This window comes from Idiotropiscis lumnitzeri, chromosome 21, assembly GCF_059441095.1.
Source record: "Idiotropiscis lumnitzeri isolate Australia: NSW breed Sydney's pygmy pipehorse chromosome 21, RoL_Ilum_1.0, whole genome shotgun sequence".
NCBI lineage: Eukaryota > Metazoa > Chordata > Actinopteri > Syngnathiformes > Syngnathidae > Idiotropiscis > Idiotropiscis lumnitzeri.
In genome coordinates, this window is record NC_142411.1 from 4,555,617 (window position 1) to 4,843,974 (window position 288,358).

Genomic DNA, 288,358 nt, shown 5'->3' on the forward strand with positions numbered 1-288,358 from the left:
ATCACACTGTCATCTAGTTAAGGTTGGGCTAACTCACAGCTCATTAACCTGCATATGTCCCTAGCATGCGAACTTGTTCATGAGAAAAATGGGGACTCACCCCCATCATGTGTTGAGAAACTTCTCGATGAGCATCATTTGCGTTGGATAAATTCGAGCAGGTCCTCAAACATTTCCAAGAAACATGACGTACACCAACAAAATAAATGACACAAAACAATAAGTTGAGCCACTGGAGGATATGAAAAGTCAATTTATGATGAGAAATACACACAAAAATAAGGGAACAAAGAAAAAGAACAGAATCGTATACATACATCCATTACCGAAATAATTTTTAATTGAGCAAAAAAAAAAAACAATAAAACAATTGAAAATGAGAGCTGAAAATAAAGTGCTACAGGGTGGCCAAAACTGTGATCATTAATGCATGAAGGATCTTCATCCTCTGGCATTTTTCAGCACTTTCTGAAGAAACAAACATAATAAAGTGAATGTGAATTAACATTAAGGCTTTTTAAAAAAATAAAATAAAAATAAGAAAGGCAAAACATATGTTCGGGCGACCAAAGGCAACATGCACTATCTTCTAAACATTTAATACTTGTAATATGTGTTCAAATACATTGACAATACCAATACAAAGTGAATCAAACAAATTAAAAAAAAAAATTAAAAAAAAACTGCTGAATACTGCTGACCAACTAATCAGCTGGACGATTTAATTGGCGGATATGAGCTCTTTTAAATGTATTTTTTGACAATTTCTTATTCATTTTTTAAACACATTAACACAGTAAAACATAAGACCAAGATAATTACATTTAAATATTGTCCACAAAAAAAGAAAAGAAAAAGAAAATTGACACACATCCTGTAATACAAAGTAATGTTAAGCAGTCAAACTGTCTGCCGGTAAATCATATCCTTAATGTCGTTTTAATTAATCGACGATTAATCCGTTATCGAAATCTTCTTCTGCCAAATAATAATAATAATTTGCCCTTTATTAGTCCCACAATGGGGAAATTCGAGATTCGAACCCAGGCCTCCTGGGGAGACTGGGTCCTGAACGCGGCGCCTTAGACCACTCGGCCATCCTGGCAGCAAATATCAAAATTGGGATCGCCTCAAATAATCCATAGTGGTCATACGTTACAATTCAATTAATTTCAATGCGAAATATTGCACGTTATCATTTCCTTATTACTGAAAATAAAGAGTATTTTATTTTTGGGGCATTTATCAATTTTTTGGGGTACCAATGCGTTTGAATTTGCGCATTTATGTATCGTATAGCATTCTTCATGTACTTTATTTCCTGGTCATTTGTTTTTGTTGTGTCAGGTTATCAAAATTGTTACTGACACTAGTAAACATTCATTTATCCTGTAGTTCAAAAATAATTTTACTTTGTAAGTCAAACCAGGCTGACACGTACTGCACTTTTATTCGAATACAGAGCAAGAGTTCTTTTCGCGTTTGTGGAATTACCTGGGCGACTGCTTTGACGTGACGGGCCCTAATTGTTGTGGATTTCTCTTCAAACGCTTTGGCCATTGCCTCTTGGGCCAAATTGTTAAGGAAAAGCAGCGTGAGGAGCTCCATCTGCGAACACATTCCGCGTGTTAGCAAGGCGAACTGTAGGCCACGTCGAGCCGTCACAAACTGCGGTTTACCATTGCTTCGGACGCCGGCCTCACGTTAAAGTTACTCTTCATCTTGGATTTGACTCTTTGCTTGAGTCTGGACGGTTTACCCGGCATGACAAAAGTGGGTTGAAAGGTTAAAAACGCGAGGGTGGAAAAAGACGAATTTACCGTTTCAAATAGCGCGCTTCCGTGAGCCTTCTTCGCGTGTGGCGTTCTTCTTCTACGGTTCGTTAGACGCTAAGTTTTCTCTTTACCGCCGCAGTGGAGAGCGCAATTCGAGGCGAGGCTCAACCGAGACGTTTGACTCTGGCCACACGAATTCCATCCAAGTGTCTTCTTTTTTCTTTGTTATAATATTTCCTAGGTGGTTTTAATGGTGATCCGCCTTATGACGGCACATGAAACACGTAATTTCACATTGAAGATTAATCATAATGTATTTACTAACCAGATTTTCTGATATCATATATTATTGATAATTTAATTATTTGAACTGAATACATGTACCTTATACTACTTGTTAATTGGCACAATAAAGTTTACTTTATAAAAACAATCACTGAAAATGACTGAATTTCAAATATAAACCGGTAGCATACTGTAAGTGCGCCCTATGCTGGGGACATGTGGTACTGACTAAAACATTTGAACATAATGACCGTGACATTCAGAACCAACGTAAATTTGATCCCCGAACAAGATTTAAGCGTTCTCGTGTTTTTAAAATATATGTGACATGTTTATTTTCTTTAATTTAATCCCGCGTTTGCGCTTACTTTTCATAGTATAGACGACGCTGTGCGTTCTGTGCACTGTTGTGGAGCGTAGAAGAAGAAATAGACATGGCGGCCACCACGGACAACATGAAAATGCTACAATTTTTAAAACTAATCGGCCAACTTAAAGTAAGACATTAATAAATCATAATTCATATCTATTCCAATAGAATTCTTTTAATGCGTTTACATTACACTAGACGTGCTGGGATCGTTTTGTTTAGATCCTATTTAGGGTATTTGATGAGTTTCTGCCCCAGCCTAATCGAAATATGACTTAGGATAAAATAATAGATTAATATCCTACTAATAACGTGTTGTTGAGATATAGTCTCTGTGTACATGAAAACAAACAGTATAATCTGCCCAAACGTCGACTGTTTTGCACACTCATTTGACTTAAAACTGTTAATTAGACTATTTCTTTAACCATTGAGATTACAAATTCTGGCCCGCAATGATATCAGCATTTTTCCACCCTCATATTGGTTAGTCTGACCTATTACAAACAACTGCTCACATTATTAAAACATGTAATAATCACAATCTCTGGTGAGTTCCATTTTTTGTCTTATGATTGTTTCACACATTTTGTCTCTGAACGGCTCCATCTGATGGACGAGGCACATTTGTATGACGTTATATTATACATGACCAATAACTGTTAGAATGTAATCGTGTTTCCTCTAGAGGGTCCCACGGACAGGCTGGGTGTACAGGAAGGTGAAGGACCCAGAAAGTGTGTCGGACCACATGTACCGCATGGCCCTGATGTCTCTGGTCATCACAGACCCGAAAGTGGATAAGGACAAGTGCGTTCGTTTGCGGTTTGTCTCCCGTGAGCGAGCTATCATTATTAATCTAAAATTTTCCCCCTCAGGTGCATCAAGTTGGCTCTGGTTCATGACATGGCCGAGTGCATCGTGGGAGATATCGCGCCGTCGGACAACGTCAGCAAAGCGGAGAAACACCGGCGGGAGGAGGTAAGGAGCAGCAAAGCTCTACTGATGTTGGTTTTTGTTTATTAAAATGATATTTTCCTTTAGGCAGCCATGAGGCAGCTATCGAGTCTCACTCCAGATCACCTCGGCCGGGAGATTTATGCACTGTGGGAGGTGACGCTCGAATGGATTTTACACTCCTTTCTGTTTATCGGCACAGATGCCGAGTTCGGTTTAACATTTGTTCAAATTGGATTAAATATTTTTGGGTTTTGCCGTTTAGGAATACGAGCACCAGGGCAGCGCTGAGGCCAGGCTGGTGAAAGAGTTTGACCGTCTGGAGATGATCCTGCAGGCTCACGAATACGAAGAGTTGGAGGGAACGCCGGGGAGACTACAGGAGTTTTTCGACTCCACTCAGGGTGAGCCATAAATCATTTATCCGCTAAATATATTTAATTGTAGCAATTTTGCATGACTTTTGGCAGAAAACATTTTCTAACAGATATGAATTGGCATACCTTATTTCTGCAGCGTACTCAGTGCCTATTAGAGGGAAGGAAAAATTTGTACGCATTTTTCATTTTCTTCCCCCAAATATTTAAAATTATATTCCAAGGAGAAGTCAATATTTAAAGTTAATTACAACCACCCGTTCCTTATCCTGAGGCGGAAAAAGGAGGAATTGTTCAAGGGGAGCGGCAATCAATTTGGGTCTTTGCAGGTTGTTTCCAGCATCCCGACGTGCTCCAGCTGGTCAGCGCTTTGAATGCTGAAAGGAGGAGTCGCATGACTGCAAAAAACAGCTCTGGGAACTCGCAATCCACTTCACCCGCGTCATGACAACAACACCTCCACAAGCAATATTAAATCCAGAAATGGAATCGAGCAGGCTGAAAACTGGATTGTAGGTTTGTTAACGTTTAAACTACCAATGCATATCATGACCTTTATCAAAAGAGTCGTCAAACTGTTACAGAACCAGAATGAATAAGCAATTTGAAATTGGAGGCATTAAGATGACCAAGAAGATTGTGTACAACTTTCCTTGCCCTTAAGTAAAAATTTAATTAGCCTGAGGGCTTAATTAGATTCTGCGTCTCATGGTGGCAGTCACGGGAAATCCTCCCAAAAACTTTAAATGACATTACAGGAGCACAAAATGCTCAAAATTAACGGCACATGGGTCTTCAGAGAAGATTAAAAAAAAGAAAAAAAAAAACATCCAGCATTCAGAAATGGATTTTGTGTCTGTGAGCCACACTGAAAAATTATTTGATAAAAGGCGAGTAGATGTTTGTGATAAAAATGGATTGTTGGAAGAAAAAAAAAAAACTGTTGTAATGTTCCATATTAAATGTTGTAAAATGACGAGAATAAAGTTGTACATTTTAAAGTCATTTTTTGACATTTCTGTATTTGAGAATTTGTTTTATAAAATATGATTAAACATAAAAACTATTATTGGAATTCTGTGACTTCCATTTTGAAAATATAATTTTCCTTCCTCAGATACACAATTTAATAATTATAAAATTTCTACTTGAATTTAAACTTTTTTTTTCTTAAAATACACACAAGACGTCACTTGAAAATATTCTACATTTTCCTTAAAATTTTCAAAGAGGCAGTTTTTCTCAAATAAGACTTTTTTTTCCCTTGTATCCCAAGTCCACAACTTTATCGTGGTAATATTACGACATTTATCATGAAAATGTAAAACATACAAAACTCTTTACTCAGAAAAGTGCAACTTAATCATACATTTTATTCATTTTGTTTTGCTTTGAGCAAGTCCCGAACACTCATCTGTAGTTCCTGACAAAGCACGTCCAAAATCTGTCTTGCTGTCAAATATCACAGAACTCAAAATCGCAGCTGTGCTCGTCACATCATTTTGGGTTATTTACACATTTACGCAGTTTTCAAAGTTAGTCAAAATATACATGGATATTTCAAAGCGTTTACAATACCAGCGGATAATCGTTTGTTTCTGTTCACAAACTGCCGTGTGGAGGAGTATTGACGGCGATTCTGTTTGACGATCATGCAAACCAACCCCATCACAGTATGTCCTCCATATATCGCATTTCTATCTAACGTAACATGTTCCTATAAAATGACGCAGACATGAAGCAAACTATGAGTCTCCTACTCCGGCCTCTCGGACGTGTCCGTCAAGTTGTTAGTGGGCGTGTCCTGCGAGCTGGCCTTCGCCGTGGAGGAGAGGACGTCCTCGAAGCTTCCTCCTCCTGCCCCGGGACTTCCCACTTTAGTCTTGGAAATGCAAAAAGAAGAAGAAATAACGTCAGTCGCTTGTTTAGTCAACGTCGGGAAAACGCAGCCCAACTTCACTACACCAAATTTTTTGCCATTATTTTTCTTTTTGTATAATCGTGTATTTGTACACACCTTGATGGTCGACACTGTGCTCTCAACTTTCTCCTCAAAAGACCGAAAGCTGGGAGAGTTTCTGCAAAGGAAAAAAAAAAAAAAATGAAATAATTCTTCAAATCCTGATCATGGGTGCTTTATTTTCAAGCAGCCATATGTAATAATTTGATGCTTAAAAAAAAAAAAAAAATTGGCACGTGTGCATGCTACACTGCATCCTTATCGAATTTAGTTTACAATATGAGCGGAGCAGCCAGGAAACCGCTCTAGTTAGCATTAGCACTCGCATCAATGTCAAAACTATCGTCAAGAGTATGTGAACACAATACACACAGTATATTCATTCATTTAGATTAAAAAAAAAAAAATCTGACTTGTTAGTCTCTTTAGTTTCTGACAACACACACACACACACACATTCTGTCTGTTTGCACAATTACCTCATGGCAGGCATGCTCATAGAGTGCGAGATGGAGTAGCTGTCCGCAGAGAGAGGAGTTAATGATTAGTTGAGCTCACATCAGAGTTAGCGGTTAGCACACAGACAAAAATGCACATTGAGGGGAAGAATATATAACGCACAAAAAAAAAGGAGAGTTCTTTGCCTCCCCATTGAAATGAATTGTAACATCTTTTATACTTTATAACGAAAAAAAAATTCTAACATGTTTCTTATCACGAACTAGCATTGTACTGGATAAAACATGTTAACAACTCATTTATTACCATTGACGGCTAAAGACTTTTTTTTTTTTTTACTCGGCTGGTAGTGAACATGAAACAATTTCATGATTGCGACTTGAGGTTCTTACCCTATGGAGCCGGGCCTTGGGAGCATGCGGGAGGAGGTCAAATGTGAACGTTCCATATAACAGTTGTAAACTAGATCATTAAATATGTTTGGAATATGCAACTCTGTCCATTGTTAAATACGCTGAAAAATTATGACATGGGAAATGAGGCTTGCACCACGCAAAGACAAAAATCCGAATTGGCAACTGAGCACAGCAAGAAGAAGCTAACCACATGCTGGAACGGAAAATTGCACACACACGCATTTTGAATGTCGTTATTTTGTCGTGAATCACTAATAACGTCTTGTGTTTCTGGTTAGTTAATTGAGATTAAATCTGAAATGTCCTTAAATTTGCAAAAAGTATCAGGCAAAACCACACCACACACATAGACATGCCTTGTAAACACACATACACACATTCCTGTCCTTGGTGCATGGTGAGGACCGCGTGAGTATGCCTAGAAAGCGAGGACCACCATTTCTGGTTGCTGGTCCTCACAATGTAATAAGTACAAATACACACACACACACACACACACGCGCACACGCACACGTACCTCCTAGGGAATAGCAACTGTAGACCAGCCATGCTGTACGAACAACATTAACACATTCTTTCTTTTATCACATCGATAGATTCAGTTTGACTTAGTGTGTACATGCATGCTAATGCTAATATGCTCACGCATTTCGCCTTTTCAAGCGTTAGTAGCATGCTAGCTTAGCATGCAAATGGTTCATTCAAACTATTCACTGCCATTGACGGCTATGAAAGTCAAATAGAAATTTTCATGATGAGGGCTGGGACATGCGGCGTGTAAATTAGGTGAGAACCAGAAGACAAATTAGAAATCTTCGCCTCACTTATCTTAGCGCATGTGCTTCAGCCAAGTGGTTATTTTGTTGGTTTAGCATGAATGTCTGTTTTAGCCCAATTAATGTGACGTGAGCCGATCAAGTGTCGCAGCGCACCTCATGTCTCCAAACTTCCTGTTGATGGCGCTTCCGAGCGTGCTGAAGGCCGCCGTGGTCTTCTGTCCGGCCGAGCTCAGCGTCTCCGACGTCATCTTGTACCTGGAAAACACGAGAGAACGCGACACAGTAAACCCTGCATATTCGCGCTGCGACGTTCGCAGATTTTGTGGCAGAACCGATCCTCCTGTTTGTGTTTTTTTTGGCGCCTTGCGTGGAATCTCGATGCCAAGGAACAATAACGAGGTTAAGGTGATTCATTTAGAAAAAAGAATAGCGCTTTTCTGGCATCATGTGGCATCTCTAAGCATTATATTGATTATTCACGTAATAATATTATTATTATTATTATTTGGCGGAATAATTATTTTGAATTATTAAACGCTAACTGACGAGCAAGTTCTACTTTTGCCCACTTGGGGGTCACTATACTGTTCTACTGCAGTGTCGGAGACTTTTGCGTCTGTCTTCAAAATGGTGAGTGACGTGGGTGTCAACGAATGACAGTGTCGAGTTGGCTGGCTGTTAAGCTAATTTATTTCTACCCACTGTGCGATTGTATAATCTGTCTGTGTGGAAAATCCCTGCGAAGCTTCAAGTCAGACTTTGCTGAAAATGTTTCACAGGGTTTTTTTTTTTTAATGTGAGACCCTTCGCTTTGTGTTTGCAACCACGAGCATTACTGTTACCCTACACCCGTGTGGTTACTGTGCTACATTATTGATGAGGATGTGCGTGTGTGTGATCTGCAGGTCGTAGTGTAACCAGAGACGAGAAGACAATTCCAAACGCATTTACTGCTTTACAGGCGACTTTTGGCTGCAAATTCAATTTGATTTTCTGGACTTGGGGCCCCTCAATAATTGTCTTGTATTTCCCGGGTCTGCTGTCTGTTATCTTAACTGCTCTCATCCAGTGAACGTAAAATGTGATGGAGCCGCGTTTGAGTGGAGTGTATAGAAAGACGGCACACCACAAAGCAGAGCAACCCCCGAGCGAGGCCGAACGTTTTGTCGGTCGGCTCTTACGCGGTGGAGCTCTGCACGTCGAGCCATCCTCGGTTTAAATTGCTGCGGAGTTCGCTGAGGGGAGTGATGCCCAGTTTGTGCTTCAGATCGCTGTGCCGCTTCTCTTTGGACGACAGCACCTGCCTCAGCGTGCTGATCTCATCCTCCAGCTGCGCAGGGGAAGCAAAGTAAAGCGGATGTTACAATCCAAACAAACGCGCCGACGCCCACCTGGCGACGCCCACAATGCAACTCGGTATTTGTGCGCGTTCACATACTTTGGCTAACTCAAGTTGGATCTCCTCTCTTTCCTCCTCGGTCAAGATGGAGTTGCTGAGGTTGACGTCCGACGTCGTGTGTTCATCTGCTTCCCTCAGCGGCTCCGAGTCAAGAAAACCTGACACACACACACACACACACACACATCATACGTTAATATGCCACCATAGGCGAATGTCCCATAAATCGTCCGTTTATGGGAGGAGTTTTGACTCAGCAAGAGATGATAATGATTTCCACGACTGTATTTCCAACAGTTGTTGACATGGCTACCTTCTAGAACATTCTGGTGTTTTCTTTCCATGATTTGGGATGTTTTCTGAATTTCTACCGCGATAAACTGTTACATAATGTGTGGCCGCAGGCTGCTGCACTGTAATCCAGATTAACAGACGTGGATTATGCATCTAACACACACACACACACACACACAATTTGCCTCCAAGCGGCTGTGCGCCCAATGAATTTTGGACCTGGACTTTGTGATCCAAGAACCATTGAAGCCTCAGTTTAGCTCCAAGTTGAGTCCCACATCAACCTTAAACGAATTGTGAATATTTGCGCTTTTAACGTTTATTTCCTCCTTCTACAATATTGGTACTTGGTTGCACGAGTGATATTTTGGGCGACACGGCAGCCTCACTGGCACAAAAGAAAAAAAACACATCATAATTCTTCGCGCATGAAATTGATGGTGAGTCTATGCAGATTTGTTATGATGGGGGGGGGGGGAATATGATGGCGTGACATCGAAAGATAAAATTAAATTAAATATATAACCTCATTTATGCAACATATTGTACATATACAACACATAATTGTAAGACCCTTACGCACACACACACACACACACACACACACAAAAACAGATCTACAACACACCTTTAAGTGCACAAAGCAACAACTCACGCACACACACACCCATATGCATACACAACTAAAACACAGACACACAAATGTGCGCATATACCCATTGGCCAACAACACACACGCACAAAAAGATATTTAAAAACAATGTACCCGAGAGATGTGCTCCATCTTGATGCAGCAGCGGGTAGCAGATCAACATTAGTGACACTTCGGAATACTCACACACAGACACACAAAAACATCGCGACTGTCCTAGTCAGTCACCATTTAAAAGACCACAAAAGGAAAAAAACCAAAAAACCAAAAGGCCACACACACTAAAATAAGGACAACACAACAATGGAGAGCGAGCCCCGCATTGCGTCTCGTCTCCACTTTTGGTAGCATGACCCCAGAAAAGCGATCTCCAAACTTTCAATTGTGCACAACTCGTCTTTTCACCATTTGTCAATTTTCCCACCTCGCTTGCCCTCATTCGGGTCGTGGGTGAGCTGGAATCGACCCCAGCTGGCGGGAGGCGGGAGGCGGGGTGCAACCTGGACTGGTCGCCAGCCAATCACAGGGCACAAATGGGAAAATAAGCATTGACGTGCACACCTGAGGACGATTTCTTTTGTCAAGCGAAACTAAAGCGGAGGAAGTCGCCGAAAACACACACACAGGCACAGAGAGAACACGCAAACTTCACGGAAGGAAGATTTGAACCTCAAAAGAACTCTCGGGGCTTTCTTACCCTGCTCCACCTTGCACGTGGTGGAGTTAACCCATTCCTCCCCGGGGCCCATCCTGCCCCAGTCCACCACAACTTTGTTGGACAGAGAACAAGAAAAAAATAAAACCACATAATATACCGAGCAATTTTTCCTGATTTAAAAAAAAAAAAAAAGGAGAAATTGTTTGTGGAACTCGTATTCAAAGAATGAACAAAGGAAACATGCGGCACAAAAATCAACAGCCGTGTAATGTGCGAGAATTGTCAAGTTGGCAGTTTTCACCGAGCCCCGTGTCGTAACGACGACTTCCACATTTGTGCGGCAGGAAGGAAGCATTTTGGCTTTGCAGAAGCACAAATGTCAACTGTGTGACAATTCTCAGCAACCACTTCCAGGATATGAAAGTTCTTAAATATTTAAATCACTCCCAAAGGAAATCCTGAGGAATCGACCAAAAGCCAATGGCTCCAAAACTCGGACAAACTTTCAAGTTCGGCCACTCATAAGTCAAGGAACCACTGCATGTTTCCTTTAATTTGAAAAGACCACATGGGAAGACTTTTTTTTGTAGCACTTTGAAATGTGTACAGTGGATTCATTTGTTTCGGGCCTGCCTCCGCACTTTTTTTTTTTTTTTGGCCTCTGAAAACCTCTCTGGTCACAAGATTCCCATCTGGGTCATGTGTTGAAACTAAATCAGAGGCCCGGGGGATGGTCATACGGCAACTGGAGCGCAACACCAAAGTGTGCATATTTTAAACCAATTAAAAAAAAAAAAATGCATTCATCTTAAAGTGAGGAAAGTTTGAAAGCCGCGGCTCACGACCTTGTTGACGGACTGTTTGCCACCGAACAGGGAGTCACTTATAACTGGAATGCAATTAGCTAACTGGATCAACAAACAGCGCCTCGCGTCTGACTCCATCAAACCGAGGGGCGCGACAAGAAGTACAGCAACACAGAAAATGATCACAAAAATAAATTAATTTAATAAATAAATTAATTAATTTAATAAATAAATAAAATTGCTCAAGTTGAGTTATCTATGCCAGCAATTTTTGGTGACAGGTTAAACGAGGAAATGCTCATCCACTCAATGGCAGAGGGTACGTAATAAACCTGTCCTTCCAGTTTTCGTGACATCGCAGCACACCACCAAAGCAAAAATGTCACAAGTGATCTCGTTGCAATTTACTCACAAATGGATAGAAAAATAGATGGGCCTGTTTAGCGAAACAACGCAAAATTGTATCTTCCTTTCAGATATTCCGCTGACATAACCACTCCGGCCACTTTAGAGTGCTTCGTTGTCAGCAACGAGTGCTCGTTCGTTATTGAGAAACTGGTGGAAGAGTGGGGAAGGGGAATTTTGAAAAAAAAAACAGACTCTGCAACCAGCGTGGGATGGCGTGCGTAGCTGATTTAGAGCGCCTTATTGTCCTGACATGACTTGGTGGGATACTGGAGATAACAATCATTGGAGGCTTCAAGCAGATATTTTTGCAAGTAGGTAGAAAAGAAAGATGCTAAACAAAGTAGCATCACTTCTTCTGAGTCATAAAAGTGACATTTGATTGACAGATGAGAGGGTGTGGTTTCACATCATTCAGCGGAACCACCAGCAGTGCTCAACAGTGGAGAGAGTGGCTTGCTTTTTGCACTATTTTGACGCCTCACTTCATAAATCATTCAACTTTTGCAACGTAGTTCACAACCTTGTGCTCTGTGATGTGTCAGATTTATATTGCGCACAGTTGGCTAGTTGCTGTCAAAACCAACCCCGTAAACATGCCGTGAAGTGGTCGCGCGTGATGACGTCAAATTAATGTCACCTGTGTTCGGTTCAACTGAACGCTATTTACAATCTGTGAGGCAAAAGCTATCTAATTTAACATTCGGTTGCTTTTTAGGAAGAAATACAGTCATGGGTGCACCACTTTTATCTTTGGTGTCGTATGCGTTGACAGCGTGGTGCGTTTACGAGCCACTCGAAGTACTGCGACCCCGATTAAATTCATTAAAAAAATAATAATAAAGTGTGTGTAGCTTTTAAAGCATGGTTATGAGCCGACATTGACTGACCTTGCTGTCTGGTCTCCATAGCTAACTTCCACACGCGGTTCCACGCAGACACGTCGCGGTGTCGGCAGGAGATTGGCACCGGCGTCCGGGTCAGATTGTGTCCGCCGTGTCTTCTGCTTTGGCCGCTTGTCACGAGATAGGGCAGCCCAGGGGGCGGGACGTAGCACATGCGTCAGCCAATGAGCGCACGCTCCGCTGGCACTTAGGTCTAGAAACTTCCGGGTACGTTGGCGTCTGTGTTGTTTCATTATTCACTATCTATTAACGCGGTTCATATCCTTTTAAAAAAATTGAAGAAAATAATTCTTTATCTTAATGTCAGTATTTTTCTAGGTGGTAAAAAGTTCGAGAATGTTTGCTCTCGGCCTTAAAAAAAGACTACTCTCGGCCACAATTGTTTGCGACAGTGGTACTCTGCTGCCCTCTGCTGACCATAACTGTCATCAAAATTCTGCACTATTATGAATTTATTCATCTAAATTGCATCATCTGTGCAATTTATTACATCTCATTGGTCACGTTCATTTATATTTGTAATGTATATTTTCTTACATGACCTTCAGTCACAGCAAAAAGAGTTGCAAACGGGTGGGAAAAAAAATCCAGTAAATTTCTGGAAGTTTCAAGTCACTTTTGAAAGATAGTTGAGCAGTAAAATTTAGGTAACATCCTCAAGCGTGAATATAAATATTGTGTTTCGTCAAAAGCAAACATCTATGCACAACAATACAATTAAAAATCATGACATTTCAATAGATTTATTTTGTTACAAATTGAGATTAAGAATAAACTTCAAATTTTGTTTTGTCAGTTGACTCCCATTTTATTATTTATTATTACAATGGCAGCATCTTTGTTGTCACACTCAAAACGTTAATGTTGACATCAAACAACACACACACACACACACACACACACACAAAACCCAAAGAAAACACACTCTCTCTTTTATTCTGAGGAAGTTTATTTTGGAAGAGTGTAACTTTTTTTTTTTTTTTTTGACACCAACTCATCCAAAGGCTTCCCGTGGAATGCCGGGATTTTTTTTTTGTCATAGCCGCCATTTTGGAAACTATACAATTATTATTAAAACAGTTTTTTTTTCTTTCCTTCCTGAGAAACTGATGCGGAATGCATAGTAATGAATAGAAAATAATAATAATAATAATAAATTAAAAGAAAGGAGAACACAAAGCAGGACAACTTTGGGAGCGAACCGAGCAAGGTTACGGTTCAAGGTTTTCGCGTACGTGAAAGAATACTTTGTTCAGCTGCTGGTGGAAGTCGCTATATCTCGATGCTTTTAAAGCGTATTTTATTTATTTATTTTTTTTTTTTTTTTACAGTATACAGGCACTGCCCTACTTCGGAACATTTCGGATATACAAACAATTCTGTGTTAGTTCCAACTTTTTATACACCGCTAAATGGAAGAGTCTGTCGCCTTCAGTGAGTGTCGTACCACGTTGAGCCACAACATGCCAGGCAACACTGAACTCGACAGCAAGAGATGCAGCGAAGTTAACAGCAAGAAGAAGAGGCAGAGAAGGTCCCCTACTCAGTTCCAGGAAACGCCATTCCTTGTGTTCGCTGTGAGTGTAAGTGTGCTAAAGTAAGAGTTGTTTGAAGGTTTAAAATGACCGTAACATCTATGCTAATGTCCGTTAGCCTGTCTATATGATTTTGCATTATAGGTTAGCATTGAGCTAACAAATACATTTACAGTAAACTTCAACTGGGAGTGACAAACCAAGAAAAAAAAAGCTTGAAGCGCTCGACTTTTCACATGGAAAAGAGCAAGCAAGTCTTCTTTTGTTTTTTTTTCCCCCAAAGTGATGTTATATAATAGTCTCCCATTTCTCGACAGCAAGAGAGGCGCTGAGGAATAATTAAAAGAATACGTTTTAATACAGTAGGTTGAAGTGGGTACATTTCTTTTTGTTTAAAGTATAACGGAAGGGGAAAACTTTTTATAATTTTTTTTAACATCGCAGACTTTGTTTTCTTAAAAAAATATAAATATCTGATTTCTCGTCTTGCAATTGCCTGTTTTGATTATAATCTGGTGACACGGCAACTTTTTTTTGTACAGTCATAAATATTCAAATGTAATTATGTCATAATCCTAAATTTAAGAGTTGAAAGCATTATTTCGTAGCAGATGCTTTCAATTTCAGAGGTTTTTTTTGTGTGTTTGTGGAATAAATTGTGGGACAATCCTTTTATTTGCAACAAATAACGCTGGCCAACTTCAAGTCCCAAAAAGTGAACGCAAACTATAAATCTCTGCTAAGCTACTTCGGTCAAACTCGGTCATACTTGCGCACTTTGCTGGAATTCTTTGAATTCATAATGGAGCGCATACGGTTTAACCCTCATTTACACCTTTCAGAATAAGGAGAACAAAACGCGTGAATCGCTTGGAGCCACGTTTCCAACGAGCGCTACAGTTTGGTTTGGTTTCGCTTGATTTGCATACGTCGCGATATTGCCCATTTGATTCATTTCTCGCGATAAAAGTTAGCGATTGTCGGGTGCCACTGGAAGATTATCTTAAGCGATTATTTTGTGGTGTTGGCTAGGTCAAAGGTGATTTTTTTGTATTTTTTTTTTAACCGCGATCTGCTCGGAAAATGGCCGAGGCTATCGTACATGTTAAGCCTGTTCAATATTGACAATCGCTGGCTTGACATTTGAGCATTTTCTTTCTTCTCCACGACGCAAAATTATTCTTAGCGATTATTTTGTGCTGTGATGGAAATCAATCAACTGCTTTGTGTTAAAGTGAACCAGAAGAATCGTACCACAGCTGTTGGGAAAAAAAAAACTGTGCCGCTCAGTGGAAACGCGCTTACACAGCTTCCTGTCTCGGCCACGTTTTGGCACCGCGATACGTACAACTCAGAAAAAGTTCCAAACACCGGGCGGAAATTTTCAGCATAGACTGCACAGTACCTTTAATAGGTGACCCTAATTTGACCTTTTGTAAACTTGGACTGCACATCCGACTGTTGAACATTCCAGTACTTTTTTTTTTTTTTCTTTACAACTCACACCCTCTAAAATGACAAATGGCAAAATGTACAGGATCATTTTGAAAAGGTGTAAACATTTTGTGCATTTTTGATCCATCCGCAAATTAACACCCGGCGTCCTGAACCTTCTGTGAGGAGTGTAAAAGTATTTTGGCGCTCTCCGATTCATCGATGTTTGGCTTCTCAGCATTTTTTTTTTTTTTTTGTTGCATAACATAAACACAGACATCAACTCTTACCAGAAAGTACCTTCCCTATCTTTGGAGGCTACTCTGTGCAACTCCAGTCCACATCCCGGTGCTTCATCTCTCCAGGAGAATACAGCAAGAACCGCTTCTGCGTTGAAGAACAAGCCGGGAAAAACAAACAGAGAAAAAAGAAAAGCCTTGCTTCATGTTGGGCTGAGTTTTAGCGTTATTCCTCGTGATCCTCAGTCAACTTTTTAAATAATCTCGTCCTTTCCCGGGCGAGTCCTCCCCGGTGCTGAGCTTCGTCCCCAAGTCTGGTATCTGTCGTCGCCCGCAGGCCGCCAACTCCAAGGAGGGGGAGGAAGCAACAGTCCAACTGCTTTAAAAACGATAAAAAAAAAGAAAAAAGTTTTTATTGATGGATGAGCCAGTTGTTTGCGTCCTCCAGATCAGTGTCCAGCTCTTCGTCCTCATCCAGGGGTTCGGGGGTCCGGAGTTCTAGCTCGCGGAGGAAGTCGGGCGTGTATGCGGGGGGGTGGGCGTCCGACTTGAGGCCGATTTTCTTCTTGGTCAGGTGGAACTGGTCCCGGATGAAGTTGTAGAATTCGTACTCGTAGCGCATGCGGTGGTAGAGCACCTGCAGAGCCTCCAGGGTGGGCGTGTGTTTGCGTACCGTGCCCGTCATGTTGCCCATCTTCCTGTGGTCTACATGCAAACACACTTTTTTGAGAAGAATGACATATACATACATACACGTCAGAGAGCAACATTTTTTTTCTGGAATCACCGGGAATGGTCAAGCCAAAGTGTTTTTTTTTTTTCTTTTAATGTATTATTTTTTTTAATTTATTGACCTCCAAAATGTGGGCAGTTATTCTGAACGAGAGCAGGTCAGGATGGAAGTCAATTTTTATGAATAAGGCCAGAGGGTATCGAGATAGCGGCCAGAGGGTGGGGGACTGAGTGGCAAAAAAGGGTCAAGTGCCCAGCTCCGTCCGGGACATATTACTCAAGCAGCGGCATACCTGAAACCCGTTCAAAGTTTGGCTCACAAAAAAATAAAAAAATAAATAAAATAGTTGCTACGTCAAGGTAGTACCATATTGAGGAGCACATTGGCCTACCAGGGCTTTTGTAGATGTTGATCACTCCTGTAAAATAATGCGGTAGGAGCCTCTCCAACAGGAGCAGCACATCTTCCAGCTCCTCCAAGATGCCCACCAGCAGATAGTTCTCCAGTACATTCTGTTTGGCCCGCTCAAGAGCCCACGGACCTGGCTCTCTGATACACAGAGGGGGATATAAATAAATAAATAAGACTAGATGTTCCTGACCTGACAAGACACGACTGAGGGTCTTAAGGTTGCCGATACCTGCATTTAGGGTGCTGCCCGCAAAAGTACGGGATGATGTAGAAGACTCTTGGGTTGGAGCACTCCGGGTAATTCTCCAGAATGCACACGTTTATGTCCTGAAAGAAATAAAATAAAAACAAATCCCGTATTGTCAAAGACGTTGCTCTTATGTCAGGCAAACTGAACTGCACTAACTTATTCCGTCCACTAGGGGGAGCTCTGCACCAATGCCTAATTTAAGAGCCGTCACTCCAATTTCACCCTCGCTACACTCTGGCCCTGAGACACAGCGAATTAGGACCGCAAACTGATGAAAAAGATACAAAATAAATAAATAACGAGAGCAGTTAGCAGTTTAAATACTTTTATAGTTACTCGTGATAAAAAAATAAAAAATTACTATGGTAAAATGTAGATGGATTCGGCTCGAAATTACTTTTGGTCTTTGAGGAGCAATTTTGCTCATCAGTGACTTCATTCCAGGAGCAATTTACACATTTAGAGGAGCAGGTTTATTTGCAGGTTAATCCTAGTGACCTGAAGACAAGTTTTAATTAAACACTAAAAATAGGACAATATCACGGGGAGGTTGGCAGCTATCGAATATTTCGGTAGTCAAGCAGCCACCTGAAAATTCTGCTAAATTGTATTTTTACTAAATAATAACACAGCAGCAAACACCAGGTGCCCGTTACGAGCCTGTTGCGCTGAAGAGCCGACGTGATCGGAAACGTGAAAATCAATTGAAAGTGTGATGAATAAGAAGATTTATACGCCGACGAGCAGGCGATGGCTGAATTAAACAAAGTCATCCGTCAACGTCAACGCCAAGGCCGACATAGTCCATCACCCTGATTGCCGGCAGGCAGACGGGCCTCAACCTTGCCGAGGGAGACCAACGCAAGGATAAATGTTCGCCATGATGGCATTTCCACTCCGTGACAACGTGGCGATTGCTTTTTTTTTTTTTACAGTTTTACATTTAACAGTAGCTAACTTGACTTAATACATGAATGCAAAAAATGTGATTAGTGAATATAGTGTGATGTAACTACTACTTTCCTTTTTTTTTTTTATGTTTGTATTTCTATTGCTTTTTTTGCCTCAAGACTCAAATGGCCCATATACAAGCACGTACCTTATGGACTTTTGTAACGGCACACAGTTTTCATGCTCCACCATACTTTTGAGGAATCCAGTTAGGCCTCATTTATATACAGCCATGCGCGTCAGCCGTCCACACACTCACGCGAAAGCATAACACAACGCTCAAGCAAGTCATTAGTATTTGCGGGAGAGTGCCAGCGCGCACACTCGGGCTCATTGTCGCAATTCTCTGTGTGGATTAGTCCCACTGAAAAGTCTTTGAAAAGTGGAGCAAAACAGGCGCTAATCTGTCAAACAGCCTCTCGTTGCACTTCATGGCAATGCGAGCGTGTGAACTAAACAAGCAGGAAGCGACGGTGTAAATATCGTCCATTGGTTTGAATTGTTTCTAAGGATCATTCCTTTTTGTTTTGCCGCCACATTAAGAACATGTCAGCCAAAAGGGCAAAATGTCAGAGTGTGTTTATGTTTCACCCGGGGCAAAAAAAAAAAAAAAGGGTGATTGATGTCAGTGGGAGGGAAGGAGCGAGTGACATTTCAAAATGATATGCTGTACTTATGATTGGATGTTCAGGCAAATAATATCGCATGAAACATTTGGTCATATTATATTCCTTGACAAAACTTGTCTCGTACGATTACAGCTTTTCAGAATGTAAATTGTACGTCGGATATGTTATACCTTGCATCCACTGCTCATTTCCTTCTTCAGTCAGTGTTATTCTCGTTGCGTAAAAATCTATCCATCATCTATCGAGGTACCGACCTCGCTACCTACCTAGCTAGCTAGCAATCTATCTATCTAGCTAGCTAGCTACCTAGCTTTCTACCTAGGAAGCTAGCTAGCTAGGATTCTACCTAGCTAGCTAGTGAACTAGCTAGCTATCTACCTTGCTTTCTACCTAGCTAGCTAGCAAACTACCTAGCTAGTTAGCTAGCTAGCTGGCTACCTAGCTTTCTACCTAACTATCAAAATTATAAAATTAGCATTTTAGTAATAGTACTTTCGATCTTAATTTAAAAAAAAAAATAAATGTAGCCTTTTTTTGTTTTCCCAACAATTATAGAAAAGCTCAAGAAATGTTACTCACAATTTTTTTCCTTGCAATACTATCACTTTTTTCATATTAGAACTTTCTCATAGCAAAAATACTATACTAAAAATGAATACAAAAAATACAAATACTTCAAATCAATTTCTAAGTGTTTCTAAGTTTAAATACGTAAATGTAAATGTATATACATATAGCAGGTGTGTCTGGAAGATCTCGCCGCTATAAATGGGCGTTCACTGTATATCGATGACATAAACACGCAACACAACACTCCGTAGAGTGCACGTCTGCGCCAAAGCAAAACAAACCACATTTGGATGAGTACCAGACTTCTGGATTTGGAATCAAGAGCCAAAGCTAATCAATTCACCTTCAGGTCTTACTGCAAGCTAGTCGCCAAATGTCACGGAAATCCCTTTTTGTGTTCGGCTGGTAACAAGCAAACAAATAAGGCGCCTTGTCTGAGCTGTTTTGTTGACGTGTTTATGTGGCAGGCCGTACCGGTGCGTGTGCACAAAATGCATCCAAATATTGTGCACATGCGACCGCAGGGATGTCTCTGGAACATGCACGGTAGGTTCCCTTTTGGGTGCCGTAGAGCCAGCTGACATCCTCTTTCGTCGACACCTCTCGCATTCTGACGAATGCAATCTGGAATTATTTACAAGCGCCATGAGTTTGGATCGCGGCACTGATTAAGACATGGGTGTGGGAAAATTATAAATTTAGATTAAAGTTCCCTTTCTGTGAGGGTCCGTCAGAGATATAATTCAGGATTACCTCTCATATAATACTGAAACGCTCTCTCACACATACAGCAAAAAAAAAAAAAAAAAAAAACCTCACCAGGACCACAAATTCTCACACTTAATAAAACATATTCCATGATGGAAGCATTTCAGGATCAAGTGTAAGACATTTTCAGTAATGTGTGAGAGGATTTCAGTTATGCATGAGAGCATTTTACTCATCACTTATGTGTGTGAACATTTGACTTGCATGGAAGAGTTTCACTTATGTGTACAAAACAATTCAGTAGTGTCGGATCGGGTTCCGGTAAACTGTGAGAGAGCATTTTCGCATGAGTGTGTGTGTGTGCACTCAAGCATGCGAGTGTGTTTAATTGTGTGAGATCATTTCACTCGTGTGTGAGCATGGGAGCATTTCCGCAATGTGCAAATGAGCGCAGCGGAATCGTCTTTCATTAGTGTCTGGAAAGTGTTTCGGAAATGTGCGTGAGTGTGAGAGAGCGTTTGTGTGTGTTGCAATGGTGAGCGTAATGGAAAAAAAAAAAAAAAAAAAAAGAAACAACAACAGCGCTTGTAATAGCGGTTCAGTCGTGCGTGTGAGTGTTGCAGTTATCAGGAATGTGTGTGCGAGCAGGGAAATTAAAGCAAAAAAAATCAAATTAGACGTGAGTGTTTCAGGAGTGTGTGTGAGAGGTCCCCTCATAAGCTTCCGCTTGCATTAAAGTGAAACGAGTCAAAGTCGAGAGCACTTCCTTTCGTAAAAGAGCGATTGCATAGCGTTGTAATCTATGTGACACTTGTCACCCACAGGTAAGCCGTTCTGCAACAACAGCACCATCACCTTTGCCCCCTTCAAATGTAGCAAGCCGCCCCCCCCCCCCCCCCCCCCCCCCCCCCCATCGGTCCGCATACTTGAATAACTCGACAATGCTCAATTACTGCCAGTCAGACTCAAGCCACGATGACTTTGGGTCAGCCTCTCATGAGAGTTTGAGCCTCGACATTTGACGATTTGCCGTCCCAGGATATTACGTCGCAAAGTCATTTCGGAAAACATGCTCACAAAAGTAGTGCTTTGGCGTCACGGCAATAATGTGAGTTCTTCGAGGACGTTTTCTATTGTCTGGTTCAGCAACATGAGACGAGACAAAACATGTTGAAGCAGCTCTGCGAGGCACATGTCGACTGTGATGTGGGCAAACGCCAAATGGGGTCTCTAAATCGAAATCAAAGTCTACGTAATTATCGGGTTGACGTCAGGCTGCCTCCGCTTTCAATCTTCCAAACCAAAACAAGTCCTGCTGTGATTTGAACGCAGGAAGCGGCCGCTAATGTGACAATCGTCTGATCTACACGCGGCGTGCTGAGACGCTGGTTGTTACGTGACTAAAACATTAAAAAAAAAAATTGAATCTCAATATGTTGAACATTTGCGGCAACAGCATCTAGGGAACATCTGTATGAAAACTTACAAGATATCGCTCGTCATCCGTCATCTGGGGGGTGCGGATGAGGTGGTTCTGCTCGCCCCGCCAGTCGCCGAAGCGGCGGAAGAAGTAGTTGGACAGGAAGCGGTTGATGGGGTCGCGGATGATGTTGATGTAGACGGGCTCCTCGATCTTGAACCTGACAACGGCGCGTTCCAAAGGAAGCGAGTCGCAGCAGGAAGAGCAACAAGCAAAAGTGCGCGTTGGCGTGTTTATTCACCTGGTGAAGTTGAGGAAGTGGACGTGACGCGTGTAGAGGAACGGCTGAGGGATGTTACTGATGTTCTTCACAAGATCCACCTGAGGATAAAGAAAAGAAATCACTGCCAAAAAAATTCAATAATAAAATAAATAAAGATGATCTGACAGATAAGCGCCAATTAGCTTAGCCGTTAGCTAACGCAAGCTAAGCGAAACCACACGCGTCCTTCGATAACGAGGAGGCGCACGAAAGACAAACACACACAAGTGTTTTTCTAAACTCAAAAAAGTGACATCAGAAGTGACGAATCAAATGGAGCGCACATTTGGAATTTGGCAATCAAACCCCCGAGTGCTTCATTGCGTCACCGTTAGCTTCCTCTCGCAATTTGCATCCCCGCTATCTTTATGATTCATTGTTATGTAACAGTCTACATGTTGGCAATACGTGAAAAGATTAATTACGTTTGGGTTCTCGCGATTTTACATTTTCTGTGTTTGACAAAATATTGTGTGAAGCAACTTGAATATCACGAGACACAAACCAGCCGGTTTACACTTTAAAGTGTTATTTTTAGCAAGGGGTCATTTTTTTTGGTTACTTCAGTTGTGGTGTTACTATTCCCGCATTTTAAAATAAAATTTAATAAATGGTCCAGTCCAGCTGACTTGTTAACCGGGAAATAAGATGGACAGACAAACTTTTTCATATTATTTTCTGTCCTGACTCAATCAGTCCTTCACCTGTTCCAGTAAATTCTGAACCAGGAAGTAGCCTGCTCCCGTGAGAAAATCAATCTTGTGACTTTTCTGGGGTCATTTTCTGTCATTTATTTGACTTTGGAGAAAGGAATGTGTTTTTCTGGGTTTTGTCCTCCGAGTTCCAATGAAATCCAGAATAAAAGATGCCCGCTAACATACGAAAGGGCAAACAGCGCAATAACATCCGCCCCCGTATAATTGATGGATGGATCAAACGACGACCTTGGCTGAGGTCCGCGCCGCTGATTGCCATTCGAACGTTCTCCCTCTTCCTCTTCACTGTGGATGAAAGAATCTCCTGAAGGCTTTCAAGGTCTGCATGGAGCGCGCGCTGGCGGCCGCCAAAGCAAACGTGAAATATGACGGTGATGTCATAGGCTGCGCAAACGCCAACTGGAGGTTATGCAATCTGACACATCCTTCACATAGACACTAAATCTTTACCGTTATCTCCTTCACACGTGTACGGTGTAAGTCCGGCACACACTGAGAGAGCCTCCACGCATCACCCAGCGCACCCCACTGGAAAAACTGATCCCGTATTGGAAGTTGCGGCTCCACTGAACCACCAAAACATATCGGGGATTGAAAAAGAAGAAGCCGATTGCCACAAAAATAGCAAATGTCCGAGAACAACGCCGTTTTACGACAATCGATCGTGACAGAGACTCTCCACGCTTTGCTTTCCAGCAACAAGTTAAAAAGTATTTCTAATTATAGTAAAGTATTACTGCAAAACACAATATATTATGCTTGGGAACAAGGCATTAAAAGAAAAAAAAAAAATGCAAAAACGCGGGCATTTTTGATTATACGTTACAGATGCAACATTGCGGGGCAGATTCAAATTTTGAATGGCAGCAAAACCAGTCATGAAAACCTGCTGCAGGTTTCCAGAAAAAAAGAAATTATATTAATTTATATAATTACGTAATTATAATATTATTACATAATAATTATATAATAATTATTATAAATTATCTTGTGTTTGTTAATTTTTTTTAATAATTGGGTAATGAAATTGTTTACAAAGTAAATTAAAATAATGCAAATATCTAAAAGCAAGAAATGTTGATAAATCATTTGGATTGGCTCTCATTAGCTAAAAAGTCATTTAATAAAATGTTGCCGTCAGTGAGTCAAATGGAAGTTTCCATCATATTAATATGACTTTTAAAAGACCAACAATCCAGTAAAAACGTCCTCAGCAACGGCACCACTTGCGCCATAAGCCGTTTTTCCCCAAAACGCAGCCAATTTAGGCTTTTATGCCTGTCGAGTTTGGCGCAAAAACGCTAATATTCCGTCTTTTAAACCTGAATGAGTCTTCTTATGGCGGACCCTTCGGTGAAGGGCGGCGTTTATCGGCCGGCCTGTTTCAATGCGCTGCTCTTATAAACTGGCCGTTATGTCATAGCAGCGGCAATACGTATACTTGTTTATGTACACAAGGCTCTTAATCTTGGGCTTCAGTCAGCTTTGGGCCGCTCACCCTCCCGCTCAGTACATTTCCACTCGCTCGGCTTCAACGTTGAGGAATCGTTTCGGACAGTCATTAAAACTCATTCACGACCAGCCCGGATAAAATGAAAGTACTTTTTTACTTCTATTTCCGTCAATGGCAGGGAACGAGTTAAAAGCGATGCTACTCTTTCATTCCTTATCCTGAGATACACTCAATCGACTCCATAGTGAGTCCAGACCAATTAGCCCAAAGTTAACCCCTGACGTCCCCCCCCCTTAAAAGTAAAGTGCCAAACTCCTTTCCCTGGTTTATGTGTAGGCCCTAAGCACCTTTGGCAGTGACTGTGTGTGTTTTCTGACCGAACCCAAAGCGCCGTCTGGCCAGACTGCCTCTCATTCACCAAGCGGGTCTGCTGCAGGGAAAATGCGGACGGATTCCAAGCATACCTGCAACCCCCCCGCCCCTCCGTTCTTCCTGCGCCCCGTGGCGTCCTTGCCGGACTCATGAAAGGAAAGGGGAGGCGGGTGCGGGGGTCTTACGCCGCAAAAAGCTTGCATTTGGCTTTTGACATCCTGAGTGGAAATACGGTGGAGCCATGACTTTTTTTTTTTTAATTAATACAGTAACTCAATTTAGTCGCATGGGATTTTTTTTTTGTATTGTATCAAAGATAAATGAATCAATAAATTAAACAAACTGGCTTTATAAAATGTAATCCATGTGAACACAAAAATAAAACGGGTTGTTTTCCCTATTTGAACCGCTACGGTACCGATTTCTGGTCCCTTGGTAGGATCTGGATCTCATTCCCTCCGATAAACGGGGGTGCGCTGCACGCTGGTTGCTTGCCAAGGATCGTGATGTTAAGAGTTTTACGGTTCAACATTTTTTTTTTTTTTCTTGCGAGTTTGTTTTTAGGGAAGTCCTGCAAGAGTGCAGGCGCCACCACACACAGATACCGGCTCTCTGTTTCTGGATCTTGGGGCAGGAAGCGGGTTCGGCGCACCCCCCCCCCCTCGATCCAGTGAGCCCACTCGCCTGGATTCTGAACAGGACAGACGGCTCACTATGCTTACCGCAAGTCTTCTGGCGTAAATCATGGGCCGAGCCACGAGGATCGCCGGTTGGGAAAAGGGGGTCCGCGAGGGCAGACCGCAAGCGACGAGACCAGCGTCTCTAATCTTAGCCGGCCTGGATGTGCGCGGCGATGACCGCTCAAGTATGCGCGCAAAAACCCAGACCTCGGTCCCCACCCTGCTGCTGGAATGCCCTCGATATCTGAAGTTTGGCCACCGTGTGCGCTGCCGGGCTTTCGGGGTTTGATGAACGAGTCAACAAGGAGCAGTTTCAATATTGACATTTGCATAGAATGGCGAGCGCATTTGGTTCTGTGAGGATGCGAGGCTCGATACGTCACACCGACATCGCCTCAACTTGTCCGAGTGTTGCCGAGCAGACCGAGTGGATTATTCCTGTCTTGAGTTGCTCAAAGTTCGCGAAGGGACAGCCGTTTGATCAAAAAGGACAATAATATATATTTTTTTTTCTTTCTTCACAAGATTATTCACCTGCTCATGTTTGGTGAGTCGCGTTTTATTGTGGATGTCCGACGAGATCAAGTTGAACCGATGCTTCTCGGCCAGCAATCGCAGAAGGATGACGACTGTGCGGCTGCCACATTTGCCCACGCGGTTGTACACCACCTGACTTGGGAACGGGAGCACCTGGGGAACACACACGCACACACACGCACACACACAATCTATGAGGTTGTAGCAAGCAACGCATCATACTGAGAGCGAGTTCCTCGGAAATGAGACGGCCATGACTCAGTGACTCAAAAATAGAAAAACATAACAGAATGAAAATAATTGAACCCAAGTGTCAGCTAAGCAGAAATACGGGGAAGATTATGCACATTTTTGTCAATGATCCTTTTTAAGAAGAAGCAACGCTGAAGCAAATGGAAGAAAAAAAATCAACACAGATTGACAGGAAGTGAGTCAAGGATTAGGAGGAGATAAACACTCCCATTAAAAAAAAAAAAAAAAAGCCTGAGGGGAATTTTAAAAAAAATACATCGATAAAGATCTAAAAACAAAATTGTGCTGCAGGACTTCAAAAACGTGTTGGCTTTATCTCCTTTTCCTGATGGGAAGAAAATGCAGGGAGTGATGGATTCTTGTAAACATTCCCGGTCTGGAATTGTAATAATGTTGTCCTAAGGGAAGGGGGGGTGAGGGGGGGGTTGGTCGGAGGGGGGCGTGTATTTTACAGTCAGCCCACACAGAACCAATTCTAGTTTTTTTCCCATCAGACACAGAGAACTCCCCTTTGATATTCTTCACTTCTCTGATTAAACGAACATCTGGCAGCTAGCCAGTTGTCAAAGTGTGCAATTTAAAAAAAAAATGTTTCATATATACATTGCGATTAAAAAGAAATATTATTTAATATGAGCTGATTTTGAATTGTGACGTGAAAGCAACAACGGGAGTGAACAATCGAGGGCGAACGGGCATCCGTGACATCACGCCAAGTATTCCCACACTTGTTGTTTGTCGTCTTGACCGGCGTGTGGGTGAAAGTGAAATTGCTTCCATGTGGGAACGAGGTGTAAATGTGCATTCATGTAACTCTGCGTGTGGTATTGGGCCCCCGGCACGAAGGGCGGCACTTACACAGGTTGACACACGTTTTGTCAAGCGTGGTGTTTCGCTCAGAACTTGTTGCGACGCAGGATTCGGGCAGCTTGGTAAAATATTCCCAAGTGGACTCAATGAAAGCAGATTTTAATATGAACTCACTCAGTGACGTGGACGTTTATATTTGCCAAGCAGGTTTAGGCGTGAAAGAGGGTCTCGTTTTTAACTAACTAACTAACTTAACTTAACTTTTAACTCTTATTTATCTAATTTATATATTTATCTGAATTATTGTTGTATTGCACTGGAGAGGGGAGCTCTCTAATCTCGTTGCACACTTGAGTACAATGACAATAAAGGGATTTCTGATTTCTGATTTCTAAACCACTGTACTGACTAACATCTGTAGATTTGAAATCAGCACAGCTTTTGAGTGGAAGATAAAGACGCTTCTGCGAGACATGTTTTCCACAAAAACACTGACAATCAGTGGGAGTTACTGTTCCTACTGCAGCTACCGTTATTTTTACTGAGGACGTCCCTAAAGCAGGTTTATTGCAGTTTATGGCCTGTTTCCATATTTATCATCATCATCTTCCAGACAGTCATGTTAGCGGCGAACGCTACATCCACCTCTCCGGGGCATTTTGTCAACGCCCTGCTCAAATTAAGACTGATGTTTTGTCCGCATGACAGTGTGTGGGTGTGTGTGTGCATGCAGATGTGTCGGGGTTAAGGCTAAATGTGGCCAAAGATTATAACTTTTATATGACAGTTTGGACGTCCATACAAAAATGACTGTGTTTGGAAAAACCACACAACGCTGAGAATAACATCTTTAAGCACAAGCAAGCACGATAAGAATGCGCCACGCCTTTGCTTTTTAAATATGTTTGAAAATATGACTTTATAGGGTACTGACTTTTAAGTAGATGTTATGAAGATATATAGCAAAAAAAAATTATAATAAATTATTAAAAAAAAAAAAGGGGGCTTTGTAGTTTTTGGACTTTGTCGTCAAGCTCTGTTGGTACGCGGTGTTGAAAAATAAAACAAGTGCATAACTTCAATTCTGTAGCAAGTGTAGAAAATCTGCAAGACAAGCTTGAAGGACACCTGAAAATGGTCAAAATGACCCCAAAATGGCTGCTGCAGTCCAAAATGGCAGACTTCTTGCCTTTCTGTGTTTCAAAAGAAAATTGAATAAAAAAAATAAAATAAAATAAAAATAAAACAACTAACGCCGCTCTCATGCGATCCCAACCAAACAAGCAAAATTGAATGAGCTTTTGAATCTTGGAAAATCCTCATAATGGAAATTTTATTGTCCCGAAGAATCATACCGAAACAATTTCAAGTGGGCCGCCACATGGCATAATTTAAAATAAATGGGAAGCAGTTTTTCAGCTGTGACACAGCACAAAGCTGTCGTTAAGACACACTTATTAAGTTACTGCACTTGTGTGTCAGACGTTGGGTGGACTAATCATAGCGCTCCAACAAGTCCAAAGCATTAAATGTTGAAGGGAGGCCGACGTGCTCACGGCCTCCTTGAAGAGGACTAAATGAAATCTTCCGCGAAAGTTGACCGAGGTTGGAAAAGAGACCTGTTACGTAATATCGGCCTTTTTTTCAACAGTCAACTTCCGGGAAGTGTGCGCCGAAATTGTTACGGTGTCGAACTGAAAATAAATAAATAAATAAATAAAAAGAAAGTTATGAATCCACTTCGTCACACTTCGCTGTCATCAGGGCGGAACACTGCAATTATATGCAAATAAAAAAAGCACACGACTGGCTAAGTGGCTAATAACTCGCTCACATGGCTAATAATGCCACTGCGGCTAACATGGCCGGTGAATAATAAAGTGATGAGGGAGATAACGAGCAAGAAGGAGGATGAAACTGTGTGTAAAAACAATTTTTAAAAAAAAATGCGTAAAACAAAGAAGAATTAACACCAGGAAAAAAAAAATAAAAAGGGGGACTCACTCTTGGAACAGGAGGACCGTGGTCATCCTCGTACGTCGATGAACCTGCAAATGAACACAATTACACGTTAGCATAAAAACGATTTTGCATTTGTCGTGAAATTCTGACGACTTCTTTCACTTTAGCTTCATTTTGAGAACTAAGACTGATACAAAGTCTTTTAATCCAGAAACACATTTTTTGGGGGTTTCCAAGCAACAAAACACAAATTCTGGTTCGCAACAAGAGGCATACCAACGTTGCGTCACAAATATGTCGTCACCGCCCAAAGAAAACATGCATTTTAAATCGTTGCCCATTTACGAAGATGTTTTTAGAGCGAAATATGAGCTTTTAATCAGGCGTTGTTCCATCTCCAAGCACCCCCCCCCACCGCCCACCCCAAACGGGAGCGGCAAATACAGTTTACCAGCGCAAAGATGCTCAATGTGGGAACAATTGAGCTCTTTCAAGGCTTTTTCATCGCCGCCTCTGAATGGAGGCGCTGACTTCAGACAGCAGCCTTTTCTTGAGGCCACAAACAACACTCGACTCATTTTTTTTTTTTGGACGTCCAGGTGGTGGTGCGATCCGGAGGGATGGAGCGATCTAGTGAGGGAGACAAATTGGCAAGCGAGCAAGGGAATAAAGCTGCGAGGAGAGAAAATATTACATAAGAGAACAATCTGTGTGTGTTTCTGAAACGAGATGCGCATCAACACACGCTTTTAAACGCAGCCCCGTTTGGTTCTCGATGCCAACGTGCATCTCGCGATCGCAACATGACTGAGGTGCACGGCTATAATTCCGCCTACGATATCGATTTGGACTCAATCACACCCGGATTAATTCGACAGTGACCTTTTGATTTATTAGCAGTTCTTCACGGTTGGCCTCGTGACAGGAACACGCTGTTTGTTTTGTTAACTTGATGATGAACAACAGTCCGCCTTGTTATACTCGAATTGCGGTTTGTAGAATGTTGCAACAAGTGGGGGAGGGCAGTGTGGGAGTCCTCCAAGGAGAGAGCGTCATCCAGTCACACCTACGGAATGTGACCCCAACCTCTCCACATGCGCGTCCCCCCCCCCCGCCATGCGGGCTTGTCATTAGGAACAGGGATTGGAACACACACTTTGGTCGTGAAATAAAAATTCTCATTAAAGTTGACACCCGACCAACGACTCACCCACTGGGAAACCTTAAAGCAACAAATCGGTAATAATTGCATTTGGAAATAACAGGCTGGAAATGACGGGGAAAGGCGTCATTGGGGTTGAGTGGTTTGGACATAATCGCTGGATAAAACATACATAATGAATGATAATTAAAAAATAAAACCGAGTACTGATACCTTGAAATTTTATGCATCACTTCTGGTGGTATCGGTAAATGGTATCGGTATGAGCGTGTATCGTTCTGGAAAAAAAGTTCAACGTCGGCATCATCTTAAATGAAATGAACGTGAATCGTGCATTCCTAGTCACCTGATTCCACTTCACTCTGACCCCGCGGGGGGGAATTAAGAAATCCGGAGTTCCGAGTAATTGTGCAACAAGGCCTGATGGTGTTAACGCCATTTTTTCCCCCCGTATCATCCGTAATAACGCTGGGGGGGGTCAAAGGTAAAGAGGGGAAACAGCGGCAGGTTCAGCAGCCTGCCGGTTAAAATTCCTGGTTATCACCCGGCGACTAATGAAGATGGAGTGAGGCTCTTAGTATCTTAACAAGTCAAACATAAACATATTTGTGTGTGTGCGGGAGTCAGGAAGTGACTGATGGTCGAGCTAAGTGGAATGCGGAAGCGTGTAGGCATGTAGCTAAACGCCTAATTGGATTATTGGGTCACAAGATCTGTGGCTTTTCTTCTGGCCTGCAGCTGCACGGCCCAATTAGCATCTCTATCAATACGGCCACATAAACCACGACAGCTCCTCACAAAAAAAAATAAAATAAAAAATAGTACATCATTTTTTTTTTTTTTCAAACAAGCCGTTAAATTAAATTATCCTACCCGTGTGAGACTCTTAAAGACTTCTGATCTAATTTAGCACATTTATTACAAACAGCGTAAATGAAAAATTAGTTTTAAGAGAATACAGGGACAACTAAATCAAAAACAGTGCTTCGACAAGCGATTGAATTAGCCAGTGGTGGCTTTATGCAAGTGCCTCATCTCTTTTTTTCTGTCGGGGGATCCAGAGTCCACAATTATAAAAAAAAAAAAAAAAAAAGTAGATTTGTTGCGAGTTGCTTTTCATCTTGCTAGTTGGGGTAAAACAAATAAATAAATAAAATGGACTAAATTCGTAACAATGAGTAGTCGCTCTCTTCGTCGTCTTGGCAATTAAAGCTAAAACGTCACTTCAGAGACGTCTGCACTATTACATGGAATCTGAAAAATATTCCGATACTACGACACCGATACCATTGTACAGTAAGTTTCAAAAACATTCCGGCGAAGGTTAAAATGGTTGTAAAATGTGATGATTAAAATGTCAAATGATATGCTGTTCCTCTAAAAGTGGAACAAATAAGTTATTGGTAAAACCAGCAAATGACATAAACGTATTGTTGAGGTTCTGTTTTGGTAGAAGGCTCAGCAAAATTTGCAAAAGCCGTTGATAGTCTATGTGACGCGACAATTTTAGCATAATATTTTCCTCAAAAATGTTTGTTTGATAAAAAAAAAAAAAATCTGGGGAAACACCCAATTGTGCGAGGAGCCAATCCAACCTCTTGCTTCAGTGCCTGGAATGCTAAGCTATGCTACGCTCTGGAACCGTAAACATCTGCGAGGCCACTAAGGAAGACGCAGGAACGGTTGCTGATGAGCATGATGAGGAGAGATGAAGCCAAGGGGACTCGAAAGGTCACCAGACTGCCGCCCTGGAATGTTCCGGTTCTGGAAAAGCTGATTACAGGTTCTTCAGAGAGTGTCAAGATCCGATTTTTTTCCTCATCCTTCACCACAAGCTCCTGTCTAGAGGGTGCGTTCGCTCCCTGTTTAGACAAACCGACATGTGCGGAAGATTTTTTATTTATTTATTTTTTTTAGAGAGAGATTTTTTTTGTGAAATAAATAAATAAATAAATAAATAAATATATATATATATATATATATTTATTTATTTTTTTTTTTTTTTTTCACCTGAAACCTCGAGAAATAACTGTCGACCGCACGGCGAAGACATATGTGCCGTAGAGGCGATGAAATTGCTTTTTTTACACTTAACACTGGCAAACTGAGAAACATGGCCATCTGCTTTTTACTAAACATTTGCGCCACAATTGACACCATATGCAAACACACTAGTTATACAGACATGTATGTTTGCGTGTCGCCACCCCACCCATTGATTAGGGGCGTTGGAAGAGCGAGCCAAAACTCCGCCCATCTACCGAAATGACATAAGTGTCACGGTCCATCCGACTCGTCCCCACTTTGCATCACCACACTGTCATGTCAAGGGAAAATAAAGTTAGATATAAATAACCTAGACCGCGCCGTCGTTTTTGTTTTCGCAGGTGCTTGAGACCACGATGCGGTCGACCAAAACTGACCACCAAGCAGAGTCGTAAATTCAAACATATGGGAAGCCCAAAATAAAAACGGACATTTGTGTTGCCGGTGATGATGTTTCTCGTCAATTGCCACCGAACGTTCGGTCGCGTTTGAGTTCGAGCCGTCGGGGTGGGGGGGGGGGGGGGGGGGGGGTCATTTGCAGTCAGTCGTTTTGATTTCTCCAAATTCAAAGCGGTGGCCAAGTCATGCAAAGAGGATTAAAAAAAAAAAAAAAAAAGAAACAAGTGAGGTGTGAGGGAAGCACAATCGGAGGCAGTCAACGTGCATGCAGAGGACATTGCACCACCAAACAATCCGTGCCATTAAAATCTGACAAATAAAGTCATGAAATGACAATGCACAAGTTGCAGCGCCATTTTTTTGGGAGGGACTGCCCATCAACACAAAAATGTGCTTCACACGCTGGGAACTTGAGGACTGAGCTTCATTAACAATTCGGGCAATAAAAAGAGGAATCAGAATTTCCCCCTCGGTTGGTCACGTGACACAAATCAGGAAGTGCCGTGAAAAAGACGGCGAGAGCGACGGCGGGAAAAATGGTGTTAGCAAAATGGATTTGGGAGCTGACGTCAGCGCAAGATTAATTACTCGCAGCTTCCTCGGTGGCTTGACATTCCTCGCAAGGAAGAAAAAACACACACACATTGATTTAGAGCGCTAAATAAGACATTGTCTCAGTTTATATGTATGTGAAGTCGAGTGTCACTTCAAGCAACACGACAAATTAGTAACGGCCTTAAATCACGTTCAAAAATGGCTCCGATCCTTGCTCAGCATGTAGGCTACACTAACACAAACAAAGACCAATCTAAAAAAATACATATAGCCGACACAAGATAACACCTGAGGGAAAATAAATAAATAAATAAATCATGTAAAAAAAATAAATAAAATAATCCACATGCGACGGACCGTCAAAGAAACATGATTAAAACTACAATGCTAGAAAACAGCTCGAAACGCGCAAGGAACTCGCACATTTTCCACGTGTCCCCTGGTGCTGCTGCTTTGGTTAGCGAATGGACTCGGCAGTTAATGAGACTTCTGCAATCACTGCTTAGTGACCAAAACTACTGGAGTGTGTTTGAGTCAACACGGTTGATTAATTTGTGCCTGCAGCCTCTCTTTTGTCTTCCATCAATGGAAGATAAAAGAGAAGAAATGGGAAGACAAAAGAGGGAAAATATGAGCGTCCAGATGATGAAAATGGCAGAGGATAAAGGAGCCATGCGACACATTGCTATGAAGGAATGCAGTGACGGCATTGAAAGGGTGGGGGGGAAAGGTTGTAGTAGCTCTCCGGAATGGCTTTGCAAAGAGAAGCATGCACACATGTGAGTTCCTTTTGATATGTCGACTAATCCGCGTTGGACTTTGGAAGGTAGGATAAATCAAAGTTACGGGAGAACAGCTTAATAAAGTCATGCGGACGATGTAAGGAAATGTTTTGCGCTAATAAAAAAAAAAAATAAAATATATATATATATATATATATATATATATATATACACATATATACACACACACATGCATGACTTGCAGTTTACTGTAAAACTTAAAATAGTTTTTAAATATCGGGGGGGAAAAAAAGTGTCTGTGAAGCTGGCGTGACACATTCAGCGAGTACGCGCCAGCCATCTCATCTGCATGCCTTCACTATAAATGCACCACTTCAAAATTCTCTGTAATTTCTGGTAATAAAATTGGCAATGGTTAGCAAAAAAAAAAAAAAGAAACATGTCTTGGGGCATGTGTGTGTGTGTGTGTGTGTGTGCGTTAAAGGCCACAGCGCTCGCTAATGATATGGTGCGCGGCGGCGCAGGGCTGGCTTCATCGGTCGTGTAAATTCCCGTTTGATGGAAAGTGCTGTCAGGCGCCATGTTGGCCGATGCCAGGTTGGACCGACCGCATTTGAGGTAGGAAGAAGCCACGCCTTTGTTTTGGCTTTGCTTCTTGAAGAGCACGCTCAGGACTAAAGATGAGCAGGTGAAATTTAAACAACATATTCTGACATAAAATGACGGAAGCGTATTGCATTCACTTGTAAAAAAAAAAAAAAAAAAAAAAAAAGTAGTTAGTAGAGTAATTTTTTAAGTTTTTTAAAATAATTTCCAACCCCCCTGTTTTTCTGAAAAAATGTATTCTAAAAAAAAAAAAAAATATTCTGAAACACAGGGAAAAAAATAATTCCCAAAAACAGAAATAAAATAATGAAAAACAGAAAAAAAATAAAATAAAATTATTCAGAAAAACTGAAAAAAAAAACCCAGGGGGAAAAAAAGAATCAAAAGCCTTCAAAAAATTTCTCAGAAAAACAAATTATTATTTTTTTTTTTTACTGATTCCTTACTCTTCGTGTTGAAATTCTATTGGAGGTACGCCGTTCATTTTTAAATCATCTTAAAAATCGCTCATATTTTTAAAATATCCCAAAATAATTAATGATACCTAATGCAAATAATATACAATATATTTCCATTATTATTATTAGCAAAAAGAATGTTCACAGCATATTGAGCAGCATTTATTGATGTGGAGGATGCACCTGCAAATCAAGCAGGGCGCGGCATCTATTAGAGTGGACGCCATTCTTTGAGGCAGTACAGCGCATGTGTGTTCAAGGTCATAACTGCGCCTCGACCAGAAGCCCACAGGATGTGCACGTGTGTGTACGTGTGTGTGTGTGCGTTTTCAGCCGAAGCACCTCGTAACCCCCATGACTTCATCGGAAAGCCTCCTGAAAAAGGTCCACGTTCACATTTTCCCGCCTCCATTATTTTCCTCATCAAGTGCCAAATAAAGCGCATGTGCCATATGCGGAGCACATGTAAGCGAGGAGGAGGGGGGGGTCACTTATTTGGGGGGGGGGGCATCCGAGTGGCAACAAGTCAAGGTCCCGATCGAAGATGGAAGGGAGACTGCAGACGATAGGCGGCGAGAGCAAAAAAATAAAAATAAAAAAAAATCCCCAAAATATAACAACAGATGTCAGCTTTCACTTCCAAGACCAGCACGGACGTATTTATAGACGAGGCCTTTGAAGCAGGGCTGCGGACGGTCAAAGTGTGCACGGCACTTTAGAACATCCATTTGAATTCCAGGCGAAGGAGGCCGTCAACATTGCAGACTGCGTATAAACAAGGTCGCTCGCTTTGTTTTCAACGGCCGATTTCATGCCGATTAAATCTGACAATTTGGCTCCCAAAAGACATCAATCAGGCGGAAGCGTTTGTATCAACGCTTGACAACAAATCCACTCGTGTGAGAGTAGCAGGCGTGTCGTACAAGTTGATAATGGCAGAATAGTTGAGTAAATCAATTATGGGGCCGAAAGGGAAATCCTAAAAAAAATAAATAAAATTCTAAGTATTTTTAAATATTAAAACATTTTTTGCCAATATGCGGCTCTCTGGAGATCGACTGTACTCACAGTTGTATATTCTTTATCGTCAGCGAAGAACAAGTATTAGTGCTGTACGAAGGAGTCGAGATATCTCAAAGAACCGACTATTCATCGGTCTGTCTTATACTGCCCCCAAGTGGTCAGGTGTATGTTTGTTTTATTTTTTGGGAGAAAGCGTGACATCATGCTAACAAGAGCAATTAAAAAAAACAACAAAAAAAACGCATGGATTCTCGGCTGCAACATCACAGATTTCCTACTCTTGCGTCATATCAAATGAAGCCAAGAAGAGATAAAATGGGAAAGGAAAAAAAACTAAAGAATAAACACCACCACAAAGCCAAACAGCTGCGAAGATTCACACAATGTACAGCTGACACTAACAACCGAGCGAGAAATAACAAAGCGGTCATAAAAAAAAAAAAAATCTTTCTCACTTGCTTTTCCACCCTAAAAAAAGAACAACCCTTCTTTTGAAACCTGACATTTTCACATCAGCTCCCGGTCTTACTCGGTAATCTTTCAGTAATTCAGACAAAACCGTGGCGTTTTGCTAAGCCTAATTTGAGGACGCCCTGCCAAGAGGCAAGAAATACGAGTCCGGGGAGGGTCATGAGGAAGCTGTGCGTTGCATTTCAAGCGCTCGCGCAACTCAACTGGGGCTCTGTTTCGGGTCAAGGCCCAAGGTGCCAAATGCGCCCCCTCGGTTGTGTTAGGGCGCCGTACGCCACGCGTGCACACTGATGCACTGTCCTGTCGCCAGCTCTGCTCTGACACAGGCGACGTTGCGAAGCGACGGCACACAAACGTGGTTGTGGATTCATACTAATGTAGCGCTAACACGTACTAGCACTCTCTTTACATAAGTGCTTTCGCACAATTGGGGGTTTCTTTTTTTTTTTTTTTAATTTGTGCCGCATTTACTTTTAATAATTAAGTATTCGTACATCTACTTTTGCACAGACGATGAGTACTTGTAATATCTCCGATGGTGAGCCGTCGAAAGACCCCAAATGACCTTTTTGCCGCCCACAAGTTTTTGATCCAGCGTCCACGCTCGCGGGGCTTGCGGCTTTCCCGCTTCTGCAAAAGTCAGGAAAGCCGCCGAGTATTTGCGGTGATAATAACCCACGAGGGCCCCGTTCACACTGATCCGACAAACCCTTTATTTACCGAGCCCGCTGGGAGCGTGGTGGTCGGGGCTTCCGTTTGTTCCAGCTATTCAAATGCTTGTAATAATAATAAAAAAAGAAAAAAAAGTGTGTTAATTCATTCTTACTCCCGATAAGGAACTTTTAGTTTCTTCCTGGCATGGAATTTGTCGAATTTCCTCGTGTGCACTTTATAAGTTTATAATTAGTGTGACATCGATGCTAATTTTCATTAGCCTGTCTATTGTGTTTTACATGATATCTTAGCATTAAGCTAGTGCATCTTGGTTAAAACAAAATGTGGGCTGCTTGACCATTTTGGTGATCAAACGTACAATGTTTAATTTGCTTTGGTTTTGTGTCTCAAAAACAAAAAAAAAAAATTCTACTGGGAGTCACAAATTACCCTCCGTCTTTGTGTTTTGTCAAAGCAAAGTTATACGATAGTCTCCAAATTCTCGAGTGAGAACAGCCGATAAGGGGAACTTTGCAAAGTGCGTTTGAATAAGTTCAAGTACGTTCCAACAATAACAAAATCATGTTATTCCGGGTCGTTTTTTGGCTATTGGTGACTATTCAGTCAGAAAACATTTCTCTCTCACACGGCCACGCAAGAGGAGAATCTGAAGCAAAAAAAATGCATTCGTGACCATCAAAGGCGTTGAAGTTCTTATTTAGCGGGGGCAGGGCTAACTCGTGTAAAACATTAACAAGGTTTATTCAGTTAATTTTTTTCAAATTTAGCGGGCCGGATTATAACGTTTCACGGGCCGCATGTGGCCCCCGGGCCATAGTTTGCCCACACCTGCTTGACAGGGTTTTTCCAAGTAAAATATCGAAAGTATTTTCAGTTGGTTTGAATAGGCACGTAAAGGAATTATCCTTATACGGTATGGCAGGGGTCTTCAATCCTGTTCCTCGAGGGCCGGTGTCCTGTCTCTTTTCCAACCTTCCCCGGCGTCAACGCACCTGATCCAAATGATCAGGATTGTTATTCATCTTTTGCAGATCTTGCTGATTATCGGATCATTTGAATCAGGTGTGTCGCAGCGGGGATGGAAAACAGACAGGACACCAGCCCTCGAGGAACAGGATTGAAGACGCTTGCTGTATGGTCTCGTCAGATGGCAGATTTTCATCTGCCACAATAAACGCTTGTTCAAGGAATGTCAATCCATCGCAAAGAAACAATATTGGCCGCGTTGACAGACCTCAGATCTCCGGGTGTTTATTCTTGGTGAATCCCGCGGTTGCGGATGTAGTGGAAGAACAAGCAAGGATTTAGAGAACCACACTCGTGCGCTTTCCTTCTAGGAAACGACTGACGTGAATATTTTGTTCTCGCAGATTATTCAGAGGAATCGAGCAGATCGACGGTGGAAGTCGAGTGGAACGTATGACAGATGGCCCTTCGCCGCAGCCAAGGTCCAAAGACCAGACGAGCGGTGCGAGGGGGCTGCCAGGTTGTTCTGGGGCCAGACCGATGAAAACACTCCCGAACCGTCAACCCGAGCCAGAGCGCTGACGCGTTTCCAAGACGCTGAGCAAAACTGAAAACACGTCCTCCGATGACCCTTGACTCCTTGTTTAGAAAAGGATGCTCTCGCGCTGCCAGCAGGTTTGCTCACTTGTAATTGCGTTCCTCCAAACATCTGGAAAATGTGGTTTTCTCCAAACGGAGGATTAAATAAAAAAATAAAACGCACACTTGGGGAAAAAAAAAATCTCCGTCCCGAAGAGTTCCTAAGTGTGACAAGTGATGGCCGGATGAGGATTTTAGCACTCGGCCTTCCACGGAGAAGGTAACGATGTGTCAGGCACATTTTTTTGTGCGGAACACAAAGGTTGGTTTGAGCGCAAAAGAGAGGAAGCATTTTGAGACCGAGGTGCGAGCTTTGCTTTCCACGGGGAACGTCCACATTCCTTCGGAAGAGTTAAAAAAAAAAAAAAAAAAAAAAAGCTCTTCGCTCATAACAATCTGTCCCAGCACACCAATGACTGTGCACCGGTAGAATGCGACACCAACGGACAAGATGAGTCACGATTGTCGCATTATGCGTTTTTTTTTTAGGATTTAGGTGTCGAGGATTCACTTTGCCGACTAAACGCACGGTTGCGGGTGAGCATGAAGTATACGACCGAGTATCAAAGTAGAAGAAACAGAAAAGTTAGCTTGGCGTGCTAACCGATGAAGCTGGAGTCTCAGCTTTTTTTTTTTTTTCTCAAACAAAAAATAAATTAATTAATTAATTCAAAAAAATTTAAAAAATGACTTTTGGCTCTTCTGTGACTACTGCTGCATATTTAATTCCACCCGACGATAACGAAAGGAGCACTGAGTGAGAGTGCAGACTATCCCAACATGCTAGCTTAAGATGCTAGCGACTAAAATTTCCCTCTCAGCCAGTCTGGAGCTGCTTTTAGTCAGCAAAAAAAAAACGGAATTATTCGGATCTTCTGTGACTGGTGTTGGTGAATTTGAGTCAATTTGAGTCAATTTGAGTGAAGATGCTGTCTGCTACATTAGCTTATCATGCTAGCCGCCTACGTTTGTGAGCAACGGACGGGGATTTTGGATATCCTGCTCCTGGCGTCTTGCATTTGAGTCCGTTTGATTGTGATGTTTGACAAGAACAAGCGGTGTCTAAAGCCGTAGACTGCAATTTTTTTTTTTTAACGTATCGCGCTAGCCGACGACCAGCGTCGTGCATCGGATTGTCGCAGAACTTCAAAAAGTAAGACCAATGAAATCCAGACAAACATAGTTGCTCATCGGTTCACGCGCTGCGCGATACACGTCTGCTTATCCAGTTTCTTGGACGGAATCCTCTTTCGCCTTCTACAAAACCTTACTCGGTTTCTCCGTCACAACATAGGTTGGTCCAGTTCAACTCAGCTGAACTCACAGGCCATGTATGCTATATAAAAACTTCAAAGCGAGCGCCTTGTGGTTTTCCCAACACGGGCGGGGCGCGGCGGTTCCATCTGTATATTTAAGGCGGCTATTTTCAAAACCACTACTTATTTCTTCGCGGTAAACTCAGCCCAAATAGCGAAGGCCCGACAACGAGGTCGAGTGACCGCCATGTAACACGCTCCGAAGGACCACCACCCTTGCTCTGCCAGAACCCAATTAAGGGCGTAATGAATGCCTTTCTGATGTTTGATCAAACAAACGGAAAGAACGGAAACTGCAACATGTTGTCGGTACTGCCAGGCGATAAACGGGAGGAATGTTGAAAAGGCAAAGACGGAGAAGTGACGCGAACATGGAGCTGCAATTATCGCGTTCCTAATTGGAAGCGTAAACGGCCGTGGAGGCGTACACTCAATTTACATGTTGTAAGCAAACGCGCAATTTTCTCACAAGAACACTAGTTATCCCGGGCTCTGATCTTCTAAATTATGGGCTATCTGTTTCATGCAGACATCCAGTCATGGCACCACCCCACGGTGGTCCGACAGCCACCCACCAGTTTCACATCCCGGCCAGCTATGAACAGAAACCCTTGAATGTAACACTGCTTTCTATAAATAAAAAAAAATGTTTAGACAGACGTAAACGGAGCAACTTTAACTATTATTTTTAGTTTTTAGTTTGCTAGGTGGTCCATTCGTTAGCTAGCAGGCTACTTCCTGGTTCATGGGAGATGAGCTAAAACAGGACCGTATCGTATTCTGGGGGTGGTTCTGAAAGTTTTCTTTTTTTTTTTTTTTTTTAGCAGGCTATTTCTTGGTTCACAAAGAAAAATGTCAGCCAAGGTTGTACTATTTATTTATTTATTTTTTAACTTTGAGGCGAAGGCTGTGAACTTGAGCTAATTGTCCTTGCCGCTGGATATCCACCCATCGAGCGGGCGTCTGGTCGTTCAATCAATCAAACAATCATGGAAAAACATTTTCCATCAATCCTCTCCATCTTCAATTAGCACACAATGCCTCGTCGCAGTCCATTAACCGCTAATGCATCTGGGCTTGGTCCCTAATTCCAACCATCAATATGCATTCACTGGCTTTTTTTTTTTCTTTTTTTTTTAACCGAGCAGGGAAAACAAACATAATGGAGATGTAATTGCATCATTGTGGCGACTGGACGAAGGCAGCTTCTCCGGCATGTTGATGCTGGACGCTAGCGATAATCGCAACTTGGAAATGCTGATTTTTCCACTTTGTTTGAGTTCCTTCGACTTTTCTCTTTGTGCTGAGCATTGGTCAAACTTTTTTTTTTTTTTTAGGACTTGACATTCACAAGTATTGGTGAGTGATTAAATCAATCCAAGTGGTGCACTCCTTTTCCGCCTTAGCATCCACCGCATTTAATTATTGATTTATTATTATAATTTTTTTTTAATTAAAAAAATAGCTCTCTATAATATTGTACTTTATAAAACATGCAAATGCCATAATTCAATGAAATTGAAAATGACAACAATTTTTGTCAACATTTGTACTGCTGCCTGAAGTAAATACAATACAGATATCTCCGCTCCTTGCAGAGGATAAAGAATATATGACTGAGTCGTTATATTGAATGCATAATTGTGTTGAAATATCGGTTGCTCAAAGGTTTCTAGACTGAATCTGTTTCACGTTACAGGTCAGCAATTGTGTACTCTTAAGTTTTGTTTTAGTTGTTTTTTTTATCTTAACAGATTTTTTTTTTTTTAATTGTTAGAATCTGCCAATCAATGCTGCTTACTGCAAAGTAACTTGCGCTGAGCTCCCACTAACGTCTATTATTATGCCTGACCATCTGCCCGTTCATATAAAACCACAAAAAAACAAAAAAAAATTGTCCTTTTATTGAGCTTTTAAAAATCCACAAACAAGCTAACTGGAGCCGGTACCGACAAGAGGGCGGTATAAGGGAGGCAAACGCTTGTTTAATCCACCCCGACTGACCGTTGAAGGATTTTTATGAGCCGTCTTGATTGTTTTGGCATTCGGACCGGACGTGACGCCAACTGGGAACCTGTCGCTTCCATGTGGGGGAAAATGGAGCCTGGAGTCGGACCAAGTTATACGAGACTTCAATCCTTTATGACAAACTAAATGTGTCACTCGGACTAATTCAGCTACGCCACTTGTTTTTTTTAATATATCCTTCAAAAAAAAAAAAAAAAAAAGGCTTGTGAGTTTCGCTCCAAAAATCACACGAGGGTAAACGCGTCTACTTAGGCCAACAAATCTTTTTTACACGCGACTACGTGTCGTGACGTACACACGCAACGGGGGAAATATGTTCGCTCCCCTGCGCACTTGTCGCGGTTCGATGAAACCAAAGTTGAGCTATTTGGCATTTCACAATTCACCCATTCCATTCGTGTTTGGAGGATGACCAAAAATCGGAGTCTGTTGATTAGAGACTCAGAAAGGGTGTAGATTAAATTTTAAAGGCGTCGTCCATGCCAAGGATCATCCATACCTGCCTCGGGCTGGTTGACAAAAGATGTTCCAAAATGTTTAGACACATAAAGGAACGCAACTTTTGAGTGACAGCCTGAACAAAAGTGCTTCCAGGCAGACACACTTGAGGCGACACAAACCCGTCTAAGCGCTCGTCGATGCGGCTTTATGAGTCCTTTGAAAGGCTACACGGTCGTGTTCTCTGCGGAACTGGCACTCGCGTTCGCTTCTTTTTTTTTTACGGCTTTTGGTAAGACGGCTGGAAAGTGGAACGTTCCAAAAAAAAAAAAAAGGCTCCTTGAAAACGTATTATGTTAGAAAACGCTGAATGTTTCGCATTTGCTGACCGGTTAGCGATCGCCGAGGGAGCTCACGGAGACATTTTGGAAGGGCACGACTGTGGAGTTGATTCGGTTTTATTGGTTTCATCAGGAACCGTTTGAGCGGCGTAGTAGTCGGATCAATTTTCGTATTTGTACGGATGGAAGTGACTTAACCCGATCGTTGCCATGTCGCCACAATCAAACTGCAGATGACATAATGTGGATAAAATGTTGCGTGTGTTACGCAAACTAAACGACCCACCAGAGAAGCAAATGACCACCTTATCGCCCATGCTCTCACTTTCTAACAAAAGACAGACATTTGTACCACCGACGCCGAGGTCAAAGGTCAAACACTCCATCCGCCTTCACCTCGAAGCTCCGCTACCTTTCTCCCACTGCACGTTGAGTGACATCCTCAAACCCCGGCCTCCCGTCGTCGGACGGAACAAAAAAGCCCCTGTTCCACCTTCCTTGCCCTCCCCCGGCGAAACCAAGCCGCTATTCTCTGACGCGTACACACCCCCGCATTCACATTCGCCGACACTCGCCTTCATCTTGGCGCGCTGCGGCCAAAAGTAACACGAGTCGGCACAAGGTAAATAAATCATCTAATCACTGGATGCTCTTAAAAGACTGCCGGGGGCCTGCCCGTCACACGTAGCTTATGATTAGCGCGCATATTCGATCCGATTTTCATTTACTGCATAGTTGACAGCGCACTGTACTCGTATATCAGCGGAAAAGTAACAGTTGAACTTGCAAGTCAGTGTAGACGTGTTGTCGTTGAAGGTTTTATGCGCCATAGTGAAAAAAAGTGATGGACGTAGACGCAAAACGGTGGAAAAGTGATTCATGCGCACATGTGATCACAGAATAGTAAAATTTGTGCACATGTGACAAAAGCAGTGTATGGTACAAGTTGAAATTTAAATTGTGGGAATTGAAACTCAAGTGACAGTGGAGAAGTTGAGACTGTGGCGCAAAACACTTCTCCACACATTGCGGTATGAAAGTGAAAGTTGAAGATGTAAAAGTCTGATTTGTATAAAAATATTTAAGCATGGTAGAAATGATAAAATTGTAGTAGACGCAACGTCACATGATGAAAAAGTTCAAGTTGGAGACGTAGGGCAGTGTAAAAGTAAAAGTTGTTGACAGACCAGTGTCAAGTGGAAATGTCAAAAAACGTGAAGTGAAAGTTGAGAGTTAAAAATCGTGAGTTGACGTACACCCCCCCCCCCCAAGTTACATTTAACGTGAACGTGACGTTTGTATACATAAATAGTGCTAATCGATATTTGTTAACACACTGACAGTGCTAAAGTGACAGTTACTTTTAAACGTGCCTGCCTCCAATTTAAAGGCTGCATTCGCAGAAAAACGCCAAAGGCGAACTTGTGGACGTGAACCAAAGTTCAAGTGAGTTTTACGCACGAAGCAGACATTTGACCTTTCAGCCTTTACGCACGAAAGGCAGCCAGACAGGCAGCGGAGACCCCTAAAATAAGTGGTGGGGGGTTTCCCTTACCGAGATATTGTCGAATGTCCAGCAGGACTCTGGGGGGTCCACCGTTGAGCTGGTAGAAGAGGGACGACAGGCAGAAGACGAAAAGTGCCGCCATGCAGAATCCATACGCTCGGAGGGGAAAGCGCCAAGGAATGGAGGCGAGCGAGCACAACTTGTGGTGGTTGCGGTGGTCCCTGAAGTGGACGAATTGGGGGCTGTGGTTGTTGTTGTTGTTGCTGTGAGGCGGACAGCCGCTGTAATTCTTCATCATCTGCTCCTCACGAGGCGCCGTGAAAAGTCACCCATTGGAGAACCATCGGAAAGTCCGACTTTGAAGGAGAGGAGAGGAGGAGGAAAAATAATAATAAAAAAAAAAAATCCCCCCCCACCCGTCACCGGCTCCTCTGCTGCGCTCCAGTCCGCTCGAGGTGGCTCCTCGCTCGGCTTGACTGGCTGTACACGCTCCGGCTCGCCTGTCGCGGATCTTTGCGGGTTGTTTCAAGGGGCCATCCTTCTTCTTCTAGGCCGGCTCCCCCTTTTTTTCCCTGAAGGGTGTCAGATTACTGGACGTGGAAAGAGAGAGAGAGAGTGTGAGGGGGGGTGGACGGAACAGTCAAGAAGTTCCAACTTGTGTCATTTGCATTTATGGCTGGGCCACAGCGCCATCTAGTGGTTTATCCGACAACAAACAGGTGACCCCAACATACTCGCGGAATCAGTCTTTTGGTCATTTTTTGGTCAATTTGATTAGCGTTATTGACGAATTTGACAATTCCTTGGGTAAAGGTAGCAATCTGTCAAGGAAAACAATTAAAAAAATGTTTTTAATGGTAAAAAAATTAGGATTAGGACTGTCTTGTATGAAATATGATGATTGAACACATATATTACTTACCCGGGATGTCCAAGATGTTCATAGGTTGCAGATTTTGAAATGTTCCGAACACAATGTCTTATACTTTAGGGAAATTGTGACTTTTACATTTGGGTGAAAAATACTAGTGTAAAAATAACATTTGTAAAAATATATATTCCATATATCACTTCATACACATTAACGCATTACTATTGTCTACTAGGGAAAAAAAATAATTCTCTATTTTTATCAGAAAAAAAATACATTTATACATTTCAAACCATATTAAAAAGGGGATATGGCAAGAAACATTTTTATTATCACCATCATTGTATAGTTGGCAATGACAAATAGTTATGGACATGATTTTCTTTTTTTTTTTTATTTCAATACACAAGCAAAATCTGTATGGACATTCATGAAGTAGATGAAAAGCAAATCAAACAATCATTTGTACACATATGTTACAATACAAACTGTATGCAGCTCCTCACTTGCTAAAGCAATATGCATTATGCAGGAAGGTATTGCTAGTCGTATAGTACAGCTAATTACAGTCCATATTTTATGGAACGAAAAAGAGAAGGTGGGGGGGGGAGGGAAATAACTTATTTAAATATCAATTACATATATAGAATGTGCAAGGCCTGCGTAGCATTACATATATGTAATCAAGACGGCGCAAACAAGGTGGAAGTGATTAGGAAAAAAAATAAGTATACTACTTAATTACACTTGTCGTTAAGTAGGGAGCCACCAAAACCTTTTGCAAAAACAAAGCCAATGTCGCAACTCGATTAAGTCACCCTCTAAAGTGCATTTACAGTGTCAGTATCTTTATTTTTACTAAACACTTTTCTCGTCTCTCACAGAGCACCACATTAGAAAAGGGGCGGGGGGTTATTACATCTTGTTTAAAACTTAAGAATAAAAAAAAAAAGATGATTTCATGTCATGTGCCCTCAGTTTATCCCTGATTTAGATTTTTTGCAGCTTTCCACTTGATGATTTTTTGCTGCTGTTGTTAATATGCAAATGTTTAAATTATACTAGTAACATATTTGAAATTACAGCGGAACCTCCAAAGTTCAAGCCAATCAATTTCCCTTCGGACATTTAATTTTATTTTCCATTGATTTAATAATAAAACATGCTTACTAAACCCGACATTTTTTTTTCCGAGATCCGGAAAAGCTAAATGGCTAATTACATTTACAAACCATATTTTTAAAAGTACAAATTACCAAAATGGTCAAAGCAATAAAATCTATGTTTTAATTACAAATATTAAATATTCTTTTAAAAAAAAATGTGAAACTGCAAAATTTTTACAATTACCCCCCAAAATTTTCCCGTATTCCAAATAGGACAACCTCAGCGACAATCCACTTTAGAGGTTCCACTGTGTATAAAATAGTGCTTCATTCCAAGCATCAGCTGTATCTTTGGATATTGTTACTAAGATCTTTAAATGTGTTTTGAATTATTTAAAAAAAAAAAAAAAAATTTAAATCCCCCCCCCCCCCAAAAAAAAAAATCAGCTTTTTTGCGTAATTGCAACAAAATGGTTGTATTTGCCGGCATAAGAGGGAGGGAGGGAATCCGTGCCTTTCATTTACTGCATCTGCACTATCCACTCATTAGGCTAAGAAGGTGTTTATATATTTAAAAAAAAAAAAAAAAATTCGGTAACATGACCCGGCAGCAACTTTCAGAACACACATGAACAAAATGAAGCTATAATACAGAAATACAGTATCATAAAAGTAAGCCACGTGTCACTTGTTGGTGTTCGGTAAGTGTTAAGTGTGTCATGACGCACTATTTCTTGAAAACGGAATCACTTTGGCGGAGGAAAATGCACAACTCCCAAAACGCGTTCTGAAAATTGGCCTTCAGGATGAAATTTCAGGATGAGCCTAAAATGCACGAGAACGGATATTTGAATTTTGTACTATCCAAGCGTTTGGTGTTCGTGAAATTCCACGTTAGAGTTGAAAGTTTTGTGAGTAGTGTGCCCTTGGGGGGAAGAAAAAAAAAAAAAAGCACTTGTGAAGCGTCCATTTTACAAAATGGTGGTGTGCTATCTTCCGCAAAGGCAGTCGAGCAAATAGGGGGCGTGTCTTCGCCTCACACCTTTTTTTTTTTTTTTTTTTTAAAGGCATCCTTTTAGCATCCAGGATCGACTCCAAGTTGCCGTAAACTGCTGGAAAAACATCTTGGCAAAAGGCAAGTACTTGAGTGCCAATAGTTTGGATTCGACAAGACGTGTTCACGCGTCCCGCCGCTCGGCGACCAGCTGGGCCTCGCCAACCAAGCGGCGGGCGTGCCCGCGGTCACGCACGCCCGCCTCCCATGCGCCGCTCTCCGTCAGCGAGGCCACGCCGCTCAGCGAGTCCACGCCGGCCGCCGCCAGGGTGGAGGCGTACATGGGTAGGCCGATGGACACCAGCCAGTCCGAGACGGTGCTGACGGCGCCCGACGCCGCCGGTCTCCGGCACATTTCGGTCAGACCGCCTGAGGGGATCTGGGGGACACACAAATCTCCGTCAGGCGAGACTTTTTTGGATGAACAGATTTCAAGAGCCTGTAAAGTGAATTCAGAGACTGGAGCGGGTTTCAGGTTTTTTTTTTTTTGGGGGGGGGCGTGGCTAAATCCGTGCCCCACCCCCTACTTTATAAGAACTTGAGCACCTTCATCTGAATCAGCAGCCATCCAATAAAATTGGAGTTAATACGTTCTACCTTCTACTTTAAAACACTCCAAAGGCGTAGCTGCTTAGAGTGCCTCGTGGTCCGCCTCGAGTGCATGCAAGGCCACCCAGATAGAGGTGGAACCGTGATGGTTTATTAAAAAAAAACAACAACAAAAAAAAAAAATTTAAGTGTCTTGACAATCAATGCGGATCGGGACTTCTTGCTTGTGTGGCCGCTTTAGAGCGCCTCGTTGTTCCATCACAACACAAGAAAGATGCGAGATGAAGTAGTATCCATTTTTCCAAATCATAACAGTGGATTTTTACTGACAGCGGGATGCGGTTTCAGCGCTTTGGTCCAGACATTTATTCTTCACTTAACAGGGACTGGAAATATTTGCAAAGCGCTCGGATTGGAGCTGCGCGTCCTTACGGCCATGCGGTGTTGTTTGCGCAGCTCTCGGACTCTCAGCCGGTCCATGGTGGAGGCCACCTCCTTGACGGGCTGCCGCAGGTCTTCCGAGTAGCGCTGCATCAGCGGCTGGGGGATGCCACAGCGGCCGTGCTGGCGGAATGCAAACATGACAGATGATTACTTGCGAAAACATTGCCTCACGGCGAGCTGTGTTTTTTGCGAACGTAATTGCGATGGAAATGAAATGAGTTTGGTTTGGCTTGGCAAATATGGAGCAGAGGCGTGTTGAGAAAATGTTTGTGAGGATTTTTAAGAAATGGCAAGCCAGTGTGCTTTCAGCTCAGGAATCCAAAAAAATACAACAGCTGGTTCATGAAGCAGATTTGAAGCTTCTGGATTGTCGACAGAGATATCCATTGCGATATTTGTAACGTTAGAAATGTTTTGTCCAGGCTACCTTGTCTGAGTAGGGCTCCTCCGTTAGATCGATGCCCTCGGCTTGCAGCCTTTGTTCCAGCAAGGTGAGCAGATCAGGACTCATTTTGGAATGGGACGACTTCCTGGTCACGGCCACCTTGCCCCCCAGGTCTGACAGCCACGGGGGCGCCACCGACACGCTCGCATCTTCCCCGCTCGACGAGGAGTTACGGGGGCTGCTCGGCGTCTTGGCGGGAAGGGGCGGGGCGGGACTAGTCGCGCACCGTGCGACGGGGCTGCTCGGGTGGGAACGTGTGAGCGAGTGCGCGGGGGAAGGGGCGGGAGACGGCGAAGAGGGCACCGACGGCGGCGAGTGGCAGACCCCGTTGGCGAGTCTTTCTCTAGACTTCTTGGCGGGGACCGGAGGCGGTACCGGCGGCTTTTTGGCGTGAGTCCGTATGATCCGCTCAGCACTTGCGTTGGACTCCGGGGGGCTTGGGGCTTGGGTTGTGGGACACGGCGGTCTCAGCGGCAGCTGCGAGGGAACAGGTGGTCTGTCAACTCGAGGTTTCGGACTCACCGGTGGACTTGCAGCACAAGCTGGCGAACTTTCCTTAACGGGCCCATTCGCGTCCAATCCGGGCTGTTCTTGTGAGAGTCGAACCTCGTCATTGTCATCCTTGAGATCTCCCAGGGAGTGGGAGCGTTTGCAGGACCCGGCGGACCGGAAGCTTCCGTCCAGGTCCTCGCAGCTCCGACTGGTCGGGATGAGGGAGCGTCTTTGGGTTTTGCGGCGCCCCGGCAGGTTGAAGCCCTTCAGGGAGGGCTTGCTGAACACATTTTTGGGGAACTTGGAGCGCTGGTTCTTCGCATTCTGCTGCAAGGCCTCACTGGAGATGGTCATGGGCAGAGTGGGATACTCCGGAGATTGTCCCGCAGAAGAGCGACCGGAGCGGGAAGCCTTCTTGCTCTTGCCTGAAATATAGAAGAGTCTCACTTATTTTCAAGAACACGACTTTAGAGCGTAATCCAGCTGAACGCCGAAAATTCCGAATAACTATTTAGCAATGTAAAAATAAGATTAGCTGAGTTCCGCTCTTTCCTTTTCGCAAATATGATGTAATGGCATCGAGCATGAAAGAATGAAAAGCAGAAGAAACTTACCGTCCTGTCGTCAGATTTACAAAAAGCATGACGGGTGAAACGGCCGCGCTAAGTTTGTAATGGGATGGACGGAAAGTCTACAGATGGAATGCGATGGAAATGTGGCCGCAGAGCCCAAAAATGTTGAAAAAAAAAAAAATTTGCAAATAGTCGTGAAAAGAAATGAATGCATCTCTTCAATTTCAGTTAGATGCGGGCGCAAAAAGAAAAACGACTAAAAAAAAAAAATTTTTAATCAAATAATATACATTTGTTAAACGACACATTGGAAAGAAAATATATATATAAAAAAATATAATTTTTTAAATAAGTTGGACCAGGGATTTAAGGTGTCATTTTTTTAGTTATGAAAATAGGAAGCAAGAATAAAAAAAAATTAAATTGCATCAATAGAAATTGGCAACTTTTGTGAAAATTAATTAATTAAATTAAATGACATTAACCTTTGACCTTTTTTAGGGTGCTCCATATTCTCAAGAGGCTGCTTGATGACGTGGAAGAACAACACTCGGCAGGCATAAGATAAGATTGTGTCCTGATTAGAGCATTCGGGGATCAACAGTGCCCTTGGCATTTTAAAATATAGTATTAATGCTTATACAAAAAATAAAATAAAATTAAATAAAAAAAAAAAAACCCTACTTTGTCCTTCGATATAGCACTGTGGATCCCTGAAACCGGAAAAGACCATGCAGAATGTTTTCTCAATCAGCAACAAGTTTATGAACAGTTGAAAGGCGTGAAAAGGAAAACAAGAGACAAACCAAAAAAAAAAAGCAAGCAGTGCCGTCTTTATTGATTTTTTTAAGTGGGGCGGGTATGGACTTTTTTTATTTTGTTTTCTTTTTGTGGAGTCTCTTTTTAATTCCACCACTTCAATCTCTATCGTGGCACACAATGACCGTGGCCAATTTGCAACCACCCCGCCAAACACACACACACACACACAGATGAAGTCAAGGCCAGTATTTACACTGAAAACCAGCAATCAGAAAGGAAAAGCGGTTTTTGACAGAGCAGTGATTTATGGGTTACGGATGTTAAAAATACGTGTGGGTGGTGGAGGGCGGGGGAGAAAAAAGTCACACAAGGAGCTCGGGCACGCTCCAAAATGAAGATCACAAGTACGGGAAAAGCTTAATAAAACACGCACGTTAAAACGAGCGCGTATTTCCGTAACGTGTAGGCACATCATGCAAGACGGCTGTTGCGCAATACAGTCTTCTATGAAACAGCCAATCGGCACGGCAGACACATCTTGGCAATGTCACGGAACTCTGCTGCGACTTAGCAGAAATATTCATAATCATCCGCTTTGTGCACCGTCATCAACACGGAATCCGCAGGCGGGGTTTGAGCTCGGGATCCTTGGATTGGCAGCGAGTTTGTTCTCAAGGGAACGCTTGTTGTGCGCATTGGGGAGGCTCGCTCCCTTTGGCCGTGCGCTCCCTGCACTGCGGGCGAGACCAGGCTTAGCGGTCTGGGGCCAGGATCCTTCCCGGTTACATGCGGACTTCGGTACTGATGGCACAGAAGGCCTACAAGGACGGAAAGAGTGATGAAGAGAGAGAGAGAGAGGGAGAGAAGGAGAGGGGAGGGAAAAGTGGGTCATGAGGCGGCGTCTCCAGAGCGGGGGTTCCCAAACTGTGGCTCGGGGGACAGAATTGGTCCCGGGAGAATGTCTCTTGGGTCGCTCAGTAAACCGATTTATTTTTGTTTATGTAAATAAATTGAGATTTCTCTAATATTCTGGGAACACATTGTTTTTTTATATTTGCGTTGAATGAAAATAAAACACTTGCAAAATTCTGCATTTACTTTTTGGGAAAACGAACAACTCTTTTGCCAATTTTTTAAAATGTTTCAGAGCAAAGTAGTAAGTGAATCTTATTTATTTTTGTGCATCTTCTGCAGTGTTGATTTGAAATTATGTCCTGTGTTTTATTTTTGGTTAGGCTTTTTGAAAAAAAAATCTGATTCAATGGTTAATCAACAATTATTATGAGTTATTATTATTATTATAATAATTATTAATGATTAATCATTAATCATTAATTATTAATCATTAATTATTGATGATTATTAATTGTTACTTATAATTATTAATTATTATTTATTTTTAAAAGGCATTTTTGTACATGATACAGATTTACTATTACTAACGGAATTTTTTTCTCTAGGGAAAGAAATGACTGATGGAAACATGCTAAACATGACAGTAATTGTACAGAAAAAGTTTAAACTTTACAAGAAAAAATATATAATTCACACATATAATAGTTTAAATATTGCACAAAAAGTTCTCATTTCATGATTAAAAGGCAACATATTGCCAAAATTTAAAAAAATATTGAAATCCCAAGTTGTATTACTAACTACGTTTTGGAGAAAAACAAAAGTAAACGTATGAAAGGAGGAATAAACTTCAAAGCTACCCGATACAAAGATAATTTTTCAGGACAGAATTTCTCCAAATGAGTGCGAGGAAACTGGAGCACCCCACAGAAAACCACACGAGCAGCAGGTGAACGTGCAAATTCCACGTGTGAAGGCGGGAAAACCGAATTCGAACCCTCAACCTCACAAAAGTGAAGTGACTGCGCTCACCACTTTTCCAGCATGCGACCCAAAGTCAGAAAATAAAGAAACTAAATAATTCTTGTATTTCGCCAACATTTCTCCATATTTGTTTATGTTGTTGTCGAGCTCAGTTTGGGAAAGCCGGCTAAGGAGGGACAAAGACGGAAGGCGGCAGGATGCATCGAGTGCCTCCAAGAAGCAAGAAAAGCGGCTCGATTATCAGACACCATTCCAGCGGCGTTAGAATGCAGAAGCATGAAGAGATGGAGCGCCGACGTTCCCACCATCGCACGAAAGCCCAGTCAAGCCAACTTTACCGTTCTCCAAGTTCTCGTTGCTCTCGTAGCAACCCGAGTCCCGCGGGGAGTCTCCGATCAGGCCCCGGCCCTCCGACAGAAGCTTCTCTTGGGAGCTCGACAGGCCGCCGCGCTCCGGGTCGCTGCTGCCTGGACACGGAGGAAAAACAAACACACATTTCAGATGGCTTTCACTTTTTCTTGAGGTGGGCCACATTAGAGCGCCTCGTCGTTGCAGCACGTCAGCTACAATACGTGAAACGAGCGCTCCCCCGTCTTCAATAACATAAATTAGGATTTCCTCACTGTCGTATTCCTGCAGCAGCTCCACGGCGGTGAGCAACACCGCTCGGTGTTGGGGGTCTTTGATGTTAAGCTCGTCCAGGTCCTCCTCCTCCAGCAGCTTGAACGTGTCCAGGTCCTCGTAGCCGTTGAACAGAAACGTGGGCATGTGCTCCTGCGTGGATGACAAGCTGACCATTTAGCTTTATTTAAACGGAATTTTTTTTTTCCATTATTATTTTGAAACATTTTTTTTAATTTATTTTTATTTTTTTTTATTTAAAACTTCTGAATGCATTTTACCTTTTACCGGCTCACCTTTAAAAGCTCGCGTCCGTTTGGACGGACGTTGGAAGTTAAATGTGGCCGTGACCGAGTGGGTGTCAATGTTTATGCGAAAGACGTAACCTGTAATTTCCTGCGTTAAATTTACCCGCGCTTGTCTGTAATTTCTTTCAACGTATCCGCAACAATGTTTTCTTTTATGATTTGTTCTCGTGAGCCATTTGAGGACGCGGGGCGACGAAGCCATGTCAAATATTTAGAGACGCACCTTGAGGTTGACGCGTTCCAACAGCTCCTCCACGGATGTCGGCTTGGGTGGTCGGCCCTTCCGCCGCCGCCGCAGCGGCCGCTTGGGTTTCTCCTCTTCCTCGCAAAGCACGTCCACGTAGATGAACTTGAAGGTGCCCACCTTGTTGTTGAGCAGGCCCATCCAGGTGCCCATGGGAGGCTTGCTGATGATGTCGATCACGTCGCCACGCTGCAGGGGAGATGCAAAAAAAAAAAAAAAAAAAAAAAAAAAAAGTTGAAATTGACGCGTTTTTTTTTTTTTTTTTAATTTTTAAATCGATTTCCCCTTTTGCTGAAAGATAGAAAAATGAGGACGACAAGAAAAATAAATTAAAAAAATAATCCCCCCCCCAAAAGAAATGGATAAAAAAATAGAATATGTTTCACCTTCAATTTGAGGGAGTCCGAGTCGTAGGGGCTCGGCGTGAAGTCCGTGTGCACTCGCGCGCGGCCGCAGAACGGACCTCGGTAAGGCGGCTCCTCGTCGTCACCGTCCTCCGATTTGACGCTTTCTCTGTTGCTGGCTGAGGAGTCGGTGGTGCTCACCGTCTGACCACCTGGACACAAACACCAAAATTGAGGCTAAGAATTATTGTGCGTTTACTACGATTAAATTGTGTGTAAATTTAAAATAAAAAACAATAATAAAAAAAAAAATACACAAGCGCTAACTTGAAAGTAAACAACTTACTCATTGAGCTTTGCCCGCTCAGCGAACTCCGGAGACTTTCCACTGAGCCGCCTGCCTTGAGTTTGGGCTTCTCCAGGGAGTCGCTGTCAGGCTGGAGCGACTGCGGAGAACCGGGAGTTCCATCCGGACTCGACTTGAAGGCGAAAGATACGCCGAGACACGGGAGGAGAAAATGCACTTTTGTTACAATGTGGTACAAAAAAATAACACCCAAGCATGTATCGAATATTTACAATTCTCATGTACTTAAAAATTGTAATTGGAATGCATTGACACGTTGATAGAGTGACTCTTTAGATTTTTTTGGGGGGGTATAGAGTCAAGCTCGCATCACTGCATTAAGCGCCCACAATGACGTCACTGCAATACAGCGGGAAAAAGACCAACTGCAGAGGTTTCAATGATACACTAGGGGGCACTGTAGGCCACCAAAAAAAACATTTGGCAATTCTGATCACATCCATTTACAATCAACCACTGCATGACGCGAGCCTTCAAATGTGGGTCACGGTGTTGCGATGCGACCACCGCCGCGGACAGATGCGCTTTGGCCGCCGCGCAGGGCTTGGAAAGCGGCGACCATCGATTGGAGCAAACGGCAACGGTTCGTAAACTTAAAGCCAGAGTCAACGAGACCGTCCTTGAGAGCAAGCCCGAGGGAGACTTGCATCACTCAAACTGGCTCAGCGAGAAGCCCACGCCCGAAGCAAAGCGGATCCCGCAGTGACAATCCCCCAAATGTTTCCGAGCTATGTTTATTCTGTAACCAACACAAATACTCCCACCCAGCCGCACACTTTGCGGGCTAATGATGTGGCTGATGCAGCATGTGAATGTTTGAAAAAGAAAGGGGAGATGTGTTTTGGACATTGGAAAGACAACATGGACACATCGGGATTCAACTTTTAAACAAATCAGGTCAAAGAGTCCCCCAAAAAATAATTCAGAAAAAATTTTTTCAAGAAGGAATAATTGCTTGAGAAGGGAAGGTTCTCTTCATTGTTACTTTTTTTTAATTTTTTGGGCCACAATGGGTTCTAAAATTTGACAGAGGGGCCGGACCAGGAGCAAATGGATGGAGTGTTTTGGTAACCTCACCTCATCGGAGAAAAAAAAAAAAACATTTAATTTGAAATAAAAGTGAACAAAAGCATTACAACAATATATATGTCTTTGAAAATAAAACATTAACAAGCTTTATTCACTGAATTTTTTTTCCAAGTTCGGCGGGCCGCATTAAAACGATTAACGGGCCGCATGTGGCCCCCAGGCCGTAGTTTGCCCACGCCAGCTCCATGTGCGAGTTTGGAGTCATTCAACGCGATTACATTTGGGCATTAAAGGCTAATCGATCACCATTATTAATCGTTAATTATTTTTGATAACCGATTAATCGTATAGAAAGTTAAATTTGTCCAAATTGTCTCAATTTCAGGCTTTTTTTTTTAATTAATTTTTTTTTTCGTAACTATGCGTGTCTAACCTGTTCGGACACGGAGCTGCTGTACTTCTTGGACATGCGCTTCCTCATGGTCTCCTTGACCGACTTGACCTTCTTGCCCAGCGAGATCCGAGAAGTTGTGGGGGACTTGACCACCTCTCTGTAAATGGCCTCCTGCTCTTTATTCTGTCGGATCAGGAATATAGAAAAATGTGTCAAACCCAAACGGAGGAGGGGGGGGTGCTCACATTTTTGTCATCGCGCACTTACATGAGCGTCTGAGCTCGTGTTGAGCACATGGAGGGATCGGTTGGACAGGTCAAAGCCACCGAAGCTACACGTTCTCTGCGGAAGAGGAGGGGGGGGGCAGAACCGAAAGACAATCAGACACACTTTGAATTGCGTCCTAATTTGCGCCAGACGATGGGATTTGAGGCACCGTGATTCATGCATGACAACGAGCATGGTTGCTTTACATGAGGGAGGGACGGGAGGGGGGGGAGGGGCAGCTGTTGATGATGTCATAAGGGACGCGCCAAATGGAGGACGCGATGGAACGCTTTTTTTTTTTTCTTCCTCTGAGCAGTTTTATGGAGCCTAAAAAGCGTAAAGTTGCGTTCCAACATGTGGAGTCGCTTGACGCGGCAACATGAAACGCTCAAAGGCACTTTGAGGGCGCCCTCGGCTGGTGGAGCCCGATTTGGGAGACGTGCACAAGGAAGGGGGGCTTACGTATGCAAACCAACACACAAACACCGAGCTAACGATGTGTTAGCTTTAGCCGACACGTGCCGAGCTGTTTTTGGATGAGGGGAAGTCTTTCTTACTCTCGAAATTAATGGGAGGAAACTATGAAATGAAAGGAGAACAGGGAGATCCACTCACTTTTTTATGGATTCTCCCAATGCTATGAGGACACACACGCGCACATCAAAGTTCATCTTGTTGAAATAAAATGACCCCCAATTTAATGTGAGCACAAATCCCCCAGCATGAAGATCCCTCAAAAGCGAGACGGGCTCGTTGCGCATTTCGCGTCCACAGCTGCGGGCCACATTGCAGCTTTTCCCCAGCGAAGGGTTTTTGCGGAACAAACGCGTTTGAAGCGGCGTCCAAGAATAATGGGATGGCGATGCTCGATGGAATGGACATGCACCCAAGATTGAAAAAAAAAAAGTATTTTGGAGATAATTACAAGGAAAGAAAACATCCAGAAAAAAAAAGAAAGAAATAGAGGCACGGGCCCCCATTTGAAATAAATAAATAAATAACACAAAAAAGCTACAACAGAAAAACGTGGCGTCCAGAAAGTTGCTTGGATGAGAACGACCTCACTGGTACACGACAGGATTCAGCTAGCATCGAAGCTGCAGGATAGCCGCACCTCACTTTGAACTCGTCTACTCAACGTAACCTGCACTGCGCTCGCGCTTTAGACCACGCACCCACTTGTTCACCTTACATTACTCCAAAAAAAAAAAACAACTCTCACATACGCGTGTGTCGCAATTAGACATTTGCACAGAAAACCTGTCAAAAATTAAAAAAAAAAATGTAAAAAAAACACTGACGTGATCGAAAACATTATTAACCTCTCGGTCATACAAAATCTGTCTGTGAAAGATACAGCGGAATCTCTAAAGTCAAACTCTGAGGAAAACGGATAAATTCGGAAATTGCTTGAAAATTGCCAATAAATTTGCTGATCAATTCAACAATTAAAATTCAAATTAAAAATCTAATTTATGATTGGCTCTGGCTTATTTGAAAATTGTAAGTAATTGGTCTTGCACCCCCCCCCTCCACAGGTTAACTGAATAGAATGGCCACAAGATGGCGACAAAGCACTTAAACCCGGCAATGGCCGCTCTAAAGAAGCTCCTCTTTGTATTTCAACTTAGTTCTTTGGCATTAAAAGGCAACAAGGCGGTGTCAGTGCGATATTATTAATAGACGAGGCTTTGGCCTGAGCACAAATAATGGAGGATAGGCTCCACCCCCAAAAATGGCGAACGCACAAAACAGTTTTTAACCTTAGAGGTTCCACTGTATTCCGTAATTATCTACCAGCTTCAAACTCCATCGCTGACCATTTTCCTGCTAGCTTGATCTAAAAGCTATTCTGCAGCTTTGACGTACGCCGAGTCCTGCTCACACGAGGCGGCCGACTTGAACCTCACGGTCTGAACTCACAGACTTCTGCTGGATGCGTAAGAGCACGCGCTTGGTGCAGCGGTCCACGCTGGCCGCCCACTTCCTGTCCGCCTCGCGGTCCTCTTCCAACAGACAGCGCCGCTCAGCCCGGCTGAGGGTGACCGGGCGGACCAGCTGGGCCCAGTTGAGGTGACCGTACAGGCTCCGTTCCACCACGTAGGTGATGTTCAGCTCACTGACCGCGCTGCGACCCCGCAGCCGGCGGGACGGGAACACCCAGCCCCCTCCCGGGCCGAAACCTTTCGATTTGGCTACGTCGCTGCTGCGGGCCGGGGAGGACGGGGTGACGCATAGAGCGGAGGGCGGGGTCTTGGTGTTGCGCGATCGCTGGTACAGAAGGTGTTTGGTGGAGTACGAGTAGTTGGGGTCGGGCTTTCTGAGCGTCCAGCTGCCGTGGTGCCGGTTGGCAGTGTGATATTTGGGGCCGCCTTGAGAGAGGTCATCGTCCAGGGGGATGATGCGGCGGGAGTGCGCTTTGGGGCGGGGTTTGGTGAGCCCGTAAAAGGCGTACAGGGCCTCGTTGTTACTTACCCCGTGGGAGATGGAGCTCAGGGCCTTCCGCATCTCGCCGTCGGTCGTGGAGCGCGACAACTTCCCTTCGTCGTCCAACCCGCAGCCATCCAGCTCAGAGAAGGAGGAGCCGCTGCCTCCGACGCCGGAGCCGGAGCCGGAGCCCGAGCCGACCGGGGTCCTCCCGGGCGGGCGGATGAGGCCGTGGGTGCTGGAAGACTTGTTGAAGGTCTTCACCAGACGGTGTCCGGACCAGGTGTCCAAGCTACTGGAGGACGGGGAGGTGGTCAGGCTGTCGGTGTCGCCATCCACCGAGAGCTGATCCTGGCTCAGGGAGGTCTCCTGGGGCAACGAATGCTTCTTCAGGACCCCCGTGTACAACGCTGCGTTGTCGTCGCAGGTCGGCAGCGATTCGACATTTAGGAAATCTGAAAAAAAAAAATATATATATTTGTTTTCCCCCCCAAGACTCTCTAACGCTTCCCGTTTTAGCGGCTTACAAACCTTCCGATCCATGCTTCTTGCACTCCTCCACCTTAATGAGTTTTTTCCTGACCCGCCGGGTGGAATTAACCAGCTTGTGGAGCCGCTTGAACTTCACCGAATCCTCCGATTGCTCGTCGTCGGACTGCTCGCGAGATTGCTGCAATGAAGCGAGAGAGAGGAAGCGGGTTGATGTTCCGCTGGACGCCAGTAATCTTAAGTAGGCTTGATGAATGTGGCGCTGAAGAATGCAACAACGGCACAAATGGAGGAGGGGATAAAAATCACAGTTAGTGTGGTGAGAAACGGAGGCCAGACACGGCGGAGACGACAAGTAATTCACCACAAAATGGACCGGAGCACAATGAATGGAGCCGACATGAATCAGCGGCACGATCGGCGGGGGCTGCGCCGACTTCGGGGGTTCGTGACGGGGTGCAAGGACACTCCATTGTGGGTGACAACACCCGAGTGTGTTCGCGCTCCATTTATGGACGATGCATTTCAATGCTTAGAGAAGCAGAAATGGAGTGGAAAAGAGATGCTCCCGAAAGGTTTCGAGTGAGGCCAATCGCGGCAGTCAGAGAGACAAAAATAAAGAAATAAAAATTCTAAAATCCTCAGAATTTGAAATGAAACAAAGTCGTCTTGTGGTCATGATTTCCTTTTGTTATTTTTTATGCTGCAATTTTTTATTAATATTAATAATATTATTTTTTATTATTTATTATTTTATGGTGGTAGCTCAACTTTAGAATTTTTCAATTTAGACGATATTTGTGATTTTTTTTTTTCTCTTTTGAAAAGTTGAACACATACTTAAGGACTAATTGTTGCAAAAAAAAATCAAATGTTCTTCCACTAATTCACGTCTTTATTGTTTAAGTGTGAAGCAACAAAAGAAGAATTAATCTTTAAATTGTATTCAATTAATCGGCGATTAATCGATTATCGGAATGTGTTGCCAATTATTGGAATCGGCACCAGACAAGCCCCCCCACTTTTTATCTATTTATTTTTTTTAAATCACGATCAGTCAGCTCCTTCCCATTTTTTTTCCCCTCCTTGCTCGCAACATATCAAAATGACATCAAATAAAACATGATCCGCCACATTTAAGCCCCAAGCGCCGGCCTAATTGCTGCCTGGCAGCGAGGACATCGTTACCGGCACAGCGTGCCAACAGCTCCGTTTGTTTCCAACCGTCGCCATGGCAACAACTCGCCATGGCTGACTACGGCAGTTCACAAAAGAAGAACGCATGCACGCTCATGCGCACGAAAATGACAGGACAGAGCGAGCCTGTCCCGAGTCCGCCTCGTCGTGCTGCTCGAGGCTGACGGGCCATGAAGAAATACTTTAATTGCTTTTTTTTTTTTTTTTTCCCCTCTTCTTCTCCTCCTCCTCCTCCCCGCCCTCGCTCATTTTTGACCACAAGCCTGGCTTCGGTGGCAGCTGCCATTCAGCAAGGGTGATGTAAACAAGTGCGGCTTGGACGGCACTCGCAAGAGCGCGCGCGTGACGTTTTCGTAAATACCGGATGGCACCGCATCACCCAAGCAACATTCCAAGTTTCCGACGCCTCCGAGCGCTGTCTAGTAAAACCTTACTCATCTCCGACAAGTTGGAAAACACGTCCATCAGCACTCCAACACACACCACCGACCGGTTAACCTTTCGCAAACCACACAAAACCAAAAAGTCCGGTGTCTCCGTTTGCAAACCACACAATTCTTGCTGAGGTCCTCGACTTTTACATTTCACTCAGAGCCGTAACGCAGGATCTGCTTTTGCCGTTCGCACAGAAAGAAGCCAAAGATGCAAATAGCCTGAACAGTCCGTGCCTAACAGAGACAGTATGGTGAAGAAAAATAAATAAATGAATCACAGTCGCAGAAAACGTTACACAAAAAGACCTCTTAAGTCAGAATATCGCCAGGACAAACTCGAGACGGTCGTGTGTGGATGAGGACCCGACAAGAAAATGCGTTCAAGTCTGCGCTGAGGCAGAAAATCCACCACATAAAAATGACTAAAGAAAGAAAGCCATGACCTAAAACAGGACTCAAAATGTCTCAACGAGCACAAGGTCAGGAAAAGAACAAACCAAAAAAAAAAACAAATTTCCATTCACCAGCGAACATAATTCCATCCGCCACGCCGTCGATTGATACTCACCAGCTTGCAAACGAGGCGCCGTGTCCCACAAAAACAATCGGCAGCGCGCAGTCAAATCTGAGTGCAGGCGCGCGCGCACGACGGGGCCGACCGGATTCAACTCGGGGATAAGGGGCGGTCGGGATGTGCCGTGCGGCACTCGGGAGCCGAGAAATGCGCGTGTTGTGCCGAGAACAATCCCAGCGTTTGAGCCCCCCCCCCCCCCCCGTGACCCTGCCGTGGCCCCCGCATGGCGAATGGCCCATCCTGGAATGTGCGGCTCGGATTGGCCAAAAAGGAAGACGGACGGGTCCGGGCGCAGACAGCATGAATGCATTTTATTAACGAGCGTGGCGGTACATCGCGGAATGACTTGAGAAACAGGCGTGTTACTGTGCAGACCGTCACAGACGACCTTAACGCCATTCAAGCGGCGGGTGACATCATAGAGTCCAAATAATATTCAGGGGTGACAATTTTGAACACTTCCGCTTTATTGTCTGGTCGTTTTTGAGTTTCTGCATCGTGTCGTCGACTGATTTTTGTGCCTCGATGCGATAATCGTTCGGTTAGTTTTCAGACAGGAAGTGAAATGACCTTAAAGGGGAAGTCAAGCCAAAAATTAAAAAGTTCTAGACAGTCCCACTCGTCTAAATATGGCATTTTGAATAATAGTCGTTTTTGTGCCTCTCAGAGGTCGGCCATTTTCTTACGTCTGTTGAAAATGAAACCAGAGTACCTCGGATATCGACCAATCAGGGCTCAGCTTCAGAAAACAGCTGAGCACTGATTGGTCGTTATCTGAGCCCCGAGCAACTGTGATATCATTAACAGTTGACAAAAGTGACAAAATGGCCGCCCACTCAGATGGCTAAAAACGGGTAGATTTTGCCGCAATATTAATCAGAATGTCACGTTCAGATGAGCGAAGGCATATAGAAAATTTTATTGCATTGGGGGGTGACTTCCCCTTTAAGGGGAATTTCACTTCTTGTACTTTTGAACGACGGCTGCGTTTTATTTTGCAAGACGCTAAAAGAAGCCGCTCACTTTCAGTCGCATGAAGGGGATCGGATGCAATAGCGGAAACATGACTTCTTGCGGAACTTGGATTTTGGAATTAAATCCCATCCTGCTGTGAGAAATGGGTCGGCGCGCCGGGCTAAATTGCACGTTGCGCCCATATGATCGTGTACTGAGTGAGGCTAATGAAAATCAGCTGTGACCTAGATTACAAATGAGAAAAGCCAACAAGACAGACATGCTTTAAAAAAAAAAAAAAAAGACAATTACGAATGAGTAACAGTTAAAAAAAAAAAGCCACATTGTACTGTGGTTTGGGCATGCACTTTTGACAGGAAAAAAAAAAAAATAACCATCATGGCAGAATATTCTCATCAAACCCAAATTCGTCATTAAAAACCAAATTAATCAGTAGAAATAAGCATAGAGAGGAAAGAACCTTTTTTTTTTTGCGCTCGAGTCCCGAGAATCAAAACGCAGCACGCTAATAAACAACACTAACAAACACAAATTGGGGATAATCCCGAGTACTCCCACACCTAATTGGCAGCGGAACCAAAACAACAACAACAAAAAAAAAAAACTCATTGCCACAGAAGCCACAAATTAAAAAAATAGACCAAATTAAAAATATTTGCCACATGATCAACCTGACGTGATTATAAACGCAACCAACATGTTCACACGACCTCAAACCAAAACGTGATGAACCAAAATGACATGGTGGAGAGAAGGTACAAATAGAGGACATATGGACTTATCGTTTGGCCAGTGCAGGAAAAAAGGAGAGTTGAGACTGACAGGTGAAGAAGAACTTAAAAAAAATAAATAAATGGACTAAAAAAAAAAAATCCATCGTTTGTGATCTCCCTGGCTGGAGTGAACGTGAAATTATTATTATTTTTTTTTTTTATGGGATGGTCAAGGGTGAAGGCAGCAAATGGGAAGGTGGGGTGTACTTACGTTGCAGTTTGAGGACTGGTTTGGACTGGCTGCAGATCCGTCAGCCCACTCTGCAGTGTCAGTACTGCCCGCCTGTCTGTTGCGCTCATACTCCTTCAGCTACGTGGAGGAAGAAGAGTTTAGAGAGTCGGAGGAAGAGGGGCGGGGCCGAGCTCTTTGTGCGCTCAGCGGCGTGACGTGGTGCTGGCTAATTATGAAAAAATGGCGGCGAAAGACGTTTTTGCACGGTGCCGTCACCTTCACCACATCACTTTTATTTATTTTTTGGACTTTCCCACTAAGCTGATGCTGATTGGTTGCGCCACACGATCCACAAAGCTTGCTCATCCATTGCTTTTTGTCTTCTTCATGTCCGCCAATGGAGAATTTGAAGAGAGAACATTTCAGGGATGCTGCCGCTTGAGGCGCCCATGAGCAAGGCATTTTTTTGAGGAGGAGAGGGACAGGAGGAAGGGAAAGGCAAAAGGAGGAAGAAGTGGAAGTTGAAAGCCAAATGAGATTCCACCATGTCCAGCTACACGCTACGATTAAGCACCAAAGTCCTGCACCTCGCCAGATGCTACGGCAAAAAAATCGGCACACCCACACTCCGAGAAATCACCCACCAACAAAACATACTAAAAATCCCAACGGATGTGGAGTTTGTGTGTGCGTAAGATTTGTTAAAAAATGCACAGTTTTCATCTGGGTTAGTAACTAGTCTCGGGTCAAGTGTGCTTTTTAAGAGGCGGAGGCGGCGGGACGCGTTTTGGAAGTTCCTACCCGGGCCAGCGCTTCTTCCACGGTGATCATCTTCTCCTTCACCATCATCATCAGCTGGATTCGCTCCTCGTCACTCATGGTGATCTCGCTGGCCACGTAGCCGATGTCCTCACCTGGAGGAGAGGGAGGAGGGTCAAAGATCCAAAAGCAAGGAAACTCAAAACGCAGCAGACGAACCTTTGGAAGCCTGCCGCACGGCCGCTTTGTGTTGAGGCTTGCGGAAATTCTGCCAGAACGACTTGTTCTTCTTTTTGTTGTCCCATTTTCCTAACAAGAGGACATCTTTTATTGATAAGAAGAATCCAATTCAAAATAGTTTGTTTGCAACTTCTTCAACAAGGCAGGCTTTAATCCAATTACCTCCAGATCCGTCTTCAGAGCTGGATTTGTGCAGCGACATCCTAAGCGGAAACAAGTCAACTTTAAAATGATTTTGAATTTGCTTTTGGCAAGGCACACAAGAGTTTGTCATTTAAAAGTCAAGCAAAGCTGACTTCGCACCTGTTGGCATCTTATTCCCACACTATTACGATATATAACCGCTGTGAAAAACGGAACTAAATGGCGGACAAATCGCTGCAACCTCTTGGCAACTGTAGTTTCGTCTCCTCGCCACATGAGGGCAGAAGTGGTTCGGAATTAAAAAAAAAAAAAGCGGAGGCGGCGACGGGGTAAAATATGGAAGAAAAGTGGAAAGGAGGACAGTAAGAGGCGGCGAAAAAAATAAATAATAAAAAAAAAAAAAATCAAGAGAGGGCAGACTCAGCCTGTTTGTGTTTCCACTTCCCTTTGTCGGTCACAAGCGTGACACTGGAGAGGAGTGGGAGGAGACGTTACGAGGTGGAAAGCAATAAGTCCTGACATGTCCATAAACAGTCCAAAGTCATCAAAATTAAAGGCAGAAAAATAACAAGTGAGAAGCACACGAAAGCTTTTTTTTTTTTCCACCATTAGCGGCCGCAAGTTAGACAACCGCTTGAAGAGATGCGAGAGTGGCATCGTATCGCTTCAAATGTTTCTCACGTTAAAAAGCAACACCAGGATGAACTTCCGATGTTACCATTATGCGAGGTGTCGAAGGCACGACATGGTAATGAGATGCTAATCGAACGGAAAAACAAACTTAGAGACCTTTTCTCAAGACAGCAAATCGTCCCTCCCTCCTTCTCACTACCCATGCATTTTCCTTCATGCTCTATAAATTAGCTTGCGCACACACATCTGAGCTGCTCACACAAAAAAAAGATAAAAAATAAAAAAAAAGAGCCTGAATATCTTTTCAGAGTGTCAAACCAGGCATTGTGCGGCCTGGCAATTTAATTGGTTTAACCCTCCATCTACGGACCCCCCCCCTCTCCCCTCTTAATTCAATCCTGTGCATTGAATGGAGGACGCTTATCGTTTAAACCGGAACTTTCCAATTAAGGCACACAGCATAATGTGAATCTCAGTAGTAGTGATGTAGACTTTTCCTCTAAAGTTCGTCTGGTGCATCATTTTGTTCGTGCGTTCTCCATGTTTGATGCTTTTAGTTGCACCGGTCACATTTTGCTTAGCACCAGCAAAAGGGAATTTGTCAGGCCATCTTGAAACGACAAGTGTCATCCAAACGAAAGAAAGCAGACTGGCAGCAAGACGACCAGCACAGCAGCTAAGTTGACAGCAAAGCGGGGGCGGGGCGGGGGGGGGGACGTCATTCCGAATGCTTTGGCATCTGGTTCCCATCATGTCGTGGCTTTTGTCTGTGCAACATATACATCTCCGAGAGAGGCCAGTCTGTGGGATGCGCTTCCTGTGCTGCGCATGCTCGTCACGTGAACGCTGCAAGCTCGCAGAGGGTCATGCAGGGGTGACGGTCTCCCCCATAAATATGAAAGCTAAGATCTTTTTGTGTCATGTTAAGGTATTTCGATGACCGGCACATCGGGATATCTTCCCGATCCTGTGCAGGGTGGCCGAGCGGCCTGAACCGAAGTGGACCACGACGCTGTCAGTCACTCAAATGTCGCACCGCAGACAAAATAATTCAACTAAAAAACAAGGGGGCATTTTTTTTTTTTTAACGATTTCTAAGGGGTGATGTCATACACTTTTGTGTTACAGGAACCGCGCCCAAACCCGGTTCATTAAAGCGCCATAGTTCGAGCTCTTTGGGCTGTAATCACTTGGCCATCGCTCTCGAAAATGTGCCTTCCTCACCCTCCTGCCGCCGTCTGGACACAAAAGCAGGAAGGAAAGGAGAAAGCCTGCTGGAACCAACGGGTCAGCCAGCCGCTTTCCTGTCGGCGCCGTGACGACGTGGCCGAGGGACACAAAGTTTGGGTCATGCAACGTATGCAGAATAGAATACACCATAATGTAAACGGCGTTAGATAATATTAATTATCACGGTGGCAGCTTTCCACCTGAACAGGTGACCTCGACCGCCCGCCGGCGCGCTCCAGCGCCCTTTCCTCGAAGCCCCTCGCTGTGCAGTTCCATCAATCACACGAGTAGCACGCGCGAGTGCGTCGAGAAGCTGAATGTGACGCAATATTTGCTTCGACGCTTTTACAGGCTACACCAACCAAGGGCTCGCTCCTTTTTGCCGGACGGCGGACTTACTTTCGGTCTGTTTCTGGGGTGGAAAGTTCACTGCTGAAGCCCAGCGATTCCTGAGGAGCAAAGACAGGTTAGATCAGGGTGGGCAAACTTTTTGATCGGCGGGCCACATTGGGTTCTAAAATTTAACAGAGAGGCAGATCCAGGATCAGATGGATGGCGTGTTTTGGTAACCTCACCTCATCGGGAAAAAAAATTTTTTTTAAATGAAAGTGAACAAAAGCATTGCAATATTTGAAAAAAACAAACAATATTTAGAAAGTAAAACATAAACAAGGTTTATTCATTTAATTTTTTTTCAAGTTCGGCGGGCCGGATTCAAACGTCTAACGGGCCGCATGTGGCCCCCGGACCGTAGTTTGCCCACACCTGGGTTAGATATTTCAAGTGCACACACTAATGCTTTGTATACATTCCAATCTCCAAACGGCATACAGTGCGAGTTCATCAACAATCCAACTCTGGAATAAATGATCTTGCATTACTTTTCCATGTGCAATGTGAGTGTACCTAATGAAGTGGCTGGTGAACGAACGTGCATGCGTGTGTCGTCTTTATTACCTGAATCTCATTGCGGAGCTGCAAAGAGATGTTTGGATCCTGTTTCTCCTACGAGGAAAAAAAAAAGAAAGAATGCGAGTCATCTTCAAGGAGTTTATTACAAAGATCGCCCGAAAAACGGCATGCATGGTTAGCATGTAGCGACAGACCTGTAAGACATATTTACTGATAATACCCGGATGTGGGCTCGTCTCTTTGCCTCGTCGACACGCCGGGCGCGTGAGTGACAACAAACACGCGAACACGTCCGTGCGCCCGACCCTGTATTTACTCAACAAGTCAATCCTCGCAAAAAAAAGGAGCGTTACCTGTTTTTATTGCCTTTGAAAAAAAATATTGGACGTACCGCCACTTTTCCAAAGCAGGCACCTCCCTCGACACATGCTATTGAAAGAAAAAAAAATCTACTTTCAACGCAGAACTCTCGGCTAAAATATTAATGTTACGAGTCGTAACTCCTCACACTAACAATTTTCTGGGAGTCACCGGTGACAAAAATATCCTGCAAGACAAATTCTTGTTTCTATTTTTGCCTTGACTGAAAGCACTAGAAACAAATGTGATGCAATTCAACTTTAAAAAAAAAAAAAACTAAATAAAAATAAAGCATTCCTGACGGAAATGGTGAATTAAGTCATCGAAAGTTCATTACAATTAAGTTACATGGTGACGTTTAATTTATTATTAATAAATGCTGTTGATTGTGGAAAAAAAAAATGGAGCGCACTACTTGGCAAGCAGCAGTCCAATCAAATACAAAAACATTTTTTATTGGCTTATTTTATTTATAAAAATTAAAAAAACATGTTTTAGGCATTTGTTTTATATCTTTAACTCTTACTAACCTGTTTTAATATTGTTATCGTCCTTATCTTTTGTTCAGGGTCAGATAGACTCAAAATGAAAAGGATGTGCCCTGAAGCACCTTTTTTTTTTTTTTTATATTTAACTTTAAAAAATAGGTCATTTGGCTATCTAAGAGGATTGTTCCCAAATAATTAAACGAGTGACATTTAATTTTCCACACAATAGATCACGTAGAAACAGAAAATGTAGAAACACAATTATGAAAGAAGGATGAGAATAAAATTTGACGTCAGTGTAAGCGCTAAAATGAGCGACGTGCCCGCGCGAAGGAAGCGACATCCGTCATGCGGCGAGGCCGGTCGCCGACCTTTCATCACAAAAGAGGAATTAAATCATCGTCGACGAACAGGAAAAGAGAAATGATTATTTTGTCCCCGATGAATCACGACAGAACACTCATCGGAAACTGAAGCGAATATCACCTTCCTGCCGGGCTTCCTGATCAGCGTCGACTTGAATGGTTTTTATTTTCCTCCATTCTGACTTTTCGACAAAACGTCGATACGGAAATATCTCGTGCCTACAAATCCTTCAAGTCCATTCGAGTGATCACACATCTGATTGCAAGTTTCAGTGTTACCGTTTCTTTTTTTAACAATTTATCCAGACTAGGAAGGATGGAATATTCCCTTAAGTGAGAGGGCAGGTGCTTGGCTGAGTCCATAAAAAAAAAAAAAAAAATGTCAGCAGAAGAACAGGAAGTGACTTTATTCCTCTAAGTCAGGAAGCTGTGGGATAACGATCTACGTTCTAGTAGTAGGACAAAAATCCCAACCAAATATCACAATAAAGACAACTCGCACTGAGTTCGTGTGTGATTGGCAGTACTGCAGTCGAATCAAAACTTGAGAAACTTGCAACAAATCCATCCTTTAAACAACCTTGGCCGCCCCGCTGCGTTTGAAACAATTGCGCTGCGCACGACGACGTGGCGGAACAAAGAAAAGTGAGCCGCCGTAAACAAGGTGAGCGCTCGGTGGCACATCACAGCGTTTCAGATTGCTTTGGTTATCAGACCCTCTTTCATGGTGCGCAAAAATCTATTTTTAAAACGTCCCCCCCCCTTCCCATTAGCTGGCCTGGCACATTAAAAAGCACGCCATCTGACGAAGATTCGTACATTTCACAGTGAAGGACACGTTCAGACGCGAAGCCCCTCCCACCTCAATCTTTGACACAGAGGAAGGCTTTGAAATTGCAAAGATTTGTGAGAGTGACTTTGTAGTAGCGTAGGGTGCCGATGTTGAAAAATTCATGCTCACGGGGGGGGGGGGGGGGGGGTTTAAATTCAGATTTCTGTCAGCCGCTTTGCTGACAGGGAAAAATCAATGTTTTTGCCAGGCTTGTACGTGGGCGTGTGAAGGATACTTCACACAAAAAGCAAACCCCTTGAGAGGCGACGCTATCCTTCCCATGAACTGAGCAGCGTCAGCCCGAGATGTTGCCCCACTTCCCTCGGCGTGAACCGGCGCGCATGCTCGCAAATGTGGAGATCAGCCGGCCGGCGCTGATTGCTTGCGTGTGACTCAATCTAATCAAAGATCAGGTGAGGGGAACTTAGCGAGGGCATGTTTGCCCTGAACTCATTCAATACCATTGACGGCTAAATACGTCAAAGCTAATTTTATTTATTTATTATTTTTTTTACTGGGCTTGTCGTTGAATGAGTATCACGGTCACATTGGAAGCCGGGAAACGCCGAGACATGTTCACCAACCGGAAAGGCATTAAAAGCTGCTGTGATGCAATGATTGTGCATATGATTAAGTCATCGTTAACTCATTCACGGCTGGCTTCTGTAAAATTCGGTACTTTTTGACGTCTATACCCGTCAATGGCAGTGAATGATTTAAGAGCATTGTGAGGAATGGTTTGTCGATTATCATTTCATGCCGCAATTAATGCAACCATCTTGCATTGAACCAAGCACAAAAAAAAAAAAAAACTCAAGACAGACTTCACAGCTGCATTTCCAGAACGTCCAAGAAAGGAAGGAAAGAGCAACTGTCGGTCCAAGCATAACTGCAAAGCCCGCCGTCGGCAGGAGACACCGCAGTGCGGCCGGTGCCAAGCTTGTAAGCGAAAGGTAGGCGGGTATGCGGCGAAAACTCGAAAGACCAGGTGGCTTGGTGGAGGTGTGCCAGCTGGCGTGGTCTGACGAGTCCGGGTGGGCGAGCGCGAGGGCGATAGTTAGCCATGCACCAACTGGAAAAGCCTGGTGCCAGCCCAAAAATAAGACGTTAAGCTGCGCGACCAGTATGGCGTGATTCAAGCACGCGGAAGTGGCCGTACGCGTAAAAACACACCAGGATGGCATGTTAGGAGCCGTGTCGGAAAGCAGAAAAGCACCACCTTGACGCTTTTCTGCTCCAAAAAAAAAAAACGGGGTGTGCGAGTGAGAACGGCCGCACAGGCATGCATTCCAAAGCCTTTTGGATCAACGTTATTTTTGCGATTCAAAAGGCAAATACCGGAGTTCAAACAAATTCCAATGACATCGTCACCTACTGTCGGCTGACAAATAAATCACACGAGAAGAATTACAAATCCAACACCTGCTGACGGGTTATCTCAACATTGAAGGAGTGCCGACATTATTTGAAGGAAATCTTAACGTAACAAAAAGGGCCGCCGGCTACGTTTCCATGCTAATGCCCCCGGGGTGGAAAGAACAAACAAGCACCTGGCGTTTGCATTTCTTTCTTCTCCTCGGTAGTCGTAACCTCAACCATCTTGACCCACTTTGACAAACAACTTGGCCCCGCTGGCGCTCGCCTCGCGGCGAAGCAAAACACTTCACGGTCTCGAGCGCCGAGCTCAAAATCAATCATTGAACATTCCTGAGGTTATTCCTGAGGCTTTGACTGTGTCATCACCAAATGAAGAATTTCCTTCTTTAAAAAAAAAAAAAAAGTTTATTTTATTACTCGCATTAGTTACATCCCTCTAAAACAGGTGTGGGCAAACTACGGCCCGGGGGCCACATGTGGCCCGTGAAAGGCTTTAATCCGGCCCGCCGAACTTGAAAAAAATTAAATAAACCTTGTTCATGTTTTATTTTCTAAATACTGAGGTTTTTCAAAGATATATTTTGTTGTAATGCTTTTGTTCACTTTCATTTAAAATTAAATGTATTTTTTTTTCTCAGATGAGGAGAGGCTACCAAAACACTCCATCCATCTGCTTCAGGTTTGGCCCCTCTGTCAAATTGTAGAACACATTGTGGCCCGCCAATCAAAAAGTTTGCCCACCCCTGCACTAAAATAAAAAAAATAAAATAAAAATAAAAACTGAATAAATGACAAAAACTAAGAATCCAGAATACAAAGAAAAACAGGACAAGACAAATCTTGTCTCGTCATCGCCTCTGTCTTTTCAGAATTTTAACATCGGGCCGTATACACACACCCCCAAAGCCGTAATTCGAAAAGATTTCCACTTCAAAGTTATATAGTCAAGAAGTTACTGGGACAAATTTTTTTGCACTTTGTCATTACGATTTCTTAGCGACTAGTTAATCGACATATAAAATTCAATATACGAGGCTTCTGTACCATCCGCATACCAACGAGATTCCCGTTCTGTAAGACTGCTGGGAAACGTTGCACGGTCGTGCTAATCCGTAGGTCCCCGTTCCCTGAGGGGATGTTGATTTACCCCCTTTGTGCCCAAACTAACGACGATACAGAGAAACAACATGCCTGGGGGGGGTCGGCAGGAAGTGGATAGTGATCTGTGAGAGCCTCCATCATCGGCTCTAAAGAGGAGAAGAGACGTGTTTTACTTGAACAGCCACGGCTGTCGTAATGAGAGGCCTCTAAAAGGCCGAGCGGATGCGTTGTGCGAAACCAAACAAAGCAACACAAACTTCCATCCATTTTCCATACCGCTTATCGTGTTAGGGCTGACTCCACCCTGACAGGAAGTCAAGTCTCAGGGCTGTTGTGTCGACTATGTCAACCACTAACTCCGTACCGATGGCCGACGACAGCAACTTACGATAAACGTACAGTTTCTTTTTTTGCAGTTGCCATGGCGATTGCGATTACAGGCTTCGCAGCCGTCAATTTTCTACCAGGTGGAAACTCACAACTCAATCGCGATTTAATGACACGAATTTGGCAATTTAGGCACTGGACGGCACGCTTCCTCCGTTGGAATCTTCTGAACGACAGAAAAGGTCCACTCGGTGCGATTTGAAAGTTGCATTATATATATATAAATATAGATCTTTAGTTGCGATGAAAGAAATATACCAGAAAAAGGTATCGCTTGATGGATCCACTCCGGGAAAATGACCGCACAATGTATTTGGACGAGAAACGCTCATTTAAAATGCGAGCGGAAGAAGAACAATAACCGGAGAGGAAGTCGGTGTTGTTGAGACCGATCTTCCTGTCCCCTTTTGCAAGACTTTGGCCTTTCGTATAAAGGCCTCGTCCCTCTCGAGAGCCACTTTCGAAAGGCCTCGCCATTAACACAGATTCCCGACATTGATTGTGACCTTCTTTACCGCCATCAATCCACAGACAAGCGTCTGGCATTAAAGCCAATTCTGTCTGCGTTTTTTTAATTACACTCCAAAAACCCCAAAAGTAAGACCTTGAAGCTTAAAAGTGTTAAGTTTTATTTGAAGACAAATGCATACAGCGTGGGTTGACTTTGCGCCTTTTGCGAGAACCTCAATGAGGTGTTGTCTCGCTCGTGCTTTTCCCTCCTCTCGTTGAGATTTTGCTGGCAAACTTTGCAGAGTGGCGCGACAGCTGCAGGCTCTCAAAATTCAACTCTCCTCCTCTTCATCCCCCTCATCCTCGCCCCTTTCTTCCTATCCTCTCGGTTTTTATGTGCACCAAGGATGAGACCATTTTTAACTCATTCAATCCATAAGACATTCACATACCGTTTTAAACACGTAGCCCCCGCCTCCCAAAGACGTATTTATACGTCTTTGGTTTTTCTTTTTGCGTGATAGCTCCGTGTTTTTAAAGCATTAGAACACAATATTCTGTTGGCTTCGCAAAATTAGTCAAAATCCAGAAAAATGCTGGGATTGAGGTGTTTCCTCTTGTGAAAATGCCTTCAATGAGTTAATTTTCGTCAGTCAATTTACGATTAAGTGACCGATATTATATTTAAAATGCCACACAGCGAGAACACCCCAACAGATGCCTCACTTTTTCCACCGCAAATGACTTTGACGTAAAAGGACGCATTTGATAAATCAGCGCTCGTCCACCCGAGCGGATCCGCATTGTGGCCATCAAAGGCAAGCGCCGTTACGCAACGCGGAAAAACAGCGACCACATGAGCGAAGAAGAAAAGTTCCAAGTTCCCCCCCGTGAATGCACGTGCAGCATGTGTGAGCAATAACTGAAGTCCGATGTTGCATCACGCCATCAGCATCTGGAGGTCGGCCCGACACGCATTTTACCACGGACCTCAAACTTTTGGCAGATCATTTTTTTTTTTTACTTAGGTCCTCCAACACGAACGTGACTTCATCCTTTTCCACTTAGCAATCCAAGATGGGGGCTTCCCAGTTTGGACACGATGGAGGTTCATAAAAATCAGAATCCAAACTCAATTAAATTTCATTTTAGCAGCTCAAGAAACAAATTTCCGACGCCATTTTTAAGATGAATTCAACTCCAACGCAAATGTACGGCCATTCTGATCTCCGTTACGTCCCGTGAGACAAACTAAAATCATCCTCGACCCGATTGCGATCGACTTCACAGGACCCGCTGTCCTCGTTTTTGTTTACATGTGGGCTTACTGGCTCGCTCGCACAAACAACCTTTGTGGCCCCACCCGCTGCATTCCTCCAAACGTTTGCTCGCAGCTAGGCAACCACAAGACGTGCCCCACTGGCCTACATCGCCACTGTGTTGCCCAACGGCAAGACTTCCAGATAGAGTCGCGAACCGGCATGCGGCGGGAATGAGCGACGGACGGCGTTCGTTCGGTCACCATGTCAAGCTCTTGGGACACTCGTCTCTTGCGGAGCTCCTCCATGCGGTCGCTGACGTCGCCGAAGCAGGTGTTGTAGTATTCCGAGTATTCCTGAGCAAGGTCATCTATGTTTCCGAGGGAACCATCCTGGAAGGAGAGAGAGGAAGAACATGTTTAGGCGCACACGAGATGACGTCTTGTTCCTGTTGGATAATCGCAAATGCAAATACAAAAGTTGAATACGTTTCAATTAAAAAAAAAAAAAAAAAATTTAATAAATATTTTTTTTTAAAATGTACAAATGTTGACGAATGTTTCAATAAGAAAAATAATAATTAAAAAAAAAAAAAAGGTACAAAAGCCGACAAATACGTTTCAATACAAAAAATTAAAAAATTAATTAAATTTTTTTTTAAAAAGGTGCAAAAGTTGATTAAAAAAAAAAAAAAAAAAAATATATATATATATATATATATATATATATATATATATATATATATATATATATATATATATATATATAAAAAAGGTACAAAAGTTGATGAATATGTTTCCAAAAAATAAATAAATTTTAAAAAAAAAGTCTGCATTGTGAACTTTCATTCATTTTTAATCGGGCATCTTCATCAGGCCGCCGTTCGTTTCTGGTCTTTGTCCCGTTCGAACCGGCATTGCCCTTTTCCCCTCCTCAGACGTTTACTGAACCGCAAAGCAAAACACGCTCTTCCGCCCGCTGCAGTTCGGATCAGCACAGTTCCTGTCTTTGTCTGCCGCACTTGCATTTTGGGTCAAGGGAAGACCGTGTTCCAAAAAGAACGTGTCGGGTATGTTAACGACTAGAGGCGCTGAGAGAAAACGGCAGTCGAAAGAGAACCTTTATCAGGATTTTTTTTTTTTTTGTCAGCTGGCGAGAAGAAAGCTTCTCCAAGTTTGGTCTTAATGAAAATGTAGGCCACCCTTGCGATGATGATAAATATTCAGCGGTGTTGATCTAATCTGTGCCAAGCAGACAACTCGCATTGAGTCACTGCGCGAGGGTCCGAACAGTTCTCAGCTGGGCTCCCTAAACGCGTGCCAGGCCGCAGATGAATGGATCACTGTGAGCGGACGTGAAGGTTGCCAGTGACACATGCAAACACGGACATGGCGTCTTCTTTGGGTGTGCGAGAGCGTATGAGAAATCCAACACAACCCGAACTTTGCCCTATCAAAACGTACACGCCACGGACTTGTGACACGCAAACCAAGCGTCCGGTTTTGGCAGATCCAGTTTCCAAAGGTCAGGAAATCTCAGCTCTACCTCCATTATATGCCAAGTCACTAAAAAAACAAATCTCAGATCTCAAATTAAAGTTCATGTGAAACTGCTGGCGACAAAGTTTGAAAGAGTCAAGCGGCTCGGGATGATGAAATTGCTCCTCCACCCTGAATGGGAAAAAAAAAAAAAAAAAAAGGGAGGGACTGACTCCTAATATTGACTTGGAACAATAAAAACAACACCCAAGAATGAACACGTAGGAATTCTTGCGTGTATTGTCAGTCAGGGGCATGTGTCATACTCTTGTGAAGGAGGGCGGGACGATACAGCAAAAAAAAAAAAAGACACAGATTGATGTCATATGCAAGTTTAGTTCAAGTGGATTGGTCATAATCCGCGAGCCTCACTTTCAAAATTCCACTCATGTCATTACCTGAGCAATATTCTCGGCCAAATTCCGTGGCAGCAATTTTGAGAATAGAAAACACTCAGAACTTTCCTCGCTTAATCAATTGGCCATGGAATTCCTCACATAGCATTCCAGCGGCCGTGAGACTTGCCGACGGACTGCTTGCCTCTTCCAATGGAAGAAGTTGCACTTTTTTTTGTTGTTTTTTTTTCAAAGCCTCATTAACAAATCAGAACAAGTCACGTCTCATTTAGGCTGTCCGCCTAAAAGCAACTTTATCGGTTCGCGCTGCAGTCGAGGTAGATTATTACTTGCCGTTTTAAATCTCAAGCCACTCTTGAACGAAAGCAGTGCAGAGTTGAAAATAACATTTTCCTGAACAAGAAAAAAAAAATTGCCAAGTGTTAAAATGCTAGCTGGTTCTGGTCAATTCTTTTGGACTTACATTCCTGACAGTGTCGGGGTTCAGTGACGCAGAATGGCGCCGTCGGCGGCATTGTGACCAAACTGGCCTCGCGACGGTGCTCTTTTGGCGAACGACAATGACAAAGTGATCACAAAGGAGCCAGGTGTCTACTTGTTTTGTCAGAAGAACGACAGCGGCGTGATCACTTTCACACGCCGCGTAACGTGCCGACTGGCTCAGCCGGTTCAAATTACCGGCAGCTGACTTGTTTTGTGTTGTATTGTCGTAATGTTTTGTTTAGAAGTGAATACGCTGTGTGTCATGGATACAGGCTAGCTTAAACGTCACCTGACGTTGTGCTAGCATGATTTTCTAAGCTAGCGTTCAAAGCTAGCAAAATTAGCATCTCAAGCATTTAATGAAAAATAATGACTGATGTTTAACTAAGTCGCTAAATAAATATTCTTTTTTTTTTTTTTTAAATGATAAACTGGAAATGTTTAACGATTGCGCTGACTGCACAGCGCTTCGCTAACAATCTGAATATCTCCGGACTTCAGTTCGCTAAACGGGAAGCATATCGTACAGACTGGAAAGTCTTGGTCGGACAATTTAGACTCAATTTCCCTTAAAAAAAATACAAAGTATAACGCCGGTGTCGAGGGTACCTCAACAAATGGCATCGTCGAAGAGCGCAAGCTATTTTCAACATTTTAGCCTAGCCTACAATTTGTAGTACGGCACAGATTTGCGAAATGATTGTGACAGAGGAGGTTTCGGCCCGACACAAGAAATAATTTTTAAAAAAAATAGTTGGGGAAATATTCAAAAGAATTCCCTAAAATGCAGTTGGTGACTCGTCAAAGAGAAGCAAGAAGATTGCGCAAGTTGAAGCGAGGGGTCCCAGCCCAGTCCTTTTGCGAGAGCTTCCTGAGGATATCCGCGACTTCAACAGCAAAGCTGGAAAGGAAGCCTGCGGGAACTGAGTGATGAGACCAGTCAAGGGAGGGGACACTTTTCGAGAAGTGAGCTGGCTTGGCTGCGCTCCATGCTTGAGTCGACCAATCGGTGCAGCATATTTCGCATGGTACACAAAAAATGTAATTTTTTTTATATCACCTGGTGAAAATGCCGAATGACGGCGTGTCCGCTACATGACGACGCCTTGACATGGAAGAAATCACTTCGGGGGTCACATGCCAGACACAATCAATATTTAGTCTTGGGTTTACATCGGAAATACATAAAATGTTTAAAAATAAAAATACTGAGGGTTGAATCTTAGCTAGCTTAGTAGCTTCGTTAGCCGCAGGCCTCGGGGAGGCAGCTAAGAATCGAACTGGCTGTAAGAGGAAGAGCTTAGTAATCGTGAAGATGTCTATCGTGCTTGATGGCAATCTCGACAAGTATGAAGGCTCGCGTGTGGTGCGGATGAACCAAAACAAAACACGTTTGCAACTCTGACATAAGTGAGGTTAACGAGCTTTCGCGCTAAACGCCAAAGTTCAAAAGGCCGTTCCCATGAAGCAATTAGCTCTGTTTTTTCTTTTTAATTAACAACAACACGTTTGCAAATGCTTCCGTCTCCAAAAATTTAAACAAGCTTCCACGTCAGTCGACACTATTATCCTGTTTTCAGTTTTTATGCCCATCAGCAAGACGGCCACGATAGGAGCCAATTAGCATTTCACGACTGCAAAAACAGACAAAAGGCTCGTTTCTGCTGCCGAGGAGGAAAAACGTCAAAAACGTCTGCCGTGGGAGTAATAAATCGGAATCAACTGTCCGGGTGGGAGACGTCAGAGGGCAGGAGAGCATCACACACACACACACACACACTACCTACCCTCTTTCGCAATACAAACACTCGCCATTTCCACACCAGGCATTCACATCTTCGTGCCAGACCAAAACAAATTAACACCTCTTGTATTGACACCGAGCGGAAGTGGCTGCGAACACATTTGGCCGGCAAATCAAACGGATTGGCTGAAACAATAGAGGAGCGACTGGCATACAAGGACAACGATATCCTTCATATGTACTCGCACTAGAAATATCAGTGGAAGGCAATAGTGTCGACTAGAAGACTGTCCTTTAATGAGGATGTAGCAAACTAGTATGTGGACCTTGAGCAGAGGATCTAGAAAATCAAAAATAATGCTCCAAAAGATTTATGAAAAGCCGTTTATCCTTGATATAAATATTTAGGAGCAGTATATATGAACATATCTGAACTACGACCTTTGTCCTGACTAGTAGGACAACTTTGGCATACATGTAGTACAAGCCAAACTAGTGACGTAATTCTACTAGTGAAACACAAGTTGTCCTACAAATGAGTACACGTCCAAAAATTGTGAACTGTCAAATGCATGCTTCTTGAACTACACATGATAAAATGATACTAGTGAGGTTCTAGTGCTTCACTCGTGCTCCTAGTTGTTAATCGTAAGCTTCAGGAAAAAGAGCATACTAGTTTATGGATGTCATCGCAAGTGTCTGAAAACAGTTTTCGCTGCTTTTTTTTTTTTTTTAATACATGTCACAGGTTTCCACGTGGGAACCAACAAATCCACTCGTGCAATGGCAACAACACAAGCACAAGGAAGACACTTTCGAACGCTACACGCACGCGCACACGATAATTACATACGAGCATCTGGACTCGAATTGAGAGTTCTCGTTAACTTTAAAAGACAGTTAAAAGTTAGACACACTTGTGATTAAGACCCCCCCCCCCCTTTTTTTTTTTTTTTTTTTTTTTTTAAACCTACCAGCATCCCCATCACGTCACTCCAAAGTTGAGTGAAACTGTCAGACCCGGCGGCGCTGTCGGCCCGGTGGGGCTCCTCCGAGGGGGGTCCGGTCCCCTGGTCGCCTTCCATGGGAGCAGGTTGGGGTGGCGCGATACCGGCCGATAAACGATAAAAAGCTCGGTTGAAAGACCAAAACGCGTATGTTTAAAACAACACCGGTAGAACACTCCGAGGTGACATGTTCCGCTCCAACGAGTTGCGAGTCGACGTCCGAATTGACATGGCGACGAAATGGAGACCTCCGAAAATGATGCAGGTAAAAAAAAAAAAAAAATACTTGACTTCTTTGTTTGTATGTTCTCACCGCGAGGTCATGGTTTGCTTTCAAAACTCCCAAGTTAAAAAAAAAAAAAAAAAAAAAAGTCAAACTTTTGTTTGCGGACGGGAAAGACGTCGACTGGTGTCAAAAAAAAAAAAGCAAAGAGTGGCTAAAAAGTATCAGCGCAGCGCACACATGCATGGAAAGTTTGGAAAACAGCGTGAGAGGGAGCGAGAAAGAGAGAGAGGGGGGCTAATCCTCCAAACATTGCACCTCCCTCTGCGGCTCTTCCCATTAGCCCGCACTCCCTCCCTCCGTCCGTGGGTCCTTCCCGCGCACGCGCAACCCACGCACCGGGACAGTTCATTAGGTACACCCACCTGCACTATCCAATAAGCAATTTTGAAAAATACAATCAATTCAACAAAACAATGTTGACAGATGCCAAAAAAATCACTTATTCAATCTGTTGACAGATTTAAGTGTTGGTACGACCCCCGTAAAAAAAGGACAAGTATATAAAATAGTAAAAAGATGCGGTGGGTGTGTCCACCGATTGCACTGAAACTATGCTCCGCTCAACTGTCAACTGTCAATCAAATGCCGCTTGTATGACCAGGAAATGGATGCGACTTTGTCAAGCGTCTTCATTTTTATCCATACAAATCATTAAATGTTTGATCGTCGAAAAATATATCCACTTAAAGCCTCAGGTGGCTGGAATAAATCACCACCAATTAGCCGCCACAAAGAAGCGCTCTACGTGTCCCTCAAAAAAAAAAAAAAATAATAATAATAATCCGCCTTCTCCTTGTGATGTGTAAACTTAAATCCAACAATGAAAAAAAAAATACAAAAAATTCCCTCCTCTTCACTATTTCAACTTTCTGTTTTTGATGCGCATTCTCAAGGCCTAAAAGGCATTAAAAAAATAAGAGAATTAAGCTTTTTTTTTTTATTAATCTAAAATTGGTTATTAATAAAGTTGTGTCATTGCTCGTGACTCATCGACCAATCACCACGATTTCTCAACAGCTGCCGAGTCACGTGACAGACGCCAGCAGTGACGCCTAATCAAATTTACAATCCCATTTTTGTCACCCCCCCGTCCCTCGACTTCACCTGCTTGTGCGTGACAGGATCGTTCTTCGACGTGGAGACACTTTGAGAAAAGTAGCAAAACAGAAGAGAGAAGAAAACATTCACCCGCACATTCTTTCCAGTAGTCATGCAAAAATCATTAAATCCTGCGGTATAAAACTCCGTGACAACACACACACACACACACACACACACTCGGCTTTAATGATCTCCGCTAAAGAGGTCAGGCTTTTGCAACATTTTGTTACCTTTTCGTGACCGGGACTTTTTGCATTTTTATACAGTACCGGGACATGAAAAACATGACACCCAATATTCATAAAACGTCTTTATAAGGATGACTCTGAGAGGGGCTCAAGGCGTTCTTTCAACTCTGAAATTCAGATTTGTTTTTTTTTTTTTTCAGTCTGAAAGTACTCCTCCTATATTTATTTTCTTATGAAATTCAGCTCCCCGGGCAACCTCGCCATCAGCGACGAATTAGCATACAGTTCAAAAGCTGGAGAGCCCATTTCGAATTTCCTCCCGTCTGACAACATGACACCTCCGTGTGTGTGTGTGTGCTCAGCGTGAAGAGAGGGACACACACACACATGCATACAGAGTGGTGTTTGATGAGTCAACAGGCTGCCGCCCCCCCCTCCTCATTACCAGTCTGACCTCTCTGTTTGGGCCTCTGCAGGTGGGGTGACACTGTCTTGTATTTGGGTCGCGGGGTGACTTCACGTCCTTCCGTGTCTTTAAATAAGGGGGCGAAAGGGGTGCAGTCTAGACCACGGGTCATGTCTGACAAGTTGATGGGTAGGTGTAATGATGTCATGGAAACACACACGCGAGCGGCCCCGTGCCACATCGAGTTTGTAGAGGCAACACAAGCTAATCTTGTGTGACCGTCGCTATTGGAGTCATTTCAATTTTTAGTTATCCGGCGCTTTTGAGACATAAACGCGAAAACCAACGTGCTATGTAAATCGGTACTGAAGTATGGTAGGGTCGGAGGTCAGTGTTGATCAGCAACACGGCCAAACTCCGCCCAAGGGATGCTGTGCCACTTGCACGCAGATTTGATGCACGTGCACATTGACACAATTCAAGTTTTACATCACACACAGTGTTATTTTTACATTTATCGTACTTATCACTTCTGTGTGCACGTAATTGGTGTCCAAGCAGTTCCTCATCAATAATTAGGCTCCGGCAACAGGTCAAAAGCCTGTTGGTCCCGAGGCGATTCCCTTGGAGGGGATATGGACGTCCCGACTCGAGCTTCCCGCGCCTATTAGCATGACAACTCATCGGCATTTTTCCCCCCACGGCGACTTGCCATCGTTCATCAAGCGCTTTTAAGAGGCCTGATCATGGTATGCTCTGTCTGTTTTCAGCGAGGCGGTCAGCTGGTGAAGAGGAGTGTACTTTGATTAATTAAATTAATTAAAAAAAAACAAAAAAACAATAACGACAAGAGTTAAAAAAATCGTGATTGAACACAATTATATAAGTTGTCAAAAAGACTGTAATATGATTGGCTGCTGCATCCAGACAGGAGCGCAAGTACGAAGAATTAATCATACTGCCCCCTGGTGGCAAAGGCAGGCACATGAGGAAAAAGCTGCAGAATGTGCACTGAATAGAATGACAAAGTGTGACAAAAAACTGTTTGGTAAGCTTTCGAAATCCCCCCTATTATGTCCTTTTTGTGCATTCATGCCACAAATACACAACAAAGCCCAGCACTGCATCGTCACATTCCCCACACGGCGCACACACGCGCCTGCGTGGCCACGTGTTCGCCGATTGGGAGCGCGAGAGAGCCCAGATACCGGAGCGCTTCCGTCACTCGCGACCGTGGGGGACAGATGTTGTTTTTGGGAGGAATTGAGATCGCAGAGGTATGAGGGCCGGAATTCTTGTCGAATCGAAAGAGGGATGACGGAAAATGTTCCCCATAGGAAATAATGGAAATAAAATGACTCTGTTCCCATCATAAAACCATCATTATTGTAACATGTCGTCGTTACATACATATTCTCACTTGTTACGTCATTGTCAGCCAATCAAATCTCACAGTATCTACCTTGAATGTAAATCTTGATCAGATTAAAGCTTTTCTTCAAGCGCTTCCTTTCGCTTGTCTGAAATCTGTATTGACAGTCTGGACGGGGAAATTGCACACTCTGGCACCCCCTGCTGGTGACATGGATGCTTGCGGGCCAAAGAGTAGAGCATTAAAAAAAAAAGCTTGTTATTTCTGTCACAATTACACCGTACAGTTTTCACACAGAAGAAAAAAAATCACATGAGTAAAAAGAGCAGAAAACAAGAAATGTAATGCTTGTTCCCCTTTGGAGGGCGGGACGAAAGGTCATCAAAAAAAAAAAATAAAACCTACTTGAGGATTGTAACGCCCCCTGCTCCATATGCAAATGATTGCTTTAGATCATTCTGCACGTTGTGTTGGCGAGAAAAAGTAGTTCCCTCCGATGACCAAAAAAAAAAAAATAATCATTTTGGCCGACCTCACTCGTTCTTCTGAAGAGCCATCGCAAAACCCTTTTTAACGCAGCTCGTAAATCTCATCTGAAAATATCGCTAACCCACATTGATAAGTAGTTTGGTGGAGCGCATCTTCACTCTGCCTTGACCCGGGGGCAAACGGGCCCAAATACGAGCGACGTTGGGTTATAAATGAGACGTTCTGCAAACCCCGAGGGCCGCCGACGGCTGCTGTGCGACGCGGCCCTCTGTCATTAGTGGTGTATCACACACACCCCACCGGCAACACACACGCGTGGTATGTCTCACAGTTACGCTGCAATAAACAAATAACCTCAAAAAATTCCATCGCATATGCATGAGTTGATTTATAGTCGTCAGGACAGTTGGGCCTTGACACACGAGTGACCCGACTTTGTCAAAGGAAAAAAAAAAAAATGCCACTCGCAGTTGAAGAGTTTTGTTCAACTAAGGAAACAGAATTTTTAATAATAAAATTCTGATCACAATTAAAACTCATTCACTGCCAGCATAGGTAAAATTAATGTACTTTTTGGCGTCGATGAATTAAAAATAGATATAAAAAAATATATAACTTTTTTTTTTCACATTAAAAAAATTATGAATTACAGGCAGATTTTTTTTATGATTTTGTGGATTTTAGAATATCATTGTTTTAGGTTTAAAAAATAAAATAAAAAAAATTTAAAAAAGGAAAAATTGCTGATTTTTGCTCATTGTAAAAGGGCCGGCCAATTTATCGGTCTGACTGTAGAAAGAATTTAAAACTGCCACCTAACTTTGCCTTCAAGTCTTCATCACGGACGGCGGCAAACCAGCGTTGCCGGCAAAAACTCCATCGATCAGTCATGTCTGCCACTTTACATGTGCGTCAACCGCACGCGACACACAAACAAAAGTTGCAAGCTCAGCCCAACGCAGCCGTGCGCTCTCACAGGAATGCACGCCCCCGCGCTACCGTTCCAGGCCAGACCGTCCCCGCTTACACTGACAAAATACGAACCCGGTGGCATGGCGTTGTGCCGCAAAGAAACACAAAACCAAACAAACTTTAATTAACGCACCTTTCAGACCACCTGCTGACGTGATCACACACAAACAAGCCGATCAAGAGACGGCGACACATGGTCATTAGCGCGGCGCGTCTAATTATTGTCCTTCCTGTTTGGGTCTGAAGCCGGCCCAATGCCGCAAATAAATGAGCCTTGTCTGCACCCCCCACCCCCCTCTCCCTCCCGCCGCCAGCTCGTTGGAAGAGCACAGCTTGTCTGCAGCCAAGACGACTCAGCGGGACCAGGAGTCGTATAAAAGCTAACAGGACCGGGGGAGATTAAATGCAGATTGACTTTTAGGAGACAGAGGAGAATGCGTGCACGTTTGAATATGGGAACTGGACAGGACCAAAAAAAAATTTTTTTTTAAATTAATAAGTATCATTCGGAAACAGTCGTCAAAAACATGTTTGCTCAAGATGACCCGAAAAAAAAATAACCGGCTGACATATGGCCCGTCAAAGACTTTGAAAGGGATGCCTTTTGCGTTCCGATGTCAAGTCACTGAGATCCCAATAAGTGATAACAGCCCAGAAACCATTCCAGACTTCAATCCGTAGGTTGTTTTTAGACAATCTGACGGTCTTGTGATCTTCCATAAGCATTCAAACATCCAACCAGCGACGTCTTCACAAAAAAAAAAAATAAAAATGATCACTGCCGGGTGGAAGAAAAATGCATTGAGTCACTCCACAAGAAAGGTCATCAAGGCCTCCAGGGGTGGAAAGCCGAGGGCGAGCTGCAGCACAACAAGACAATCCGGAGGAGGTCAGGAGGTCCACATCTGGAGCAGCAGCGCCCCCTGGGGCTACCCCGGTTGCACTACATTTGGCCTCCCTGACAAATGTTTGGTTGAAAGTTGACCAACCACGTCCGAAAGACTGCCGTTGACTAGAAGAACGCTGCAATTACTTGTCCACCCCTCCCCCCCTCCCCATTCAGACTCTGCTCTCACTTTGGCACTTTTATGTGTTTACCAGCCTTTCCTTTTACAACAGCCATTAAACACCCAACCTCCGAGTGAGATGTTAATGCACGGCCGAGGCAGGGTAGAAAAAAAATAATAAAAAATTCAACCAACTATGATTCATTCCATGCTGGCAGGCTCTCCATCTTTTTACACCTCACGAGAGTCCGTAACTTATCTTGACACATGAACAGGTTCGTGCCCACGAGTGCGCATGTGGGCTGGTGCTCGTTGGCGCCCACGAGCACACACACACACACACACACCGCACACACATTCGTGATCCGTGCTCACGGATGTGGATTATTTGATTCATCCGTGGCCGGTAACGCAGCTGTCCCGAGATGCACGAGCGCTCTTCATTTATGGATCAATGGCTGCCGGAATCAAGAGACAAGGATGAGATGGTGTTCGGTGACCTGGATTGAGGCCGCCGTAGTCCAAAGGTGGTTTCAGGGTCTGAGGGGGGCTCTAAATCTCAGACGGCAATGTGATATCAGACCAACTGCCAGATGAATTTGGGATTCTGAAGCCAAGACTTATTAAAAACCAAAATCAGTCCGGTTTGAACTTGACTCCCATGTTCCCACGTGAGCTTGTGGGCTAGCATCTCCAGATCAACCTCCCCTGAAGGTGCTATTTCAAAGAATTCTTTGAAAATTGGTATCACATTGGTGAGATACTTCTAGCCGTGAGGCCATCTGTGGCTCGAATTGACTTGGCCAAGGTGCGAATCGACTGCATCGCCAAGACTTGAAAATAAAATCTATAGGATAAGCAGACAAGTTCTTCCAGATCTTTGTCCCGTGTTCATACAGGTCTATTTGGTTCTTGGGTTCTCTGGAAACTGGTTTTCGAAGCAGGCCACTTGGAGCTGTGAGGCAATCCACGGCGCTTCGGGGCTCAGATTGTGGCCGCTGCCTTCAAGAAACGGTTTAAGGGTCTGAGTTGACTCCGATCGTCAAGACTGGGAACAAAAACCCGACTTAAGAGGCTATGGATTCCATAAGGCCGGTGACGCAACGGGACGACAATCCAGTCGAGCCTTTGAGGTCGTGCTCGTCGACACAATGACATTGTCAGTGTTGGTTAACAAATCATGGCGGAAGGATAAAAGTGCGCGGAACAAACCTCGCGGTTGTTAAGCTCCCGAGAGTTAACAAAGACGTGGTGTGGCGTCGACACGCGCCGTACAATGAAAACTGAGATGGGACTCGGCCGCGACCACTTGGGATGACGTCGAAAAAGTGTTCCAGTGAAACAACGTGAGTCACTGTCAAGCTTGTTTAGCAGCGCGTGTGTATGAAGGCCAGCTATTGTGTTGTGAGTTTGAGGCTTCGGGTAACTCGTTTGCAATAATTCTTTTGTGAATCAACTGGCAAGTAAAAATTTGTTTATACAGTCATTTACTGCCATTGACGGCTAAAGACGTCAATTTTTTTTTTTTTTTTTTACTTGACTGGTAGTGAATGAGTTAATCACAAGAAAGTCTAACAAGCCCAATATTAACAAAATCCCTGAATCTTAACTCAGAGGAGGACAAGGAAAAACTCAATTAAAAACCTTGAGAAGGGACCACAAACGGGGGAATCCCCACTTCCAACATGATCAGGCCGCAACGGCATGACAACAGACTGCTCTGTTTGTCTCCGAAGACCTCATCTGAGTCAGCCCCATCAGTTCCAGCCTAGTTCGGACTGCACCAGCCGAAGTCGCTGTGGCAAAGCCATTTATTTATGCTCCGAGTTGGAAGGCACGCCCCAACCACAAAACGGCATCATTCTCTTGGAATGCAAAACGACAGTCGTTAATACGCCTCGCAAAGACGACGGCTCTTGTCTGCCGACTCGAATCCACGAGAAACTGGGATTCAATCATGACCTATTTTTTTTTTTAAAGACGATTCACTTAAACCGGCGAGTTACGTTCATTGCTTCGCTGCTCAGTACTCGGATCATTAACGTCAAATCAAATTGAAATTGTCCAAATAAATGTTTGGGGTTTTGTTCCTCCATAAATAACAAATCACACATGCAAATGCTCCCAGCTGAGTCCTGAAAACGAGTAAAAAATGCTGCAGTCTCATTTTGGTCTCCGCATGTTACGCATCATTTTGAAAGGGCTGGATTACAGCTATTATTGATGGGAGGGGGCGAGAGGGTGAGGGGGGGGGGCAAGCCGGCTCTTTGTGCGGATACAAAACACACTTGTGATTACTGCTGGCTCTGCTGCTTCCCCGGATAGCAGCCGTTGGCTAGCGCAGCCAGCAAACGGGGAAAACGCACAAAAGCACGCAGTTCACGGATACTACAGTAAATAAACTTTTCGAATGTGTTCAAAATCAATACATGCGTTGTAGCAACATGGCAGCGCCTGACTATAAATCAAAGTGACGCTGGCTTGTTACAGTCAAGCGTGGAGTGAGACGCGAGCAGCTGCGCTGACAGCAGGGGAGCCGTGAATTACACTCGCACATATGGCACCGCTGCAGCGCCAAATCATTCCTCACAGGCAGAGATGTTTCATCCCCGACATCGTCGCAGGACGTGGACCTTTCTGTAATACGAGTACCGCCGATGTTCAAGCGACGTGTCGACTCTCGTGATGTCAAGGTGAAAGCAAGTCTTTCGCGAGGACCGAGTCTGACAATTGACGACTCAAGTCTGATTCGAGTCACATGACGTGACTCGAGTCCACCGCCTCGGACTTGACTCTCAATTTCAAGATCATCATGTCAACGCGCACAATCCTGCAGTGCTATCGGAGTGGACGGTCGTTGGCAGTTGAAATGACCCTGTTACCCAGGTGTGGGCAAACTACGGCCCGTGGGCCACATGCGGCCCGTTAAACCTTTTAATCCGGCCCGCCGAACTTGGAAAAAATTAAATGAATGAACCTTGTTAATGTTTTATTTTCTAAATACTGTGTTTTTTTTCTCCGATGAGGTGAGGTGACCAAAACACTCCATCCAGCTGCGCCTGGTCCGGCCCCTCTTAGAACCCATTGTGGCCCGCCAATCAAAAAGTTTGCACACCCCTGCTGTAACCGCATAATAGTCAGCTAACCACTACACAATCCGAACCATTTTGAAAACTACTGCCTATTTTCTAGAAAATAGTCGACTTCACAACTTCTTTCATCTCCGCAGAATTTCCGACCGTTTAATAAATACGACTGTGGCTCTCCTTACATTACCTTAACTCATCTTTAGAAGCCAAAAAGTACATTTATTTCACGTGGACTGGCATAATTGCTTCATTTTTGGTGGCGTTGAAGAAGGTTAAAGCGCATACAAAAGTCAGTCATTTGCAGTGACTCCCTAAACTGTGCCTTGGGGGGTAAACAATGATTTGCCTAACTGAATGAAGCAGGTGTGAAAACACCTTGTGTGTGTGTGTGCTTCCTCTCACTCAAGTACATTGTTCTTGCACAAAAAGTCCACCGAGGGAACGGCGACCCCCTTTCCTAACATTTGTATGCGCTCCCCGCCCCACTCTTTCTCTATCCCATCCGCTCCCTTGTTCCCAGTCAGCTGGTGGGCCAATCCAGATGTGGTAGGAGGAGGAGGGGGGCGAGGGGGGTTGGCGGGGGCAACGGGAAGAGGAGTCAGGACAATGATGTGAAGCAAACAATGCACTCCCTCTGGACGAAACGGCGCAAATGTGCGTGTCTATGTGTGTTTGTGGAGTTAAAGCAAATGAACATCTTGGAGTAAATTCAGTGCTGCTTTTAATTTGCATTAAAATCGGTAGAGGTGTGTGACCTCCATGCGCTACCTTAAATTTCTCGATTCAAAATCATGTTGAAAAAGTGACGTTACAGATTAATACGACGGCCCAGTCGTATGTATGCCCTCCCTACAATGAAAAGTCAAAAAGTACTGCTCAGTGCATTAGTGTTCAACAAGGTCGGCAATCAGGCTTCGGTGGACTAATCGGCCAGACGATTTCATTGGTCGATAGTTGCCTATTTATTTTATTTTATTTTTTTACATGTTAACACTACAACATAAGACATCCCGGCAAAAGATAATCTGCAGATTTATAAAAAAATGTTCTGCCTGGAATTTATATTGGTTCTGTACAGCTGCAAGAATTAAGGGAGCAGAAAATAAAGAAATAAATAAATCACTCGATTAATCGGTCATCGGAATTTTCTTTTGCCAAATATTGTAATTGATATTTACGACCTTAAAATCCATTATGGTCCGATCCAAATTCAAATATAAATCATATTTGATATTTACTGCACTGCAGGCATCCTCATGACAGTTTGGTGTCATTTACGGCGAAACGCCAAACATTCGGGGGTCTTTAAACAGCTCCAAGGTACCCCCATAACGCAGCCGTGTGCCACGAAGAAGGAATGAGTCAGCACAAAGCCACATTCGCTCACTTCCACGCTAAAGAGCTTCCACCCGAGCTCAGCGTTTTCGTCAAGAAACTTTTCGGAAAGCCAACACTCACCGCAACGCAGCTCTGTCCGCCGGCCCGACGTCGCGCGCAGGAGTTGAACGCCGCCTAAGTGTGTGTGCGTGCGAGCGAGCTTTGGCAGCAACAAGTAGCGCGGAAAACAATGCACGGCAGCCGGAGCGCAGCAACGCGTCAGCAGAGCGGGGACAGACGGGGCCAGTCATCATCGGGCTGACGCTCACATGGGACGGGGAGTGGAAGACCAGGGAAGGGAGGCGGGGGAGGTTTTTGCTGTGTCGTGTATGGATTTAGAAGTGGGAGGGATTCTTCTCACAATTTCCCCTCTTACCCAAATATGTCTTCCAATCCTTGTTTGTTATTAAATAGAAATATCGTTTTTATAATCTTGCCCGTCTCACACACGTTGAACACATTTAAAGACCCGTAGAGTGAGTTTAGATATTTGTTTCTAAATACACTACGTTACATGCTTGAAGATAATGAAACTTGATAGTTTTCCTCCTGTTAGGATGATCTCACTAGAGTGCCTCATTGTCAACCACGAGTGCAAGGAGTGTGAGAGATGAAAGCGCCAGGAGAGGGGGGGGGGGGATTTATTTTATTAATAATCCAACTTCAGTCAGTATGGGGGACCATCGCTTTGGACTGGAATGCCTGCTTTAGAGTGCCTCGTTGTTGCAACGTAGAAAAGTCCTCTACTGGGCTACAAGTCACTTTTTTTTTTTTTTTTTTTTTACCCACACATAATTAAGGTTTCTTAACTCATTTTTAAATTATATTTTTCAAAATCTTGATCTTGCACATTTAGCATTTTTTTTTTTTTTTGCAATTTTAGTAAGTTTCTATTTACGTCTTTGCTCTTAAGTAGCGTGAAGACCGGATCCGAACGCTGGCTGTCAAGTCGGACTTTATTTCATACATTTTTGACCTCACAACGAGGCACTCTAAAGCGGCCATGTCAGCGGACAACATGCACTTTCTGACTCTGAGAGAGTTCACTTTACAGAAAGGGTGTTAACCAGATGAGGTAGTCCTCTCCAAAATAACTAAATGAAGTACCGTAAAATACTTCTTTAGAAACACTGTCATCATCCTGTCAGGACGATCCCGTAATAGTCAACTGCACACAAATTTGACATATCAGAACGTAAAACGAGCTGTTCTAGGTTCCCGTCTGTTTTTACAGATTTTTTTTTTTTTTTCGCCCAAGCCCAAAGCCCAAAATACCAACGTGTCCCAGACACCGCACTGTATGAGGCGAAATAAAGACAAGGAAAAACAAAAAAAAGAGAGAAACAGGATACATCTCCTGGAAAAGCAGCAATTATCTGCATGAGTCAGTCATCGATGAGGTTTGGGTTTGCCTCAGTTTCATTTGGAAAGGCGAGGGGGGTTGTGGGGGGGGTATTCTGGATGATTGCGCATCCAGAGGAATCCCTAAGGTCATGGGAGAGGAGGAAGAAATGGAACAAGACAGACTTGGAATGAGAGCGGGGGTAACGACAAGGGGGGCAGGTCACGAGGTTTTGACAAACGCTGATGAGCAGAAATCAGCCGATAGGAAGTCCCGCGATGAAGAAACAGGACGTTCAGGCTAACAAAAAGTAGCATCGATGAACTCGTGTCCAAACAGCATACGCAGCCAAAATTTCAAGCATGCATATCGTATAAACTAATACGGCAGCATCCCGCATCCTGTTTAAACGTGCCGTCACCATTTTCTAACAAAGCCGAATTCCATGCGAGCCCAAAATGTATACACACACTGACACGCAGATGCTCTGGGGAAAGGAGGTCGACATTCTTCGGTCAACACGACTTCCTGTTTGAGGTACGGCCACTTCAGTCTCAAGCGTCAGTTCACGTTTGAGGGGCGTCGCGGTGTCGGTTGCCGCGGCTACCAGAGTGGACGCGAGGTCGATGTTTATCGAGGCCATCTGCGCCGGATCAGCGAGCCAAATTGAAGACTTTCGAGGCCACTGGGAAAGTTCTCGGACATGACATTTCGATTTAAAAAAAAATATTTTTTTTTAATGATTGTCAAGTCCTTAACTCATTCACTACCGTTAAAAAAAATAAAAATCTTTGACGTGTTTAGCCGTCAATGGCAGTAAACGAGTTAATGGAGGAACTCTCGTTAAATTGTGAAATTGACTAAATTGAATCACTTGTTTCGCATATCACGCAATCTAACGATTTATTTTGGTGCCGCCATCCTTTTGCGATCATAAACATTTTAAGCACATCACACAAAAGTGCTTCAGAATCTATTAGCGGAGCATTAAAAAGCCGATTCAATTACTGACAGCGTCAAGCCTCAATTCTCCGGAGGCAAACACTAAACCACCACACATGCACAAATTACCACGGAACAAGAGCGCTCGAGTAAAGTCAGATTGCTCCGCCTCCAGATAGAAATTGCCGTTATTGAGGATGAAGCCCCACAACTGGACCACGAGCTCCTGAAAACATAAAATGGTTCATTTGAATTTACAGTCTGTTCTCCCCATCCACTAGATGGCAGGAGAGAGCTGGTTTGCCCTGACCCTCTCCCTCCTCCTCTTCCACACACACAAAATCCAGCGTGCGTGTGTGCCAAACCAGACAGCGAACATGACAAAAGATCACAGTTGAATGCAGACGAGCAGACACAGCACGTACGAGCAAAAGCTGAAATCTCACGAAACAACCACAATGTGAACGACTGAAGCTGATCTACACATAATGTACCAGAAAGCACTCAATTGAGCCCAACAAACATTGGAAGATGTGCAGAGCGAGCGATGAGCGGGTGGCGCTTATGCGTTGATGAATAAAGACAGTGTAGCCCGATGACACACAAGTCCATTAAATGTGGCCTGGAGGCTACAGAGCGCTTGGTGCATGCGTCATCATCATCATCCCGCAGCCACCCACCACATCCTTAGAAAGTTTGTACCCGTTTGTACACGGTGGAGGCTGACAGCATCCAGCTAAGTCAACCAATGTCGATCGATAGGAATCGTGACTTTAGCTGACAACTTGGAGAAGCTCCATAGGAGTCGCGTTTCAAAGGCAGAAGTCGCGTTTCAAAGGCAGAAGTCGCGTTTCAAAGGCAGTAGCACCGGTAGAAGTCGCGATTATCTCACCTTTCCATATCAAGGTTGTCTATATACGGCGACAAAGTTGATTCTGTAATTTGCCCCCGACGGATGTTGAAGCAGATTCAATGCCAAGGTGTGACGTTTAACACCCGAGACTCTCATGATCTATTAATATTCCGCCGTCAGTTGAAGTACGAAAGCCGTAAATGAAGACAGAGTGACGCCTTTGGGTAGAAAAGCAGAGATGAGTTCATGTCACATTGAAGGAAGGCCCGGATTTCCTTTTGATTTTCGCAAAACTAATTCGAAAAAAAGCTGGGAAGAAGTATGTGAGAATAAAAATACGCGTGCCGGATAATTCTGTGAAGAAAGCAGAAGAATGATGAGGACGGAGTTGCAAGTGCAAGGGAGCAGAGCCGAAGAGAAGGTTGAAGGAAAAACCGCGCTGTGGCGACCCCTACCGGGATAACCCCCAAAGAAATTCCACCGGTAAAACCGGATTCCGAACTAACACAAAGCGCAAGTCCTTGAAGCACACTTGAACTGATTGCCTTCGACCTTAGTCGTCGATGAAAAGGGACGTCTCCGAGAATGAGTGACAACACGCGTCGAACTCCCACTGGCAACGAACGCTACAATCCCGAAGAAGTGATTTAGGGTTAGTACTCGGCGGACACCGCACAATCGCCGGCTATTTTAAAACCTGCGAGTCCTTGTCCAGTCGTCAGCAGACAAGCTCCGCGATCCCAAACGATAGCAATCATTTTCCAATCCGTCCGAGCTGAGTTGTAAAATCCCGGTGTCCCGGTGACTGTGATCCAGTAAGGACACTGTGCTGCTGTCGGGTTCGCTCTCGTTATAAATAATCATTGTCATCATCCCTTTTGTCTCTCTCTGTCTCCAGCTCACAAGCTCAAATGACAGCTCACAGGGCAGCCGGGTCAGGCCAGAAATCCACTAAAGGCTGATGATTGCCTGTGATTACAGCCTGCGTCCTCCCGAATGCCTCCCGCCGACCATCTCCTCTGGGCTCATCTGGCCGGACCCGTCTGAGGTAACAGCTCTGCACACTCTCAACATTAACCGAAGCGAGGAAAATTTCTAGCAATGGAGGCGTCGACACGTTTTCCCCTTTTACCTTGACATCGCCCGGAGGTGACGCCATTCATTTTCAGAGTGAAGTACGTCTCTCCGAGGTAAGAGGCGTACGAATTAAAGGGCTCGGGGGGGGGGTTTATAAGAGCGACCTATGGGAAAAGGTGATTCCCTCGGGGGTACGCCGGTGCACTGAGTGTTGGAATTTGTCAATTTGCGCACATGGATGATCATTGAGTCGCATGGTAGACTAAACCAAATCTCTTGTCCTTGAGTGGGAAGGTGACCAGCCAATTTCCCGCCTTCTGAGGTAGTATCAGCGAAGTAATAGAGGTAGAACGCCGAACGGGGAAAATAGTGCACCTCAGCTATATCACAATATATATTTTTTTTAACGGACAGACCAGGAAGGGTTGAGGTCTCCTTGAAGTGATGCAGTTTTATTACAGTAGACAGAGAAAATCCTCCACTAATCTTAGTCTTAGTCAATCGATATGCCGAGTGGGTCTGGAACGCACCCCCCCCACAAAAACCGGGGAAGTTAACGTAAAGTCGCCTTCTGAATTAACCCCAAATCGCCCCCTTCTCATGTCACCGTCACCTCCCCCCTGAGGCTGTTTAGGTAGGCCAATGTCGAGCTGCCGTCTAGCAGAGTGGCGGCTGGTCCTGAAGTGAGCTCCCGCCCCTCTCTCGCTCTGGGGACTTGTGGGGGGGCCGCCCAGCCACGTGTAATTAAAAGAGCATAAAAGACAGATCAAGCTCTCGACGCTTGCAGGCCCCAAGCCAAGATGGAGCCGGTCGCGCTCTGTCAGGTTAAGGGGCTGCTCCTTGATTAAAAAGTCAATGGGGTGATTCACAATCAAAATCTGCGATTGGAAAATTCATTAAAAAGGTTGATCTTATCAATTCATTTATACTCACTGGTGGTTTAGCCTCAACGAGTTGCGGTTTAAAAGAAGAAAAAAATGACACAAATCCGCCTCCATTTAGAGATTCTCCTATCGTATTAAAAACTAAAATTAAATCCAATCAATTTGATTGGTCGCTCAAGGCAATGTCGACGTAATGGGTCCTTGGTTTTGTGCGATTTCCGTTCTACAAAGTGTATTTATGCGACATCGGTCTCAGGCGGCAGGTATAAATATCATTCACGCCTCTTTTGTTTACGGGAACAGCCAACGCTTTTGCATTTTTAAACAACAAAATCGAAGCGTATCAGCCCAAGGATGCGTAATCGATGTTTATTTATGAGCGGAACGCCGTCACCATTTAAAATAATCAATTCCCCTACTGATGGCTCCTGCCAACAAGTTTACATTCGTTCAAGCCTTGCCCTTGAGGCTCTGTCGGGGATCGTTTGCGTCCTCAGCCTTGACTGCACACACTTGTGTCAAAGACTTCACACACACACTCGACTGTCTGCGGGTTGGAGACCCCCATTACCGCGACAGGCTCCAATCTTGTCCAATAGTAGCCGGCGTGGGCACCGGCCATGAGGTCAACCTCTGGGGAAGCACTGCAGTGTTAAAACACCTCCGGAGTCGACATTTAGAGGTGGCGAAAAGACACTCTGTACTTGAGTACGAGTACAATAACTTGTAAAAACAAGATCAAACATTACTGTCCCTGTACAGTTGACTTCAAGGACACACCACAGAGAAGAGTGCTGCTAACAAAACTTGCCAAATTGTAATGATTACATAAAAAACTAAATAAAAAAAATCCAACGTATGAAATGAGGACCCAAAATTGTGACAAATCAAGTTGTTGTCACACCAGCTAGCTTGCGAGCTAACATGCTTCCAGGGCGCCTCATCTCCCATTTTAGCTAGCTAGCTAGCTAGCTACCTGCACGCCATAGTGGTAGAAATAACAACTCAAAATTGTGTGGCTTAATCACCGCTACGAACAGAGGCAGAGGCGTGACTCATGCTAGAGTTCCAAGTTCATCACCGGGTGCCATTTTAGCTAAGCCCAAAATAAGAAATGGTGTTTTACAATTCTCTTCACTTTACAAAGTATCGTAAAGTATTTGTACTTTGTTACTTCCCCAAGTCTGTCACCAACGTTGGTGGGAAGTTGCTAATGGGACCGTTTGAGGTTTGTGACGGGAGTGCCGAGTGGGCACGCTAACGTCTGCGGACAGGTTGGAAGCGCCGCCTTCTTTACTCACACCTCCGCACATTTAATTCACGGGAAGGGGCAGACTTTTTACAGGTTTACCAAAGAATGAAGGCGGGTTGTTGACGCAGCGCTAAACCACAGAAACACATTTTTGTATTCCTCCCTAGCGGCAACGCAAATCTCACATAGTTTAGTCTCACAAGTACCTTTGACAAGGTAGAGAGGACCTTTTAGTGAGCCTGGTAGAACACCGCTAGTTTCGACTGAAATGGCAGGCAATTGGCAGTCGTAAATTCTGAAGAAATATAAGTCAGAAGTAAATTCACAATGCACTCCGATAACTGTCGAGAGTTGTATTACAAAAAAGGTGAAAACTGAGTAAAAGGGTTGAGGACATGTTTGTATAAGGACATATTTTATTAGTCTGCTGGGTGCTGGCTGCCAGCAGGCTTCCGTTGTGAAATATGGACACCTACCCCTGAGTGGCTCCCCTCAGTTCCCCTTGACTGCCTTTAATTACACCGAAAAGGATAAGAAGAGCTGCTGGGAAACGGGAAAACGGTGGTGGTCAGGGGGAACCAGAAACCAGAAATTTGGATTCAACCCTTCTTATGCCCCCGCCCCCCTCCTGTTCCGAACACCCACTGACACAAGTCTGAAAATGACGGATTGCCAGGTCGACAAGAAGGCGCCGGGCCGGGCGACCCCAATGAGAAGAACGCTTGGCGTTATCAGGAGAACAGGTGAAGGGGGGGGGGGCTAAATATTAATTAGGTGGCGAACCCCGTGACCCTTACATTATTCCGGCACGCTCGCTTCCCTCGGATTCCCAAGGTTAATTGACGAGAAATGAGCAATTGCAAAACCCCGTCGGTCGTCTGCGTGAAATTTCTTAACCGGGGGCCCGAAGCTACTCGGTGGCCTAGAAATTCCATTTAATAAAGATTATCTCTTCTTTGGCGCAGACCGCATTCAAAATTCTTAATTAAAAGATGAAGATAAAATAAATAAATAAATAATATTGGTCTGCTTCTTGACGGGAAATATCCTCGAGACGCAGCCACATGAAAGACGGATGCATATTTAATACCAAAGAGAAAGCGCTTAGATCAGTTCCTTCGCGACTGAGCGTTGGGCGGGGCGAAGTCAAAATATGGTTTCGAGATCAACCTTGGCTCCTTCAGGCATGTGTGCGAATCGCAAGATACAACGACACACACCATGGCGCACATTCACTTTCAACCAAAGCCTTGGAATGAAATCACTTTCCGCATATAAGTTATGGGGTCTCGCTCGTTACGCTTCCAAACGGCGAAGGGGAACGAACGTACGCTAGTAAAAGTAAAATTTCACCCACAGCGCCCCAGGGAGCTTTTGCATTCGTCTTGCGTTAAAATATGACGCGCTGTTATTTGGACCAAAGCCCAATTTTACGCAGTCTTTTCCTAGACGGCGGCAAATAGTAATAAAGGTGTTATAACAATGTCACATGCTTAGTTAAACACAATATACATACATAGACTGCGCATTTCCTCAACGTGGCAATATTTATTTATTTTTTTATCGCAGCGCACGCACCAAGAGCTTCTCATTTATTACTTGTGAGAAATACATTGCTCTGTAAAATGTATTCTCATGTGGCAAGATTCAAGTAAAGAAGAGTTTGAAAGTCATCTCGGTTAAAATATTGCCACAACTAACAGTATTGTTTTCCCACCAGGGCATCGCATGTCTCGTTTAGCGCTCTAAGTAAGTGAGAAAATGACAAGAAAGCCGCCGCGGGGGACAGCTGTATATTCCGAAGCTTGTTTTCTATCCGCTGGAGGGGGTACGAATGACGGTGGTAGGGGTGGGGGGGTGCAGGGAGACCGTCAAGGCCACTTGTACTTGCCGGAGAGCATCAGCAACTCAATTTTGGACGCATCGAGAGCTAAGCGGAGCAAATAAAGACAAGCAGGCGGCTGTGCCGACTCGGGACTCATTTGATTAAGTGTGAGAAAACAAGCGGCGCTCAACGCATCGGTGCGCCGTAATGACCGACTGGGTGAATGCAAATCGCACGGAGAGGACTCGCTGACCTCCCTCCGAACATTTGAAGGGATTTAGTAGTTTAGTGTTTAGGTGGAAGCATTTTTGAGGCAAGGCATCAAGTCAGGTTTTGCTTCCTAACCCAAAGACTCCTGAGGGTTCACTCCATTTGATAAATCCATCTTTTGTGCTCTCGAGGTGAGAAGGATCAAACCCCGCTCCCAATTCCCGACACAAATCCCTCAAACGCCAAGTTAATTATTCCAAAATAGAAACTCGTTAGCACGGTAAATATCATGACCTAATTTCATCCATAGTGGGAACGACCGTGGGAGCGTGCGTGTGTGTATGTTCTGATTGAAGTAAAATGCAAATCAAATGAACACACACACTCACACACTCATAGATGCTGTATAAAACAAAGAGCTGTGAGATATGGGATATGGAAAATGGTGGCATTCCACAAGGCTCCCTACTCAATCCACAGATTATTATTATTTTTTTTTACAGTATACGATATAGGAACGATACAATTTCTCTTATCGTGAAAATAAAGTGCGCGTTCCACAATTCTCTCTACATGTGAAAATTGACTCATAGGAAAGCAAGATTGGACGATTCCGACTTACGTACAAATTTGGGTTACGTTGCCGCCATAGAAATGTACGCAACTGAAACCAACCCCCCTTGTATTTCATCACCAAAGCCACCTTTCGCCCCTCTCCCGAGTTAAACTGCGAGGGCGTATTGTACTGGTTGTTCTTCATTATAAAGGCAATTACCTTTGCACCAAATAAAATGTTAGCACATATTTCCGACGTCTTCGCCTTTGTAGACTTTGGCAGAGGGACGCTGGCGTTGGTTTTTGCTGCAATGGATTGCGGATGGCGTAATGAGAGGCCGTGTGGAGCTGGTTCGTCATGCGGAGCCTCGCTGGGGACTGTCTATTGATCTGCTGCACCAATAGGAGGACCGGGAGCGCTATAATGATGTGATTCTGCAGCCTTCCTTTCACGGCAGACTCTCCGTTTGTTGGAAAATGGCACTGAACTGTATTTAATCATGTTTTCACTCCGTCGTTATTTCTCTCGGCCTCGCCAGCAGATGTTACGGGCGTGGTATGGATATGTAATCAGAGGTAGATGCATGTTTGATTATTCCACGCTTCGAAGCGGGTTTCTCCTGTCAAAAGTGCTGACTTGAAACCAGTTCCCAGAAGGAGTTTTATAGTCCTGATACATGGCGTCGCTTTCTCAAATGGCTTTTTACGACGAGTGGAAGGCATTTTTTTTTTTTTTTTTTTTACGTCCCCGTATAAGCAGCCAGCCCATTCCTGAAACGACCCATTAATAAGATCTGCTGTGGCATTCAGTCACATGTCAAAAACAATCCAAGTCACATGGGCCACAAGGAGTTTGCTCCAGGTGGCGCCCCTCCCCTAACTTCTCATTTCAAAAAAGTTGCTTCACGTCACTTTCGCTCACCGGCAAAGCGGGACATCATTCAATCGGACACAGCGCTTCTGAATTAGACAAGACAGCAGCTTGATGAGAAACACGTTCTGCTCATTTGTCCGCCACATGTGCAGCCTGTTGACAGCAAGCTCAAACAGTCCGTCTCCTCTTTTGCCACCTCGCCGCCCGCCACCGCCGCTCTAATGTGCCCATCATGTCTGCGTCATGCTCGGCTGAAGCCGGCGTTAATGGCCGGCCTCCAACCATGATTGGGTGGATAAATATGTGCGCTGGGAGCCAATTGTGGGCCGTCGCGCATGTCACTTAAGATGATCACAATGCAGATGACATGATGCCTTTTTTTGGGTAATAAATATATATATGTGTCGTATTCCACTGGGCATGGAAATGTTTATGATATTGTAAAGCAGGGGTGTGCAAACTTTTTGATTGGCGGGCTACAATGGGGTCTAAAATTTGACAGAAGGGCCGGACCAGGAGGAGATGGATGGAGTGGTTTGGTTACCCTCACCTCGCCGGAGAAAATAAATTCATTTAATTTTAAATGAATGTGAACAAAAGCATTTACAACATTATCTCTGTCTTTAAAAAAACACAGTATTTAGAAAATAAAATATTAACAAGGTGTATTTAATTTATTTTCCTCAAGTTCGGCGGGCCAGATTAAAACGTTTAACGGGCCGCATGTGGCCCCCGGGCCGTAGTTTGCCCACACCCTTTTTGTAGAGGGATGAAATTGAATTTTTTTCTTTTTTCAAGTATTACCACATGAAATTGGAATTATCGTACGTTTTTTAGCATCCGAGTAGAAAAGTCTTCCATTCATTCCTTTGGCTTTTGCAAGTGTACCAATTTAAAAAAAAAACTAAAAAAAAAACAACCTTATTTTTATTAAATTAATTTGAATGCCCAGAGGGAAATGCACTTTTCACGCTGCTGCCTATTTTGTATTTTGCATGCATTACACGAGGCCGTCCATGTTATTGCCGTCGCTCCAATTAAAAAATGTTTCTCACAAGTAACCAAGCACGGAGCAAAAATATGTGGAAGCAGCTGGGCAGAAAATGGCAAATTAAAAGTGAACACTCGTATGCTAATTCATAAATAATCCACCTGGATGTGTACGCCGACTCTCTCGCCGGCTCGTTTTGCGAGATGAAGAAGTGTGTGAGAGAGGAAAGCGACGCGTGGAGCGACCGCCGCCGAAGTTTGTCCTTGGGGACGAGGACTCGCGTTATGAGAGGAAGTAATCTCGGGAGGAAATGGAATATTCATGAGCGCCGCCTTGCCTTTAAAACAAAGACGACGGCGGCTCGAGGAGACGTTAAACGCGAATTTAAAACAAAAAAAAAATGGCCTTGAAGTTGAATGGACTGAAACATTCTACATGTAAAAGTACAAAGAAATTTGACAAAGAAGTTGCTTAAAAAAAAAAAGAGCAAATTATGTGAGTTTTACTAAACTAAAAATGAACAAAAACAAGCTGAGAGAAAATATAATATTACTCACTGGCATATATTATTTATCCTCTGACAAGAACAACTAATACTAGTGCTGCACTGAGGAGCTGAGAGGAGCTGAGAATGTCTTTTTTTCTCTTTTTTTTTAACAACAAATCTCTTTTTTTTTTTATCCAAATACAGTTAATGGGAAATAAAAACGTCTTGGAATAAATTGCGGTTGACTCTTCGGGAAACAGTTGAGAACGACAATCGAAACAAACAATGGAAAATAATGGCCCACCCTTGAAGATGAATGAAAAACTCTCAGAGTATTTTTTTTCCCGACCTGTAATCTTCTCTCGTCCTCATCGTGTTGCTCACAAACACGCACCAAAAGCACTTCGGCAATTACCCCCGAAATAACCTCCTTGATTGATATCTCAATGACGTCGTTCTCGGCCCGTTATCTCGCACACTCGCCCGTCAGTGGCAAATACTGCTCAATGGACCTTCGTGGAGATGACGGAGGTAACCTTGTTGGGTTTTCTTCTTCTTATCACTGTCGTCATCGGGTCTCTCTTAACGGATTTCATTTTGAAGCAACCCAAAATTTATTTATTCACATCTTTGTGCAAGGCAGAGATAACAAAAACAATAGCTGACATGTCGTAAAAAGGTGGTGTTTTCTTACCTGGAGGAGACGATTCATTGGAGGGCACAAAGCGTCGCGGAGACAAAAACATAGAGAGGGGAAAAATTTTTTTTTTTTTTTAGTGCAGTGCTCTTACTCTGTCATTAAGACAATTACCCAATCATTAGCGTAGCATTAACAATTAGCACAAAGCCGCAAATTAGGGATGCCGTCTGCGCTAAAAGTGCGAGCGGCTAATCACGCCGCAGATTGCTAATTGATTTAAGAGGAACGCGTCAATGATTCCCAAGTCGAGCACGTCGATAGTGTGAAACGAGGGTGGGGGGGTGCGCTTTGGGAAGATAGTTCAGCAGGAGTTCATTACATAACACCAGAATAGCCACCACCCGACGTGAAAGGCAATATCGTGAAGAAATACACAACATCCAACACGCACCCCCCTTTCAAAACCACGACAAAGTTGGCGCACCACTTCCCAATCTCACTACCCGCCGTCAACAAACAACAACAACATCAAAACAAACCGTTATCATTTCATGTTTAGCGACAATGATTGAAGTCACTTCTTCGGCTTTTACAAACTAATACCCATTGCACCCCCCCTGACATATTTGGCGCACCCCTCCGCTATATGCGAAAATGGAAGCATTCAGGTCAATTGTGCTGTAGTGAGACCCTGTCAGAGTGCGGTCACACTTTTACGAGCCTTCCTCCCCTCTCCCGACCAGTGTGACATCCTCAGTCACACACGTTCGCCATGAGGCTCTCAGTCATCGTAATAATATTCCTATTTAAATGCATGGAGCACCATTTTGGTGTGTGTGTGTGTGTGTGAGTGGACAGGTGGGAATATTTCCTCCTCTAGATACCTCACAGGTCACGGTGCTTTACGCACACACTCATATGAAGTCATTTTTTTTTCATGTCGCTATAGTAACAGCTGTCCGACTGAATTATAACAGACAATTTGATCTCGTGAAAAACACAGAGACACGAGAAAAAAGAATGGCATCGGTTAATTCTCTACAACGCCACATCCGCCGTTATACGCAAACGCACTTGTGCCTCATAGTCATTTTTGACTTCCCCTCTTGATAAGATTTCATGCGTGGCATTTGATCAGGGGTGTGTAGACTTTTTGTATCCACTGTAAATCCTCTTCCCAGCAGGGCAAAGTGGATGTCATCTTCCTTGACGGGGTGGAGCCCTCTGCCAGCGTGCCACCACTGAGCTGTGTGACAGGCCAGGCATGCCAAGCATATGGCGGAAGCGTTGTGGCTTTAAAATGTTGCGCCTCAAGCGGCGACAGGCAGCAGGCTGGCACCCGTGGGGTGATACCGCGGGCGACACAGTGGGGCCACGTACCCGAGTCCGAATGACCTTCACGCCTCCGTGAAGCGCGGGATGGCGTCCAAAAATGATGGCTGAGGAGTGCTAATTTTCGGGGACATTTGACTTTCTGCGACTTGAAACATTGGAAATGTCAATGTTCAAGTCCTCCTCATGTACACACAAACTATCGTTTCCAGGAACAAATATCGTCAGGCTTCTGATTGGCTAATGATACATTTAAATCCAAAGTTCTGCTGCAACATCACAACACAATCAATCAAAATTGTACCGATAATTAAAAATAGTCCGCTACTAATACATCGATACCGTTTTACCAGCATGACATGACGACCAGGCAGGTGGAGGAAAAAGGGCAGAATTTTCAAAAATTCAGAGTCAGTTGAAGCCCTTAAAAAGATTTCCCCCATGACTCATTTGTTGCGGCCATCGGTCCTCTGCATGGCTTTTTCCTTTCACGTATGCCAAGCTTGAAATCACATCACATCAAAAGGATAAGACTCCAGTGAATGACAGAAACAACAAACTGGTTCTTCGTCCGCCGCTGCATAATCAACGGATGTCTTTTTCTTTCCATCGCACACTCCAGCCAAGCGCGGAGGTTTTCGCGGTTCCAGACTGGGTGGAGAAAGACAAGGCCCATCATGTTCCCGCCTGTTCCAGTGACACATCAAAAGACGCGGCACCCACCCCAAAGAATGAAACAAAGCCAAGAAGCTGTCAGATTGTATCTCTGCTTAACACACGTTTCAACGTGCAAATACATCTTCATCTGATCCAATTTTAGCAGCCCACCGACCCAAATGGGGCGAAAAAACAAATAAGGGCAATCTTTGCAACAAAGCACTTAGCGTAGCCACCAGCTGCCATGCTAGTAGTTGGCAGAGCAATTGTGGCGGGCAAGTGACAGACAAGCTGGCAACATAAGAAGCCTGGAGCATTTGTTTTTTTTTTTTTCAAAACAGAAAACAGCTGAAGTTAATGTTTATCTATCCATTTATCCATCCATCCATGTGTTTATGAATCTTTATGAGCCAATGTTCCCATTTCATGTTGGAAAAAATCTCACCGCACACTGTTAAAGAAAAATGTCCTAAGCAGGAAAGCTAATGCTAATCGCTATAAACCGTTTTCCTGTGAGTGTTATTTTGTGTTTAACTCTCACGTTGTGTATTTCAGAAAGTTCTCGCACAGTAGATAACAAATTACATTCATTCAAAATTCGCTAAGCTAATGTTAGCATTCCTATTCAAGTTACCACAAACGTTAGCATTCACTTGACATCATTTTGAATACGCCAAAATTATGTTTCCATGTGAATGTGTTCGGTTAGAAATCATCTCATGAGATGGAAATTGTACTTTTACAAAAAGGAAAAAGGAAAACTGTTAGCTATCTGCTGAGCTGTGACGCAAGCGAGGTGATGCCACACACTGGAGCAAAAGCGCTTTGGTAAGGGTATGAATAAAGAAAAGAATTAGGACCTTGTCTCAATTGAGTTACTTTTTGCCTAATTCAAATGAAATAAACATCAAGTGTTTAAAACTTGTAAACTAAGCTAACCTAGCTTAACCTAACCATGTGCTTTTGTTCAACATTTTGGTGTTTAAACTTCAGCGGGGCAGTGGGCAATTAGCATCTTGGTGCTAAGAAACGCTTAAAAAAATGTTTTCTTTTGATATGGTCTCACCCTGAAAAAGCCGGTCAGTACTAGATCCGAATGTAATTTATCTCCTCCTCCCTAAACAGCGAGTAGACAGACAACGATAATTCCTGGAGATTACAATAGCAAAACCCGAAGGCCCGGCCTTTGTTGTGTTGACATTCGGCACTAACGGTTATTATACGAGACGTCTGCGCAACTGAAGTTCATTCAGGGTCAACGGCGACAGGCCATTGAAACAAGAAAAAGGCATCTTTTGTGGAAAGCCTGGAAAATGTTGTCATACGATTTGCAGTGCGGCGGCACGGTAAACAGTTCCTCTTACTCGCGCTGCCCTCTGGTTTACACCGTACATTTTTCGGGAGATTAAACTTCCAGTTATGGCCGAGCGTCATCAATATTTCATTGAGAACATTTTTCCCGCAATGAAGGAGGATGCTGCACCGGAAAAAAAAGGGAAAATACGTCAAAATATAAGAACAGAGGGAATGGCTGATGGCAAAGTATGGATGAAGGAAAAAAAAAAAAAAAAAAAGGTAGTCGTGATGCACGCTGTTGTAATTGCAATCTCCTATTCATTAAACCCCGATGGTGTTTTAATTTTTATGCAAATGAGGGAGTTGAACTAACGACAACACCCGGTGAAATATGTGACGAGCTTACACTGACGGATTGAGCCGTCTATATTTGGAATCATTTAAATCAAATCTCGCTTTTTAATAACGAAAAAAAAAATGGCTGGATTAAATTTCAAAGGAGTTAATTAACAAGCAATTAATTGTAAGATATTTCCATGCTCATTTTGACATCACAGTATTAATTTGTTTAAGTCACAATCACATGCAAGAAAGAAAAAAAATTGAAAATTTATTAGTATTTTTTTTAATTAATTTTATTTTTCATGTACATTTTATTAGCATAAAACACCAAATAATATTTGATAGCGTAATTCACTAATGGACGTCAGCTATACAATTCATGCCAACTAAGAATTATTAAACATATTAAATGATTAAACGTATCCGAGCCAATATGGATACGTTTCTTGTTTGATCAACTATGCGGCAAGAATCAAAGCGTAAGCGCAGACGCATTCCTCAGCTTTTTTTTTTTTTTTTTTGAGGGGATTAATCATGCGTTGCTTGCTGCGTGCCGACTTACCGCTCCCTGGAGTGCTCCTCTCGCTTCAGGGTACTTTCTTTTTTTTTCCCCCTCTCTTCTCTAGGTAAAAGTATTTTGGCTGTGCGGTAATTAAAACGAGGTGTAATAACATCGCCTTGTATTTAACCGCCAAACGCCCTGTGACTGTTACAAAAAAAAAAATAAAAAAAGTGTGTGCAATTATGTCTTGTCACGGCCAAACGTGAGTACACTTTTTTTTTTTTTTTTTGCCTGCCTAACATTCAACATGTTAGCACAGCTCCCTGGACAAGTGTATGGAGCAGCAATTGGCAGCATATGAGAAGACGTTTTCCGATCCGGTGCAGTGATGATGAAAAAAATTCAACATCAAGATTCATGTTTCGAGACGAAAACAGTCGCTTCACGCAACGGATATTTGAACACAGTCATATATTCTTAATCACTGCAGTCTGGATGGCTGTATTATACTGCCACCTGTGGCCAATTGGTGCATAACAGAAGAATCACCAATCAATTAAAATATTGTATATTATATATTAAATATTATATAATAAAGTAAAATATTATACAGACCAATTTTTCTAAAAAAAAAAAAAACATTACAAATGACTTATTTTATTGTGGCCGACGCATAATGTTTCCCGAGCCACCAGTCGAGAGTCGCTGGTTTAAACCATCCAATTACAAAGCTAAGCGACCTGCTAATAAGAGGAGCTGCTGTCCGTCGAATTAAAAACCCATTTGGCGTCCGTGGGAATGTTTTCAGGGCCGAGAGTGGAGGATTTTTTTTTTTTTTCACGTGTAATTGCAGATGCCACTTAGCGTATTTGTTGCTGAAAGAAACCCTTGTGTCTAATAATGATGCTCTTAAAGGGGGGAAAAGGCAGTTAAATGACTCCTGGGGAACATTGCGAGGTTTGTAGCCCATTGCGCTCGGCTTTAAGTGTTATTCATGTACGGTGAATCCATGTTTATCGTTGGGGGGGAGAGGCTTTCAAAACTGAAATCAAACCATATTAAAAAAAAAATAAAAAAAAATCAATAAACATCACAGTATTTTTTTTGGTTTATACATAGTATAAAATGCTTACATTTCATGTTACATAAACTGGCACAGAGGTCAGAATGCTCTGCAGCATCCACTCAAGTCCACAAATTAACGTGCAGAGCGCCCGAGGGCTTGTGCTGCCATGTCTCAGCTTTTCCAGCTCAGGCAGCGACAGGAAAAAAAATAAATAAAAAGTAAAATAAACAAGCAAGTAAATAAAGACTTCTCATTTCATGCCCCGCAGGCACTTCAACAGACATCTGAGTTCCTGTAACAAGCAGCCCGAGGACGATGAAATTGTCACAAGTCCGCCGCGGGGTGAAATGGGGCAAAGTACGGTATTTAACGAAGTGTCTTTAATTCAGGGCTTCTCAAATAGTGGGGCGGGCCACCTGAGGAGGGGGGGGTGCAATGTTGAGGGGGGCGCGCGTGGCCCTGGGGAACATGATTTTTTTCTCGCCGTACTACAATAAAGTGTAATTGCACATCCACGCCAGTAGTTGGCAGTGGTTGTTTTTTAGTGCTCAACTGGACCGATTCTAAAACGATGGGGGGAAAAATACATTTTCAGTGGTTTCTGATATGGCTAAAAATTAACGTCATAACGTCATGATGATCAATGAGATTTTTGTAATGCGGCGCTTAAGCATTATGAAGAAGCAATCAAGCATGATGCATCCAACATGACTTATATTTCAAAGCACATGAGCACTCGACCACTTGAACCAACCCAACCCTTCACATTGGACGTATTTTTATAAAATCCCAAATGGCTGGCAACAAAAGTGAGAACACCCGCTCGTGAAAATGTCGAAATGTTTCCAATTAAAATCACGAGCTTGGCAAGTAAAAACAAAAATTAACTCATTTACTGCCATTGACGGCTAAAGACGTCAAAAATCCGGGGTTTTTTTTCATTTAAATTTGGCGATCGACGGTCTTTATTAGTTAGCAATAAAACACGTTAAAATTAATAACAGATCAAATAATTAATTTGTAGCCGCCAATGTTTTAAGGCGTGTCGCTTTGAATGTTTTTTTAAATTTATTTTTTCATCTCCACAGGTTGGAAAATTTAATCAAATACCAGTGCAGTAGCTTCGGCACACCCTTTAACTCCACTTACAAATTCATACATGCCCGGTCATCATCGTTGTGTAAACCTTTAGGTGATGGCGCTATCGGAATGGCGCGGGAAACAAAAGCAAGCTCGCAATTACCAGGAAGTCATGAATAATAAGCAGGTCCAAAGCAGGGAGACTGCGTCGATGTCACGGATGACTGCTAAGCTCATTAAAAGTGTAACGCAGGCATCCGCTTCCTCTGGGGAGCGACGGCACAATGCTGACAAATGAAGTCGGCTTTCCAAAAAAAAAAATCTGAAAGAGGGCGCCCACCCTGCCCCAAAAAAAAAAAAAAATGTGAACAAATGCTCAACGACTGGAATAGGAAGAATATTCTCCCACGCTTGATGCTCACAGCACGGGAGGATTATAGAATATTAAAATTCGTAATCAGCTTCGGATTGAAACGTCATTGAAGGCTGGAAACCCGGAAACATCTTTGAAGCATGTGAAGCTAAACAGCCAATGAAAACCTTTTACGGCCTCGGTATTTCCGATTGGCCCATCGACACACTGCCGCTTCCTCGTCCGACCACGATTGCCGTTACTGTTCGACAACCTCCAAGGAGCAACACGCCGCGCTTTCTTTTGTCGGATACAAAATGAACTCAACGCCACGCTCAAATATGATCGGAACCCTCACATTGATTCGGTCGGCCCGCCGTCCGCATGCGTGTTCATTGCCTTGAGGGCTGGAAACTGACAATGTGTGAACATCGGGTTCACACATGAAGGCCTGCGCTTATTGACCGGACCCCGCATCACCACCGACGTGCTGCCGTTTCACATTTTCCGGGTAATTACAGACGAGCGATTCCCTCTTGGCAGCCGTTGCTTAGGTGTCATGGAGTACCTTTACTCAGCACTTACGACACAAAGCTAAAATATCGACCGAGCTACTGCAAATCCAGGTACCATTGGGTTGTTTCACCAAATCGTCGGTTTGGTTTCGTTTCACCAACCCTGCAACTCCCCCCCCAAAAAAAACATATTTTTTGACTGAAATCCCTCTCTTACCTTCTTCCAAAAATCCATTCCGCCAAGAAAACTTTGCTCAAACCAGAGTCGCCTAACGAGTCGAGCTCCGGGCTGTTTGCCGTCTCGATCAAACACAAGAAGAGACAAGAAGAGACACGACAGCACGGACATGCCTGATGCGTCGAATGAATGCCGGGCTCAGTGCTGGCTCGGCGTCCTGTGACCTTCGGGAGGTTTTGATATTGGATGGACTAATCGGTCCGAAAGGAGAACTTTGGTACATGCAAGGGTTGGGGAACCTTTTCCTGATTAAAGGAAAGACCGTACGGTGAAAGCGACACTGATCAGTAGTGATGGGTAAATGAAGCTTCAAATGTGCTTCATGAACCAGTTGTAGTACTTTTGGACTCCTGTAGATGGCACTCTCAGGTCAACATTGGGCTGAAAGCACACCGACTTGCCATTTTTTTAAAACCCTTTATTTAAAGCAACAGTGCCATCTACAGGACTCAAAAATATAACAACTGGTTTATGAAACAAATTTGAAGCTTTTTTTTTTTTTTTTAAGAATCGCATGGCGGGCTGGATGCTGGCTTCAGGTTCTGACCCTGCTTTCGACACGTTACATTTCAAACATGTCGTACAGCCATGTGGACTCTTCGCTGAAAATGCCGTTTCGGCAGAACTGTCGGCTATCAAATAAAATAAAATTAAAAAAAAAATAAAAAAATGAAAGCAATTGAATAAGACTGAGATTGTTAGAAAAAATGGTCATAAAAAGCCTCCAAATAAAACGCGATAAATGTTGATCCAGTGAATGAGAATCGACGGCGTGTCGTCCCATTTCCAGCCCATTGTGGCCAAATGAATGGATTTGCGAAGCCTTTCATCGTGCTCACCGGTGGAAACGCTCACATTATCGGCAGCACTGATGCTTCTGTCTGAACTGACTCCGTCAGCACATTGTGGCACAGGGAAGAACCGTGCCGTCCGGGGGGGGCGGGGGGGGGGGGGGGGGGGGCGCTGAGGTCGGGAAATCAGACGATGGCGAGCATTATATAATGGGTTGGAAAAGTTGCATTTCCACACCTCGGGTAAATTGAATCTCTCCTGTCTTACAAAAGGGTTCGCAGGCAGAGACAGGGGAGCCTTGCAAAGAACCACATAATAACATGGTGGGCCTGGTTCTGGGGAGGGAATGCTTCAATCCCAGAAAAACTCCACAAGAGCTTTTCAATTGATTTATTTTTTTTATTTTTGAATCGTATTTCCTCCAGTGAACATCGTGGAAAAAAAAAAAAAAAAGCCATAACAATGTTGAAATGTATTCCAAAAAAATGCGTCAATCCCACCACCGACGGCTCCAACAAAATATTTTAATTCCGTGAAACAGTAAATCCGCATGTGGATCGATTTGAACATTCCCAAAACGGTCTGCTTACCCATTTAACATCGGCAAAACAAGCAGGTCGCTGTTTTCTGACAGTCGAGGTGGCTGTGGGATGTCAGGGGCGGGCGGGTTTGGGGGGGGTAGACGAAGATCTCCGGCCGCGAGAGACATGACTTCAAAGCAGCCGGGATCAATGAATGCCGTTTGCGTATCGAACGCCGGCGCCTCCCGGGAGAGGGGCCGGCCATCGACTGGCTTAAGCTGAGGGCTGGAGAGGGATTAGGCACTCGGCCTTAATCAAAGTCCTCTTTACGACGACATTTTGTGTAAATACTTTTTGTAATAAGATAGATGCATTTAAGGGTTTGGAAGGAACCAGACAGTAAAATCGAAATAAAATCAATCGCAGCAGATCCCACCAATGGACCGAACCCGTCCAAAAGGTCACATGGTGCTCAGGTGAGGTGACCCGGCAGAGCAGCAGCTCAAAGGCACCACCAAACAAGTTCAAGAAATATTTCACGCTTGTTAAGCGACATTCGCTGAGATTGCGCCGTCTCACTGGGAAGCTCCACCAGTTGGCGCTCCATCTGTTTGCCAGGAGCGTTTTCCGAAAGCAAATTCTCTACTGGATACGACTGAACTCGACTTGCCCCAGTAATGAGGCATATGCTATAGATTACCTTGGAAGTGGCAGCTGCCACTACGTTGTTTTGACAGCGCTCGGGGAGGAAGGCAAATAAACTGGCACACAAGGGAAGGGGTGCGGGGGCATTTGGAGTTTTAGGGAAATCGTCATCTAACTCTCGTGATTCGTTGTGAGCATGCAAACTCCAGCGCTTGGATGAGGAGTACGCAAAGTTCAGTTGCATCCCGGAGGCTCTCTTAGTCATCAAACCTTTGGTGCAGTTTGGCAGCAGGCGACCGCAGAGGGAAGCGTACGTGGCTCCGGTGGAAAGTCGGCGGAGTCTGAAGCCTTTCATTGATCAAACTCGGAAGGGGGGGGGGGGCAGCAATTGCCAGGAACAGAAGTTAATTGCAGCAGATTTTAGCCACACGAGAAGACGATTGAAGAAACAGGGCTGATGATAATGGGGGGGGGGGGGGGGGGGTGCTTTCAGACACCAGGCGACACGAATCCTCGGAAATTGGGGCCTTCGTAAGTCAAGGTGCCGCTGAGGGAACACCAAAAATTGAGATGAGAAAATGTATCCAGAAAACAGCCGTCTTAGATCCGTCCGTCCTCAAGCGAACGTTAAAAACCACGTCGCATTTTTTATTTCTAAAATCCCCGACCGAATTCACGGTCATCTGGCTCGTAAGTGTCGGCCCAGTGAGTGACAGTTGATATGTCCAGAGTGGAACTGTGTTTCTCAATCAATTCCACCTTGGGAACAAGCATTAACATTTTTTTCCCCCCAAGTGTGGCGGGCCGGATTAAAACGTTTAACGAGCCGCATGTGGCCCCCGGGCCGCAGTTTGCGCACACCTGCTCTAAATTGAATGCTTGACTGGCAACCGGTCTTGTCACCAATTTTAGCAGTTGGATAGGATTCAAGATCAATTCACGTTTAACCCAAAAAGAAAATATATATAAAAAAAAAAAAACATCACAAAAGCCTCAGAAATTCACAATCGAGGCCAAAGCGTAAATCTTTTATTAACATTCCAAAGAAAATTTAGTTGTTCTCACAAGGCTATTTGCAGACATTTCACTCGTCTTTCATTCAGAAAAGAAAGAGGAGAGGAGGGGGAAAATGCCGGCTTCAAGTTCTTTATGGAGCTTCCAGCTGCCAGCCGCCGATAACAAAAAGCCATTGGCTGCCGAGGAGCACTCGTCCTCACCGCAACCAATGGCTGACATCCAGCGTGTCATCTCATTAGCATCACAAAGAGTATTTATCTGCGAGATTTCAGACTTTTTTTTTTTTCTCTTTCTTTCTTTTTGCCATCCTCTTCATCAAAACGAGGCCTTGCGCTTCTCCCACACAATTTAATATTTACATTTCAACGCCGACCGAACTTCACAACCGTGTCAGTTTGGACAGGTGTTAGATGTGTGAATGCTAATGTTGCACTTGTCAAGTCACAATTATTTTTAGAGCCGCCAGACAAGTATTCCGTGTTTGCTGGCGCACGTGCAGTCTGCGCCATTCAAAGCGGGGGGGGGGGGGGAAGTTTCACCGTTTCCCAAGCGAGACAGCCGGTGTTTAACACAGTAGGGTAAAAACGACTTAATGCGCCGCACGGCCGAGGCCAAACTGCCTTGACGAGGCGGCCTCACGCCGAGGCCAAAGCCATAATTGAAGGATGAGCCGACGTCAAGAGTGAACGGCGGTTTTCGCCGTCGCACCAAACATTCCCGCGCGGCACGGCAAAACCGCAAAGCGAATGGTCTCGGTTGCGGCATGCCGATACGAGCCACGACCCATCCTTCGACTCGGACTGCCCGGTGTGAATTAGCCACCGATTTACGTCTTTTGAGACTGCGCCGTGACTGACAAACGGGGCCAACAAAGCGGGTCCTGGGAGAAACGGATCAGAACATTAGCATATGTGGGTCACTGGCGGTGATGTGCCGAGGCAGAAGCGTCTGACAGCGCGGCTCCACATTTCCGCATCCGATTGCTGATTCGTACGTTCCCGAAAGACGCCGTTTCGAGGTTACAAAAAGCGCGCAATGAACTTCTCGGAGGGCTTTTTTCGGAATACGTGGTCACAAGACTCAAACGTGTTATTACACAGATATTACATCACAAATTGATCCTTTTATCATCCTTGGGATCACAACGGGTGCAGACGAACATCTCTCGACTCAACATCAGCATTTTTTTCCCCCAGAATTTTCATTTCTCAAGCGCCAATAGGCAGCCGACGGCAAACAAAGTTGACCTTTAGAAAAATCAGCCTGCTTGTGCATAATCCCTAAACGGAAACGGCGCATTCTTTGCAGAGGGTAATCGCTTCCATTACCGGGAGGCGCATTAATGTGATTGGAATATCCAACCAGTTTTTTTTTTAATGTATTTTTTTTAGGTGCGCTGCACGCAGCCTTCAACCAGGTCCACGTAACACGACGCCTCCCTTAAGAGGCTTAAAAGTGTCGTGTCGAGCTGCAGGCCACGGGAACATGATACGTGCACGTCCCTCGGTGGGGTGCCACCTCAGATTTGATGTCACTTGTAATCCCCGTTGGATTTTCCTTCAATCCGACCGGTACTACGTGTTCTCATCGTACACTGTCCGATTTGAAAATTCTCGTCAAATCATCCCCGTCAGAAACAGGTCTTCATTGTACATAATTGACGGAAATTAATCAATAACGCAATTACGGTGGTGAACACGAGTGGCGCAATAACAAACGTGAGAAAAATTTTAAAAATGAGACTTTGGAGACAGTGCATGAAAAGTCTTGAAGATTAATTCATGTGATATGCTGCATTTCATCCTATCTAATGAGCGAGATGATTTCAGAATAATAGAGCAGATTAAAATTAACCTTTTCCCGGGAACATCTTGATATGATCACCTTCCCGAGGGGGATGAAGCTCACATTATTGTGTGATACAGTCGTGCTAAACCTCAAGGATGAAGCTGACGCGCCACTCGCTTCATTCCATGATGTGGAAGAAGAACCGGAACTTGGATTTTGGTAAGTTTGGAACGCACCGGGTGCACGTTCCAAAGTCAACAAAACCCATATTCCTTTTACCTGGGCTGGCAAGTGAATGAGTTAAATGAATTAAATCCATTTTTAGGCGGGAACATTTCAGAGCTATCTCCGATACAAGTACCCAAATCTGTATTTTGAGCGTGCATGGATGATTATTATGAGATATCTTTTGAACAGAATGTCTAACATGTTTGAAAATGACTTCTACAGCAAGATTCCTTCAAGGTATCGTCTCATCCAAATTCTTCCCGCTGAATTTTAGGGTGAGCCTCCCACTGGTGCCTTCTGAGTCTTTCAACTAATTGTTGGAAAGTTTTGGGGAAACGCCGATTGAGCCGTTTCAAATAACTTTTTCTACACAAGGTCGTATATGGATAAAACTAACTTTGTAAAGTAAAGCTCAAACACACCTCCTGTGCTTGTATGATTAACTCCCGCATTAATTCTATCGCCCTACCCGCGATCAAATATGTACGCAAGTGTTAAACATTTACTTTATAGCCATTCCGCATGTGTGTGTGTGTGTGTGTGTGTGTGTGTGTGTGTGTGTCGATCACGGTGAACAAGCCGAGCCTTGAACAGATGCGAGGCCACGCGCACGCGGCGATACGTCCACAGCGTGACCTTTTCAAATTTGCACGACGGGTGTGTTTTTCTTTTGGCTTCTACCTGCAGAGAGGTTTAGCTTTTGTCCACATTGTACCGTGTTCGGTCTCCATGGAGCGCCAGTAGATCTGCTGAATAAACAATCGGCTTGATGTTAGCTTTGCTCTTTGCTTCGATCCGGAAAAGATGTACAAACAGCAGCCACTGTCCAGCAGGAAGATTTTTTTTTTTTTTTTTTTGTGAATGAAATCCAACCTGACAAAAGCTTATGAAAGCTTACGTCTCTCAGGCGCTAATCAAATCAAAAGCCCACAATGCATTAATTGGCCGTCGCGTTCCACAATGCATTAATTGGCCGTCGCGTTCCACAATTATTTTACATTTGCTTTTGCGGCGCACTTTGTCCGCCGTGTCGCTCGCTCGCCCAAGTGGAGGCGTAAAGTCGTTAGCTTTATTCTGCTCTCTGGGTTTTTAAGGCTTCACGAGCGTTTCAAGGGGAGGGGATGGATTGACATTAATCCCGGGAGACAAAGACAAAGAGCGTGGCGGGGAGTAATTGCAGCCTTAAAGTGCAGTCGACGGGGAGCCGTGACGCCGCGTTATTGAATATAAAATGTCACTTTTAATAAGGGTCATTTGTATGATTATGTTATACGAAAAAAAAGATGCTTCCTAAATGAATGAGCCTGGGGGAGTCTCGATAAAATGCGGGTGCTCTTCAATGAAAGTTGAATCAGCGCCTCCCGAATACCATTTTCTGTGTCCTTACTCTAATTAAGTGCGAACATCCGGTGTCGTAGTCCTTGACCCGACTTCCGAGTTTTACGAGTCAACTTGAGATCCGAGCGGCGGGTAATCCAATGACAACACCAAAAGCGGTCATTTTGCCGGCGAGTGTGCTATCAATCATCGACGTGGGGTAATCTTTTCCACCGGGAAGTTTGCGTTGAGGCTCCGAGATTCAGCGGCAGGACGTTAAGTGAAAACGATTGCGTGACCTTTTGGCGAGCAGGGATGGGGACCGCGTTGACAAATGATCCGGTGTTCAGCGTGACTCTGCATGACCCAGAAACCCCGGCGATGTACGACAATGTCACTTACCAAGAGGGGCAAGAAAAAAAAAAAAAAAAAAAAATCAATGAGTGGACACCCGGTGAATAGCTGGCTTATCTCGTTCGCAAACAAGACTATGACGATGACAATGTCCGTACAAGGCTCACACCTGAAGTCCATTTACTCAGAATAACTAGTGTGACATAAGTGCGTACCCACTGAAAAGCCGGCTAATCCCCGGTTCAACTATCATCATGTTTTAGCATCGCAGCGCCAAAGTCACATATTTTTTTTTTTTTTTTTTATAAAATAGCAACTACAAGCAACACAATACAGATTTGCTCACTAATCATCGAAAAATGAAAAAAAAACTGTTGTGGTATCCAAAATTCTTATGAACTCATTCCCTGCTAGCCCAGGTAAAAATAAATGTACTTTTCGGCGTCTATATCCGTCAATGGCAGTGAATGAGTTAATTTCTTACTCTTAGATGCCGCCAACACTCAAATGAAGTCATAATCTTCGCCTTGGCTGAACCCCGACCGCAGAAGCCATGGGAGAATCCACCCAGCGACAATAACAGGACACGGTAATAATTGCTAATAATTCACATGCAACACCAGTCTAAACACAAAGTCACAGAAACTATTGTCTGTTGATGCATGGCAAAAAAAAACAAAAAAAACAAGAAGGTCAATAGTACAGGAGAGAACCCAGGAGCGAGCTTGGACCGATTTCTGTAATAAACCATTTATTACACTACTAAAGAAGCACTAATGGTCGCAAGTGATTATACTTAATAACGAGAATAAGATGCGGGTGTGCGAGTACACAGTGATTAAGAGCAGTTGCCGTTCGTACCCAGTGGGGAAGAAGCACAATGTCCCCAGCGCTCTGCGTGAGGTCTTTAGTGAGTGACATAGCTTCGCATAGCTAATCAAGAATTAAACGTTGGGATGCCGCTAACGAGGGCGGCAATACGCTGTTGGTAAGGTAACACCTCTGCAAGCCACGACTCTTCATTTGCAGTCACTCATCGCTCTATTAGGACGTGTCACTCAGTTTGATTTATTTTCTCGGATGGGGCAAAGTAGCCACTTGGCTCGGAAAGGTACGTCTTTAATCAGTGAGGCTTTTTCCATCGGCGCAACCCGTTTTTGTTGCCCCGATTCTGCGTTTGGTTTCATTTTCCATTCCTTGCAATTCAATCGTTCAATGCCATTGACGGATATAGACGTCAAAAAGGTCATCATTTGACATGGGCTGGTAGGGAAGGAGTTAACTGATTTACTGCCATTGACGGATAAAGACGTCTAAGATCCATTTTTTTTTTTTACTCGGATGGTAGTGAATGAGTTAATATCACCGTCATTAAATGATCCCCATGTAAAACTTTGATTTGATTCTCATGATAGTAAAAAGTCAAAATCGTCACGAAGTCGACTCACAAGGTTTTCCTTGGCCAACCACGATCCAACATCCAGCCCCAATTACCACCTTTGACCCGGCAAACCTTTTGTACCTGACGGACCAAGCTGCTGACGCTGCCACAAATCAAATAAATGTTCCTGATACAGCTTCAATAAAGTTCCCCCGCCTTATTTTCACAGATGCAGACATCCTCAAGGTTTAGCCTCTCCTTGCTAGATTACCGACCGCGCCGTTTTAGACAAGCCCAGCTGACGAATGGCCCTTATTAAACACCTTCTGCAGGACGTGGCACGCGGGACGAGGCCGACGGGGTGGACTTGCCGGGAAAGGGGATGGGTGCGAACTTGTCCTGGTCGTTGATGGATGGCTTCGGGGATGGTCTTTACCGCACGTGTCATACTGTATCTTCAGATGTATTGATGGGCGAGCACAAAGTGTTGCGGCTCTCTTGCGTCATGTTGCACAAGCGGGGAGACAAAAGAGGAACGTTGACAGCAGGGGGGGTGTAATAGCGGCAGCTCCCCCACTCTGCATCAGTCCGTCGGGGAAGATTGCGAAAGCCACGCGGTAGCGAAATGAGGCTCTCTTGTATTTTAATTCTAAAAGAATTGGCGAGGAATAGGAAATAAATCGACATGCTAGACACTTGGTGCAATAGCTTTAACTCCGACGTTAAAAGCTCATTTGTCTTACGCCATATCCAAGTAGTCAGAAATGCAAATTATAAAGTCTTATGTCTTTTTGATGCTGTCTAATTGAAACATTGATTAAGTCAGACAACAGCAGGTGATAAATGCCCACCTCTGGTCTTGCGAGCAGAAGGCAGGTACTGATAACGGTCTACCACAGCTCTTCCTTTCAACAGCAACTCTCCCGAGGCCCATTAGAAAGGAGCGAGATGGATGCGTGGATGTGAGGTTTGTAGCCGGCGCGGGACCGCATGACTGAGAGGCAAAGACACGAGCAAAACAAAAACAGCGCAGTTCATCTGGAACCAAAAGCAAGAGCTCCCTTCTTGCTGACTTTCATCGAAGCCAGGACCCCGTGTTTCGGGAAGATACCTTAAGCCTTTTCCGGTGCCATCTGCTACTCCGGTATCGCCACTATCTCGCTGACTGGGAGCCAGTTGGCAACCGATCTGAGTAGTGCAAGACTCGAGAGGGGAAAAAGACAACTCTGGCTTGGCCAAGTTTTGTGATTTCCTTGTCCAAAAGGAGGAGGAGGGGCGGCAGGTTTTGACTATGCAGGTGCTTGCCAAAGATGTATCCTTTGACAGCGTTGCTATTTGCGGCTCACAACATCTGCCAATAGTCGTATTTCACCTGTAACGTTAGATGACCTTAAAACCGTCCCGTCTCGCTCCAGCCTCAGGCAGGACACAGTCAAAGCGAAGCGGCGGGTGGAAAAGTTTTGCCTTCGAAGGCAATAAATCATTACCAGCGCACCCGTGCACCTCCAGATCATACATAAACAACAATTGAAGACATCTGTCAGGGTGTGCGGTCCCCAGAGGAGAATGCTTATGAAGACAGACGGTCGGGCGTTCAATAATTAAAACAGATGCGATTCCCATTAGCCACGATGGAAGCCTGATCAATAATTAGTGCGCGACTCGTGGTCTCCTCTCATTTTTCACCTCTGAACCGCTTCCTGCTCGTCACAGTTCCCACGATTTATGACCGAGTGGTTAGCGGGAGTGTCGACTTGGACTTTAAAGCCCGGCAGAGGTGAACAGCAGCTGTTGCGCGCAAGAGAAAGTGTGGCGTCGAGGGAAAAACATTGTCGAGAGGTTACAGTTAAGTTTCGTGGTGAGGCGCGAGTGAAGCGAACTAACTTTTGCCTCACGAAAGGCTGCTAGCTTAATAAAAAAAAAAAGCATCACAACAAAATATATGTCTTTGAAAAACCACAGTATTTACAAAATAAAGCATTAACAAGGTTCATCCATTTCATTTTTTCTAAGTTCGGCGGGCCGGATTAAAACGTTTAACGGACCGCATGTGGCCCCCGGGCCGTAGTTTGCCCACGCCTGCTATAGACGGCTTAACGGAAATTAGCAGAGAGGTTTCCGTCCTTCAAACAACTCCAACTTTAACACTCGGCTATAAATGATGAAATAGTATTCAATGCTTTGATTTTCAGTATTCACCCGAATCGGCACAAAAACGTGAATCTCCTGCAAAGCGAGACGAGACGTCTTCATGCGGCCTCTGCATGATGCATCGCCGCAAGAATGCAGAGTGGGCGGTTGAAATTGAAACAGCCGTCTGCTGATGTCACCCCATCCATCACCGCGTGTCCCCCATTAATCCATCCCCTCGCCGCCTTTGCGCACCCCCTCCCGGTAAAAAGAGCCGACGCGACAGCCACTGTCCATCCATCTCTTTGATCACACGGGCTGCAGAGCCTTCATGCAAGATCAACAAAACACGATTCATGAGCCAAACAAGTTTTTGCGAGATCATCTTTGCATCGTTTTGCCGGTTTCTAAAAATGCGACAGGAATCCTGCTAAGAGGGCCACCCCAGGTACCCGCTGCTCTGCCCGCAACATTTGCGAGAGTCTCTAAAGAATCCGTTAAGAGTTATTCATCAATCTCTCAAAGGGGGGCGAGTGCTATACATCAATCTGTCAACAAAGCAAGATTGACACTCCCTCCTCCGCCAAATCCCGGCGCTGCGCGGAAACCACGCACAGGGTAGGCCAAGCCGACGCTCGTTATGTGAGGGATGAGCATCCAAATAAAAGCACAGCAATAACTGGAGTGAGTCGGAATCAAGGCGTCAGTTGGAGAGCCATTTCGAATCGCGTGATCCGGAGGCAGATTTCAAAATCTGTGAAGTCGTCGTCCAGTTAGCTTTCCCGGGGTCGGCTTTCCGCTTCACACCCTTCAATAAGACGCCTCACACAGCCTTTGGTCAAGTGTCCGGCGGGATGCTTTTGAAGAGAGTCGACACACCGAAGACACTGACATGGTCAGACATCTTATTCTACGGAAGGATGTCATGACGGATGACCTTTAAGTGCACTCGACTTTCCAACTCTCTCGAGGGAGGGAGTGACATCAAGCCGAGTTGAGGAAAGTCAAGACTCGCCGGTGCCGGATTCCTCTTTGATATGATTTGACTCTAATGAACCTTGACAGACGGTTATTTTTAGGCGGATGTCGACGTTGATCCGCGTAGCGCCGGCCTGATTTGAAGAGATAAGGATGATTGGTTAAATCGCCAAACGTCCAGCACCCGGCAATCAGATCTCCGCTGGCTTTGCGTTGAAATGTCGGAATTAAAACACCGGTCGGATTTATTTCCAAGAGGCGGCTCCATCCATTCCCGTCAAATTCTTCTGTTAAAAGCCCTCGTCAGAGCGATGAGAGTTGTTGAAAGGCGGCGGTAAGATACGGCGCGATGGCGTGAGGACACTTTGAACGGTAATGACGACTGCCAAAAAGGTTTTACTAATGCAGGAATGCGAGCATGTGTTCGGGTAGCTTGGCCACGGAAATTGTAGTAAAAGCAAAAAATGATTTTTCAGTCTGTGTGACAAGAATGTTCTAATCTACGGCGGTATTCCCAACAATCCAAATCCCATCCTCACGGTTTTGGTGGAAGGAGCCATTTTAATTTTATAAACACTAATCTACCGCCGCAGTTCTGAGCAGCCTTTCTTTCTTTCGTCTTTGGCTCAGCGGGACATTGTGTGGGTGTGTGAAGTTTGGACGATCACAACTATTGTTTTCGTTGGCGTCGGGAGGGCTCGGAGAAACATTTGCACCCGAAGGGCTTCGCTAAATTTAATCCTGTGTGCGAAGAACTGGATTGAATCATTTTAATCCGACATCTCGGGTTACAAAAACGACACTGGGACTTTCTAAAGAAACCAGATTTGTTGAACCGGTCTTGGCATCGGGCTCGGCTGACAACACGGCCAATGACTCAGCTCAAATGATTCTGATTACCACTCCGATGAACATACTTTCGTTTTAGAGATCGGGTGGAGCCGGCACAAGCGAGCACAGGTTTGTCTTCCGCACCTCAAGAGGTGGCTGTGAGTCACTTTAATGTTGCAAAACAGGTCTCGTCTTCGTCCGAACTACCGCTACAGTTTTTCCGTCAGATCCAAGTCTGGCTCTGTTGTTTCTTGCCTCATGTTTTGCGAGAGCTCATTTATTGCTTGTTGGCTGTGTCACATAATCGCAAACACGCCGGAATTGTCGTCAGGCCAAAACTTGGAAAAAGCCTGATCTGGAACAGCGGAGATGACGACTTTAAACTAAACAATCGAGATGACGGGAGCAGGCTGTGCCTCCAGTGAAACTCAAATTCCTTCTGATTTTCAGCTTTGAGTCTGAGATCGTTAAAATTGCCAGGTGTAAAGCCAGAATAACTCATAAACGTAGCAGCGAGACAACAGAGACGTTTCGCATAATGGCCTTCGACAACAACCATCCAAATAAATCTCTTGTGAGCAAATCAAATCCAAACCGCCCCTCCCTCTCTATTTCTCGACATCTCCCAACCTATATATACGCAAAAAATGCGACACAGCTTCACGTTGGGGTTGACGTTTGGCACCTCCCATTTATCACGCAAAAGGTCAAGGACGGTAGCAGGTTTTATAATGAGTCGCACTCAGCGAGCGGATCAAAGTTCGCACCGCCACCGGGAAAAGGTCAGCGGACCGGGGGTACCCGCGCGCTCATCAATAGGTGAAATGTCGAAGCGCGACCATCAGTCATCTGGCATTGATCAGGAAAAGCAGCACTAGTACCTTGACGTATGACTTTAATTTGGACTGAGTCCAAGCTTGTGACTTTATATCCAAGTTACGATCAAGCAACGGTAACAGGACAAACTTGGGCCTTTTCAAAGTTTTTCGGTGATCTCTCCAAGATGATTGGACAAACAACCCCAAAGACACGCTCGAGTGGAAAGTCTCAGCAGACTAGAAGCTGTAAAAGCCGCAAAGACTCGCGCCATCGACTGGGGTAAGTACCTCCCGACAGTGTTGCCGATACACACGCCGCACTTCTGCCAGCCTCACTGATGAGATAAGGCGCGGTCCATGTCTGCGCCACCGGTGCAGGCTGATAAGCAGCGCTCGAGGTCCGCCGGTGTGCTCGCGGCTCACTGTCCAAAGCAGGTTTTCGGGAGCAGATAAGACCATAAATCCCCGCGAATCCTCCGGGGGACAAATGGGAAGGCCAATACCCACTACCGTCCAGTAGTGGGTATCAAACGGTAAAGGGCATTGTTTACGGAGTGTCACTTGGTACTGGTTATGGTTCCTTTACACATGGTTTGAAAATGCAATTAGCCCGTTTTTTTTGTCCTTTTAAGGGCGCTCCTAACCCAGACTTCTACTGCAGAACATTTTTGGAAATGGGAAGCCTACAGAAAAAAAGTATTTGGTTGTTTCATTTTGTGGTCGGGGCACTTGAGAGAGTCCATTTTCTGGGCCCACTTGCTGGCTTCCATCTAATGGCAAATGATGCACGACACACACTAATGATGTCATCTACCAAGCCAGTTGAGTCCAACTCATGCAATTAGGCAAAAAACTCGCAGCAACCGGAGCCGATTTTGATCAAACTCTATTTCCCCGCAGCAACCCAATGCACAGTGCAATAATTGTCCGAGGCTCATCAGAAGAACACCAGCGCACTAAACGGCGGCCCATCAGCCGCGGTAAGGCGTGTTTGGAAAAGTGTATATATTAGAACCGCAAAGCGTGAAACTGTACAACAGATGGTATGCGGAGCAATTTCCGGCAGCAATCCCAGACACCTTTAACGTCACGTAATTGGAAATTCATTCAAATGAAGCATGCTTAACGGCAGGGCCTTCATGACAAACGGCAAATAGTGTGCCAATGACGGCAAATTTAGACAAATGGCGCTAACGCGCGAGAAGGCGACCAACCAACACACCCTTTCATCGCAAGCTGTTATTTTCTGCATTATTACCTGCTCTGCGGGTTACCTGCTTAGAAATAATCTTTCAGGATCGACCCATTATTTGACATTTTTTGGACCATACAAAACAAAAGGTATTAAAAATTTCACTTCCATCGTCCAACGTGGACTCGCATCCCTGCCGCCTTCCCCTTGCTGCCTCTGCATCTGTTGTAGTCGCCAAGGCAGATGTTGCAATGAGCGGAGGCAGCAGGCAGGCAGGAATTCAGGAAATTGCCCCCCCCCCCTCCAATGTCACTTGTCGCCTTCCATACAAATATCTCTCCATCCATCTTACCGCAACGATGCTTTCCTGCCTAATGCCGGCGCGTCTCCCTGCAAAAGATCTTTCTATGGACTTCTTTGACCCTCATCTCCAGATAATTAGGAGGGATGACGAGAGTTGTTGACGGGGCTTAATGTATAAGGCTCAACTGGAAAACAGAATTGATTGATACATAATGTAGAACGGTCAGATTTTTTTTTTCTCTCCAAAGTCAAAAAAAAAAAAAAAATCTTGCAAACTTGGTTTCGTAAAACCGGATATTTTCTCGATTATGTTTCAATTTTTTATTTTTTTTTTGCTTTGCCAAGAACACCCACCTGACAATACGAAGTGACAAATTAACCTCAAAGCAGCGGACAATATGACGTTAGTGATTTAAAATTTTGGCGTGAGTCCAATATTGCCCGTACGTTTATAACTTTATTACCTTTCAGAGAGTCTCAAAGAGACTGATAACACTTGCTCTTGGTTTCTGTTATTATTCAAAGCACACTCATCTGATTTTGCGCAGCAGAATACGCCATTTGTTGGTCACGTTTCAATTCAAAACATGACTTCAACATCCAAAGTTGTCAGCACTTGGTTTAGAAAAACAAAGAAATTGCATCTGGTTTGAGTTTTGTGTCGTGAGTCTCGCAAGTTTTAGTCATTAAAATACAACTTGAAAAAAAAAAAAATATTCCAATGGTTGTTTAGCTATGCAGTGGAAAATACAGACAAGAACAATTGTCTGCTCATCTATGTTTTTTCTTATTCTATTATTTATGAATTGTGCAGTTTTTCACATCAAAATAACGATTTTAGAATTGGGACGACAGCGACGTTAAGTTATGCAGGCCCCTTTTCCAGAACATTAAACATCCATTTAAATGCAATCTCCTTCGTCAAACTGTTGCACTCGTCCGAGTCGCAGATGCTCTAAAGTACAACAGGAGGTGTCCGTTTGGCAGAAGCGATCTGGGCCCGGGGCCATACGCGGCTGCCGTTAGGGGGAATAATGACGGCGATGGGAGTTGCCATTAATCTTGGTCAGGTGTGTGTGAGGAGGGCCAAGCGTGTCCTCTGTCACGTCGCCCCCCCCCCACGGGAGGCAGGTGGCCACCAGACAGCACAAGGTCAGCGGGGAAGTTCGAGGATGGCCCCACTCGGTTGGCCACAAATGCACAAAGTCACGCTGAATTACAATTGATTGTCACACTGAAAAAAATATTCAAGGTATGATTTGAGTTTTCTTCCCCCGTTCGTCTTCTGATACCTTGATTTAGCTGCTGCTGTAGACCACGACTCACACGCAAATACTCACACGCAGACTCCAACTCTCGAGGTCTTTGAGGACTTTTTAGTGTATTTTGAGGTAGATCGTGTTATGCTGCATCTATTTGGATGCGTTTAAATTTACTTTATCTTTGGGGATAGATTGTACTTGGCGGAGTAATTTTAATGCAACAATCTTTAGTTTTACTATTCTCGAATGGGCTCTGTTACATTGAGCTGCATTCCGACAATATTTTATTATTATAAGGAAATATGTCATTTTGCACATTCCTGGTTTTTATTTTTGTCCGGTTTACTTGAATGCTTTGATTAAAAAAAAAAATAAAAAAAAATTTAAATAATTCTCACCACTACCCAAGCAATTTTTTGGGGAAGGCCACTTTTATCTTTTGATTGATTCACAATACTTTAAAGCAGGGATGTCGGACTCATTTTTGTGGACGGGCTCCATCGTCGTCATGGTTTCCCCCTGGTGCCGATATGATCACCTTAGGTTATCACATACACAACAAATTGATGGAAAGCCAGTTTTGAAATCAGAAGCCAGTGAGGAATTGTTTGTTCGACAATTCTTCAATTTATTTTAAAAAGGGAGGATTGCTAAGAAATAAATGGCAATATCTCATAGCTCAGTGTTGTTAAAAGTGAAGAAAATGTGCTTGAAACAGGAAGTTGACGCACAGGTTGGGCCACATAAAATGAGGTCGCGGGCCAGATCTGGCCCCCGGGCCTTGAGTTTGACACACGTGCTCTAAAGTGACAGAAATCTAACTAAATTTATGGTTCTCTAACTAACTCCACCTCGACCAATTACGAACTTGGTCACGCAACAAATGAAAGTCATTTTAAAGAGCAAACAGAGTTGGCGCACCCCCTCTCCCTGGCACACACCTTTAAAAAAATCGAAATAAAACCTGCTGATACTGTTTTTTTTTTTTTTTTTTTTAAATAATTAGTACTCGTTTTTTCCCCCAAATTGTTGAGGCGTTGAGTTGATGCCTAATTTGGACGTGGCGTTCGCTCCTCAAGGAAATGAAGCAAAAGGCGTGACAACATGAATAGGTTTCATTTTGAACTGATTACAATGGACAGCTAAATGCGTTCTGTCATACTGACGCTGAATTCACAGTCGGATGTGTCACGGCGAAAAGCTTTCGCTCAGTCCCCGCTGTCTGCCTGGTGCAAAGCTGCTTGGCGTACAGCATGTGTGACCGCACACCCCCGCAGAAACACTTTCAAATTCACAAACACACATGAAAGCGCACGCCCACACCGCCCAGCGTTCTGGTTTTGCTCATTTCCATTTTTTTGCCGGCGCTATTAATGGCCACGCGGGCCCCGTCGGTGTGGATTTGAGAGGATTGATAATTCTCTTTGTTCAGTGCCGGGGCCCCGCAGCCTCCGTGTAATCCCACCATGAACTCTACGTAACCTCCAACACTGCAAAATGGAACAAAGTAACCCCAAAAGCAAGGATGCCAACTGCCTGCTCAGCCAAGGGAGCGCGGGAATGTGTCTTCGGGAGGGGGAGGGTGCCCAAAGGGTGGCGGCGCGGGCGCTGATAACCTCGTTCAAGATGCGCTATCGGCGATCAAGATGCCGGCAATGCTGCGTAGCGGGTGATTAGAATTAAACACTGGGCCAGAAATGACACATTTCGAGCCGGAAGCGTTCGTGTCACTTTGATGACTGCCTTGCACGGCACATTTATTGGACAAATGCCACGTGGAATTCAATTGGGGGTTACGCCATCAAAAATCCCCCCTCCCCCCCAAAATACTGACATGATCAAGGAAATGTATGGTAGCATACTTGGCACACCCCCTCTTGCCAATCAATGCAGAAAAAAATATGAAAAAAATTAAAAACTAGTTGTTAGTTATTTTGTAAGCCCCTAAAACATGTAAAAAATACTAACTCATTTTTATGACTCATTTTTAAAAAAAAATCCTGTTTTAACACAGGTGGTGTTATTATAATGCGGTTAATAGTTAACAGAGGTGGTGCACCCGGATTGCATGAAATAGTTCACGTTTAATCACATTGGGGAGGAAGATCACTCTTGAGGAGAAAAAAACTATTGCTAGACTTCACGTACCCTCCTTGCCCCCCCACTCCCAAAAAAAATTAAAAAAATCCCACGAAATTTCAAGTGCAATTTTCATCTGAATACACCCCCCCCAAAAATCTGAAAATAATCAGAGCAAATTTGTCTTAGGTAGATTTCTATTTTTTAAACCAATCACCGCTTTCAACATCAAGAGATTTGGCGCACCTTCCCTTCTCAGCACACACTGTTAAAAAAATAAAAAAATAAAAAGATTTTCATGTTATTGTTCATGCATTTCATCAAAAAATATTTCACGAGTCTATTTTGCGAAACTCGAAATCACTCTTGGCGCACCTTCGCACCCCCTGGGCTTACCAGATCATCAGAGCAAAAACAGAGGATCTCGACTTGAATCCTTTTTTAGATAGTGAGTGTGAGACTGTGTGTGTGTGTGTGTGTGTGTGTTGCCCAACCACCTGCTTCAATGTGCTCAGCATGCTAACAAAGTGGAGGCGCGCACACACACGGACCACACAATCTATTCAAACGGCAAGGACATGGACCAGTTATCCCTCGAGGAGGAGATAATAGGACAAAGCAAAGAGAATACAATTTTAATAGACAGTTTCCTCACTACCCCCCCCCCCACTGTCTCCATCTGATGGCTAGCATATCAATATGTCAGTCACGGGAGTGTAAACAAAGCCGGAGAAGTCGGCTAAACCATGCCAAGCGCCGCCATATGGAAGGTGCTCTGGTTTTCAAAAGAAGAAAATGTTTAAGGATTAAAACATTTAAGGGGCCGCATGTGGCCCCCGAGCCGTAGTTTGCCCACGCCCGATATAGACGAACGCGACGCTTCTCGGTGTGAAAGTCACAACTAGCAATTGTCTTCATCCCAACCGGCACTTCTCTTGCCGTTTCGAAATAAATCCAAAAGCTTAATTTGTTTGTTTTACTGTCGGCTTGGTGGTGGCGGTTTTACGCCGTGGCCGTCAAACATGCAGCTGGAGGTGACTTTTTATATCTTCACCCTGTCATTATGAAAGCTCCCCGAATGAAACTCCGAACGAACGGTGGGTTTCACGTTTTATTAGTCGTGCCGGGTCACCGGAGACAATTTAGTTTGTGATTTGTGCTCTGTGTTCTGTTGCACTGATGCGGTCACGCAAACATGACTGCATTTATACGTACAATATGTTCCAAGAGCTGCGGCGGCTACTAAACTGAAATAGAAACGCCACTAAAAATAGTCCGGTTGAAAAGTCCAGGGAGCAAAAAGGAATTCCTCCTGTTCAGCGAAACAAAACAAAATTCAACAACTTTGGAAGATTCAGTTAATGCAGGGGTGGGCAAACTACAGCCCGGGGGCCACATGCGGCCCGTTAAACGCCGAATTTGACAATAATTTAATAAATAAACATTTTTAATGTTTTTTTTTCTAAATACTGTGGTTTTTCAAAGACATATATATATTGTTGTAATGCTTTTGTTCACTTTCATTTAAAATTAAAATCCATCTGCTATTGGTCCGGCCCCTCTGTCAAATTTTAGAACTCATTGTGACCCGCCAATCAAAAACGTTTGCCCACCCCTGAGTTAATGGATGGATGAGCTGATGCTCTTTCATTTTTTTCTAAAAGCGCTACAAAATTTACACAAATTAGCCTTAGCATTAAGCTAGCAGACTTACGCTATGGTTGTTAAAAAAATAAATAAATAAAGTGTACTTTTCTATTTTATGTTCAGCCTGACAGTAACGATGAAATCCAAAGGGCGGAAAATTCCCCCGCGGCGACTCGACCTTGCTACAATTCGCTGCCATTTACAAAGTGCAGTGACATGGAAAAAAAAAAAAGGTGTGAAAAAAGTCCGCTTTCCCAGGCAGTGTGAAAGCGGCCGACTAACAACTCGACTGTACTCCACCGCTGCGGCTTCTGGTCGATGCGGCCGTCCGTGTTAGCATTGCAGATGGCCGTCACGTGAAAGGTATCATGCAGGAAATCAATCAAGGCCGAAACGTTTGAGCTCGGGAGAGAGAGAGATTCCGCGGGGATGCCGAGCGCTCACATCTGACGAGGCCGCGATTTGGCACACGCGGCGGCGGCGGCTCGGCTTGTCACAATATTGATTTAGAAATAATTACCCAGACTGCTTAGCGATTCCTCACATGCGCTCTGCCAGCTTCCTGGATGAAGGGGCCAACGGGCCCCTAATTTCTGATTCAATGGGCGAGAGATCTTTAAAATACAATTGAAGCCGTCAACCGCGTCACTCAAGGCTAACGGATAGTAATTATTTTGAAAAAAAAAATAAATAAAAATAAGGTGCTTGGGTAGTAAACAAAGACTGATTGACGGCCGTGAGCTTCTAAATAGAGTATTGGTGCGAAACCTAAGGCCCATGGGCCATGTATAGGCCACTAACGTATTTAATGCAATTCACCGTCTGGAAAGTTTGAAACAATTTTTTTTTTTTGTTTAGGCGGAGGCCAGAAATGGGAATTATGTTGCACAACGTTATTTATTTCTTCATTTATTTATTTTTTTTTAGTTCTTTGCGCCTTTTTGTCACATCCTATTTCCATTGACTTGTGCACACACCCGCTCCTTATTCACCCCCCTCCCCGCAAGCTCGAAACACATTTTTTTGGGGGTAAGTAATCTTTAAAATGCATTTTAAAAAAAACAAATGAAAAAACCCAAAATGAATGTCTGCCGTTTGCATTTCTTTCACCCCCCCACCCCCAAGCTGAAGTCATTTCTTTATTCGATTTCCAATTAACTTATTGGATTAACAATCAACCGAAACTTCTGCGTATGCGTGAGACCGTCTCCATGGTTACGTTCAATGATTCCCATCATGGAAGTCCACTTTTCATTTTTGTATCGAGGGCTCATTAATATGCTTCGAAAAGATTCGATACATCTCACGAGGGGCTCGCCAAAATTCCATCATGTTAGTTTTCCCCACCTGTTGTTTGTAATTACTTATTGATTTGAGCCGATAATTGCTCGAAATCATTCATCGAATTGTTCATTGTGTGAGTCCGACAGCCAGCCTCGGACCACCGCTTCGGTCCGGCATGGCCGCATCTCTTTTTAAGTTAGTTTTCTCATATTATTGGATCACAAACATCGTGATCGATTTTCACACCGGCGCTAAAATACGTTTTTTTGGGGTGACATTTTTACCACGTACGGCCTCCGACAACATTTTTAATGATCTGTATCCACAGTTTTCCGCATCCGGCTGACACCAAAGTGCGTGGGCGGGTATAAAACCAGCAGTTGGTATCTTTACGAGAACACGTGGTCCACAAAAGATCAGAGCGGTGGCATTTGCGGCGCCCTTGCAGACGAGACGAAGGCTAATGAAGAGTTCTGCATGAGGACGTCCGTTCAGACGAGATAATGATTATGGCATTTTATGGCGCGCTGGATGTCATTAGCTCGAAATGTGGGCCAATAACGGAAGGGAGAATAAATCAAATGGCCGTGTTCTGTTATGGTTTTAAAAGAAGAGGAACAAATAAAAAATAAATAAATAAATAAATCTACTTTATCAGGAGAAACATCCGACAAGCAAGGTCATTTAAAAAAAAAAAAGCGCATTTTATATGAATGCTTGATCAAATGATCAGTGGTGGAGGTCTGCCTTATGCACAAGGCTAAATAAAAACGGCAAAATAGCATCGATTAAGGTCTATAAAAAAAATTTAATTAAAGAGGAGTTCACAACAACAAAAAAAAATGTGTCATATTGCCATTCTTGATATAAGTGCCGCACTGACGAGCTGAGGCCATCTCACGTGGACTACATCCAAATATCTGCATTATACTGCCCCCAGGTGGCAAAGGCGAGCACATCCATCACATATCTGCGAGGGCCACAAATGATAAATCGCGAGTATTTGCTGCTCAGTCTGCTGTTTTATGTGGATGCGGATGCTTTTGACACCTGTGCTGTCACCGTGCACGCAATTTGCATTAATGCAGCCAATTGCGAGCCACGGCAAATCAATTGTGTGCTGAGACGCATCCACAGGAGATATTCGGCAACCCCCCCCATGCTTATAAACAAGAGACGCTGCAACCAGTGCTGGCTAATACCATTCGGCGTTAGTTGAACGTAAACACAATGAGAGCCGACACCACGTGCGCATCGGCGCGGTAGCGAATGCGACTGTGACCGAGTCGGAACAGGGAGAGGTTGTCACAAGGTAATAAGAGGACGCCACGGGGTGCTGCCTTGTGTGCAGACACCGGCAGCGTGCTTTGCTCACAATCAACCGACACCGGGGAGAAAAGCTTTGGCTTACTTCATCACTGTGAAATCCGTACATTTGGTATCTGAGGCCCCGGTGCCAAATTACCGGACTGAATCCATCTTTTAATACCAGCGCTATCGCGTCGTAAACGTGAATACGAAACAAAAATGCCGAAGCACGTAACTGTGCCATGCACGTCACCTGAAGAAGTTCAGAATCAATATTTATCCAATAACTAGGGTACTCAGAGAAGATGCCGATACTTAAGGCATAAAAACAAAAACTGACCGAGTAAGTCCTCCTCGGCAGTAGATGGCGCTATACTGTGGCAGTTTGACCCATGGATAAGTTGTGCTCCGACCAACCAATCAGAGGACAGAAAAACGCCAATGTCATCAAGGGCCTGGCGGAGGACTGAAACCGTACGCCACAGGTGTCAAACTCAAGGCCCGGGGGCCAAATCTGGCCCGCCACCTCATTTTATGTGGCCCGCTTTCTTCAATTTGAACAATATTGGGAGTTGAAATATTTGTTACCAATCCGCCCCTTTTAAAATAAACTGAAGGATTGTTGAACAAGCAATTACTGACTGGCTTCTGGCAAACCTAACCAGGATGTGGCCCGTCCACAAAAAACGAGTTTGACACCCTAGCTGTACGCCAACTGGATTTTACGGGTGGCGGGTTTGCAGACGAGGTCAAGAGTGGATTTGAAGCCCGTACTGCGTCGACGACCTTTCCAATAGAATTCCAATGAGCGGTAATCTTCCCGGATGAGTCCCAACTACATCACTAGCCACCATTCAAAAAAAAAATAAATAAAATGTACGAGTCAGCTTGTTTCTCTGCTGACTGACGCAATAGCTCAGGCTGCTCAAGCGGAAGGACATGAGAGTACATCGAGTCCAGTTTGCCACAAAGCGGAAACTTTTACAATCAGAGCAGTCATCACGTCACCAATAGCTCGAACTTTTAGTCGCAGCATTTTGGGCATGCAGATTATTATATTGTAGGTGAAATACTCAAGTTTAAATGAACAGCTAAAATATCACAACATTTCTTAAAATCATGTAATAAAAAAAATAAAAAATAAAAAAAGGCCAACTTGAGTAAATAAAATTGTTAAAAAAGACATAAAAATCTAAGTAAATAAAAATGTATATTCATTAAAATAAGTTCCGACATCTTAAAAAAATCTTTAAAAAATTTTTCATTGTATGTCATGGACGGAATAAATTGAAATCAATCGTTAGCAGTTATAAGGTTTCGCTTACCTTTTGGTGAAAAATGGTTTCCATGGTTTCCAAACATCAGGCGTACCCAAAAGAGAAAGAAAGAACATATTTTAGTCCAGGTTTCATGTACATTTCGCACCCAATAAATAATTGTGCGCAGAGTGATAACTCGTGCGTCAAGCGAGAGAGCAGCTGCCCAACAACAGAGACGCCTCGGATTAGCATTTCGAACCCCGAGTTGCAAACGGAAGCTTGGCACGCGGCCTCGCCCAAGTGGCACGAGCCCCCGCTCGACCTCTTGACACTCGGCGACGCGCGGTTAAGGGGCCGCTTAGCAGCTGAGAGCCTCGCGGCCATCGCGGCAATTGGCAGAGTCAGCGGGATTCCGAAACGTGGTCCAGGTCTTCATCGATGCTAACGCATTCCTCTGGGGGAGGGGGCTCGCTATTTGACCGCTTCGTAGACGGCCGCTTCTAGAACATTCGGACATCCGAAGCCTCCGCACTTACTCGTCTTTCAACACACACTGACCAAGTTCTTCAGCTTTTCCTTGCAAAGTGGAGGTCAGCCCAGGAAATCAAATTGTGTTCCCCCACTACTGCGCAGTTTACCTTTTTTCGCCTCTGCTCTCCATTCGTCTCGCTGCGCTTTATGTTTGCATTATGTTAGCATCGAGCTGGCAAACATTTTCTAGTTTGCTTGAACATTTTGGTGTTTACATTTGCGAATCTTCTGTTTTATGTGTCGGTTGTACATTAAACGTCAGATGGGACTGACTAATGAACAACTTGAAGCAAGCAGGTTACATATTATCCGGCCATTTCTCACTGACCTACATTAAAAAATAAAAAAATTAAAAAAATTAAATTAAAAAAAAAAAGAATTTGGAAAAAAATAATAATTCATAATAAAAATACATAAAAACAAAATTTAAAAAAGAAAAAAAAAAATCAGTACACCCGGCGAGGAACTGGTAAAAATCGGTGTGGCTGAGACAGAGCGGCACCATCTGATCAATGTTATCAAGATTACTACAGCAGACAACATCAGCGATACCTTGCACTGGCCCTTTTGTCCACAGGATCACAGTTTGCTAACATGTTACCGTGGTAACCTTTTTATCAGACAAAAAAAAAAAAAAAACATTCTCTCAAGGTTTGGAAAGAAGGGAGGAGGTAGCAAAACGTGACATCCCATAATGAGCCGACTGTGAATGTGGATCAGTAGCTTTGGGGGGTGCGAGGGGCGTCAGCATAAATGTTTTATGCTCCTTTTCAGCGAGGAAAGGAAAAGCCAGGAGAGAAAATTGTCACTGCCAAATATGAAGACCTCGAACACTGCCGGTTCGCTTTGATTTTTTTTTTTCTACCCCCCTTTGGCCGAAGGGCAATTCTGTCAATGGTAAACACAGAGACAGACTGTAGGTGTGATAAGTTCACAGGGGGGGGACTGAAAACATTCCAGGATGACACAAATCAAACTGAGTGTCGCACGATGGAAGGAGAAAAAAAAATAAAATAATAATAATCCAAAGCTTTGTTATTGTTTGGCTAGTTTTCCTTCCCAAGGCTGTCTCTCGTTCCAGCGAATCAAGACAGGAAATGTCTTTGGACTGGACAACAAAGGCAAAGGAAGCTTGAAATGAAGCGCCTGAACACTCCTCAGCCCAGAGAAGGGCCGGGCAACAGATCGAGCTATTTATAAAATTCCCACCAATATAAATGAAGCGCCGAGCCCAGACGACCGGATCTATCACATGTAACATCTGCAGAACCCCTGTGGCGCCAAAAGTCACAGGTTCGGAGCCACATGTTAGCTCGCGGTGGCAATGTGCATGAAGAGCACCATCCTTTGACGGAAATAAACAACATGTGCATCACGCCAAGGCCCCACCTACTAAACGCAGAGCTTTAAATAAAAATAAATAAATAAAATTCCCACAGAAAAGCGACCCCGGAGTTCAATAGTGTGAATAAAGCCGACTCTGAGAACTTTCAAAACGGGACAATGCATATTCATGAACATTTGCATGTAAAGATTATAGCCATGGGCTAGTTTCCATCTGTAGTCCCTTGGCAGGTTGACGCAAAAATTTGAGGATAAACACTGAAAAAGAGAGCAAGAAGAAAAAAAAAAAAAGAACAGATTTTTTTGATGCGACTCTGAAGAGAAAAGAATCCCAAAAAAATCCCCCGGCACTTCAATTCATTAACAATTTACAGATGTTCGCCTGCCAAGATGTTAGTTTTATTTGAGAATATCAAACAAACTCTTTTCTTAGTCTTGAGGCGCTGAGAACGACTGAACAACCAGGACTGTACTTGAGTTATTGCTAGTTTGAGGATTTTAAAAGCTTTTGAAAATTACTGCATCAAAAAAAAATTAAAAAAAATCGGGACAAAGATGGAACCTTGCGGAACACCAGCAGCATCCGCAATGTTATATATTAGAGTTGTTTTTTTTTTTTTTTTTTTACAATGAGTGTGAGAACAGATGCTAAGAAACGGATTTGAAATGAGTTTGAATGACAAAAAAAATAAATAAAATGTTAACTCCGTCTGAAAAGCCATCATCAGTCTCCTCAAAAAGTGAAAAGGCTTCATCCACAATATCCTGACGCTCATCAACAGCACTCGACTTGTGTGGGCTGTGAAAAAGGTGAATGATCGGCGAAAACAGCGTCGCGCCTTTGCTTTCCACGCCAACATATTGAAAAGATGAGCCGCTTGCAGTTGCCCGACATGCGCTGAAAGAGGAAGCTGCCATAATACATCATGATTAATGGCGGATAATGAGAGGAAGGGCTGCTTTGTACACATGGCGTGCAGGGACCGCAAACAGTCTCCCTGTCCTCATCTTGAATTACTTTCACACAACAAGCGCAGGCGTTCGGTGTTTTAAAAAAAAAAAAAAATAAATAAATAAATTTGAAGGGCCACTTTACATAACAATGTGGATGAAGCCTTGCTGTGGGATTCCTGCATGACAAAAGCGAATCCTCCCCTCACATAATCGCCGCCGTTGGAAAGGGTGACACGCTGCCGTTAATGGTACAAGTTATGCATTTTGTAATTTTATTTTTATTTTTTTTTTTGGGGGGGGCGGGGATATTAGCAAGGTAATCCAATCCGACTCAGCTATTCCGGTCACCCTCGAGAATCCTTACCAGCTGGTACATATTTAAGGTCACCGTGTGCAGTTTGAGGAATGCGGCGGCGGCGGCGGCTGAGGCTGAGGCGCGGTGGTGAGAGGGCGAGCGCGGGGGAGGGAGTTTTGAGCGCCACTGTTCCATAAATGGAGTGGACAGGGATCGCTGCGCACAAGGAGAAGCGGCTCGGTCCTGCGGGCCATTGTTGTGAGCTGACAGTGAGTTCTCACGGTAAAGTGACCATCACCGAGAGTCGGCGCACAATACGGTGTTTCTGGGGGAAGCTCATGGCAGGCTTTCCCATGCTTTCCCCCCTGATGTGCGATTCAGAAAGCCTCTTTCCGGCAGATGAGAACACGACTATTAATTGGACGGACGACGGGATTAGCCATTTTAAAATATTTTTGTTCATTTCGATTTTTTTTTTTTAATTTATCGGCTGATTAATCAAGTTATTGGAATTTCTTCTAAATATCAGAATCCGCATCTGCCTCAAAATAAATAAATACATAAATACAATAAATAAATAAAAAATAAATAAAATAAAAATAAATAAAATACATAAAATAAATAAAAAAATAAATAAATAATCCATCTCGCAAAACTGCTGGAACTGTGTCACACTTACCAGCTTTTTGCTTGCTTGATGTTTTTTTTTTCTTTGTGTCGCCATCCAAAATTTGACCTTCAGTTACCCCGCCACTTGAGTGAAGTGAAAAAAAAATGGACAGCGAGAGTTGCCACCCATTCTATTATTTTACGTCGTCTTTTACGTTTCATAATGCAGCTGTATTTTAGATGACACCAAAAATGTATTGACTTTAATTAATTTTGATGGCTAAAATTGGTTTAATATTAGAGCAATTCATAAAAAAAAATAGAGTCACGCTTACATACATAACTCGCAAGTATATATTCTTTATCCTCTTATTTTAACCAGAAGAACAACATGTAAGACGGCTGTAAAATTCCATTATAAATATATATTTTTTTAATATTCAGGTATAAATTCTGCATATTTCCCTCTCCATGGTATAAACCCAGCAATCTTCCACGCATGCTTTATGAGCTGACTTATGATCTAATGAGCCGCACATAAATTATTCACGCTTTAAATGCAAGGGCGTATATATATATATATATATATATATATATATATATATATATATATATATATATATAAAAAATTTTTATGAGATTTGAGTAATTGCTTGGCACGCAAGGCTGCAAAACGCCACCATGCATGCATGTAGATAAGAACAACATCTTGAATGAGAGATGGTTCCATCTTTTCCAATATTTCCTTAAATTAATCTGTCAATCTAGATCGACCTGGGTGTTTTTTTTCCCCAGTCCGCCTGTTTCTGCTTGGCTGGACAGGCCTGCCAGTCTGTTTGTTTGTTTTCCCAGCCTGTCTTTCCAGTGCGTGAGCGAGCGAGCGAGAATGAGGTGAAACTGGGCGAGGATGTTTGGCGGAGCACAGGCAAAAATTCCAGATGCATCACCCCCCCCCGCCTGCCTCGCCTCGCCTTGTCTCGCTGGGCTCAGCTCAGCTCCGGCCGGCGAGTTGTCAGTAAGCCAGTTTATTGTTTCAAGCTTTTGTGCGGCGCTGCAGCTTTAGACACCCGGATTCAAGCCGGAAAAGATGTGATTGAGTAGATTAACGGTACGACCAAGCCGAGAAGTTCCGGAAATGCGAGAAATTGTATTGATCATCAAAGCGGGGAACGATTTTTGTGCTAAGCGCGTTAAAATTAATTATAATAAAATTATAAAATAATCATGAAATTATAAATTAATTATCAATTAAAATTATAATATAAAAAAAAGTCACCAGTACAGCACAGATTTGTTTTGTACAATTAAAAGTATTTATATTGGGTGTAATTCCATTGTTCACCACTAGCACAATATTTTATTTGAGATGGACGCAAATTCAAGAGAACAAAAAAAAAATGTAATCCTGCTTATTATGCCTACAGAAAGCAGCTGTAAATTTATTTTAAATCGTTCATCTTTGGGCATGATTAATGAGTTACATAAAAAATATATATAATTTGTGTACCCTATACACAGCAGGCTTGGTACACTAACAATCTATAAGAAAGTGTTATTGTCTTACATGTAAGAAATGTTTTTATTTTATACGTGTTTAAAGACCTTTTTTTTAAGAAAAAGAACATAGGTTAAGTAGTAGTTAAATTATTTTGCTATATTATTTCTATCACGTTAATTTCACTTACTGTGGGAGTCGACGATGAAAACTTTTTCTAATGAGTTCAGCCGAGAAAAAGCATTGGCAAGGGCAAAGCAACCTGGAATGAGCCGATGAACAAAGCTAAAGACCAAAAACAAAGAAACACGGGACACACTGTGACATCATACATAAAAGCATAAAAACCACACCGTTTCTCTTGGTCTGGTTATTCTTCTCATGTCCTTGCAGCAGACATTCCGAATCAATCGCTCATAATAACCCTTTATTGTTCAAACGTTTCCTCACGTAGAAATGAGTAAGCACTTAAGGCATAAATCCTCTTAAAGCGAACCGATCGTTTGAAATTTAACTCACTGGGGCGGTTTGCGCAAGTCGACGTCACGTCAGGTCAGAGAAAACCGAAAAAATAAAATGAAAATTGCACACACACACGTTTGAAAAAATGTCCCATTTGGTTTTAATTAATCCGTTCCTGTCCCACCATAGAAATGACTTTTTTTTAATGAGGAAGAATTAAAAAACTAAAATATTGTGCTTGGAAATGTACATCATTTCATGCTATCTGCTCCTCGTGTGCCCACCTTGACCACCAGGGGGCAGTATGATACAGTCATGCAAACAAACAAACAAAAGAATAGTGCGTCTTTTACGACTACAATCGGTAAGATGTTGTAATATTGCTCATTCTTCATGGAGGATAAAGAATAAGTGCCTGTGAGAATTGTCTGTCTACATGTGCTGCTCCACACCGTGTTCAAATATCTGTCACTTCCAAAGCATGTTAATGGGGTCGTTTGTGAGCACGTAATTCTTTTAATTACGTCAACTGGGAGGGACGACAAACAGCTCGAGTAGTTCGATGTCTCGCAAACTGCTGCTTTTCCGCAAAGTTGAATTGAGTTCACTGTCGCGTTTCAATTTTGTAAGTCAAAGCAGAAAAAAAAAAAATGGCCAAATAACAGTTGAGATCTTGGGGGGGGGGGGGGAGGGGGGAAATAAAATAAATAAATAAATAAATCGGGTCACTCGTCTCTCAAGGCATCGATGTAGCAGCACCAGAGAGAAAACACAATGCCCCCCCCACTCTCCTCAGGGCGATCGAAATTCCGAGACAGAATTGTGGGGTGCTATTAAAGTAAACAGGACTCGGTTTGGCGCGAGCAGATTTGCTGACATGACAATTGCGGCTTCGTTGTGCTTGATGGAGGGACGACGCAAGTCAAGCGCGAGATGAGAGGACCTCTCGGCCAATCAAGATTATGACCTTAGATGGAAGCTGGAAAGCGCCGCGTCTATTTTTAGCCATCCCCTCGCTATCTCCTCGGGCTTTGGTCTTCTTGAACCAGCGCCACACAGCATGTCCAAGTTCAGAAGAACTTAATAACAGAGCATGTTGCAGCTTGACCAGACAGAAGCCGCGGGGACTCCAAACCCCCCCCGCCTCAGCACACGCAGCTTTACTCCGTCACTGCATGGAGCAGTTAACGTCTAACGAATAGAACAATTAAGTCCAGCATGCAGCCAGGTCAAACCGCAGCAATTAGTACGGTGAACTTTAACCTTCGCCGCTGCGGCGGTCGAGATGGATCGGGTCATGGTGCGTTCCACTCTGGCAGCGGACCAACTGGATAGAACGACATTGGTTGGGCTAACGTGACTTTTCTTCTTTTTTTTTTTTTTTTATATCAGATTATGCGATAAATCAGCAATGTCATCTCAGGAAGAACCGATTAAAATCCGCTGCAGATCGCGAGAAATATTTGAAATTTGTGGAAAATTCAAACCCTCAGAAGACTAGCTTTAAGTTGAGTTACAAAATATCAAGTGTACAGTATCACGTACTTCTGGGAAAATTAACATTTCACGTAAGAACAAAGAAAAATGCCAATTGAGAATCGGTGATAGCATAATACGGCGCCTGTTACCAGCATTAGCGGCTAATGGCTAGCAGCTAGCCGCTAAGCGAGTACGTTCATGGAGAAGAAGAAAGAAGGAGGAGGAGGAGGACGCCGACAAATAAGACCATAATAAGCTCGTAATAAGGTCAGCAGAATTGAAATTTTGAAACAAACCTGTACAGTTAGCATCCCTCCCGCGACGGCGACACGCACGGGTGCCTTTTTGATTGATTGATTTTTTTTTTTTTTTTTTTTACAGGGTAGACAATTTTTTCTGAATAAAGCCGTAGGATCGAGGCCGGAGAGTACAGCACTGGCAAAAAAAAAAAAAAAAAAGGGTCAAGTGCCCAGCTCTGGCTGAAATGACTCGGCACATTTTGACGGCGACAGCCTGGCACGGTTCCTCCTGATCAAGTGAAAACAAAAATGTGCCGTTTAAGCTGGCACTGACTGCGATATAAATGTAAAATAAAAAAACCAAATGCTGGCTTTCATATGAAACCACGTGTGATGCGCTGTGCACGGGCGTGTCGGAGGAATGCAGTAAGTGGCACGTAATTAGAGTTCACGTTTCAGGTATGCAGAGCCACAGGGAGGCGGGCAGACACTCAGCGGGTTCCGTACGGCTTAATCCCCTGCCGGGAACGTTGACGGTAAAAAGCGCTCGGGTAGCGACGTCGAACGCCGGTGTGGTCTCTCTGGATCAAAGTTTTCAACGAGGCCCCGCCCCCCTCATACTTTGGAAATGGGCCAATTAGGTTTAAGGGAGGAGGTGTTGAGTGCTGGCGTGCCTTGCAGCCAGCTGACTGCGCTTTGGAGACAAAGTAATTATACTCTCACTCCGTGTCTGTCTCACACTCACCAGAGTGTTCGCGGGGGTGCGCAACCTCCGGCATGTGGGCCATAAAGGGCCCTTCAAGTGCTGTTCAGTTTCTTTTCTTCAATTGATGTTGTTTAATCTCAGTAATGACCTTTACATGCCACACAGCTAGGGGGCAGTGTGACTGCATTTGTTCCTATATTCAAACCAACACCGAGTATCGGTGGCTGGTATCGGCAGCCTCCAAAAGGACTCGATACTTTTTTTTTTTTTTTTTTTTGGCACTGTTACGTATGACGGTGAGAATTCATGGTTTTCTTTTGTTGTTCAACAGTGGTGAAATGTTAAAACGAACAAAACGGGCCTTTTAAAAGTCAAGGTTTAGAAACGGACGGACATGAGCACTACTGCAGCTACACGCAGACAACTGGGCTCAGTTGTCAAGTTTTAACAAGCGCTTAAAAAAAATAATTTTCTTTTTTTTTTTTTTTAATGATTTACAGAGTTTGCATCTCAATGGCATCTTCCCCTGGAAAAAGAGGATTACTCCCTCCAGTTGGAGCTGCAGCCTGGAATCAAGACTTTAAGAAGGAAATGCCTACAATGTGCTGGGTCAGGTTTTTTTTTTTTTTCTTTTTTCGGAAGGCCAAAGTTCCGCTTATGAAAGGGGATCTTACAAGTGGAGCGCATTTACATATGTAATGCCTTCCAGAGACAGACGGGTTACACGTAAATCAGATGGAAAAAGTGAGCCAAGCATGTCAAATATAACTGTCATTGTCAAATCTTTAAATTTGAGTTTTGTCCGTCTATTTACATTTCATTTATTAAAGATAGCGTCAGGGTTTATTGGCGCTTATGCAAAAACGTCCACTCAAAGCAAGCAATTATTCATGAGAATAGTGTCGAATTATCCTGCTGGATGAAATATTTCTCAGCTCAAGGATCAAATCCTTTGTCTGAGCCCTCGACAATGTGATATAACCTTGGATAAGCGGTTGTGGTTTAACCTTTGCCTTCATGGAAAAATTTGTTTTTGAGCATTAATGAATGAAAAACAAAAAAAAAAAAAAAAAAAAAAATCAAACACCAGATGCCTGCTTAATCAACACCACGCAAAACTCGCGGGAGCTTGGACTGTATTTTTTCTCGGCAAAACGGCAAAAACATTTGTTTAAATATGCTACAGTTTCCATGGCAACCGTTTGATCCAAACACCTGCAGCACATGTGTGCGTGTGACCTCCCTGCTCGGAGATATGCGCGACTCGGAGGCAATTATGACCACACTTGAGGTCACAAGACCCCTCAAGGTGCCACAGAATACCGAATACAGTCTAAAAAAAAATAAATAAAAAAGAAAATCAGTTTCTATTTATAAAAGATCATTCCCCAGAGTAATCAGAGTAATGAACGCGGCAAGTGCGTGCTGATGTGTTCATCCGCGAGCGCGTCTGCAATCTGCATTGTGACGCCGGCAGATGCTCGCTTGCCACTTTCGCTCCCTCTTGGGAGGGGGGGGCGGAGACTCGGATCGGGACGGCTTCGTTTGCCAACGTGTTCGTTGAAGGCCAAGGTCGACGGCGTGAACGATGCGAAAAGAAACTTATTGGGTCTGAAATGATTCATTGGATAACTTAAATTTGATTACAAAACAAGTGGAAGCAAAATCGCTGCCACCCACGGCACTCACCAGGCTCTGTCCCGCCTTTTAAAGCCACACACATGCAAAGCCACAGGTAATACAAAATAGTATTTGTGTCCGATTACTGGATTATTTGAAGGGATAATCGGTAGAATAATTGATCCCAAAAATATTCGATCGCTACAGCCCAACCTGAGGTGCGTGCTTCCGAGCCGCAAATATTTGTCAAGGGTCACCTCTACAACTGAGAAAAAAAATGTTAAATTGTTTTACAAATCAAATTCACGAAGCACCATTTGGCCTGTAATAAAAATGGAATTTCTTTTATAATTTTTCAATTTGGCAAGGACGTCTCAAGTAAACAGTCGACAGATAAATTTGAGTCTGAGAGTCGTCCTGCATTCCGCAAATGGTCGCTGGAAAGTTTTGCACAATGACTTACAATCCCGCCAATGTCTTACCATCCCATTCCAGTGGGAATGAACGTTGTTTCTGGTAAAAGGGAGACCATTTTCCCATTAGGGTTTGCGGTTGGTGAAAGCAACAGTGCACGCCATCGCCTGGAGATACACGCGTGAATATTTTAAGTGCCGTATAAAACCAATGTGACGAGTTTGGAGGGGAATCATTGACACGACCGGTAGAAGAAAATAATCTCACGGGTAACAGGGTCGGATGACCAAAAGGCGATTGAAAATTCAAATGCGGCACATGTAGACGTCCATTCTTTCATGACACACACACACACACACACGCGGTTATGTAGCCAGGCTGTCTGGAACCCTTGAACGAGAATAGCTCTGATAATGCATCCGTCACGAACGCGTGCGATCGAGACGTGTTCCTCTGCAAACTGCGGAAAAACAGAATAAGCGTGCTAACTACCGTACTCTCTGACATGATTGATTTCAATTGCTCAGCACAACGGAGGGAAAGTGCGACTGCTAAAAGTGACGGCGGTACAGCAAATTGCGAACGGGGGGTGAGATTGGGGTGTGGGCGTCATGGCAAATTATCAGAATTTGCTGACGTCATTTTTTTTTAAGAATCTCTCGGTGCAGTTGATAATAGTTACGTCGACTCGAAAATGTCCAAATTTCGGTGATATTTTATACAGCCGTTTAAATTTGCATTCGCACCTCTGTTATCATGACGATGACGCGTAAGCCTGAAGCGGGACAACGCAGAGCGAATGGTAAACTTGAGGCCTGTGAAATGTCACCACCCCCCCTAACCGGATTCACATGTCCGCAGACTCTGAGTCACCTGACCATGTGAAAAAAAGAAGAGCAACACCATGCTTTTTTTTTTTTTTTTTTTGCGCTGAGTGGAGTAAGCCAGCTGCAAACACACAATATGTAAGTTTTTCCCACATTTTTAAACGCTCCCAAGAGATGCTCGATTTCTTCCGACGGTTTCTCAAAAGAAAAAGACCCACACGTTGGTTTCTAAGCACAGCTTACATATCGGCAGATAAACAAGTGATAACTGTCGCCACAGAGTTGTGGCGATATGGCAATCAACTATTTTTCACGATTCCAGGTTTTTGCGGACATTTCTTTTCATTTACAAGGAGCATTTCAGTTGACATGCACTGTCAAGCGACAAGGCATAAGGTTAAGGTTGAAAGTTCACCGTGATAGCCATCGGACCTCTCTCAGCTCTTAACACGGGTGCGTCATTAACGGCTCACAAAATGCTTTTAAGAGGCCCTAAAACTGGTTTGTTTAAAACAGAAACTTTTTAGAACTGAGTGGATGTACTTCTTTTAACATGGCCTGTCACTCTCTAGTGGCCCATATAAACTAAAACCAATGGAATGAACATTATTACCAGTGGTGGGCGGTCAAGGCCTTCGCTGCCGGCCTGACAATCAAGAAATCAGGATCATATTTGTCACATTGATGCCATATTATATCCAAGTGTTGAATTTTTAGGTTAGAGTTTTTATCCAATCGGAATTCAGCTAGCTCCTGTTGCCAGGCAGATTTCATAATACCAGCTGGTCTTACGTTGAAGGTGACGCATCTTGTGATTGGATATTCACTTTTTTTTTTTTAAAGCACAATGGCTGAAAGAGGAAAAAAATGCGGATTTAATTGCAGATGCACTTGCGAGGCCATTTTCAAGACGGAACTTTCAAGAGAAGCTAGGTCGTCCAACACGTAATTTCTGCATATTATTTCTCCACTCGTGGTGTCAAAAATGGTGTTTTGTGAGGTATTTATTCAAGTCGGACTAAGTAGGACTTCACTGAAGGCCTAGGTGGGAAATGCACGGCTGGCCGCTAATAATTATTAATTATTAATATTAATGATTACTATTAGGTATTTTTTATTTATTTATTTATTTTTAACGGGCAGCCCTTAACACGCCAAAAACGTATGGTGAAAATGTATTTAGAACAAAACCTTCAAAAAGTCACCCCAAGGAAATATAAAAACATTTTCCCCGGACGTCAATTTATTGTAACCATTAATTTCCTGCAGAAAAAAAAAAAAAAAAAAAAACAAGCCGGAGGTCGTTTTGCTAATTGACTTTCTCCATCCGTGCAGTACAATAGAGCGGGGGTCCTTGGCTTTCTTTATGACTTGCCCCTTTATAGGGTTGTACGTTTAAGAAACCCTTAATAAAGACTCAGCAAACAGTGCTTTCAACAGAATGTTGGAATGGAGGGGAAAAAAAAACAAAACAGTGTGGCCGTTGTGAAAGGTTTTCCCATTCCCCCTCATGGCCAAATGCCAGCTGTATACTTTGGGATAAAATACGGCGAGAAATATTTGCCCAAAAAGTTGAAGCTAAATTTATCGCTTGACTGGGATAGTCGAGTGTTGCAATAGAACATATTCTGATTTTACAAGCGCTAAACGAAATAGCGTCTCTGCAGTCTGGGATGGAGGACGTTCCCCCTTCAACATGTCAACTGCTTTTTAAAAAACAGGGAAATGTGTTAAAGGGCGAAACGGCACACTAAAAGTCTTGGCGGTGGTCCAACGGAGCCTGAGGGTCCTCAACGACTGAAGAGAAAAAAAAAAAAAAACATGGAAAGAAATCTTAATTCGCTGCTTGGTCAGATTGCAAGGCTGTCAATCAAGACGGAAAGTCGTTCGGCGTCCAAAGATTGACAACGCTGCCAACTACTGGCCTGGCATGCGCATTGCCGCCGTAACCCCCGGGAAATAACGAACGAAGCTCCGAGTTGGACAACATCTGGAGATAAACGAAACCGACCGTAGCCTGACGAGCGCGGCGTCCTTGTTTCAAAGAGGCCCGGCAGTCGATTAAAAGGCTGTTTTGTTTCTTTCGACGTATGCGCAGCAGGCGCATGACATCAATGTGCACGCGGGTCAGATAAAGGACAACTTTGCTTCATCACCGCGTGGACCATTCGCCGCCTTATCAGCAGCCAGAGCGCGTCGGCGCAATAAACGGCGACAAGGTGCCCATCTATTTACAACCCTCTCGCCGTCTCTGTCCTCTCTCAGTCTCATCATCACCCGCCGCCGCCAATGCTGGACACTTGCCGTCGCCGTCTGCTTGAATGGACGGAAATTGGCGATGCAAAACAGGCGAGGCAGTGAAAGGACACGCGGCTCCATCGGCCTCTCCGCAAACAATGGAGAAGCCTCCCGGTGTTTGGCGTCCCTTTTAGAAACGTACAAGTGTTTATTCACGGCGCGGCCTTGATAAGGATCACGAATATTTATTTTACCCAGCTGAGCTCTTTCGGTGAATTGTTTGGAAATGGTGAGTATTTTTTTTTTTTTTTTACATGACAAAGACAAGTCGCATGAGGAGGAAAGAAGACGTGCGAAATGCGGTCGAGCTACACGACGGGCGTCCCTTGTGACAGACATTGTGCGTCCTGTAATTGCCCTCTCCCCTCAGAGTCTCCTCTGTGAAAAGGATAAGCGGGGAGGGGGCGGGAGGAGGGGGGGTGGTTGTGGTGTCATCGCGTTTTATCTCAAGACCAATCACAGGCCTAGTTGGTCAGAGCTCCATCAGCTGGTCACGGCTCTATCTTTCAGACTTTTTGGGGGGGTGGGGGGGGGGCTCACTGGGCTGGAGCCAATTCAAATCGAGCAACAGAAAACCTTGACCTCCCCAGAGGCCCAATGCCGACGCTTTGGCTCTAAAATGCATGCAGCCTTGGAACCCCCCAAAAAAAAGGCAAAGTTGTTTGTTTCGGCCTTGCTTTGACAGATAATCCCTCACACAAATCCCGAATGTCTGAAGAATTCATTTCTAAAGTGGCAGAAATGTATGAAGCGTGCACATTTGAGTCTAAGCTGGCGTCACCTTGAGAAGCCCACAAAAGGCAAATCGGGGTCGACTTGAGCCGGGTCGACGGGTGCGCAACTTGACGGTGCGAAGCCGTGGCGTCTGCCGCTGCCTACCTTGACACTTCTCATCTCTGGACGGTTGGACATCATTTTGTCAATTCGATTGTTTTACACGCTAGCACAGGGGTGTGCAAACTTTTGGATTGGCGGGCCACAATGGGCTCTAAAATTTGACAGAGGGGCCGGGCCAGGAGCAGATGGATGGAGTGTTTTGGTAACCTCACCTCATCGGAGAAAATAAATACATTTAATTTTAAATGAAAGTGAACAAAAACATTAAGACAATATATATGTCTTTGGAAACCACATTATTTAGAAAATAAAACGTTCACAAGGTTTATTCATTCAAGTTGAGCGGGCCGGATTAAAACCTTTAACGGGCCACATGTGGCCCCCGGGCCGCAGTTTGCCCACCCGTTGCACAAGCATTTTCTTCTCTGTTTTAAACAAACTTGAATGCCGATGAAATCAATCTGTTCAAGATTTACTTCTTTGGTACCGATTCTATCATTTTTGCTCTTATTTTGTCGTCCGGTTTCTTAAACGTTCACATTCAAATCCATCCCAAAAAAAAAAAAAAAGCTGATATTCACAACCCAACCATCAAGACATTATTGTCACTCAACAAGAGCGGGAGTGGCAACCACAGACGACAAAAGCGTGGCAAAGAGTGACGTATCGAGTCGGCGCTTTGAGTGACGTGTCTGAGAAGGGAGCGGGAGAAAGTCGACGAATGACAGACGGGGAAGCACAAGATGTAAACACAAAGAGTGTAACCCAGGCAACCCGAGGCCGGAATGTCATTTCGGCGAGCACGCGTCCACAAAGCGACAGCCGGCGGACTTTGGACGTCTACGGCGCTTCAGGCCCAGTCCGACGCCGTAAAGAACTTCATCAAAAGGGCGCTGAAGTCAGCAACTTTAGGGCTATAATGCACACACCCACCCCCACACCCCCACACACACACACTTCTCCAAGGCGGTTTGAATGAAACTGATTTTTCCAAACAATCTCTGGGCATTTTTCTTAGAAATGTGTGAACTGACCGGAAATCAGGACGAGCGAGATGCGACAAGGCCTGACACAAACCAACCTAAATAGCTCCCATCTTTGCCCACCAGCAACTTTTGACACCACACGACCGACGATTTTTTTTTTTTAAATGCCAGCGGATTCAACATTTGGGCTTTTTTTAAAAAAGGCGCTACATGCTCTGACCTTGCTTTTAGCGGGGTTCTAGTTGCACAGATTGCACGTCAAGTTGGGTTGTAAATCAAACCACTTTGAAAGCGAGGGCAAGAGAAAACCACTGCTCGACGCTAAAGCCCGGAGACAAAAATGAAAGGCATCTCTGGACGCAATCGGCGCTGTTAATTGACGAACCACGCCGTCGATGGTTGGGACTGACAACTGTAATTGTTAAAACGGTTAAATGTGAATCGCAACACGAGCCAATCGGGAAGCAACTAACTTTTCATTCCCGCCAATGGAAATAACGAGTTTCCACGGCGACAGGTGCGGTTGCAAGTGGATTAATAATCTAAACGTACGAATTCCCTTCTCCGAGGAAATCAAAGCTCCTTGGGACATCCTCTGCGTGCTTATCGATCTGCATCAACTGCTTTCCCATCAGTCACGGCGACAGCCACTCGCCGGTCACGCCGGCGCAAAGTTTGGCGACACGTCAAGGTGCTGACATTTAGCTTAAGCCTCTTATGTGAATACGACGTCGAGGGGGGATGTCGTTACGGAACGTTTGGTGGTTTGAAAAGCCGAGAAGCAACTATCGATCCGATAGATGGCATTTTAAATTACATTTAAAAAAAAAAAACATGAGGTGGACGGAGTCATTTATGTACAGCTAGACATGATGGCGCTCTCGGCTAGCCGAAACATGGTCAGAACATCGAAATAAATTCACATAAATTTGGATATTTGTGGCATGAAATTGTGTTAATAAAAAAAATATATGTATTAATTTTTTCGTGGCTGCACTGCTTCCAGCACTGTTCACATATTTTGTCCAATCAGATTTTAGCCTCTATGTGTTGCCATGTCAATTTTATCTGCCCAGTACCTTCAGTGCTCGCCCAAATTTAAACTATATTAGCAATGGGACTGTTTCTTTAACAAAACCGATTTCAAACCCGTCACCACGTTTGGTTGTTTTGAGAAAAAAAATATGAAAGAAAACTTCTGTAAATATTTTTTTCTTTCAAATTTCATTTTGATAAGGGTGTGGCGCCGTTTTGGTAGTTGTGTTGAAAAGGTGGATTTATTTAGGTGTCCTCGTCCCTCCTACCTTCTTCGAGTAGGGCGCCCTGGCCAGATTGATGCCGTCCCTGATGAGTTTATCCCGGATCATGATCTTGAGTTTGAGCTTGGGGTAGACCACCACTTCCCTCCTGCTGTTGCCCAGGGTCAGGTTCCTGTGCGCGCCCATGTAGCCCACGCCGCGCGCGGGCTCGGTCCACGACTTGGACGCGCGCAGCTTGGACTCGTACTGGTCCACCATGTGGCCGGTGTAGACCTCCGCGGAGGGCGGCATGGGCTCCAGGGTGAAGTAGAGCCCGCTCGCCGCGTCCCTCGCTTCCTCCTTGAGACGCCGCACCGCGTCGTGGATCCGGTGGCGGTGGTGCGCGACGTACACGCCGATGGCGTCCAAGTCCGGGTCGCCGATCTGCTTGCACACCTCCAGGTCGTCGTAGCCATTATCCACGAAGGCTTCCACGTACTGGGCCAACTGCAGAGTCTTGAGCCACTCGTAGACGATGACAGGTCCGTTGCTTGTCATTTTTTTTATTGCCTTCAGGCACTACGGGAAAAACAAAGTGGCTCACTTTCCCACCCGGCGTCTTGAACGCATCGTGAGATCTCCCCCCTCGTTGCGAATTAAAACACTACAAGTGACTCGAGTGAACACATTTCCGTGCAAAAGGAGAGCGAAAATGTGGCGTAATCCGCCCACGGCGAGTTTGGTGAAAGTGCGTGTGAACGCAACACCTGCCAATGTTGACACGAGATCCTCACTCCGGAATCCAAACGGCCGTCCCCACGTTCCAAAAAAAAAAAAAAGGGGGCAAATATTTCCACAACACGCGTTGAAAATACTCGCGCGACCGGTTTTCGTGACGCCGAGCAAAGCCTCCTGCGCGTAACGCTCCCGAATCGATGACAAATCACCAAAGGTGGATTTGGAGCGAGCGACTCCTACAAAAGCAACCGAGGTCCACGCGTGCTCCTCCGACGTGCACGTCACTCGCTCCACGCTGGAAATGCAGCCAAGAGGCAACATGCGAGTCTGACTGACTGCACGCTGCGGCTCCTCCGACGTCCACGCCCCCCTTCAAAGACACACACACACGCGCACGCACACACACCAATTGTGGCACGTTCACACAACTTGAGCAAAGTTGCGTGCGAGCTCCCGAAAGGCGATTTGAAAGCTAACCGTCCATTTTTTAGGCTTCACGATTTAGTCTCTGTCCCCCTCTCTCTCTCGCGTCCTCTCACACGCTCATTCAAACATTTCCACACGCTCGTGTGTTCGTCACCTTAGCGCTCCCCCATAAGGCGACAGGCGGAACTGCACCCTGGAGTTTTATTAAAAGCGGACGATAAATTGAGTTTAGAATTGCTGCTACACAGTGCTAACTTAATTATCCCGAGTTTAATCCCTTTCGTGAGCAGGTTTGTAATCCACTTTTCTCAATTAAATCAATTCAAAGGGTCATTAGTGAGTGTGTGCCACTGCTCATTGATGACCGACAGAAATCTGCATGTGGCAAATAGTGTCTGGTGAGTGCAAATCTCGATTTAAATATCTCAGCGCAAGTAGAGTTCACCTGTCTTGGCGTACGGCAACACCGCTCGGCAATATCATCATTAATTCGAACACTCTTCCAAAAAGTGTGTCATGTTTGAACAAGAACAGTCCAATCTGTCCAAACGGACGCCAAGTTGGCTGTTGCTGATGCATGCTTTATGAAATATGAGCTGACAGCTTGTTAGGGATCCGTTTGAAGCAACAGCGACCGTCTCAGCTCTTGGCTGGATGCGCGTTAAAGAACATGACAGAGAACAAACATTCTCCTCTCAGACTTGCGGGCGCGAATATCACGCAGGAGAAATGTCAGAAACATCATCAGAGCGGGGAATGTTAAATGCTTTAAGGAAATTTTAATGTTATACCGCTGGATTTACTGGAGTGAAACCATGTCATGCTCAACTTGTCAACTGTCATTCAGATACCACCGCTACCACAAACGGCAAAAATGGATCCTTCTTCGTCTCACTTATGCCTAAACATAACTACATATTTAAAAGAAAACCGCTTGAAGACTCTAGTGGCTGGAATCAAGCTCACCAGGTCATCAAGGGGGTTTTCGGTGCCACAACGAGGCACTCTAAAGTGGCCACGCGGCCCAAAGCTGCAGTCCATACACTGACTGTCAAGTCAGATTTATTTTTTTTGGAAGTCGCTTTTTTTCAGGTGTGCGCACTCAGGGCTAACAACGAGGCACTCTAAAGCAGTCACGTTAGTGGATTTTCCTTAGGGAAGATGTGACGGTTAAAAACATAAAAAAATGAATAGATAAATACAAACTTTCGATTTCGACGTGCTGTGCTGAAAAAAAATGAATCAGAGAAAGTCTGTCTGAATTTCTTGCTCGCCAGAAATCCATCCAAAGTCGTAAGACCGGGTCGGTAGCTGCCAGTGGCTCCCAGCATATGACGCCTATCCAGACTTTTAAAGCGGCACAGACTGAAAACCGAGTCGACCAACTCGGAATCTGTCTGGGAACGGGCTTCATTTAGCTTGCAAATTTACGAGCTGAACAGAATGTGAGTCATAATTTCTGCTCAGCTACTTAAGAACCAAAAGTGCAGGTTTCCTTTATTAGTTAGGGTTACTTAATAGAACAAAAATAAATCTGGCAAAGAAAACGAGCCGCAGTGGCTACTAGCGTGTTTTGGGTCAGACCGCTGAGCGACGATACGAGTTCTGCTTTACCCATCGATTTCACGGCACGCACCGAGGTCGGTTACAGAAGCGAGTTACGTCGCGGGAGCACGCTTGGTGACAGATGGACCGGCGGGGGGCAGACTGGCGCTGTGTTCGGCGGCGGTGCCAGGATCATTATATTTCTACTTGGCCGCGTCCGGTCGAGCCGAGCGATTAACGGGCACCGCGGATGTCGTGGGCGGATGGCTTTCATGTGGTCGTGTTCGGACAGATTGTGTTTTTATAACAATAAATAAATAAATCTCTCTTATAAAAGACGGTTCGATACGTATATATATCCATGTACGGGGAACAATTTGAGAATGATTTGAATTGGCGTAATTGTAAAAGACGATTCCATATGTATAACGTATTTGGTGCACTCGCACCTTTTAAATCCAAACATTTTCCAGATTCAATTTTTTTTTTTTTTACAACCCTAGTTTAAATGTTTTTCATGAGTTCTTCTCTATAGCGCCGATTTTTCATTTTTTCATTTTTTTTCAAGAATATGTTTACAGTACAATCTTGTCACACACGTTGACCTACATTGGATTTAGTTTAGCCGAGAGAAATTTTGGCTTCACAGGTCTCCGTTGCACCTTTGCAGATCTCAATTTGAAAAGCCTTTGAAGCGGGGAATGGCTTCTGCCCACCGCCATGCGGAGGCTTTTGTCGGAGGAAGGGGGGGGGGGGGGGTGGTTGTCTGTCAGCCCGCCGATACAAATGGAGGTTCTTCTCTTCTCCCGGCGGAAAACCCCAAATGCCAGTTTGCGTTTTTGAAATCCATGCGGGTCGGCTGATCGTCGCGACGATGTCATCAATCACGGCACGACGATTGCAACTCGGGTTATATGAGACGTTGGTCAACCTCCAATTTGTTGGTCAATTCCGAATCGGATCTTTTCGTACCGAGCAGCCCGCACAGCAGCGTGTTCGATACATTTTAGGAAACAACAATTTTGCAGAATAGCCAAAAAAAAAAAAAAAAAAAGCGCAGATAGTATCAATTAAATTCTGGTTGCACTGTTTGCGTAAATTCAATCAGAGTGGAAGTACTGGCGGTTTTGTTTGGTCAAACGGTGCCTGTTACAGATTTGAGGGTTGGCTGGAGTCGGCTGCTCGTCGCAACGGCCAAGACGAGAGGAAACAATTCTCCCCCGAGTGAACAGACGGTTGCTCGTAATGAGCGCGCTCGTCACTCGGCCTCATCTGTTTTTTCCGCGGCGAACGTGGGTTCATGCGGAATAAACTCGGCTTGAACCCGAGTCAGGATATGGTAAATAAATAAAAAAAAAAAAAAATCTCGAGATGCAATAAAAGGCAAGTTAAAAAGTTGGAAACACTCCCCGGAGTTTGGCCCTCTGACACCGAGAGAAAAGAAACGGGAGCTCGAGCCGACTTTGTGCACTTTTAATTACAAATGGCTGGCCGGGGCTTCGATCTCTCGAGAGCAGAGGCGAAGCAAACATATCGGGGCCCCAGACGGCACTCCGCCGGCCCGTCTCATGTCAACCCAAACAAGTCTGCAGGGAGGGCGAGGGTGGTGCTTTCGGGTTCACGCGAGGACTTGGACACCTGACAATCATTCTGAGGATTCAATCAGCCGGGCAACAGGTCTCTCGTCTGCGCTGGCGTTCCGTCTGAAGTCATGCGGGCCGGAGCCATCAATCAAACAGCTGCGTAGTTCCAGCGGGAGGCAAAATCTCAACCTGTGCGTTCGGCGGCGGTCATGGACGGTGATGGACAGATCGCCGTCAGATCGATGTGATAGACTTTAGATGCTGTTCTTACTATAATTTGTCCCGCTGGGAGGACAATTTGAGATTACATCACGGCCCCCCCCCAAAATAAATAAATAAATAAATAAATAAATAAATAAATAAAATATATATACATATATATATATATATATATATTTTTTTTTTTTTTTAAGTGGTTCACTAAATTCCACACATAACTCATTCCATTGCCATGGGCGTTTAGATTCGTCAACTGGAATCCAACCGTTTATGCCCGCCGCCTCAAATATTCGTCAATTTTTCACATTGATCAGCGAGCTTGTGCGTTAAATTTAAGTTTGTAACTCACTGTGATGATTAAACATCAGATTCGACATCAGCACAGCTTTTAAATGGAGGACAAAAATTAGGGCGTGAATCTCAGCTTGTTACGTCAAAAATTAATCGCATTTCTTTCAATAAATTAACCCCTTGCCTTCAAAAGCCATTCGTTTTTTGGCGAATGAATGATTTTAGAGCTTAATTTTACAGTCATTGATGATGTCGGATTGCTATGCTAGCGAATGCTAGCAACTGGGAACAACTCCAATTATAAATGTCGGTTCGTCCTTATTTCTAAGTTATTACGAATAATTTGCTGTGTTTTTGTAAATATGTGTAACACAAAAAGACAAGAAAATTGGAAACACATTCCCACTATTCGCAGCTCAGACGGTCTCGTTCGCTTCTGTAGCAGAATGTCAGCATCTCGTTTCTTCCTGTTTACAATCCGCTTCCAAATTAGCATCGAGTATTCAGAGCCCACAGCCTTTCCCAAGGACTCAAATACGAGCGCGTGCGGAAGCGAGAGAAAAATAAAGAGATTCCTAATTAAAATCACTGGCGGGATAAAGCAACAGTTAAAAGAGAATGAATTTATTGTGCTGTGAAAAGAAAGCTCGCAAGCCCCGCCGGCTTTAATGAACCGAGATCTGCGTACAAAAGAAACGGCTCAACAAACACATCATAAAGTCATTTTCTTAAATGGGTCAGACGATCGTCAAAAAAAATTCACTTCTTTGCTTGGGAATGCGTTGAAACGATCATCCTAAGTCGTCATATTCCCACCCCGAGAACGCGCGAAGCTGCTGCTTAGTAGCGGGGGGGGGGGTAGCAGTTATCGCGGAAACCTCGGCTTTCCCGACGACGAAATTATCCGGCAATACGACTCCCATTATTGCCTTCAGCCGCACTTTAATAAGACCAGCGTGACCTCTGACCTGAGAGCGCGGCAGCTGAGGTACTTGCCGGCAGAGATTTGGTGGCTCAAAGGGCATCCGCACGCTCCAAGGACAGCCGTTTAATTCCTCGGGCAAGAGCGCTAATACGGCATCACGGTGAACCGGAGCTTGCATAATTAATATGGATGATGGCACTGAGCTGTGTGTGTGTGTGTGTGTGTGTGTGTACGCAAACTTGACACATGGCTGCTGGCCATTCCTCGCGAGTCGTGATTGGTGACGTTATTGTCACATTTCGGACAACTGCCTGTATCGAGCTAGGTATCGAGTACTCGTAGAGGCTGCCGATACCAGCCACGGATACTTAATGCCAAAATAAATAAATATGACATCGAGTAAGGTTAACTTGGGAGTAGGTGGCGCTATAGTGCGCCTCAGCAAATCCTCGGAATATAAACCCGAGCCGTCTCCACTGCCGTTGATTAAGAAGGACGATAAGCAGCTGTGAATTATTTTCGCGTGTCAGCCGACGAGGGGGCCAAGCGGAGCTGCTCAACTGCATTTAATTACAGGTATGGCGTTAATCTAAACAAGGGTCGCAGGCTGGCTGGAGGAGCTCAGACAGCCGATATTGACCACCTGGTGATCTACGACTCACCCCGGGGGGATAATTGAGAGTTCTCAATATTCTATATATATAAAAGTAATTGCAGGAGACTTGTAATGAAGTTCTGCGGAAACTAAGAGACACAATTTGCCTGCACTACAACAGGCAAAGAACATTGACATGATAATTGTCGAATCACAAATGTGAAAGAATGATCTTTTCAGTCACTAGCATGTCAGTAAAAAGCAAAATGGCCGCCAGCTGAGACGGATGAAAAGCGGTGGATTTTTCCGCTTACGAGCGCAATATTAATCAGAATATGTTTCGAATAGATTGTAAATAAATTTTTTGGACTTGATTTCCTCTTTATTTGCAGAATATAGCACCGCCACATGGATGCTAGTTGGAGTTAGCATTAAGCTAGCAGACCAAAAGGTTAAACCATGAGGTTATTATTTTTTTTTTTTTTTTTTTTACAGAATTTTTCATCCTGTCAAATGTCAAGAGTCAGCGATCCCCTCAGGAAAGCAGTGATGCAATTAATAGGAACGCTCCCCGCCGACACTGACGATGACTGGTGAAGGAAACGCCGGAACCTTCTGCGGCCAAACAGGCAGCAGGCAGAGGCAAGGCCAACGGAAATAAACAAGGAATTATACAATTAATAGCGTACTTCCCCACACTGGATTGGGTCACACTCAGCAGCCTTTCCCCGTGTCGGAACCTCGGGAGGACCGAGGACAAAAGAGCAATTAGACGCGGCAAGCGCAGAGTCTCCCTGTAATAAATCCCGTCTCAAATGGATTGGAAAATGATGGCTGCCAGCCCACTTTTGTGAACATGTTATATTAATGAAGAAGGCTCAGAGCATTTTGACCTATCAGCCAGGTCCGCCGGGTTTCGGTAATCGGGAGGATGTAGCGGTGGAAGGGGGAAAAGCAATTGTTAAAATCGCTTTGGCGGACAAAAGACGGCGGATTAAATGATCTGCTTGTAAAACCTAATAAAAGGAAATACGGTCATCACTTTCACTCTAAAGGTTCATTTATGCTACCAGCAGTAGGTAAAAAATTAATACATAAATAAATAAATAAATAAACGATGACGCATTTTAAACGCGGTGGTACTGCAACGAGTAATCCCAAATAACAATTTGGCCAGATTTTGGTTGATCTAGCCGCGCTAAGCTAACGTGCGGCTAACATAGTGCGATTGGAATTTATATAGTGGATGCTAAAATAAATTTGCTCTCGGTCATGTCACAATTTTGAGGACGCTAATGATTAATGTCTCAATTTCATGTCTGATATTTGAAGAAAAATCTTGGTCGTGTCACGTTGAAAGTTTGATTAGCTTGATGAGATCTCACAAGATTCCTCGTTTGGGCTCCTAGCGGCCGGATTGTAAATTTACAAAAAGACGGCACGCCTGTTCGTGGACTTGCATCACATCTTTGTCGACGTGAAACGAAAATGTGAGTGAGGCAAATTGGATATCGAACACAAGCTTCAATGGATGGCTTCGTCTTTGCATCTGGCGGTTAATTTTTCTTTGCGGGTCATTACGAGGGGGGAGATGACGGCGGCTCTGGGTAAAGATTCCATTATTAGCTAATGATTTGACGACCAACACACTCCATTCCGGACGAGTTTGTCAATTTTATTTATTTATTTATTTTTTTAGAGGGATCAGATCATCAACTGTGTGTGTCTAAATGTTCCACATTCTGACGCATCGGCGTAACCGCAGCTAGCTTATCAAGCTAAACCGAAATCTGAGCCGAGAACGCTTAGACAAGATTTCCATTTGTGGCTTGTTCACCGCAACTGAGACAAATTGTACCCACCCAAAAAAACATACTACTGACAAATGCAAGACTGAGTGTCGGAAAGAACCTTTTTCGAAGCACAGGTCCTCGAGCATGAAGTCACCACGGTCAGCCCTACCACTTTACGGCAAATCGTCGGCTTCCCCAATGAGATCTTTCTACAGTACATTAAAAGTCCATAAAAATTCCTTTTACCCCCAAAAATAATTCAGCACAGGATGTCGGTGAAATTTCAGATTCAGCACTTTGGAAACATTAGTCAGCGCTGGCGTTGGGGAGTCGACGGGGGGGGGGGGGGCGACGTGACTCTGGCAAGGTTGTAGGAAATTTTCTTTTGTCCGCTCAAGGAGAAAATATTGAGTTTACCAGATGCCGCATCCAAGAAAAACAAGCCTGGATTTGAGATTACACTCGCAGCACGAGACGTTGGTATTATTACACGAGAGAGTTGCTTTAGACTAACAAACCTTTTCAGATCACAACAGATTGCCGCATGACTCCAAAATGTACCTGAAAGTGGTCTCCATTCTCTTTTGATTCTGTTTAATCGATCCAAGGCTCTAGAGGCGTGTTTGGATGCAGCAGCAGCGGCTTCGGGCTTTTTTGGGTGGCTTGAAGAGACGTTTGTCTTGGCTGGATTATTGCAATGTACTTTATTTTGGAGTCAGCCACTCCTCCATCAAGTGACTCCAGTTGCTCCAAAATACTGCCGCTCGCCTCAGAGTTGTGAGAGGCACCTTTTTAAGATTAGATGACAGTGTTTTCCAGACTATAAACCGTGACTTTTTTTCCTCGATTTTGAACTGTGCGGCTAATACAACAGTGCGTCTTTTCTGTGGGGTTTTCTTTCACCAGTGGGGGCGCTCTATAGTCCAGAAAATACACAAAATAAATCTACATTTTTTTTTCCCCCCTCTAGGGTTTGTTCTGTTTTAATTAGCAAAGTTGTTGCCGTGTTAAAAGTCACTGTTTATGTACCTTTATGTGCATTCACAGTACAAAATTGTACATGCAGTAAACAACCCAAAATATTTTCCACATAGAAAAGTGCGGTTTATAGTCTGGTGCGGCTAGTCTATCATTTTGATTTATTAATTTATTTTTAAATCAAATTGTCAAATTCCCCAAATTTTCATCCAATAGATTAATCAATAGGTCTTCTCATTCCAAGTGGGAAAAAATAAAACGATTTCTCAAGAGAGCACAGATCGCCCGCAGCGTCTTCCAGACCAACATGCTATTAAAAAAACAAAAAAATGACAACTTTATGACGCTGATGTTTATTAGATCTAACCTTTTCGAGGTTGACCATTTTCAATGTCTTACCGCTGACAAATTAGTGCGAAGATTTATCCACTTTGTCAAATAAAACACTAAAGTTTACAGCCACCCATGCGGCGGTTATGAAGATATATCGGCGCTCGGCAGGTGCCGCGCCAGGCCGCGAGTCATTCCGCAAGCCTTTTTTTTTTTTTTTTTTTTTCCTTTTGCCGACAAAGGCAAATCTATTCTTCGGGGTAGATTTATGTCTCGGCACGTGGCCAGATATTTGCACAGCAGGCGACTTGATACACGACCACTATTAGGAGTTTAAGACTCTTTTTTGTTTTTCGGCTGGCGTTTTGTACACAAGAAAAACGCCCGGCAGGTGTAAATTGGTCATTTGTCAAAGAGCCGTCGCGAACAGGAGATTGAATGTTGAATCAACTCCTGCCGAGAAGGAGGTCAAATGTTTGAAGGAAATTCTCTCGACAGACCTCTCCATCCAATTACAGGCAAGTGGAAGAATTAAGAGACTGGCAGAATAGCGAAAAGCCCGCTCTGCCGTCTTGGTAATATTTCTATTTAAATGCATGCGGCGAGTGTGGCATTTATGAGACACTTTGAGAGCGCCGCATCCTTAATAGAAGGTCTCGAAAATGCAGACGCTTGTCAATATTTGAAGAGATTGTATCAACTGGAAATGCTAAAAAAAAACACAAAAAAAAAACAGACAATGATGAAAAATAATTTACGGCAGTTTGGACGGGCGACGCAAGTTCAATGAAAAAAGACGGGAAATACTTTCACCCGACGAGTTTGCGACTCGCATTCCAGATGCTGAAACATGTTTTAAAGCGGAGTCCAAGAAAAGAAAAAAAAAAATGTTCAAGACCTGCTGGGATCTTTTAAACAACTTGAGTTTCAGGCTTTATGAGTGCGGAATGTGTAAAGCAACTTTTGTGGCTTTTTCGCGAGCTGTCGGAAGTTGCACGTGGCGAGGGGGGGGGGGGCAAATGATTGACACCTTTGAAATCCCCCCCCCCCGTCGCCGGGCATGGTGGTTTTTGTTTTGTTGTCTAGTCAACTTTTGCCATATCACAGTCTCACAATATCGTGGATTTTTAAATGTTACATATCTCGGTTTATATTTCAAATCTTACGTAGAATTAAGCGCGAGTCACGAGGAAAGAGTTTGGAAAAGATTAAAATTTGACAGAGGGGCTGGAAAAAAAAACATTATTTGAAATGAAAGTGAACAAAATCAATAAAACAATACGTCTTGGAAAAAACATGAACAAGGTTTATTCCATTCATTTTTTTTCTAAATTCGGCGGGCCGGATTAAAGCATGCAACGGGCCGCATGTGGCCCCCGGGCCGTAGTTTGCCCACACCTGATTTAGAGGAATGTACAAAATGCAAGTCTGCATTTTTGCCATAAAGTATACTCAACATATAGAACCAAAACACAGCATTTAATAAAATCTAAGCGCACGACGACATTCCGAACGGCGCCTACTTGAAGATTTTAATTCTTAACGTCTTCTTCTAAATTCTTATTTCATCGGCATCACATGATTTTTGCACTAATCAACATTTAATGCATCAAAATAAACAGCGCCAGCCTCCGGCGCCCGACACTTATTAGAAAACAAAATTCAGCGTGGAGTCGAAAAACTGACCTTGGATAAATAAAAAGGCAATTTGCATGCAAATGATACTGCTGGCATTTGCCGTAATTGCCATTTGAGTCGCTCGTCTGCAACCATACAATGCACTTTCAAAATGGACACCCCACCACCACCACCCCCCCGCTGCTGATTTTCAAGAGGCATCAGAGCTTCCTTGATGGATGAGCGGCAATATTTCATACCGCGCAAAATAAAATTAATCTCTCCGACATTAGCGTTAATTATTAGCATAAATGACGAGTAAAGGGTTGGAAAATTCCTGAATTTCGTCAATGCGTCCGTTTTTTTTTTTTCACCACTTTTCCAACTTTTTTAGCGGTAACATCATTTTTTAGTTTGGGTGTTTTGCATAACCGCTTCAAGCAACACTGTGTGAGTTTAGATCTCCCGATTTGATTTTTCAAGCCAATGAATAATGCATTTGATTTGTCGCTTTTGTGTTTCTTTTGCAGATTTTTTTTTTTTTTGTGGTAAATATTTGAATGCAGGCATCTCAAAAGCAATCAATCTCTGACAAATAAAGGGTTATTTGGTTTCGAATTCTACCCCAACAATGACATAGAACAATATAATCGGAGCGTTCAGAAGTAACAAACTGACAAATGTTAAGAGATCAAAGGGATCTTCAGTGGTGGGAAAGCGTCGCCGCTAAGGAAAGACGAGACGATATTATAATATTATTTACTTCAAAATATAATTTGCATACTTGGCAAATATTGTACCATATTAGCTGTACATCGTCTCTGAACAAAACACCGCGCTTCAAGTTAACACTGGGCCTTGCAAACCAACACCGCAGGAGAGTTGGCGCTTTTGGGCAATTTTGAGAAATGTTTCAAAGAAAAAAAATGCCTGTAAAAATGTCTCCGCTTCGATCGTATTCAAGAATCTAAGAAAGCTATTAGAACAGCCTTTTAATTAAATATACTTCATATTTGAGGATTTTGCATTCATTCCAAGCTATTATTTAAGGAAATATCTGTTAGAAGCTTCACCAAAAATAAAAAAATAAAAATTAATGAATTAAAAATAGATTAATCGCAATTATGGAATTTTTGTTTATTATATATATATATATATATATATATATATATCTCAAGCAATTAATTAAAAAAAAATCCATAATTAATTGCGATTAATCTATTTTTAATTTATTCATCTTTTAATTTTGTGTGATGCTTCTAACAGATATTTCTTTAAATAATAGCTTGGAATGAATGCAATATATATTCGTCTGGCTAAGTTTCAGCGCGGCCCTTTTACAGTGTTGCTCAAATTAGCCGAGCACGTTAGCGTCACCGTTTGCTTCTCATGCTTTGAATTACCACCGCGAAAATAAATTCTACTCTCGGGAAAAAATGCCGTGTACATTCGCCAAAATACATCACAACCAGCTGTGGGCGATTAAAACCACAAGAGTTGACAACTGTGCCCCAAAACAAGAAAATATTTATTGGATTGAAACTCCCTTGACGTGTGCGAGCCAGTCTGTCAAAACAAACTCAATTTGTCATAAGTCAAAGGAAGTGGCGAGACGAGCCCAGGAAACAGAACTGTTTTTCTAAAAAGTGTGAGACGGCGGCAGTAAAGCGTGCTCTGGAGGCGACCTTTTTAAAGAGTCGTAAAAAAAAAAAAAAAAACGGGAGTCTGAAATCAAGACACACACGCCGAGTGTGGAGCCAAAGTCGGAGCTGTATTGCAAAGGCGGTGAAGCGTTGTGAGCTTTCACTCTCGAGACCTCCCGATAGACGGCGGCCGACGCGCGCGGTCCGCGGTTATATCAGCTGTTGACCTCTTCCGCCTCAGCCGTGCTCTGTTGCGTCCCAGTTGGCGACCGCAAAGGCAGACCAGCCGGGTTGAAGTCCGGAGTTGACAAAAAAAAAAAAAAAATGCCAAGCTAAACAAGGGGAAGTCATGACGGAAGGATGAAAAATAAAATGTTCAAGGTCCTACGAGACCACTTCCCCCCCCCCCATGTGTTTAGAGTGTCGCATCTTGTCTAAAAATGCCACCTCAATGTTGAGGTAAAGCTATTTTTTTTTTTTTTTTACATTTGTTTTCAAAGTACTGAAACAAACTGATGGATAGCCAGTTTTCAAATCAGAAGTGGTGAAATAATTGTTTGTTCAACAATTTTCAATTTATTTTAAATGTTGTCAAAAGGGAACTAAATGTGCTAGAAATAGGAAGTTGACACCACGTGATTTGCCCTTTGCGGGCCACATAAAGTGAGGTCGCGGGCCAGATCTGGCCCCCGGGCCGTGGGTTTGACACCTGTGATGTATCGTAAGGCGCTTTTTAAATTTTTTTAAGAAATTAACATGTATAGTAAGGCGCTTTAACTCATTTACTGCCATTGACGGCTACAGACGTCAAAGATCCATTATTTATTTTTTTACTGGGCTGGTAGTGAATGAGTTAAAAAAAAAAACATTCATTACTAAGAAAAAAACCCTGAAAAATCTACAAAGAATCCTTTCCAAGTCTTTTTCTTTTTGATATTTTCTGCGCTTATATCGTCACAGAACAGTCTGCCAATCCATCGATTTGATTGCAGAAAAAAAAAAAAAAAGGCAAACTCGGACAGCTGATTACAAGGCCTTGATAGAGAAGCACACGAGCGGAGGTCACGCTAATTAAATCCATCTATTGTTGAAGGCACGAGCGTTCCTAAAAATAAAAAGTGGCAACAGAGACATCACAATGTCACTGGCCAGATGTTTAACTGGCTGATAACATTTCAATGAGATAAATCACTAAGAAATGTCACAGTCTCTTTTTTTTATTTTTTTTATAACAAGAGCCATGAATAGGCTTACGCTCCCCCAGCCTTTGAAATCTCCAGATTACCGCAACCATTCTAATTTAGATGTATAGCCCCCGGCAGAGATCTGGCTAATTTCCTGGTGTGTCAAAATTAATGAAGAAGATAATTTGCTACAATGGAAGACGACACACACACACTCGCGCACACATTCACTGGCACACCCGCTATCCTTTATGTGAACCTCAAATGGGGCCAGTGAGTGAAGACAGAAGATGGCTTTTTGAAGTCGGAACCAAAAGTAGGTTAGAATCAGCGGGATGAGACACTCTTGTGCAAAAGATCTCCGCGTGAGGAGAGACGACACAATTCAAGCGACTTTCGGCATCACAACTTGACATTAAAACACGGGGAATGTGGCAGCCGTCTGCTGGTCTTGTCATCTCGCAATAAAATGCAATCATTTTGTGGTTTTAAGTAGTGATTATCGATTATCGGTGCCGATATTGGGCATTTTGCCGATTATCGGTATCTGCCTTTTTCTTTTTTTTTTAACTTTCAAGGCCGATAAATTAAAAGCTTGTTTATTTTTGGCTCGCTACAGCACACTTCTCTCTCTCAGCTGTGCTGGTGGCCCTGCCCGCAGAAGCAGATTGGCCCGCCCACAGCACCATCTGATTGGTTCCTTGTGCAGTGGGTAGCAGCCAATTAGCAGTAAGTTGCCCGTTTGAGAGTCTGAGTTAAAACTGAGTTGTCCATTTTTTAAGACCTATAAAAAAAAAAAAGCTTTAACATGTATATCACTAAAGCTGTTTAATAAACAAGTACTTAGAGGCAATTAAACTAAATCAAGTTTTGGAATTGCTGTTTTTTCACAATTTTGACTATTTTACCCCTTTTTTCAACCAGTGAATATCGGCTTCAAATATCGGTTATCGGCCTCCATGATCACAAATAATCGGTATCGGAGCAGAAAAAAGCATATCGGTCTTGTACAATATTAACCAACTCTGGAAAGCTGATAAAGGAACCAAAAATGAAAAACACATGACAAAAGTGAAGGCTCCCCCCCCCCCCCCCAAAATTGTGAGACAGCTGTTCCTATGGGGACAGGCAGCAGGTCATGTGACCAGCTCCGTGCGCTCTCCTCCAGTCCGCTGCATATCACACATGCAGCGACACCCGTCTTGACGTCAAGTCCACCCATCTGTGTGCAATGGCACAGACATCGCAGCGCGGCGCAAGGTCAGGCCATCCCGCCGGTGGTCAACAGACTTTAAATGAAAATCCGCCCGCGAAAGCCAAGTCCCACCGCGTCTTGGTGCTCGGCCATCTGGAGATACGGCCGTTAGCGCGCAGTCCGTCGCTGATGCGCAAAGTGATTTTATGAAGGCTGACGTCCGTTGAACTGCGCCAGAGCTGACGAACGTCTCATTTAGACCGGCCGTCTTTGAGAACGATTGGCAAATAAAACATAGTTCTTGCCAGATTTTAAAGATGTCGTAGATTTTTTTTTTTTTTTTTTACTTGGCTGGTCGTGAATGAGTTAACGAAAATATTCATATTTTTACGAATGCAAAATTGCAGAATTGGATCTTCCCAGAATGCCTTCCATGCCAAAGAAAAATTGTGTGAAATCCTCGATTGAATCGAAAATCAAAGTCAATCGAAAATTGAATCGGGGCCTTTGTGAATCGAATAAAATCGATTTTTGGGGGAAATTTGAATCGATAGCCATCCGTAGCATTTAAATTTTAAAATTCAGGTCACGGCTGAGCAACTCCGGGCAACCCTTTAACACCGACTCACGCAAAAACACGTGAATCAGACACAGTTTGCAGGTTCCGGCCGATTAAGTGGATGTTAAAGTGATCAGGGTGATGCCCCACAAAAGGTCTTCCGCTCACCTGCTTCATCCACATCATAAAGCCAGGCAGGCAGAGATGTAATCCTACAATAAGCTCGGTATTACCACGGCTGCTGCTGCTGGGGGGATGCGGGAAAGAACAAAAAGTTGTTGCAGTGAGTTTCACACACACGTGTGATAGACAGATCTTTGATGAAGCGAAAAAAAAAAAAGATTCACACAGCTACTACTCCCTTTGGGAGAGTCCAAAGGGGTTCAGAACCAGAGAGTTTGAGGGGAGGAAAAAAAGAGGCTTCCATGAGTCACAAGTAGTAAAACAGTAGGCGATACGATTATTAGTGGTCATGGAGGCCGATAACCGATATTTGAAGCCGATATTCATTTGTTGAAAAAAAAAAAAAAAGGGGTAAAAATGGTGTGAAAATTTGGAGAATTAAAAACTCCCAAACCTTTAAGCACATTTATTTAACAACTTTAGTGATTTACAACTTGTTAAAGTTTTTTTTTTTTTTTTTTTTTGGGCAAAGTATGTTGCCTCCTGCAGAGCGTGTGACTCGAGGTGAAAAAGCAAACAAGCGACTTACTGCTGATTTTCTGGAACCAATCAGAAGCTGCTGTGGGCAGGCCAATCTGCTTCTGCAAGCAGGGCCACCAGCACAGCTGAGAGAGCGAGACAAATGTGCTGGAGCGAGCCAAAATAAAACAGCATTTAATTTATCGGCCTTGAAATTTAAAAAAAATAAAATAAATCATCAGCAAAATGCCAAATATCGGCCCGGCCACTAATCACTAACAGGAATTATTGTGCACTAAGCAAAACTAAAAGGCAACTATCACAAATGACAAATGTGTTTTGGTTACAACTTTTGTAGTGTCTCACTTTGCTTGACTGAACACAAACTGTCCAAGTTTGGAGGTTGCACTGTTCTGTTTTTCCTGCTTTGCCATAAGACGTTTGAGGCTTGGCACGCCAGACAGGTAATAAGCAGCGTATTCATGAGGCACAGGGGGGGGGGGGGGGGGGATGTCGGTGACATCTGCATAACCTATTCATGAGGCCCGTGATGGAATCTTGGTTATCCTGCGCTCCAATCTTACAGGTGACAAAAAGAGGTGAGGTTGTGGAGAATGATAATGAAGATGAAAATGGAGATGGGAAGGTAACAGAGACGGGAGCTGATAAAGACAGACGGGCGCAGTGTTAAAAGGGGATGTCGGAAATGGGGCAGCGGCGACAAGAAATATGAAAAAGTGGACTCAAATGAAGTGCGATGGTACTGTAAGGAATAAGGAGGCTGAAGAGTGAGCGCGATTAGAATGAAGAGAGAATGGTTAAAAAATGTCCGTCTATTCGGCTCGCCACTGCATAGCCGCTACTTGTGCTCTGCATAGCAATGATACACGCACGCCATTACGAGAATTCACAATCTATACAGACAGAATGCGGAGTAGGGAGACTACGGGGAGTAATACACAGATTTGTGTCGGGGATGGGAACGAGAAATTGAAGGCCGGGAGATAAATTGATAGCAGGACCGCGGATCGACAGTTGAACACACAAAGCGCTTCACTCAATGTGGTTATCAGATACTGGCGGAGGGCTGCCGATACCGGCCACCGATACTTCAGGTGACGAAAATGTGACGCCGCGCAAGTAGATGGCGCTGTAGCATCCGTGTCAGGAAAAAGTTGGCAAAGTTTTGTCAGTGTGTTAAATGAACATTGAGAGGTAATCAGTACCCCGTATCGGTTTATAAAAAAAAAAATGGTATCGAAAATCCAAAGTGGGGCTGACAGCTTCTCCAGAAGGATTAAGTAGAAATATTTTGAATACGTGCATGAATACTTTGAAATGTGAACTTGAAATCGTGTATGTGGTCTTTTATGAACTCTCCAGCCCAGCTCTGTAGGCCAGTTTTTTTTTTTGTTTTTTTTATGACGGGGAAAAAAAAAAAAAAAACTGCGATAGAGCAGGAAATTGAGAGCGGAATGGTATATTTTGGAATGCGGACGGAGTCATTTCCTGACAGCGTGCTGTGTGTCCGAGTGATTTACACGACTTGCGGTGGAAAACAAAGCACTGCGCTACTGAACACACACGTGAATGCATTTTGTTGAACAAAGCCGGAAGATGAATGGCGAGACGCTGGCGACTGAAAAGGAAATTGTATGAACATTTTGTTTTTTTGCATATTGGATATGTTGGTGTCGAAAAGACGAGTTTAAAAAGCTGCTCCGTGAAAACAATTTGGTTGGCCGTGGGAAGAGTTACATAAGGTGAGTGTCTCGTCATCAATGTTATAAAAACTACAACTATAATTTAAAAAATAAAAAATAAAAAACCTTTTTAAAAAAATAAAAGAAAAAAAAAATAAAATTAAAACAACATCCATCCACCCATTTTCTGAAACGCTTCTTACGTTTTGCGAAAAATAACTGCAGCAAAAATATCCGTTGTTTTCATCGTTGTCAATTAATAGCACGTATGAGCTGTCGGGGTTCACTTTAATTTTTATTTTTTTTTTTATTTCGGTATTGCTATACATTCCGTATGGAAGAAAGAAGGCCAAATTGGAAAAAAAAGAGAATTATTATAATTTTTTTTTAATATCGGGCATTTGAAAATGTAAAAAAAAATAAACTAAAACTAAAACTAAAAACAACTAATCTAAAATGAAGCATTTAAAAAACAACAACAAAAAAAAACGAGATAAAAAAAAATATTAACAAGTCAAAACATGAAAAATAAAACATAACCAAAACCCGATATTTATTGAATAAAAACAGCTGAAAATGTCTCACGGGTACATGAGGCTGTTTTGTTCAACAGAGCGAGCACGTGCTCGCCTTCGACGGACGAACGGGAGAATCATGTTTACCGCGTTAAAGCATGTCCATGCAGAACAGGCAACCGGAATCAATTTCACCCCACCAGGAATGGGCGAATTGGTCGCCGGGCATCGGAATAAATTCAAATGGAAGAGCTTTGACCTTGGATAGAGATGAAGAGGAATATATAATTGGGGGGGCGGGGGGATAAAATGACAAAAATATGGGTACAGACGCACAAGCAGACAAAAGGGGGGAAAAAAAAACAAGAAAAAAAAGCTCCCACCTTCGCCTGACGAGACATGCAGGGTGCAGCAGGAAACATTTATTAGCATACTTTTATTTTGATTCATCACCACCTCGCAAAGCACATGCAGAGCGGCGGCATAAAAACACTTTGACTTCCTAATGGAATATTCCATGAAGAGGCCCAACAAAAAAAAAAATGTTTTCAAGTGGCGCCACAGTTAAAATCGTCGCCGAGCGCAACAAATGAACCGGAAAGTACGGCGACAAGGACGACGTTTCCATTCGGTAACGCGTCTCAAAAGTGAACAAATGCCCCCAAAAAAAGTAGAAGTAATGTACCATGACGTAAGACAAAAAAAAAATGTAATAAAATTGAGACATCTGCCAGATCCTTTAAAATCCACAAAATATTGTGTTCTCGTAAAAGAAGCACCGGCCGGACCTAACAAATAAATAAATAAATAAATAAATGAAAAGTATTTTTACACAAAGATAAATAAATAAAGATAAATAAATAATGAATAAAATTAAAATAAAATAAAAAAATAAATAAATAATTAATAAATTAAATAATAAATTAATAAACTTTCTTCATCCTTCTATTTATAAGAGTTGGTTTCATCAAAAATACTGTTATTGACTAAAAAGCGGAGAAAGAATTCCCGCAGCAGAACAATGACTATTTTTTTTTTTTTGCGACAGTCTCAGCGCATCAAGGGACAAAAAAAATTACAAATCTAAAACCCTCAAGGACCGCAGTTGCTCGCCCCTGAACCAAATCAGTTTTTGCCATCTTGCGAGCATGAATGTGCTTTCATTGTAACTTCCAGTCTTGACTAATCCATCCAATCCACCGTCACGCCATCTGATGTTTAAACGTGCATGAGCTGCTGTGCCGAAAATAAATGCTTCAACAGTCCTTGCCTGCCCGTTTGGCCGCTCTTTTTATTCCGAGCGCCACTTCTGTCCTTTTTGTGTTTGTAATTTTCGAGACTGCAATCTCAGGCACGGCCATTTTCCCGAGCAGGATCAATTAGTCTTAACATTTGTTCCAGTTTGCCGCTGGGAGGGGATAGACTTGACACAAATGGACAGTAAAGAGGACGCCGCGCGGGGTGGCTTGAATCTCCTGAATGGGAGTTGACAGGGCCAAGAGGAGCATATGGCATCGTGCAAAAATGTGGCGGAAAAAAATAAATAAATAAATAAATAGAGAGGTCTTGCGATCACAATTAGATTAGCTACACGGTAATTAAGAATCATTGTCTTATCTGCGGATCGCTCGCCTTCTGGGGTTTGTCACGGCCACCGCTTAACCTCTACTATCATAAAAAAATGAGCAATTTTTATCAGCGAATGTTTCTCGTATTAAAGAAAAAAAAAACAAAAAAAAAAAACACACGTGGCCATTGAGTTCCCTGAAAAAAAAAAAAGCACAATCAGACGGATTTCCGAAATTGTGTGTTTTACGATACAAGCATTGCGTAGCACCATGGCTGCTTGATAAAGAAAAAAAAAATATCACGATTATTTTTGCAAAAATTGAACGTATAAATTTCTTTGATAAAAATAAGATAAAAAAATTAATAAATAAAAATTCTTGCTCTACACTTAAAAAACGTAAAAACTGTCAGAACTAAACTAAATCTAAATAAACAATTTAAATAGAATGTCCAAAATTTGAAGTATCACAATGGTATTAGGCGTAAAATTTGTGCTATTTTAACAATATTTTATATATAATCGTTTTGTTTTTTTTAATGATTACGCCAATTTTGTCATTTAATAATAATAATAATAAAATAAAATTAATTAAATCTAATAATAATAAAAAATATATAATTAATTAATTAAAATACAACTTGTGTATCTTTTTGTTTTGTTTGTTTGGCATTTAAAACAAAAAAATAAATAAATCAAAAATCCAGTTGGCAAAATCCCGGCCAGAAAGCAACGGTCACACAAGCGAGCTGAATCTGGCAAGCAGCCGACAAAACTTACCACCGACGCCAAAATAAATGGCGTTAATACACTGAGACTGCTGTTAACTTTGTGTTGACAAGCATCCTCCCGCGCTTACGCCACGACAAAGTGTTTGAGTAGCCCCGCGTCGCGTTTGTTTATGTACCAGCAGCTCTCGTTTGCCAGCGATTTTCCTGGCGCTCAGCGCACGCTAAACAGTCGAGTCGCCTTTGCTGAGGGTTGCTGCCGACTGAGGAGGATTAAAGTAAGACAATTAACAGTAAGAAGACGGGACGGAGGATAGCCGGTCAATCCCAATCAGTCGCCGAAGCGGCACCAATCCGGCACCATGTTGTCATCTAATCGACACCAAAAAGGCCGCTGAGGTCACGGAGGAGAAGAGGAGGAAAATTGAGAAATGCAACTACGATGGCGAAGTGCACGTCAAACTAAACAGAAAAAGAGAATTCCACGTTTTTTTGTTTTTTTAAAGCAACCATCGTAGCTTTGCCTTTAAGTCTGTTAGCTTAATGCTAAGAAATCATGGAAAACACCATAGGGAGGCTAACGGTTAGCATCTACATGGCAGCGTCGTAACCTGTTACGCAACATATATCGACATAATACTCGCATATGTTCTTTATCCACTGTGAGGAACCACAAATATTACTGTTGAGGTTTCCTCTATGTCGGCATTATGCTGCCCCCTGGTGGCCAAATCCACAAAACCATCATTATCACATCCACACACACACACACACACACACACAATGGATACAATGAAAGAAATGAAATATTCAAATCTGAAGTTCAATGTGTCCTTCATCCAAACACACACGTCACACACACACGCACGCAAGCAGAGACGATGGGTATAAAGACAAAGGCGAGGGCGTTAATCACAACGGGGATTAGCGAAAGCCATGTGGGCTGCTCGTTTTCAGCACAGTTACACCCACCGTCGTCCAATGTGCTCATTATGGTTGATTGCGACAATACACATTCGCTGAGGGGAAACGCTTTGCTTTGGCAATATGACGTGTCAGGCAAAGCTGAACGTTGTTTTGGCTGCGTTTGTACGTGTGGCGGGCAGGGGATAGGAAGATTGTGTACTGACGCTACCCTCGGGATTCATTTTATGAACAGCATAAGGCAGTAACAATGCAAGATATATACATATTTGTTTTTTCATTTATAATAAATTTAATATTTTATATATATATATATATATATATATATATATATATATATATATATATATATATATATATATATATATATTTTGGGATTTTTTTATATTATATAATTTTTTGGGTGTTCTTTAACAAAAGTTGTGTGAAATTGTGAAAAAGTGTATTTTTTTAAATGCTTATTTAAAAAAAAAAAAAAGTTTTAGTATTAGTTTTAGTTTTTTTAAATATAAATGGAGTATTTGCTATGTGCAAGAGCAAAAAAAAAATATTTTGCAAGCGTTTTTAATGTTTTGTTTTTTTTCCAATTTTAGATTGAGTTTTCGAAAAAGAAGAAATGACTTAAGCAAGCGATTTATCCCAACGTAAACTAACCAATTGTCTTATCTAGTTGGATTTCACTTATTGTCTTGCCTGGTCATTCAAAAAAAAAAAGAAAAAAAGAGCTGAAAGCTTATCAGCAGAAAAGATCCTTTTAGTATTGCCAGACTAGAAAATGTCATCTGCAGTTTCCCAGATTCGCAAGAACGGCGAACTGTGTTTCTACAAACGGTGGTTTCTTGTAATCAAAAAGAAAATATAAAAATGAAAAAGTGACATTTTTTTCCCCCTGCCGTCACGCAAATTTCATGTGCTGAAGGTGTGATAAAAATGTGTGAAAGCTTCCGATTGATCGGTCGTACTTTGCGGCGCGCCGTGTGAAAACTGTTTCAATTTCTGTCACTTTGACTGAAACGCGAGCATAATTCCATTTTTTTATTTGCACACTTCACCGGCTTATCTTCCCTTCAAAAGTAAAAAAAAAAAAAAATTGAAATGCATACAATCTTTATGTTTGTGTCCACGCTTGCCTTCCTTTCCCTTCTATTTTTCACTTTCTTTAGCAGGCGCAGAACTCGTCGAAATATAGATTCCGAGCTTATCTGTCAAATGGGATGAAAGTCAGCCGGGGTTACACGCGTCTAACAATGCATACAAAAAAAAAGGCAGATAATACTCTTGGAATTCAGAGTTTTCACGTCTTATCTCAGAAAACGGCAACATTTCTCCGGGGAGTCGAAATTACACGACATCCAATCAACTATTCGGAACTAATCGGATGAAATACCCCAAAGAGCTTTTCCGAGCGTTTCATATTTATGAATCGTGTTGGCGCAAAAGCAATCCTAAAAGCATTTAGCAACACGTATTTAAAAAAAAAAAAGGGGGATCAGCGTGATGTAAACGTCCACTCGGGATTGCGAGTGAATTTGCGAAGAACCAATCGTGCTTCCGTAAAAGCCCAAACCTACCGGTGGCATCCTCGCACCCTCCGGTGCTAATGGTACGCGCTGAGCTGTCAGATTAAGGCTCATTTACTCCCAGCGGGGTCTTCAATTAGCCATGATTAATACGCCCGTTGGTGCTTCTGTTTTAAGAGATCCGTCAAGATTAAGAGAAGACACAAGATAGTCGTTCTACCCACCCGGGCGCCACTAACAAATTAATACCGAGGCCGAAAAATCAAGACGATTGACATTTTGACTAATTAAACGGGATTAGTACGCGTCCGGAGAAAAATCTCAAAATTATCCGTTTGGTTGACGTTGGTGGCACTGGTCACTCCCCCAAAAAATTATTGATTGATGAGAAAAGTTGTTTTACTCGTGTGCTGTCGGCGTAAAGAATCATTTCAGGCCTGGGTAGCATAAAATGAGGTCGCGGGCCAAATCTGGCCCCCGGGCCTTGAGTTTGACACCTATGTTCGAAACGACCGAACTGATCCAATAAAATCGGGGTCAACTCCAAAATGTTGCCACGGGGTCCCCATGGTGAGCAAAGATTTCACGGTCCTAAATGAGAAGCTGAAATCAAAACCTCCTGTCCAGCTGCTTCGACGAAAGGACATTTGAACGAAAGAAAGAGAACAGCGGCGAAGGAGAGGAAGGATATTTCTGAGCGAAACGATCTCTCTGCTCGCGAGTGGAGATGATCTATGTCCCCTGATGGGCAATACAGATTGGTTTTTTTTGGTGGTTTTTTTTAATCCCCCCCCCAATGTCCCCCCCCCCGTTGCCCTTTAATCGCAGTGACACGCCACTGATAAAAACATCATTTTAAGGAATGAGGAGAGACCCCATTGGTCCAGTGAGAGGGGGAAAAAAAAAAAATCAGAAAGGGGCGTCGGCCTACCTGTAATCCCCGCCCGTCTCGCAAATTCACGTAGCTAATGCGTAAACTATTCCCGCAGCACACACGCAGGACCTCAAATGGAATTTTCCATCTTTCATTTTGCAACCATTTCGCCATGTGATGACATCAGACGAGTGTGTGCTAATCAACAAATGAGATCTTGATTTATGGCAGATGCGCATGTGAGGTCACAGTGACCTCGCTCGTTCTTTGACCAACAATCAATGATTCCGACTTTCAAATTCCATTTTTTTATTTTTTTTTTTCAGCCGCGATAGGAAGTAGTGTTAAATTCACCGCTTTGTTGCAGGCTCAAAATGACGCCATCGTAAAAGCGCTATGAACTGTACAAAAACTTCCCGCAATTTTTTTTTTTAACTCATTCACTGCCATTGACGACTCGAGAAGCCAAAAAAATGAATTCGCTTATTATTAAAAAATTTTCAATATTTTTTCAGCCCATGCGTAGCAATAAGAATAATTATAGCAGTATCGGATTTCACGGTGATAAAAAATGATAAAACAAAAAAAATTAAACAATTTTTGACTTCCAGCATCCCGTCCCCGTATTGATTTGCGAAAAAAAAGGCAACACCCGCATAGACGCTTATATTAAATTAATTTGCGCCAATTGGAGTGATGTATGTCGGTGCTAGCGACATCGGCGACGCACTCGGATGCAGACGACTTTGCACATTTTTCAGAGTGATTAGAAAAACATCACAAATCGCTCGAAGGAAGTCAGAGCGAGGGTGGGTGTGTCACTCAAGACACAAATCGTGAGTGACAACGTTCCTTAATAGATCATGCAAATCGGGCCGGGGGCGGGGGGGATTTGAGCAGGAGGGATCATCATGATGATGCGTTCTCAGGTTTTCCGGCTACCTCGTCTTTTATTGATGATCGCCGTCATCGGGCGAAGTTTCCAAATGAGGTTCGGTGATGGCATAAATTAAGAGGCCCCTCGTCGCCTAATTGTAGCGATTAGCATTAGCGTCGTGGCGCAGGCGCTCATCAGGGTTGCAAATCGGAGCTGGTGAGAGTAAACAGGAGCATTATTTATTTATTATTATTATTCATATATTTTTTTATAAACCAGAGCTTAGCAAAAATCGCCACATCAGAACGGTTCACCTTCATATTGATCATACGCGACTGCGAAGACCACATCTTGTAGCTGAACCTTACGCAAAGCCACCCAAAATCCCCAAAGACTTGTTGACGCTGGTCCACGAGCCTCCCGGGGGTGATCTTAAATGTGATAACGGTGTGAGATTAAGCAGCTGTCACGAGGCGGATGATAAAATATGGGCCTGAACCGTAAATAAACGCAATCACTGATCGCTTCATTGATAGCGCTGCCAACGCCGTCAACCTTAAACACGTTTAAGATTAGAGCGCACAAGCATTTTTTTTTTTGGTAATCTTTTACCGGCGAGATGCTCATTCGGATGCCAACCGCAGATGTTAAGACAGATAGCCGACGTGCTGTCAATGGAAAAAACACGCCTTTTCGGAATACATAAAGTGTCTCAGGTTGAAACTTAAATGTAAATAGTTTAGCGACATTTGATTCGTTAAAATTGGCTACGCGCTACAAATTTTGGTGAAAAAAAAAACAATCTAGTCCAAAAAAAAGAAACCACGATATTGAGAAAATAAAAGAATAACAAGGTTTTTTTTGTTTTTTTTCCAGTTGGGCGGGCCGAATGAATACGTTTAACGGGCCGCATGCGGCCCGCGGGCCATAGTTTGCCCACACCTGACCTAGTCAGTCAAAATCCGCACTTAGTGGAGGTCAAGATATTTAAAACAATAACTCCGATTACTTTCTTGCCGAGGCGCTTGCACGTTTAACGATTTGCTCACAAAGTCCAACGGCAAATCATTTGTTGGAACTCATTCGGCCCTTCGCTAATTGATTCAACGTCTCGGCGGAATGAAGACATCAGAAGGTGCGACAAAGACACGAAAAAAAGGGCAGCGAGGTGAATCCAGGTGGAACCCGGAGGAGCAAAGTGGGAAATGGAGTTTGCATCCTTAAAGCCTCTGATTGATGGATTAATTAAGCACTTGAACCACACGGGCGGATTGGAAGTCCAACTCGTAGAGACGGAATTTAGAGAAGAGCTTTGAGGATGTGGGAAGGGAGGAACGGGGTGGGGGGCTGTCATTCTGGACCCGGTCTGAACCTCGCCTATCAAATAACCATGCAGTATAATTGGAAAAAAATTGAAACACAATGCTTCACAAAGAGAATACACTTCATAATCCAGCGCAGCTTGTGACTGAACTTGTATAAAAATAGTGATATCGCGCCGAATACCATAGAGCGCCGAAAGGTCCGAAAAATATGGTAATTTGTCCAGAAATGTTCATTAGGGATGGGATGGTACTCAGTAAAATCTTGTGCCACGATAAGACAAATTATTGTTCCAGTACATAGCAGGGGGCTCCAATCCTATTCCGTCCTGTCTCTTTTCCATCTCTCCCTGCCGCAAAACCACCATATTGAAATGATCAGGATCGTTATCCATCATCCTCGCTGATTATCCGATCATTTGAATCAGGTGTGTTGCAGATGAAAAACAGGACAGGACAGCGGCCCTCCGGGAACAGGATTGAAGACCCTCGGTATAGATTGAGGTGTGACGTTTCTGTTTGGTTGGCATGCCGTGAGATTTAGCGAATCTAAACGATGTCGCTCGGCTCAATAAAGGTCAGCAAACACATAAAGGCCGTTCCAGTTTTGGATGAAATCCGCTCGGATTTGTAATGTGAACAATAACCGGAAACATTTGTGAACTAAATCCAGCATGGATGACTCTATTACACCACGCGGCGTTATCAACGAGGACATTGAAAGCAGCTGACAGCATCCTTGGCTCAAGGCAGCCACTGGCACGCTGACCCCGGTCAGAAGATGCTCACGATTAACACCCTCGCTCGCTCGTCATCCACCGAAATCTGCGGCGAGTCCGACAAACATGTCATTCCGCTGACGACGCGGGGGGGGGGGGGGAGCTAACAACGCACCACTGCAATGTTGACATACACACACCGACCGGCGACGTGACGAGACTAAAAGATAGAGGGAGGAAAACAAGGCAGATGGCACTTCCCTGAAGGTAAGGATGGGCTGAAAATGTAAATGATGAGGAAACATGGCATGGAATAAATAAATATGTGGATTCATTGGGGGAAGACAGACGCTTATTAACTCATTCACAGCCATGTCAGGTAGAATGGACTTTTTTTGTCGTCTTTATCCGTCAATGGTAGTGAATGAGTTCAAGGAATGCAGAGATTTTTATTTTATTTTATTTTTTTTTTTGAGTCAGCAGCATGACCGCAGACACGCATCCGACCCACGAGTGGAACAGCGACAGCTTAAGTGCGCCGCTTCAATTAAAAAGGCCGCCGATGACATATTTGCTGGGGGAGGAACGAATATGCAATGAGAGCCAAGTGGCGGCTCGCGTTAGATGGCCGGCTGATGGTTTTGCATAATAATAAGCGCGTGAGGTGCAAATTAGGAAGAAATTAAACAGAGAAGCCATTAGACGCCAATCAAAGATACATTTTTTTTTTTTTTTTAAATACGTATGATTGGAACGGCCGTCAGGTTTTTGTGTTGCTAGCATCTTTCATGTGTGCAAGCGAATAAGCTAACAATCTTCTGGGATGTTGAAAGATGACAAAAAAATATATATATATACATTTGTGCGATCGCTTCATCTGTGCGCTTCTCCCCAGAGAGAAGTCGAACACACTCTGAATCTTTGAATGCACAAAAATCTGCTGCCTTTCTTATTTGCGTGTGCTTAGTATGCAGCTTTATATCCGTAAAAGACTTTTCTTGGAAAAAAAAAAAATGTGTCAACAGCTGTCAGCCCATCAACTGCACATCACAAATTTTCCAACCTCTTTCATGTCCCACTTTCCTTTCACAAATATCACGAGGGGATTTAATAGACCCGTCAAGCCCGACGGAGCGTCATCAATGAAATGATATAGATTTACATTTAAGTTTCAAGTCGGCAGTCGCTCGCTCGATTTTTTTATTATTTTTATTTTATTTTTTGCTTTGTTTGGCGCGTCGAAATGGGTTGTGATGCGCTAGATTTACTTGAGTAACGTTTGAAAATTTGTGAAAGCCTAGTTGTCAGGTTCAGGGGGTCTCATCTCATTTCTTAACGTGCAAACAACCTCGCTCCTCTGTTTCCAAAAAAATGTTGGAAATGTCCTTTCGTGGACTCAGCAATGAAACATTTTAATTTTAATTTTTTATTTTTAATTAATTAATTAATTTATTTATTTTTTTTTTTTTTAAATCAGTGGCTAGCAGTCCATTAGCCAAACTTCTGAGAGCTACTATAACAGCCGAAACCCGATTTTGGGAGGATGAAAGACATTAATTCTAGGCTTACCTGAGGTGTCGCCGCACTTTTTTAGTGGAGCACCCATGAAAAAAGGCATCATTACGAGCAGCGAGGACGTGCTAAAACCGCCGTCGGATGGCTGACGAGGACTGTGCTCGTGACCCGGAACAGTCTGGGTTAAACCACTCACAGGTCCATTATGTTCTTTCCCGGCTGTGTGGATCAGAAGAGCACAGTGAGGAAATGCTTTTTAGTAATGCAGTATGATGACATACGATCGAAGCGCCACCATTTTGCAACACGGCTGAATTTGCCTGGACTTTACATGCGAGGCCTCGTTCACGCTTGTCAGGTTCGATTTGGTTGCTCAGGTGGTTAGTTTGGTCAAGTGTGAACAGCTGAACATTATCATCCGCAGGTGTGCACTAAACGGGTCAAACAGGTTTGCTGCGCTATGTGACTTAAAAAAAATAAAATAGATCTTTGACGTCTTTAGCCGTCAATGGCACTAAATGAGTTTTCCGTTTTTTTTTTTTTTTTTATATGTTTTTCTCATATTATCAGCAGTGGATGTAACCACGTGACACCCAGCTTGGCCCTATCGATTGCATTGATTCTCATTTCACATTTTTACTTCATAAAAAATTTATTTTTTGTCTTCAAGGTAAAATGTGCTGACCCCGTGCGTAGTGGCAATTCAGACTAATGTACAGAATAAATGTGAACAGAGCCTAAAAACAGAACTTTTGTATTCCTCCGTGGTGGCTTGGCAGATAAAACTTTTTGGTTTTGTGCGCTTGAACAAGAATGCAGACTGACTGATTCTCTCCCCCCCCATTTGATTTTTTTTAACCTTGAAGTGCATTAATATGCAAACGACCACGTGAATCAAGTTAATTAGCTATATCTTTTGTTTACTGCCTGCCATTCAGAAGCTGAAAGCCAGATGCACAACTCCTGTAAAAAGAAGATTAGCGCGCCTGAAATGAAATCCCTGAATCCGTGAATAGCTGCGTAGCATCCAGCTCCGTGTGGTCTGCCCCTGTTGTTTTTTTTTTTTCTGCCTGGGTTAGTGCTGAGGTCATCATCCTCGCTCTTCCCTGCTCAATAATCACTAGGGAGGAATTTTAGCGGCGGCGCGAGGCTCTAAAAAAACGCAGACGCAAAGCGCTCGTTCATCACAACAGTGCCTCTGGAGACCCCGTTTAGAGCAAGAGACACGTATTCATTACCAGACGTGTCGGGGCTTTGGGGGTTTGTGTTATCTGTGCGTAAACAGGCTCCATGCGGAAACGACTACAGGCGACAAAGGCTGCGTTCGGCAGAGGGACTGAACTCACCCACCTGACGGTCACGCTTGGAGGTTAGAGTTTGCCAGCCCAAAGCACACATCCGCCACAGTCGACCGGGCCTCCGACCCCTGAAAATCCAAAGAAAATATTTGCATTGTCAATACTGCTTCTCCAGGTTCGTTTCAGAGGATAAAGAATATATGCCGGCGAGTATTGTTATATTATGCATTACCCCACTTGTGATCAAATATCTGAGGGTTCGAGAGTTATATAATTTCATGCGTTAGCATTGAGCAAGCGGATTTGAAGGCTGTTTTAAATTCATGATAGTTGAGGTGGGGCAAAAAAAAAAATCATTTACACCTCACTCGGCTGATCCTCTATTTTTCATCCATTTATTCTAGAAATGCGCTGTCGGCATCGCGCATTTAAGTGCCTCGTTTAGCCGAGCGCCGCTGAAAGCGAACTTCATTTACTCTCAATTGAATCGCAGCGCACATTCTTCATACTTGCAATTCACATCTACAGTCTGGCGAGCGCGCGACGCGCTCCTAATGGACGCGCGAGAGACGCGAGTCGAGCAGAAATGCAAATTAATACGGCGCACCAGGGGAAAGACTTAATAGAAGCTTACGACTGACCCACATTTAAAGTAAACTCACAGGCTAGAACGTAGCCCTGCGGCTCTGTTTTTTTTTTTTTCCCTCTTGACGTTCAAATATCCTTTCTAAATCACACAGTTGCCTTGGAAACAGCTGCCCCAAAAAAAAAAAGAGAAAAATCCTAAAAGGGACCTTGAGGATCTCTGAAGGCCTTGCTCAGCAGCATCTTTGCTTTGCCAAAGGAAATTAATTAAACTGTCTGATTAATATTTGTACAGGTGAGCAGTTATTAAATGCTCAACCTTGGTTATCAGAATTTTTTTTTTTTAATGACTGGCACATGTGACTGTAAAACCCGACGTTGGAAACGTCAGAGCTGTACACAAGCGTGTAGATCTGTGAGAGAGTCGGACTGCGCCGCTGTGGGTGTGGTCGCATCACTTTTGCCATGCAGAGTAGCGGACTGCAAACACCCGCTTGCAATTTGGTGGCTGTTTCACCCACAACTAAATTTACTTACAGGCAAGGGTGGCCCCTTTGTGCATGAGCGACAGCGTATGTCAGGAGGCAGACAAGCGTCTTAAGTATCGGACACGCCGGCAAGCCACCGAGGTCAACCGCGCGCGTATACCGGCCTTAAGCTTCCTCTGCCGCACCCCACGCCCATCAGCTCTATATTAAGTCAAAAGGCCGCTGTGCTTTTTCATCAATGTGTTAAAGTTAATCTAAGGGGCTCTCCACAAACAGAGCTTCATGTGGTCTCGGCTATGCGGATCAGGTTTCGTAGAAAAGATGCTGCGCAAACATAGCCGCCAGCAAGAAAGCCAAAAAACTCGTGGCTGATTATAATCAGCGACACCATCCATCTGTCCATTCATTTTCTATAGCGCTTGTCTTTATTAGTTCTCACGGGTAAGCTGGAGGTTATCCCAGCTGACTCCCAGCTGTAGAAAAAAAAAAAAATAGGCAACCCTCGTTATTCGCGGGGAACAGGGACAAGAATAGCCAACATATTTGTATAATTGACGGTTGACGAAATGCATAAGGGAGGAAAAGGACAGATTTTTTTTTAAATGCTAATAAATACTCAATATAAATTTTCCAGGAAAAAACAGGAGGAACAAATATGCAAACCATTATCAATTAAAATTCACGCTTTCGTGTCAACTTGTCATATTTTGCGAGTTAAAGCAAAATTGCAAAATGACAAAAGACTATTCGTGGAAAAATATAATTAGAATACAAGGTACTCACGTGACGAGACGCTTCGACAAAACACACCTGTGTTGGCTAGTCAGAGCTAGCTAGTTGCTACACTCTTACCGAACAAATGCTTTCCCAAGTTACAGATTCGTATACTGGAAACACGCACGACTAAAAACGACTCATATTCATGTTTTTTCCCATCCTCAGTTTCAAAATTCCACCTTGAGAACGCTTTTGAATCGTCCACCTCCGACACCTGCACGTAATTGAACATCCTGGGCTGATGATGTTGACAACACGAAGAAGCTCAAATCTGATTGGACAAAAAAAAAGATAGAACCCAAATAGATCAGACTGTTTGCTATCAATGAATACGATTTCATGTAAGATGTGAATGTAGGTCAGTCCTTCTGATCGTGTTGAAGCCAACACAGAAAGGCCTTGAAGGCTTGATTGCCCGCCACTGACACATATATATATATATATATATATATATGTATGACAACATATTCCTTTCATGACCCTCATTCAGTACCTTCCTGTGCGTGTAGGCGGCAGCATCCCCCGCCACGCGTTCACAGTGCTGATCATTCGCGGTTGCCGTTGCCACGGCAACAGAATGTCACGCGCCAGCGGCGGATGGGTCTCGGCATGGCCTTAGCGTCCTCTCCCTGCACCTGTTTGTATCTTGTGGTTGTTTTATTCCGCCCGGGCTCACAAGGTCAGGCGTTAAAAAATGCATCCAGCTTGGTGAATGAAATGGGAGTCATCAGAATCATTAGATGTGTATTGAATTGTTACTTTTGTACTTAATTGAATTTCAGAAACTGCACTAATGGACTTTTACAGAAGTAAACAAATTGATCAGTACTCTGCCTTTACCATAGTCAGAAGGTACGTACATGTATGCATTTTATCTAAGGAGCAGGAACTAAACAAAATGGGTTAAATACATTTTACCTATTTCTTTTCGTATAGGATATTTTGTAGATTTTTACAAATGTGCGCCACCTGACCTTTTTCTTCAAGGCATTTCTTTTGTGTCTGCTGCCATCTAGTGTCCAAAAGTCAACAGCAAGTCTTGGTACATTTTCCACTTTTATTTTTTCCCATTGCACGGTTAATCTCTATCTACAGAATGTCCTAAACTCTCATGTGTGTGGCAGCAGGTCAAGTCCATAAACATCCATGTGAAAGTTGCATAAAACTGTACAAGAAAAAGTCGGCTACCATGAGAAAAATACTGCAACCCACTCACAACTGTTGACTGCAGGACGACGATGGTAGTGAGGAAATATCCTCTTTCTTTCTCGCTTTTGTGAACGTATTTGGTGAAGGGGAATACTGCATACTGGAAAAAAAAAAAGTGTGACAAACATTTTCCCTTGGAAGAAGAACAAAAGGTTAATGACATTTTACTATGTGGCTAACAGTCACTGGAAGAACCAAAGGGGAGGATTTATCCTTTTCTAATATAGAGTGAACCCCCACATACTGTTTGGCATTCGCAGATTTATTTTTGTAATACTTTGGCGCCATCTGGTGGATTATGAAGTCTTTTTTGTCTGCGTTTTTACATGTCCGATTTTACTGGCGGTCCTTGAGTGCACCTCACGCGGCTAGTTTGCTAGCCAGAGTTAATTCCATACCATTTTTTTTGTCCTGGCCGATACCAGTTTAAGTATCAATTCTTGAGGACACAAAGCTACAAAGTACCGAAACCACAAATACATTTGATACATCCATGACGAGTATCGGTAGTTTGGTCCGTATCCCTCATGAATTGTGGGGTTCACTGAACATGTCGCTGGCTTTCGTTGGTACGAAACAGACTCAACAGGACACAAAACGGCAGACAAAGACTTTGACATTGATTAACAATACGCAATAATGAACGTAAAAACACGCTTTGGAAGTACAACCGGACAGAAGGGGGCGAACAGACGATAAAAACCGTCGACGTTATGTTGAGTTGTAGCGCTTCCGGTTTTTGCCGTCGTCAGTCATATTTCATAATGTAGAGCTTCGCGACTCTCTTCCGATGTGATTGATTAGAAAACAGCAGTTTTCAAAAGGGGAGATGCAGCAATTTGATGTAAAAAAAAAAAAAATAAAACAAAAAAATGCGTTAAAGAAATGCATTTCGATGGTTATAAACAGATCTGAAAAACATTGCTGCATAATACCAAAGAAAAAGGGAAAAAAATGACTAATTAATATTTTTATGTCAACTTGTCTTATTTTGGGACTTAAATTAGAAAATTACAGAGGTGTATTGGTGGGAAAATATATATTTTTTAACTTTTGACTTCATTCCAATTTATTTTTTTTTAACTTTCGCAATACGCGTCTTTTTTCATGTTTTTCTCATGACATGACAACATTCCTCTCATATTTAGATGAAAGATGAAAGAAAATATACTTTTTTGGATAACATTAAAGTCAGCATTTCTTCTTTGAGAAAAATGTCGAGATTAATGATAATTTAATTTTAAATCAAATCTTTGGCATCAGAAAAAAAATAAATGACCTTTTTGCGCAATCTAAGTATTTCTAGAATGCAATGGTTTTACTACTTTCCAGATTGTCACACATCATTAAACCATCCTGACAGCAACAAATGAAGGAGGGGGGAAAAAAAATCTCAATCTTTCCTGACACCAAACCATGACGGGAATTTACAACAAAAAAAGGAGTACACATAAAAATAAATAAAAAAAAGACGCAGGTGTGAGTGTGTGTGTGTGTGTGTATTATCAATGACCCGAGCAGCATTTGTACACTAGAGATGAACGAGGCCCGAACAGATGAGCTTCAATAGATTATACTACAGTATGCCTTGTTTATCCTCGCCCTCCAAGAAGATTCCAGCCCTTTTCATAAGGAGAACGCAAACGTGAGACGAAAGCCATACACGCAAAAAAAAAAATAAAACTTAAGTCCTTAACAAAAATATCACTTACTTTAACAACCATAGAAAAATAAGAGCTTTTCCAGTAATATTGACAGAGCCATGAAACCAAACAATCGGTCATAAATACACCGGGGGGAGAGAATAGAAAGGGATGAATTCATACACATTGTTGGCAAGGATGCAAGAGTCTGGAAGTGGAGCCATGACGCAAATGAAATTGAAATAAAATAAAAATCTTTCTGCATAGAGGAGGCATCACTGCGGTGTCACTTCCTGTGTCCCTCTCCTTTTTGTTTCTGAAGTGAAGTACAGCGTTGCAACATTTAGATTTGTATGTATAATATCATGACATATTTCCGTTTTCCTTTTTTTTTTTTGTACATTTGAACAATGTTAGCTATTAGTCCAGTTTAAATACTGACATCAGTCTGAGGACGATTTGGCAAAAATGAGAATGAAAATTGTAAATCAAAGAAGGAGAAGAACATGGGGGACACACACACACGCGCGCGCACACACAAAAATAATGTACTTGCTCCCTGTGTCTCCCCCCTCAACAACAGAGTGAGGTCAGAAGAGTTATGGGACATTTTTGTGCTAAGGGAAGAAAATCCCAAGTGTCTGAGTGAACGAAGAAAGGCTTGGGGAGGATGGCTGAACGAAAAAGAGCAGCAGGTCGCCATCATGACTGAGGCGACCGTTGCCAACGCCCATCAGAACTGGTACCATTTTTTGTCTTTGCACTTCAGCATCATCTGGACAAAGAAAAATAAAAGAAAAAAGTGATTCAACACTGACCTCTAGTGGTGACATACTGTAACTGACAATGTGAAAAGGCAGAGGCGACATGAAAGTAACCCAGTGCAGCAGGGGTGGGCAAACATTGGGTTCGAAAATTTGACAGAGGGGCCGGACCAGGAGCAGATGGATGCATTGTTTTGGTAACCTCACCTCATCGGAGAAAAAAAAAAAAAAAATTCAAATTAAAAAAAAAATGTAAACAATATATGCGTCTTTGCAAAAGCACAGTATTTAGAAAATAAAACATTCACAAGCTTTATTCATTTAATTTTTTTCAAGTTCGGCGGGCCGGATTCAAACGTTTAACAGACCGCATGTGGCCCCCGGGCCGTAGTTTGCCTACGCCTGCTGTAAAGTGAATTCAGATTTATTTCCTAGTGGTTTCTACTCTATGTTAGCAATCTATTTGTTAGCACGCTAGCTATACAATATTTGTTACCTCGTGGGCGTGCTTGGAAAAAGAATCGGCGCTGGCCATCATGGCGGCCGTCCTCTCCTCCAGCTCGCCGAGTTTCTGCCCTCGCTCGTCCAACGCTATCCGGGCGCGGGCCAGGTCGCCCACCACGCCGGACGCCGCCCCCTTCATGCCCTCGATGCCGCCCGGGCCCGGGATGTGCTGGGCCAGACTCCGGGATGCTCGTCCGGCCACTTCTTCACCGACTAAGTTGTGGGAGAATTAGCGTTAGCATGTACTCATCTTAAAAGAAAAAAAAAATAGCGCTAGAGTGACGTACAAAGCTCTTCTCTGTCCAGTGACTGTGCTCCACCCCCAAATAGACCCTTAAAGAAACCTCTGTTCGGGGCTTCGGGTGTCTCCACTGGCATAAACAATTCACCAAGCATTTCCTGAAACAATTACAAGCTGTTCACATTACGGCAGTTTGTTCCGGTTCAGTGCGGACTGCTATGTTAGCTTATTGCGTTAGCCAAATAAAATTCTCAACAAATGATTCCCATTTGTCTTTTCTGTGAATGGAGTTGTGTAGCGTTAGCTTCTCACTCTTATCGGCATATGATTGTCATTTTCAAACAAACGGTAGATCGCGGTCAAGCGTGAAGCTAGCCCCTGCGCGTATTAGCATGTTTTGCTAATTTTCGGTCCACTGACCTGTAGGTTCTCGCAGGTGTCCTGGCTGTAAGTGATCCTCTGGACTTCAGTGGGCGAGCAGAGATACATGGCTTGACCCAAGTTTGTGAAGCAGAAGGTTCTGGCTATCCTCATGTCAGTTAGCGGCAGGTAGTTGACATCCATGAGGGGTCTCAGTCCCGGTAGACTACATAAAGGAACGAGAACACGTTCAAAGTCCCATCGTCCGTCGTGCGCCACCTCAGACGCGCCTCACCTGAGGGTCATGATGTGACCGTTAGCGCAGAAGCAAGCCAGACACACGCCTTGGCTCATCTGGACCACGTCGGCGCGTAAAACGAAGGAGGCCTCCGTGATACTGTGCTTGTAGATGCACGTCTGACTGGGCAGCGACAGAACCTTGGCCTGCTTCTCTGAGCACATCACGGCGTAGTGGCTCTCGTTAAGATCCTGCGAGCCGGACGGCGAAACCGACACGGGCCGACGCTTGCGGACCTTCTCCCGTTCTTCGCCGTCCGCACAGACATTGGGTTCGAACCAAGGGTCGTACGCAGGGGGCAAGACGGAACCGGACGAGTCCAGGAAAGCCAACCGCAGGATGCTCCCCTTCAGTCGGATCAACATGCCTGACCGATACCGGGAAAGGACAGCAATGACCGGTTAGGGGGTTCTAAAAAATAAAGACGGCAGTCAGTAAATCCCTCTCCGGAGACAATCACCTGTCGGCGAAAGGTGAACAGGCTGCAGTTGCCTCTGTTCTCCAGGCGGTGGCAGCGTGAGGGCCAGAGGCAGCACAGTGCCCAGCGAGGTGCCCACGAACATGCACGGCGACGAGACGCCGTCGCCTTTGCGGGCGTAACTCTCGCAGAAGTGGAAGGACAGGACGGCTTCTTTGGCCTCCTTATCGATGCTGGTGACGCTGGAGGAACGCGAGCGGCTGAAGGAATTGTCCCGGTGGTCTAGTGGGTTGGCACCCCGCGGCGGGCATACGGACAAGAGGACAGTGAGAGGAAACAACAGAGGGAGGTAAAGAACCCGCACTGCATACACGGATAGAAGACTTGAAAAAATGTTAAAAATTTGGACACTTGATTTGAATTTTTCTTTTTTTTTTCACATTTGAGTGGACCTTTCCTATTTTGGCAGGTTTCTACTTCCTTTGCAAGTTTAATGATAGCAAATGGACACTTCCTGGTTGACCTTTCACCTTTAATCTGAAAGTTGTGAAGACCATGTTCACAGCACAGCAGTAGCAAAAAAGGGAACTGTCCGGAAAGTGAGGATCAATGAATCGGGCAAAACGGAGTGAATGTTGACCTACGCGAAACTCCCGGCAGAGTTGGGCACGTGACCCTTCACCTGCCGTCCAGCCGCGACCTTGGTACCCTTCGGCCTTATTCAGAAAAATTGTCGGCCCTTGAAAATTTTAAAAAAAAATGTTTGTGCATGACGCAGCTGTGGGAGAGATGCTAACGGTAGAGGTTCATTTTAACATTCTTTCGCCTGTTAATTTACTATTCAACACCTTATGGTGTTATTCGTCTACTTCTTATTCGACTCATTCTTCTTCTCCATGAATGTTCCCAATGCAAGAAAGTACGCACAATTGTTCTTATAGGGATTATAGTATTGCCCCAATCGCCCCCCCCCCCCCGCTTGTAATGGTATGCCCCGGTAGCAGGTGGGAGGCGGGGGTCATGTCGGGGGTCATGTGATGTCAGAATAAGGAAATACAGGCACGCAAGTTCTGAAGCAATTTGGCCACGAGGACCGATTCGTGGGCCGGACTAAAATCAACCTCCGGCTTTTGTTAATCGAACCCTTTTTTAAAATTCGTCCCCGCCCCCTGCCCGAATATGGGCGTCCGGCTGGAGCGTTCCGCCCCTCCAGGACAGACTGCCCAGCTCCACCGCGATGGCAAATTCAGCTCAGTACAGCTCTGGCACAAAACGAGGAGGCCATAACATCCCGAAAATGAAAAAATATCTATTTCTAGACGCTATTAAAAGACAACATGTAGAACGATGGCAGAAAAAAAAAGCAGAAGAAGAGCGTTCTAGAGGCTGCGGATTTAAGCTTAGCGCCACTGATCTCGGCAGTAAGCGGACCAACCCCCACCTCGGTCAAATAAGTGGGAGCGCCCACAAACTGTACATATCGTCACCCGCCTCAATTTGGAGGCCGGACTACATTGCATGTCACACAAGTTGCTTTGGAGACACGGAGTCAAGGCTTACCCAAGTCTGGCTTTAGCTCAGTAGGCAAGCTTAATTTCCGTGACATCTTTGCTGGAAAAAAGAGAACATCCCTCTTTACAAAAACACACGTCCAAAGCTCACACACGATGCCATGCAAGAGCTCCGGGAGCGCGACCCCCGGAGAGGCATGCCGTGACGAGACGGGGGACAAAAGAAAGGAGGAGGGAGGGGGAGGGGGCGAGGCCTTCCCGCTGGATGAGGACGTCGCAAGCGCAACCGTCAAGTCAAGGTGGTCATGCCGCAGCAGCATGCAACCGAGGGAGCAGAATTCCGGACAACACATGGAAACACAAAGTGGACGAGACCAACACTGTTTTTGTACATAAATCACTGCACGTGGCATTTTCATGACGCTTCTTCGAGCTGTCTCAAGAATGTGTCCGTCTTGTTGCACAGAGAAAATCAAGTTTTTCAAGTATTAGAGCTGCAAAGATGCCCGTAGATTTTGAAGCAATTTTTTTTTTTCAAAAGGCAACATGCAAAGCAGCACTGAGAAATGTAGCGGAATTAAGAGGCAGAGAAGGTCCCAAAGAGTCGCTCTTGCAACTTTTGTCCCATCCAACTAAGCTCCGGTAAATGTCATCGTTGCCGCGGTTGAGAGTGAATACATCCTTGAGTATTTTTATGTTGCTAAATGAGCTCACTTAAATAAACACACACACACTCACACACGCATACACAAAATGAAAATGTAAAATTGCATTTTTTAATTAAACTCTACGCTGCTCGACTCAACTAAATAACTCGTAAGAAATAAAGATTCATCAACATAAGCAAACAAATATTACAACAACTAAGTATTAATAAAAATATTTCAATATTTTACTTTGAAAACCTACAAAAAAAACGTCCTCATAATAAAATAAGAAAATAAATCATGAATAAGTAGCAAAACAAAAGAGTTGAAACCAATAAAAAAAAAAAAAAAGTTGAAATCAGCGGACACGGACTAACAGACACAAAGAGACAAATTGGATATGATCGTGGCTCCCCTGCGTGATGTTATCATAAAACACGATGGACAAAAAAATAAATAAATAAATAAAAGGACGCCAACCACAGGAGTGTCGAGGACGCCGACCGGGGGGGTGGTGGGGGGCTACACACGTCACAGACGCAGGCACGGGAACATACGCTTGGTGCTCGTGCTACATACAAGTAGCATGCAATGCTAACGTGTAGCTGCCACCTAGCCGGAGGATTAGCCTCTGCTTCTGTGCTATGAGGTCGCCTTTGTATTACAAAACAAGCAGTTTTGTTGTCGTACAACAACATTTGAGCATTTTGAGAGGAAAAAAAGAAAATCTTGATTTCTTTTATTAATTTATTATTATTACTTTTAGGGACAACAACAAACACCATGGGAACAGAGGCTATCCCAAACTTTAGCTAGCGCTAGTTGAAGCTAACCATTTCCCACGATGGTGACATGGAGGACAGAGACAAGAGGAGGCCTGGTGGGGGGGGGAGGGAAATCAAATGCGGACTTTTGTCGTACCCTCTTCGGAAAGTCTTTGGCCAATCTTACCTCCTCTACCACCTCCATTGTAGAACTGCTGGAGATTGCTGTTTGACATCAACACTTTGGGAGTGTCAAGGAGGGAGAAGTCAAGGAAGTTGAAAGTTAGACAACTTGAACCTTTTGGATTTATTTATTTATTTATTTATTTATTTTTTTAAAGATACACCACTCGCAAAATGGTTTGGCGTATTTGGCTTTCAGGGGAAATTTCCGCATTAGGGTTAGCATTGGCTAGCATAGCATGTCATAGTCTGTCCTGGTTGCTCAGAACAATATGGATATGCATTAAAAAAAAAATTGTTTTCTGTTCACAGAGCAACTTTTAGAAGGCTGAACCACACTTCTTCTCTGAACCTTTTTAAATCAAATCAAATGTGACTTTTTTTGCAGTTGCTCATGCAAAGTTATTCCGTATTTTAATAAGCATAACTATAAAAGGGGAAAATATTTGCAATTTCAAGGTGATGCATGATTTGCATTTAGCCACAGCTGTGAAAATGACTTCATATGATAATAAGGTGACACAAACAAGCAGAATATTTATGATTAAAAAAAATAATAATAAAAAGTAAAGCAAATAACTTTTCTTTTGTTGTGTCACAGCTTTACTCTGACATAAATTTAAAAAAAAAAACGTGCCTTTTAATAATATTATTCTATTTGTATAATAATATTACTTCATTCTTTTTTTCTTTCAACTTGATTCAGTAAAAAGAAAATGTAACATTATTTTTTTTTAACCTAGTAGTTTTAATTAATTACATTTTTCTGGTAGTATCAAATGCACTCCAATTTTTTTTTTAATTCCTTATAACTGCGCCATTTTATTCTTAACATCATTTTTATAAATCATGCATTGCTAAAGCCAAAACAATAGATACAACTAAATTGATTTAATTGATTAGAAAAGTGAAGAGAAGCTCGTGTCTATCGTCATACAAGTGTGACTTTAACACTCTGAGGAGTTGAGTCCGTCCCTCCAGCGTAATGCGTTGCCACCATAATTATTTCATCACTTGGCGTCACCTCGACTGGATCTCCGCCGTTCCGGTCTATCGTGCGGTTTTGCAGGCTGGCGAAAGCCATGAAAGCCATTTATTCTTGTCTATTGAGCTCTGCATATTAGGGGAGGAAAAAAAAAATGCCTGAGCGGGGCGATATTAAAGCCAAGCGTTAAATTTGTGGGACAGAATGACAATTTTATAACGTTTCAGTTTTGTGAGCCACAGTTCCCCCCCGAAAAAAAGAATATTTGTAACACAAGCCACCATCGTGCGCTTGCATTGACAAAACTACACTAAAGGACATGGTACCTGAAGTGGGAGACTTGCAGCGGTCCTCTGACGTGGCCGAACCCTCGTTGATGTCACACAGTCCTGAAACAGAGAATCCGCCGCTGTGAAAGTCTTCTTCGTTAGCATCTGCGTGACTGTTGTATACTGCCCCCCGGTGGCCAACTCCAGAAAGAGCCGCCATGAGGTCATCACAATGCAAACAAGATGGCGTTGAAGCACTAGTCTTAGCCAAATGAAGCATCCCAGAAAAAGCCGCCATGAAGTCCTCACAATGCAAACAAGATGGCGTAAAAGCACTAATTTTATCCAAATGAAGCATCTCAACTCATTTCCTTGGCACTCCCGCGAGTTAAAAAAAAAAAATTCAAATCGTTCAGCCCTTGTTTCGTACTCGAGGAAGCGCGAGTATCGCTTTAATGTCTTTATCCATGTATGGGAGTGTGTGTTGCTGATCCAGTGAAGCAGAAGGCCAAGCGGGCGGCAGCGCGTTGGCACGGCAAAGCACAGCTGGATCTCTGATTACTGCTCGCGCTCGCCAAGCTGCGACAGGTGCCAGCCCACTGCTCACCACTCACTGACACCAGATGCTCTGTCCATGCGTGTGCGTGCGTGTGGGCGTGGGTTTTGCGCACACGTTAGCACTTCATCCATCAAACTTCAAGCGCACTATAACCATCCGACACAAGGTGGCAGTGTGCCCAAACGGAACCTTGCACACTTGGTTCGATTTGCAGCAAACAAGCCGTTTCGGTGCGTCTTGGTGCCACATGACGTCATGAAAATCCATAAACCGCATCATCTCAAAGGTCAAGGACTATTTCTTGTTTTTGTTGTAATCTCCAGATAAATAATGCTCCCGGTAAATACATCGATGGGTTCTCACTAACAATGGAAATGGATGGATTTGAATATAAAATCTGATTCAGAGACATTATCCTTGTCCAAACTTTATATTTCTATAATATTGCACTTAATACCCAATGCTATGCATTAGCCCGTTTATGGTGTTAGCATTAAGCTAGCAGACTTCAAAGCACGGTTATGTGGTTGTTTAAAAAAAAAAAAAAAAAAAATCAAACAAAATACCTCCAGAAGGCTGTCGAGACTTTCTGGGTGAGCGCGGTTGTCTCTGGTACGGATCGTTGGACCCGTACAGCTCCAACGTCCCCAGGTTCAACACCACTGTCTTCTGGATATAGTCCACGACTGCAACACCGTTAATGTTGCCAAACACCACCCTGCGTCAGGAAGGATCACGCACAGACAAAGAAAAAGTTTGACAGGTAAATCTCAATGACCCGAGCGTCGATGTTTGACCACGATGCGTTCACTTACAGGCCGTACGAGGAATTGAGTGCCAGGCTCGTAATTTGCTGAGGTGGCTCCCCGCTCACCCACACCAACTGGACCACCAAGTCCACCTGATAACCGGCAGACTGCTTTAGTGGAGTACTACGCACCCTGCAAAAAAAAAAAATAAAAAAATTATAATAATAAATCAGGCTGGCAAATGGACATGGGAGAGAAGTCAAGCGGCCCCGGTGGCTTACTTGAGGCAGGGCGTGTTGCTGCCGTCGGAGTTGTTGCTGCTGGTGGAGGGATGAGAAGGCAGCCCGCTCGTCTGCGGAGAAGCACTCGGGGTGGGGTGCGCCGACGTGTGCTCCCCACCTCCGCCCTCGGGGGACTCGATGTCGTTCAGTTCGTACTGCATTCGCACCTCGAGTAGCTAAATAATACAGTTTGCGAGTGTATTAGCGTGTAATAAGCGGGGCAAATATACAGCACAACAAAATATCATATTCTTTCAATCAATCTGCGCAGGCCGGTGGCAGAAATGCAAATCTTGTGAATCTGCGCACCTGCCAGGAGGTTAGCGCGTCGCTAACGGCACCCACGTCCTCTGATTGACAAGTGAGCATGGTCTGGATTGACAAATGTGGTACAAAGACGCAACGGCGGTGAAAACCAGAGCGAGGCCGCGCGAGATTAAACAGCACTCGGCTTTAAGTCGCTAAATAGTGAGTCAGCACGCCCCCGTACGTCGCCGTCAAGGCAGATTATAACGATTATCTGGCTTTGCTTCCTCACTGCTCCGTCGGTTGGCATGGCAACCATACTGTCATCCACAAGGGGTAGCTTTCAACACGTGTGTGTATGCGGGTGGATGAATTTGGAATCACTAGCTGCTCGAGAGTTTTTCATTTTGCATTGATTGTGTTGAATTTGACAACTGGCGGAATAAAATTCCATGAACAGATTAATTGAAAAAATACATAATTAATAAAAAAAACATTTTTTCTTTGAATGACATTGTCTTATGTTGTAATGCGTTCACGTATTATGAATTTATAAAATATATTCCAAAAACGCCAATTTTGAAATCACAACAACAACGCTACCTGAACCACCTCCGTGGTGACCTCCAGTTTGCTGAAGCGGTAGACGATGATGTTGGCAGACACGCCGGCCACGCACAGCATGCGGCTCTCGGCGCACCAGGCCATCAGCTGGATGGCGAAGGGGTCCTCGTCGGACGACTCGGCGCTGCCCTTGTCCTCTTTGGAGCGGCTCCTGTCAAACACCTTGGCCGTTTTCAGCTTGTAGAGCACCTGGAGCATTACTGAGGCAGAACAGAGAGGCAGGTCCATGTCAGTGCACGTCACAACACAAAAATTACAGGTGGGAGCTAGGAAAAAGAGCACACAAGTCAGCTATCTGCATCGTACGTGAATATTAATTTTCGGGGCAGCTTTGAAAACATAACTGGATTTTCTGACCACTTTGTCAAAATGTATTTTTCCAACCTCTGCACGTGACACGATATAAAGACAAATACGGTTAGAGAGGTCAAGCCGACGCAAGCTATTCCTCTTGAATAACGTGCGATATGTAACGTCATTTTTTATATATAACTTAATAAAAAAGAGACAAACTATTTTGTGTGATTTTTTTTAATTTATCGTTGTTATTTTAATTTTTACTTTTTTATTTGAGTACATTTCCGACACTTTCCTTTTTTAAAAAAATTATTGTTTCTTTTCTATTCCCAAATAATTGTCTTACATTTACATTTTTAATAGGTTGCTCATAAAATATTTGCTTGACCATTCCACTTCAAATTAAGAAAAAAAAAAAAAAAAAAAGCAGAGCTCACTTGCAGAGGCATCCCAAAACTTCAACGTTCCATCAGCATGCCTAAAGAAAAAAATAAATAAATGATTATTATTATTTATTATTATTATTTGCAAGATCTCTGTGTGCTGAACTCGTCGAGAACCGGACAAGAAAGCACATGAGCCCGCGGGCACTGACCGTTGGCGGGTGTGACGAGCGTTAAGATGATCTTACCCAGTGAGGATGATCTCTGGGTAGCTTTGTGTGCCTTGACCCCAGTTGCCTCCACTGATAGGCCACTCCTGCAACACAGCAAACGCACTCGATATCATTGGAGTGAGAATGTATGAAATGCGATCGGAGGAAGAAGACAATTCAAGCGTTCAAAATGTGCTACGGCAGGTCAATAAGGTCAGATTTCAAGAGCAAAAATGTTAGCTAACCGGCTTGCAATTGCTATGCTGGCAGATTTGAGTTCTCCCATCAATTCACAGCTCTCACATTTATCTCATTTGCCACTGATTTGTGGCTTTTTCTAAATCACCACAAGATGGCGCCGAAACTGTGTCTAGTAAGAAGCAGTTTTTGGCGCCATTTTTGGTGTCAAGAAACTATAAAGGGCTCATCTCATTTCTCGAATCACAAGTTCCTTAACTCATTTAATTCCTGCCATTCCAGCGTTATCCCGGATTTGGACGGATTTTGCGAGGCCAACAGAATATTCTGTTCTAATGCTATACAAACACAGAGCTATGAAGCAAAAAAAAATAAAACGGCGTATTTATCCACCCTCCACAATAAAAGCTGTCTCGTTTGTGTCTGAGTCATTCGATTTAGGAATGACAAGAGTGAGAAAATATTATAACAAGAGCAGAATAGCATGATTTAGTTTGTTCAAAAAAATAAATAAATAAATAAAAATAAAATAAAAAGCTGAAATTTTAATGTTTATTTTTGGAATGATGGTGAATAAGTCGTTTGAGAATTGTAGATTATAATACTTAGCGACCTTTTTTTTTTTTTTTTTTTTTTAAATCTTGTACTTGACAAATTCTCCATATATAAAAAACTAAAACTAATTCTAAAACTAATAAAAACTAAATCCAAACCCTTTAATGGCTGTTTTCTGTTTTGGTTGGAGTGTTGAACAATGCCATGTTTAATGGAGCTTGGTTAAAAAAATAAATAAATAAAAAAATCACGTGTGGAAAAGAAACAAAATCTGTTAAAATAATCAGTCCTAAAAGTTGAGTAGAATTATTATTATTTTTTTTTTACGGTGAAGAATGTTCAAAGTACCTTTTTGCTGTAGCCCTGACGCTTCTGTCGCGAGCCAACCGAGTAAAGTGCTGGTATGAGGTCCGCGGGGCAGTCGGCGAAGTACTCGCAGCAGGTCACCGGGGACTCGTGGATGGTCAGCGGGTAAGGGTTCTCGAAAATGGGGTAACTGTTCGACACGAGCCACAGCACGCCCTCAGCCGGAATGCCTCCGTTGTGCAAGTACCGCCGGCTCACGGAGAGTTATATTGGGGACCACTCACCCGTTTTGTGCAAGGTCGATCACCACTAAGTCCTTCTCCAGAAGGACCACCACAGCGTATGGTTCCTGGAAGTCTGCAAGGTCCGAAAATTGTACAATTCTTGAAATTAGTACAGAGGAAATATTCCTGTTGTTGTTTGAAGGTTTGTAAATATATTTTTTACCGTATTTGTCGGACTATAAGGCAAATTCAAATTCTTTAAATTTTCTCACAATACAACAGTGCGCCTTACGTATGGATGTCAAATTGCAGTTGATTAACACTTGGCTCATTTGCGGTGCACGTTTGTTTCACTTAATGCGCAGTATTGTGCCTTATAAACCGGTACGCCCTATTTGTGGAAATTTCCAAAAAATAAACCTGTTCATTGACACCGCACCTTATAATATGGTGCACCTTATAAACTTATATGCCCAAAATGTGGAAATTTCCCAAAAAATGAATCTGTTCACTGCGCCTTATAGTTCGGAAAATACGGTAGTCTAAAATATAATTTTTGCATTAATACATTAGCATCAAGCTAATGAATGTGGTTGAACATTTTGGTTTGAAATAGACCATTTTTAATTCTGTTTTGCTTTATGAGTCCATTCGACAAACTTCAATTGGGAGTGGCGAGAAAATGAAGCAAGCACGATCTGACGCTTGTTTTACGTATTACAGTTATACGCGAGGTCTCACCAGAAAACAAAAATGTGTGCAAAAAGAGGAAAAACCAAAAAACAGCTGTGTCTAATTCTCTCGGATACGTTTGTGTCTTGATCACACTTGAGGACATCAGTCATCTACATATCAAGGCGCCAGCCAGACACACAGACGCACACAAAGCAATAATCCTCGGTGATGTCTATTACCAGATGAGATCAGCTGGCTGCCAGTGACATAATGAAGTCGTCGCTGTTACATAATGCGCCAGCTAATCCGTCCTGCAGCTGTGTGCGTGTGCCAAATGAAGGCTCTTTCGCGGCAGATTACCATGCATTCGCTCCCACTTGTTTCAGCTCCTCAACACGTGGAAAATATGCTAATTCCATTTCGACGCAGAAAGCTATTGTGCGCAAAAGAAGACGGCGCGGTAAAGCAATTTCCATACACCCCCTCGGGAAATTCCACGTTTATTACAACGGCGCGTAATTAAAGATCAGACGTGGAAAGCGGCGGGAGCAACGAACGGACTCACCGTTGGGGTACGGCGTCTCGCACAGGGTGAGGAAGTCTACGATGGGGTAGTCCATCTCCAGGACGGCCGTGCTCTTGCCGTGCATGACCGTCAGGCACGGCCGCCGGCCCGCCGTGTCGTAGGAAAGGCCGCCGGACAGGATGATGAAGGGCTCCCTGGGGAAGAAAACCAAAAAGAAGGAACCGTGACCTCAGTTTATAGACCAAAATTAAATAGTGCAACCCTGTTGCTAACCAAAACAGCAGTGCGGAAAACAGTCTCTCATGTGAATTGGTGTTTGGCGGCGTTTATATTCGGTTTCTTGCGAGTTGCGCTAAGTCTAAATCTGTTCCTAATCTGTTTCTTCTTTTGAAATAAAATCAAGTAATTTTCAACTACTATTACTCTGAAGTTGTCATTTCAAGGAAGGAAAAAAGTAAAAAAAAAAATCCATTTACAACCAGTCTCGTAAATGATCAAAATTCAGACTTTTTTTTCTTGTCATATTTCTAAAATAGTCTTGTAAAAAAAAAAAAAATCATATGTAAAAATTTGTCTTTACTTTCAGCAAATTCCGACGTAGAATTTACTTTTATTGTATTTCACAGTAGTTTGTTCTCATCAGTGTGGCCGTCATCCTAATTTTAATCATCTGACAAAAAAAAAAAAAATTTGATAATGAATTCAAACCAGAATTTTGGCGCTTACCCAATCCGGGTTGTTTTGTACTCCACTTTAAGAATAGGTTTACAAGGCTCTGGCTTCTTCCCATCCTTGGGCTGTTTTCCTGAAATAGAACAAAAAAAAAAAAGTTCTTGTTAATCCGAACCGCGCCACATATTAAATTAATCAAAAAATACGATTGAAGAAATGTTAACTACTAACGCGATTAAAAGGTCCGAATAATAACAACAACAATCATAACAAAGACGCATGTTTCCGAACTCGTTCTACAGTGAGAGACAATTAAAGAATGTATAAGCCTGGCTTAAACCCGTCAAAGGAATTTGCATAATTGCACATGAAATACCAAAGTAATTACTCAGAAAGCATCAGAGGAGAAACAAGTCATTTAAAAAAAAAATGGTGGGATGCGGTAGGAGGAAAACAAATGTAGCAGAAACGCCATTGTGTGCATGTGAAGATAGCACATTTTATATATATAGTAATAAAATAAAGTGAAGAAAAAGTGAATATCAATCATTCCACGTCTAATTCTCTGCTTTTTGAATTGGTAGGAACAAGGAAAGAAACTTGAGAAAGGAAGGTGAGTGGTGCTCGAGCACCCTCAATCACGTTCTTCTATTTATCTGCTGCCTCTGTTTCTTCTTTAAAGAATAAGACCCCATCACTCTCAAGCTATCATATTTTGTGGACCTGAAGTGCTCCAAAGTAAAAAAATACATTTAAAAAAAAGCCTCCTGAAGAAGAGGGGACAGAAGAAGATGGTATTTGCATGCACGTGCCTACCGTGGGGGGTGATTGTCTGTATGGGCTTGCCCTGGCCTCTCACGTTCCATATGGTCAGCGTCCCGTCTGAGTGACTGCACACGAACTGCTTGCCCTCGTGATGCCAGGCAACCGAGTGGATCGCCTAGGAAACAACAGGCGGGGGGGGGGGTTTGTCAGTACTTCGACACGATGACACAGGGTTGTCTTGCCTTGTAAGAAAAAAGGAGAGGTCATACGAAAGCACGAATAGGGATTGCTTCATGTCAGCTCTTACTTGATTATATTGTGCGGACACCCAAAACAAAACAAAAAAATACAGTGAACATGGATGTAGCATGGTGTCAAAGATAATGAGATTACGCTAAATCGCGCCCGCTGGTGGTCCCCGCTCTATGGCGGCGATAACGACGGGCACCACATTGGCGAAATGAGTGGATTTACCTCATTTGCAGTTGCTATCATCCTCCCTGCTCTGATAGGCTAATATCCTCACACTTCTCCAGAGTTCTTATTGAAACCAGCCCACAAGGAGCTTATCTCGGCTCTCCAAACCCCCGTCGTAACATCTCTCCGCAGACCAGAGGCGACGCGGGCGAGGGCGAAGGTTCATCAGCGTCTACACTTCCTCAGGAAATACAACCTGGACAGCAAGCTGCCGCTGGCCTTCTACCACCCGTCCATCGAGAGCCTGCCGACTTACTGTGTCTCTACCTGGTACGGTAGCTGCACTGAGGCAGACAGAGTGAGGCTCCAAAGGACAGTCAAAACAGCGCAGAGGATTATTGGCTGCCTTGTCGGACATCTATACCACCCGGTGATCATCAAGGACAATACTCACCCAAGCTCACACCACTTCGACCTTTTGCCCTCTACAGGTGCATCGAAATAAAGACTAGCAGACTGAACAACTGTTTCTTCCAAAGAACACACGACTACCTTTGCCTTGTAGAACTGCAACATTGTGTTTTTTTCTAATTATTTAAAAATAAGTAAAAAATAATAAATAATAAATCAATACATAATAATAAATAATAATGATAAATAAATTATAACGAATAAGAAATAAATAATGAATAATAAAAAATAAATAATGAATCAATAAATAATAAATAATAATTATAAAAATAATAATAATAAATAATAAATAAATAAATAAATAATAAATATAATTTATAAAATCAATAAAATTCATTAATTTAATTGCTATATTTAATTAAATCATTTATTATATATGCACTGGAGAGGGGAGCGCTCCAATCTCATTGAACACGGAGTACAATGACAATAAAGGGCATTCTGATTCGGAGATTTCCTCACCCCCACCTTGCTCTCGACTCTCGTGGAATGTCTGGAGGTTATCCCCCAACGCCGTCGCCCCTCAACGGAATGCGCTATCTGCTTTAAAACTTCCATTTGTTGTCCACGCAAAGGACGCCAAGGACAATCACGGCGTATCGCTGCGACGCATCGTGGCGGCGCATTGCAGCTCTGATTGCTCAATGACCTTTCCTCTGTTATTGTCGTGGACGAGGCTGCAGAGCAAATTAACGAGGATGGCTAAAGCTGCGCGCAACAACTAACAACGTACAAGAGAAGCTTACTCAGGAATAGTGTGCGCTTGCACCAAACGAAAACAAACGACTTCAAAATCTCCCTTCCGAAATCCACGTTGACTCGATTTGCGTCTTTCCCGCTGAATGCGATGCTGATCCAGACGTTCGAACTATTCCGAGCTGATGGCCCATCTGAGATGTCTGCCGCTGTTTCCATAATTAGACAACTACGATTTTTTTATGCCACGAGGATGATGATGGCACCCTCCTCGCCGAACTCTTGCCTCGAGATATTTCGAACTAAATCAATTCCTCAACAGCAGAAAGGGAGGATCCCCGTTTCCTATCAGGGGCTATTTGGCTTTTCATAAAGTCCTCCGAGTGCGATATTATATTGATGAAAAAAATACGATGCAACAATTAAACAAAATCTCTATTATTATATATTATTAGCATTTGTGGCTTAGTGTTTTCTGGGATTCTTTATAAAAGCTCCTTTGAGGGTTGTTGTTTTGTTTTTTGTTTTTTTCAGGGCCTCTTGGAATCGCTTTATGGTTTATTATCCCCCCCTTCAAATCCTTATCCTGCCAAATATCGGAATCGGGTTCAAATAAATCCATATCAGTTGGGCTCTGGTAATATTTGTCATTTTTCGCAGAGGATAAAGAATCCATGCCTGTGAGTATTGTCACTGTTTTGCTATAAAAAGATTATTTCGTGTTTTGGGTGATCCTGCTCACAAACAAACCCACCAAATAAATAAACAAAATGATCAAAATTCTAAAAAGCCCTTCCCCCTCGTCCTCCACAAATATTGCAAATGCATGAGTAGGAATACAATTTTGCAAGCAAGCCAATAAGGTCTGACACAAGTCCACGGGGCATCATGACACTGGCTCGGTTTTATTGTGTTTTCTTTTATTTATAGAGCCTCTCCCCCGATCGCCCGCCGGGAAACACAACAACGGGAGCGGCTGAGTGCGGCGGAAAGTTGAGGCCTACAAAACCATGTTACGACATCGATATGCAAGCTGAGAGCCTCACTCGGGAGAAAACACACCGGTTTGCTCTACTCACTAAACACATTCAGTCCCATTGACGGCTAAAGACGTCAAAGATCCATTTTTTTTTTTTTTACTTGGCTGGTAGTGAATGAGTTAAAGTAGTTGTGAATGTCTTCTTTTACTCATAATCAAATAAAACCGTAACATCAAAACTACTCCGTATACCTAAAAATATAGTCCCGATGAATTAATTGACTTTTTTTATTATTTATTTATTAAATAAGAGTTTCTACCCTTCAGAAATGAAACAAGAGGCGTCTTTTTTAATTTATTATTATTTTTTTGTACAATCATCACTTTCACAGTCATTGAAGCGCTTATTTATTTCCCCCGAAAGAGAGCCGTTGTCGGAGTAAACCATGGCGTGGCTTATTTGTTCATGAATAGGTCATTTCAATTCCAGCCAGCATTAAAAGATACCGGAAGGAAGGCGGGAAATAAAGGCTTGCCTACCTCATCATAAGTGTAGCGATAGTCGGCCTTCTTTGATTTGAGATCCCACATGACCACGATCCCGGACTCGAATCCAATTATCAGCTGGGAGAGGAAACGGCGGCCCGGGAGATGACAGACGGAGAGAGTGAAGATATTAAAGGTGAGTAGAGGAGGTGGTGGAGGGGGGCGGTAGATGCATTTGACATTCATGCGGCACGTAATATGGGATCGGGTAAGAACGCAGTCGACACGAGGGACCACAACATATTCTTTATATGAAAAAAAAAAAAAAGTTGACAGTAGGATGGATGTTCTCTTATGAGAAACAATTTGACAATTTGCTATTCATAAAATCATCTAAAATGTTCAATTATGGCAAAGGTCACCAAATGAAATGAACTCATTTACTACCATTGACGGCTTAAGACGTCAAAGATCTGTTTTTTTTTTTTTTTACTCGGTAGTGAATGAGTTTTAATTGATTCACATCCGCGTCCGCGCTGATGCAATCTGTGATTCGTCTCACGGAAGCCCAGCGTCTGGGATTAAACGTTTAAAAACAACATCGTTATCCTTCGGAATGATGCAAAACGTTTAACTTCAGTCAACCTTTAAATGGACGGGAGGAGAGTACAGAATCTCAAATAATGATTGTCGAAAAGCGAGGCTCCGCTACAAATATCAATATGCTTGATTTTTACGGCGCTGCAATTGTTCACATTTTCATTGGACCGCTTCTACATCATTCGTAGGAAATCACAATGACCGCCCTGGGCACTATATTGTACTTAATTGCAGTATGTGAAGCATATTGAGGTATGAGTTTGTTATTTTACTATCTATATCATATTTATTTATTTATTTATTTATTTATTTATTTATTTATTTATTTATTTATTTATTTATTTATTTATATTTTATTTATTTATTTATTTATTTATATTTTATTTATTTATTTATTTATTTATATTTTATTTATTTATTTATTTATATTTTATTTATTTATTTATTTATTTATATTTTATTTATTTATTTATTTATTTATTTATATTTTATTTATTTATTTATTTATATTTTATTTATTTATTTATTTCAAATCATAGGTACTGGTATATGTCTAAATATTGTGTTTTTTATTTCTTATTAAGCTCCCTATGTAAAACCACCCGGCCCCTCAATTCGGATTAAAAAAAAAAAAAGAATATTATTCACAGGATTCCACAGTAATTTGTTAACATTTACTCGGTCAACCAGTTAACCTGAATGCATTGAGTCGCTAATAAAGTTTACAAACTGGACTTTTTTTTTTTTTTTTTAAGATGACAAAAGTTAACATAAACGAGCAGTTGGTTATCTTTGTTTCTAATTTCAATGATTTCAAGGTGGTTAAAATGTTCTTTTAAACATTGGCGATACGGTCATAAATATACGGCCCAAAATCTTCCATTTCCATCATTTCTCAAAGGAAAAAAAATAAAATTGAAATCCATTATTGCCTCCATTTCAATCTCTGGGGTGCTAAGTGGCATTTAAATCGCGTCCTTTACCTTCCCCTCATCCATGGGGTTGTCACTGATGTGGACGACAGGTCCAGGGTGAGCCTTGGACGACCTACGGGGAGACACAAGAGCGAAAGAAGAAGTGAGCGACAAACATCTCCATCTGGTAATTGACTCGGGTCCCTTAACGCTCGAGGGGCTGAGGTCAACGCAGGCGAGCGAGCGTCTGCGAATCAGTGGAGGAAATGTGCTGGTGAGGCCCGAGTTGTCAATCATCCTCTCGGGCTGGTGAAAGACATTGAAGCTTTGTGATGGATGTCTCTGTAAAGATGTTTATAAAAAAAAAATAATAAATAAATAAAAAAATTAAATTAAATGAAATAAATAAATAAATAAATAAATAAATAAATAAATAAATAAATAAATAAAAATAAAAATAAAAATAAAAATAAAAATAAAAATAAAAATAAAAATAAAAATAAAAATAAAAATTAAATTAAATTAAATTAAATTAAATCAATCAATAAATAAAAGACTCCTTTACTGTTTGTATTTCACCCTTCAGCCCAGACAACCTTTTTGTACCAGCTGACTAAAGCTTGCCCGCCTCCCCCTTCGGAAGGCAAAATGACGGATGAGGGGCACAAGGGAAGGTCAGTGACGACTAAAACTCTGACACGTAGGCCTACTGCCGGCTGGCCTGGGCAAGGATACCCTTGAAAATGAACAGTCGGGACACTTTGTACAAGAGGATAAAGTGAGACTATGGTCATTTATAGCCGCTTAAATCTGACACTCATGAGGTCAAAGGATTCAAATTGTTTTGAAAAACCGAGGCTTAGAAAATATTGAAGATGAAGTATCCTTGCGTGATGCGATTTTTTTTTTATATGTTAAAAGTAAGTGTAAAAATAAGCACAGCGCTTACAAAAATGATAAAGTAGTTAAAATGAGGTTTCAAAATGTTTTTGTTTTTTTAAATCAGTTTTCTCTACTCTCAAATGCTCAGGGGGCGTGTCTTTTGACCGTAAACCACGCCCTGCTCAACTATCAGTCAAATTCAAAAATGGATGCTAGATTATCTAACATCTATGGTAAAAATAAAATAAAACAAAATAAAATAAAATAAACTCCGCATATACCCAGCACCATTTTTTGTAACTTTTTGGACTTTCCCGTCACAACACAAGCATCGGCATTCATAATAAGAGCGCTGGAATCAATGAAATGAAGAAGCGCAAGCTGGAAAGCGTGCACAGTCATGTGTATGAGAAGCAAGCATCATTCAGCGGCGTCTATATTTAGGCTGATGGTGCCGGATGATTGGAGGCTTATTATTACCGAAGCTGTGTTGCTGCAGCTTTCTTTTTTTTTTCTTTTTTTTTTTTTCTTCATCTTGTCTCACTTCACCGCCTTCACACGTGCTGCATAAACACACACGCTGTCACACGCATGCAGCACAGCAATTAAGGCACATCTTAACACCCACTTTGTGAAACATACACCCATAACAATCAATTAGCCTCTCGCTGAATTATAAAATGCAACTCGGCCGCCTGCGCCATATGGTTTATTTTCCCCTTGTTTTAAGAATTTCACAACCCGATATTCTCAGTTGAAATCTCTTTCCGGACAGGACAGGCAGCTGCTTTTGTTTCTCTGTACCTATTTCACAGATCTTTCCATGACGTGTGCGTGAATTAAAAGACCAAACACATGCGGCGTTCTCCAGGGGTCAATCTCGGGGCCTTTAGTTTTCAATCTGTACATGCGTTCATTCGGCTAGTTACCACGTATGTAGCGAGAAAAATGTCCAAGAATAATTATGCAGATGACAAATAGAACTTTCAATTAAAATCCAAGTATTTTTTTTTTTTTTGCATGCTCCTTGCTTTTAATTTAAATAATTATTTTTCATGTATGAATGCATTTGTATTATTGTATAGAGCTATAAAGCACTTTGAATTTTCTTGTCCAGAAATTGTGCTTAAGGAAAATGCAAGACGAACCGAGCGACAACCCACTACAATTGTCAACCTTTCATGACGGAACAATGCCGAATGAATTAGCCCCAGAAATGAGCTTTACGTAATATTACATCGAGCGCTTCCTCGACCAAAGGTGACATGAGGCCACACACTGCACATGTAACAACCATGCTGCAAACAAGCTGTTGTCGTTGGGGGCTTTTGATGTCATCGGCCCGGCAGCGACAGCAGATGTTCACCACATCAACGTGTTCAAGGGGTGCGGTTTCATCCTAAAACTGAATAAATACGATTTTCCAACATATCTGGAGTCAACAGAGCCCCAGTGGCGGCAAGGAGAAAAAAAACTAAATCAATCGAATTGTGGCCGCAAAATATTGATGTGAACGTTTGAATGAACAGACAGATGTTTGCAATTTGTGCATGAATTGCCAGACACGGCAATCTGACATCATCATCCGTCTATGTGACTGAAAAGAACAATCCAGCGAGAGCGGTGCCATTAATTTGCACACGCTTCAGGTTTGGCGAGAGCAGTCGAAAAAATGAAAGTGGGAAGAGGAGCAGGGGCCCGAAGCCAACGCGTTCATGTGCAATATGTGTCACGCTGCGCTCTGAATGTTTTTGCCACTCCTGGCCCACTTCTGCGCCCGCTGACCATCGCCTTGAATCAAGTCTACAAAGACACACATGCAAACACTTTTAAGACCGCAGCAATGTGAGCGCACGCCCACACACACACACACACACACACACACAAAGAGTCAAGAGTCTCATTGCCTCAGGCAAAATCCGGACGATGCTACCATGAGCCCTTGGATGGCTTCGTGCGCCTCGAACCAATAACACAGTCACGCAGACAAAGAAGAGCTACTTTAACTCATTCACTGCTAGCGTCGGTAAAATGAATGGACTTTGACGTATAAATCCGTCAATGGGAGTGAATTAAGTGACCCAATAATCAACAGTAAAAATCAGTCGTTCTTTGCAGAGGATAAAGAATATATGCTTTGGAGTATTCTCACGTGATCTTTCTATACGTCTGTCAGATGCTATCCATTAGCCCGTCTAAGATGTCTTCCATTATACGTTAGCATTAAGCTAGCTGACTTCAAGGCAAAGGATAGGAGTTTGTTTTAGATCTGTTCACTGTCATCACACTATCCTCGTACGGAGTTTGAAAATGTTCAAAAACGTAAATGGGGTGACTCATAAATCTCATCTTCCTTTGTCGGTGGCACTTCCAACAAGCGTCGGCCCGGCTCTATAGCCCTTAAGTACATTCTAATGTCATCGTAATGACGCATGCATATTGAACACCATCCTCGCCATTAAAAAGCAATTCGTCAAAGTTACAGCGTGTCCTTAAAGCCGGCGACCGCTCCCTCTCGAATGGGAAAAGCTCTCTTCTCCCGTGCACGTGTCCAACCTCTCCCAAAACCACCCCCCCCCCCACGTCCTATCCTCCCACCTGTCTCCCCGCTCCAACTCTCGCCTCGTCTCGTCTCCCCCCGCAGCTCAGACGTCTGCGTGTAGCGTACAGTGATCTTGGCGGACACCTGTTCCAACCCTCCTCTGCTCGTCCCTCGCGGTGAACACGCACTCGCGCTCACACAAGCAGACACGCGCACAGGAGGGGGCAATGTGTGAAGCAAAACGCTCCGGTGAATAATTTAAGCCTCTACAGCAGGGAAATAAAATGGAGCCTGTCAAGCTGACAGATTCATTGAAGGCGCTAGAGGAAACATTTGACTGCCAACCTAGGGAGTGTCTTTAGATATATATTTTTTTTGTATTATTATTTTTGCTGATCTAAAATTCCAACATCTTGAAAATGTAAAATAATGATTACGCAGCATCCCTGGCAGCACTTTGTTGAGTCGATTGGCCGCGTGTTGCCACCGTGGCAATATGACTTCAGTTCCTATCGAGTTCACATATTGATCCATAGTCACTCTCAATACGATGCCGCAGTTTTTATTTATTTATTTATTTATTTTTTTTTTTTTTTGCACCAATTTTGGCCAGCCAGGAGTTCACATTCCATTTGTGTGTGAATGGACCAATCGCTCCCAAACAAACAAAAAAGAAAAATTTGTAATATGTGTTTCCAATAAAAAAAAATAGACAGCTTCATCTGTTGTGCACAACTCGGCCACCAGGGCGGCAGTATAATCCAATCACGCACTTCACTACTCTAAGTGATTCAGTAAACTGCAGTAATCTTTTTCGCAGAGGATAAAGAATATATGCCAGTGAGTATCGCTATATTCTCTGTGTTGCTGCACCATTTGTGTTCAAATATCCATTTCCGGAAGAATAATAACACCGCCGCATTGAAAGGTATTCGTCAGCCCATTTTTGGTGTTCCGAAATGTATGAACGTGAACGAACGGATGACATTATTATATCCGTGTATGTGAACATCCGACATTTATTTACAACCACTTTGTTTCTAAATGGGAAGTATGCGTGTAGGTTAGCGGACACGGCTAACACTCACAGTTCAATGGCTTTGTTCCACATGATGACGTAGCCTGAGAGCATGAAAGACTCCACGTTGACGATGTGGATGTTTCCCCGTTCCGTGCCGATATACAGCCACTTACTCTGGAAAGGCAGGTGGCAGAAGGTTATCCTGCCAAAGGAAAAACACGCAAAAAGTGTTACGGGACAGAAAGCCGGAAGACGGATATTACTGGCAACATTTCGAGTCTCCTCCCAGATTGGAGTTTAATGAGAGCATACTAGCCCATCTGTGGCGATCCGTTCAACTTCTCATTCCTTTTTCATCATTTTTGCACTTTCATCCATCTTACCGATCCACCTCCAGATCGTCCCAGGAATAATAATGTAACGGACCTTGCTCATCTGGCTCCCTTAATATCTCAAGGTCGCTTTGATGCTTTTTGTATTTTCATGCTCTAGTTTGAGACAATTAGGAATACAAAACAAGCCATTGGTACATTTTATTTGTAAATTAATTGTAACAGGAAGGGACCTGGGAGATTTTACCCAAGTCCCAGGAGCTAATAATTCGAGAAACACACGCAACCATTTTAGATAGAAAACAAGCTACCGAGCAAATTAACGATAAGCAGGAGCGCGCTAATATAAATTTAAATAAGTAAATAAGAACAAAGACAAGCCGCGTCTGGATTTGGATATTTCAGAAATTGGAATTAACTTGCTGAGGAACTAGCTTAGTTCCAGTCAGACTGTGCTAACAGGGGTAAAAAGTCATCAAGTTAGCGGCTAAATTAGCCGCAAATGTTGGCACTTGTACTAATCATTATGTCATTATCACATACGCGTGACAATTTGCGAAATAAGACACTAAAAGGAAATTACTTCGAAATCCTTCAAGCAAGCTCTCAGACCACACTCGCGGCAGAACTAGCTTACTTTAGCATTGGTTAAAAGCTGTCGAATTAGCAGCTCTGCTAATGCTAGCTAATGTCGAAATACCAAACACGAGGATTGATTTACTATCCCTGACGTGTGTGTGTCGACTACAACAAATTGCGTGGCCTTTTTTCGAATGTGATTTATTAAGACGGCAATCGTTTGCGCCGATTACGAAAGCTAGCTACATTAGCCGGGCGCGCAAAAAATGTTGAAATTTAACACTGCGTGAAAACATCTTAAACACGGCACATGAGCCTTGTGGTTATTATTTTCCACCCAAAAAAAAATACAAATAAAAAATACAAGCGCCATTTAAATAATTTCATAGACGCGCGTGAATTCAGCGACATGAAACCTGCCATTAAATTAAATTATGTAATTAATTAGCTCTGTATTGCACCAATTACTGATTTAAAAAAAATATGTATCATGTATGTGATGTCTTTAGGAGTTCTCAACATAGGCAGTAATTACCTCATCCGGAACAAGATAACGACTCAGATGACTTTTTACCGCATTTCGTTAGCAATTATATACACGGATAGGAGCATCTATGAATATTCTGGTCGACTGACTTGAAGCCAGTGCTGTCAATCCATCCAATGTTTGGCGTCGTCACGACACACACACACACACACACACACACACACACACACACAAAACGGCCAGTTGGCAGCTTACAGGCTCACGGCCAAAAACGTGCTTGCTCGGAGATGGCAGGCGCTTGCCACAAACGCGACTGTGCCACGACGTCACGTGACAAAAGACAGAGAGAAGGGGGAGGGGGGGAGGCTCATTGCGCCTTAATTGTCATCGTTCCTAACGGCTCAGGTTTATTTGATGGATGATCCACGGAGGGCCGCTGCCACGCATGCCAAGTTAGAGAGTGTGTCAGCAGTTTGGAAGCTTGACCTTAATTGCCGCGAGTTAGAACGGACCTACTGAAAGGCCAACAAGGCAATAATGCTTTGTAATAAGGCCAAATGCGAAGGGCCCTCTTGTAATTATTTGCGTTCTTCTTATTTTCTTTGCTGGACAGAAAAACAAGAAACTCCACAAGGTCACGAGGAGAGCCACGAAATAAAACGGCTGCGCCACCGTCGGCTTTCCGCCACAACACCAGAATGGATTTCGGCAACCCTAAGCGTAAAAGTAGTCGTCTCGAAGTTCATGTGGCAAATCCCGAACCCAGAGGAGTGCCGTAATCCGGAGATGCCGCTGAGCCCAAATCTCTTCGCAGGGTTTCAGTTCAAAGAATCTAATGAGATGACAGATTGTGTCCTCTGCATGTAAAACCTCCCGAGAGTGAGAGCGAGGGAGAGAAAATGACGTCGTGGACAAATAAGACTCGGAAGCATCTTGTTTAAAGAGTAAACATTCAAAGTTGCTCGAAGGGATGATTCCTTCGCAAGGCGATCAAAATATTGCCACAACATCCACAAATAAACGACTTGAGCAAATAAAAGGCATGAGTCGTCATAATCATGACCTCAATTGCCCTCTTTCTGATTTGCTTTTCTAAGTTTGAAGCACTAATTTGGCGTGAGGCGTTTCAATATTTAAGCGGAATCTGTAAATATGTTATTTCTGTAGTTATCATGACAGGATTTTAATTTCATTTGGGGTTAACCAGAGGCACTTTATATCAGGTGTGGGCAAACTACGGCCCGGGGGCCACATGCGGCCCGTTAAACGTTTTAATCCGGCCCGCCGAACTTGAAAAAATATCAAATGAATAAACCTTGTTAATGTTTTATTTTCTAAAAATTGTCATTTTTCAAAGACATATACATTATTGGAATGCTTTTGTTCACTATCATTTAAAATTAAATGTATTTATTTTCTCCGATGAGGTGAGGTTACCAAAACACTCCACCCATCTGCTCCTGGTCCGGCCCCTCTGTCAAATTTTGGAACCCATTGTGGCCTGAAAATCAAAAGGTTTGCCCACCCCAGCTTTATATGGTAGCTACTGTGTGCTAACTTGTGTTAAATTGGTCCCCACTTACAAGAGGGTGTGCACACTTACGCAAACATCTCTCATAAGTTTTTTTTTAGATCCTGCCTCTTTTTCCAATTGAGTAATACCGTTTATAACGATGGAAAATGTTTTGAAATGAGTTAGCTTGGTCTAGGGGTGTGTAGACTTTTTATATTTTCATTGCATCAGGAAAGTTTTTTGGATTCCAAGAGGAATAACATCTTTCTGAAAAAAATAGTCCACCCAAATGAGAACGCGCCGGATTTAGTCGCGTGCGCTTGACCGCAACGTCTCCTCCTTATTATCTGCCATCATATCAGCCTGCGTCCACGGCGACTTCTCCAACTGCAGCGGCCGTCCTGCGAGGCCACGGGGTGAGCGGAGCATCCTACGCCGCAGTGACTCGGCAGGATTTCTTCCTTCATTTCCTCTCGCTCGCATCCCCGACAACGCAACCCACAGACTGACTCACCGCTGTCTGGCGGAGGCCCAGTCTGTCTCAGCTCCGCCTCCCTTCGTTTCTCGCCTCGTTTCGGTCATCCCAAATGAACGGATGCCCGCGCTGGAGGGCTTTCCGCAACGCTGCGCTCGCCCCGTCCCACTCAGATTCGGATCGCTATGGCGACAGAAGGAAGCTTCTGTTTGAGGTAAACGAATATGCAAGCGTGGACGTAATTTTCTTTCATGACCCATTTACCTCCGTGAAGGCCTCACCACTAATAACAAAACAACGCCCGATATCCTCCTCAAATAATTTCCAGGCACCAATGAACTTTGGATGAATTGCCCACCTAAATATTTAAATGCCTCACCACAAATAGATAGCGCAGTTCAAATAAATGTGTAACGATGGAGAAAGGGATGACAATTTCGACTCTATAACATTTCCGGAAATAGTTGCCATGCCTCAATTAGCCCAGGTAAAATGAATGTACTTGTTGACGTCTATATCCGTCAATGGCAGCAAATGAGTTAAAAACTCGAAACACCCTCTAATTAAATATTTAAAAGCCTCACCAACAATCGATGCCATTTTTTTTAATCCTCAAAAAAACAACAGGTGGTGCCAAAATGTGGCTAATTATGTGAATTTTGGTAACACACACCGGCATCTGTAGAGCTGTTTTTGGTTCACAGCACGTTTTGGGGCGTGGTACGATCCATTCTTTAGCGCTAACAACCATAATCTTCCAAATGCAACGTCTCAAGTGACTTTCCAGACCCCCCGCCCTAAGCAAGACATCTCTCGCCAAGCAGCAACGCCGGCGCGTCCAGGGGTGGTGGCGACGCTTACGAAATGTCAGAGGCAGTCAAGCGCCCCATAAACGTCGCTGGCGGCCACCTGTCCGTCATGTCTGCGCTGCGTCAGATCACCGCCTCTGACGCTTGAACCCGTCCCGCGACTTTTCAGAGGAGCGGATACTAGCGCTTGAGCTGATTGCTTCCGATGGGTGAGCGCGCCGTCTGTGATTGTAGGAGACAGTTTGTCGGACTTCCTCGAGGTCTGAACTGATGATTGCAAATATGTATGCTTTTATATTTTCAAAGACGGTAGGTCATCGCATTGCATCATCGCATATTTAAAGGGGAGAAATGAGAGTCCAGGGCGGTCCTTGAGCTAAGTACGTTATTGTCGTATTGTCTCTGCTGGCAGACGGATGAGGTCGAATGGAAAAATAAGCAACCTGGTGCGCATGCTACCAAACACCTTATCCGTCTGTATCAGATGAACTCGGTAACCTAAAAGATAAGCCACGGGCATTAACTCCATCGATCCTGCGCCTGTCACTGCTTAGCGATGAGCCACTGGGGACGTACTTAAAACCCGCCATTATTCTATAGTCCAAACAATGCAGTTTGAGGATTAAGGCAGTAACCACTTCTTAACTGTTTCAGTACGTGTCCAACATTGCTAGCGAGCGGTCCCCAAAAAAAAATGAAGAAAACGTCATTTTCTCATCTATGCCTCTCTCACCTCTCTCGGCTGAACTTGAGCGAGTGCAGGATAGCTGGTCTCTTCTGCCTCAGGTTCCACAGGTGCACTGTGTCATCAGCCAGGGCGCTCACCAGCGCCCCCTGTCCAAAAAAAATAAAAGATAAAATAAATAAATAAAAAGCAATAATCGAGTATGGTGACGACATGCACAAAAAGTCAGAAAATGTCTTCGGCGCCGGCGTGAGTCAGCTGGCGCACTCCCGGTTAGCTATGATGTATATAAAAGTATGTGTGTAGGAGGCACTAAAAATCATTCCCATCTTTTCCCAGAGGGGTTCGATTGGGCTGCTGAGTCACAGTCACACTCTCACACACACACGCGCGCACACACACGCGCACACAGAGTGTGTTTGTTTTTATGCCGTTTCGGGGACATTTGACCTGAAGACACGCAGCACTGCGGAAAATGGTCCTTATAATGCATAGAAACATGTATGTGTGTGTGTGTGCAAGGGATAGAAGAACTAATGATGGTCTCAAGAGCTGCTCTTGGTTGCACTGAACTATCTTAAAGAATATCTCGCTACAAAAACGTCATCATATGGTATGAATACAACGATAAAATCCAATTTGAGAGCAGCACGTTGAAGGGAATGCTTACTTTTCATGGACATTCGGACTGAAATTCATTTTTATTATTAAATTATTCCATTCCGGACGAGTCCGCTTCAACATTTTCAAATGTACGACAGTGACGGCTGAAGAAATAGAGATTTACTTTCTGGTGATAAATCTGTCTAATAACACTTAAGATGTGCTGATGAAAAATTGCTATGGGTTTTTATAGCTTTTGAAATATCATAAATAAAATCCACTACTCATATCATTTCCTTTTGTCAACAGGAATAACTTCATTGCAGAATTAATGCAATGACCGATTCCGGATTGAAACCCTACAGAGGAAATTTACGCAGTCGATTAACGCAAGATATTAGCATCAACCCATCTCGGGTGGGCCTGAAAACCTTCGATAAATTCAAGTACCACAAAAAGCTTGTCGCCGGTCATAATGTCCTCTAACCAGAGGTTGAGCAACATTGTGTTTGTTTACAGATCTGACATGCAGCAAGAGGCAGTTTCACTTCCTTATCACTTACATGAATCTGAATACAAATACGCAAACCTTTACAACCCGAATGATTAGCCATGGAACTCACTGGCGTAACAAAGCAGTTTGTTTCCCACCTCGTTGATGAGAAACTGCAGCTGGATGACTGCCGCCCCGCTCTCGTGTTGGCAGTAACACTCCACGCCAGGACGACCAAACCTGGAGGATTTACGGTCAAGGAAATTGTGGCAATACATTAAGGAGGGAAAAAAAAAAAAAAAAAAAGTGTCTTTTTTCGTGAGTGTGTTTAGTATGCACTGCAGTGGTGCATCCATGCGAAAAATGGCAGCCTTAGGACAGGGGACTCTGCATTTGAAGGTCACCTGCGGTGTGTTACTCCTGATCCGAAGATCTGTCTCTTAAAAACGGATATGACTTATTTAAAAAAAAAAAAAAAAAAAAAAAAAAAGATAAAAGCCACTAGCGCACACATTTTCCTAAAATGCGATAGTGAACAGGGCTCACCAGGTTAGAGGGAGAGACGGTAGCGGGTTGGGCTTGAAGGTAATGAAATAAACACAATCAACCGAGTGGAAGTGAACATTTCAGCGGAGGGAAAAGTCACAGCGGCAAAAAAAGAAGAGCGCACGAAGGATAATTAGAAGCTCTTTGTAGGTGCATGGGTGAGCTGGCTGATTATATTCGTTCATTCACTCCCGGGACTCGGTAAAGGGAGGCCATTTGTCATAGCTGGGGGCGGGCGGGGGTGGCCGCTAGAGGGTGGGGGGGGGACACCCAGCCGGATGACAGCGTTGCCCATCATAATGTGTGTGTGTAATCGTGTAGGCACGCGGTTGTGTGTGCTTTAACGACACACACAAAAAATGTCGGCTCGCGTATGGATTGTAATGCGCTACATTAACTATATAGACCACCACTGCAGCCGCTTATTAATATTTAAAGCATTGTCAACACTGCTGAGCTTCGCTCTCACTGGACATAATCGAAGGTACACCTGCACCATGTAGTACAGTACATCCATCAAGCAAGACAATTGGAGCCACTACCAAAAGCTAATATATATATATATATATATATATATATATATATATATATATATATATATATATATATATATATATATATATATATATATATATATATATATACACACACACACAATGTTTCCAGTTCAAGACCAAAGTTGTAAAAGTTCACAAAATCTCAAACTAAAATAAAATTTAAAAAAATAATTAAAAAGGCTAACAAAATAAAATGAAAATTTTCTTTGTGAATTAATATCATACATGAGCTTGACTTTTTTTTTGCTATCGCACAAATATTTCATTTATATTAAAATAAATAAATAAATAAAATTTTAAAAAATAATAAAACTAATACTAAAACTATTAAAAACTAAGCATTTAAAAAAAAATCAACTTGCTGTGAAGACAAATTAAAACTAATAAAATTATTTTTTTAAAAACTAAGCATTCGAAAAAAATAATTAATTAAAAATTATCTATAATGAACAAACCCAAATTCCACACATTGAGTATATTATAGAGTATATTATAAAAAAAAAATAAAAAACATGAATTGAAAAGCTCTTTGCCCAGAAACTCCCAAAATAGTCCAACACATAAAAATGCCTTTTTCTTCACGCTCCAAATCAATGCACAGGCAAAGAAAAGTCTCATCATTTCAGTCCGTCATTAACGTCATTGGACAAGATTCAGGAAAAAAGAGGGGCAGGGTTTGCCGATTTAATTAACATTTTAAAAAGGGCCAAAAGAGCACCCAAAAGTCTAATCAAGTTTCCCTCTCCTGTAGAGCCAGACTTTGCTCTCAGGCTACAGACGCTCGAGTCACGTATTAAGTAGTTACGTCCAGAAATGATTCCTGGTGGAGGTGTATTACGATCAACTCAATTAGGGAAGAGAAAAAAAAAGGGGTAAAAACTACTGCTCAGTTCTGCGGTAGCACATTGATTTCACACACGAATAGTAACCCAAATAACAAGCTAATCATCTTCAAAACAATCAAAGTGAAAATTGTATTTTTCATCAAGCCAAACTCTTTTGCTCTGGAGCAATTTATCTCTGAAATTAAGAGAGACTTTTTTTTTTTTTTTGCTGACTAATGACTAACCTCGAAGATGTAATTAACACTGTAAATCACTCGGAAAATGCCACATGCTGTTGTTTAATCACTTGCGGGAAAAAAAAAAAAAGTTTCCACACCACAAAGACAATCGGTTGCCCCCCCCCGACACGATTAAGACGAGACCTTTTCAAATCAGACGACACACTGAATAAGATCACAAAATACTGCAAACCACATTTTTTTTTAAAAAGTTCTCGTTTCTCAAATTGGATTTTTTTTTCCCCACAGAATTCGACAAGCATCCCGAAATTAGCTATGCTCTATAGTTTTAGGTTCGGGGTAAACGCATTACGTCATTCAGAATGATTCTTCCTTCGCTTTGCACACTTTGATGAAATATTTTCACGCTCAGGCGTTGGTCTCGGGAATAAAAATAGCAAAAAGCGCATTAAAAATAGAAAGCAGCCCCGTCGTGCCCCGATGGATATCAAAGTGAAACAACGGGCAGATAAAGAATGCATGTCAGCTGCGCGCTAAAAATCAAACCGGCGCGAGATTACACGCAAAGCAATTCTTAAAGCGTTAGCGAGTGCATCTCGTTGCATCGGCGGGGGGGGGGTGACAAGGACGGACATCTGCACGTGTCACACTTGCTGACGGGAGCGTTTTCTCGGGAAGCTTCGTCGCGTCGCTAAACAGTGGACAGGCTGGCCCGCGGGCAGCGGGGAGACGGAGAAAAACAACAAAAGGGAAAAAAGAAAAAAAAAAAAAAAAGTGGGTCATCTTCACATCTTGTCACGTGCTGTGAAATGCTCCCAAGCTGTTGCGGAAGATTTGCTGTCTTTTTTGTCAAAACAGCAAGGAAGCGAGTTGAGGCCACCGGCTTTGGCCATTAAAAGATAAATTGAGTCATTTGCCTTCAAAATGTCTTCATTTGATTGTTGGTAATGTTCTTGTTACCGTAATTTTCTTTCTTTTTTTTTTTTTAATCAGAGAGCCCAAAAAATGACGCTCCGGTGGTTTGAACTCTGGCCATGTGAAACTATTCTCATTCCTTGCGCACCAGAAAGTCTTCGGGACAGCTCCCTTCAGGCTTACAAACAATAAAAGGAAAAAGATTCCGCCGATTTTTGGGCCCATTTTGTTGGGTGTCGTTGTGAATGTTTATATAATGTTGTAATGTGTATGAATTAAAAATAAATAAATCAATTTAAAAAAAAAAAAAATTGACAAAAATCCCTGACACACAATTGACTCCGATTTTAAAAGCTATAATCAACCGTTTGATTCAAACTCCTTCACTACCAGCCTGGGTAAAAAGAACTTTTTTGGACGACAATACCCGTCAATGGCAGTGAACGAGTAAATTGGTCAATTACAATTTTTTTTTTTTTTTTTACAATTCTCATCCCAAGGGAACTCTGACAAGGAAACTCAAGAGAATCCAAGGAATAACGGAAAAGACGGTGGGAGAAAGAGCAAGCCTGGAAGCTGCTCTGACGTTGGCACCTAAGTGACGTCAAAGCGAGCCACTCATGCTTCAGCCTGCCAGTGTCGGGGGGGGCTGGAAGGAGGGGGGGGGGGGGGGTACTGGGTGCTGAGCCTGTGGGCACAGACTGCTCTGGACTGGACTCAAAAGAAACGCTGAAAAAAAAAAAAGACAAAACAAAAATAAATAAGCGTCCTAAGAGCACAAAACAGACATCATCCTCCACCTTGACCTCAACGCACCCCCCGCCACCTCGCCTTCCCCCCCCCCTCCACCACACATATTGATGGCCTGCAGATGTTTACATCCAATTTGAAGACTGCTGAGGGAGTCTCTTGCGCTCCTAAAAGATCCAACACAGCAAAGCAGGAAAGGCGTCAGCTTTTTCGCTGTTGCACCCTGACTGGGTACGAATAACTTCAACTGAGGCAATCTGGAATCATGAGCTATTCGCTTACAGGATTACCGTAAAAATTCGTCATCGGACAGAAATCAATCGATAGGCTCTATGGATAACCTTTTACCAACATTTGAAGCCCAACTAGCGGAAAAAAATAGGAGGAAAAATATGTTTTTTGTTTAGTTTCAGGAAAGAGTCTCAAAATATGCACGATTGTGTTACCGTTTTGGCTAATTCACGTTAGCCAACACTTAGCTTTGATAGCCTAAAAGACAAGCTAATGCTAGCTAGCTCTTTAAGAGTTTTTTTTCTATTATTGTTGACAATATAGAGCGCAAGTACTTTGGCCACCCGTCATGCTCAGCCATTAATGGATGTTTTAGTCAGCGAGGCTACGGTATTTCGTGGTGAAAAACGCTGCAAGTTGAGCTTGCACCTGTCACTTAGCAACAGCGGGAACAATGACTCCAGCAGGATACTAGCTGGCAAGCTAACAGTGCTCCTCGGGGACAATCTGACACGTTCTTAAAGGGCCACGCGACCAGTTCGTGTGACTCGCCCCCCCCCGCCCCCGTGAGCCGCTGGATTGTTCTGCAAAGCCATCAATAAATGGCGCACCAAAGGAGCGGCGACGTCTGTGCCGCCCTCATGAATCTCGGCGGCGCACGTGCAGAAGACGACGCGGGGGGTTGTTGTCATACGACTGCGGCGGGGCGCATGCAAATGAGGCGAAAGGCAGCCACATACAAAATTCTGATTTATTTGTTCGGCGCCAGCCTCGTATAAATAATTTCCCCGGACACGTTTGATTCATCATGCAGACAAACAATTTAAGCGGCATGCGCCTGATGAGCATTTCATCCGATTCTGTACTCATTTTGGAACACACATTCTTGTTTTTGATATAATGTGGGGCTGCTGTAATTATGTTAACACGTAACAATCATGAGGTGTGGCTGACATTTTTCCGATTACGAATCGTTGCTTGCTCGACTTTTTTTGCATTGCTAATCGTGATTAATTTGCTAATCGATTCGTTGCTAATTAATCGTCGCACCTCTACTAACATTTTCTTTGGGCTGAGCATCGCTTCAAAACGTGATGTCCGATTCAAGGATTTGCCACGGAAAACGGGTGAGAGGGCAATTCATCGATGCTTGAGGCTTTAATATATTATTAAACATTGCGTATAAATGAGTTTCCCACAGTCTGACTCACATTTGCCCTTAACGACGATGTGAATCACTGGCTGTTCTTTCTCATGAATAGTAATCAAATGTTACACAAGACTATATTTAAGTCGCTCTCACTGACCTGTAAAGATCAACAGGAAAACATTTGGTTGTGTTCGACCTACGGCTTTAGAATAAAATACTTGGTGAGGGGGGTGGGGGGGGGTATTCAATTTCAAATAGCGTAACCCCCACCATGCCGCAGGTGGACTTCCTGCTCAGCCCGTGATATTAGGAGAACGGCAGCCAATTCGAAGCAAGTATCAGGAAAACCATGACGCATTAATCGCGGTTGATTAAGGAAATTAAGAAATTGTGGATTCATCGACTGAAAGAAAGAAAGCGAGGGAGGGGGGCGGGGTGTTGGGTCATGAAGAAAAACAATGAGGGAAGATGTTGAGTCAGCAAAACAGCTCGCGGCCGCAACAAAATGAGTGACAGCAGAGACGAGGGGGACGGAAGAGCAGGAAAGTCCAAATTAAAGTTACGCACGGAGGATGAATCGTTTCAAAACACACACACACAGACGTTCGGCCAAGCTCTGACCTTGTGGAGCTGAAATTTTTAAGAGCCAGTCGTGTTTTATGGCAAGTCCAATTTCAAATCTGGTCGCAATCAGGGCTGAATGATAAACCCAAATAAAAATGACATTGAGATGCAGTCGGACGGAATGTTTAGTAACAATAATCAAATACATAAATAAATAAATCAAATAAATAAATAAATACAAAAATAGAAAACAATACTCAAGTGCAAAGCACGATAGTAAAAACGACTTCATTTTGGTTTATCTGTTCAAACACACAAAATGAGGACCTTGAAGTTTCTCATGTCAAACACACAAAATGAGGACCTTGAAAACCAAAATAAACCGTAAGCGAAATCGCAATGGCAATATTGAGTCTCCTCCATTTGTAAGAATAAAGGGCATGCATAAGAATCATTCATACGTCATTTCTCTGGATAATTAATGTCGATATTAATTTTCTTCAAATGACCCAGGGAGACGATCCAAGCAACAGACTGCAAGAAGCCGCGCTTCGCCCTTTACAAATTATGTCGCACCCCATCAGTAGAAGGAAAAACCGATGTATATCTCAAGTGACAAGAAAAACGAAGGTGAGCATCAATTTCACGATCATGACGGCAAACTAGAGCGAGAGAGACAGAGAGTAAAGTCGGGAATAAGTTGGACGCCACGGGATTTCCGTGTGTTGATGAATAATTAAAGCGGGGACCGGGAGCCAACGTGTGCATTTAGATGTCTTTATGTATTACCCTCTCAAAAAAAAAATGCCAAGCGGGGACGAAATATTTTATGGAGAATAGCTCATCGTGCCAAATTAACCTTTAACATCGCCGCGCTGCCAGATCATGCATCGCTCGGCGGGGTACGAAATGAATGCACCGACAGACGCGGCACTGTGTCCCCCCCCCCCCAAAAAAAAAAAAATAAATAAATCAGACGCCCGCTTTGACAATGAGAAAACTAAACTTTATGCTAACGCCCACGCTATTTAGCTAATTAAAAAAAAATCTTTTTCCTTTGTATGTTAAAGTAGCAGCTGCTCGAAGGTTAGAAAAAACATCCGTGCTAATTTACACTAGCCTGTCAATGGCATTTAACATTCTACGTTAGCATTCAGCTAGCTGACTTTAGAGAAAATGACATTTTGGTGGCTAAAAACAAAATGTTTAACCGAACAGGTGCAAAAGCATATTTTAATGAAATTACTTTAAATGTGTTCAGAGCGTGCGGGCGGGGTAAAAGTCGAAAAAACATTTCAACAACAAATTAGGGGAACGTCGTTCCCGTAAACAAACCAAACCATAACACATCCATTCCTCATCATATTTCATCAGCACTCAGTATTCCGTGTGTGTGCACGCACGCGCGTGCGTGCGTGTGTGTGTGTGCACATAGCCTCTGGCGCTGCTATCAAACAAATCTTTGCAGCTTAGCCACGCTTGGTCGCCAACAGAAAGATTGTCAGTGAGCCGACCAGTGAAAGAGCTCGTGATCCTCTTTCAAGGACATGTACCTGTAAGGTGCCAATCAAATGGAACACTTGACTGACAGCAGACGCCTGGCTTAAGAATGCGTTTTGCATCACCTTCGTCGTGGGAAAACCTTCAGTTGCCGCCTGGTGGCATAGACGGATTCCGACCGCCGCGCAAATTGGAGTTACCTCGCCGCCCCAGGAACGGAACGCCGTCATAAACCGAAGACACCGTGCTTTGATTAGTTGCATTAGCCTGACTTACGACCTGTGAAACGTTTGGATTTTATGGTCGGGAATGATGGCGGGTTGTGCATTGATGCGAAAGTCAGTCAGGACGACGTCGAAATGACAGCGACGGCCGTCCATCTGTGCGTGAGGGTGCCACGGTGAGGATTATAACGGTTTGGTTAAGACTATGAAAGAGAGACGATGCGGAAGAGGGACACGAAATTGCTGGAACGCCACACGCATACTGTGATGGGGGAGGGGTCGGCAATGGCGGGGGTGGTGCTACAAAGGCGGTTACATAAGTCAAGAGAATAGATGGCAAGCTAGCCACCTATGTAGCTAAATGGATAGCTGGCCAAAAGGCTAGCAGTCTATTTAGTTATTTAGGTGGCTAGCTAGCTAGCCACAGCTAGCCACCTAAATAGCTAACTGGCTAGAAGGCTCGCTGTCTCTTTAGTTAAGTGGCTAGCTAGCCACCTAAATAGCTAACTGGCTAGAAGGCTAGCTGTCTCTTTAGTTAAGTGGCTAGCTAACCACCTAAATAGCTAGCTGGCTAGCTGTCTATTTAGCTAGGTGGCTCTCTCGTCAGCTAAATAACAAGATAGATATTTTTCTATGAAAGTTTTGACTCCTGAGAATCAATATTATTTTCGTGACGATTGTAATAAAGGTTAGAAAAATACAAACAATGAAAAAAAAGAATTTCAATGGGGGATATTGATTGGCAAGACAACTTAATTGAGTCACCGCTGTTATTTTCAATCTCGCAACGATCACTCATCTTAATTTGCGTGTCCTTCGTCTCAGCGCGTGAGCTGCTAGCATTAAACATTAGCGACACGGGACGACAACAAGATGTGCTCGTGCTCCTCGGCTAACTCGATCAGTCAATACTCTTGCGGCACCTCGCAAGTAAAACATATCCACACATTAGCGAGTGAAAAGGACGATTAAAGTCCTTTGTCGACTTTTAGCTCCCGAGTAGACGCGCGCGTTTCGCTGAGTCATCAGCAAATAAAATGAGATAGCGATGCAAATGCCAGGCGCTCTCTGATGCATTCAATTTATTTGCAATTTTCCGCTATGTTTGACTTCCAATTCTTTTGCCGAGTTCCATCTCACAGATAATGTGCGGTTAGATAAGAGTTTCAACGGCGAATGCTTCTTGCGGCAACGCAAGGTCCTGCGCCGATTCCGGTCGGGGCGGAACATGCGACATTTGTTTGTTCGTTAGCAAGGGCAGCAAGGGATTTTATTTCATCAGATTTGACGAGTCAAATTTAAACAATTTTGAAGCGCTGCCATTTCAATCAGGCAGATTTTTTGCCAGTTGGGCCGAGTACAATTTACCAAACGATGAGGATTTATTTATTTATCTTTTTTTTTTTTTCCACCAAGTCTAATTTAACAGCCAGCATATGGACGTGGGCTTCCGTTTTAGAGCGCCTCGTTGTCCGCCGTGAGTGTAAAATGTAAATTGCCACATTAGAGCGCCTCATTGTTGGAAACGGCCCAGCCAGGAGTTATTTTAGTCTAAATCTTCGACACTTCTGCTCATACACGTACACAACCGGAACATCGCTCTTGCCTTTTCGCATTACCGAAAAATCTCGTGTCAGAGGCAAATAACTGTCGCGTGGCATCAGCGTCCAATCATCAGCGAGCAAACAAAAAAAAACCACGTCCAAACACAAATGGAAACAGACACGCCGGCAATTTGCTGACATGATGCAAACGTTTGTCTGCATACCGGCAACTGTTCCACCTGAACAATCTCAAAGGCACACACACACAACACAGCTTGCTACAATGGCTTTAGCCATTAAAAATTCATGCCACTGCAGCAACAGTGTCTAAAAATGAGCACTGGGACCAGCTGCTGATGAGCGCGCTGAGAGCAGGGGACGCAGCATGATACGGGGGCTGCAAGTGTCTCCACAATGTCGATTTATGAGTGAGACCGCAGAAAATCATTTTGCCGCGCCATGTAAGCGCATCGCATTACAAGCGCGTCTCAGCCACGCGTCCGACCGTCCGACCGACGCAAAAGGGGGTAGCCCTCCGGATGCTAACGGCGTCGCCAAGCGGGGGTTTAATGCGCTCGCCGTTGTCCTCGCTCATCGTTTGATCAGCAATCAACGCGAGCCGCAATTTAATGTGAAAGCGAGAGCATGGCCAGACGGCGGACAGCGAGAGAAATCAGGCCAATAGAAGCCAATCAAGGCTTAATGGGGGCCCGGTGGCGCGGCTCGCCGAGAGCTCTCGCGCCGCCGCGCTCATCATTCACATGCGCCGGTGTCGGCGAGATTGCGAGGCCGCGTGGCGTATCAAACAAATTAGCGGCTTCAGACGCAAAAGCAGGCGAGGTTATCCCTTGCCCTTGTTGTGAGTCACTTCAGAAAAAGGAGCGTTTGGCGGGTTCGGCTCCGGACGTGGCACCGATTCCAATTGGGTCCGGAGCAAATGGCCTCGCTTCCAAATTGTGCAAAACCCCGCCCCCGCACAACACTGAGTCACACGGCGGCTTTTGGCTGCTCTCCATCTACAGACGCTTCTTCTTTGCCATGTGATTAATTTTCCTCCTCTTCATTTTTCTCAACTTGCAGCCCTCCTGTTGCTTGCAGCGCCAGATGACGAACCAAGGAGACACCAAAGGTAACTAATGCTACCTCCTCATGCCAACCTGAGGTGACATTTTTCAAGAACAAAAAAAAAAAAATAGCTTGAGCTACCTAGCTATATGATGACAACGCAAAAACAAAAACTGTCACTAGTATCTGGAAATGTATTTTTATTGGCAAACCTCACATACAGTTTGGAGACAGAGACTCCCCACACTTCGCTTTTTAGACAAGTTCACTGATTCAGCCTCGATAAATGATGACCAAGGACACACATTTGGTAACTAGCATTCAACCCTTTGGCTGACTGCGAAACAGAACGCCAAGGTACCTAGACACAACACACACACACACACGCACACACACCCCCACACACACGAAAAGCAACAACTAACTGCAACACTTTGCCTGGGAACAAACGTAAATAAAACTCCCTTGTCACAAACAATCCTCCCCCCCATATGTCTCTCCGACTCTGGAATTATCTGCCGAGAACCTTTAGCCCCTCGTCCCCCCGGTCCTTCCCGACCTCGTTCTCATCACGGCAAAGCTTGTACTTGGATCGGACAGAAAGGAACAAACAGCCCCCCGGCTGGTCTTGTGCTGGACGTAAATGCACTCATATGCATACATCACACAAACACACCGAAATACCAACATGATGCGGTGGGGGGAGGGGCCGGGATATGGGGGGGGGGGGGGGGGGGGGGGTTCTGTGTGTATGTCAGCCATGTGGCAAGGCATTAAAGGCTGAGTCATGGCGTCATGAGACACATGAGTGTCTTCCCTACAGGGGTCTTGGCATGATGGCAGATTTGAGGGCAGCCAGCAGAGCGTGCGCACGTGTGTGCGTGTACGAAAGGGTTTTTAACCAGCAGGGACGAAGGCCGAACGTCAAGACGAGCGTCGCTCCGTTTGACAGGCGGCGCTAAGTGCCAAATCAGGGGTAGAATCACAGCCTCCACCGCAGCCAAGCCAGCAAAAGGCCACTTGGACGCACTCAAGTAAAGTTCAGAACAAAATGCCATCCGTTCGGGCGGGCAGCCGCCAGGCTTGAGGGCAGTCCAGGGGTGTTTACGCCGCCGCCGCCGCTGCACCCACCAGCACCAGGAGGGGGCAATTATTTTAAAAAACGGTTCAATTAACAATTTTTTTTTTAGTCCAGCCCATGAATCGACCCTCATGCATGTGATGAACCAACGGGGCCGAGCATTTTTATGAATAAGGCCGGAGGGTCGAGGCCGGTACGGTACAGAGATTGCGAACCAGAACCCTGAGGTAACCGCTAATCATATTCGGGCTTGACCATTTTCCCCAAAACAAAAAACTGTTGCCCAGTGTGTCACAGAAGAGTTATAAAAGTCACTCGCGTCGCTCATCATACGGTTCTGTGCGGCTGTCTCATGCAAACTGACACATTCTTAATATGATGTCGCTCAATAATTGTTGACAGCTAAGTGGTAAATACTAAAACGTTACAATCGCATCTTTAAGCCGTTAACCTCGGGTTATAACACAAAACAAAAACAAAGTCATAAAAAGAGTCATTAAACCGGCTAAATATACCGTATGACACGTGTCATTAAGCTAGCATTTTAACAAGCTAGCATAACAGTGGCGCTGCTCTAAAAAATCCTTCAGCTCCAGGAAATATTGGATTCTTTCTAATCAAAATCTACGTTGGAATAAGATTTACATGTTTCTGTACCGGATCAAATGATGTAAATATTTATCTTAAGCGAGCACACACACACACACACACACGCACACACATGCTAATATGAGTAGCATCCTTGTCGGCACTAGAGGCTATTTGGTGAAGTTAAAAGGAGTTAAAAAAAAAAAAAGAGTAAAGGAAAGGGGGGAGTCAAATATCAAGCGATAGTGTGTGCTCGACGGAATGCCCGAGAGCAACATTATCCACATGGCCAGGCCGGCTGTCCAGACTTGTTAGCGACCGCCGTCGCAGACGCTAATATTCTCCAGCTGGAGTTGTTTAGAGGAACACGAGGAAAAGTAATAGCAAGCCCTGAGCAAAAAGAAGGTAAGTGCATCGCGGGCGAATATTCCGGGAGAAATTCGAGCACAGAAGCGGAACAAGGGAGCTCGTTTCGGGGGGGGGGATGAAGAATGGCTGCTGAGACAGATATTTTCGATTCGCTTTCTGTTTCTGTAAAGTTTAAAAAAAAATAATAATAATAATAATTCTTGGGCTCCGCCAAAAAAAACAAAATCATTGATGAGCAAAGAATGGCTCATTTCTATCTTAATGACGCAAGCTAACGAGGCCTGTCGCTAATTAGCTGTGTGGTTTTAATGAACGCCGAGACAATTAGCGGATGGATTGATAAGTCAATCGCGAGAATAAAAAGACGTTTGACTAATTGTGAAAGATGATTCCTGTGCCGTGCGATATGTTTCAGCTTAATTGGCTACAAGTCTTTTTTTTTTTTTTTTTTTTTTTTTCCGGTGTTTTTCGACAGCCCAAAGTGGTCGCCGGGCGGGTTCGGTTTTATGTTTACACTTGTAACACATAATGAGGGCTTTCGTCGCTATTCTAATGTGAAACCATGGTCGGCTAATTGAAGATTTTGCCCCAATTAAAGTTAATTTTGAATCTGGCACAAAAAAGAGCAATAACTGAACCAATTAAGAAAGAAATTGAACAACAACTGACTTCATCGCATGACATCACAAGTGCTTTCAAAAACATTTTCGTGACATTCGCAGCACGTCTCGGGTTATTGTCCCTCTGCACTGTGAAGCGCCGGCCATTACATTCTGAACAATTTGAGCAAATATTGCCGGAAACGCTTCAAAATTCATCCTCAATATTGACAACGAGCTCCACTGGTCTATTGTGAAATGTTAAAAAAATTACATTTATCTTATGATTTTTCCACTGGCTCGTTGTTTTTTTGTAAGCACACCCACGGTCTCGCCGGGAATTTCTCTTTCCGAGGCTCAGATGTCACCGCTGTCTGCGTGCGGAGCCGAGGTAATTAAAGGTTGCATTTTGATCGATTCAGCCAAGTAAAGTTCGGTGTCGCTGTCGTGTATGATTAGCTTGACGTTGAATTAAAGAGCCGGCGTAACGTGAGGCCTTTATCATTGGCCGGACAAGAACGCTTATTGAGGCCTTCCCTGCTGACCTAGAAGGTTTGACCTACATTCAGATTTTTTGTTCCATTAGTTTTATTAAGTAGTCCCAATTTCTTATCATTTTTGTATTTGATTTATTTTTCTTTAGGTTCAATCAGATTCCAGCCTCTTTGTGTTGCCGTGTCAAATTAATCTGCCATCACAATCAGTAGTGCCGGTGTTTGTAAATTATAGGGGGAGTTTGTACTTAAAAATTGATAAATAAATTAATCAATAAATTTCATATTTGTTAAAATTATTATTATAGTGAAAATGGAAAACTCACCTCATTTTTTACCTTTAATTATGTTTTTAAGAAACAAATACACACTTGAGTGTGACCTGACCTGTGAACTTGGACTTCTGGAACTTTGCTGAACCTATAGCGGAATATCCATCCATTCCGACAAGTGCGCATTATCCCACTAAACCGAAACAGAGCAAAAGCACGGCATGCAAACAAGAATACAGCAAAATCAACAGCGGCAAAAAAAGGAATCGTTTTTCAGTTTCAAAATCTCATCGATTTTATATCAATAAAAGCCTTCAAGTCACCGCACATTGCCACACACGGCGACGGAGATGCACGGCGGCTGTCGACAAAAGTACCGGAGCATATCGAGCGTGAGCCGTAATCGATGCGTAAGGTAGCGGGCCACACGAGTGGGTCGATCGACACTGCAGCAGGAGCAGAAGCGGTGGCCGTAAATCCTCAACTGAGAGTAACCTTTTCGTCCTTTAGCTTCAACACGGTGGACAACGTCTATGAAAGAAGATTGGCGACAGTGTCCGCCATCTTACAGTATCGACTCGACACGGCGACCTGGCTCGCACGACCTCCAACGGAGAAGCACGAAAATTTCCATAAAAACACTACAATGACTCAAATGATGTTCTTTTTTTTTTAACACTACCTGAAGCTGCCGCTAACTTGTGAAGCCAACCAAAACTTAGTGCAGCTCTGCTTACCTGGATTAAAAGCTTGCCTTTAAGACATTAAATCATCTCCACACCGCCCCAAAAAATCTGTGTTTTTTTTTTTTCGAAAATGAAAATAATCTGTATCAATTAATTCATTTAATGCTGTTCGCAACTTGGCCACCAGGGAGCAGTATAATACAGGCATTAAGACAGACAAAGACGACTTTCAAAACTAAGTGACTTAAAAAAAATTGCATGAGTTCATTTTAGCAAATAATACATGAATTACGTGAGTATTGTTACAGTATATTGTCTGCTTTCATGCGTCGAAGCACTATTTGTGTTTAAATGTCCGTTGCTTCAGCGCTTATAACACAGTCGTTAGCCCTTTATATGGCGTTTTGCCATGGCTGTTAGCATAAAGCTAGCAAAAGTTATTGGTTGTTTTACGCACGTGTAATTCTCTCCAGGAGGTGTGTGGGTGTGTGTGTGTGTGTGTGTATAGCGTACCAGTCGGCCCTTCAGCTGGGCCAGGACCCCGCTAACGACTGTCCCGATACTAAAATAAAGTGGACCTCACAATTAGCAAAGACGAGTATGCGTGTGAGTGGGGGTGTGTGTGTGTGTGTGTGTGTTTGCCCACATGACTCCGTGTGTATTTACATTGAGCTGCTCGAGCGTTAGCTGCCGTCTGCTGGGAACAATTAGCGCACAGGTTGCTGACCTCACAGGCATTCCCGTCACACACACGCGCACACCAATTTGAAATTGCACACACGGTGGAGCTAAATCGAGAGTTCAGCGAGCATTTTCTGGAAAAATATGCCTCGAAAGTCAAAAAATGCTCATTTTAAGAAAATTGCAAATATTGTCAAACAAGTCCAAAAAAAAAATTCCGGCTTAATCCCGTATTAAGTTTTCTCTCCAAGCGGCAGCCCTCATTGATAACCTTGCATGAGGTCACTCGTGAGCCGAGACGACGCGTGGCATCCCGAATTACGATGACTCACGTGAAGACCGACGGCTCGGATTAAGGCTAATACTCTCCCGAATCTTTCCATTAAAAGCCTGGGAAGTACATTTCAAAAGTCATACGTCTCGCCTAAGCGTGCGCGGGGACGCGAAGCTGAACGCAACGGCACGGAGGACAAGTCCCGTCAACCCGCAGACCGCCATCCTATTTGACTCGCTTGGACTTTAGCGGACGAGCCTGTCAGCGGACGTCGCTGCTGCTGCTGCTGCTGCTGCGAAAGCAGCGGCGGCTAAATTGTTGCGGCACTGATGCAGCACAATTTGTTTTCCACTTGTGAGAAGCGGCGGAACGAGAGGTCGCGCTTGGGAAAAGCATGAAAGATGCTTTGATTAAGTCGCTGCTAAAACACACACACACACAACATAACACAAACTGCTCTGTGGTGAGCGGTCAAGGCCAGCAAGGCCTTCTCTGCTCTGAAAGCTAAACAGCATCCATCGCCTCTCTGAATTGATTGCAGTTATATTCTTTATCCTCTGCGAAGAGCAACGCACCACAAAGAGAAGCGCAATGGCACATAATTCAATCATTTGTCTGCATTTTCACGAACATTTTTTTTTTTTTTTTAAATCTCTCAATCCAGTCACATACAGCTCATGTAAACATCTGTATCCATTCATCAGGTCGACGTAATCCCCCATTAAGTTTCAATCTTCACTTTAGCGGATGGATGGCGGCGCAATGCGGCCCATACTTTATGGCTGTTTTACAAAACCAATTTTTCAAGGGCATCAAGTGACAAATTGAACAAGTCAATGCCAATATAAATATTCAAACCGCACGACGGCGGCACTTCAAGAATGAAAACTCAACACGTGATGAAAAGTGAGTCCCGAGTCGCCGTAAACTACCCGAGAGCGCTACCGCTCGCAGATCGATAGGAATTCGACTCGGCAAGCCGGGAGGAAGGAAGGAAAAATCGCCGTCCTTCCCCGCCTTCCACACAACACCGACGGGACAACGTCCTCTCTTTCAGGAGCACCGGCCATCAAACCGGGCCACTTCTGGGACGGGATCACAGGAGAAGCGATGGGCTTTACGGCTTCGGAGGGGATCAGCCGCTCACCTCAGAGAATAGACACACACACACACACCCCCACACACACACACACACACACACACACCTCCTGTCCCTGCTGTAATTCTCAGTGCTGGGCCACGGTGCCAGCCTGAGGCCCTTGATCTGCCACTTCCTGTAATTCTCTGCAGGGGGTTGCAGAGAGGGGTGCCGCCAAATATCCTGGCATTCGGGACAGCTACGCACACACAAACGCGTACACAATTACAGCACAAAGCGGGAAAAAAAATAAATAAATTAAATAAATAAATGGAAACCCCTCGGAGATTTGTGCGTACCAGCCAGTTTGTCATCGGCTAAACTCTGCCAAACTTGAAGTAGAACATCCAAATTGATGAGCTCCAACAGTGTGTTTGGTACCTGGGCCATCGAGTGCGGATGTAATCAAGATTAAGCCACCTATTTATATCACTACGTGGTAATTATAGAACGCTCCAATGTGAAAAAAAAATCAATTAAAAAAAAATCGGCCAGGTCGATTTGGGATTTTGCCGATTATCGGAATCTGTTTTTTTTTTTTTTTTTATTTTTATTTAAAGGCCGATAAAGTAAAATCTGGTTTAGTTTGGTAGGATTCAGAGTTTTTATTTTTCAAAATTTGCACACCATCTTATCCCCTTTTTTTCTCGAAATTAATATCGACTTCAAATACCGGTTATCGGCCTCCACGACCACAAATAATCGCCATTGGTAGCTGTCCTGAAAAAAGCACTGTGCAGATTACATCGGCACACATATGCTACAATCTGATTGGCTCACCCCCCCCCAAAAAAAAAAAATAAATAAACATCCATCCCACCACTGCTGCAACCTCAACATGAAGTCTTCATTACGGCTTAATTTGCGCGCACCGCGTTTCTATCGCTGCCATCAGACGAGCAGACAAAGAAGACGCGCACGACTCCTACTTGACCTTGAATCCGATAAGACTTTTGTCTGAGCCGGCAATCTGTCAAACTCTAGATATGTCTCTCGATTCCATTTCAAAGCAACCGCTCCTGAGCCTGGCGGGAAGCCGGCGGCGGCGCGTAGGAGCGTCCCACTCACTTCCTGTTTAGTTTTTCGCAGTCAGCGAGCCGCACCGTAATCCCCGTGAAGCATCTTGACCCAATAAAAACTGAATGTCCCCCGTCACTTAAAAAAAATAAAGAAAAAACAGATCTGGATTTTGGCCTGTTTTACTGCCGCTTCACCTCTCCTTTTGTGAACTGAGAAGCCCTTTGAGACACGTTGCATGGCTCCAACCCCGCCCGAGGGTTTATTTCCTTATTTCCTAACCTTCACATCGCAGGTGAGCAAACCCGAGTCGAGGCGACGGCTGCCAGTGAGCCAAGCCGTCAGCTCTCGGTCACGCTAATGAGCTGGCGCCGGTTGTTGGACAGGCAAGGGAACACAAGGAAGACCTGTAAAAGCAGCCTGACAGCGGCGAGCTCGCCGGCGTCCTCTGAAGCCGTACGACTCCCCGCGGCAGCGTTTGTTTGCAAGCTGTTGTCGCCGTTTGCCACCGCGCTCTGCTCGCATGCAACTTTCGGGAACTTATTATTTATTTTTTTTTGGTTTCCGACACGCGCGGTCAAAAACATATTTAAGTCTCGTCCCAGAAACCTCAAAGTTTTTGGACCACCACGTTTAAAATGGAGTCCCAAATCGGTCCACGACGGAACACTTCATGCGGACGCCTCACTTACCCACCGCCGGGATTTCACCACGCCTCGGGCGTGGCAGTCGGACAACCGCCCCTTTGGAAAGGATACAATCTGAGCGCTCCGCTCTGAGTGCCGACGGCCAGGATCTTCTGCACGGGGTCGAACGCCATGGACGACGGCTGGTACGGGAAGCCATGACGGACGGTCTGCGCAGAGGACGGGAGAATTTCAATTAGCGTTTGACAGCTGCCGTGTTATTTTGGGAAATGATGTTGCGCACCTGGTCGGGGGAGGGGGGGGGGGGTAAACAAACATAGCAGATGGAAATGGAAAAGTCCAAGGCTGCGTTTCGGAATGGTTCCCCTTTCCACCATATAGCGCCCGATTCAGGTGAGTTCTCCGTTTCGTCGCTCGAATGTGTCGTGAAAACTCGTAAGAAAAATACGAATGCGAGTATCGTACTCAAAGTGTTGCTGAGTGCGTTTTTTTTTTTGTTCTGTCAAAGTGATGCGACATGATAATTTAAGAATGTTCCTGAGATAATCGGAGGTTGACTGGATGTAAAAAAAAAAAATAAAATAAAAATCCCGATTTAGTGATTAGGGAGTAAGGAAATGAGTGAATGATTCCGAGTCAACGTACTTTTCGTCACACAGATATCTGGCTTGGCTATTTTGGACGCTTTTATAATCACAGCCCTATTTTGAGATTCCTCCTCTATCGCTCCTCTCTTTTTTTTTTTTTTTTTTTATCTTGTTTTTTCCTCTCCGTCACCGCCTCCCACATGAAGTCGTGATTAAGTCTGAAGATAAAGGAAATGTGCAACAAATGCAGAGATTTGACCTGTATTTAATTTCGAGTTTTACCCCACTGCGCTCTTCTGTCGGTGTGCAACGGTGGCTTTATGACATCAGTCATCTGGCAGAGAGCTGTGTTTTGTTTGCTCTGTGGCAGACGGTAAAGGATGTTACGTAAGAGGAGCCCAGCGCAGCAGAGACACCTGCCGTCCTCGCAAACGAGCCGTGGTGTGAATTGCGCACCCCGGCCACCGCATTAGGCACACCTCCATGCACCAACGAATGAATGACAAGTGCTGCCATTCACAAGGGAAGAAGAATATTCACTCAATATTTTCAGTATTGTGGTGTGGAGTGGCGTGGAAACGTATCACGGTGAGAAAAAGGATATTACAACCTTATAATTTTGCGCCATTTTTTCTCGTGATTTACATATAATAATATAGCCCGCCTGCTCATTCACAGACGTTCACAATTCACATCATGCCAATATCGTAAATTTGTCCATGCACAAACGCACAACGCGAGGTCCACGTCGTATGGGTCTCACCCCGAATCTTTATCTTCCACTCAAAAGCTTTGCTGATATCAAATTTGTTAGCCATGACACTAGTTGACCAGATCCTCGTTCATGCCTTGTTGTTGTAAACGTGACGAATAACTGTCGTCGAGTCAATGAGTTAAGGTTTCGAAAAAAATAAATAAATAAATGATCAAATGTTAAATTGTTTCTTAGCCTTGATAAGTGTGCAGTTTTCTGAGTATTTTCTGAATATTTACACCCTCCAAAAAAATGTTTCATCTTGACAAGCAGCAGGGCCTTGAACTCATTCGATGCCATTGACGGATATAGAAGCCCAAAAAAATGACACTCATTTTACCTGAGCTGGCAGTGAATGGGTTGAGGGGAGTAAGAAAGCGGGCCTCTGCAGTAAAGTGGACTGACTGACAACAAGACGGCACACAATAACAACCGAACTAGGTTCTTCGGTATCCCCCCCTACGGGAGTTTGGCTGAAATAAAGCTCATCGTGACGATAATTCTTCTAATAGAACCCCAGAAAAAAAACGTCCGCTGCAAACGAGCGGCGGCTGCGCTGACACCACGTTAGTCCGTCACCACTTAAGACGCACCGAGCGTAGTGTCAACATTAAACAACCAGACCTCCTGACTTCACACCACAGGACACAGAGGCCAAGCCACCACAGAGCGAGCGGGGGGGCATGCTGCATTATTAACCCCATACACTTGCTCTTATTGTGGATGCTGGGGAAGGGGGGGGGGGGGTTGAGCAGATTGGGTAGCAAAATTTCGTTCTGCTAATTCCGATCACGGAACTCAATGAAGACAGGACAACGTACGCTCATACACTCTGTTCCGGTGATCTCCCTATTCCCAACCATTCCGCTAATCCAAAGCAAGCTGATTATGCAAGAAGGGATCAGCGTGGCCCATCCCCTCTGATATGACGGTTCAAAAAACGTGCGCACGCCGGCCGGAAAAAAAAACAAAAACAAAAAAACAAAAAAACATGGGAGCCCTGATGTAGTGTTTTTATGCAAATGAGCAGTGGCCAGAAAGGGGGGGGGTGAGGGGGGCGAGGGGGAGGAACCTCAACGGAAACTTCAAATGTATTAAATTTCCTGTGACACGGGTGGGAAACATTTGACGACATCGCCGCTTCTTCGAAACACACAGAACATCAAAGCAACTGTTAAAAGCATCACTAAACCACCCCCGCCCCCCCCCAACACCCCCCCCCCCCCCAACAACAACACACACTTCTGCTCTATGCTGTCAACAATCACCCGATAAGATGCCCAGCCCACGTTCTCCTTTTACCTTACAGAGCTGGAAATGCTCGGACTGGAGCTGCTCCTGGACCAGATGGTTCTCCTGCGGACCCACTTGGACCAACGGGTTGGAGGAGGAGGGGGTGGAGGAGGACGAGGAAGAGGAGGATGCCTCTTTCAAGCCGTCCAACACCTTCCTGATGTTGAACTTCTTCATTTTTTTGTCACTGCGGAAGGAAGAGGGAAGCGCACGTTGGGCATGTGGAAGGAGGAGGTGGGGATTGGAGAAAGAAGGGGGGGGGGACAAGGAAGAGGGGGGGCGGCCACTTACATGCACACGTAGTCTCTCTCTCGCTTCCTCTCTCTCCACCCGGTAAATCTCACGTTTTAGTGCGTGTTTTTCTGCAAGCTCTCCATGCTGCAAGGCTCGAGCCGCACAGTCGTTCTCGATCGGCGATTCAATGAGGGGGGTGATGGAAGAGAGGGGTGGGGGGAGCGGGTGGGGAAGAGGAATTAAACAGAGAAAAAAAGGACGGGGAGGAGGGAAAAGGGAAGAAGCTGCAGAGATGCTGATGCGTCGGTCGCTCGGTGCGGCGATGTGCTCGGACCGTGGCCCCACTGCGTCTCTCCGTGGCTCGGCTCGTCCTCCTCCGCTTGCCCCCTCCCCGTCTCTCTCTCTCTCTCTCTCCCGCCCGCTCTCCCACTCGTGCGCATGCGCATCACTTGGACGCAGAACCCCGCTACCTTGCCTCTGCCCCCACCCCACCCCGCCCACTCTCACTCGCTCGCCTTCTCTCCCAACGACCCGCCCTCTCATCAATCCATCCACATCCACTCACCCCCACCCGGGTTGTGCTCGATTGCACCCGCTGATTCCTGCGATGTTGCGGTGAAGTGGACCGGGACGCCACAACCCCCTCCCCAGTAGTACAAAGACTTCATTAGTGTTCCTGAAGTGAATTCGGAGATTTGGAATTTATCTCCAAAGGACCGAGAACAGTACGCAGCATTCAATCTGGGAAAAAAAGCTTAAAATAAAAATTGAAAAAATAATTTAACTTAAAAAACTGATTTTGAAGATCCTGGGAGGGTTAAATGGATGTGGCATAGTGCATTTCAAGAAGTGCCAATCAGCATCTTCTTCGATGTCATCGGTCAATACCACGACAAGTGGTCTGGAAAGAGTTTGGTCGGTACCGGTATTTGGTCGGTGAGTCCAAACAAAGACTGAGGCTGAATGAACCTTTGATTGGCTGAAACCAAGTCAAGACCAGTTCTCTTTAGAGAAGGAGTCTTCAATCCTGTTCCTGAAGGGCAACACCCCTGATTCAAAATGATCTGGATCGTTCCTGAGCTCCTGCAGACCTTGACCTTGATCAGGTGTGTTGCACCAAGGAGAGATGAAAAAACAGCTTTAAAGTCTCAGACCGATTCAAAACAGACTCTCGCTGAGGTGTGAGACCAATTCATAGCAGGTTGAAACGGATGCCGAGCTCAAGACTTTGAGGGTTTGAGACCAAGGACAGAGCACAGGACAGGTTGAGATTGTCAAGATCGTGACTTTGAGGGTTTCAGACTAAGTCAAGAGACAGTAAAGACAAAAGAAGAAAGCAAGTTGGGACTTGGTGAAGACCAAGGCACAGACCAGGAAACGTTCAGACCATGTCAAGAATTTAGACCAATCAACACCCGTGTGCTCATCCCATCTCTGTCACGGTTTTAGGCAAAAGGCCGGTAAAAAAAATGTTGATCTCGGAAAAGAAGAACTTGGGTGAAGTAGTTTGTGAGGTCATAGACGACGCACCTGGGTGACACAAGTCAGGTGACCCGCAATCGACAGGTGTCCTCCTTGCACCTGGGACGTGGAAATGCACCCTGGTGGAAGTCAGGAAGTCAACACCTGATCTCATGCGCCCATGCCATCCATGGCGACGCTGCGTTTTCATTTCGTTCACATGTGAGGCCGTCGGGCTTTGAGGCGACAAGAAACAAAGACAATTCTTTATTCAGTCGGGTCAGGGACAACGCTCATTTGCATAATGAACTGAAACTGACCATACGTATCGCCTCCATTCCGAGGCCATATTGAGAATATATTAGACGGCGCAACAAAGAGGTCCCTTGCGTGTGCGTGGGGACCATGTGAGAAAGGGGAGGACCGTTGGCGGGTGAGTGTTACATCAGTGATTTAATTTAGCGCCATTGTGTTGCGGGCCGCGGCCATTCATCTCGTTGCATTATGTGGACGGTCTGACGGCCGTGTTTGGATGCTTTGATAAGGCTTGCCGAGGAGGAGGCCGTTTCTTTGGCAAAGAACCAAAGTGGTCAAAAGCATGTCACAGGATTCAGGTGATCATGTTTGTTTGATTTATGATCGGTCCTGATCGGTTGATAATGCGTTCTTTGATCATTGGCCGGCAGCCAGGTCGCGTTGCAAAAATTCGTTTTATGACCTTGACTCCCCCAACGATCGTGATTAAAATCTACTCTGCAAATCTGGGTAAACGCATACCGACAAAGGGGGTTGCATCTCCCCTCCCGATTAAAGTGAGCAAATAGACGATCATCAGAAGTCCCGGAAGGATAAGCTTAAGCCGGGTGTGGGCAAACTACGGCCCGGGGGCCACATGCGGCCTGCTAAACCTTTTAATCCGGCCCGCCGAACTTGAAAAAAAATTAAATGAAATACTGTGATTTTTCAAAGACATATATTTTGTTTTAATGCTTTTGTTCACTTTCATTTAAAATTAATTTGATTTTTTTTCACCAAAACACTCCATCCATCTGCTCCTGGTCCGGCCGCTCTGTCAAATTTTAGAACCCATTGTGACCCGCCAATCGAAAAGTTTGCCCAACCCTGGCCTAAGCAATCCCTTGCGGTGATTCTTCAGAAAATGGTTCATAAATGTCAAACGAAAACCACGACACAGGTCCAGACTAAAACCAAAGCAGGTTAAGACCATGTCTAGACCAAAACTGAGGTATCGCGAACCCGTCAAGACTAAGTCCAAGATGGTCAGAGAAGTGAAGACTGAGTAGTTTAGACCAAGACTACGTCAATGCCAAAACTCCACCAAGCCAAAACAACGTCATTTGAAGCCCTTTCTAGAAATCGTCTACAGGAGTCCTTAAATACGACTCTTCATTTATGAGCGAACTGGCGCTGCAGAATCTCCTGAATGTGGTCATTTATTCATGTGAATCCAGCTGCCGCCGCCTCCTCGCGGAACTCACTCCCACTTCACACCTACATAATGCGTGATTGATATGATGCCTGCGGCTGCCAGCATGCCGCGAGTTTCACTTGTCCACTCGCCGTCAGTGTCGTCAATGTCACCGCCGTGTTTTCCGAGCGCACATTTCTGAACGTTCTGCCTAGAAACATTCAATCTGGCAGGTTGAATTCTATCTTACAGTCCAGTCATCTTTCGGGGGCAACTGCACGCGTTATCGGTGCAGAACATCCTTCGCCTCGGTGGATTACAATTCCGCACAATAACCGGTGGGGGGGTGCAAATGGAGAACTTGTAGTTCCATTATGCACATGAGCGGCGGGCTAATCCAGTGCTAATTCCAGGGGCAGAGGTTAGGCGGGGATGAGCACGGACTTGACAACGACGGCGGGCGGCATTAGCGTAACGCCGGCTGGTTTTGCCAAAAGTTCCACTGCGAGCGGTGACAAAAGCCAGGCTTAGGTCGCCACGAGCTATCCAATTAACACGGAATCCAAACAAACTGAAGGCTAGCTTCTGAATTACAATGAGTAATAAAAATACAAGAAAATAAATTCATCAATTCATGCAACAAGGCGCGGTCGAACAGTCGGGTTCTCCACACCCAACTTCCGTTGCCTCACTGACGCTCCGGTGTCCTTATTCAGCCACGAAAAACTATCATCAAATGAGCCTAAACACTCCTGACTGACGCATCCCCAGCGCCACCGTGATGACTCCTCAAATCTCGACGTCATAGTTGCAGACACGTTTGACACAATCCCCCCCACCCCCACCCCTTAGCAACAAAGTGTTGTCTGGAGAAAGTGGGAAAGACACACCAGGAGGTCACAGCGGGTGAGGTTACGCAGAGTTGAAGCGTGGTGTGCCGGCAACAGAAGGCCCGAGGTTTTTCTATCATGACAGCTGTAGTTAAATCAAGCGAATTGCAACGCACCTGAGTGTGGCACCTACTGTAGACGCCCGCGAGGCTGTGGCGAGCAACCAAGTGGTTGATTTGAAGCACTAACAAGCGAGAGAGGAGCGGCTGCGTTGCCACGCGCCGACCATAAACAAGACGCTGGCGGATCGACGGAGCGAGGAGATGACGCTCGCGTGAGATCCTCAGCGACAAGAGTGCGCCGCCATAACACTAAAACATAAAAGACAGACACAAAACTCAACAGTGGTCCCGGAGGGATTTCTAGTTAATGAGGCATTGCCGAGGAGCCGGCACTCGACACGCGACGGCCAGAATGTCATACGTGCAAATAAATGAGTCAGATGAAGAATCTCAGTGACATATCTACGAACTTTCATGAATATTGACGACAAGCTTAAAACGGATGATGTCTAATTCCTGGAGAAGTAAAAAAAAAAAAAAAACAGACCATTTTTTTATCAGACTCTTAATGCAACAATTATTCAGGAACCGGCGTGTTCTGCAGTTCTACAGTGCAATGAAACCGGCTTAGCCACGAGAGACCCACAAAAGATATGAAAAGTCGACACCCCCTTTTTAAAATGCTTGATTTTTGTGATATTAAAAAGACATGGCAGTCATTTTCACCTTCCCATTTTTTTTCCAATGGATTTATACAGATTATATTGCATTTTATTCCCAAATTTTATCACCTTTTTAACTCATTGAATCCCAGCCTAGAATATTCTGTTCTAATGCTATAAAAACACAGAGCTATGACGCCAAAAAAAAGACGTATAAATACGTCTTTGGGAGGCGGGGTCTACGTTTTTGGAAAGGTCTATGTATGTCTAATGGATTGTTGAGTTAATCACCCTAAGCAGTGCCGGTCACCCCCCTGTAAAGAATCGGAGAGCAAACGAGGACAGTCTAGGAAGACAAAGTGAATTGGAGATTGCGATACGCCGCACCAAGCAACTAAATCCCCCCGAGGGAGTCGTTTTAGTGAATCAACACAGCCACCAATGCTTATCAGAGTTGTCTGTAGTTGCTGTAAAGGTAGAATAAGGACGAAGACACAGTCCCGAAAGGGACATATGGGCTCATAGGGAGCCCATCTGCAGGTTTTTGACCTATTATGTTATTCAGGGGTCACCGGGAAGCTGCAGGTGACTTTGAAAGACAGGGAGGACTACAATGGGTCAACCAAGAACCCACAGATCCTCAGTCCACAACTACAACCTCAAAAGATGGAAAATATCCACATGGAACATTCAGTAAAAATACCAGAGAGAATATGCAAAAGGAAGTAAGACAATGATTCCTTTCAAAGTAAAACAGGAAGTAACTGCACAAAATCCGGGAGGAGCATCTGGTATCGAAAGGTAGAACAACAGTGCCGTGAGAATAACTACAATCAAACACATCGCACCAAAGAACAAAATCCGAGTAGAAATCTCTAGACCTGCAGTGTGTGTGTGTTTGCGTTTGCTTGTGTGCGTTTATTTCCAGCAAAGAGCTCAGGGGCAAGACTGCGACGTGTCTGCTCGACTGCACTCGGGGCGCCACAGCTGGTGCCCGTTCCGATAAGGCGACAATCTGACCCAGTCGTATCGTGGAGCAGATGGACGCCGCTGTTCAAGGAAAGGGCAGTGCCACTGTTGCCATGGCTCAGACACAGACTTGGGACGGACGGAGTCTTAAGACCAGATTCCGTCAGGGGCAATTTCGAGTGACGAATCAACCTGCCAGGCATGTTTTGGGAATGTGGGAGGAAACCGGAGTACCCAGAGAAAACCCACACAGGCATGGGGAGAACATAGGAAGGCCGGAGCCGGAATCAAACCCACGACCTCCGTATTGTGAGGCCATCGTGCTAAGCAGTCGGGCCACCACTATTCAGTACACGAATCCAAAAAAAGTCACGAAGAAAGCTTAAATTCCACTTTCTCCACCCTCCGCAAAAGTCGTGATGAAAAAAAGCACAATGAGCAACCATCGCGGCCCCCCAGGCCTCGGGTGGCAAATTAAGCGTCGACAATAATCCTCCCGGAATTGCTATTGCGCAAACCAATCCAGCGGGGAGGAAGCGGCGAGCTGACATTCCCTGGGCTCTGGTGTGTAAACGGCAATCGCTGAATTCATTTAGTCGTCTCCGACACGAAAGGCAATCAAGCCGTGATGTGAACAAACGCAACGTGGGAACTTGCTTCATCACATTGCTTCTTTATCAGCGTATGACCGCATCTGAAGGAACTAAAACCGCCAGACCAAAAAGTGGACCGTAGATCAGACGTGGCACGGTCACATCTCTGCTACTACCACAGACGATTTGCGGCCACTGTGACATCATACACTGGCCTCTTTTGGATTCCTGCCATCATGGCGGATTTAAATGACACCGACGGGTCTCGGAACACAGAGGACACTTGTCATTTACAACAAAAACCACATAAGCCTCGCCCTTACATCTTTAACGGACGTGAAGGACAGCTGTCAACATCCAGATTACATCCCGGCTGGACGAAGAAATTCACCGCGCAAACATCGACGCTGTTATGACCTTCAAATCGGAGTAGGTTTATCTTTCCAATTAATAGGTAGTCAAGAGAAGATCTTGGGAGACTTTGATAAGTGAAGAACCAGACAAACAAAGTAAAAAGGATCCCGTAGGAATCGGGAGGTTGTACTCGATGACGGCTACTAATGACGGCCCTGTCCTTGGTGGTCTCCTCCCTATCTGATGTCTTCCAGATTGTCTTACAATTCAAACCGGCACAAATAAAAGAAATTTAGCGTCTACAAGACTTGAGCTATGCCGTCTGACGATGGCGCCGCTGGAGGTCGGCCAAGCGACCGCGCAGAGACAGTGAAGTCAATGCGAGGCGATTAAAGGGAGAAGAATTGCCCAGTTTACAAGAATGCAATCAAGTTAGGATGGATGCCGCTGTGTCCGGCCCTCCAGTGCTGGCTAAAGCTTGTAAAGTGTGCGCCGTAGAGGGCGTTACACAGGGTAACGGGGGGAGGCTTAAAAGGCTTTCTTGTCGGGCCGTCAGCTTTTCCTCCCCGGGGATTGTGTTCTATCGCCAGAAAGGTTAGCCCTTTAGCTACCTATCGCAGTCTTGGGCACAGATAGCGCAGGTTTTTCTCTTTGAAAGGTCTTCCATCAGCGGATACGGCCTCTGAGGCCTGACCTCTCGGTATATTCACTCGCAGCAGGGTGGCATGTACACCGCGGCATATTGAGCAGGAAGCGTCGTCTTCACCCAATTTCACCCCAACTAGGCCTTGGTGTGTGATTATTGATCCGCAAGGAGAACACAAGGATCTTGCAGACTCGAAGGCCACTGCTTGATCCTTCACAGGACTATGAGGCACATTTCAAACTATGAACGTTCAGAGGCCCCTGGTGTATTTTGCTCACAAAATACAATTCAAGGGTTAAGTTTTGACATTTTTTGGGAACGGCAGGTTCAAAAAGTGCATCAACATGAACTCATTGACTACCATTGACGGCTAAATACGTCTTTTGTGTAGGAGTTAAGGGATGATTTCAGACAGTCTGAGGCCTCCGTGGAAAGCCAGGAAAAAGGTAGACGGTCTTTTGCCGAGCTTGTGGAAATAAATCAATGACGCCGGTCTTGAATTATTATCCCCCAAATGAAAAGTGAATTAAAGAGCCACCACCGGCCGCGCACCATTCAGGGAACGTGTATCCAGTTCCCCTTAATTGCATCATCCCAATATGTGGCTCCATTGAAGAATCCAATATTTTCTTATTACTTGTGGGAAGTCAACTCGGAAGTAGCGATCCTTCCAAGGTTGCACGATCCTTTTGTCTCTCGTATTTGCGTCGAGCCAACAGCCGCCAATTATGAAGCAGCCGCTCCATTAATAAATCCAATTTGAGCACAAGGGTAATCTCGCAGAAAAACAACGCGAGACGCCAGCCACGGAGGAAACGCACCGGTTCGTATGAAAAAGCAAATATTTTTGTGTAAGAGAGGCCGGCATTGCTGAGGAAAGGCAATGCTCAGAGGCAGGATGGGGAAGAAACGGCGGCGGAATCAATGAGGCCTGACAGAGCGGAGCGGGAGAAAAAAGGCCCGACGAACACATTTGCCCATTTTTGTACGTCGCAGGAGCAGAAAAAAAACATCTTTGCGTTGACGTGAACGCCACTCAGATATCGCCGAATGGCATCTCAGTGACAAACTATTCCTATTCACAACCTCTAGAGGGCACTATTGTCTCACTCATTCGTACCCCAACGCCATGAATAGTCACAAGATCAAATCAACTAAATGACCACTTACCATTTAGTCCTCATACATCTTACGAAGACGGTTCTTCAGTCTTGTGCACAAAAATATGAATCGACCAATAAATCAGCAGCTGGCAGGAGCTTGACTCTGATTCTTGTGGGTACCCGGCATGCCTTTGGGCCATTAAGTCAATAGAGTGACCTTCAAGAAAGCAAATGGTTTGCAGAATATTATCATGTGCATACGGGGTGGTGGGTGAAAAAAAAAATGCAAGGCGGAATACGTCCCTGCGGCGTCAATACAATGGATGCAGTTTACATGTCATCTGTTTTTGACGTTTGCAAGAGAGGATTATTGGAACAAAAACAAACCCAATGACTCGGGGAATCATTCGGAGTGCTCTTGCTCGGATGTCGACTCAAAATTAGCTCGTGATGTGTAGCTTCGGGTTTCTCAGTATACTTAACTTCTATTTCGTTTTGACTTTTAGTGACTGTTAGTTTTAATTTGTTTGTAGATCAGGTTTGTTAATTGTTATTTGTTTTAGTATTAGTTTTGTTTAATAAATAAATAAACATAAATATATATAAATATCTATAGACAAATATAAATATATATAGAGATAAATATATATATAAATAAATATATATATATAAATAAATAAATAAGTTTCTCATTCTAACCAGAAACTTTCTCGAAAAAAACTTTCTTGTGCTGGGCGAGGAAGTTTCCCGTTAGGTAAAAATATAACCTAACTAATTTCATTTTCACAAAGAAACACAAACTAAAATGGAGCTACAGTCTCTCCCATGCACGCGTACTACTTTCTCACCCTAATCAGAAAATTTCTCATCCTCATGAGAAAGTTTTCTCGTCAGCACGAGAAACAATTTTTTTCCCTCCATGTCACTTTAGGGACTCCGTATTTATTACATTGAAGATTTACAACAAAAAAAAAAAGCTCACAAAATATTGTGTTATAAAGTAAACTTCAAATCTGGTTGACCTTACCTCTTTTATACCAATACCAAAATAAAAATGCTCATGAAAGATATTAGATATCGATTCGAACCGTCCCGTCGCAGCCAGAATTTAGGATTCTGTCTTTCCACTACCAGTCCAAAAGTCATTCGTTCCTCCCACGCCTTCGCTCGCTTCAACGATGCAATTCTAAGTCGTCAACCTGCGGTCCAGAAGTTGTCATACTTCCTTCGGCACATTGTCGCTACCTCGCTTCAATCTGGCTCCAGTCACTTCCGTTCTTTTCCTGTGTCCTTGACTTGTCAATAGATAAGATGCTATCAATAGGCGAGTGATGGATCCCCACATTAGCGAGCAACATAAAACCCTGAGCTGTGTTGTCTGGCTTCAAACAGACGTGCATAAATCCAAAAGTGAGAATTTTGTTTGGCGCCGACGGAGCGACCCCGTTAGGCTTCATCCACCGCCATTTTATCCTCTCGCCTTCTTATGCGGTTATTAAGCCATTTGCGAGTGTCGTTGGATTTTTGATTCTGCTGCGTGCACATGTCGTGGAACCTCTGTTGCTCCTGCACCATCGCCGTCTGGGAAGGGACGCAGAGAGAGGCGTTTTGAGACCAGCCGAAACGCGACATGGGAATTTTCAGCCGACTGGAGAACGACGGCGGCGAGGTGACCTGCTGGTCCTCGTACTGCGTCAGGATGCCGTGCATTCGATCCCTCCTGTTGGTGGCTTTGCGCTCGCGCTCCTCCACCAGCAGGTCGCGCTCCGTCTGGTAAACCTGGATTCGTTCTAAGCGCTCCTTCCGCTGGCTCTCCTCCATCTCGGGATCCAACAGGATCGGGATATCAAAATTCTTTCTGCGGGAAATACACACGGACGCTGTTGTCAAGGATGAAAAGTTTGGAGAGGGTTAGAATGGTTTGGTTTGTTACTTTTTATTTGTTTTAGAATTAGTTTTATTTATTTATTTTTTGTTTGTTTTTAAATATGGAGTTATTTGACAATCTTTTTTTTTTGCCAAGTGTTTGACCTTCTTTCTCCTGCACGTATGGCAGGGGTGGGCAAACTTTTTGATTGGTGAGCCACAATGGGTTGTAAAATTTGACAGCGGGGCCGCACCAGGAGCGGATGGATTTGGTAACCTCACCTCATCGGAGAAAAAAAAAAAAAACATTTAATTTTCAATGAAAGTGAACAAAAGCATTTTTTTCAAGTGGGCCAGATGTAAACGTCTAACGGGCCTCATGTGGCCCCCGGGCCGTAGTTTGCCCATGCCTAACGTATGCTCTTATATTTGGAACGAACCCCGAGACAAAGATCAAAACAAAGGACATTTTCGCTTTGACGAATAAAATATGTAGTTTTGATTCGTTTTCTCTTTTTCTTTCCAGAGCATTTTTTTGTATTTAATTTTGTTTTCGTTTTCTCTCTTTTTTTTCCCCAGAGCATTTTTTTTGTTTTTATTTTGCTTTATAAAGCCATTTCGCCGTCTAAAACAATATTTGTATTGCCTCGCGCTTGCATGCGATGTAGTTCTCGATTTGCACACTAGGTGGTGCTGTTCTTCCTAAAAGAAAATGTGGAGGGATTCCACAAAGTGACTGTCTTGAATTTCACTGCATAAGCGAAGAGCAGTTGAAATCAGCTCAGAGCTTTTATTAAACGTAATGAATGTCAACAAATTTGACATGTGACACTTGAAGAGATTGACGATTAAAAACCTTTGGCTAGTTTAGTTCTATTCATAAAAATATTCCAGTGGCCATCGCATCCTTTTATTGACTTCATCTTCAATGATAACATTTTGGACCGCGTGGCCGTGTCGCAAAAATGTTGCACATCGTCGTCGTTTACAACTTTTATACTAAACCTTGCAATGTTCCATGTGCACGTGGCGCGAATGGAAAATGGCAGATGGGAGAGATGTGCAGGGGAAATTGTGGACTTTATCTGACACGCCGGGCCATAAATCCAAAATGACATGTGTGCGAGTGTTCCTGCTTTAAGGCTTCATTGTAAGGCCGCTGTTAAATGGCACCAAGAGTGTGTTGTCTGCGTCTGCCCGTGTGTGATAAGAAGAAGCCAACAAGAGGAAGGCAGAGCCAGGAATGGAAGCAGTTTGCAAAAAGTTTTTTTTTTTTTTTTTTTTTTTTTAAGTTGGCGGAAGAGAAAAGAACAAGCGGCCATCTGAGGTGCAAACATAGATGGAGAGGGAGAAAAAAAAAGAAAAAAAAAACAAGTGTTGGCCTTTTTCTGGAGTTAACGATGACGGGAAGCCAGTCGCTGCGCTATTGAAGCAAAAGTTAACGAGCATCGGCCAGTGCAACCTATTTCAGCCGAGCGAGCGCACACACACACGATGAGCTCAACGAGGGGGGGTCCGGAAATAGCTTTTTGATTAAGAGACCCAAATACCGGCTCGTTTGTCACGGCCAGGGGATGGAGTGTGTGTGAGGGAAGGCGAGGTGGCGAAAAAGGCAGAGGTGATGACATAAGAGACAAAAGCGCACGCCCTCTGGGATGGAGACGCTTTTTTTTTTTTTGCACTCTCGCTGATTTGACACTTTGGATAGTGACAAGCATAAAGCGCAGCGTCGTAAAAGATACACAGAATTTTTTTTTTTTTTGGGCCATAATTCCCTTTCTCTGCATAACGCGCGCACACTCAGGGCTGACAACGAGGCACTCTAAAGTCAGCCAGATTCCAAAGTGCGCCATTTTGCTCCCCCCAAACACTTAATGAAATAAAAAAAAATGCATGACCCACCTGATGAACGGCGTGTAGTCCAAGGGAGGAACAACGATGCTTAACAGTTGTTCAATGGGTATAGTGGGAGCGTCGGGAGGAATAGGGCTGCAGCCGTCCTCTTGAGGAGAACAAACATCTGATTGAAGGCAAGATGAAGTGGTTCGAGAACGCCGACGACATGTTTCTTTCTCTTCAACCTACCCGACGACTCGGTGACGGGCGACTCGGGAGGTGGAACGTCGCCATCTTTGGGGAGGTAATATTGACTGAGCCAGTTGAGACGCAACTGCCATGCCTTCAACGGGGTCACAAACAAGGGAGTAAGGCAAGCGGCGGACGAAAGAATTAGGACGGAGCCACAGCCAAAACTTTGAATCAAAATTAGCGGGAGACATGCCGTATGTTTATTGGGCCAAAAAAAGCCTGATTTCAAAGTATCGAGTAGTCAGAAAGGCTGCCGATAACAAAAAAAAGATACTTATGGAAAACAATCTGATAGTTAAGTCTTCCTCGCCAGTAGGTGGCACTACATCGGCGGATTTGACACCACGGCAACTCATATTACAGCTTTTTGTTCACAATTATCTCTCATTAAATTCATTAAAATTTTATGCAGCAAAATGTCAGTGACGACTCAACCACGACCGTTCAGTTCCAGATATTTTGCAACCCCACCACTAGTCTAAAATGTGGGAAAAAAAACCCACACGCAGTACACGGGTGAACTAAGGTGGAGTGTCCCAATACTTTTGCCTACTTTCCCGACACACGCCGCCGCTCGGTTACCTTGGCAGCGCGGCCCGGTTCGGCCGCCTCCCAGGCTCTTTTAATAGCCTTGATTTGCTCTATTCGCTCAACGTCCTTCTTCACCACGATGCTCTCGGCTTGGCTCTTGTCGACAGCCACGCGCAGCGTGTAGTTGGCCTTGGTGAGGTCAAGGCCCTGCGCGCACACACACACACATCTGAAGGTCACCGCACTGCCGACACATGATGAGACTGTCCCTTTCAATGAGCAACTCCGCCTTGATTTCGATTTTTCGTCTTTGTTTTTGCAGAGCTGGCCGCGTAGAATATGTCATTGTTCAGTTCATTTATTTGCAGATCATGACATCGGCAGCTTCCAACAACGCCGCGCCGCTAATGAAAGAGAACGCATTCAAATGGAAATCTGCGGCGGTGAGTTGGTGTGCTGTGGGGGGGGGGGGGGGGGGGGGAATCTGCCTTTCAAATTTGATTGCATTTTAGATTAGAGGGCTAGCAACAGTTTGTGTTTATCGCGGAGGAATACGATCCAGTCTCAACCTAAACGGGTGAAAAGTCGACCATATGCTTTAAATACAAATTTAAACGCATGCAAAAAAGAAAAAAAAAAAAGAGACATATTGTAGTGTCTGTGCCTTTAAGAGGCGGAGCCTGATGACAGCGACTCTGGGCAGTCTCTCGCCTTAACATTAACACCGTTGGCGGTACCAAAGGCGCAACGTGTGAGGTATTACGCCCACGCGTGACCAGCACACACTCACGGCTGACAATGAGGCGCTCTAAAGCCATTCCTATGCGTAGATTACAGTTAAAGGCACTTTTGGGGATTTTTTTTTTTGTTGTTGTTTTATTTGTCAATTGTATCGTCTGCAGCTGCGATACATCATTACCATTTCTTCCCTGGAGACAGATGAGGAGTTGCCGGTCCCCTTGTCCTCTTCGCCTTTTCGGTTAACTTTGGTCGTCTCCGGGATGGGTTCGTCGCTGCCCGATGTGGCAGACACGGATTCCGTCAATTCCTCCGGAAAGTACACTGCATTTTGCAAAGATACGATTCAGGATGTCATTCGAGTTTCACTGCTGATTTTTGTTTTTTTATTTTGATTTTTCCTTACCTTTGTGTGTGTGATTTTGTTAAGATAAACCCTGCAACCTGATATTCATTTTCATTTATATGACACCAATTCACAACCATGGTTATAATAGAACAGACTTTCCACTAGGTGTCAGTATCGCTCCACAACAACCTGACCTGTCTGTCAGGTGTCTTCAAGGAAAGGAAAAAAAGTCAGTACGAGGCAATCCTAATAAGGACACTCGCTTAAAAAAAAAAAATGGATGAACAAATTATTCCACTGTCGCCCCGCCCCTCCCAAAAAAAGTGGAAGTCATTCAAAAAAAATAAAATAAAAAAAGTAAAGAATTATTTTCTCCCTCCCCCCCAAAAAAATGGTTGAACAATCCACTGTTTTCCCCAAAAAAGTAGAAGTCATTCAAAGAAAATAAAATTTAAAAAAAAATTATTTATTAAATTATTTTCACCCCCCCCCCAAAAAAAATGCTGAACGTCGCAATGTGTTGTTTGCGCACTCGCATGCTAGGGGGCAGTGTTGCGCTTCCCAGCTAAAATGGACACCAACAGAAAAAAAAAAAAAAAAAAATGGCTCCCTCCTCACAACAATCCATCAATTAGACTGGCCTCCAAGTTACTCTCATTGAAGCCATTTGGAAAATTCAGCGCAATGCCATTTTGGGATAGCAAAAGCCATATACGATAAAGGCTAATATATAACACAGCTGCACACACCCCGCTAATGAAAACAAATGGCCGTTGTTTTATGTGCTAAGCACCGAGGGCTTAAGCGATACATACCGGGATAATGCAGGCAAGCTGCTCATTAAAGATGCGCGCGCCACTATTTGGCTTGTCGGAAACCTTGTTAAAAGCGCGTTTCAAAGTGCGGCGTGGCGTGAGCCAACCATGTGGCATGCAGGGAGCATGATCAAGGGCACGGGCTCGCCGTTGAGACGTGGCTTAACTGGGTGAAATTAATTCACTTTCCTGCTGAGATATTTCCCAGGGCACCAGGAACGGGTTGGGGGGGGGCACGAAGAGCAAACTTCATTTGACTTCCCATTGACCCACTTCCTCAAGCCTGGTGGAGAACCATAGGAGGCTTGCGTGGTTTGCTGGACGATATATAGAAGCTGCACAGGAGCAAAATGATGACAGTCGAGCACATGTTGCGCAAGATGTGACGGATGCAAACACCACTGGAGAATTACGATGGCGTTGCTAATGAAAAGCGATAATTAAGTCAACCAACGTGAGGGTGATTTAAGGTCGAGATGCAGATTTTTGCAAGAGGCGTGCGCGATTCTCGCTCCGGCTATGATTTGGAGCTGGTTAAATTCAGCGGTTGTACTGGTGGTATATTACTTGGACCACTTGGTGACCGACCCCTTTGGAAAATTCATAAATAAACATCAATGAATGACATGGTCGTGAGCTGCCAGCTTTTATTTTTTGAGTCGGCGCGTATCGTCACATTTTTAGAAGTCGGTCGGAGCTTTGTATTGATTTGACGCATATTAATGAAGGAAAACGTAGAAGCAAATGGCCGTGTGTGTGTGTGTGTGTGCTTTTCACGTGTGACGTGGGCTTAGTGTACTGGAGTGCAGGTACCTTGGGTTTCTTTGAAACTGAGCAGATGGGCGAAAGCCAACTGGGCCTCATCCAAATCCCAGCTGTGATAGAGCACCTCTGCCCTTAGCAAGTATCTGTGATCCTGTCATACATAAAAAAAAAAAAAATTAAAAAAAAAATCTATGTAAAATACTGAGGGGCGGGGTTTGCATGATAGATTAAAAATATCCCACAGAGCATATTTTATAAACCGCAGTAAGGACATGATATTCAAATGAGCATGAGGTGTGAATCAACTTTTCTTTTTTTTTTTTTTCTAAAACGGCTCATACTCAAGCTGCCAAACAGCCCGCTCTAATTGATCAGCGGTCTTCAGGACTAGTCAATATGCGTTCACTCCCGCCTGCTGATGCTTCGCTGCATTCGACATGATCCGTCTCATTACCCGTCCGCGCTGCCGCTCATTTTTCATTAGTGGCTCGGCGTGATTGGTAGGTGGCGTTGCAGCATTTTAAAAAAAAATAAATAAATAAATAAATCTCCCGTGTGTGTGTGAGAGTTAATCGACAAGTGAAGCGATTTCTGCTCAGGCAGACAGCTGCAACAAAAGTGTCCCTCCACTTTCCGCGGCTGGCGTCTTTGGTGAGAATGTGACTTGAGTGCGCCTGCGAGTAAGGTGCTAGGAAGTGAAAAATGGAGCAGAAAAAGCAGAAGGAGAAGGATGAGGAGGAAGGTCCACGCAGTCGGCGTTACCGGCGCCTTGGTGGGCGGCGGCAAGCGGTCATCCTCGCAGTCCGATTTCCCCGACGTACTGCTCTCCTCGTCCTCGTCCGTGCTGTCGTCTAACAACTTGATCTCGTCCTCCTGCGCTGGGGGCGTGTGCTGGTTCTCCTCAACGGCGCCACTGGCAGCTGTAACGAGGGGAGCAGAGGCCTGAGTCGGAGGAAAATAAAAAGACAAACGGCGCGCCCTGTTATCGCAGCAGGAAGTGGAAAGCAAATGAAAGAGTTGCAAAAAGTTGCGCTCTGACAGGGGGGGGGAGAAAAAACGAATCTGAGTCTAGTTCATTCGAAGGACAATAGAGCGGAACCTCCAAAGTGGAACTAAATCTGTTCCAGGACATGGGTTGACTTTTAAATCATTTTATAGGACAGGTTTTGAATAACAGTCACGCAAGTAGAGGTGCAACGATTAATCGGCAATTAATCGGTTAACAAATTAATTAGTGCCATTGTTTTTGAGGATGGATTCATTGTTTTGAAATTGTTAAAATTCTGGAATTTCCGCCTCTCAACTGTTAATATTGGGAAATTGTAATTTATTTCTATAAACTCCCGTGAAAGTAGAATAATTATCTTTATGGTGAATTAAAACAATTGCAAACATCAGATTTTATGTGTAATTTATTGCGAAATCCAATACTGAATCCAGTTTTACCTCTGTGCATTTTCTGTCCTGAAATGTCCTTTGCTGTATTACTAAAGATGTCAAACATATTTTTTTAAGTTTATCGGATTAATCGACAAAATAATCGGCGGATTAATCGATTATTAAAAATAATCGTTACATACGAGTAGAAAAAGAGCCACTGTTGTATCCGAATTGCAGACAAAATCTTGAAATTTGAATTCTGTTGTCAGGAATGAACAGAAACCAACAACAAAAAAGTCGCCCCTCCCAAAAAAAAAAAAAAAAAAAATAATCAAAACACCTAAAAAAACAAAAAAACGGTCACAAACCTAATGGCTCCTCCTCCTCTTCCTCCTCCTCCTCCTTCTCTTCGTTGGGCAGGAAGTTGGCGACGGGAATAACGACGTGGCCTTGGCCGATGGCGCTGGCCACGACCGTCTCTTGCTCCAGGATTGACAGACGTATCTTGACGTAACGGCTGGAGGTCTGAAAGTGAATCGTGCCGACGAGAGGCACGGTCACCTTCAAAGTATAGCTGCGGGGGGAAAATAAATTACATTCACAGCCATTGACGGCTAAAGACGTCAAATATCCTTTGTTTTTTGTTTTTTTTACTCGGCTGGTACTGAATGAATTAAAAATCAAAATAAAAAAAATAAATAAATAAATAAATCACAATTGCACGCATATTAGACTTGCAAGACGACTACTGTCGCCGCTTCTTGTTCTTACCCACATATAATATCGTTACTGTTGGGGATGTAATAATCCTGGAATTCCTGCACGGCAAACGTGTCGAGCGGAAGCGCGTGGGACAATTTCGGCAGAGGCTCTCGGGTGGCGGTCAAGCGCAAAGTCCACTTGGCGTTGGCGGGTGGCGATTCAGGCGTGAGAACCTCAGCCACAAACGTGTAACCCAGCTGCACAGGGAGATACGGAAAAGATTTGTAAATTATATTTGCGGCGCAAATGTTATAACGGCAACGTCACTCTGATTTGGAAATTTATATTTCGATTGTGTTGCACGGCATACGAAACTCACAATCCACGAAGTAATAATCAAACCTCATTGGGTTGATAAAGAAGGGGCGGGACTCTTGTGATGAGCTTGCTCAGCTCCTCTCCGGTGTCGTTATTAATGACGTGCAGGCGGGAATACGAGACTGGACTGTAGACCTTTGGCAACATCAGCGTCTCCTTGGTAAAAAAGAACACCTCTCTTCACACACGCATACAACATGGAGAGAACAAGCGATTCAATTCAAAAGGAATCACGGGGGAAGAAAGAAGAGTCGGTCGGGATGACATTTGTCCAACCTAAAGACCAAGAGCCAAGAGTTGGCTTTGTCCGGGAGGTTGACGGAGTAGTCGGTGAAGACCACTTTGGTCCATTCGTCCAGCTGACACGGGTAGATTGTGGTTTCCCTGTCGGAGAGCTCAAACATGTACCTGTTCAACAGGGAAAACAACAACACAGATTTATTTTTTTTTTTAATATTTTCTGCTGTGCTTGTCCTCATTTTGGTCAGCAAGCAGAGCTGGAGTCCATCCCAGCTGACTTTGGACTGAAATAGAATCAGAAGCTCTGTGCTGGCAACTATGGGCTGATATTTGTGCCTCCAGAAACTGAATCTGAATATTATTATTGTAATATAATAAATGATTATAATATTGAGCTGAATATTTGAATTGAAAACAGAATTATTGAATTACATAAATTGTAAATGAAAAAATTCAGATTCAAATTAAACAATAAATATACAATTTATGTAATTCAATAATTCCGTTTTCAATTCAAATTCACATTCAAATCGATAATATTCAGATTCAGTTTCTAGTGGCACAAATATCAGCCCATAGGCAACGCACTACAAAGAGCCGCAATAAAGCGACGACAAGAAGAAGGAAAAAAAAATTAAATGAGACGCACACGTGCACACACACAAAACGTGACTAATTTCCGCATTATATCGTCAACATTAACTCAATCACTGCAAGCCCAGGTGAAAAAAAATCCACTTTCTGACTTTTATATCCGTCAATGGCAATGAATGGGAAAAAAAAATTGGCAGTGAATGAATTAAAAGACAGAATTTGTGAAAATGTTCAATTTCATATTTTTTGCACAAATCATCCCCACTTATTGAACAACTCCAAGAAGATTGTTCTATGATTGCTGCAACGTGACGGTTTGGTACCCGACTCGAGCAACGTCATAAACGGACGACTCATTATTACTTGACGAGGCGTGAAAAGTGAACGGAAACGCTCGTTGAAGTGATGACAAGTCCATGGCTTGTCCCGCCTTTCGCCCAAAAATCCGGCTCATGACCATAAAAAAAAAATAAAAAAAAGAATTATTATTGCCTGACGTGCTTGACTCAAAAAAGCATTAATACTATTTCTAGTCCCTATGGAGGCTAAAAATAAATAAATAAATTAAAAAAAAAAAAAACACCCAGCAATATGAACAAATCAACAGACCGGATTACGTCCCAGTTTGGAGATTCCACTCTAATCAGAAAAAGTTGACGCACACAATGTCCACATCCTCCGCGCCAGGATGAAGCGGGCCCTTAACGCTCATGCACAAACACACTTCCCCAGGCGCTGGGTCACACGGCAGACGCCGCCAGCTCGTTGGAACCACGTAAGGATAAACAGCAGATGGTACCGCTGGGAAAAAAGATGGAACACAATGTGGAAAATGCTCCCCGCCTGGCCGCCGCAAACCAGGAGAGGGAGCCAATTCCGGGCGTGTGTGGCAAAGCAGAGGAGCTCCCAAAAAAAAAAAAAAGAAAAAAAAAAGGGGGGGGATGAAAGGATCTCAAATCGACAGCACATATTGTACAGAGCGGGACTGCGGCGTGCTAATAGGCTCGCTGCTGGTTGGAAAAACAAAGTCTGCGACGAAGAAAGCTAGCAAGACAGAGCAAGAGAGAGGAAAAAAAAAAAAAAATTGTAAACCTTCATTTACCGGAGCAGGGAGGCAGCGTGTTTGTCAATATCGCATTCCACCTTGGACCACATGTCTGAGAGGACAGCGGACGCACGGATGCTCTCCTTGGTGCCTGTATACGATTAAAGATGAAAGACAATGCACGTTGATGAAACATTTATTGGGGTTGACCTACTTTCCGTCGAGCGCGAGGGGGGTGGGGGGGGGGGAATCGCAGCTTATTCCGAATCGTACCGCCGTGTAACGCACTTGTCGTGTGGCACATTGTTTTGCCGCGCTAATGAGCGGGCGGTGCGGCGCTTTCTAATGGACTGCTTTCTGAAAGTGATACATCGGGGCCAAAAGGCAGGCCACGGAGAGATGAAGACTTACTATATTTATCACCTGCGGGAGGGCTGGAGAGAGACGGAAAAGAGCGAGCGCGGAGGGAAAAAAAAAAAAAATGGATGTCAACCAAAAAGAGTTGTTCGGCCGCAGAAAAAGGCGGATTGGTTCTCTTAATTAAAACGTTTGCAATTCAAGTGGCAGCCTGACAGCGACATGTTTGGCTCATGAATACGCTGCGCGGCAATTTGCAAAACGAGTCAAAGTAAAAACGAAAATTGAGCAGGTGAGCAAAGGTGTGGCCCCCGGGCCACATATGGCCTGCGACGATCCTTAATATGGTCCACCAAGCAAGTCCCTAAAATGTATTAAATAAGAATTTAAAAAATAAATAAATAAATAATACTTCATTTTAATACTCAGTCACCATGGCTCAACAAAGTATTTAAAATATTATTTTTACCCTTAAATAAGAAATAAAAAAATAATACTTCATTTTAATACTCAGTCCCCATGGCTCATCAAATATATTTAAAAAAATATATATTTTTACCCTTAAATAAGAATTAAAAAAATAAATAAATAATGCTTCATTTTAATACTAAGTCACCATGCCACATCAAAAATATTTTTAAAAAAAATATTTTTTTTACCCTTAAATAAGAATGAAAAAAATATATAAAAAATAATTTTAAAACTCAGTCACCATGGCTCATCCAAAAAAAAATAAAAAAAACATATTTTTACATTTTAGTTAGCCACTGTAATTGTATGCAAATACAAATACTGTATAAGAAATAATTAAATAAATGTTAAATGAAAAATGCATTGCACATAAAACACTTCCAAAAGACCAAACAAACATTACACTTGCGTAAAATATGACTTAACAGAAATGTTCATTTTAAGAATGTCAAAATTTTATTTAAAACCGACGCTGACCGTTTCATCAACCCGAATCAAAAATGGATTCACTCAACATTTTTAATTCATTTTTAAAATGACAACCTTTAAATCAAACATAAAGAAAGTCATGTTGGCTCCACTGTAAAAAATGTTCTGTATATTTGTCAGCCTGTGTGAAAAATCCATCCGAGAGCCCCACCTCGTCTCTTTCGAAATCACAGTTGGACGCCTCGCATCAGGATTTCCTCTGAAATCAGCCCATTTACCTCGCCAGTAAAACGAGCCACTATATGAAATATCAAAAGGAAGCTATAGCCGAGTATTCAACCCACCCGGAACCGCTGCGGGGATGCGCGGCGTGCGTGCGGACGTCTTCCAGTGTGTCGATGTGTATGCTTCAGCACGCTGGCGACCCGCGGTCTGTCACAATGGATTACCAAGAGTGGCAGTCTCATCCTGAGCTCAGAGGCTCAATACATGCCACCGGGCTGGATCAAACTGTGACCAGAGGAAGCAGACGGTGCCCGGCGCATGCTTTTATGTATTTGGACAGCGCGCTGGACTCTCGTAATGACGACAGATGCGCTGCTGCCCTTTCAGCGTTCCCAATTGAGACACTCGCTTTTAAAAGCGCTTTTAGAAGAATCATGCTTAAAAAAAGATAAATAAATAATTGAAGTGTGAATTTACCTCCTTTGGCGGATTTGCGGACCATTCGCACCAAGAGGCCCCTGAAGGCAGCCTGCAGGACCGTCGCTGCCTTGACCTCCTCCGCTGTCGGCTGCCTGTCCATCCACGTTTCCGGAGGCTTTGACTCCGGACGCGCTTTTAGGGAACAGCGATGCAAGAACAATGAGGATGAATGAAAACAATTCTTTAAAATCAAATGTTCTATGCGCCTTCACGCGTCGAATTATGAGTTAAGGAAATCCACCTGTTTTTAGCTATCTCAGGGGGCGGCCATTTTGTCACAAGGACATCACAGTTGCTCTGGTAACGACCAATCACGGCTCAGCTGTTTTCTGAAGCTGAGCAATGATTGGCTATTATCCGAGCTTTGAAAAACTGTGATGTCCTTTTCAGTCGACAGAAGTGACAAAATGGCCGCCCAGTGAGGTGTCCAAAAAACATTTTCAGATTTCGTCAACGCAATACTAATCAGAATGTCATGTTTTGACAGGTGGGCCCGCATAGAACGTATTTTTTAAAAGAAAAATTTGGGCTTGACTTCCCCTTTAATAAACAAGTACCCTCCAATAAATGCCTACTTGAATCAATGAATTCCATTAAATGAGGAAATTCTCATCGTCAATAGTCCCCGTGTACCAACAGATGCATTATTAGGCATCTCTAACGTTTTGTTCCGACGACATATCGTTGAATGGACGCGCAACAACACAGCAAAACAACACGTTACACGTAAGGGAGTGCGGTCTGCGTGCCCTCGCCAGCAGCGAAGCGTCGGCAGTGAGGGCCAGGACAGCAAAGCGCTCCTGCGGGGTCATTTCCCTGCCCAGGGCATCGCACAGCATATGATAGACGGCCAAGCCGAACACCTGAAAGGCCGCAGAACATGCATGTTCACATACAAGTTGGAGATGATGTATACTAAAAGCAAGAAAGAGTAGACTAACAAACCTTTTGGACCTGCCAGTTTTCTAGCGGGGTTTGTTTGGGACAGCAAGCTTCCTCCAGGTTGCGTCTCAGGTGCGGTCTTTGGCCGTGCCGGTCGTGAAAGGAAGCCACCACTTTGGAGAGGGCACGCATGATCGCCTTGGCTTTCTCACTGAAACGAAGACTTTCCTGTGAAGAAGAAAAAGACATAAATTAAAATAAAATCATAAATTATTAATATCATAAAATAGAGCGGTGCCTTCAGATATGACTCTGTACTCGTTTTTTTTTTTTTTTTTTTTTTTTCACCATTTACATGAATGAAAATTCCACTAATCTGTGCCAGCCTCACTCAATAATAAATAAACAAATAAATAAAATAAAAATAAAAATAAATAAAAAAATAATTAAATTAAAATATAAAATATAAAATATAAAATATATATAATATATAAAATATAAAATATAAAAAATGTAAAATATAAAATATAAATGTACTAGCGTGATTCACCTTGGTGCAGAGCGACATGATGGCATCCTCTTCCCCGAAGGAGAAAGGTGTTTTGCTGCACAGGTGCACATGGTAGCCCAGCTCCGCGTATGTGTGGAAGGACAAAACATGACGCCTGAAGGTAGGAGAGGAAACATGCAATTGTTATACGTTGCAAATTTTTTTTTTTTTTTTTTTGCAGCATGAACCACGGTCCTTCTCAACACTGACACTAACAAATGAACCAGAATATTCTGTGCCATGTGAAAAGCTGCGGCTGCTCCAAATTGTCATTGAACAAATGTTTTATGATTGTGACACTTTGAATCATGTCTTTACATGATTTCCGCTGAGGAAAAAAAAATAAAAATAAAAAAACATCACGAGAAAATTAAAACCTTCCCAGAACAAACCGAGCGACAGCCTTTGACGTGCTCTCCTAAAGCGCCAAGCCGAGTTCACAGTCTGGTCAGACCCGAGCAGAATTGAAGGGAAACTGGAAGCGATATAGAGCGGAGCCTTCATCTACGTTTTAGCGAATACATCTTAAATAATTCTCTTTTTTTTTTTTCGTCCCCCACTATGAAAAGCTCTTCATCGTAATCTGTAGTTAAAAAAAAAAATGGCATACATTCGAGAATGATGATTTGGAATTAAAGACCTAAATTTAGCAGCCTTGTGTCATAACGCTGAGCTAATTTGAGATTATTATGTGCGAGCGTGACCGTGGAAAAGCAACGTTGAGGAGGAGATTTGCGGTTCGTATGGATGTTAACTTCATTGAAGACGATCTCAGACATAGGACTGAATGTGAATTTTTTTGGAGTGTGTGTAGTCTTCACAAGATGCTCCCAGGTCGAGATTGCGAACACACAATGAGTTCTCACCCTGCGGGTAGGTTAAGCACGGTGGCTTTGGAGCAGTTGGTCTCGATGGTGACGATGGGAGGCTGACACTGTCGGCTCTTCCAGTGGAACGGAGCGGCCTGGAGGAGGGCGGGGCAGCGAGTTGCTGAAATGTCATTGGCTGAGAGGGGCGAAGAGGGTGGGCCAGACACACACACAGATGGAAAACTTTCACTTGCAATACATGCTGACTGATACAGCGGTGCCTTCAAATATGACTCTGTACTCATCTTTTTTTTTCGCCATTGAAATGAATGAAATTTCCACTAATCTGTGCCAGCCTCACACAAAAATAAATAATAAAATAAAAATAAAAATAAAATAAAATAAAATAAAATTAAATTAAATTAAATTAAATTAAATTAAATAAAAATAAAAATAAAAATTAAATTAAAAAGAAAAGAAAAAAAATAAAAAGAAAAAAATAAAAGAAAAGAAAAGAAAATAAATTGAAAATAAAATTGAATAAAATTGTGAGGCTCTTTCGTATGCGGTCGCCTTAGCGCGCTGTCAGAAACAAACACATTGGGACGTCCAAACGCCTCCCAGATCTTTACTACGGCACTAATGTCAACTGATCTTTGCAGGGGATAAAGAATATATGACTTTGAGTACTGTGTTGAGTTTCCTGCCACCATACAGCACTTACTCATACCTCCAGGCACCGCTGTAATTCAAATGACAGTTGTGACCTTTAAAATAGATTTCAATGTGGGTTCCGTGCACACGCGACTTCTTACCACTGTCTATTTCGCCCCAGCGAAGCAGGCCAGAGAAACTGATGAGGATCTGGGAAGGATGCAGGCTGTCCACGCACAAGTAGTAAGTCCCTCGCGCATACGAACACTGAGGCACACAAACACGCACCCATAAGCGCACGCGGGGAAACTTATCAGTGGGGAGGCAGACGAGGAGGAGAAAAGAAGCAGTGGATGCCACAGGGAGGGGATGATAGATCAACTGATAGAGGCTCGGCTTAATGGAAGAGAGGCTTGAGGACGGGTAGGAGAGTGGAGTAAGTCAGGCGGAGATAGACGAGATAAAAGCAAAAAAAAAAAAACAAGGAGAGGGGCAGCAACGGCGGGTGATAAAGGAGACGACAAGGGAGGTGGGAGGGGCTGACGACGACGTGTCGGGAATGACGAGCAGAATCGTCCCTATCCCGGCAGATATGCAAACACAGACAAGAGTAGACACCAAAAGATACGGCCTAGCTCAGAGGAGGCAAACGGGGACAAGTGCTGGTGCGAATATGTTCCAGCATAGCGCCAAGGATTGCAAAATTTGGACCGTCAATTTCCCATCATGCAAATACTTTTAACACTTTGTTCCACATATAAGAACATCGCTTAACGGAGGACTGAAAGTGCCAAAATTAAATACACCAATTAATCGAATAAATGTTTAATTAATTGATAATAATAATTAATTAAATGTGGAATTAAATAAATGTGACGTTAATTATCAATGATATGTAAAAAAAATCTATATAATTATTTATCTATTTAATTATTATGTATTTATTATTATTTATATTATTTATTTCTGTATTTAATTAATTCACGGTGCCGAATTGCAGTGTTTCATGAATTAATTTTATCTGTCAAACGGCTGAGACATGATTTGTCAGCATTTAGCCCCGCCCACTCACTTTGATGGGCAAGTTTGAGAGATCAAATTGGTTCATGAGACACTGCAACGCGGGATCCATGGAATAATTAAATACAGAAATAATTAATTAAATACTTAAACAACAAAAGGGAGACTCGAAATTGTGGCGCGAATACGCGCGAGAATGAATCTTTGGACAAGCGCAACTCCAAAAAAGGTGTGTACCTTAAGAAGCGACTTCTGGGCTTGGTGTGGGTACGATTCGGGGTTATGGAACACCAACATGCGACTAAGAAAAAAAGAAATACAATTATTATTTATTTATTATTTATTAACATGTTGTGAATATGTGTGTGTTTTTTGTGCGGTACCAGAAACATTTCGGAAAGTCCTCCAGTTCCACCCAAGCCTCTGGTAGTATGGGTTTGACTACATGTTCTTTTATTACACTCCGAGGTGGATCTGGGGGAAAAAAAAAAAAAAATCAATCACATTACTTTACTCCCACACACCCACTCTCACTTCAACTCAACACATCTGGAGTCCAAGACACACGCACATCCAACACAAAGTCTCCGATGCTGGTTGCCCGTTCACTCAACCTGCGGGTGTTACTAAGCAACTGAACGAGGGCAGCGAAAACTGGCCGGCTGTCTAACGGCATCGTTTCAGCGCAGTCTCCTCACAAGTGTCTTGGCAATACGAAAGGAGGCGTGCAGAGGTGAAAAGTGGGCGATTCTCATCTGAGAGAGCCCAAAAAAAATTCCGACGACATTCTGGATGTAGAATTGAGTGTTAGGTGTTAAACTTTACGCTACCTTCCTAGCTTGTTGGCATTTCACAAGACAGATTGGCATTATTAGAAGACGGCTTTTAGATTTAATCGACCGGGTACAGCTTTCCAATTTGACTCCGGAGAGGTGAGACGGGGGTCATGAGTGAGTCCAGATTCTACGAGAAGGCGCATTCCATCGTCGTCCAAATTAGGGAATAGACTGCTTATCGGCCGGGCCGATTATCGGCGCCGATATTCGACATCGAGTTGAACATCAGCAGTGGCCTTGTGGTGCAAGTAGAAAGAGCAGGAAGTTGAGTTTATACTTGCTCAGTATATAGGCGCTTTTACTGGCAGTGTAAAAAAAAAAAAAAATAAAAAAAATCTGTTGAGTTTTATTCCGATTAAATCTACAATGGGCATGACGATTCCAAAAATTTCAATCAATTGCAGGAAAATTTCTGTGATGAGCTGTATTAAGTTACAATTGAAATTGTGGTGAGAGGTGCGTGCAGCTCCCACTTGGTCAATACTAATAAAATCTGAAAAAAAAAAGCTAGCATAGTAGGAATGATGGCATAATTTGACTGTATGATAGGAATTATTCATTAATTATTAATTTAATTGCAAAGCGTCAGCGTTTACCAATGGAGACAACGTCATCGTCCTTCTTCTTGTCCTCTCCGGGAACCTGAAGCGACAGAAAGAGAGAGAGAGAAAAGGAGTGAGCAGTTGAGTTGTAAAAGCATCCAGAAGCACACCCCGGAGCCGCGCCTCAAACGCCTCTTGGTGACAGCTGCGGTGGTGCGCCGTCCCCGATGATCACCGCAGGACAGGAGACGGGCTTTAAATGCGACAAGGGGGGGCCGCCCCTCCCCTGCTGCTGCTCGACAACGCCACGAGGGAGTAGCGCCGCTAATTTTCTCGGGCTGTCGCTAACAGACGACGACTTATTATGTCGTTGTTTAGCATGCTAATTCCGTCACGTCACGTTCATTCGCACGATTCGCAAAATCCATCCGATTGTGGCTGAGCGAGCTGGGAAATTGGAGACCACATTTAAAGGCTTGCTTTTTTTTTTTTTTTTTAGATGTGAGTGGGCCTTCGGACATTTTTCTTTTTTTTAATCTTCAGTACCACATGGTGGCAGTGAACTTAATTCAACTCAATAAATTGTTTAATGACATTGCCAGTCTGTGGTGAGAGGTGCGTGCGGCTCCCAATAAGTCAGTATTATCGAATTAAACCAAACAAATCGGATATTTTGTCCCACTTTAAAACATTTTAAGCATTGGATATTTGAAGACAATGTCAAAAAGCAGTCGTGGTGTTTTCGTCGAAATTTTCCACGACACTTATGATTTGTTCCTCTTCCCAAGCACCGAGTCGCAATCTAAACGGAAGTCCAACATCTTATTATACAGCTCTTGATGACAACGCGAGCTTCCCGGGCAAGACTTTGGTGACTCACAACGTGCGTGCGTGCGTTTTTTTTGGGTGCGCTTGTGTGAGTCACCCGTTATTTGAATAAGCAGAAGGGGGCGGGGGGGCAGACCGAAAAGAGAGCACACTTAACCTCGTCGATAAAATTCTCATGTCACACTAGAATGAAATGAAAGCAGCCACTATTCCGTCCGCTCACACACTGCCGGTCTTTCGTGACAGATCGCACATGCGAGACTCCTGAGTTTTTAATCTGCCGCCTCCTGATTAGAAAGCTTTTATTTATTTATTTTTTTAACCAAATCACAGTCCTGGACAGAAAACTGGAAGAGAGACAATTTCTTTAATCCCAGACTTCCTGGAGCTTTATTTGACAAAGTCAGCACAGTTAAGTCTCTTCTCCCCGACTGACTTCTTCTTCTACTCCACTGATGTTTTCCCAATTCTTGAATGAATGAAGCAAAATCAAATCTTTACCTATTTGGATTGGACCTCGAAGGCCCGTCTAGTGAACGGAACGGCGCAGAAGACCTTCGGTGATTAACCACGTTCCAAGAATAGTCGAGGTTAAGGCGGCGCGCTTGCGTAAGGGGCCTAATTCTTTAAACTGGGAGGAAAAGAATATTAGGAGCATCATGTGACACCACCATCTTTTTTTTTTTTTTAATCCTGTTGGGGGGGGGGGGATCGGCGCAGATGTTGATTCTTTTGGCAAGAGTTGACAGAAACAGAGGGAGGGGGTCAAAGTGGCAAAAACGCCTTCTCACGTCGACCACAGCGGATGCCTGAGCCGCCGTCACGCACACACACACACACACACACACACACACACACTAAACGACAGCTTGTGCTCATGCCGCCCTGGTGTAACCTCGCTATAACTGGTCCCAGTTACACAAGAGGGCGATTCATCTCATGTGTTCCTCAGAATGCTGAGAGTGACGTGTAATAATGCCCCCCCCCCCCCCCCCCCCCCCCCCCCCCCGGCGCCCGCCACCCCTCAGGAGACACACACACTGATGGCTCACTCTCTAATTGCACTGCTTTCCTTTTTTTTTTTTTTTTTTCTCTCTCCGCCCAATCTGCACGATACGCCACCTCTCACTAGTACGACCCGCCGCGACCGCCTCATGCCGGAGACTCTATTTCCACATCTCACGTTCTTGCTCGGCTGCTTCCTCCCGATTTTTTTTTTTTATTCGCTCGCCTTCTCATTAGCCGCAGCGCTGCCCTTGTTATTCCGCGCTATTTTTGTCGCTTTCGCTCCGTTGTCGTTGTTGTTGTTGTTGTGTACCCGCCGCCCCCGTCTTTCGTCTATTGCCGGCGCTCTCTTTTGGTGCAGATGTGCCCGTGGTCACTAGTGGCCTGGCTGGGGGGAGCAACAGAAGTGACTTTGAGACTGGGTGATGGCTGCCTTGCTGTCACTGACAGAAAGTCGGCATGATAAGCTGTGCATGGATGCGAGGGCAAGAATTGACTTGTGAGGCCTCCAAAAAAAAAAAAAAAAAAAAATGGAGAAACCTTTGGCAAACAAAATATGACATTGAGAACACTGTGGCAGTTTGAGACATCTGCAAATCATTTGCATCGGAGAGAAGGGGGATTGTTCACCTTTTTTTGAGTTTAATGGCATTTTATGTATGCAAGGTATTAGATCAGGGGTGTGCAAACTTTTGGATTGGCGGGCCACAATGGGGTCCAAAATTTCTCAGAGGGGCAGACGGATGGAGTGTTTTGGTAACCTCACCTCATTGGAGAAAAAAAATAATTAATAATTAAAACAGTATTTAGAAAATAAATGATAAACAATATTCATTTAATTTTTTTTTCAAGTTCGGTGGGCCGGATTAAAACGTTTAACGGGTCGCATGTGGCCCCCGGGCCATAGTTTGCACACGCTGGTACAAGAGGTATCGGTAAATACTCAAACTCGTATCGTCTGGAAAAAAAAAAATTTGGTATTGAACATCCCAATTAAAGTGTTTCAGAAGTACCTCGACTTCCTCGACGACGACCTCAGAGTTAACGTCGCTTTCGGCCGTGGCGGGATCGACGGCCTCGCGGCCTTCGTGCTCCGCTCCCTCAGGGATGGAGTCCAGCGGGGGCGTGTAGGCCTGCTTCTTCGGAACGCTCCACTTGTCCACCCTGCCGTCAAGACGCATATCGTGTGTGTGTGGTGGAAATCACGCCGGCATCATGACACCGGCGCGTCTTACGCCGAGACGTTTTTGCAGCAATGTCGTCGCGAGATGACTCGCGCGTCACATTTGCGTCTCGCAACGCGAGATAAAACGAATACGATGGCAGATGGGATTCATCCACGGAAAATATGACAGAGCGCACGCACCGCTTTGTGGAGGGGCTCGGCGGGCTCTTGACACGCTGGTCGATGAAGGGGCTGGCGATGCCGATGAACTCCTCAGGTTCGGACAAAGGAATAACTGCGATACGGGGGAAAGCGCAAAACACAAAGCACGCCCACACTTTATCTCGTTTCTTGCATGAATGATGTCAGACGGAAGCGAGCCGCTCGTCTCACTATTGAAATATTGTGGCTATCTTTCAACGCTGTATAACCCCCCATGCGCAGCTCCTCCCGATTTAGAATTTGCTTTGCTCTCTACTCGTTATTTATCCATGACATTCACCTACACCGTATCGCAGAATTTCACAAAACGGTTTGATATACGCCTCTCTATCCGCCCCCCGCTTACTCTTCGGTTCAGCGCTGATCACAGGCTTCTCGCTTTTCTTGCGGAATAGTTTCCATTGCGGCTCAGGCGGAGGCTCGTACGGTAACTCCAAGGGGCACGTTCGGGTCTGGGTCAACAGGACGACGTGGCTGTGGCGCAGACAGAGGTCGTAGCGGCGGAGCGCTTCGGAGGAATCGGCCTGTAAGGAAGATGGGGAAAAAAAAAAACAGAGGAAGGCGAAGAAATAAACAAAAAAAAAAAATTGCCAAATTGGCAAGAAAGTTGTGATTTTACAAGGAGAGAAAAAAATTGTGAGAAATATTGATTAACATGAAAATGTCATTTTACGTAAAAAAATTAATAAATTACAAGGAAAGTTGGACTTTTTTAAGAATATTAAAATATTTTTTTCAGTGTGTTAGTGCGCAAAAAGGTTCAATTTTACGTCAACAAAGTCACAATGTAAATTACATACATTAATTTTACATAAATTAAATAAGAAAAAAAAATCTTTGAAAATATTTTTAACATGTTAGGAAAGTAGGGTCAAAATATCACTAATGTCATCATTTTATTCCAAATATTATGGAGGAAAAAAAGTTGGAAAATTGAGACTAAAGTTGATTTACAATAAAAATTTATGTGCACCGAAAACAAAAAGTGATCTTTTGGCTTAACATCCTTTGAAGTGTTTTTTTATTTATTCATTTTTAAACCACCAAATATATTGTATAGTACTTTACTTTCCTAGTCTTAGACTTTATTAAAAAAAAATAAATAAATACATTTAAAAAACACGTTTTTTTTTTTTTCTTCCCTTGACCGAGTGTGGCCCGATCTCTCCCACCTACTTTTAAACAATAATGCATTCCAATGTACAATTCCACACTTAGCGATCACAGCAGACCAACATACCATTTTTGTGTACACGAAGGGGTCATCATGGAGCTGATTGGGGTAGAAGCTGGCACACACCACCAATTTGCGGTTCCCTGAGAAACAGCAGAAAAAAAATCATCAATCAACATCGTCATCGATTAAAACCAATGAAAGACATTTCTTGAGTCGATGACTAACAACGTGTAGGTTATCTACAATTGGACCTGCCGCAGCTCATGTTGAATTATACGTGATAAAAACCAGCTCGCGGACTTAGGAAGTCAATTTAAAAAAAAAATAAAAATATTTTTTTTCCTGACAGAAGTAAAAGCTTTTCAGTGTTGCAATTTATGGCGCTTTTATGTGAACGCCATATAATACGAAAAAGAGCAGATGCCCTTTGATAACATAACATGTAAGTCTGGATGGAGTAAATGCCCGACGGACAGATTTGCATCCCACATGCCATCACGCAATTACGAGACAATTATCTTCTTATCTTGACGTTGGCGTCATGAGACGAGCTCACATGACTCGGGCGGACGTTCGCCCTGTCGCTACTCCCTCTGCTGGTTTATTTATAGTCTGCCGTAGCCCGGGATAGACACACCCATGCGCTTCATAATACATGAGTCAGATAAAACATGCTCTATTTAATTATGGATTCACAATTTATATTTTTTGGTCGTTTGTGACCTGTCTGACCTTTGTCCGCATCCCGATGGCTCCTGTGTTCATGGGGGGCCGAACTCCTCCTCGACTGAGACTTCTTTTGCTGCACTTGCTTGAATTTGTGAATGAATTCCGGGATGTTGCCTTGTAGGAAAAGCCACGTTTTTCTTCGGCACACGTGGCTGGGAGGAGGTTAAAAAAAAATAAAAAATAAATAAATAAAAAAAAAAACGTAGTTTTTTTTCTTTTTTTTTTTTCATTTTTTATTTATTTATTTATTTTTTTTAATTGTATTGCCAGTACATTGCTTATTATCCCTGATCAATAAACAAGAAATTTTTTGAATCTATGAACACACAATGACGAGTAAGACTTAATTATGTGTAGCAGCACACTTACTTTATCGGACTGATTTCCGGGATCCAGCCGGTGAGATGGTGGATGAAGTTGAACTCGCCAATCTCGTCGGAGAGCTGCGACATTTTACTGAAAGGCAAAACAAGTTAAACAATGCAAAGAAAATAAATACGATGCTCATCATGCAAGAACAGCGCCATTTTAAAAGGAATCCTCGTGGTGCCCTGCGATGCAAGCAATTCGTTCCTCGATCAGGCTCAAATCATTCGTTCCCATTGAAATGAGTGGAAATGTCATTAATCCGTTCCAGACTTCTGCCCCGCCCCCCAAAATATCAATTGTAACATGTTTTTAATTACATTTTCATTCATTTCCTCCTGCAATTGTGCTGCTCATCCTAGCGCACACACCTTGGCCACCAGGGGGCAGCATAACACAGAGTGTTCTGGAGTTCTTCTCCATAAGGCACTAATATTAGTCGTTCTTCGCAGAGGACAAAGAATATATTCACGCGAGTACTGTTGCCGTGAAGATATGCAACGCTAACGTCACCAAGGAGATGCTAAATGTGCCTGTAGCATTTCCCCTTGATTGTTAGCATTCAGCTAGCGGAGGCGATATGGTTGTTTTAAATACACCGCATGTAATTCTCTTTGTTGGAAGATTAGTTTGACAGTAACCTTCTACTGAGAATGGTAACAACGAGCCATGTATAAAAAAAAAAAAAAACAGACCCATTATCAAGGACGAAACAGAAGGTAGAGAATTTTTTTACCTGAGCAAAATGTCAGCAAATCAGTCTCACAATGACAACTGCTCAAGCCACACAAAATTCACTCTAATCATGACTCACTTTATCCAGCTCATTAAATCCAGAAATGTTTTTTTTTTTTTTTTTTTTTAATCAAACCAGGAGGAAGCAACACTAACATTGTCGCATTTTGAGAACTTCCAAGCACTCTTGTGGACGAGAGTGTATGACAGTGAGTATGTTGCAGCAGAAACAGATGGCCCCAATAAGCTCTAATTGGCCCTCGTGGGAATCGTTGTGTCTGGTCCGCAGTCATGGCACTCAAGGAAATGAATCCACTACACAAGTTCACCAACTCAGCTTAAAAATACAACTTCACCCAGGAGACACAAAAAAACTACACCGCCATGACTTATGAATGCTTCAACATGGAGGCGGGGAGGCGAGGGGGGGGAGGGGGGGGGGGGTCCTTTGTTTCCTGTTTCAGATTAAAGATTAATTCAACGGTCAACCTTCAGTGGACAGCGGAACACGCACTTTCTACACACGCCACCGTGCTGCATCATTGACATGCCACCGACTTTGACGCAAGCCGGGACAGGAATGAGGTCAGAACAAGGCCGGGTTGAGTCAGCAAAATCGTGTCGATTGTTACGCGAGTTTAAAAGAAGGGCATTTAAATGACGACTTGATTCACTTTATAGTTGAACAATCTTGAAATTAAACCAATTCAATCTAAATCCAAATCTAAAACTGTCAACGGCAAAAGGCACGCAGCGCTGCATTAAGGTGTCGATGTGTCCGCCGCATGCGCCACAAATATGGATCTGCACAATATAAATGAATGAAAAAATAAAAAAAGAATGAATAATAAAAATTGTCTTGTCACTTAACCTTTCTGCAAAATAGTAAAACAATGCCACTCACTTCCTGTTGAAATCTTCACCGGGCGGCCTTGTGTTAATAACTTTGACGAGCGCCTTGGCTAATAGCATGGGCCACAGCTCCACCCGGCAGCTGGACGCCGGCAGCAGCAGATTGTGCTCTTTGTCGAACGGCATGGAATCATCCACTGTTATCTTCCTCCAGCAACCCTGAATGCACAGAGCAAAGACTGTTTTTTTTTGTTGTTTTTTTTTTGGTCCATACTCATCTGTTGGAAACTAACAAACAGGGACTTTGTGTTTGAGGACACTGTGTGGTGTCAGGACCTGTCTGGGGCAGGGGGGAGAACAAGACGACATAGAGAGGAAAGCTGCACACACACACTCACACGGGCGGGCGTTAATAACCTGTTCACAGCTGCGTCTGTCTGCTACCCGACCGAGCAGGACGTGATGCGAGTTTATACACTTTGGCTCTCGTTCTTGTCAAGCTACTGCACCAAGATGGCGACCGAGGATGGACAACTGCCGACTCGTGGGCCTCAATTTCCCTCACAAATAAATATACATTGTATAGATTTCGGGGATAACATTTTTGATTCATTTTCTCTCTCAATCCCCCACCCCAAAAAAATAAATCTTCAAAAAAAAAAACTGATAAACACTGAAAAAAGAATTTTACCCGAAAAACAAAGGGAGAAATGGGGGTGAAATCGGAAAAAAAAAAATCCAAAATGAGCAAAAATACAGAAAAAAAAAAATTGTATGTGAAGCCGCTGGAGCCAAACTGCAAATATGCAGGGGTCAAATGTAGTATTACGTTGTAATATCACTAATCACCACTAGATGGCAGACATGAGCGGGCCTAATATTTTGGGGCGGATTTGGAATGATATGCAGGACAAAGCTCAAAAATATTTTTTTAAAAATTGAGTGAGTTGAGTTTTGCCAAGAAAAAAAATACAAAATCAGTTATTTTTCTTAAATTCTTGTTCAGCAGTTTTGTGCCGTCCTTCGCGCTCACAAAAATTATAATTATGTGCTTATTTTGTTGTTTGCTTCATTTTTTTGTTATATTAGGATAGTGGATCTTTTAAACATGCAATGAAAACAAAAATGTTATTAAGAACACATATTTTGCATATATTTTGAGACTGCCAGTCTGAACAAGAAGTGCCTGTGAAAATTCTCCAGCATCCAGGCCGCGATTATCCGGGGGAGGGTTAAATCGAGGGCAACTGGATTTGGAGTCGTGCATACTTGAGTTACGAAAGACTTCTCCTTACTCCAGTGATTCAAAGCTCCTTGATAAAAGCAGTTGTAGGAATTGTGAAGAGCAGTGTGAGAAAACAATGATAGTGAGGATTAAAAAAAAAAAAAAAAAAACATTAAAAAAGAGACCGTGAAAGAATGAGATGCTCGAGGCAGGAAAAAGATCATTTGACGAGCAAACAATCAAGCCGGGGAGGATCTGGGAGCTTAATGCCGTCACAATAACCAACTGTTTGCCGCGGTTGACACGGCGACCGCTGTGCCGTGCTTTTTCTTGTCAACAAAGACAATGATTTACACCGTACAGTATTTTCAACGGCCTGCCTTGTCAATTTTCTCATCCGGGGTCGATTTTGGCGCGCGACAGACACTCACCATCCAGAAGAGTCGAACCAGGTATTTCCCGTAGGTGTTGAAGAGCGGCACGTGGCCTTTCCCCGTCTTGCACAGCGAGTAGATGTGCTCCCAAGGTTTCCAGCCGTGTTGGTCCGAAGTTTCGTGGTGGTGAAAGACTTTCCAAACGATGTTGATCTCGCTGATGATCCACCTCATCAGCTTGGGAAGAAAAAATGCAAGATCTTATTTAAGAGAATTGTTGATGATTTGTTGCAAATGCGTTTGCGTCTTTTGCATGTGCAGTAAAAAAAAAAATGTATAAAAATCTGTCAAAATATGAAAAAAATATTTTTTTTTTCTGGTAGTTCTCAATAATTCAGTTAATTAACATTTATTTTCTTAGAAAGGTTCTCATTGGCATGTTGGGCTCAGCTATCGAAATTGATATTGATAAAAATTGTAAAGTAAAAATATTTAAGAAATATATGAAATAATTAAAAAAATATATAAAATAATAAAATACAAATTAAAAATATAAAGATATATAAAATACAAATTAAAAATATAAAGATATATAAAATAAATAAAAATAAAAATCAATACAATATATATATATATATATTCTTTTTTTTTTTACACAGGTATGCCATCTGCGTACATTTGTCACCCTCACATCGCATCAGCTAGTCCAAAATTCCCGCGCAAATGGCTCATCAAATTTAAATAAAAATAGAAGTTTCTCCATTTGCAGCCCAAGTCCTGCTCCGACTCCAAGTACGTCCAAACCGCAAACGCACGGAATACCCGGATGTAGTTCTGGTCTGCTAACCCAAACAAATCCCTTCATCATTTTACAGCAACACGACCAAACCGGAAAAGTACACAGCCGTTGTAATTACAAACTAGCGTTCTCCGTAAAATCGTACTTCTCGAGTTCACCAGACCCTTCGTCGTAATATTGAGCAACGGCTCGTGTTTACTCACCTCACTGCAAAGCAGATGTTGGTTGGAGGACACCAGATCAAAGCTGAGTGTATTCTCAACAACTGTGGGCACCTGAAATAAAACACGGGTCGAAATAATTGCTTTCATACAACACAGAGCTGAGCAGCAGTCACAGGTAACCTTTTTAAAGTCGACACCAATGTGTGTCCAACTTAACACTTCATCGGGGGGGGGCGCACTGCCATATCGGGGTTCGACTCGCACCTTAATAGACTCCAAAGAATGACTAATTAAATATGAACAATTGTGTTCGCTGATGGCGGTAGAGATCAACAGAGGGTCAGAGGTGGCCCGTGTTTTGCTCGCGGGAGACGACCTCAAAGAGTTGCCGCTTCCGTCGATAAAATAGGCTTTAGAAATCAGAGATGAAGAGAGACGCCATCGCGCACGTGAGCGCTTGCGATCGGCCTCGGCTCCTCGTCGCAGAGATTTAATTAAACTCTATTGACATCAGGAGTGAAAAGGCAGATTGCGATCTGGCAATGACTTATTGAAAGAAGGCAGAAAGAAAAATGGAAGGCCTCCCGGAATGGCTCAATTCCGCGCTGAGGGATGTGGAAGTGAAAAGTGTTGCAATTAAAACATCATTGTGGAAACATAAAGAGCATGTTTCCTCTTGTCGAGGCTGAGGGGGTTTGTTTGCCCAAATGCAGAGTGTGCCAGGCGTCTATTCGGGGAAATGAGAGTCATTTCCACCCATCCATTTTGTACGCCACTTGTCGTCATGAGGCCCGCCGCACATCGAGCGATGCGGCCGAATGCACACTCAAGCGATTGACTGTCGCACGTGTCCCATCTTACTGCGAGGGAAAATCAGGGACCTGTTTTGTTTTGATCGGGAAAGATGTTGAGACACCGCATATGTATATTTAACTCAAACACAACCAGCTGAGTAAAAAAAAAAAAAAAAAAATGGATCTTTGACGTCTTTAGCCGTAAATGGCAGTAAATGGGTTGAAGGTGGAGTTTGCAGTGATGAAAAGAAAGATATAAATAATATATTCAAAACAAATGTAACATCAAACCGGTAACATTTCGTTTTTGGCAATAATCCATCATGAATTAGCAGCAGACAGGAGTGAACAACATCTCGGGGACCAAGTCAGCGAGGAACATAATAGATGCCATGTCTCCTCTGCAGGCAATGAAGCTTGTCAAAATGGCTTCTGCATTTTTTTTTTGCTAGAAATGTGTTTAAAAAGTTTACCATGTTGACAAGAAACTCTGTCGGGCGCCTCCAGGACTGCACATTCAAAGAAGCCGGAAGGCTAATTCTCCCCTCAGGGTCCTCAAAGAACAGCTGAAATGCAAAAATGTCGCTTATATTATTAATATATTTGATTTGATTTATGTTGCGCTTAAGTTTAACAATCTTTTTCCCTTACATTACAAATAGGAGGCTTCTTTGGATCTTCAGGAACTTTGCCCGAGTCCCATTTCTCCCTGTAGACATCGCCGTCATTCCACTCGGGCCACACGTCTTCCAGGCTCTCGGTGGAAGTGATGGGGGCTGAACATACTCTGAAATTGGGAGAGGGTGCAGGTTCAGACTCTGAAGCAATACTTATTAGCTTAGCAAACTTTGTGAGGGAGTGAGATATTTCACAGACATTATTTGACGCGACTTAAACATCCCAGGAAGCACAGAACACAGAACTTGCACATTCCACACAGGAAGGCACAAATCTTGGAACCGTGAGGCAGATGTGCTGACCCCTATCGCACTGACTTTAGAATATTCAATTTACATAAAAGTCATGTTTTTAAGGTGGCAGAAGTAGCAGAAGATTGAAAAACACAGAGGACAAAATTTATCATCTTGCTTGATTCATTATCGCCATGCAAATTCAAATGCCAACAAAAGGTATACTAAAAAGAGAGACGAAAGAACAAAAGCAAGAAAGAGAGAAAGAAAGACATTTTATCCAAAGCGTTGCAAGGCGTTTATGCTTAAATTGTCTTAGTGCTAAATCGTCATAATAGTACAAAAAAAGCAACTCACTCCGCCTGCACGTCGGATATTTTGCTGGAAGTGGACTCCTTTTTCTTGAACTGTCCTTTTGACATGTTGTGTCACTGTCAGGCAAATCCCCCGTCGTCATCAATTCTTCAATGTCGCCCCTTTTACTCTGCAAATTTGTTGAGACTTGCCAGCGCCATCTTCTCAAGAAGCAATTAATGACGAATTCTCGAACCTCAAAAGCTTCAATTGGCCGAAAGAGACCGAATGGACGTTTAAAGCCGAACACTAGTTTGAATTTTGATTCGTGACTCTGATATAATTTAAAAAAAAAACTTTAAACAAGCGTTCAAGTAATAATAGGAATGTTATTCTTCTAACTAGCTGACAAGCCACAGGTGCATATGCATCCTCTTCCGGGTTCGCGGTGATGTTTGATGTGTTGCCATGGTGACGTAGGGCGGAGTCTAGCGTTTTACGTCTGTCGCGGCTATGCGGAAGTGTGGCTGCTTTTTCTTCGTTCGGATATAAAACGAGTTAAATAATATTAAATGACTTAATCCCCACAAATACGGCATGTAGTTATGTGTATACTTGTTTTTTTATATATTCAACTTTTTATCATAATTTAAAATATTTTTGCAATATTTTCTTCATTTATTCTAATTTTTGAGTTTGTTCGCATTGCTGTTGTATTGTCAAGGAATCCACACCAAATCACAACACACAAGATAAATACAATTTAATCTAGACAGCATGATAACATTTACCAAGACCAGCAGTCGATATACATTAGTAAAAATGTTCATTCTCCTCACCATATGTTCACATATAAACCTAAAAATTCTTCATGCACAATGTACAGATCAAGTTGATTTTTTTTTTTATCTCATTAAATAATGGATGAGCGCCAAGGCATTTTAACACATATACTGCAAGTCTGATACATCGTAACGTCCACTTTGAGCTTCTTAAAATAGTGTTTGTCCTTAAATGTTCGAAACAAAGTGTATTATTGGAGTAAGAAAACAAATCTGCATTTCCTCAAATAGCTCGACGGGGAGTGTTTATTTACCAATTGCAAAGACATTTATTTGAGGAAATACAGCAAAAAATGACAGAACTGCTGTACATATCACTTTTAGCGCTGTATAAACAGCACAGTAAGATTGTTAATGGTTAACTGTGGCCCAGTAGTCAAACGGAATGCAGAGCGGCATGAACAAGAGTGCAATTTAAAATGCTTTAAAAAAAAAAAAAAAAAGGAGGCTTTATGGCCCTTCTGCGTACACAATGGCAAACACTCAAAAAGTGAAGTGTCTCGCACACAAACACAAATAAAAGGCAGCCAGATCCTGAAGGTTGTCTAATTTAATCATAATAATAGGAATAAAAAATAAAAAATAAAATAGCCCAAGCCTTTGTCGTCAGGTAAAGTCCAGAGCCAACGAGCCAACTTCAAGTATTTAGGGGCTGGGATTAATTGTTAGTGGTGGAATAAACAGTCAACGAAATAAACGCCAAGTGGTTTGAATGTGGATGAAAAAGATTGTGAAGCTATATTGGAGGCCATAAAGAAAGGTAGGGTAAGGGAAAAAAAAAAATGAAACCAAGCCTCAGTCCTCCTGGAGCTTTCCCAAAACAATTCCCGCCTTTAGTGGCGGCGTCACGGGCGTGTTTTCGGACGTGTGTTTGTGCCTGTTAGTGTGCACGTGTTGAGTGTTAGCAGCAGCCCGGCTTGCTCTCCGCCGCCACAGTCTCCTGGTCCAGTTTGATGCGATCTCCGTTGCTCTCCTCGTACGGCAAACCTTTGTCATTGGCCAAGATGTTCTCCACCAGGAATTTGGCCGCCTCATCCACGTTGATGTTGTCCTGCGCGAGGAGCAAAGTGTTAATGGACACTGGTATGTTTAAATTGTAAATAGGGCAGCAAGGTGGTTGAGTCGTTAAAAAGAAAAAAAAATAAAATTTTTAAGCACTGTGACATCACAGCTCATCCGTCCTGTGAGTTTAGGTCACATGACATTCGCAATGCAAGCCCGAAGCCACTTGGACGTCAATTTCAGTTGGCAGCACGGGCGGTAGTTTTTGGCTTCAATACCCGTCAATGGCAGTGAATGAGTAAATTAATGAACATAAAATTCAAAGTCATTTTCCAAAATCTGAAAAATCAATCAGCCCCTAGAAGTCGCTGATCTCTGCTTTAAGGGTTCGAAAACCGACTTATATTAATCATTAGCATGCCAATGGAGTTTTCCATTATATGTTAGCATTAAGCTAGCGGGCTATTCTTATTTTATGTTTTTAGTTTGACAGTAAACATCAAATGGGAGTGACATTAAAGAAAAATATTTGTATTATTTGTTTTAGACATTTATTATCATACTATTTTAAAGAAGCGAAGTGAGTAAGTGAGTTTCATACATCTTTGCTCAAGCTCAGTGGCTCATCATCGTCAAACGGGTTAACGCTATCCGTCTGAATCACGGCAAGACTCCGCAATTTGCGAGGTTACTAATGACCATATCACGTTGACAAATGCGAACAATTTATTATGTGTCAAGGAACCCCCCCCCCCCCCCCCCCCTCCGATGGCCCAGACGACAATATTGCTCTGTTAGTCCAGTGCACACATCACATCTTTCTATGAAGTGTTGTGTTTGGGCAACAGCTGGCAAATGATTTTTTCCGGCAGCCTGAGGCCAACAGAGACCGAGTGAAAACAGACTTTTTTTTTTTTTTTTTTGTCCTTCACACTGCAGCCAGAAGCTGTCACACAGTAGGTTGAAGAGGTAATGAATATTAATGGCCTTTTCCCTGCGCCCTTTACAGCACTGTGCATCTTTTTAAAAAATAAAAAAATAAAGCTATACTTCACAAAAGACAAGTCAATTATTGTTTATGAATAAAAACTTGTGACTCGAGTCCAATCTGTTCAAAGCTCACAGTCGTGATCAATGCCAGGCATGTGACTCCGGTCATATGATCGACATTTTTTTTTTTTTTTTTTGCATGGGGAGAAGCAGAACAACCTCCTGACTGACTCGCTCACTTCCCCTCATGACAAGCAGCGGACGAACGTAGCGCCATTGCAATGGAAGCGATTGGTCGCCGTGTCACGCACGGTCACGTCACGCCCACGTGCCCAACCCCTTCTTGTTCACATGACGGCGGGTTAAAGCTGCTTGTGGGGGTGCGTGTGTGTGTGTGTGTGTGTGTGTGGGTGGGTGGCGGGTGTCTGGTATACTAGAGGAGGAAGTGGTGGTACATTAAACCAAGTAATAAGGTATTAAAAATTTGAGTTATTATTATTGTTGTGTGATTTGGCGTTAAGTTGAATGTTGCCTCCATTTTGTTTTATTTTTGTTCCATGAGAATCGACGAATTTAAACCCAACAGTAAATTCTCATTTCTCTTGGCTGTACTACTTCCAGTATATCGATGAGGATTTGGGATTTTTTTGGTCCAATCAGATATCAGCAGCGATGTGTTGCTATGTCAATCGAATCTACCACCGGGCCTTCAGAATCAGTCGTCCCATCCAATGAACTGGAAATTATGTTCTTGAAGGAACTGTTCATTTTCCTCAATGAGATTTCAAATTCACCTTCCTTACGGGTTCGCCCCATGATGACATCAGTATTTTTCTGTCCTCTGATTGGCTGATCAGAACAAGCCAAGTTTGACAGGCAAAAAAAAAAAAAATTAATTAATTTAAAAAAAAAATTTTTTATTATATAATTTATTTAAAAGTAATAATGAATAAATAAATTATACTATACTGCATTTTTGATGATTCCTACATGAAAATGCGACTCTCATATCGATAAGGTCAATCTCATGTGTGGCTTTCGCAACGCTATAAAGAACGTCTATAGTATAATGAGACGTACGAGAGAGGGCTGAGCAACTACCAAGCCCAACAAAAGTGGAGGAAGAAAACAAAAAAAAAAAGAAAAGGCTTCCAAATAAAGTAATTCCGTCCAGATGTGAGAGGCGAAAACATTGAAACAGACAATACGAAGCAAAAATAAATAAAAACTTGGTAACCTGCGACATCTCCACCGCAACCCTGCAACACAATTATCTCGGAGATGACCTTTAACCCTTCCCTCAATCACTGTCATGTGATATCACAGCCGCCTCGGCAGGCTCGAAACATCTTGAAATAGTTTGAAAATAGCTGCGTGGAACAAAAGACAGGCACGATTGCGCCATACGGAAACAAGAAGTAGGCTCGGCTTCCCCTTGCGCACTCGTCATCTTCGCAACCACGTAATATTAGCCAGCGTGCTCGCGGCATTTGCAGGAAGTGAAAGCGGGGGAAAAAAAATATATCGCCGGCAGGGCTATTTTCTGCCAAAGGTGTCTTATGACGTTAAAGGTAGGGCGCTCGTAGGGGGCGGGGCTTTGGGGGGGCTTTCCCACCAAACTCATACAATTACGGAAATGACACAGTCAAAGTTCTGACAGAGTTTTAACTCATTCACTACCAGCCGAGTAAAAAAAAAAAAAAAAAAAAATGGATCTTTGACGTCTTGAGCCGTCAATGGCAGTAAATGAGTCAAGCTAAGATCAGTTCAGTTAGCATCCGCAGAGGCGCTTTCCTTAGCACAACAAAATCAAGGCTCGAGGACATGTCAAATTTAAAGTTTAGATTCCACCGTTTGGACACCTCACCTTGGCGGACGTCTCGAACCAGCCCAGGAATCCCGTCTCCTTGCAGAAGTTGTCCATGAGCGACGTGTTGTTGTAGCCCTCTTTCTTCTGGTCACACTTGTTGGCCAGCAGTACCGAGGGGATGGGGCCGCCGTTGGCCAGCTTCACCTTGCTATCCAGGTCGTGCTTCCACTTGGACACGGCCTCAAACGTGGAGCCCCGGGTCACGTCGAAAACCACAAAGGCGCCAACCGCCTCCTTGTAGTACACCCGCGTCATGTTCCCGAACCGCTCCTGACCTGAAATTCGGAGGGATGTTAGAAGGCTTCAAACTCGTAACAATTTCACTCCCTCGGCCAGAAAATGATGGCGAAGGAATTAGCAGAAACATACGCGGTGGCTCAAAGGGGCGTGGCTAAAATATTGAACGAAAAACCATGATGCCCGCCCTGGAAACGTTGTGACAAAACCAAACCGTACTTGATGATCTAGCTCATTTCGCACTTTTCCTGGAAAGCAGTTCTCGCGCACAAATAACTCCGACTGACATTTTGTGTCAGGCAAGTGACTAACGTATCAACTTCCACTTGGGTGCAGGTACTCGGCGGTCATGCCGGCGAGTGGATAAAGTGGTGTGACGCAGACGCAGAGCGGGGTGTTTGGGAGTGAATCCACTGTGGGGGCCTAAAGGCCCGATGCTAATTGCTCCTAATTGGCAGGCTAATTTTAGCTCACGTGACCCCCAGGTGAAAGCACAAGAGACACGACACAGTGGCGTAAAGAGCTGATAGATTCCGTTTCCGGATCTCGTACAGAAAGTGGACAGAACGATAGCGTTAGCGTCACAGATAATTCATGTTATATTGTTTTTTCGGAATAGTTTTAATGCTTTCTATAATAGCAAAGTGAGAATTTCCCAAGTGCGCTGAAACAAGAAGAAAAATGCTTGCTTTCAATTAACGCACCAAGTCAGTATATTTGGTCGGAAGAAGCATGATAAAAAGCAGCAGTAACTAAATGCGAGTAACCTCAACGGTTGCCCGCTTTGATTTTGTGACACACTCGGTCGTTAACGCTCGATCAATATGAGAGCGAGGCCGTCAGCCGGGCGGAGCGTCCTCCTCCTCCTCGGGGCAACGTCTCAGAAGACTCGCATTGAGCGATTCTATCGACACGGTGCCGTGCACGCACCAGTGCTAGCCGCGCGGAGGCTAATGACTTACGTGAGCGATTGACAGAGCGCAAGTCACAAACGTTTCATCGCAAGCGAGTTCATGAAGCATGACCTCTTGTAATGTGCGTACATGTTGACACTTAAATAATTAAATAATAAAGTAGATGGTTGATGTACCTTGGCTTACAAGTGTAATTCCTACCGTGATCAATCTCTCAATTTCACATACTATACTTTATATAAAATACATCTTCGCTATTAAAATTTACCAAAAGCCATTGAGCTGTTTCAGTCCCTCCAAAAACTTGTCAGATATTTTTTTTTGTTTAGTTACATAGCAATCTATGTCGCTATCTTTGAAAGATATATTATGACATAGCTCCCTAGCTAGCTAGTTCGCTATCTACTTAGCTTGTTGCCTTGTTAGTTGGTTCTTTATCACCAAGCTATAATTAGCCCACAAGCTAGTTAGTTTGTTATTTGGCTAACTGAACAACTACTTTTTTTTTTGCTAGCTATCTACTTAGCTTGTTACCTTGTTAGTTCTTTATTACCAAGCTATTGCTAGCTCGCAAGCTAGTTAGTTTGTCATTTGGCTAACTAGTTAGACATCTAGCTAGCTAGCTAGCTAGCTAGCTACTTTATTTTTTGCTAGCTATCTACTTAGCTTGTTACCTTGTTAGTTCTTTATTACCAAGTTATTGTTAGCTCGCAAGCTATTTAGTTTTTTATTTGTCCAACTAGTTAGACATCTATCTATCTAGCTAGTTAGCTAACTAGTTATTTAGATCGTCAATAAGTTGGTCTGTCAGTCAGCTCATTAGTTCATGAATCAGGAAGTAGCCTGTTGGCTATTATTTGTTCACAGAACATTTTTAATAAAAAAAAAGAGAGGAGGAGGTCATTGCCATTCTAATTTTTAAACAGCAAGAGCATTGTTCGAGTGAATAACCAAAGTTAGATCAGCTAAAAGCGCTAACGAGTGTCATATGCCACAAACCCAATTTGCACAGGAATGGACAAAAGACAGTGTGAGCACTGCGCACACACGCACACACACACACACACAAACACACAGTACATTAGACGACAAATGACACGTATACAGCTGGTCACATGTCGCCAACATCATTAATACTAACGGCGAGCGCTGTTAGTTTTAGCGCGTGGGAGAAAGCGAGACGATGTCATCATTATCCATAGTTGCTCTACGCCGGTATGCGTTGCCATTGAGTGGGTGTGCTGTTGCCATGGAAACTATCCAAGCCAGACGCGGCAGTATAGCAACAGCAGCAGCAGCGGCCGTAGTAGTAGTAGTAGTCGTACATCCCTCGGATTCCTTCATATAATAGTTCAGTCACGGGTGATGCGGATGGTACCCGGACCTCCAGTTAGGACTGGATCTCACAACTAAATTCTCGAAATGATTGCTTAATTAAGTCATTCACTGGCAGCATAGGTAAAATGAACGGACTTTTTGACGTATATACCCGTCAATGGGAGTGAATGAGTTGAAGACTCACATTGCTAATAAAGTAATCACCGCTATTAGCTACATTGCTAGATAACTCTTACGACATGTCTTTTTCCCTTTGTCCTTTCTTTTTAAATAATGAAATAAAGCCACAATTTACTTAGACTTAAGGGGATGCGATATTCTCGTTTCCCTCCTTGGGTGGGTTTAAAAAGCTGCATGGCAAAGGGGGAGGAAGGATTTCCTCAGTCTGTCAATGGCGAAGGGCATGAAGCTGAAGCGGCGCCTCTGCCTGGAGATGCTGCGGCGGATTTGCCCAGAACGGCAGCGTCCTCGTTTCTGTTATAGATGTCAGGCAGACTCTGTTCTTTCTAGGACCTCGCCCTGCCCACTTGCAGATGATGTTCTTAAAAATAAATAAATAAATAAATAAAAATGACGCCATGACCACCGACTGCAATAGTCAGACGATTGCCGTTGCAGTCTTGGAGGTCGTTGTTGGCACATGACCACGATGTGATCTTACTGCAGATTATCAGCGCCTTGAGCAACGGCCCGCTAACCGCTAGCGTGCTCTTGTTTCACAACATACCTTCAGCTGACCTGACGTCACGTAACGTGAGGAATTCCAGCGATAACACTCGGTCTACTGTACAAGTCGCGCTTGAGACGACATGAAGGGCAAACTTGACAACTCGGGACTGGATTTTGAAGCTACAATAAGTAATGATTTGGTCTTAAAATAACGCAGCGTCTAAATAATTGATGCTTGTCGTCTGTCATTTCCATGGCAACCGTGGATCGCCTACTTCAGTGCTCAGTCTAGAATGTGAGCAGACCGGCCAGGACGCCTCTCGCGTCTGAGACAGTTCAGAGTTGCGTTAACGTCATGGTCCAAAATAGCATCCGTGTTTATAGTTTTGCTAGGCTACTGTCCATTCTGACGTGTTATTCTTCAAAATTGCGTTAGCGCAAGTGTCAAGCTAACGTTAGCGCAGTTCAGAACCAAGTTAGCGCTAATGTTCATGATGTTGCTCTTCAGAGTTTTCTTCGCACTAGTCAGTATCGAAGCTGTATTAGCGCTAATGTCCACGCTAACATTATTGACAAAGTTATGTTTGTGTCCGTTATTAAGACTATGACGACGTTATTTTTCAGCGCTACATTATTGCTAATGTGATTGATTACATTACGGTTTAGCATTGCATTGTGCGTTAGCAAACTTGTGCTAATGCTAACGTTTTTGTTTGGAGTTACATGAGTGACAGTGACCACGCTAATTCCCGTCTTTGCAGTAGTTTGAGCGCTATCGTTTCTAAGATAAGATTATAGCTCAGAGCTGCGCCAGCAGTAGCATCAATGCTAACAACACTTTTAAGATGTGTGCTATAAACAGGAGAAGCTGAAACATAACATTTCCCGGCCATACTTTGCGATAGAGACAATAAGCTATATCGCTCCTCTTTGAAATGACGATAACAGGTGTGCGATTTTTGTCACCTTTGACCTAGCAAAGAGCAATTCTAACCGCATGAGAGTAGCAATTGAGGGTGAAAGGAGGATTGACATTTCGAGGCTTCAGGCTGATTACTATTATTGCTTCCAACGCGGTTTGACCATTAACACTAACGCGGGTGTTAATATTGTACAGCCTCTCGATGATAGCGGGAAACCTACACTTTATATTCTCTTACACCATCTTACTTATTTTAGCATCACGCTTGCCCTCTAGCAAGTCACTCATTAAGAAAAGGAACAGGGTGACAAATGAAACGCACCTAATTAAAGAAGACAAAATTCCAAGAAAAAAGCAGTTTTTGAATGGTTAGCTTGACAAAAATGAACGCTAGCATTCCAGACTTGTCGCGTTTGATCAAAATCAAAACGGTTTCTTCAAGTTTTGCAGGAATTAGTTGCATTTTAGGATTAATGGTTTCCCGCCAAATTGAGTTTTGAAAAACTCTTCAATGTTGACATTTGAGTTAGCGTAGCAATTTAGCATGGCCCGGAACAATTCTAACTTTGGTCTGCTCGTTTTAGGCAGCACGTGCGACTTATTTCAAACCTTATGTTTTACCCGGCTCTGTAGAATGATGTCATGTCAGTTGCCATGGTGATGAGCCACAATGCAAACGCAAAAGCAAAGAAAAAAAAAAACGGAACTCGCGGAATTAGCTGACGAAAATCAATATCGCGCTGAATTTAAAATGATCTGGTAAGGTATTTAGCGGGTGATAAACAGAAACGCATGACGCAAGGCCTATTAAAAAGCTCCGGAAAAAAAAAGAAAACCATATTTGGCAACAGAAGCAGCTCACATGCTTGACTATGCAATATTTGAATCAGATGATTTTTCGAGCCACGCAAACGGAAATGATACAAGTTCAATACAAAGGCAAAATTTGCGATAATCTCCTGAAATATAGCAACACAATGAAAAATGCAACACAACTCAGTTCATGGCAGCCATTTTTTTTCTTCTTGAAACAATTTTGTGTGCTTGTGCTGCGTGATTTATTTCTAATCTAGAATGTGTGCCTTGGTTCAATAAAAGTTGGCAAACACTGCTTTGTGGATGTTAACATTTATTTTTATTTTTTTTTTGGTCCAATCAGATTTCAGCCCCTATGTTGCCATGTTAATCTTATCTGCCCGGGTTCTTCATAATCACTCGTGCTGGCCCACGTGCTTACTTCACGGTAAGCCCAATCATACTTGAGGTTCACTTATCACAACTTCACCTATTTGCATTTTTTTTTCTGAAAAACTCCTGGATGTGAAAAACAGGAAAGTAGTACATAAATCAGCATCAAGGAATTATGTTAAAAATGATGTCGAGCAGGAGCGCAAATTCATCCTCGCGGGGCCAGCAAGCTGGTCCCCGATGACATCGGTGAGGAAAATTTGTTCAAGCCAACTTTGACGAGCAAAACACGGCACTAGCGATCTTCACACGTCAATACGTTCAATAATTTGTCATCGCTGATGCATTTCAATTTTTAATTCTTTTTTTCGTCGTCTCAGATGAATATTGATCTGCTTCAAACTATGTACTATCCATATGTGGAACTGCTGCAAGTTATTAAATAGTTTCTGTGTAAATAATCAATAATCAATATTTTGGGAGGAAACTGGACCATCAAAAATGTGCTCCGGGCCCCATGAAGGTTCTTGTGGTTGAGTGGATAATAATAACAACGTGACCTACATTCCATTGATAATTATGAGCTGCCATGAACAGAGTGGGAAAGTTTCTGGATGTTTAGAAAACAAAACATGACTGCTGTTTTTTGTTTGTTTTGTTTTTTTTTTGGCGTGTTACCTGCGATGTCCCAGAGCTGCAGTCGCACGAGCGTCTTGCTGTCCCAATTGAGCACCTTGAGGGCGAAGTCGACGCCGATGGTGGCTCGGTAGTGCTGGGAGAAGAGCTGGTGCACATACCGCTTGATGATGCTCGTCTTGCCCACGCCCAGCTCGCCGATCACCAGAACTTTGAACAAGTACTCCTTGCACTCCGACACCGAACCGCCGGCCATGCTCGCCTGCACCAACTACAGCACGATACTTGGATTCAACTTTTATTTAAGTGCGCGCGTGCGTGTGTGAGGGTGTCATGAGTTCTTCCTCGCGCACGAGAGGGGAGGAGGAGGAGAGGGGGGCGGGGGGGGGGCAGAAAAGAAAAAGTGGGCTGTAACGGACCGGGCTGGTCCACAAAGCAGAAATTACATTTGTTCCTTTTTCTTCTCCTCTTCCCCCTTCTCTGTCACGTGACCCGGAAGTATCGGATTTTTTTTTCCTGAACTAAACTTTTTCTTTCTTTATACAACCATATGTTGAGCAGGTCATTTGGTCCACATGTTACGAGAAAAATATACATTTCTAAACATAATAAGGGTCACTTTTTGAAGTTTGCAAGACACAGTGAGGTCATGGTGCTCTGCATCACAATGACAGCCGTTTCTAATATTTTGACCCGACATGTTGTCACAAATTGAAGTGGTGCCTTCAGATATTGTAGTATTATTAAAAAAATCTAGTTTTATTTTCCCATAAGAGATTATAATTAATGGGAGCATATTGCTTTCAATAGAAAAAACTAAGCTTTTACGTAGTATTATTTATTTTAAGTTTCTGGTTTTCAGAATTTTTTCCCGTCTTTTTTTGTTGTCTGTTTTTTATGTTTCCACGAATTTTTCCCTTTCAAGGGATACTTTTTTCAGTTGTTTTTTAAATATTCTTTTCTTTTTTCGTCTTTTTTGAAATGACAGAAAAAAAGACTGCAAAAACACAGGGGGAAATTTAAAAAAAAAATGGGGAAAATAAATCCATATAACAGATAAATTAATCAAAATAACAACAAACAAAAAAACAAGACGAAGAAAATTATTATTTTTTTCCCCCCAAATAAATATGCTTCTATAATAATTGGTACAGTAAATGAATATTGTATTTTAAATTTATCATGCAATATCAAATGTACTAAATGAATCTCTCTCATCTCTCATCAGATTGTGACAGCTCTCACTGCACAGATGCAGCAAATATCCAAAAACATGTCCAATAACTTTTCCATAGAAACCATTTTTTATTGTACAGCCTTATTCAACGTGTCCAAAACATAAAGGCCTAGCTCATCCTAAAGTTGTTCAATACGGTCATATACCCTGTTCATACTTCTTAGACATAAAAACCATCACTAGCATAGACTGGAAAACATTTGGAAATACAATACACCGGCACCATGTACTGTAGAGTCTTATACTTAATGCGCATTCTTACTGATAAAAGTAGAAGAAACTTAAGGTGGAATTAAATATGTCATAACAAGAAGCAACTAGTACTTTTACTGAAAGGATACAAGTTAGCTTAAAAGTTCAAAAGCAATCGTATAAATTCCGGTTTCTTCTTCTTTCTTTTTTTTTTTAAGACTGGACATTCTAAATATAGAAACATGTATCTGTATTACAAACATACCACCTGTGTGAAAAACAAGAGATGGCGTAGCAGTATTACAAATACGACGAGTACTGTGTGTGTTTTTTGTTGGATTTTTTTTTTTTTTTTTTTTTGCCTTCTTACAACCACACAGCAGAAAAGAACCAAATAGCCACGTGTCGAAAAGCAAAATGACGTCCCGCAAATGCTGTAACAACCCGCGTTGGCACGTCTTAAGTCCACCTACAGCGCACAGAAAGAGGCGAGCGGTTATGTCGATGTCAATCACACCTTGCAAGACGCAGAAAAAACAAGCGGCTTACTTGCACTTATCCCCCTCCAAAAAAAAAAAATCTGCTCTAGGTATATTTCAATGAGGTCGGATGTCATAGCTAAAGTGAATTTAAAAAGGCAAAAAAAGTGGACTGTCTTGCGCTCTTTTTTGTGATTTTTGTGTACTGTGTGTTACTTTTTCGTTTGGCAATGCTTTGCTTTATTCATAGTACCGTGCAAAAAGTTTGAGGTCACCACTGCTATGGGATAATGCTGTCATCACTCGACCGAAGAATACAATAAAAAATAAATAAATCAATCAAAAAAATCCCCCACTTAGGACTGAAAAAAAATTGAAAAAGTTGCTCATGACCACAACAACAAAAACTGCATTCTGAGCAGTGGCGGCATCTGTAAAGCTGACGTTTACATAATGCATTTCCTCAAAGGTTGGTCTCCATTTTGTTCCTCGAAGGTAGGGGTGGCATCTGTAAAGCTGAAATGGAGGTTTTTGGATTTGGAAATTTCTGCTGCGGTTTCATTTTGGGGAGGTGGCCCAATACTTTTGCACAGTACCTCATAGGAATTTGGCTCAGCAAGCTGAAGAGTTTTGGCACCGTTGTTGTTGTTTGCTGACAGCCCTTTGGACATGCGCTGCGTTTGGAATCATTCATTTGTTACTCCCCCGGATCACTTTAGCACAGATTCGCAAAGTCGAGCGGGACAGTTCTGTTGTATTTAAAACTTTGAAGGACGATATTTTTGTGTTTAATCATTAAGAACTGAGTGCTTGAGGTACACTTTTTGATTATTTTTTTTGATGAGTTTTTCTAAAAATTTTCTGATCGTTTCCAATGTTCAAATTGTGCTTCCTGTTTTTGCGGCTCACGCCGAAACACTTGGGCCTACTATGTGACTGTATTTTAAAATTATGATTGCAGTTATTCCGTGCAAAGTGAATGGGGAGTGATTCCGAACACAGCCATGTTCTTCGACGTGTGCCTTCAATGTACGCAAAACACAAGCAAGCAAAATGGCGGCATCAATAAACAAAAGAAGTAGGACGAATCAAAGCGCGTCAAATGTTGTGCACCATTTTTTTTTTTTTGCTCTCACAGTGTCGAGGAGCTGTGTGCAAAGTCTCGCAGGGCTTGGACGGTGTAGTGGGGACCCCCCAGAATAGACTCCATGGAGGGGGACCCCGGGGCGGAATCCTCCGAACACACCGAGTCTCTGAAGGGGGACGGCGGGGACAGAGCCGGGGTGTCCTCCAGGACCAGCTTGTGCGCCGCCGCCCCCTCCTCCTTGGCATCATACATGTAATCGTGCAAAAGGTCCAGCTGCTCCTCCGGGGGCGCCCCCCCCTCGAGGGGCGCCGCCAAAGGGAGCCCGGTGAAGATGAATGGCTCTCCGGCAGGGGGGGCTGGGGCGTGCGAGCGGTGCGTTTCCACTAAGGGGCCCGCGAGGCGCTTGGCGTCGCCCGGCGGGGCGGACGGCGGCGGGGGCGGCGGCGGCGGCGGCGGCGGCTCTTGCGGGGGCGGGCGGGGGTCTGTGCCAAGGTCGCGGGCGGCGGTGGCGGCGGGGGTCTGACAACTGTGGGGGTCGGGGGTGTTAGTTAGGGGCCTGATGACCGCCGTCTGATTCAGGCCGGCTTCCTGTTTCCTCACATGCACAGACAGTCTGTGCCACACATTGCCCCCGCTCGGAGGGTGTCTTGCACCTGATTCAGACCATGACACAGACTTGCCGTTAGAACTACGAACGAGACAAAGACTCAAGTTACCATCTCGGGGGAGGGAAACAAGGCGGCCGCTCCGGAAAAGCAACAAGACAACATGGCTGACATTTAGTCGGGTGATTCATAACGTGCTGCGCGCAGCATTATGATCTGCCCGTTGCCTCCGTCAACTTCGACGCTAACGTTATCGGTTCATTTCATTGCTCTTTCCATTCTTGTGGGTAACAGAAAATCTAAGCGTGACTGGTTCAGATTTTCTTCGCCCTCTTTTCAGTGACTCCCAAAAAGTTCGGGATTATTGGGCTTTTGTTCAGGATAAATCCAATGTGTACTTTCTGGATAAATTCATTTGACCCTCTCAAAATTTAATTGAATTTTTAATTTACACATCCGCCTAAAACTGAAATGTCGATAAAACCTTTTCTTTTTTTTTTCAATGACCAACTGAAAACGGAAAGAGCAACGGACGTAATGAGTCGGCTAAAATGAAGGCACTCGGTCGACTAGTGCTGCCTGGGAGGGGGTTAGTGCACAAATGTTGGAGGGCTGGCACACGCAGTGTGATTAGTCAGAGGCGTTCATGCTGCGCTAAGTCAAATATGAGCTTCGTTTGTGGTCAAACGGAAGCAGCAGGGGGCGCCGTCTCCCTTCTTGTGGGGCTACGTCACGTGACATAAAGTCATTATTCCATGGGGTCTCAAACTTCAAAATTCGTAGCCCACGGGATGACATTTTGCCAAACCGTTTTTTGGACATTAAAGTTTCAGGCTCATGGCGACGTTCGGCAAAACGTTCTGAAATGACACCCAAATATCCTGTGACCGAGTCCCAGTCAGGTCTTTTTCAAAATCTGCCGTGAAGAGAAAGGTTGGCGACGAGAGCAGGAGACGGACTATTTTTTTTTGTTGAGCACAGGACATCCAAATATGTCTTGAGTGGACAAAGAAAGTTCTGAAGAACTGTTAATGTTCTTAACTCGCATTAATAAAGATTGAAAATATTTGATAAGTTGTTCGCTATTTGAATACTCGAACACCTTTTTTGTGGAATACTTATTGCGGCCTAGACGCCATTCAAACAAACTCCAGCCGCCCTCACATAAATTGAGTTTGAGACCCCTGAGCCTCAGTGCGTTTTAATAGCATCACAGGATTAACGCTCCATATTTGGCTTTTTGTTCGGCTTTTAATAGCCTTGGTAGTATTGTGGAAAAAAGCCAGAAACGCCCAATCAAAAAGCAAAATGTCCCACGTCACTTCTTTGCAGCCCACCAAACTGGAGTCCAAGTAGCTAACAAGCTAAGTAGCTGGTAGCCATTAGCCAAACTGGAGTCCTAGTAGCCATTGAGCTAACTAGCTGGTAGCCATTAGCCAAACTGGAGTCCTAGTAGCCATTGAGCTAACTAGCTGGTAGCCATTAGCCAAACTGGAGTCCTTGTGGCTAACAAGCTAACTAGCTGGTAGCCATTAGCCGAATTGGATTCCCAGTAGCTAACAAGCTAACGAGCAGGTAGCCATTAGCGCTACGTCAGTCGCCAGCGCCGCCCGCAGAGAAGTGAGACAAATTGAACGTTTGCCAACAGGCTACTTATTTAAGGGTGTTAAAAGGAGGGCGACAAACTGTAGCAGGGGTGAAAGACAACATAGAAACATCAACTCCGCCCAACTCCTTACTTCAGAAAAGTATCCTTGTGTCACTGCTGTGAATCTCAAAAGAGTGAGTCTTAAGACTTCTAAATCTTACGCTACGGCTAACTGACGTGTGCAAATTTGTATGACCGCAAATCCTTTAAGCCCGTCAGACAGAGAGTTCAAATCCCGATTCACTGACTCAGCATCAATGTCGTATTGATTAGCTTGTTTTTCGAATGGATTCTCATTAGCTTGGAACAATGCTGGAAAGTGCGGCACACAATTGAATTTGTACATGAACACTCAAATGACGCATCCTGGGAGGCACAAATGCAAAATGCAGTGTTTCCTGAAAAAAAACAAAAAAAAACAGGGAACTTAAATATATGCGAGCGATTTAAATATATATATATATTTTTTTAGCATAATGTAATTTTCTGAGAATTTTCCACAGCTTTGCAACCCGGCACATCTCGTCTAATGTTCAAATAATTGTCTGCGCAAATGACTTTGGTGAGCCCCCCTGTAGCATTTGAGCGTTCATCATGACAGTGGCGCCTTGAGATATGAGTTGAATTCATTCCGCGACCAGACGCCTAACTCAAAACATTCTCATTCCTTACCGGAGAAATGAATAGAAAATGCCATGCTGGATTTATAGTCATACATTTTAATACCGATTTGTCGATATTTGTCTACATCTCCAGCGGCCATTTTTATTATTTGAGTGACCTTTTACTGAATTGTGTCACTGCAACACTTTTATCTCAAGGCACCACTGTATTTGGAACAACAAGTTGAGGGCGGACTCACTTGGCGTTTCCAGATGCGGGCTTCTTCCTGCGGAACATGTTGAGGAAGCTGTTGGTCCCGCACGCCGCGGCCGACTTGCCGTCCCCGACGTGCATTCGCACCACGTCGGACGTGGTGAAGGCGCTGCGGACGTTCCTCTCGGGCTTGGCGATGATAATGTACATCTTGGGCGTGAACATGCAGCCCAGCGCCACGGTGACGCTGAGGCTGACGGAGAAGGAGGTGGTGATGATTTTGTAGTTGGAGCCAAAGTAGATGGGCACGAAAGCCAGCCAGATGATGCAAGTGGTGTACATGGTGAAGGCGATGTATTTCGCCTCGTTGAAATTGGCCGGGACGTTGCGCGTCTTGAAGGCGTAGTAGGTGCAGCTCATGATGAGCAGGCCGTTGTAGCCCAGCGGCGCCACCATGCCCAGGTTGCTGGTATTGCAGATGAGGTAGACCTCACGGATGCTGGGGTACGACTTGACCGGTTCGGGCGGCTCCAGGATGATGAGCGTGACCTCCAGAGTGAGCTGGACGCTGATCAGCATGAAGGCGATGATGACCTGCGCCCAAGCGCTCATGAAGCGCGGCTTACGGGTGCAGATCTTCTTCTTGCTGCCCGCCAGGATGCGAGCGATGCGGTTGGTCTTGGTCACCAGCGCCGAGTAGCACATGGCCGACGAGAGGCCCACCAGGAGGCGCTGCAGGTAGCAGGAAGGAACGCTGGGCCGGGCGATCAGGGTGAACGGGCAGATGTAGCCCAGGAAGATGCCCGCCAGGATGATGTAGCACAGCTCTCGGCTGGAGGACTTGACCACGGGGGTGTCGCGGTACTGAATGAAGATGAAGGTGACGAAGGAGGTGATGAGGATGCCCACGCAGGAGAACGCCACCGCCACCATGGATTCCACGTCTGCCCAGTCGAGGTACTTCAGAGGTAGCGGCTGGCAGCCTAGGATGGAAATGAAACATGTTATGAGGTGGTGGAAAGACAAAAACTGTATATGTAACCCAAAAAAAAAAAAAACAATTACACTTATTTAAAAAAAAAAAAAAAAAAAAAAAAAGCAATTCTCACATAAAAAAATGGCAATCACACCAGACAAAAAAAACAATCAGTTATTTAAAAAAAACAAAAAAAAAACACTTCTCACATGAAAAAATGGCAATCACACAAAAACAAAAAAAAAACAATCACACTTATTTAAAAAAAAAAGCAATTCTCACGTAAAATATGACAATCGTGCCCAAAAAAAACCAATCACACTTATTTAAAAAAAATAAAAAAGCAATTCTCACATAAAAAAATGCCAA

The 288,358-nt window shown here is 43.6% G+C and overlaps 9 protein-coding genes across 21 annotated transcripts in view; 1 reads left to right on the forward strand and 8 right to left on the reverse strand.

Annotated features, from left to right (window-relative positions):
- Window positions 1-233: 233 nt before the first annotated feature.
- Window positions 234-2,175, reverse strand: cenpw (centromere protein W). Its single transcript, XM_088285947.1, has 3 exons — window positions 1,680-2,175; window positions 1,495-1,608; window positions 234-468 (listed from the first exon to the last, which is right to left on the reverse strand). The coding sequence occupies exons 1-3, from the start codon at window positions 1,764-1,766 to the stop codon at window positions 442-444; spliced, it is 228 nt and encodes a 75-aa protein (XP_088142073.1). The 5' UTR covers window positions 1,767-2,175; the 3' UTR covers window positions 234-441.
- A 179-nt stretch (window positions 2,176-2,354) lies between these two features.
- hddc2 (HD domain containing 2) lies at window positions 2,355-4,831 on the forward strand. Its single transcript, XM_088285946.1, has 6 exons — window positions 2,355-2,557; window positions 3,119-3,240; window positions 3,309-3,411; window positions 3,475-3,543; window positions 3,653-3,791; window positions 4,094-4,831. The coding sequence occupies exons 1-6, from the start codon at window positions 2,495-2,497 to the stop codon at window positions 4,210-4,212; spliced, it is 615 nt and encodes a 204-aa protein (XP_088142072.1). The 5' UTR covers window positions 2,355-2,494; the 3' UTR covers window positions 4,213-4,831.
- Window positions 4,832-5,117: 286 nt separating this feature from the next.
- tpd52l1 (tpd52 like 1) lies at window positions 5,118-12,639 on the reverse strand. Of its 6 annotated transcripts, none has more exons than XM_088285942.1 (9): window positions 12,483-12,623; window positions 9,838-9,855; window positions 8,817-8,935; window positions 8,560-8,708; window positions 7,532-7,633; window positions 6,576-6,590; window positions 6,204-6,242; window positions 5,782-5,842; window positions 5,118-5,646 (listed from the first exon to the last, which is right to left on the reverse strand). In XM_088285942.1, exons 1-9 carry the CDS (start codon window positions 12,499-12,501, stop codon window positions 5,521-5,523), a joined length of 648 nt encoding a protein of 215 aa, XP_088142068.1. In that variant the 5' UTR covers window positions 12,502-12,623; the 3' UTR covers window positions 5,118-5,520. The 6 variants fall into 6 exon arrangements, with proteins under 6 accessions (XP_088142068.1, XP_088142066.1, XP_088142069.1 ...); XM_088285940.1 differs by lacking the exon at window positions 12,483-12,623 and adding an exon at window positions 10,421-10,496; XM_088285943.1 differs by lacking the exon at window positions 9,838-9,855 and having other exon boundaries at window positions 12,483-12,639.
- A 2,351-nt stretch (window positions 12,640-14,990) lies between these two features.
- Window positions 14,991-44,501, reverse strand: usta (uronyl 2-sulfotransferase a). The gene is made up of 8 exons (XM_088285939.1): window positions 43,903-44,501; window positions 28,524-28,567; window positions 25,455-25,610; window positions 21,679-21,758; window positions 21,444-21,597; window positions 17,079-17,176; window positions 16,830-16,987; window positions 14,991-16,410 (listed from the first exon to the last, which is right to left on the reverse strand). The coding sequence occupies exons 1-8, from the start codon at window positions 44,150-44,152 to the stop codon at window positions 16,118-16,120; spliced, it is 1,233 nt and encodes a 410-aa protein (XP_088142065.1). The 5' UTR covers window positions 44,153-44,501; the 3' UTR covers window positions 14,991-16,117.
- A 517-nt stretch (window positions 44,502-45,018) lies between these two features.
- On the reverse strand, window positions 45,019-179,214 carry sash1a (SAM and SH3 domain containing 1a). 3 transcript variants are annotated; one of them, XM_088286251.1, is made up of 23 exons: window positions 179,017-179,214; window positions 177,209-177,288; window positions 175,917-176,081; window positions 147,402-147,914; window positions 73,404-73,532; window positions 66,567-66,614; window positions 66,009-66,058; window positions 63,765-63,805; window positions 63,582-63,671; window positions 63,405-63,517; window positions 62,643-62,741; window positions 58,521-58,659; window positions 57,486-58,444; window positions 55,563-55,637; window positions 55,335-55,478; window positions 53,852-53,984; window positions 53,548-53,717; window positions 53,141-53,350; window positions 52,612-52,762; window positions 52,327-52,455; window positions 48,306-49,240; window positions 47,867-47,998; window positions 45,019-47,264 (listed from the first exon to the last, which is right to left on the reverse strand). In XM_088286251.1, the coding sequence occupies exons 4-23, from the start codon at window positions 147,891-147,893 to the stop codon at window positions 47,010-47,012; spliced, it is 4,494 nt and encodes a 1,497-aa protein (XP_088142377.1). In that variant the 5' UTR covers window positions 147,894-147,914; window positions 175,917-176,081; window positions 177,209-177,288; window positions 179,017-179,214; the 3' UTR covers window positions 45,019-47,009. The 3 variants fall into 3 exon arrangements, with proteins under 3 accessions (XP_088142377.1, XP_088142378.1, XP_088142379.1); XM_088286252.1 differs by having other exon boundaries at window positions 45,021-47,264; window positions 58,038-58,444; window positions 177,213-177,288; XM_088286253.1 differs by lacking the exon at window positions 62,643-62,741 and having other exon boundaries at window positions 45,021-47,264; window positions 58,038-58,444; window positions 177,213-177,288.
- Window positions 179,215-180,053: 839 nt separating this feature from the next.
- Window positions 180,054-232,228, reverse strand: stxbp5a (syntaxin binding protein 5a (tomosyn)). Of its 4 annotated transcripts, XM_088286164.1 has the most exons (28): window positions 231,904-232,228; window positions 231,622-231,799; window positions 229,090-229,187; window positions 211,221-211,302; window positions 210,015-210,115; window positions 205,154-205,288; window positions 200,711-200,774; window positions 199,182-199,265; window positions 196,130-196,253; window positions 195,368-195,446; window positions 194,681-194,835; window positions 193,501-193,573; window positions 193,259-193,406; window positions 192,194-192,261; window positions 192,000-192,040; window positions 191,245-191,465; window positions 190,396-190,571; window positions 190,181-190,306; window positions 189,932-190,083; window positions 188,864-188,926; window positions 187,557-187,610; window positions 186,008-186,058; window positions 184,490-184,771; window positions 184,027-184,396; window positions 183,792-183,957; window positions 183,418-183,529; window positions 183,123-183,343; window positions 180,054-182,637 (listed from the first exon to the last, which is right to left on the reverse strand). In XM_088286164.1, exons 2-28 carry the CDS (start codon window positions 231,787-231,789, stop codon window positions 182,596-182,598), a joined length of 3,456 nt encoding a protein of 1,151 aa, XP_088142290.1. In that variant the 5' UTR covers window positions 231,790-231,799; window positions 231,904-232,228; the 3' UTR covers window positions 180,054-182,595. The 4 variants fall into 4 exon arrangements, with proteins under 4 accessions (XP_088142290.1, XP_088142291.1, XP_088142292.1 ...); XM_088286165.1 differs by lacking the exon at window positions 186,008-186,058; XM_088286166.1 differs by lacking the exons at window positions 186,008-186,058; window positions 187,557-187,610.
- Window positions 232,229-240,943: 8,715 nt separating this feature from the next.
- adgb (androglobin) lies at window positions 240,944-270,797 on the reverse strand. 2 transcript variants are annotated; one of them, XM_088286974.1, is made up of 34 exons: window positions 270,405-270,797; window positions 269,788-269,923; window positions 269,610-269,702; window positions 268,382-268,453; window positions 267,437-267,616; window positions 265,833-265,999; window positions 264,197-264,283; window positions 263,831-263,979; window positions 263,162-263,238; window positions 262,268-262,445; window positions 261,901-261,994; window positions 261,548-261,698; window positions 258,756-258,801; window positions 257,707-257,797; window positions 257,561-257,624; window positions 256,465-256,570; window positions 255,707-255,845; window positions 254,841-254,955; window positions 254,354-254,518; window positions 254,133-254,271; window positions 253,406-253,540; window positions 251,504-251,597; window positions 249,844-249,975; window positions 249,592-249,745; window positions 249,259-249,446; window positions 248,856-249,061; window positions 247,870-248,027; window positions 247,156-247,258; window positions 245,360-245,502; window positions 244,492-244,647; window positions 243,907-244,000; window positions 243,724-243,823; window positions 241,630-241,813; window positions 240,944-241,536 (listed from the first exon to the last, which is right to left on the reverse strand). In XM_088286974.1, exons 1-34 carry the CDS (start codon window positions 270,467-270,469, stop codon window positions 241,402-241,404), a joined length of 4,296 nt encoding a protein of 1,431 aa, XP_088143100.1. In that variant the 5' UTR covers window positions 270,470-270,797; the 3' UTR covers window positions 240,944-241,401. The 2 variants fall into 2 exon arrangements, with proteins under 2 accessions (XP_088143100.1, XP_088143098.1); XM_088286972.1 differs by having other exon boundaries at window positions 243,724-243,841.
- Window positions 270,798-271,963: 1,166 nt separating this feature from the next.
- rab32a (RAB32a, member RAS oncogene family) lies at window positions 271,964-281,301 on the reverse strand. Its single transcript, XM_088286949.1, has 3 exons — window positions 280,992-281,301; window positions 275,043-275,320; window positions 271,964-272,234 (listed from the first exon to the last, which is right to left on the reverse strand). Exons 1-3 carry the CDS (start codon window positions 281,203-281,205, stop codon window positions 272,085-272,087), a joined length of 642 nt encoding a protein of 213 aa, XP_088143075.1. The 5' UTR covers window positions 281,206-281,301; the 3' UTR covers window positions 271,964-272,084.
- Window positions 281,302-282,230: 929 nt separating this feature from the next.
- grm1a (glutamate receptor, metabotropic 1a) overlaps window positions 282,231-288,358 on the reverse strand; it is a 24,916-nt gene continuing 18,788 nt past the window's right edge. Inside the window, exons 8-9 of one of the 2 annotated variants that reach the window (XM_088285622.1) lie at window positions 287,060-287,996; window positions 282,231-284,632 (exon numbers count right to left, since the gene is read on the reverse strand). In XM_088285622.1, the coding sequence (XP_088141748.1) occupies window positions 283,990-284,632; window positions 287,060-287,996 (1,580 nt within the window). In that variant the 3' untranslated portion in view covers window positions 282,231-283,989. The remainder of the gene's footprint in view (window positions 284,633-287,059; window positions 287,997-288,358) is intronic. The other variant, XM_088285623.1, reaches the window with a different exon arrangement.

Bases quoted from the DNA above. Each gene is read 5' to 3' on its own strand.
- sash1a (XM_088286251.1), bottom strand. From the start codon at position 147,893: ATGACAAGCAACGGACCTGTCATCGTCTACGAGTGGCTCAAGACTCTG. The intron at 55,479-55,562 runs GTAAGTGCGCGA...CTGATCCGACAG, and splicing joins ACACGAGCTCAGACGCTCAT to AATAAAGAGCAGGAGGCCAT. The intron at 52,456-52,611 runs GTGAGGAAATCC...CTCCGTGTCCAG, and splicing joins GCTGCTGCAGGAATACGACA to GCAGCAGCGACCCGGAGCGC.
- stxbp5a (XM_088286164.1), bottom strand. From the start codon at position 231,789: ATGAAGAAGTTCAACATCAGGAAGGTGTTGGACGGCTTGAAAGAGGCA. The intron at 183,530-183,791 runs GTCAGTGGACCG...TAATTGTTTCAG, and splicing joins ACACCTGCGAGAACCTACAG to GAAATGCTTGGTGAATTGTT. The intron at 183,344-183,417 runs GTACGTCACTCT...CCCACAACTTAG, and splicing joins ACTGGACAGAGAAGAGCTTT to TCGGTGAAGAAGTGGCCGGA.
- cenpw (XM_088285947.1), bottom strand. From the start codon at position 1,766: ATGCCGGGTAAACCGTCCAGACTCAAGCAAAGAGTCAAATCCAAGATG. The intron at 1,609-1,679 runs GTAAACCGCAGT...ATGTGTTCGCAG, and splicing joins GGCCGGCGTCCGAAGCAATG to ATGGAGCTCCTCACGCTGCT. The intron at 469-1,494 runs GTAATTCCACAA...TTGTTTCTTCAG, and splicing joins ACGTCAAAGCAGTCGCCCAG to AAAGTGCTGAAAAATGCCAG.
- tpd52l1 (XM_088285940.1), bottom strand. From the start codon at position 10,472: ATGGGCCCCGGGGAGGAATGGGTTAACTCCACCACGTGCAAGGTGGAG. The intron at 8,709-8,816 runs GTATGTGAACGC...TCCCCTGCGCAG, and splicing joins TCCAACTTGAGTTAGCCAAA to CTGGAGGATGAGATCAGCAC. The intron at 5,843-6,203 runs GTAATTGTGCAA...TTTCCTTTGCAG, and splicing joins ATGAGCATGCCTGCCATGAG to AAACTCTCCCAGCTTTCGGT.
- hddc2 (XM_088285946.1), top strand. From the start codon at position 2,495: ATGGCGGCCACCACGGACAACATGAAAATGCTACAATTTTTAAAACTA. The intron at 2,558-3,118 runs GTAAGACATTAA...TGTTTCCTCTAG, and splicing joins AACTAATCGGCCAACTTAAA to AGGGTCCCACGGACAGGCTG. The intron at 3,544-3,652 runs GTGACGCTCGAA...TTTGCCGTTTAG, and splicing joins AGATTTATGCACTGTGGGAG to GAATACGAGCACCAGGGCAG.
- rab32a (XM_088286949.1), bottom strand. From the start codon at position 281,205: ATGGCCGGCGGTTCGGTGTCGGAGTGCAAGGAGTACTTGTTCAAAGTT. The intron at 275,321-280,991 runs GTAACACGCCAA...TCCGAATTTCAG, and splicing joins GCAGCTCTGGGACATCGCAG to GTCAGGAGCGGTTCGGGAAC. The intron at 272,235-275,042 runs GTGAGGTGTCCA...CTCCTCGCGCAG, and splicing joins GGTTCGAGACGTCCGCCAAG to GACAACATCAACGTGGATGA.
- adgb (XM_088286972.1), bottom strand. From the start codon at position 270,469: ATGTCAAAAGGACAGTTCAAGAAAAAGGAGTCCACTTCCAGCAAAATA. The intron at 262,446-263,161 runs GTATGTTGGTCT...TCTTCCTTACAG, and splicing joins CCTTCGTGTACACAAAAATG to GCCGATTCCTCCGAAGCGCT. The intron at 261,699-261,900 runs GTGCGTGCGCTC...TCTTGACGGCAG, and splicing joins CCGAGCCCCTCCACAAAGCG to GGTGGACAAGTGGAGCGTTC.
- usta (XM_088285939.1), bottom strand. From the start codon at position 44,152: ATGATGAAGAATTACAGCGGCTGTCCGCCTCACAGCAACAACAACAAC. The intron at 28,568-43,902 runs GTAAGGGAAACC...GTTCATTTGCAG, and splicing joins GGACATTCGACAATATCTCG to GTTCATCGACGTACGAGGAT. The intron at 17,177-21,443 runs GTAAGTTTTCAT...TATTTCTTTCAG, and splicing joins CGGATGACGAGCGATATCTT to GACATAAACGTGTGCATTCT.